The 265,219-nt window shown below is 49.7% G+C and overlaps 101 protein-coding genes across 101 annotated transcripts; 45 read left to right on the top strand and 56 right to left on the bottom strand.

The window, feature by feature from the left end:
* Positions 1–1,905: 1,905 nt before the first annotated feature.
* On the top strand, positions 1,906–3,263 carry N7489_006565 (uncharacterized protein; the record flags this gene model as incomplete). The annotated part of the gene is made up of 4 exons (XM_056712315.1): positions 1,906–1,994; positions 2,048–2,091; positions 2,146–2,174; positions 2,241–3,263. 4 exons carry the CDS (start codon positions 1,906–1,908, stop codon positions 3,261–3,263), a joined length of 1,185 nt encoding a protein of 394 aa, XP_056566030.1.
* A 673-nt stretch (positions 3,264–3,936) lies between these two features.
* Positions 3,937–5,185, bottom strand: N7489_006564 (uncharacterized protein; the record flags this gene model as incomplete). The annotated part of the gene is made up of 3 exons (XM_056712314.1): positions 3,937–4,411; positions 4,949–5,074; positions 5,157–5,185. 3 exons carry the CDS (start codon positions 5,183–5,185, stop codon positions 3,937–3,939), a joined length of 630 nt encoding a protein of 209 aa, XP_056566029.1.
* A 1,120-nt stretch (positions 5,186–6,305) lies between these two features.
* N7489_006563 (uncharacterized protein) lies at positions 6,306–7,066 on the top strand (the record flags this gene model as incomplete). Its single annotated transcript, XM_056712313.1, has 3 exons — positions 6,306–6,643; positions 6,707–6,974; positions 7,031–7,066. The coding sequence occupies 3 exons, from the start codon at positions 6,306–6,308 to the stop codon at positions 7,064–7,066; spliced, it is 642 nt and encodes a 213-aa protein (XP_056566028.1).
* A 279-nt stretch (positions 7,067–7,345) lies between these two features.
* Positions 7,346–9,416, bottom strand: N7489_006562 (sodium:neurotransmitter symporter family protein; the record flags this gene model as incomplete). Its single annotated transcript, XM_056712312.1, has 2 exons — positions 7,346–7,774; positions 7,827–9,416. 2 exons carry the CDS (start codon positions 9,414–9,416, stop codon positions 7,346–7,348), a joined length of 2,019 nt encoding a protein of 672 aa, XP_056566027.1.
* A 766-nt stretch (positions 9,417–10,182) lies between these two features.
* On the bottom strand, positions 10,183–11,307 carry N7489_006561 (uncharacterized protein; the record flags this gene model as incomplete). Its single annotated transcript, XM_056712311.1, has 1 exon — positions 10,183–11,307. The coding sequence occupies one exon, from the start codon at positions 11,305–11,307 to the stop codon at positions 10,183–10,185; it is 1,125 nt and encodes a 374-aa protein (XP_056566026.1).
* Positions 11,308–11,862: 555 nt separating this feature from the next.
* Positions 11,863–14,454, bottom strand: N7489_006560 (uncharacterized protein; the record flags this gene model as incomplete). Its single annotated transcript, XM_056712310.1, has 1 exon — positions 11,863–14,454. One exon carries the CDS (start codon positions 14,452–14,454, stop codon positions 11,863–11,865), a length of 2,592 nt encoding a protein of 863 aa, XP_056566025.1.
* A 55-nt stretch (positions 14,455–14,509) lies between these two features.
* Positions 14,510–17,065, bottom strand: N7489_006559 (uncharacterized protein; the record flags this gene model as incomplete). The annotated part of the gene is made up of 1 exon (XM_056712309.1): positions 14,510–17,065. The coding sequence occupies one exon, from the start codon at positions 17,063–17,065 to the stop codon at positions 14,510–14,512; it is 2,556 nt and encodes an 851-aa protein (XP_056566024.1).
* Positions 17,066–17,818: 753 nt separating this feature from the next.
* Positions 17,819–19,573, top strand: N7489_006558 (synembryn; the record flags this gene model as incomplete). Its single annotated transcript, XM_056712308.1, has 7 exons — positions 17,819–17,846; positions 17,911–17,985; positions 18,050–18,126; positions 18,193–18,351; positions 18,406–18,525; positions 18,576–19,417; positions 19,474–19,573. The coding sequence occupies 7 exons, from the start codon at positions 17,819–17,821 to the stop codon at positions 19,571–19,573; spliced, it is 1,401 nt and encodes a 466-aa protein (XP_056566023.1).
* Positions 19,574–19,953: 380 nt separating this feature from the next.
* Positions 19,954–20,593, top strand: N7489_006557 (polysaccharide biosynthesis domain-containing protein; the record flags this gene model as incomplete). Its single annotated transcript, XM_056712307.1, has 4 exons — positions 19,954–19,998; positions 20,059–20,083; positions 20,161–20,479; positions 20,536–20,593. The coding sequence occupies 4 exons, from the start codon at positions 19,954–19,956 to the stop codon at positions 20,591–20,593; spliced, it is 447 nt and encodes a 148-aa protein (XP_056566022.1).
* An 804-nt stretch (positions 20,594–21,397) lies between these two features.
* On the top strand, positions 21,398–25,702 carry N7489_006556 (ABC transporter ATP-binding protein; the record flags this gene model as incomplete). The annotated part of the gene is made up of 5 exons (XM_056712306.1): positions 21,398–21,855; positions 21,912–22,575; positions 22,630–24,589; positions 24,644–24,766; positions 24,816–25,702. The coding sequence occupies 5 exons, from the start codon at positions 21,398–21,400 to the stop codon at positions 25,700–25,702; spliced, it is 4,092 nt and encodes a 1,363-aa protein (XP_056566021.1).
* Positions 25,703–26,110: 408 nt separating this feature from the next.
* On the top strand, positions 26,111–26,937 carry N7489_006555 (uncharacterized protein; the record flags this gene model as incomplete). The annotated part of the gene is made up of 2 exons (XM_056712305.1): positions 26,111–26,512; positions 26,581–26,937. 2 exons carry the CDS (start codon positions 26,111–26,113, stop codon positions 26,935–26,937), a joined length of 759 nt encoding a protein of 252 aa, XP_056566020.1.
* Positions 26,938–27,132: 195 nt separating this feature from the next.
* N7489_006554 (glycoside hydrolase family 64 protein) lies at positions 27,133–28,413 on the bottom strand (the record flags this gene model as incomplete). The annotated part of the gene is made up of 1 exon (XM_056712304.1): positions 27,133–28,413. One exon carries the CDS (start codon positions 28,411–28,413, stop codon positions 27,133–27,135), a length of 1,281 nt encoding a protein of 426 aa, XP_056566019.1.
* Positions 28,414–32,060: 3,647 nt separating this feature from the next.
* N7489_006553 (uncharacterized protein) lies at positions 32,061–33,439 on the top strand (the record flags this gene model as incomplete). The annotated part of the gene is made up of 2 exons (XM_056712303.1): positions 32,061–32,120; positions 32,168–33,439. The coding sequence occupies 2 exons, from the start codon at positions 32,061–32,063 to the stop codon at positions 33,437–33,439; spliced, it is 1,332 nt and encodes a 443-aa protein (XP_056566018.1).
* Positions 33,440–33,860: 421 nt separating this feature from the next.
* N7489_006552 (uncharacterized protein) lies at positions 33,861–35,266 on the bottom strand (the record flags this gene model as incomplete). The annotated part of the gene is made up of 5 exons (XM_056712302.1): positions 33,861–34,171; positions 34,236–34,699; positions 34,771–34,894; positions 34,946–35,072; positions 35,126–35,266. The coding sequence occupies 5 exons, from the start codon at positions 35,264–35,266 to the stop codon at positions 33,861–33,863; spliced, it is 1,167 nt and encodes a 388-aa protein (XP_056566017.1).
* Positions 35,267–36,779: 1,513 nt separating this feature from the next.
* Positions 36,780–37,745, top strand: N7489_006551 (fungal specific transcription factor domain-containing protein; the record flags this gene model as incomplete). The annotated part of the gene is made up of 1 exon (XM_056712301.1): positions 36,780–37,745. One exon carries the CDS (start codon positions 36,780–36,782, stop codon positions 37,743–37,745), a length of 966 nt encoding a protein of 321 aa, XP_056566016.1.
* A 1,897-nt stretch (positions 37,746–39,642) lies between these two features.
* On the top strand, positions 39,643–41,405 carry N7489_006550 (putative GPI anchored cell wall protein; the record flags this gene model as incomplete). The annotated part of the gene is made up of 5 exons (XM_056712300.1): positions 39,643–39,874; positions 39,940–40,068; positions 40,492–40,644; positions 40,704–41,322; positions 41,378–41,405. The coding sequence occupies 5 exons, from the start codon at positions 39,643–39,645 to the stop codon at positions 41,403–41,405; spliced, it is 1,161 nt and encodes a 386-aa protein (XP_056566015.1).
* An 812-nt stretch (positions 41,406–42,217) lies between these two features.
* On the top strand, positions 42,218–43,756 carry N7489_006549 (phosphatase PAP2 family protein; the record flags this gene model as incomplete). Its single annotated transcript, XM_056712299.1, has 5 exons — positions 42,218–42,279; positions 42,335–42,361; positions 42,409–42,899; positions 42,961–42,972; positions 43,032–43,756. The coding sequence occupies 5 exons, from the start codon at positions 42,218–42,220 to the stop codon at positions 43,754–43,756; spliced, it is 1,317 nt and encodes a 438-aa protein (XP_056566014.1).
* Positions 43,757–44,528: 772 nt separating this feature from the next.
* Positions 44,529–45,222, top strand: N7489_006548 (uncharacterized protein; the record flags this gene model as incomplete). Its single annotated transcript, XM_056712298.1, has 2 exons — positions 44,529–44,603; positions 44,677–45,222. 2 exons carry the CDS (start codon positions 44,529–44,531, stop codon positions 45,220–45,222), a joined length of 621 nt encoding a protein of 206 aa, XP_056566013.1.
* Positions 45,223–45,573: 351 nt separating this feature from the next.
* Positions 45,574–46,239, bottom strand: N7489_006547 (uncharacterized protein; the record flags this gene model as incomplete). The annotated part of the gene is made up of 1 exon (XM_056712297.1): positions 45,574–46,239. The coding sequence occupies one exon, from the start codon at positions 46,237–46,239 to the stop codon at positions 45,574–45,576; it is 666 nt and encodes a 221-aa protein (XP_056566012.1).
* Positions 46,240–46,684: 445 nt separating this feature from the next.
* On the top strand, positions 46,685–47,332 carry N7489_006546 (GNAT family N-acetyltransferase; the record flags this gene model as incomplete). Its single annotated transcript, XM_056712296.1, has 1 exon — positions 46,685–47,332. The coding sequence occupies one exon, from the start codon at positions 46,685–46,687 to the stop codon at positions 47,330–47,332; it is 648 nt and encodes a 215-aa protein (XP_056566011.1).
* A 353-nt stretch (positions 47,333–47,685) lies between these two features.
* Positions 47,686–48,834, top strand: N7489_006545 (putative sarcosine oxidase; the record flags this gene model as incomplete). The annotated part of the gene is made up of 1 exon (XM_056712295.1): positions 47,686–48,834. One exon carries the CDS (start codon positions 47,686–47,688, stop codon positions 48,832–48,834), a length of 1,149 nt encoding a protein of 382 aa, XP_056566010.1.
* Positions 48,835–50,660: 1,826 nt separating this feature from the next.
* N7489_006544 (mitochondrial 37S ribosomal protein uS2m) lies at positions 50,661–51,837 on the bottom strand (the record flags this gene model as incomplete). The annotated part of the gene is made up of 3 exons (XM_056712294.1): positions 50,661–51,472; positions 51,545–51,748; positions 51,807–51,837. The coding sequence occupies 3 exons, from the start codon at positions 51,835–51,837 to the stop codon at positions 50,661–50,663; spliced, it is 1,047 nt and encodes a 348-aa protein (XP_056566009.1).
* Positions 51,838–52,313: 476 nt separating this feature from the next.
* On the bottom strand, positions 52,314–53,005 carry hel10 (putative high expression lethality protein Hel10; the record flags this gene model as incomplete). The annotated part of the gene is made up of 2 exons (XM_056712293.1): positions 52,314–52,605; positions 52,659–53,005. The coding sequence occupies 2 exons, from the start codon at positions 53,003–53,005 to the stop codon at positions 52,314–52,316; spliced, it is 639 nt and encodes a 212-aa protein (XP_056566008.1).
* A 1,970-nt stretch (positions 53,006–54,975) lies between these two features.
* Positions 54,976–55,721, top strand: N7489_006542 (putative phosphoglycerate mutase family protein; the record flags this gene model as incomplete). Its single annotated transcript, XM_056712292.1, has 3 exons — positions 54,976–55,123; positions 55,233–55,455; positions 55,613–55,721. The coding sequence occupies 3 exons, from the start codon at positions 54,976–54,978 to the stop codon at positions 55,719–55,721; spliced, it is 480 nt and encodes a 159-aa protein (XP_056566007.1).
* A 341-nt stretch (positions 55,722–56,062) lies between these two features.
* N7489_006541 (putative 60S ribosome biogenesis protein Rrp14) lies at positions 56,063–57,814 on the top strand (the record flags this gene model as incomplete). Its single annotated transcript, XM_056712291.1, has 4 exons — positions 56,063–56,077; positions 56,131–56,217; positions 56,334–56,972; positions 57,026–57,814. 4 exons carry the CDS (start codon positions 56,063–56,065, stop codon positions 57,812–57,814), a joined length of 1,530 nt encoding a protein of 509 aa, XP_056566006.1.
* Positions 57,815–58,609: 795 nt separating this feature from the next.
* On the bottom strand, positions 58,610–59,442 carry N7489_006540 (NuoI/complex I 23 kDa subunit family protein; the record flags this gene model as incomplete). The annotated part of the gene is made up of 4 exons (XM_056712290.1): positions 58,610–58,740; positions 58,813–58,942; positions 58,996–59,077; positions 59,177–59,442. 4 exons carry the CDS (start codon positions 59,440–59,442, stop codon positions 58,610–58,612), a joined length of 609 nt encoding a protein of 202 aa, XP_056566005.1.
* Positions 59,443–59,726: 284 nt separating this feature from the next.
* acpA (acyl carrier protein) lies at positions 59,727–60,510 on the top strand (the record flags this gene model as incomplete). The annotated part of the gene is made up of 6 exons (XM_056712289.1): positions 59,727–59,945; positions 60,033–60,050; positions 60,154–60,234; positions 60,299–60,347; positions 60,415–60,453; positions 60,503–60,510. 6 exons carry the CDS (start codon positions 59,727–59,729, stop codon positions 60,508–60,510), a joined length of 414 nt encoding a protein of 137 aa, XP_056566004.1.
* Positions 60,511–61,454: 944 nt separating this feature from the next.
* Positions 61,455–62,722, top strand: N7489_006538 (GOLPH3/VPS74 family protein; the record flags this gene model as incomplete). Its single annotated transcript, XM_056712288.1, has 4 exons — positions 61,455–61,727; positions 61,811–62,057; positions 62,123–62,616; positions 62,672–62,722. The coding sequence occupies 4 exons, from the start codon at positions 61,455–61,457 to the stop codon at positions 62,720–62,722; spliced, it is 1,065 nt and encodes a 354-aa protein (XP_056566003.1).
* A 411-nt stretch (positions 62,723–63,133) lies between these two features.
* On the bottom strand, positions 63,134–65,248 carry N7489_006537 (uncharacterized protein; the record flags this gene model as incomplete). Its single annotated transcript, XM_056712287.1, has 1 exon — positions 63,134–65,248. One exon carries the CDS (start codon positions 65,246–65,248, stop codon positions 63,134–63,136), a length of 2,115 nt encoding a protein of 704 aa, XP_056566002.1.
* A 618-nt stretch (positions 65,249–65,866) lies between these two features.
* N7489_006536 (phosphatidate phosphatase App1 family protein) lies at positions 65,867–67,108 on the bottom strand (the record flags this gene model as incomplete). The annotated part of the gene is made up of 1 exon (XM_056712286.1): positions 65,867–67,108. The coding sequence occupies one exon, from the start codon at positions 67,106–67,108 to the stop codon at positions 65,867–65,869; it is 1,242 nt and encodes a 413-aa protein (XP_056566001.1).
* A 757-nt stretch (positions 67,109–67,865) lies between these two features.
* N7489_006535 (uncharacterized protein) lies at positions 67,866–68,784 on the bottom strand (the record flags this gene model as incomplete). The annotated part of the gene is made up of 4 exons (XM_056712285.1): positions 67,866–67,932; positions 67,990–68,199; positions 68,303–68,681; positions 68,736–68,784. 4 exons carry the CDS (start codon positions 68,782–68,784, stop codon positions 67,866–67,868), a joined length of 705 nt encoding a protein of 234 aa, XP_056566000.1.
* A 1,021-nt stretch (positions 68,785–69,805) lies between these two features.
* Positions 69,806–70,112, top strand: N7489_006534 (uncharacterized protein; the record flags this gene model as incomplete). Its single annotated transcript, XM_056712284.1, has 2 exons — positions 69,806–69,919; positions 69,999–70,112. The coding sequence occupies 2 exons, from the start codon at positions 69,806–69,808 to the stop codon at positions 70,110–70,112; spliced, it is 228 nt and encodes a 75-aa protein (XP_056565999.1).
* Positions 70,113–70,607: 495 nt separating this feature from the next.
* Positions 70,608–72,056, bottom strand: N7489_006533 (uncharacterized protein; the record flags this gene model as incomplete). Its single annotated transcript, XM_056712283.1, has 1 exon — positions 70,608–72,056. The coding sequence occupies one exon, from the start codon at positions 72,054–72,056 to the stop codon at positions 70,608–70,610; it is 1,449 nt and encodes a 482-aa protein (XP_056565998.1).
* Positions 72,057–72,716: 660 nt separating this feature from the next.
* On the bottom strand, positions 72,717–73,942 carry N7489_006532 (ribosome biogenesis TSR3 family protein; the record flags this gene model as incomplete). Its single annotated transcript, XM_056712282.1, has 3 exons — positions 72,717–73,444; positions 73,510–73,646; positions 73,704–73,942. 3 exons carry the CDS (start codon positions 73,940–73,942, stop codon positions 72,717–72,719), a joined length of 1,104 nt encoding a protein of 367 aa, XP_056565997.1.
* Positions 73,943–74,232: 290 nt separating this feature from the next.
* N7489_006531 (VHS domain protein) lies at positions 74,233–76,591 on the top strand (the record flags this gene model as incomplete). Its single annotated transcript, XM_056712281.1, has 8 exons — positions 74,233–74,299; positions 74,363–74,450; positions 74,504–74,579; positions 74,639–74,932; positions 74,984–75,256; positions 75,318–75,705; positions 75,758–76,326; positions 76,391–76,591. The coding sequence occupies 8 exons, from the start codon at positions 74,233–74,235 to the stop codon at positions 76,589–76,591; spliced, it is 1,956 nt and encodes a 651-aa protein (XP_056565996.1).
* A 2,555-nt stretch (positions 76,592–79,146) lies between these two features.
* N7489_006530 (uncharacterized protein) lies at positions 79,147–79,338 on the top strand (the record flags this gene model as incomplete). Its single annotated transcript, XM_056712280.1, has 1 exon — positions 79,147–79,338. One exon carries the CDS (start codon positions 79,147–79,149, stop codon positions 79,336–79,338), a length of 192 nt encoding a protein of 63 aa, XP_056565995.1.
* Positions 79,339–79,420: 82 nt separating this feature from the next.
* Positions 79,421–80,804, top strand: N7489_006529 (uncharacterized protein; the record flags this gene model as incomplete). Its single annotated transcript, XM_056712279.1, has 2 exons — positions 79,421–79,497; positions 79,553–80,804. 2 exons carry the CDS (start codon positions 79,421–79,423, stop codon positions 80,802–80,804), a joined length of 1,329 nt encoding a protein of 442 aa, XP_056565994.1.
* Positions 80,805–84,533: 3,729 nt separating this feature from the next.
* Positions 84,534–86,378, bottom strand: N7489_006528 (CBS domain-containing protein; the record flags this gene model as incomplete). The annotated part of the gene is made up of 5 exons (XM_056712278.1): positions 84,534–85,014; positions 85,069–85,247; positions 85,298–85,415; positions 85,476–85,948; positions 86,007–86,378. The coding sequence occupies 5 exons, from the start codon at positions 86,376–86,378 to the stop codon at positions 84,534–84,536; spliced, it is 1,623 nt and encodes a 540-aa protein (XP_056565993.1).
* A 281-nt stretch (positions 86,379–86,659) lies between these two features.
* Positions 86,660–88,259, bottom strand: N7489_006527 (uncharacterized protein; the record flags this gene model as incomplete). The annotated part of the gene is made up of 3 exons (XM_056712277.1): positions 86,660–87,292; positions 87,950–88,122; positions 88,169–88,259. 3 exons carry the CDS (start codon positions 88,257–88,259, stop codon positions 86,660–86,662), a joined length of 897 nt encoding a protein of 298 aa, XP_056565992.1.
* A 514-nt stretch (positions 88,260–88,773) lies between these two features.
* N7489_006526 (Zn(II)2Cys6 transcription factor) lies at positions 88,774–90,858 on the top strand (the record flags this gene model as incomplete). Its single annotated transcript, XM_056712276.1, has 4 exons — positions 88,774–88,893; positions 88,948–89,057; positions 89,106–89,788; positions 89,834–90,858. 4 exons carry the CDS (start codon positions 88,774–88,776, stop codon positions 90,856–90,858), a joined length of 1,938 nt encoding a protein of 645 aa, XP_056565991.1.
* A 609-nt stretch (positions 90,859–91,467) lies between these two features.
* N7489_006525 (phytanoyl-CoA dioxygenase family protein) lies at positions 91,468–92,432 on the top strand (the record flags this gene model as incomplete). Its single annotated transcript, XM_056712275.1, has 3 exons — positions 91,468–91,755; positions 91,827–92,259; positions 92,326–92,432. The coding sequence occupies 3 exons, from the start codon at positions 91,468–91,470 to the stop codon at positions 92,430–92,432; spliced, it is 828 nt and encodes a 275-aa protein (XP_056565990.1).
* A 402-nt stretch (positions 92,433–92,834) lies between these two features.
* On the bottom strand, positions 92,835–95,461 carry hxB (putative molybdenum cofactor sulfurase protein (HxB); the record flags this gene model as incomplete). The annotated part of the gene is made up of 4 exons (XM_056712274.1): positions 92,835–93,229; positions 93,273–93,721; positions 93,772–95,305; positions 95,359–95,461. The coding sequence occupies 4 exons, from the start codon at positions 95,459–95,461 to the stop codon at positions 92,835–92,837; spliced, it is 2,481 nt and encodes an 826-aa protein (XP_056565989.1).
* A 1,573-nt stretch (positions 95,462–97,034) lies between these two features.
* N7489_006523 (mitochondrial 54S ribosomal protein mL59) lies at positions 97,035–97,690 on the bottom strand (the record flags this gene model as incomplete). The annotated part of the gene is made up of 2 exons (XM_056712273.1): positions 97,035–97,076; positions 97,136–97,690. The coding sequence occupies 2 exons, from the start codon at positions 97,688–97,690 to the stop codon at positions 97,035–97,037; spliced, it is 597 nt and encodes a 198-aa protein (XP_056565988.1).
* A 515-nt stretch (positions 97,691–98,205) lies between these two features.
* On the top strand, positions 98,206–100,556 carry N7489_006522 (putative mRNA splicing protein (Prp39); the record flags this gene model as incomplete). The annotated part of the gene is made up of 4 exons (XM_056712272.1): positions 98,206–98,274; positions 98,337–98,552; positions 98,623–98,726; positions 99,191–100,556. 4 exons carry the CDS (start codon positions 98,206–98,208, stop codon positions 100,554–100,556), a joined length of 1,755 nt encoding a protein of 584 aa, XP_056565987.1.
* A 725-nt stretch (positions 100,557–101,281) lies between these two features.
* On the top strand, positions 101,282–103,802 carry prp28 (mRNA splicing protein PRP28; the record flags this gene model as incomplete). The annotated part of the gene is made up of 4 exons (XM_056712271.1): positions 101,282–101,563; positions 101,645–102,080; positions 102,130–103,576; positions 103,646–103,802. The coding sequence occupies 4 exons, from the start codon at positions 101,282–101,284 to the stop codon at positions 103,800–103,802; spliced, it is 2,322 nt and encodes a 773-aa protein (XP_056565986.1).
* A 642-nt stretch (positions 103,803–104,444) lies between these two features.
* Positions 104,445–107,225, bottom strand: N7489_006520 (M1 family metallopeptidase; the record flags this gene model as incomplete). Its single annotated transcript, XM_056712270.1, has 3 exons — positions 104,445–104,570; positions 104,652–107,022; positions 107,080–107,225. 3 exons carry the CDS (start codon positions 107,223–107,225, stop codon positions 104,445–104,447), a joined length of 2,643 nt encoding a protein of 880 aa, XP_056565985.1.
* An 812-nt stretch (positions 107,226–108,037) lies between these two features.
* Positions 108,038–109,937, bottom strand: N7489_006519 (high affinity methionine permease; the record flags this gene model as incomplete). The annotated part of the gene is made up of 6 exons (XM_056712269.1): positions 108,038–108,437; positions 108,489–108,651; positions 108,706–108,970; positions 109,026–109,476; positions 109,537–109,768; positions 109,826–109,937. 6 exons carry the CDS (start codon positions 109,935–109,937, stop codon positions 108,038–108,040), a joined length of 1,623 nt encoding a protein of 540 aa, XP_056565984.1.
* A 1,318-nt stretch (positions 109,938–111,255) lies between these two features.
* atg1 (serine/threonine protein kinase ATG1) lies at positions 111,256–114,210 on the bottom strand (the record flags this gene model as incomplete). Its single annotated transcript, XM_056712268.1, has 3 exons — positions 111,256–111,419; positions 111,477–114,069; positions 114,133–114,210. The coding sequence occupies 3 exons, from the start codon at positions 114,208–114,210 to the stop codon at positions 111,256–111,258; spliced, it is 2,835 nt and encodes a 944-aa protein (XP_056565983.1).
* A 1,398-nt stretch (positions 114,211–115,608) lies between these two features.
* Positions 115,609–118,375, bottom strand: N7489_006517 (putative phosphatidate cytidylyltransferase; the record flags this gene model as incomplete). The annotated part of the gene is made up of 2 exons (XM_056712267.1): positions 115,609–117,755; positions 117,811–118,375. The coding sequence occupies 2 exons, from the start codon at positions 118,373–118,375 to the stop codon at positions 115,609–115,611; spliced, it is 2,712 nt and encodes a 903-aa protein (XP_056565982.1).
* Positions 118,376–118,725: 350 nt separating this feature from the next.
* Positions 118,726–121,015, bottom strand: N7489_006516 (uncharacterized protein; the record flags this gene model as incomplete). The annotated part of the gene is made up of 2 exons (XM_056712266.1): positions 118,726–119,669; positions 119,797–121,015. 2 exons carry the CDS (start codon positions 121,013–121,015, stop codon positions 118,726–118,728), a joined length of 2,163 nt encoding a protein of 720 aa, XP_056565981.1.
* Positions 121,016–122,170: 1,155 nt separating this feature from the next.
* sebA (putative C2H2 transcription factor (Seb1)) lies at positions 122,171–123,913 on the bottom strand (the record flags this gene model as incomplete). The annotated part of the gene is made up of 3 exons (XM_056712265.1): positions 122,171–123,315; positions 123,390–123,563; positions 123,616–123,913. The coding sequence occupies 3 exons, from the start codon at positions 123,911–123,913 to the stop codon at positions 122,171–122,173; spliced, it is 1,617 nt and encodes a 538-aa protein (XP_056565980.1).
* Positions 123,914–125,177: 1,264 nt separating this feature from the next.
* N7489_006514 (uncharacterized protein) lies at positions 125,178–125,599 on the top strand (the record flags this gene model as incomplete). The annotated part of the gene is made up of 3 exons (XM_056712264.1): positions 125,178–125,199; positions 125,322–125,415; positions 125,464–125,599. Coding segments are annotated over 3 exons (252 nt in total), but the record flags the coding sequence as incomplete, so codon positions are not given.
* Positions 125,600–134,310: 8,711 nt separating this feature from the next.
* On the bottom strand, positions 134,311–135,518 carry N7489_006513 (thioredoxin-like protein 1; the record flags this gene model as incomplete). Its single annotated transcript, XM_056712263.1, has 3 exons — positions 135,426–135,518; positions 135,180–135,327; positions 134,311–135,082 (listed from the first exon to the last, which is right to left on the bottom strand). Exons 1-3 carry the CDS (start codon positions 135,499–135,501, stop codon positions 134,311–134,313), a joined length of 996 nt encoding a protein of 331 aa, XP_056565978.1. The 5' UTR covers positions 135,502–135,518.
* An 863-nt stretch (positions 135,519–136,381) lies between these two features.
* Positions 136,382–136,987, bottom strand: N7489_006512 (uncharacterized protein; the record flags this gene model as incomplete). The annotated part of the gene is made up of 1 exon (XM_056712262.1): positions 136,382–136,987. One exon carries the CDS (start codon positions 136,985–136,987, stop codon positions 136,382–136,384), a length of 606 nt encoding a protein of 201 aa, XP_056565977.1.
* Positions 136,988–137,657: 670 nt separating this feature from the next.
* Positions 137,658–138,831, bottom strand: N7489_006511 (peroxidase; the record flags this gene model as incomplete). Its single annotated transcript, XM_056712261.1, has 2 exons — positions 137,658–138,395; positions 138,472–138,831. 2 exons carry the CDS (start codon positions 138,829–138,831, stop codon positions 137,658–137,660), a joined length of 1,098 nt encoding a protein of 365 aa, XP_056565976.1.
* Positions 138,832–141,103: 2,272 nt separating this feature from the next.
* N7489_006510 (uncharacterized protein) lies at positions 141,104–143,704 on the top strand (the record flags this gene model as incomplete). The annotated part of the gene is made up of 4 exons (XM_056712260.1): positions 141,104–141,218; positions 141,278–141,294; positions 141,357–141,467; positions 141,539–143,704. 4 exons carry the CDS (start codon positions 141,104–141,106, stop codon positions 143,702–143,704), a joined length of 2,409 nt encoding a protein of 802 aa, XP_056565975.1.
* A 494-nt stretch (positions 143,705–144,198) lies between these two features.
* gpi10 (putative glycosylphosphatidylinositol-alpha 1,2 mannosyltransferase) lies at positions 144,199–146,650 on the bottom strand (the record flags this gene model as incomplete). Its single annotated transcript, XM_056712259.1, has 5 exons — positions 144,199–145,648; positions 145,701–145,847; positions 145,898–146,100; positions 146,172–146,402; positions 146,453–146,650. The coding sequence occupies 5 exons, from the start codon at positions 146,648–146,650 to the stop codon at positions 144,199–144,201; spliced, it is 2,229 nt and encodes a 742-aa protein (XP_056565974.1).
* A 766-nt stretch (positions 146,651–147,416) lies between these two features.
* On the top strand, positions 147,417–148,902 carry car2 (ornithine-oxo-acid transaminase; the record flags this gene model as incomplete). Its single annotated transcript, XM_056712258.1, has 3 exons — positions 147,417–147,884; positions 147,957–148,658; positions 148,717–148,902. 3 exons carry the CDS (start codon positions 147,417–147,419, stop codon positions 148,900–148,902), a joined length of 1,356 nt encoding a protein of 451 aa, XP_056565973.1.
* An 892-nt stretch (positions 148,903–149,794) lies between these two features.
* On the top strand, positions 149,795–154,119 carry N7489_006507 (ATP-binding cassette transporter YOR1; the record flags this gene model as incomplete). The annotated part of the gene is made up of 2 exons (XM_056712257.1): positions 149,795–152,695; positions 152,758–154,119. The coding sequence occupies 2 exons, from the start codon at positions 149,795–149,797 to the stop codon at positions 154,117–154,119; spliced, it is 4,263 nt and encodes a 1,420-aa protein (XP_056565972.1).
* Positions 154,120–154,261: 142 nt separating this feature from the next.
* N7489_006506 (NADPH-dependent FMN reductase) lies at positions 154,262–156,026 on the bottom strand (the record flags this gene model as incomplete). Its single annotated transcript, XM_056712256.1, has 2 exons — positions 154,262–154,889; positions 155,338–156,026. 2 exons carry the CDS (start codon positions 156,024–156,026, stop codon positions 154,262–154,264), a joined length of 1,317 nt encoding a protein of 438 aa, XP_056565971.1.
* Positions 156,027–156,623: 597 nt separating this feature from the next.
* N7489_006505 (uncharacterized protein) lies at positions 156,624–157,170 on the bottom strand (the record flags this gene model as incomplete). The annotated part of the gene is made up of 3 exons (XM_056712255.1): positions 156,624–156,677; positions 156,734–156,967; positions 157,042–157,170. 3 exons carry the CDS (start codon positions 157,168–157,170, stop codon positions 156,624–156,626), a joined length of 417 nt encoding a protein of 138 aa, XP_056565970.1.
* A 924-nt stretch (positions 157,171–158,094) lies between these two features.
* On the bottom strand, positions 158,095–158,894 carry N7489_006504 (uncharacterized protein; the record flags this gene model as incomplete). The annotated part of the gene is made up of 2 exons (XM_056712254.1): positions 158,095–158,478; positions 158,889–158,894. 2 exons carry the CDS (start codon positions 158,892–158,894, stop codon positions 158,095–158,097), a joined length of 390 nt encoding a protein of 129 aa, XP_056565969.1.
* A 519-nt stretch (positions 158,895–159,413) lies between these two features.
* Positions 159,414–160,292, bottom strand: N7489_006503 (uncharacterized protein; the record flags this gene model as incomplete). The annotated part of the gene is made up of 1 exon (XM_056712253.1): positions 159,414–160,292. The coding sequence occupies one exon, from the start codon at positions 160,290–160,292 to the stop codon at positions 159,414–159,416; it is 879 nt and encodes a 292-aa protein (XP_056565968.1).
* A 2,430-nt stretch (positions 160,293–162,722) lies between these two features.
* Positions 162,723–163,862, top strand: N7489_006502 (uncharacterized protein; the record flags this gene model as incomplete). The annotated part of the gene is made up of 6 exons (XM_056712252.1): positions 162,723–162,922; positions 162,973–163,106; positions 163,172–163,324; positions 163,381–163,581; positions 163,634–163,759; positions 163,813–163,862. The coding sequence occupies 6 exons, from the start codon at positions 162,723–162,725 to the stop codon at positions 163,860–163,862; spliced, it is 864 nt and encodes a 287-aa protein (XP_056565967.1).
* Positions 163,863–164,483: 621 nt separating this feature from the next.
* On the top strand, positions 164,484–166,571 carry N7489_006501 (phosphate transporter; the record flags this gene model as incomplete). The annotated part of the gene is made up of 4 exons (XM_056712251.1): positions 164,484–164,546; positions 164,611–164,718; positions 164,801–165,132; positions 165,191–166,571. 4 exons carry the CDS (start codon positions 164,484–164,486, stop codon positions 166,569–166,571), a joined length of 1,884 nt encoding a protein of 627 aa, XP_056565966.1.
* A 151-nt stretch (positions 166,572–166,722) lies between these two features.
* On the bottom strand, positions 166,723–168,282 carry N7489_006500 (transferase family protein; the record flags this gene model as incomplete). Its single annotated transcript, XM_056712250.1, has 1 exon — positions 166,723–168,282. One exon carries the CDS (start codon positions 168,280–168,282, stop codon positions 166,723–166,725), a length of 1,560 nt encoding a protein of 519 aa, XP_056565965.1.
* A 2,741-nt stretch (positions 168,283–171,023) lies between these two features.
* N7489_006499 (flavin-containing monooxygenase) lies at positions 171,024–172,950 on the top strand (the record flags this gene model as incomplete). The annotated part of the gene is made up of 2 exons (XM_056712249.1): positions 171,024–171,657; positions 171,716–172,950. 2 exons carry the CDS (start codon positions 171,024–171,026, stop codon positions 172,948–172,950), a joined length of 1,869 nt encoding a protein of 622 aa, XP_056565964.1.
* Positions 172,951–173,118: 168 nt separating this feature from the next.
* On the bottom strand, positions 173,119–174,079 carry N7489_006498 (uncharacterized protein; the record flags this gene model as incomplete). Its single annotated transcript, XM_056712248.1, has 2 exons — positions 173,119–173,932; positions 174,012–174,079. 2 exons carry the CDS (start codon positions 174,077–174,079, stop codon positions 173,119–173,121), a joined length of 882 nt encoding a protein of 293 aa, XP_056565963.1.
* Positions 174,080–174,993: 914 nt separating this feature from the next.
* N7489_006497 (putative malic acid transport protein) lies at positions 174,994–176,255 on the bottom strand (the record flags this gene model as incomplete). Its single annotated transcript, XM_056712247.1, has 3 exons — positions 174,994–175,212; positions 175,277–175,693; positions 175,734–176,255. 3 exons carry the CDS (start codon positions 176,253–176,255, stop codon positions 174,994–174,996), a joined length of 1,158 nt encoding a protein of 385 aa, XP_056565962.1.
* Positions 176,256–176,792: 537 nt separating this feature from the next.
* N7489_006496 (uncharacterized protein) lies at positions 176,793–177,149 on the bottom strand (the record flags this gene model as incomplete). Its single annotated transcript, XM_056712246.1, has 2 exons — positions 176,793–176,881; positions 176,930–177,149. 2 exons carry the CDS (start codon positions 177,147–177,149, stop codon positions 176,793–176,795), a joined length of 309 nt encoding a protein of 102 aa, XP_056565961.1.
* Positions 177,150–178,378: 1,229 nt separating this feature from the next.
* On the bottom strand, positions 178,379–179,065 carry N7489_006495 (uncharacterized protein; the record flags this gene model as incomplete). Its single annotated transcript, XM_056712245.1, has 1 exon — positions 178,379–179,065. The coding sequence occupies one exon, from the start codon at positions 179,063–179,065 to the stop codon at positions 178,379–178,381; it is 687 nt and encodes a 228-aa protein (XP_056565960.1).
* Positions 179,066–181,356: 2,291 nt separating this feature from the next.
* On the top strand, positions 181,357–182,685 carry N7489_006494 (uncharacterized protein; the record flags this gene model as incomplete). Its single annotated transcript, XM_056712244.1, has 1 exon — positions 181,357–182,685. One exon carries the CDS (start codon positions 181,357–181,359, stop codon positions 182,683–182,685), a length of 1,329 nt encoding a protein of 442 aa, XP_056565959.1.
* Positions 182,686–185,226: 2,541 nt separating this feature from the next.
* N7489_006493 (F-box domain protein) lies at positions 185,227–187,944 on the bottom strand (the record flags this gene model as incomplete). The annotated part of the gene is made up of 2 exons (XM_056712243.1): positions 185,227–187,741; positions 187,838–187,944. The coding sequence occupies 2 exons, from the start codon at positions 187,942–187,944 to the stop codon at positions 185,227–185,229; spliced, it is 2,622 nt and encodes an 873-aa protein (XP_056565958.1).
* A 569-nt stretch (positions 187,945–188,513) lies between these two features.
* N7489_006492 (putative C6 transcription factor) lies at positions 188,514–190,811 on the top strand (the record flags this gene model as incomplete). The annotated part of the gene is made up of 5 exons (XM_056712242.1): positions 188,514–189,217; positions 189,281–189,718; positions 189,771–190,152; positions 190,205–190,340; positions 190,393–190,811. The coding sequence occupies 5 exons, from the start codon at positions 188,514–188,516 to the stop codon at positions 190,809–190,811; spliced, it is 2,079 nt and encodes a 692-aa protein (XP_056565957.1).
* Positions 190,812–191,058: 247 nt separating this feature from the next.
* On the bottom strand, positions 191,059–192,700 carry N7489_006491 (protein translocase subunit TIM50; the record flags this gene model as incomplete). Its single annotated transcript, XM_056712241.1, has 3 exons — positions 191,059–191,649; positions 191,702–192,403; positions 192,461–192,700. The coding sequence occupies 3 exons, from the start codon at positions 192,698–192,700 to the stop codon at positions 191,059–191,061; spliced, it is 1,533 nt and encodes a 510-aa protein (XP_056565956.1).
* A 443-nt stretch (positions 192,701–193,143) lies between these two features.
* Positions 193,144–194,016, top strand: N7489_006490 (uncharacterized protein; the record flags this gene model as incomplete). The annotated part of the gene is made up of 1 exon (XM_056712240.1): positions 193,144–194,016. The coding sequence occupies one exon, from the start codon at positions 193,144–193,146 to the stop codon at positions 194,014–194,016; it is 873 nt and encodes a 290-aa protein (XP_056565955.1).
* Positions 194,017–194,243: 227 nt separating this feature from the next.
* On the bottom strand, positions 194,244–195,606 carry N7489_006489 (proteasome regulatory particle lid subunit RPN11). The gene is made up of 4 exons (XM_056712239.1): positions 195,426–195,606; positions 195,068–195,321; positions 194,474–195,009; positions 194,244–194,419 (listed from the first exon to the last, which is right to left on the bottom strand). The coding sequence occupies exons 1-4, from the start codon at positions 195,492–195,494 to the stop codon at positions 194,274–194,276; spliced, it is 1,005 nt and encodes a 334-aa protein (XP_056565954.1). The 5' UTR covers positions 195,495–195,606; the 3' UTR covers positions 194,244–194,273.
* Positions 195,607–196,034: 428 nt separating this feature from the next.
* Positions 196,035–198,114, top strand: rpdA (histone deacetylase RPD3; the record flags this gene model as incomplete). The annotated part of the gene is made up of 4 exons (XM_056712238.1): positions 196,035–196,217; positions 196,273–196,573; positions 196,627–197,168; positions 197,215–198,114. The coding sequence occupies 4 exons, from the start codon at positions 196,035–196,037 to the stop codon at positions 198,112–198,114; spliced, it is 1,926 nt and encodes a 641-aa protein (XP_056565953.1).
* A 438-nt stretch (positions 198,115–198,552) lies between these two features.
* N7489_006487 (60S ribosomal protein uL14) lies at positions 198,553–199,769 on the top strand. Its single transcript, XM_056712237.1, has 4 exons — positions 198,553–198,676; positions 198,848–198,898; positions 199,139–199,463; positions 199,542–199,769. The coding sequence occupies exons 1-4, from the start codon at positions 198,663–198,665 to the stop codon at positions 199,572–199,574; spliced, it is 423 nt and encodes a 140-aa protein (XP_056565952.1). The 5' UTR covers positions 198,553–198,662; the 3' UTR covers positions 199,575–199,769.
* Positions 199,770–200,172: 403 nt separating this feature from the next.
* On the bottom strand, positions 200,173–201,897 carry N7489_006486 (uncharacterized protein; the record flags this gene model as incomplete). Its single annotated transcript, XM_056712236.1, has 1 exon — positions 200,173–201,897. The coding sequence occupies one exon, from the start codon at positions 201,895–201,897 to the stop codon at positions 200,173–200,175; it is 1,725 nt and encodes a 574-aa protein (XP_056565951.1).
* A 671-nt stretch (positions 201,898–202,568) lies between these two features.
* On the bottom strand, positions 202,569–205,716 carry N7489_006485 (putative polarized growth protein (Boi2); the record flags this gene model as incomplete). Its single annotated transcript, XM_056712235.1, has 3 exons — positions 205,646–205,716; positions 205,422–205,565; positions 202,569–205,348 (listed from the first exon to the last, which is right to left on the bottom strand). Exons 1-3 carry the CDS (start codon positions 205,701–205,703, stop codon positions 202,569–202,571), a joined length of 2,982 nt encoding a protein of 993 aa, XP_056565950.1. The 5' UTR covers positions 205,704–205,716.
* Positions 205,717–206,746: 1,030 nt separating this feature from the next.
* N7489_006484 (MIZ zinc finger domain protein) lies at positions 206,747–209,974 on the top strand (the record flags this gene model as incomplete). Its single annotated transcript, XM_056712234.1, has 1 exon — positions 206,747–209,974. The coding sequence occupies one exon, from the start codon at positions 206,747–206,749 to the stop codon at positions 209,972–209,974; it is 3,228 nt and encodes a 1,075-aa protein (XP_056565949.1).
* Positions 209,975–210,445: 471 nt separating this feature from the next.
* On the bottom strand, positions 210,446–212,135 carry N7489_006483 (DUF5102 domain-containing protein; the record flags this gene model as incomplete). Its single annotated transcript, XM_056712233.1, has 2 exons — positions 210,446–211,989; positions 212,045–212,135. 2 exons carry the CDS (start codon positions 212,133–212,135, stop codon positions 210,446–210,448), a joined length of 1,635 nt encoding a protein of 544 aa, XP_056565948.1.
* Positions 212,136–212,589: 454 nt separating this feature from the next.
* N7489_006482 (putative nucleoporin Nsp1) lies at positions 212,590–214,677 on the top strand (the record flags this gene model as incomplete). The annotated part of the gene is made up of 4 exons (XM_056712232.1): positions 212,590–213,203; positions 213,265–214,227; positions 214,279–214,402; positions 214,468–214,677. The coding sequence occupies 4 exons, from the start codon at positions 212,590–212,592 to the stop codon at positions 214,675–214,677; spliced, it is 1,911 nt and encodes a 636-aa protein (XP_056565947.1).
* A 210-nt stretch (positions 214,678–214,887) lies between these two features.
* Positions 214,888–216,258, bottom strand: N7489_006481 (ankyrin repeat domain-containing protein; the record flags this gene model as incomplete). The annotated part of the gene is made up of 1 exon (XM_056712231.1): positions 214,888–216,258. The coding sequence occupies one exon, from the start codon at positions 216,256–216,258 to the stop codon at positions 214,888–214,890; it is 1,371 nt and encodes a 456-aa protein (XP_056565946.1).
* An 801-nt stretch (positions 216,259–217,059) lies between these two features.
* Positions 217,060–217,635, bottom strand: N7489_006480 (uncharacterized protein; the record flags this gene model as incomplete). The annotated part of the gene is made up of 4 exons (XM_056712230.1): positions 217,494–217,635; positions 217,290–217,355; positions 217,165–217,230; positions 217,060–217,078 (listed from the first exon to the last, which is right to left on the bottom strand). The coding sequence occupies exons 1-4, from the start codon at positions 217,625–217,627 to the stop codon at positions 217,060–217,062; spliced, it is 285 nt and encodes a 94-aa protein (XP_056565945.1). The 5' UTR covers positions 217,628–217,635.
* A 1,456-nt stretch (positions 217,636–219,091) lies between these two features.
* artA (14-3-3 adaptor artA) lies at positions 219,092–220,057 on the top strand (the record flags this gene model as incomplete). Its single annotated transcript, XM_056712229.1, has 4 exons — positions 219,092–219,152; positions 219,209–219,757; positions 219,817–219,887; positions 219,950–220,057. The coding sequence occupies 4 exons, from the start codon at positions 219,092–219,094 to the stop codon at positions 220,055–220,057; spliced, it is 789 nt and encodes a 262-aa protein (XP_056565944.1).
* Positions 220,058–222,764: 2,707 nt separating this feature from the next.
* On the bottom strand, positions 222,765–223,406 carry N7489_006478 (short coiled-coil protein; the record flags this gene model as incomplete). The annotated part of the gene is made up of 2 exons (XM_056712228.1): positions 222,765–222,991; positions 223,087–223,406. 2 exons carry the CDS (start codon positions 223,404–223,406, stop codon positions 222,808–222,810), a joined length of 504 nt encoding a protein of 167 aa, XP_056565943.1. The 3' UTR covers positions 222,765–222,807.
* Positions 223,407–227,588: 4,182 nt separating this feature from the next.
* On the bottom strand, positions 227,589–229,310 carry N7489_006477 (putative glycosyl hydrolase; the record flags this gene model as incomplete). The annotated part of the gene is made up of 1 exon (XM_056712227.1): positions 227,589–229,310. The coding sequence occupies one exon, from the start codon at positions 229,308–229,310 to the stop codon at positions 227,589–227,591; it is 1,722 nt and encodes a 573-aa protein (XP_056565942.1).
* Positions 229,311–230,290: 980 nt separating this feature from the next.
* N7489_006476 (RBM8 family RNA-binding protein) lies at positions 230,291–230,886 on the bottom strand (the record flags this gene model as incomplete). The annotated part of the gene is made up of 2 exons (XM_056712226.1): positions 230,291–230,518; positions 230,641–230,886. The coding sequence occupies 2 exons, from the start codon at positions 230,884–230,886 to the stop codon at positions 230,291–230,293; spliced, it is 474 nt and encodes a 157-aa protein (XP_056565941.1).
* An 806-nt stretch (positions 230,887–231,692) lies between these two features.
* Positions 231,693–232,766, bottom strand: N7489_006475 (Bax Inhibitor family protein; the record flags this gene model as incomplete). Its single annotated transcript, XM_056712225.1, has 2 exons — positions 231,693–232,173; positions 232,237–232,766. 2 exons carry the CDS (start codon positions 232,764–232,766, stop codon positions 231,693–231,695), a joined length of 1,011 nt encoding a protein of 336 aa, XP_056565940.1.
* Positions 232,767–233,021: 255 nt separating this feature from the next.
* On the top strand, positions 233,022–233,725 carry N7489_006474 (EKC/KEOPS complex subunit CGI121/TPRKB; the record flags this gene model as incomplete). Its single annotated transcript, XM_056712224.1, has 3 exons — positions 233,022–233,177; positions 233,237–233,359; positions 233,426–233,725. The coding sequence occupies 3 exons, from the start codon at positions 233,022–233,024 to the stop codon at positions 233,723–233,725; spliced, it is 579 nt and encodes a 192-aa protein (XP_056565939.1).
* Positions 233,726–234,458: 733 nt separating this feature from the next.
* Positions 234,459–237,100, top strand: slx4 (the record flags this gene model as incomplete). The annotated part of the gene is made up of 2 exons (XM_056712223.1): positions 234,459–235,484; positions 235,511–237,100. The coding sequence occupies 2 exons, from the start codon at positions 234,459–234,461 to the stop codon at positions 237,098–237,100; spliced, it is 2,616 nt and encodes an 871-aa protein (XP_056565938.1).
* A 338-nt stretch (positions 237,101–237,438) lies between these two features.
* Positions 237,439–238,095, bottom strand: N7489_006472 (putative C6 finger domain protein; the record flags this gene model as incomplete). Its single annotated transcript, XM_056712222.1, has 3 exons — positions 237,439–237,480; positions 237,573–237,833; positions 237,910–238,095. 3 exons carry the CDS (start codon positions 238,093–238,095, stop codon positions 237,439–237,441), a joined length of 489 nt encoding a protein of 162 aa, XP_056565937.1.
* Positions 238,096–239,453: 1,358 nt separating this feature from the next.
* Positions 239,454–240,751, bottom strand: N7489_006471 (uncharacterized protein; the record flags this gene model as incomplete). The annotated part of the gene is made up of 4 exons (XM_056712221.1): positions 239,454–239,666; positions 239,733–239,798; positions 239,904–240,590; positions 240,665–240,751. The coding sequence occupies 4 exons, from the start codon at positions 240,749–240,751 to the stop codon at positions 239,454–239,456; spliced, it is 1,053 nt and encodes a 350-aa protein (XP_056565936.1).
* A 2,282-nt stretch (positions 240,752–243,033) lies between these two features.
* N7489_006470 (ER lumen protein-retaining receptor) lies at positions 243,034–244,146 on the bottom strand (the record flags this gene model as incomplete). The annotated part of the gene is made up of 3 exons (XM_056712220.1): positions 243,034–243,603; positions 243,672–243,973; positions 244,047–244,146. 3 exons carry the CDS (start codon positions 244,144–244,146, stop codon positions 243,034–243,036), a joined length of 972 nt encoding a protein of 323 aa, XP_056565935.1.
* A 2,611-nt stretch (positions 244,147–246,757) lies between these two features.
* On the top strand, positions 246,758–248,092 carry N7489_006469 (SANT/Myb-like DNA-binding domain-containing protein; the record flags this gene model as incomplete). The annotated part of the gene is made up of 6 exons (XM_056712219.1): positions 246,758–246,825; positions 247,253–247,625; positions 247,694–247,741; positions 247,802–247,834; positions 247,893–247,976; positions 248,051–248,092. 6 exons carry the CDS (start codon positions 246,758–246,760, stop codon positions 248,090–248,092), a joined length of 648 nt encoding a protein of 215 aa, XP_056565934.1.
* Positions 248,093–249,003: 911 nt separating this feature from the next.
* On the top strand, positions 249,004–250,885 carry N7489_006468 (uncharacterized protein; the record flags this gene model as incomplete). Its single annotated transcript, XM_056712218.1, has 6 exons — positions 249,004–249,465; positions 249,535–249,685; positions 249,740–249,812; positions 249,864–249,977; positions 250,035–250,740; positions 250,802–250,885. The coding sequence occupies 6 exons, from the start codon at positions 249,004–249,006 to the stop codon at positions 250,883–250,885; spliced, it is 1,590 nt and encodes a 529-aa protein (XP_056565933.1).
* A 441-nt stretch (positions 250,886–251,326) lies between these two features.
* N7489_006467 (uncharacterized protein) lies at positions 251,327–254,109 on the bottom strand (the record flags this gene model as incomplete). The annotated part of the gene is made up of 8 exons (XM_056712217.1): positions 251,327–251,415; positions 251,489–251,579; positions 251,650–251,750; positions 251,889–252,047; positions 252,289–252,342; positions 252,489–252,698; positions 252,984–253,077; positions 253,129–254,109. The coding sequence occupies 8 exons, from the start codon at positions 254,107–254,109 to the stop codon at positions 251,327–251,329; spliced, it is 1,779 nt and encodes a 592-aa protein (XP_056565932.1).
* Positions 254,110–255,898: 1,789 nt separating this feature from the next.
* prp8 (U4/U6-U5 snRNP complex subunit PRP8) lies at positions 255,899–263,434 on the bottom strand (the record flags this gene model as incomplete). The annotated part of the gene is made up of 3 exons (XM_056712216.1): positions 255,899–262,675; positions 262,728–263,342; positions 263,393–263,434. 3 exons carry the CDS (start codon positions 263,432–263,434, stop codon positions 255,899–255,901), a joined length of 7,434 nt encoding a protein of 2,477 aa, XP_056565931.1.
* A 421-nt stretch (positions 263,435–263,855) lies between these two features.
* Positions 263,856–264,607, top strand: N7489_006465 (60S ribosomal protein eL34; the record flags this gene model as incomplete). The annotated part of the gene is made up of 4 exons (XM_056712215.1): positions 263,856–263,879; positions 263,942–263,955; positions 264,083–264,206; positions 264,419–264,607. The coding sequence occupies 4 exons, from the start codon at positions 263,856–263,858 to the stop codon at positions 264,605–264,607; spliced, it is 351 nt and encodes a 116-aa protein (XP_056565930.1).
* Between the last annotated feature and the right edge of the window lie 612 nt (positions 264,608–265,219).

The following is a 265,219-nucleotide window of genomic DNA, read 5'->3' as shown; positions in this document are numbered from 1 at the left end:
CTTATGCTTGCATGTTGTGAATCTGGTGTATGACGGGGTACATACGCATAATGTGTTGCTCGAATGGCTTCGTACCTTCAAACCAACGATCGTCACACCGATTACATTGACCACATTATCCTCCGTATACCTTTGCACTATGAAACCATGAAACTACGCACCTTCAGATAGGACGGGGAAAAGGCCGCTATACGTATTCCACCACTTCCTGCTCCTGAGAATTTTGGCCTTTGCAGCTTTACACGTGGCTAGTTCCAACCGGCCAGATATTGCATTAACGTGTGGAGTATATGAGCAATGCCATCCTAGCATTCTTCCTCGGTAGTACACTAATGTCTCTACTTTGTATGCGCAGCCATCAGTCCTTCTGCCGCATTCATAGAATATGACCTCTCGATACGTTTGTACTGAACTCTGGCTTTGGGAGATCGGACATCTACAAATGCATTGAATTAACCTCTTCGCTGGAATGACACTTTGGACTTCCAGCCGCCGTTCAAACCTCGACCACACAATCCGCCCAAAGGCTGCTCTAGTTTGAGAGTCTACGGCATGCAGATGTTTCGTCTTCAAGATTGAACACAGCCTGACAAGCGTTAGAATATGTAAATCACGAGTTTGATTCGCAGGCGGTCATCTAGCGTTGTTCCTGTGGATTCGCTGGTTATCAGGTATGGCTGAGTCGCTATCAAGGAGCTTCCTGGCCCGTCAAACAGACGACCCATCTTCATAGTGCGTATGGAAGCTCGCGTCATATAAGTGTTTGCTCACATGGCCATTCGAGATTCCAAAATCAGAAATCAGCAAAGTAGAGCTGAGGAGCAAGCTTCCACATCTTTGTAATTAGCGGCGCTTCGGCTTCCGAAATACCTTGATATTGCAGGAACTATTCAGGGATAAGGTTCTCTAGGGATGAAACGCACAAAGTTGAACATACATATTAGGCATGATCTCCGGTCCACCATTGGCCTACCATATCAATTATTATTAACCCTTTCTTTAGCTCGCATATCGCGCAAGTCTATTCTTATGGAGGATCACTGTGTTTGGATCGCCATGCAGATCAACGTTCCGAACTCCCCAATAATATCGTCCGCACGTCTACAATGTCTCCACTATAGAATATGACCTGTCAATGAGTTTGTTCGTGCTCGAGGCATGGAGGTCCCAAAGCTATCGGCAACGTGCATAGGGGGAACTCTATAGCCCAAAATAAGAATACCAATTAAGTGACGATCAAGGACAAGGATGCGATTAATATTGGGTCACACAAATTTCGCTTAATGCATACTGTTGGAGATATCTCGCACAGCTGCGCCGCTTTGCACAACATTGAGCATTTATTGGAAAATTAGGGTCACAAGCTGATTTTATAGGCCTCTTGGCCCGATTAGCGGAAGGTACAATATAGGACCCCAAGACACGAAGGAGGAATGTGAAGCGTAAGGCTTCTCATATGTTGGTTCCTGCTCCGTGCGTACTTTGTACATTCCAAACCCGACTGTCACCGACCGGATTGGCGCTTCGAGGGAAACAATCCCTTGCGTCTGCGCCCCATTCTTCCTTGCTTGTCAGCCTGTACTGACATCTCACGGGCCAGCACCCATGACGCTACAGCCCTGTCTCGGTTGGCATCTTTAAATCCATCCCCGGGACCTTGCTCCGTAGTTTAAACACTTTCACTGACGGGATGAAATGATCGCTTTCTTTGGCGTAGTGTCCTGTTCTCAATACATCATTTATAGATTTACCCACTGTCGGTAAACAAGCCATGATAACAATTCACACTTGCCACTGATGCTCCTCGTCAGAACCATTCGATAATTCGGTGTTTCTCACACATGGAAGACTTGTTTCTATAGCTCCCTCGCAGCTTGCATAGCTGAGGTTGCTTTGTCTTCCAAGATGGGGGATGTGTCACCCACTCCAAACCAGCTCTTCTCAGAAGCCATAGTCTTCTGGTCTATAGGGCTTATTATTTATGTCGGGAGAATGTAGGTTTGAAATGGAAGCCCGAAATTAGACCAGACTTCTAACTGAAGCAAAGTGTGGCTCGTATAATTGCCAATGGATCATACAAACGGTTGTTTGGTACGACTTCCAGGCTCTACTCTTTCTGGATTCTGCTAACGAGTAACTCTCTAGTGGACGACTATGTGATGACAGCCACATTTGTAAGTGTTATCATCGGGAAATCACGATGCTCGCTTCTTTCGACTAACCCGACGGTTCCTCAAAAGGCAATATATACCACAATGCTGGTACTCATTCAAATATCGGCCCGCTACGCGACGAACCTCATGGATCCCAGGGACTACGATGAAGTATTAGCAGACCCAAAGCAAGTCCGCGACCGGATCTATGGAAGCAAAATTGTCATTGGACTGGAGCAATGCATGTTGATTTCAACCTGGGGCGTCAAGACATGCATGTTGATGCTCTATTGGCGAATCACGCAGAATCTGAAATCCAACTTTTATATCAAAATCCTTTCCATTTACGTTGCCATCGGATTTGTCGTCATAATGGTCACCTATTACGCTGTCTACTGCCGTCCATTCTCACAATACTGGGCCATGCCGGTGGAAAACATGCAGTGTGCGACATACCAACACTACTCGATAACCCAAGCCGTCTTCAACATTTCCTCCGATGCTGTCATGTTCGCCATCCCGATTCCACTCCTTATCAAAGCTCAACTCAAACGACGCAGAAAGGTCGTCCTCATCGGCGTCATGAGTCTGGGCTTGTTCACCATTATTGCCGCTATCCTAAACAAATACTTCAACTTTGCCTCCCCACTCACAACAACCTACCAGATCTGGTACATCCGTGAAGCCAGCACGGCAATCTATGTTGCCAACCTCATGTGTTGGTGGCCACTACTCCGCAAGCTGTTTGGCGTCAAGGCATTCCAGTACAACAGCAACCGAGCCCAGCAACCTGGGAACCCCGACAACCAGAACAACGATAGTAACGGCTCCTACTCCAACAACTCACAACCTCGTCCTTCGTTCGCATTCCCTCGCTCATGGAAGACACCTTTTCTTCTAGGAAATAAAAGCACAACGCCTGGCAAGTACATCGGCGATAAGCGCTCGAGTACTGAGCCCATCAATAGGTACAATGACGAGTTCGGCAACGATACGCATCGTGTCGACGCTGTTCCCCTCGAGAACTGGACCGCAAAGGGCCATCTTCGAACAGGAACTTCGACGACCAAGGGCTCACTCAACTCAATTGAGAAACAATGTGATGTTTAATTGTACCAAAAACAGCATGCACGATCGCCTCATTGATGTCGTGGGTCAGGCGGAAGTTGTTTTTGTATACTTAAAGACACAACGCTTTGGTGATTGATATCAATCAAACTTTTTTTTTCTGGTCATAATGTACAAGCTATGCTGCGCCAGCTCCATGCTGCTTGCGCCACAATGGTTCACTTCAGCTCAGGATACATCAGATTGTGGTAGCCCTATAGAGACAGTGTAATGCGCTTCCCGACTTGGCAGCTGGGATACCGACAGTACAGCTCCCCCGTGAGTCAAAAGGGGAGCTCGAGTCCAGACGAGGTAGTAAAGGAGAATCTCTTCCATCAACTATAGGTAACTCTTTAGGCTGTTGACAGACCTATCAGGCTGGGCTTCAATAGAATTTGGATTCGGCTTTGTCCCTCTGTACACGTTCTTCTTACACTCCCTCCGCTCAGCCTGCGGGTGCTCCTTACAGGTCTGTTTATGTCTTGTGAGGCTGTTGAAATGCGTGAATGTCCCGTCACCTTAGGGACACCTGATGTCGGGCTTGAGCGTGTGAAGATATAGTGGGTCCACGCCTTCTCGGGGAAACTGGAACTGCTTTGGGCAACGGCCATCCGCAATGAAATGGGGTAAACACCACCATCTATCTGGCACAGTGGAAAACGCTGGTCTAACATAATTAGAGGTCCCTTTTGGCATTCAACCTGCTGCCTATACTACTCCAATGTTGTTGTTGATATGTACAGTCATGTTCCATAAATGCTTTCAGTGGTGTGTGATCTCCGCTGTTGGGTGCGGTGGAAAGACAGCTGCGCAAATCGTTAAGGATTTGGGCTGCCAGTTGGATATAGCTCGTTGCCAGGCGAGCCTGATAGCGGCGCAAATGATGCCAGATCAGCCGCAATACAGTCTGGGCAGTACTAATACCCGAGACGTTGACTGCTAGGGGACATAATTGACATACGGACCACTCGGCCAGTGCCGCCCTTTCCACCAGCAGTGATGGGCGATTGGATCCGGGTACATAGGTGTTCAACGTGGCTATCGAGTCTGGGAGGAGGATAGGGAGCGATACCTGATCATAGATCCCATCCGTGGTGCTCTGCAACAAAAGGGTTTTGGAGATGAGGACGAAGAAAGGTAGATATGAATACCTCTTGGAAGACACCACCACTCATTCTGAAATAGGAAGGAAGGGACTGCCGCAAGGTAAGAGCGTCCCTGGAGTTCTGTATGAGGAAGGAACGATAAGGAAAGTGAGCATAAAGGGAACTTTAAGTCCAGGCATAGCAACCCCCAACCCCCATAGCTCAGATGGGAAGTGCCCCGGGCAGGGTAATGTTAGGTTGCGCGTTCGAATCACAGCTAGGTCGGGTTGAAGAACTGTGAGTCACGGGCTGACGACAGGGAGTACACCAACCCCACCTTGAAAAGGGGGCTCTCTGATGCCTCAACGTCCTGAGCGAGGCGCGTCCTAGCCGATGAGGAAACTGTCCCTAGCCTAGCTGTTGTGAAGATCCTTGGGGCCATTTTTTTTTCTACTTCGGGATCCTTTGAAGCTATTCACACTTTCGACCCACTACCCCACCCCCACACCCACAACTTAACTTCTTTTAAGCTTTGCATTTTCTTTTTAATATTCCTACAAATATAGTCTGGTTCTTTTTTTTTTTTTTTGGCGGATTGAGAACCAGATGTCTATTAGCCGCATCATCCAACTAGAGTTAATCGGGGTCAATGGGCTGTCGACGGGGACTCCCAGATCAAAATCAAATATGGCTTGCGTGGTATCCTGCGTAAGACACGTCGCGAAGAACCTTCAGCTCTTGTTTCGTGCAGTTCGATTGAGTCATAGTCCCCACAAGTACCTAGGTACCTAGGTAGAAATAAACAGTTTACCCTTTACCCCGGATTTGCAGCTCAACCATGGTTTATGCTGACCCTCTATACCAGAATGGGACAGATTGGAGTTGGTGAAAATGGATTTTCAGTCCTTACTTTACAAATAAAGCGCCGATAGTCTAGAGGTAGGACACTGCTTTCCCAAGCCGGTGTCAAGCAGGAGCCCGGGTTCGAACCCCGGTCGGCGCATTATTTTTGGTACCCTTTTTTTTTTTCTGGTACACTGACAGAAACATTCTGAAAAACTATATCAAATATAACTACCAAGCCTTCGATTGCATATACTTGAACTAGATGACAACCGACTTGTGATAGATTAAATGGTTAAAGTCACTTCACAACCAAGTCGTCTTCAGGTATGTACACTCAACAGCTTCGCACTTGTTTCACCATGCCTTTGTTTTAACCATATGCTGCCTAATGTTTACTTCATTCAATTATCATCACATTGCATGTTCAAATTTGTCTACAAAGCTGTGCCTAGTCTATCCCTGGATCCTCGTTCGTTTCTGATAGAGGAACGAATGAAACAAGCACGGGAACAGCAAACGGATGATCGGGGAGAACCGTGTGAGAACCAAGTGAACGATCTCCTTCTCTCATCCATTACAACGGCTCCTCATCCGGAGACAGCTCATCTTTATTTCAGTCTCTCGTCAGATCCCCTCTTCTCTCTTAGTCAAGGCGGTGTTCCGAAATGGAAGGTTGCTATTACCCAGTTGAGCCACCTTCTGAGCACTGGGAGGGACGGGACACAGTCGACCAGCCTGTGTTGTACCCTGCAATCTTGACGAGACATCCAGATAATACCCCACCGCGCCATGCGATGTCTGGAAAGGGTCAGTGTTTACCACTCTATGATCCTTACCTGGATGCGAGAAACCGACAGCCGTTTTCAATTCCCTTGAGTCCTAGGGTTAACCCTTCTGTGCCATACTCCCAACCTACACTTTCGCCGGAGCAGGTCGTTCAGCTTCTCACAATCCAGCAACAAGAGCAACTGGTCCTTTCCCAGGTCCTAATGAGCGTAGGCAACCTTGCATTTTCACAGGAGCAGGCCGCTCACCTTCTTCCGAAAATCCAACAAGAAAACCAACTGACCCGTGTCCAAATTCAATCAAGCATGGGCAACCCTGGACAGCCGCAATGTCCAATGACTCTGCAACCGTCATCAGTTCCCCGAGTACCGAGAGGGATCTAGTAATGAAACTAGAAGCACGAATCAAAGAACTAGAACAGGGTGTCCAAAGTCCGGGAGATACATCTGACCCTTGCCCGCCTCAATGTCAAGACAAGTCGCACCATTCGAGACACAAGGGCCCGCTTCAAGTCCGTTCAAGCCCTGCCCAGGAGTCCTCTGTCTCTCCTAGATCTCCTGCCCATCTCGGTCGCAGACAAAGTCTAGCTCTAATCGATCCGACCTCCCCGACAGGCCCATTGCATAATAAGACACAGTCTGACCGCGATTCCAAGACCGTGAAAAGGTAATCTAGTTCCAAAAGGGCCCTGATACCGAAAACCTCAGTCCAATCTAACCAACCCATCAGTTCCAGGAAGCGGTCCCCAAGTCCTTCCGACCCCGAATTGCTACCCTCGAAGAAGAAGACTGGTGACCGCGAAGCGGTTGAATCGGAGAAATTCCTTGATGAAATGCAAGAGGAAATCGACATGTGCCGGGACCGATTGCGTTTTCAACGCAAGCAAGAGAAACTTCTGGCCCGGACTCTCCAGGCCCAGTTGAGGGAGCGCCGAGCTCTTCGATCTATGCTGAAGAAAGCGAAAGCTGAGCTCAAGAAAGACCTGGACACAGCTGATGTCAGGTCTATATTGGGTCCACGAATTCCACGCACTCAAATTTCAGACTTCATCAGGAGGAGGATACGGGGGGAACATGCGAGGAAGAATAGAGGGGGAGACAGATCCTAGTGTGAATTAGGCGGGTTTGGACCCTGATCGGCGCTTTTGCTTCTTCCTTTTTCTTTGGCTTTTAATATGACTCCGTGTTTCTTACATTCCGGAGAAGCTATCACGAAGGTCATACCACAAGTTGTTCTTTAATTGAATTCCAATACTTGAACTGCTGGGTGTGTAGCCAGCTCGTGGAGCTAGATGAATAGTAAAAGTCACTTCAGAACCAGTTCGTCTTCACGTTAAATCAAAAAAGAGGTATGTACAATATGTACACTCTACAGCTTCGGCCCCTTCGAATGTCCCGTATCTATCCCATCAGAACTCTTCCGGCCCGAAACTAACTCCTGCATGCCAGTTTCGCAGTCTAACACCCCCATCTCTGGCAGAAGTTCCTGTTCTTTGGGCTGATTGGCGATCGTCTCTTCCTTGCCCTCGGTCCTCCGGCCAGGTGGAATAAACACGTCGTAGTATCTTGGGAACACCAAACCGAGCAGAATCAAGAGCAAACAGAAGTGCGCCAAAATAAACCCAGCGATCATCATTGGGTCGTAACGCAGGGTATAAAATTCAGGATACGCGAAGCTGAACACAATGGCCAGAACAGGCGCGCTGACATACCGGAGTAGAATGGGCCAGAAACGAGGAATGTTCCAGTTTCCATTACCGCCAACGACGGCGTTCAGGTCGCGTCTCAATTGATTACCCTGGACACGTTAGTTTCTCTTATTGCGAGCTTGTTGGCAGCGGGAAACATACAGAGTAGAATGCTAGATACCAAAATCGACAGAGGAAAGGGTTCCACCCCCAGAAGCTGGCAGCTCTGATATCGGGGGTCGTGGCGACGAGGACAGAAATAGTCGAGCAGACGATATATAACCCAAACCCGGCACCAGCGCCAGCTGCCGGATTCGAGGTACCGTGTGCGACGGCGACTCCAGCGATCTGGCCGCCAAAGTATCCGAAATTATAGACAGCAAAAGCAGGCAGCCCTGTCTGGCTCACCACGTCGTGCCAGCGATAGACCGTGGTTGCACCGACGAGCTCCGACCACACAACAAAGATCAAGGCCACATTGTTGATCCATCGGTCGATTCCATCCAACAGGTAGAATCCGAATTGGGTGCAGTAAGGCAAACACATAAGGAATGACAATATTGTGAGACTAGTCACAATCATCGGTCGTGACATTTTCACGCCCGAATCCACGGCCAAGGTAGCCACCGCGTCGAGCATCACAAAGGCTGAACTAAACCCGAGAACCACCAGGGTAAAGAATAACAGGATGGCCCACCAATTCGCACCAGGCATGTGGAGCACAGCCTCGGGGAGCGTGAGGAAACCGACCACGAATGCACCCAATCTCTCGCCATCCTGTGGCCAACGTCGGAGGTAGCCTACGACACCAAACACAGCAAAGGCAGCAACATTCTCGAACAGGATGTTACTCCCGCATATAAGAATTGCGTCCATGACAGCATTGGAGTGTTTAGAGTTATAGGAAGCATAGGAAGTGAAATATCCGAAACCAATGCCGGTGGAAAAGAAGACCTGTCCGACAGCGGTTTGCCAGACAGTTCCCGAGGCTAGCTGGTCGCCTCTCCATGTCGCCCATAAGAGCCGGACACCCTCACTCGCATTTTCCAGTGAACAAGAGCGACCGACGATAATAAGGGTGGTGACAATCGGCAAACCCATCGTCCAGTAGACAACGCGACCCGTCAGGCCGACTCCACGGAAGATGGAAATCCATATGAGAAACCAGATGAAGGCGCTCCAGCCGACCGTCTCACCGATAAGTGCAACTCCCGGGTACACTGTGTAGTGGGCAACAGCACCATTGCCAGCAGTGAGATTGCCCACGACCGGATCGATGTTGGCGACAACATTGCCCATGTAAAATTCCTCGATTCTGCCCTCCCACGGTATCGGGCTCCGGAAGGAATTGCGGAAATAGTTCATGATCCACGCTAAGTTGACTGTGAAGTATTGCACGACAACGAAACTGACCAAGATCGGACCCATACCAACGCCTTTCAGCCGATGGTTGATATTGTTGAACGCGATAACCGTCCCGCCACGATATGCTTGTCCAATCGAAATCTCGAGAATAAGGGCCGGAATGGCGACTGCGAACACGGCCAACAGGTAGGGGATAAACCACTGTAATCCATAGTTATTGTAGACTACCGAGGGGTATCGCAGCAGATTTCCCTGGCCGGCGCAGCCTCCCATGGCGGCCAGCAAGAAAGCCGCTCGAGAGGGCCATTGATCACGTCCATCTTCCGATTTCTGTGGAGTAGGAGCGATCCAGGCCACAGCCTTCTTGAGATACTGGGCGAGTACCATGATGGTACCGATCAAATGAGGAAAATTTCAAGCGCTGAGACCTTTGTAACTTTCCATGCGATGACTTCGTGATTTTACAAGAGATCACAAATCAAAGAAAAAGTTAAGCAGCGACAAAGTCGCTTAGAAACCTCCGCAGCAGATCAAGGACGCTTTCGTCAGATTTCTGGCTGATGCCAAGGGGCGCCCCAACCATCCCATCCTGCTGCACCCGTCACCTCGGACCCATGCCAAGAGGCTTGGGGAGGCATTTCCGTCCTGGATCCTTAGATTCGCGGGTTGTGAGATAGGAGAGCCGCGCCAAGAGTCTTGGGAGCATCCCAGAGCGGAGATGGTGTGCGATGTCGCAGTCCTGTTGGCGGGATTACTATCATGAGCAAAGATTAGCCAGCTTGGCTCAGTCATGTGAGGTGACCTGCAGGTATTTCATGGTCCCCAACGAGTGGATGCAGGGTCCGGAGGAGTGCCGAACGAGCTGAGGTGTCCAAAAAACAGTCGAAATTCCCTTCAGTTGCCAAGGGGGCGGTTCTTGGCGTGGAGTTGTGCAATTGCATGGCGTTGATTGCGACATGTATTACCACGGTCCAGACTTTATGATTATAGTCGTAGCGAAGACGAGTCATGTTCTGCCCTTTATTCTTGGCCTACAGTTCAGACCTCTTGGTCTAGACATCACCAAAGCCATTGGGATGAGACCCTCGACATGAGGCAAGAATAACCAGGTCCTCGATTCACACTGTACACTTTCATCATCCTTCGATATTACCTACCCATGTTGCATAAAGGCAGACCTGCCACCCTGCAGACTGACTCCTTCAATCTGTTTCATTTCATCTTCCGTCAGCCGCCATCCAAGGGCCTGCATATCCTGTTCCGCTTGGCCAGCATCGCGCACGCCAACCAGTGGCAGAACGCCCTTATTGATAGAATAGTTCAGCGCAACAGCAGGAAGAGGAACATGCCGCTGTTCAGCAATACTCTTCAAGACATTGATAGTAGGTTCGAGCAGATGCATGGGATAACTGCTAAAACGTCGGCTCTGCTGCGGCCAATTGAGGCGGGAATATTTACCAGAAAGACGGCCCTCGGCCAGCGAGGCAAACCCCTGGAAGCAGATACTTCGTTTTCTGCACTCTCGAATCATCCCACTGACTTCGGGCAAGCGGCGTACGATGGAATACTCGCACTGACAGACAGAGAGCGGGACGCCGTGCTTGGCCAGCTCATCAGCCATCTTGATCATCTCCTTTGTGTCATAGTTAGCCACTCCGACCGCGCGCGCCATCCCGGATTGCACACACTCGGCCATGCCCTTGGCGACAGTGGATATATTGCTCGGATGGATAGGACCGTGAACGAGATAGATGTCGACGTAGTCTAGTTGAAGACGCACGAGCGAATCTTTAAGCTTGGACTTCGGTCCGCCAGCCTGCATGAGTGTGTTGGTCATGTCTGGTGTTGATAGCCACTTGGTTTGTATCACGAAAGAGTCGCGAGGCATGTCCCTGAACAGGGTTCCGCAGATCCGCTCGCTCTCACCGTCGCCGTAGGACTGTGCTGTGTCCACGAAGGTCAAGCCAACAGACTTGAGCTTCTCCCATGCTGCGTGGATGCGCGGTAGGTCTCGTGTTGGGTTGTAGTTGAAGGTTGTTTTGTCGCCCCATGACCATGCGCCGATACTCAGGTAGGGAACCAGTACCTCCTTCCCATTCACACCACGCAGTGCGATTCGACTTTTGGAGTCGGGTGTTAGGTCGGCTGGAAGCATGTTGACCGGGTCGCTGAGATGGGGATCCACCGGCTTGGCGTGTGGGGGGTGCATGCCCTCTGTGCCTGACATGCCGGCTGCTAGGCCGGCTTGCATCATATACTGAGTGCCTGGGGTGGCCATTGTGTGAATATGTACAGTCGAGCTAGATATGTACATATAATTGCAAAGTTTGAATGGAATCTTCGCTGCCGATTCGAGCAGGACGTCTTAGATTAAAACCTGGTTTGATATACTATTTAGGAAGGAGTGGCGCTCGGTGTCATCATGACATTCAGGTCAACTGTACCTGAACACCTTCGGGTCAAACTCCAACTGGCCAATACGGAATCTCCTTATTATTACAATGGTGGCAACGGCAGATGATCGTGGGGAAAATGTAGAAGTGAACTACATATGTAGACACCCATAGCACCCTCATTCTTTTGTGGTCTTCTACTTCTTGAAGATCATAATGTTCAATGTTTGGAATGGTATTATACCCGCAGAAACCATCGAGCCCGGAAAACGTAACGTACAAGAAAAAGAAGAGATTTGGGACCAAGCGTGCCAAGCAATAAAATAGGCACTGTGCTTCAGGCTATGGAGACATATAGGATGCAGATGGGGAATAATGATGAGACGGGGTTCCAATATAAAAAATTCATATCCAAAAGGTTTCGCTGTAAACGCCATTCGCTATGCTGAAGTATTGTGTCGCGTTGATGCATTTTGTGCTTCGCAACGGAGCTTGAAGAGAAGATCATCGACCTCGCGGAAAGCGCTCGGGGACAAAGTCGCCATTTCCATTTCACCCAAGAGGTTCTTCAGGGATTGAACGACGCCTCTTTCGCTGATATCGGATTTGGGCTCGGGGTGTGTTTCTTGGGTTTGGGTACCCGTGGTGGCGACACTTGTAGTTTGCTCTACTATTCCACCGTGCTGTACTCCATCCATGTCGATGTCCATCTCCGTGTCTGGTTTTACAGCAGGCTCAATGGCCTGCTCCATTTCAGAGACTTGACTGGCAGTTGCCTCTTCGGTAGAAACAAAAATAGAGGTGTTCTGCTTCGCTTGGTCTTCTGTAATGAGGCTCTCGGGGACCATGTCCAGGCCGACATGAGGTGGCAAGTCTTCTGTATCGCCATGTTCCTCGGATGGAATGCTTGAAGATTGAGGTTGAGACGCCTCAGATGCCTGTTGTTGAGACCGCATTTTGCGCGAGCGGGTATCTCGAGGGACGCTTTTGGGAGTGCTATCAACGGCGGCAGAGACAGACTGATCCTCAAGACGACTTGACTTGCGAGACCTTTTGGACGGTCGCGGGGTCTCACCATCTTGTGTTGATTCCTGTGCAACGAGGTCTTGGGTTGCAGGGATTGAATCCGTAGGGGCATTACCACCACCTTTTCGCTGTGAAGCGCGAGTGGATCGGCGAGTCGCAGTTGGCGACAATGATGTAGCCGGAGAGACTGGCTGAGAATTGGCACGGTGAGAATGTGAAGCATCAGGCTGTAATGACTCGACGTTGACCACGTCTTTAGCCATGGACAGCCGTGTCGACCGGCGTCTGTCAGTTCTCACAGATGAAGAAGGTTCCTCTTGATCCCGTTTTCTCTTCTTCATAGATGGCTCATCCGTAAGTTTTGCTTGCTCCAGATGATCCCTATCGTCCATGTCCACTGCTAGTTCCAAGTCCTGTCCAAGCTGTGACGCGATTTGTGACTCTGTCTCCTCGCTCGAGTCCATGAAACTATCCGGAAGGATATCAGGAGGCATGTCCCTGGCCTGCTGGAGTTGATTGTCAGCAGGCTTAGACTGAGATTGCTTCCGCTTCTTCTTGGAGCCCGAGCTTGGTTTACTCTTGCGAGTAGGTTGTTGGACAGGTGTATTATCAGAGTCAACCAGTGGCGCCAGAGAAGGTTCTGCTGTATCTGCTGTATCTAAGTCTTTACCCAGCCCAGATCGGAGTCGCCGGCTGGGAGTAATTCCGTTTGCTGGAGGTGTAGCGTTGGTGTTGTCATTATCATAGTCATGGGCATCACCCATGGGCGTGTCTATGTTCTCCGTCGCCAGACGGGAAGTAGCCGGGCTGTTGACTGTTGACTGTTTGCCGGATGTACCAACAAGAGCCTTCCTTGCTTTTGCAGCCCTTCGTCGCGCGCTCTTCGAGCGAGGCTTCCGAGGGCTTGGGCTCCGAGATTGCATTTCGGGAGGGGATGATGGAGGATCGATGCCCAAATCCGCAGGTCGGTGGCTCGATGTGAGTGCGTCGGAGTTCATGGCAGGTGTCGGGTCTCTGGTACCAGGCGTAGGAGATGAGCCAATGAATCCTTCTTCATTCTCAGTAGGGGCGAGAGTGGGCGTTAGAGGAAGTTCGGCCAGTGATCCTCCGTGCAGCTTGCGCAGATGCGGAGGAGTATTAAAGCCCAATTTCCGTGGAGTACTAGCGGGCGAAGAGGATTGAAGGGATTCAATCATCGAAAATATTTCACGATGGCTTTTGCGTTTGTGAGACATCGAATTGCCTTCAACAATTTGTGCATCCGTGGGTTGAAGAATATTACTCGGCAACTGGGGTTCATGGAACTGCTCAGTTGGCTTGAGGACCAGGGAGGAGTCTTCGGTCCGTACGACGGGGGACGATAGCTGAGTGTCCTGAGATGGCTGATGCAATGGCTGATCCAGTTCGTCTTGCGGAGGGGGAGGTAACATGTCCGTATCCTGATCGCCGTCTTGAGGGGGCAATGTCGCGGTCTGGACCCTGGATTCGGCAGTTTGTACAGCCTGCAAAACGGTGACAGGCGTGGCAAAAGAATGTGAACCAAAGGTCAGGCCCCAAAGCTCGACATATCTCTTAGCTGTTGACACATGCGATGACTCCAAACCGGCGCAAAGGATAGGCTCAAAGATTTTCAAAGCAGGTAGATCATGAGAAACTGATGTTTGCAGAATATTAATAGTAGCTGACGAGAGTGCACGACACGCTGTCAGGATTCTGCTATCGACGCCACGATCAACATGGATTTTGTGAGTTTCGTCCTTCAACCAAAGACCAAGTGATGACTGGAGACATTGAAGTATTTGACATTGGAACTGCGGGACGCCAGTGCCCAGAAAAGAGGTTAATGCCTCGATAAAGTCGGCAAGACCGTAGGATTGTGATGCGTTGAAGTTGTCGTATGCACCATGCAATGTCTGGGCAACTGACGCGAGGAGTTTATGAGGAAAGATGGTATGACCAGCTGCCTGGATGCCGCTGCGATCAATGCCTAGGCCGGTTCCTTGCATGAAAGGGATGGACAAGGAATGACCAAGCAGTGATGTTGAGGGCAAGTAGGTATTTTCAGCGGAAAGATGCATGAGGCGTTCCGCCATGGGTTCCCACAATCATATTGGCAACCGCCTGGTTCCCTTTCTCTGTACGAACAACGCGAACAAAAGTTTCAAGCAAATGAGACCACTCTTTAAAGGCCGACGCAAATGAAAGTCCGAACGAGAGGATCTTGATGACATTTTCGTAGTCACGGGATACAGAGCCGTCACGTCCACGAGCCGACTCCATAGGGAACGACTGCAAAGCATCTGCGGCCGCCTGAGCAGTGGCATTCCAAACTACCTCCGACAGCTGAGCCGCACAGGGAATAGCACTGGACTCCGTAGTGCTCAATTCAGCACACTGTTGGAGAAGTTCGAGGCGAGATCCTCGGGAGAACCTCCCGTTGCATGCTGCTTCAATGTTACCTAAGACAAGGTGTGTGTAAGATTCGCTCGGCGCTATTATCCCTGCAGTGCTGCTGATTATTCGAAGGAGATGAAGAATAGCACTTTCTTGGGTCGTATTTGGATGTGAATGTGCGGAAATGTTGTCAGTTTCATCCGCGTTCCTCAGGAGAAGCTTTTCGGTAAACGGAATCCCCCCAATAGAAACAATCATTGTTGTAGACAAGAATCTGAATCTTTCGAAGAAAATATCTGTGTCGTCGGCATTCAACGAGGGCGGCCCTGCAGTCCAAAGACGGTGCAGTAGACTCCAAATGCTAGCAACAGCTTGCATCGATTCCCCTGAAGGGGTGATCTCTTTGCTGGACGCAAGCGATAGAGCATTGGACAGACTGTTCCAGGCCAATGCCACGTGAGATTGGCCAACTGCGTCGTCGACCCAAACTGAGGCTTTGAGCAGATGCTCGAAAACCTTCAGAATCGAGGTAATTCTTGATCGAACCCATCTGCTGTCGGCAGCAGGAAGTTCCTCTGCTTCCATTTTGGTATTGTCATTGATTCGATTCTCTATCCATATTTTAGCCTGCGCACTCCACAACAGGTTTGTTAATATGCGCGAAAGACAGTCGCTGAGAACCGGGACCGATGAGAAGATCCCTGAAGACGGAGTGACCACGTATTCCTCCCATATAACATCTAGGTGCTGATAAGAAGCTGACGGACGGAAAGTGTAGTATAAAAGATTATAGTAACTGGTCAGAGCTAGTTGGGTGGGCGGTGCTCCTGACTTGTCGGTCTTCTTGCGGTCGAATTGAGAGAGTACCGGTTTGCCCAGCATTTTTAGCAGATATCGGCTCGTCGATTCGTTGGGGTTGACAGCAAAGACGAATCGATTCCAACCAACAATAGCTTGCGCTTTGATGACTGGCTCGCTGCAATTGAAGCATTTTTGGAGCACGAGGACCCATTCCTTGAAATGACCCCACTGTTCAAGATTCCATCTTTTGCTCCGGAGAAGAAGGATAATGATGCTCCAGATCTGAGGAACATGCTCACCGCTATCCACCGTCGCCATCATTCGAGTCATGCGCTCACGAACCTCTGATACAAGCCTTCGGTCGTGCTCTAATGGCCGGTCGAAAAGATCCCGGATGTTTTTCGACAGTATAGGATTGGGGCCGGCTTCTATGGCCACCTGGAAGCCAAGTGCAATCGCTTTTGACCTGGTGTCCCTCAAATGATGAAGCAGCGCGAATATCAGGTGTTCCATCCATAGGCTCGCTTGGGAGATGAAAGCGGACTTGGCTTGGCCTAGCAGGCGCTGGTAAATGTTCAATCGATGGGAAATAATGGCGTTGCCAGTGATATTCTTGGTTATTTCTTGTAGAACCGTCAAAAGACGGGCCACACGAGCACCGGTCATAATTTTGGGGCCAAAGTTCTGAGTGGCCAATATGGACATGTAGTGCGTCAAAACAGACTTTGGGGCCTTGGCCTCGTAGAGACAAGTGATGGAGTGGTCGACCAGAAACATTTTGAACTCCTCCGAAAGCTGTGTCGAAATCTCCGGATGCCAAACAAACGCAGCAGACAATTTCAGAGCCTGGTTGGCAAGGTTCGTGTCGAGAGGAGAGCCGTTCGCAAGGTCCCGGTTCACATCTCGCTGGATAAACTCGGTGATGAGATTCAATTTTTCCGCAATCTTCTGACCGGCCGGAAGTCCGTCGTAAGTGCGTAGCGCGCCAAAGAACTGCATGTAGGCATCGAGTCGGGAGCTCATCGACTCGCCTGCCAGTTGTTGGATGACCGATTCGAGCAGCATGGCAAGCGATTCGGTGGTGAATGTATCGACATTGGGTGACCAAACGGGAATTGGTGACTGGGTTGCTTTCAGGATCGACTTCGTAGGTTTGGAGTTCGGGGATGGGGGGATAGTCTTGACGTCGGGGGCCGATTTCATGGCACTAGCAAAGGTTGGTGGTTTGATGTACTTGGGCCATGGCGAGAAATTCACTTTCTTCGAACTGCGGCTGGACGGAGCGGCTTCCACCGACCCCAGTGCAGAAAATGCTGGCTCCTTGGGTGTTTGAACGGTTACTGGTGACTCGGTGTTTTCAATCACGATGCGCGAAGCTGTCCTTGGAGGTGTAGGCGGACGAGCAGAGAGGATCTCCACCATGATTTGAATCAGACAAGAAGTGTGAAAAAGGAAAAGAAGCAATAGTCAAGGATCATTGCTGAATTAGATGCTATTCAGGCCCTGTCCATGATCTGTTCTAGACTGGGGAATCAAGAAGCCACATCAAGCCGAGAAAACTAGGTTCAAGTTCCGACGCGCCGCGATGCGCGTAAAGTGTCACCGCCTGAGGCGACGAGGCATCAATACGCGGACTTTTTGTGAGAGTGGCTATAGGCTTCAATAATCATTGGGAGAGTATTTTAGTGTGTAGATATGTAGCAATTAACAACAATAATCAACATTCAGCATTCAGTACTTAGCATTTAGCATTGAGCTTCTAGTATTTCAATCTATTACTGTCACATTCTTTAGGCAAACAGCGGAGTTCACAAAAGTTCACATTATACAAAAGGTCTACATAGACTAGATTGTGCAAGACAGGGCATTTCTCATAGTTATGTAGCAGTAATTGTTATATCGATTGTTGGAGGAGAGGTTCTTAAGAGAAGCTTAGGTGGGGGGTCGCCAAATAATTTATGACGATTTGGGTCTGACTTCCCCGCGTGGCTCCCCGGGGCCCTCTCCCTTTTTCTTGGTTCCCTCGTCAATAGCTACCTGCTCAAGCTACTGATCTGATATTGCCTCATACTGTGCCGGGGACTGTCCTTCAGCACAAGGCATCAGTGGAAGTGACACCAGTCCTACCTCACCCCCTTACTCGGAACACTCGAGTCAGTGCGAGCTCAGATCAGGATGGCATTTCTTCAGATGCAAGGAACAGGTACATGATATTGAGGAGCCCCACACTGTCAAACAGGTCGGCTGACTCGATCTTGCACATACAGCGAAGCTACAACAAGTGACACAGCTTCTAAAATCTCTCGAGAAAGACATACAAGAGAACAACCTCTCAACAGCAGGTAAGTCGGATGCAATGGCCGACCTACTATGTACGCGCCTAGTACTGATCCCACCTACTCCTAGACCGAGTCCAAACCCTCCTCCAGCTCCGACAACACGGCACGAACCCTACCAACGCAGAACCGATCTATTCGCAGAATGTATGAACACAACAGATGAAGTTGCCCGTCGAGAATGAGAATTACAATTGACTCTGATAATTTCAGGGCATTAATACCTTGATGCGATATGGCGTTGAGGGGGAAACCCCTGACGTACGCCGAGCAGCATTGCGATGCGTTGCAAATGCGCTGTTACTTGACCCTAAAATGCGCCAGGCTTTTGTAGACACGGGATACAGTGGAAAGCTGGCAGAAAAGCTTAAGGTAGGCCCGCAGCAGATGGAATGTCGGTACCAAAGCTGATATGATATTTGATAGACCGAAGAATCGGAAGACGAGATGGTCACAAGTCGGATATTGTTCTACGCGACCTATAACACCACATTAGACTTTAAAGACTTGATCAAGAGTCACGCGTTGGGGGATAACATCAACTACGTGAGTCATTGTCCGACTAGAAAGTCGATGTGCTGTACTGACCAGTATAGCAATTGAGCCGTCATGCGAAGCAGTTCCCCAAGTCGGGAAGAAAGCCATTGTCACAAATGGACGAACTGGCCTTGTCAGACACGCTCAAATTGGTATACAACATCTCCAAGATATTCCCAAACCTTGGTCCCGAGTTCTCTCCTTCCATCCCTCATATCCTGAAGATCATATGTCGCATTGATATTCCAGCAAAGCCCCTAGATGGTCTAGTTGGCGGCTTGCTTAATACATTGTCTATCCTTGACTTGGAGGAAAAGAAAGGCAAAATCTTCGAGAGCAGCCCGCTTTTTCCCGCATTTGACAACAACTGCAACGTGGACAAGTTGGTGAGCATCTTGGACCAGGCTACATCCATATATAGCCCTGCGGAGCTAGAAGCAAATGCAGTCCCGTTGCTATATTCACTCATCGCTATCTACGAAGTGGCACCCGATGGACCCCGCAAGCATATGCAGTCGCTTCTTCTGCCTGAAGACACTGACCGAAGCTTGCCGATTGGACAGTCAGATACGCTTTCTTCAAGACTTCTGAAGCTCTCGACAACCCACTTCGCCAATCTGAAGGTTACAATTTCCGAGCTGATGTTTGTCCTATCAGGTAAGGATGCTGAGAAACTCACTAAGAACATTGGCTACGGCTTCGCTGCTGGCTTCCTGGCAGCACGCGGCATTGAGATGCCACAGAGTGCAACTGAAGCATCCTCAGCCAAAGATGGCCCCGACACCGCACGCAATCCAATCACAGGACAACGGTGGGCCGCCGAGCCACAGGACACCGGCCCGCCTATGACCATGGAGGAGAAGGAGCGCGAGGCAGAGAGACTCTTTGTGTTATTTGAGAGGTAGGTGCACCGTAAACGAGCTATATAGAGTCCTTGCTAACAGCTATTCATCACAGGGCCAAAGCAAATGGTCTCCTTAATGTCGAGAACCCCGTGACTCAGGCTCTCCACGAAGGAAGATTCGAAGAACTACCGGACGATACAGATAGTGACTGAGCATTGTCTTTTGAGTCCCATTTGGAAGCAAGGCCTTTAAGCTTACAGCTGCATGTCCGGTTCATGACTATACTCTGTAGTACCTCTGTAGCGATGCTGGCATCAATCCAGGATCTATATGGGTGGGGGTTTTTGCTCAGTTTAGTAAGCTATAAAGGGACTCAAGCAGCAGTAGTTGAGCTGAATATGAGGCTGGTACGATTTATACTCGTGCGGACTGCGGGCGGGATGACGTTATGCAAGGCGGAGGGTGCTCTCCGCCCGACAAAAAAATTATGCGCGGGGCACCGAACACTCCCACCTGATTTCCTCCCCACTCGTCATATCACTGCTTTCTTGTTCTCGCATTTCATAGAATTCACTTTACATCAACCGTCAAAATGTCGAAGCCATTCAACCCCGAGGAGGCGGAGAATCTGGAGGATGTACGAACCCGTGTGCAGATGGAAAGACTGAAGAACCTTGATCGCTAACAATCGCAACAGATGGAGAAGCAGTTCGCCGTCAAAGGTTAGTTGCGCATCGATTCACATCCGATTTACAGCTTGGCGCAAGATCATAATATTGATACCCCGATCACGTTGCAGCGGTTGAACATCTCATGACATACTGGGCTATTTTGGAAAAGGTCAAGGGCTCGCAACTTCGCTTGACCAAGCAGGACGATGATATCTACAACTCGTTTATGGAGGCATTCCCCGATTTCGATCCCGCCGGGACCCTCGTCGAGGACGAAATGAAGAGCAAGGCCGGCAAGGAGAAGTGGCGCAACTGGATGATGAAGTGGAACAAAATCGATGACTTCAACTTTGGCACCATGATCCGTACCCGTGCGGATGCCGAGTATGACCAGGACACCACTATTTTCGGTGTGCGCATGCAGTTCTACGCCGTGGAGATCGCTAGGTAAGTGCCGGCTGGAGCCGGGTGAGTCACGCATGGAAACTGACGGAGTATCCTAGAAACCGCGCTGGTCTGAACGATTGGATTTACGAGAAGGCCCAGAAGGCCAGCTCCTGATTACAAATCGTGTCTCATTGCTGCTGTTTTCGAGATCGAGGGCAGTTCCACATCCCGGCTGATCTGGCCGACGGCATTTGCCTGTTTCCTTGTGGTGCAGATGGTGAATGGCCTCGATATTGTGATACTGATTACGAGACCTCGCAGTATCATGGTTTGAGGTTACTTTTTACGATAGAAGTGTGCTCGTACACATAAATATGTGGTTCTGATTTAGCGTCGGACCATCAATCGCGACTCAACTGTAGATTGGCTGTCTGCCAGGACTTGGACAGTCTTTCGATGTTGGATCCGAAATATACCCTGAATAAAATTTCATTTCCCTTGCTTCTTCGTCTTATAGTCTCGACCGCCATTGTGTGTGTATATGGGCTGATTTTCTGGGGCCCTCGTTGCGAATGATTGTGGCCATCGCGCATCAAATATCTAGTATGTCCACCCTCTAGCCCTGGAGTTGTTTGACTATCTACCAACAGTGAACATTATGATTGCGGTCTCAAGGCTGATCCCGATGAATGATACATTCATCCCAGGCGCCTTGCAACAATGTCGGAGCATGGGTGTCTTTGTTCTGCTCCCCTCTTCAATGTTACCCCATTAGGAAATTCCTTAGTATTGTTCTTTTGTTCTTTTATTTTCGTGGATTATTTTGTCAAACCACATTCAAATAGTCCGTCATGGCTATTTTATGCCGATCTGTATCCTCTTCCATCTTGCCTCATTCCTATGCCATTATAGCGCGGCAAGGAAAATCTCCGCAAGTCATACCAGGCCTTCAATGTGACTTCAAACCTTTCGCCAAAAATGTTTACCAAACGCAAGACTTCCGACTCGAGCGACACTAACAAACAAAATATTCCCGAGGGAAATCCGGGCTGGAAATCGCTGTTCGGATTCACGACTCGAAGACACCTGCCGACTCTCATATTCGGGTCTATCTTCGCCCTGGTTGCTAGTTGTGTCACGCCGGCACTTGCAGTCTTCCTTGGCAATGTGTTCGACTCGTTTACGTCTTTCGGCGCTGATCAGATTGATGCCAAAGGGCTTCATGGCCAAGTAATCACAAGTTGCTTGGGAATGATCGGACTGGGAGTAGCTGGCTGGTTTTTGAACGGTGCATATTATGCGCTTTTCGTTGCATTCGGGGAAATGCAGGCCTCCGTTATTCGCAGCCAAGTGTTTCTAGAATTGTTAAATCGCGACGTTGAGTGGTTTGAGGCCAAAAGCGAGGGCTCTGGGGCTTTGTTGTCGGGAATTCAAGCGTGAGTTTAACACTATACTCGCTGAAAGGTTATATCTAATATCACATTGTTTCCAGACACATCCATGAAATGCAGATGGCGACATCGCAGCCACTCGGACTTGTACTGCAATACTCGTGCCGTTCACTGGCTTCGCTGGGGCTGGGTTTCTACACATCATGGAGCCTCTCTCTGGTAACTCTCGCGGGCATTCCAATATTCTCGGCAATTATCGGATTCCTTTCCTCGAAGATGAAATTTAGCATTACAGCACAGCAGGCTGAGCTCACCGAGGCTTCCAAGGTTGCCAACAATGCTATCACCAATATCGATACGGTCAAATGCCTCAATGGGCAGGCCTTCGAGCATCGCAACTTTTCTGAGCGCATTGAGAGATCTGCCTCACATTACCTTCGCCAAGCTCGGCTGAATTCTCTGCAAATTGCTTTCATCCGCTGGATGATGTTCGGGATGTTTGTTCAGGGATTCTGGTATGGCAGTTCGCTTGCACGCACCGGGAAACTCACATCTGGAGAAGTTCTCAGAACTTTCTGGGCCTGTCTGACCGCAGCTCAATCTATCGAACAGGTATTGCCGCAGATGATCGTGATGGAAAAAGGCAAGGTCGCTGGTGCCGCCTTGAAATCGATCATCCAGAGCCGGAGAGAAGACAAAATTGTGAGCGAGGCGAAAGTAACCCGGTATCCTGAACACTGCGAAGGTGATATCGAGGTCAAAAACGTAAGTTACAATTCTTCTACGGGCTTTATCTGGCACTAATGGACATTCATGAAGGTATCATTTTCATATCCTAGTCAGCCTGACCAATGCGTGCTCAAGCCGTCGAGCTTTTTCTTCCCTGCTGGCGAAACGACATTCGTTATAGGGAAAAGCGGCTCTGGTAAAAGTACCCTCAGCCAACTACTGATGCGGTTCTACTTGCCAACCTCAGGTGAAATCCTAATTGACGGCACTCCAATGCAGCAACTCGATATCAACTGGATCCGCAACAACATTACCCTTTTAGAGCAAAAGAGTGTTCTCTTCAATGAGTCTGTCCTCACGAACATTGCTTTTGGTCGCCAGGACCATGCCACCGTCACCAAGCAAGATGTCAAAGAACCTGTTGAGTTGGCCATGCTTGAGAACACTATCGATGGTCTCCCTAAAGGAATTTACACATGCGTTGGCCCGGGTGGGAGCTTTTTAAGTGGTGGCCAAAGACAGCGAGTTGCAATTGCCAGAGCGAAATTACGTGACACCCCAATCCTGATCCTGGATGAACCCACCAGCGCTCTTGATCACACCAACCGAGTCGCAGTTATGAAAGCAATCCGTGAATGGCGGAAAGGAAAGACTACTATCATCATCACCCACGATATGTCACAAATCATGGAACAGGATTTCCTGTATATCCTTGAACAGGGTTCGATTGTGAAATCTGGCTACAGATATGCCGTCGAGGTCAGTCCGGGGAGTGAAAAGTACTTCCATGCGAAAGTCGACGGTGGTCCGGAAACCAAGACCCAGAACAAGAGGGCTCTGGATGATATGAACATTCCCTGGGAGAGCTCATCATCGGAGAGCTTGGACACATTAAGACCCCCAACAGCTTTCCTTGGACATCGTCGAGCCAGGACCTCCTGGGCTCAAGGCCATATCCCCCCAACTTTTCGCTTCAGCTCACTGGACTTGACGCCGAGAAGGAATTCGGAATACGTGGTCAGGAATGGGGAGTTCCCAGGATCGCCCTTGCGAGATTGGAGCCAAAGTCTTTCTTTCATGACAGAAGGACCTGGTCCGCAGTGGGCTTCGAAAGAACCGGCTATCCAAATCCCAACGGAAGAAGTCGAAATGGTTTATATTGATGGCCAGGGCTCCAGGTCAGATCCATCACGAACGAAGCGCAGCCGGAAACCACATGGCCGCCGCAAGAAGTCAAAAGAGCAGCAGATACCGAAAGAACGAATGACTACGCTGTCTCAAATTATGGGCACCATTCTATCGACTTTGACAACCAGACAGCGGATCATCCTCTTCCTGGGATTCGCCGCAGCACTGGCCCATGCAAGCGCAACTCCCATATTCTCATATTCTCTGTCGCAGCTGTTCGGAACTTTCTATGCTGGAAAAAGCAGTGAACACCTAGCAATGACGTGGTCACTTGCTGTACTGGGTGTGTCTTTTGGGGATGGCCTTGCGTCCTTTTTCATGCATTACTTCCTAGAGCTTTGTGGCGAAGCTTGGCTGGATTCCTTCAGGAAAAATGCCTTCCAACGCATTCTCGATCAACCACGAGCCTGGTTTGAAAAAGATGGTAACGGATCTCTCAGACTGACATCGTCTCTCGATCAGAATGGAGAAGACATGCGAAATCTTCTAGGCCGATTCGCGGGTTACGTGGTTGTTGCTGCGGCAATCACCGTTATGGCGATTATCTGGAGTCTGATTGTTTGCTGGAAGTTGACACTCGTTGCTCTTTCCTGTGGGCCTGTCATTTATGTCATCACTCGAGGCTTCGAGGGAACAAATGGGCTGTGGGAAAGACGATGCAATGATGCGAACAATCTCGCCGCCGATGTCTTTACTGAGACTTTTTCAGAGATTCGTACCGTGAGAACACTGACATTGGAAGGTCACTTCCATTGCAAACAAGCCAATGCGATCGCATGCTGCTTGTTGCTGGGGTTGAAACGTGCCATCTATACCGGCATGCTTTTCGGTATGGTAGAGTCGACAGTCATATTTTCTAGCGGTAAGCTCGCTCATTCTTTTACTTGCTTGCTATTGTGCTGACTCTCTTGAACAGCTTTGATCTTCTATTATGGAGCGGTGCTCGCAGCATCTCGCGAATTCAATGTGGATGATGTGATGATGGTATTCTCGATGCTACTTTTCAGCATTGGATACGCTGCTCAGATTCTCTCATGGAGTTAGTAGGCCCTGAACCGCTCCGAAATACTCTACTCACTCCTTTATAGTCCCCCAGATCAACACCTCCCGCGAGATAGCGGCGCAGCTTATTCGCCTTTCAAAACTCCCACAAGATGGATCCCACGAGCATCTCGGTAGTTTGACAGTTTCAAACCTCACCCCGATCAAGCTCACCAACGTGAATTTCCGATATCCCTCTCGGCCAAACACAATGGTATTGAAGAACGTCTCGATTTCGATCCCACGCAACTCCTGTACGGCGCTCGTAGGACGATCCGGGTCGGGGAAATCCACAGTCGCATCGCTTCTATTATCGCTCTACGAAGCCCCGGCCTCCGAAACTGGGCAACCCGCAATAACACTCGGGGGCGCAGACATCCTTCGCCTACATGTTCCTACTCTCCGCTCACAGATCTCCATCGTATCACAACAACCAACTATTTTCCCCGGCACCATTCATGAAAATATCAGTTACGGGCTAGATCAGCACTCACCACTCTCCTCATCTCATAGTGTCCGAACTGCCGCTCAAGGAGCAGGGATTGATGATTTCATCTCCTCTCTGCCTCGGGGATACAACACTGTGATCGGAGATGGTGGGGTTGGCCTTTCCGGTGGTCAGAAACAGCGCGTGGTCATTGCACGGGCTCTTTTGCGTCAACCTCAAATCCTAATTCTGGATGAAGCTACTTCCAGCTTAGATCCAGCGGGTGCGGAGATCGTACGGCAGACGGTGCAGCAGTTGGTGGCCGTGCGGCAGGGGCTTACTGTTATCATTATCACGCACGCGAAGGAAATGATCGAGATCGCGAACCATGTCGTTGTTCTTGACCAGGGAGCTGTTGTGGAGGAAGGGCCGTATCAGGCTCTGGCGAAAATGAATGGTGGCAAGTTGAATGCCTTGCTCAGTGACCCTGAGGAAGTCGGTGGTTAGACTATTCAAGTGGTTGTTCCTGTGAATCATTAGTTCTGGGACGTACATTTTTGATTACTTTTCTCTGGTTCCTATACTTAATAGTCCATATGTGTATCATTGCAATTTGCCTCACCGTGGTTACCAAGTCCCATCAACATCCATCGATTAAGTAAATCCGCGACACCACGTAAGGATGTCACTACTATAGGCACAGATGTAACCTAGAGTGTAAAGGAGAACACTGATGTGGATAAATATGATTATTTCAGACGAGATAGAAAAAAGCGGTAACAATAAATCGACTAAAGCGGAGTCCCGCATGGCCAGTTTCATACCCCCTGCAACCTCTCAGCCTTACAAACTTCGTTTGTACAGAGCAAGCGCCCATATCCAATTCCCATAATCTTCACATCAACCGGGGCGACAATGTCAAAGCCAACTCTGATTTTCGCGGCGGGCGCGTGGTACCCGCCCACCATCTTCGACCCAATCATCAAGCAACTCACCGACTACACCTGCCACAGTGTCTCATTTCCCTCCATCCAGCAAGCCAGCTCAGTCGTCGACCTTCAACCAGACATCCATGCCGTGAGATCCATCACTCAACAGGAGGCAGATGCCGGCCATGACATCGTCATCATCGCCCACAGCTGGGCCGGGCTACCAGTGAGCAGCGCGTTGGATGGACTGAGCAAGTCAGAGCGCGAAGCATCCAACCAAAAGGGCGGTGTCGTGAAACTCATCTTCATCGCCGCTTTTCTACCTAGCATTGGCGAGGGTTTGGTCGGCGCGTTTGGTGGGATGCCCCCGCCATGGTATGTGCGCGATGTAAGTTGTCGGCGGACTTCCATTTGCAACTTGCAAAATATCTATGTGGCCACTAACGTTTGTTCCAGGAAGAGAAAGGAACTGTGACTGCCAGCGATGCGCTCGTGCTGTTTTTCCATGATGTTGTCGATGGTGCGGAGTGGGTTAAGCTTCTCAAGCCACATTCTTGGGCGACTCAGAATGCCCCTGCTACCGGTGCGGCGTACATGAACATTCCTTCTGCGTATCTTTTGACTGAGGAGGATCGCGCGACTCCGGTGCCGGTTCAGCAGGTGTTGGTGGAGCGGGCACGACGGAGGGGGGCGCAGATTGAAACTGAGACGATTAAAACAGGACACACGCCCTGGTTGGCTATGCCGGATCAGGTCGTAGCTTACATTAAGAAGCATGCTGGGGAATCAGGAGGGGGAACTAGCTCCTCATAATGATGCAGGTCATCATGCAATTTGCAGATACCTTACTCTCTTATTTTGTTGCAAGGGAGGGGGGTAAAGCACAGAATCATATTGACCTATTTTCAGCAAAATTAAAAGAGAGTGAAGACCGAAAATGGCGTATATACAGTAGCATTTACAATATACGACAACATGACCGAATAACACTGAGACAAACATATGTGCTCAAGTGCTGCTCTTCCTGTGCGTCAGCTTATCCATAAAACTCCTCAGCTCATGGAAGCGGCTCGGCTTCCGTCCATTCTCCTGGCTTTGCCCATTCTCCGCGGGTTGCTGTACTGGCATAGCATTAACCCCAACAGCAGACTTCTTGACAGAGTTACTCGGACCGCCGCCAATAGTGACTGTCAAGAGCTTTGGGTTGCCATCGAAAACACTCCCAGATTGGTCGGGACCATCGTTAGGCGCAACATCATCATAGGGGAATGCATAGCCTCGGGTATCAATGTTCACAGAATGACAGATGCGCGAGTAGTGGTTTGTCACAGGGTTCTTGTAGTAATTGGAAACTGTCTCCCCGTTCGGCTGGTTGCCATTGATCAGCAGGGTTGAGCGATTGAAGGCAGCCGCGAGACGAGCTGTAATAGCGTCTTTAGTGCCATTCCCGGAAACGGCAAAAGACCCAGTGCTGTTGCTGAAGATGTCTCCAGTGGACGGCTTGACGTATGAAACATCTGGAACCGAGAAGGACAAGACATCGGAGGCAACTTTGGCGGTAACATCACCGGCGTCAGCCTGGGTGTTGACCGTCAAAACATTGTTGGTGCTGTAGTGAGCCCAGACTTCATCCACGTAGCTCCTGTAGTAATCGTTGAACAAAGAATTATTCAGGGTTCTTCCCGTGTTTGGAGAAACGGCGCGCAAGTTGACCCCATCTTTCTGGATTACAAGCTTGTCCCAGCCGGCATTATCCTTGCTGTGCTGTTCTTTGAGAGCATCGCAGACTAGATCGAGACCATTGGGTGGCAGGCCCTTGACGGTCTGGGTTGCACCAGCTCCGTTGGTTAGGGTCATGGCGATGGGCATCGACACGAAGTCGACGTAGCTGAGATTCGCATAAAGCTGGAAGTCATTCCAGGTGAATTCGCAAAAGGCCCACCTCAGATTGTAGTTAGGGTCTGCCGGGTTCGATACCGAAGGCTCGACAAGGGCAGGGCCGGGATTCAGATAGAATGTCAATTTGTTGTCTTGGGCGAACCACAGTCGCGCACCTGCGAGGTGCGGAATAGTGATGGTGGTGGTATTGCCAGGTGCACCCAAGGGAATCGCACAATCCTCACTCAGATCGGTCCCAGTGGCCGGTGGTGAGGTTGGGTAGTAGGGTGTCTTGCCATCGGATCGCAGGAGGAAAAGCGCATTGTTATTATCAAGCGCTTGACCTGTGATGTAGGCGTAGACCGTGTTAGAACCGGTATTGTTTTTCAACTCAAAGTTCAACGTTGCCATTTTCCGCGATATCAGTGCCTTGAGGGGTTTGAACAAGAATTCAGGTGGACTGAGCTCATGAAATGATCTGGCGCAGAAGCCCAATAAGAAAGCCGTATCAAGATCCACAAGTCTGCCAAGGGGTCTGAAGCTGTTACCGACATTTTAGTTCGCAATATGGCCCATTATATATACTATCGCTCGACATCCTTTGTTAAGTTTGCGCGAAACTCGTGGCCTCAGGTAGGGCAGGGTGACAAGACCCTGTGATGCAACGTGGCGATGACCTCAACTTTCTCGGATATGATGGCTGCAACCCCATTGGAGCGGCTACCTGATTTAGGCGGACATGTCGATCATAGTTCGCAACAGGCTGCGCGCCGGTATCAACAACAGTATATACCGATGTCGATCTAAGCCCCCGCGGACCGGCGCGATCATGCCGAGTTTCCAGGTGATCCAACTCCCACCTCTTCATCTTGGCTTTATGCGGGGGACAACTTCGAGCTAAACATGTGAAAACTTAGCGGGAATCCAAAGGCCAAATACTTGGCCTTGGGGGCAACCGACTTGCGATAATTCCCAATAGCTCACATTCTGCCAAGGAGGACGAGGTTTCCGAGGTTGGCCATTGGGTCAGCATCACATCCAGGCCTTGGTATCTTGGCCAATACAACCATTTCATATTCCTATACAGCCACGAGACGATCACTAAGTTTTTTCCTCCCTTAAAGATTATGCTGAATGTTGTTGACTTGCTCTTCTTGGATCATACGACGTCGTTAAATGTGGTTTTTCCAGCACCAGAGTCCTGAGGCTGAAGAACCTCGCAAGGCACCACGCCCCCACGTCGAGGAGTTTGAATATTGTTACACGGAATACTTCAGTTCAGCGGCTTTGATTGGGTTGTTCTTTAAAAAAGGGGTCCGGCGCCAGAGGAACGGAATATTATCACGCGGCGAGAGAACATTGGATCAGATGCTTCATAGGTAGCTCCATGGATATCCCCTCTATCCTCTCTTGGCTTGTCAAATGTCCGGTTCTCCGGTCACTTTGTGAAGTTTCATCAAGATATAGAGGAACGGCTAAAAATATGAAAATCTTGTTCGTATGAAGCCGGGATGTTCATCTTAAGTTTAAAAATATGTAGCTATATCTTCCGAGCACTGTAGATTGTATACTTCTTAGATGATGCAGCAACTGCGTATACATATGTACTCAGTGGAAGATGGTTTTCTGCGGATCTCTATCAAGGTCCGTATAAAATAATTGATCTCACCTTTCTTGGAATCAATTCTATAATGGTGTGTTTATCCAGATAACTCGTTAGGACATAACAACAGCCGATATACCAGACCCATTTCCAGATTCACTCACGTGCCTTTGTCTAGCAATATCCAAAAGCAGCAAATGGGAGAAAATGTCCACCATGTGTTTATCTGACGCCTTCACGCCTCGATACAAAACCATCCGATGAACGTTAAATTGGCCAGACAAGGCGCGGCAGATTCCTAAGGCGATATGTCTATTTTCGACCCTGACACGTACAAATAGGCGAGATCTAAGTACCACCATGGATTTCCATTCAAAGTATAGTGTTGCCTAGAGCCCTTGCCAAGACTATAAGTGGCGGTCTATCCAGGTCGGTGTCTGTACGACAACGGTCGAGGGCCAAGTCAGGGATTATAATCACATTTCAATTTGATCGTAATTGCACTGATATTATAGTTTGCTGGAAACCTTTCCTAGCTGTTAGTCAGACTGCCATATTGACATATCTTCACCAACAGTAATGAGAACTTCGCACTTTATTTGGTTTAGCGGGCCCATAGTAGACATGGTGACCTACTCTGCTGGGACGACATGAGTATATCATGCAAGGCTATAGCACATGGAGCTTGCCTTGTTCCTTGTAGTAATAACTTTGAGTATAGTTGACGAAGCATCGTCAGCATCAACATTGGGCGTTGCCATCCTGCAGCCACGAAGTCAAATTTCTAGGCAAAGGGACATGGGGAAAAAAAAGCCCCTAATTTGGACCTGACGGGCAAGGACTTTCTCAACCCGCATGATCTCTAATTTATCTAGCGAAGGCTCGCCCATGTTTAGGAGACAGAGTATGCCCATACAACCCTGGTTGACCATAGGCCTGGTCTTGTCTCAACGAGGTAGGTTAAACGAAATTACTGTATGATAGGCTGAGAACAAGACCACTCTTCCATTGTCAACAGGAATATCCTGCGGGATAACTGCCATTACACAATGACATGAAGTGGAGAGACATGGGGTTGGAGAAAGGTTTGAGCTTCTGGGCAAGGATTCGCTAAGGTTCTCATGTCCCTACCGACATATATCTAGGTAGCTGCCTATCTGCCATTTACTGCGCCTCACTGCTCGCTGCAAGCATCGACTACGTCCATCCAGAGATATTGAAGGAAACATAAAGATCGACCATTAAGTGTCGACAGGTCCTGTCGACTGAGGCATTGCAATGTTCTCGGCAATGTCGTTCTATTAATATTCTATGCTGATCCTATCTTTGACCACCACATCATGGACTAATCGACACAAACAGTATTGAGGACATGATCAAAGCACCATGAAAATTCGTTCGAGGACATAACTACCATAGCTACTTTGTGTGGGGACCCTCACGGACATTGGCCACTACGGAAACAAAGCCGAACAGCAAGATAGTACACAACGAAGACTCATCGGCTGTCGTCCGTATCAGTATTCCCAAAATAGGATGATCTGCGACAAGGGCAATTTGGAATTACGGCGATTCCCGTGGGATACTGGAAGGTGCCTTCAATGTTTTCTTGAGACCTCGTGAGATGAAGGGAAATTGACGGAGAACTACCGAAACAAGCTAGTGGAGACATATTGACTGGGGAAGTGCGATCGCCGCTAAGCTATAGGTTAACCTCCAAGGGGTGTTTCAGAGATAGCTACGAGAGCAAGGAGAGCCGAAAGGGAGCAATATTTCAGAATTCGCAAATTCGCCTACTTCACATCTCACGATCTGGACCGAGGTTAGCGTGGTTTTTCCATTTGCGACGCGATCACCAGCCCTAATGAGCCCTAACCGGTGGGAAGTTGACGGTTTGACGATTTCGTTGTCTCAGCACGATGTCATACCGGTCCCGAAGGTAAGGGCGTATCTATTTTTGTATAAGATGTTTCCCTTGCTGCAAAGGGGCCTCGTGCAGTTCATCTCCCACGATCTGAAGTCAATAATGAAATTGATCAATACGGAGTAAATAATTTGAGATTTGATACCCTACCTAGGTATGATTAAGATGATTAAGGGACCCTGGAGCCCTAGAGGTGAAACGACCTGGGATATCCCGGACAGCACAATATGATGGAAACATTTGAACGCTTTAAAAGGACAGAATACAGAAGTGATAGACAATTACAGACAAGAAAGATCGACAATTCTAACTAAAAAGACAAATCCGATTGAAGGAGAAGCCAATTGAATCTCCACAACAGCGTTTCATTTGCTTGGCGTATAATAATAGCCACATCGGGGTTGCCTGGGCTTCTCGAGGCTGACGCGCTTTGTCCTTTTTCCCTCTCATTCCTCGACTCCTTTGAAATCCGGGGATTTTATTCCATGCCTTCCATTAAGGATCTCTAGGCCGAGTTGCCTGTCCAACAGAATGTACATTCCACAAAAACGTCAAAATGCTCAAACGAATAAGAACAACATTTTTATTATCGTATGACGTTCTCCGATCCTTCCGACCTCCCTATGCTGACCTCTTAGTGTGCCGTGAGCATCATATTTGCAATCGCACTCTGTGTAGGCACCTTCTTCCTGTTCCGCTATTTACGACAACGTAACTACCAACCGAAATACCTTCCGGGCAAATACCTCAAGCGAAAATGGAAAGAATGGAGCCCCGGCAGTGCCTCATACGGCCAGGTCCCGAATCAAACCGGCCAAGATACGTCTTATCGTGGAGCTGGCACAGCACCAGAAATGCAATCCACTGATGGCGTCCGTCGCGATACCTCCATCCGTTCGATTATGACCCTACCCCCTTATTCTCAAAGCCCAAAGCCGACCGAACAAGTCATCGCCCGAGAAGGTGAGCGCGCTGGGATGGACATGGTCGTGGAATACCCAGAGACCGCGGAGGAACAGGAATCTCGTCGTGAGGAACAGATGGACGCTATGTACCAGGTTCGCCTGCAGCGCCGTCAGGAACTAGCCGATCGCGAGGCACGCCGTCGGGAGCGACGAGAAGCACGGGCGCGTGGGGATTCCGCTCGTCTTGAGCAACTAAACGCCGAAACTCGCGCTCGGACACAACGTCGTCGCGCAGGAACCAACAGTGCAGCCGACGTATCCGCGCTGCTAGCTGAGCATCAGTCAAGAGAGCGGGACCGACGCATCTCCAGTGTGAGCTATGCTGAACTTGGACGTGTTCGCCATGATGGATCACGGCTTCGAGCCGACTCGCACAACTCCGACTTCCACGATTCGGATAGCCGACCGCTGTTGCAAAGTGACGCTGTTAGCTCCGCTGCGCCATCTTTTGAACCTTCCAGCCTCGACTCTCGGGGCCAGTCTATTGCTTCGTCGATTATGAGTGAACCGCATCATTCTACTGAGCTGGAACGACTAACTCTGGCTCCGACCACGACACACGGCTCGAGCCGACCAGGATCACAAACTGATGATGGAGATCTGGGGACGCTCAACATTCCCCCACCTCCAGACTACGAGCACCTGGACTGGGGTGATGCCCCTGCATATCAAAGTCCTGTTACGGAGCAGAGTGAACAAGCGCGGCAGCTCCCACCTATCAACCGCTTGCCTTCGATCCACGTCAATTTACCCAGTCCCATGACTGTGTCTCCTGTGACGCCGACTCAGTCGCAATTCCAGAGTATCAATATCAGCAATGATGAACCTCCAACGCCGACAGAGGGGACGTCGGGAATCCGAATGGTATCAGCAGGATCGGCGACTACCATCCGTGGCCCACCATCCACACTGCATGATCCCACTGCCCCTGAAACCAGCCATTGAGTGAACCATACCGGGAAAAACTCATAATATATCGCTCAGCACGCGCATGATTCACGACCTATATTAGCATTAGCCTCGGCGATTTGAGCTCTCTCTTTCGCTCGTTTGATTTCGTCTTTTTCCCCCAGCGGCTTTTTCATTTTATGTCATTTACTGGGCTAGCAAGGCGTTTTGAGTTTAGGTGGCTCGCAAAGAGCATTGCTCATAAAGATATATCACGTCCTTGCGATCAATGTATCTACAGCATCCAATATATGTGGGAAATGGAGATCAACAATGCATCTGACCTATACTTGCCAGTTTCTGGACGTGTACAGAGATTGCAAATTATATACAGAGTAATAGTCGAGTACAAAAAGAGAAGAGAGTAGCAGCATCATTTGCTAGAAAAGTCCAAGATTCCGCCGAAAGCCATATTAGTTCATCGCGCAACCAAGACGAGAACAGCGGTATAAGTCGAAGCAACGTAAGTATGAATCTGTTCCACACGCAAGCCCGCACTTTCTGCAAGTGACTCCCACTGATACTTAGTCCGCTCCTTACCAGCAAAGGTCATCATGGCAAGATCGGCCATGGCCGATTTCCAGTTAGCGCCAGTATCCGGCAACACGGCATCATCGATCAAGACCCGCGAGTCGGGGCCCATAGCCGCACGAATATTGCGGAGGATCATTGCGGCTTTGTCGTCGGGCCAATCATGCATGATTCTGCGGAGATAGTAGAACTTGGCGCCTAGATTAAGAGAAGGTCAGAATTTGGTAAGATCTTGTACGGAATGGATAGATGGGAGACAAACCAATGATTGGCTGCGGTTGGAAAAAGTCATAGGCTTCGGCTTTCACTCCATCGATGGGAGCGAGGTTTTTCACTGCCTCTGGCAGGTCCTGGAGGACAAGGTGGCCTAGGAGATTGGGATACTTCTTTCCTAGCTCGATGCATTGGTGGCCATGGCCGCCGCCGACGTCGACGAAGAAGGGTTTCTCTGAAGTCTGTATGGTGGATGGACCCTTCGATGGAACTTTACGGGCTTCATCCTTAAGGAGAGTAAATCCCTCGGTCCATTCTGATCCTTGGAGTGCAGTCATGATCTTTTGCAGGTTATCGAAGTGCTTTGGCTGCTGGACAAGCCAGTCGAATGGGGTGAGATTGGTGTCGTGGGCTTTCTGGAATGGAGTGTTGGTATTGACGGTGACATCTTGGTAGTTGTTTTCGGAGAAGAAGGCAGGCATTGCTTGCACGACAGGTCCCATCATGTCAAATCTAAGGTTATGTTAAGGATGCTAGGTAAACAGGGGTGTTTTTCAGGTGGTTAATTCGGTGGAAGGAATTACCCGTGGTATATCATCGCCTCACCCATAGGGTCCGCCAAGGCATGAGTTATTCTGTTTGCCATGTACTCATTGATTCCGGTCTCTTTGATTATGTGGGTTGCTGCTAGGTAACGAAGAATTCTCTCTGTCCAGTTTTAGGATTCGAAGTAGATACGGCCGTCCCAGATGTCATTACCTAGGAATTGAGGGGACGCTCTGGTCAGCTCCGCAATTTTTGTGACAGTCAAGGACGCATCACTTTCCGCGAGAGAGCGAAATAGTCCCAAATCTGCACTAATTCGGAGCATTGCACTTGTTAGCCCCTACAGCCATTAGCAATTTAGTTAACCCAGGATTGCGGTATGTGATCACCAACCGGTACTGCAAGCTCCATGAAGGTATCTTGTGGAGATTGAATATCAATCTTCGCTATTTGCAGAGACTGAATGATGTTCAACCGACCAGCTTCATCGGTGTCTTGGGCGAGCGCTTGGATCTGAGAAATGATGGCGTCCATATTGAGACAAATGAGATGAGAATATTCTTGGATCAAAGAATAGAAGAAAGTAGCCAAGGTGATGTGTGACTATCGTTTACCTAGTGAAGAGAGGCTCTTATATACCTTCGTGTCTCTCATATAGTTCCTACATAGGAATCCACGGAGGCCGCGGAACTTCCGCGGATTCGCCGGTCTTTAATTGGTCAATCCCTCAACTTCACATCTCGCCCCCAATTCACCCCAACTTCAAACAAACACTGCCTGAAATAATATCCAGGGGCAGAAATGCATCGAGTCGAGAAACAGCGTGTCAGGTCTTCACGCTCGCGGCCTGTATCTTGCCACTTCTGTCGATCGAGGAAGCTGAAGTGTAGCCGGACATTCCCTTGCACCAACTGCACTAGTCGGGGCAAGACTTGTCAGTTCTATCCTGAGACACTATTGCCTGCCAGTACTCAGTACCAGACTGAGGAATTGTCTAGCAATGACACCGCAGATATACTGGTTCGCTTGCGGAGGCTGGAAGAGATCGTGATCCCCAGTGGACAGGCGTCTAGTCCCTTGGGACAAACTACTACCCAGGCTTCGTCGCTCCCTTCTCCTCCAGTTCCAAAGCCAAATCAACCGTACATGGTAGACGAGGGACAGCCATCTGCAGCGGCCGTGACTTGGCTAGAAGGCGAAATCACATCGTCAGGTTCAACTGTAGGCCTTAATCAAAATCATGCGAGATCAACTGCTGACAAAAATCTTCAGGGTAATCTATTCAAGTCTGAAATTGAATTCAGAACTTGCCCCATTCGTAACGCAGTGGCGTCTGAATCAATGGCGCATCAAGCCCAGCCCACGAAGAGATGTATCTGGCTGCCACTCCGCGAGGAAGCGAAAATAATAGTGGAGAAGTACATCACGGAAGTCACCTTCCTCCATCATGTGGTTATTGCCCCTTCTCTACGTACCATGGTAGATGAGCTCTATTGTGACCTGAGAGAAAGCAAGCCGGTCAAAATTGGGTACGTTTCATTGCTCCTGAGCATTCTCGCCAGTACCACGTCCTTCTGGACTGAGCACGACATGTGTAACCCCGTCTTTTCGACTCCTGAAGAAGCATTTGCGCAGTCTACTCACTGGGTGAGACTTACGCTGGAGGTAATTGATTACTCGCGGTACAAACACTTGGAGTCAATACAGGATATTCAAGCAATGGTCATTATAACATTTGTGGCTACCAGTATAGTGGGTATTACATCTCAAGTCCGGCATATTCTTTCCATTGCCATCTCATTTGGGAGAGGACTATCCTTGCATCGGATTGACCATCCACACAATTCCAACCTAGATGTGCCTTCGCCTTCCTCTGCAGAAGCAGAGATAGGCAGAAGAGTATGGTGGTATATCGTGGCAAGTGACTGGTAAATTCCCTTCCCCTCGTTCCCCTTCTTTTGAGGATATAAGTTCATAAGATAACAGGCAGATGTCGCAAATATCTGGTCCACAGAAGGGCACATATTCAATTGATCCACGCCACATGATGACCAACAAACCTCGCAATGCGAATGATGAAGACATCGTAGACGGAATGGTTGGAGTCGGAAAGCCACTCACCCACCCTACATCGATGTCGTACTCTCTCCAGCGGATTCGATTGGGCGAATTTTGCCGCGAAATCACAGATTGCGCTCCGTTTGGAATGTCCGATCCAGGTAGCCCGGACTACGAGCACACGAAACAGATTGACGGCAAGATTTGTGAATTCGCTGAGAGTCTACCTTCGTTCTTTTCCTTGGCCTATCGTTCGGACGAGCTACCTAAAACCGATCCTCGGAAATCTACCGGAACAATCATTCAACGATACATCATCAATTTCCTGCTTCATGCCCAAAGGTGCAGGCTTCACTTGCCTTATCTGTCGCGGGCGTCTAAGGATCCTGCGTACGATTACTCACGGAAAGCATGTCTGGAAGCGGCTCGAATGGTGATACGAGCCGAGCGCCAACTCTCGCTAGAGATGATCCCCTTCGTGGCCGCACGACTCAGACTGTCAGGCTTGCTACATTGCGTCTGCGTGGCGATCATGGTTCTCCTCATAGACTTTTGTGGGAGTGGTCATTCGCAGGAGAAGGACCTAACGGAAATTCTGGGAGCATTTTCGATCCTAGAAAAGGCTCAAGAAGACTCCCCCTTAGCAGGAAGACTGCTTGAAACCTTCAAGGCAGCTCTTCGCCGACACAGTGCTTCTGGTTCAGCTGTCGAAGAAAGTACAACAACGCAGTCTATCGCTCAAGACCGTGATGCTTCGCCGGGACTTGCCTGTGGCTCTCCGGCGCTTACAAGCACGGTATATCCGACGGGCAGGAATGTCGATGACTTCCTAATGGACCCCACGTTGCCTACTCTGGATGACCTCTGGCAGGTATTCGATGACAATGTGGACTCAGGAACAGTAGACTGGAATAGCTTCTTTGCTGAGTCGGATACTGCATTTCTGTCTATGTAGTATTAGCATTAACTAGATAACCCATCTCGGCATAGTTTGACTGGGATTTGAAATCCGCGACACTATGACGCATGATATGTCAGTTAATTTTATGTAAAGGGCTTTCGTCATTTCTACTAGTGCCCACTCAGCTATCCAGTCACGCCCACATTGAGGTCGACGGTTAGATTTGATCAACGTACCAAAATCCATGTTAATACTGTTAAACCAAAGCGACCGATGTTATTAGCAAGCATGCAGCTTTGAGATTGGTCAATCGGGTTGTATGAGGGATAATGTTGCCTGGTTCCTAGCGTATTCTAACTTTGCCACCGTAAAGGGCGTATTCTAACTTTGCCACCGTAAAGGGACATTGCCTCTTGTGTCAGCTCCAGGGATGTTTTACCGTAACATATCATCAATCTATACTATATTGTACAACATACGTTATACAACATCCACGGGTAAGCACATAAAAAGATTGGCGGGGTTCTCTAGAATCTACAATTGGGCCTTATTGTGAATATGTAGATCAAATGCTCCAATATAAACACGCGTTGCCGACTGTGATATACATAGTAAACCCACGTATAGTAGTGTGAATAGTGCAAATAGTGCAAACAACATGACGTGGATAATATCTCCAAGAGAGACTTTTATATAAATGTGCCACGGTTGAGCGATATAAAAATAGTCGGACACTGTTGTTGGCCGGGCCCGATTCGGGTCCACTTCCATATTGTTCAATGATGACATCCATGGATAATCCGATCCAATCTATTTGTATCTTATTTTCAATTATCGTCTTTCATCATACTTATGAGAGTGTCGCTTTATGCTGTGTCTCTACCCGTATCCGTTACACAGTCCCCAGTGTACAACATAGTGACTATCCTTTATATGTATCACAATTTTGAGCTATATGGCCACAGTAAAGGATATATCCCAAGGTTGTATTAATGTATGTTACGTGTACAGCATAAAAAAGACTCTAATTAGAGATGCTGCTGTTGTCAATGATCATGACGTCTAGCCCTATCAAATAATTTCTATTTATTCCTTTGTTTATTATACTTCCAATACATTCCATATGACAGTTGAAGTTTGAGGTTCGTAGCTATATCACATGAGCAAGCATATAATGTTCCAGGATCACACAATTGACTATTTGTATGTACAGTATGTACTAGGGGCTGGACCAAAAACTGGAGTATTAGTTATGCAGTATGTTCTAAGGCTGACCCATATTCTCCCGACTACCTGGTAACAACAATGAGACTCTCTCGGTGGACTTAGATAGGCAATGATCTATGGGAAAATGCATGTTTGCCACTTTCAACCGGGCTGTCTGGACCGCAGACAGTACGTCCACATCCACATCCCTCTTGTACTCAGCGAGTGACCATTGTCCATGTCTTCAGATCCTGCTTCTAAGTGGAGAAACAAGCATACTCTCATACTCCATCTTACTCCACATCCCAATGAATTGGACCTCTGTTCAACATGACGTTGTGCATGTTGCTACGCATCACGCTCCGGCTGGTTCGGACCTACCATTGTCTACTCTCCGAGACCAGGGTATTGGTCCATCGGAGTTCTTCCCCACGGTCAACGGCATGAATGGCTGACAGCATACAGTTTGTATTGTTTTTTCATGCTTTCATCTCGGGGGCTTTTGCCGGTCATGTGTGCCCTGATGTTACATCTTTCGATGATTCGTTTGGAGCACTAACCCACCGCTTCTTATAAAGATGCACACTCTCCCAAATCCTTGCTCCCTCAACTAAAGCCACATCTTCCACCACACCTCTAACGGTGGATATTGTCAAATCGATCAATTGTTCACGAGCTTCTTAAGAAGGAGCGCTGCGTTAATTCGCTAGCTGACCAGCCTATTCAGATTCGCTGAACAGCAATCATGAAGAACTTCATTGCCCTCGCTGCCTTCGCTGCGGGCTCTAACGCCCTCGTTGGCCGCAGGGATACCTGCTGTTTCCAGCTCAGCTCTTCCGGCGGTGCCTCCGGTACACTTGGTCAGTTAGGTGATGGTCAGAACCGCATTGGCGATGATAGTCTGCAACCCGCGCAGTACTGCATCGATGACAACGGCGCCATCACTGACTCCAATGGCCGTGGGTGCATCCTCACCCGTAAGTGAATTGATCAATCTCTTGTATACCATCTATCAAAGGATGTACATCTGACTGTAGGACAGCTCCCACCACTCAACTCCAGTGTGACGAGGGTGTGGCTCCTGCTCCTGGTTTCTCTATCAACTCCGAGGGTGGACTCGAGTACAACAACAGCCCCGACTTCGTTGCATGTGCCACCGGCCAGAACGGTGGTATGAATATCTACACTAGCCCTAACAAGATGGACGTTACTGGCTGCGTGAACGTGTTGATGTCGGCCGACGCCTGCTCGGGCACAGGTGGCCCTGGCCCCGGCCCTGCTCCTGGCCCTGGCCCCGCTCCTGGCCCTGGCCCCGGTCCCGCTCCTGGTCCTGGTCCCGCTCCTGGCCCCGGCCCTGCTCCTGGCCCTGGTCCCGCTCCTGGCCCTGGTCCCGCTCCTGCTCCTGGCCCTGGCCCCGGTCCCGCTCCTGGTCCTGGTCCCGCTCCTGGCCCCGGTCCTGCTCCTGGCCGTGGTCCTGCTCCTGGCCCCGGCCCCGGCCCCGGCCCCGGCGCTCAAACTGCCACGACCACTATCACTGTCACTGATTGCACTTGCCCTACCTCCGGTGCTCCTGGTGTTCCTGGTGGCGGTCAAGCGTCGGTTCCTGGCCCTCAGCCCACCGCCCCTGGTGGTGGCGGTGGTGGTGGGCCGCAGCCCTCTCCTAGCATGCCTGCTCCATCCGGCGGCGCTGGTGTTCCGCCTTCTGTTACAGAACCTTCTCCCGGTGGCGGCGGCGGTACACAGCCTGGTGCGTCTGCTAGTGTTCCTCCCCCGGCGGCGGCGGCGGTACGCAGCCTGGCGTGTCAGTTAGTGTGCCTCCTCACACCGGCGGTGGTGGCTCTGCCACCGTGCCTACCCCCACTGGCAGCCCAACTGGTGTCCGCCCTCATCCCACCGGCGGCTTCGGCAACACATCCGTTCCTGTTAGCCCTACCTCTCCCGCCACAGCCACTGGCACCTCCGGCGGCGCTTGTCCTACTACCCTCACGGGTAACTACGAGATCCCCCACCTTATTGTCCGCGTCGACTCGTCATCGCCAGACACGTCTGCCGGAACTGGGCTTAATGGTACCGTGACCTCGACCATCTCGACCGTGTTCAACTTCGACATCCCGAACTCCGACGCTGGCAAGACATGCAGTCTCGTGTTCCTCTTCCCCAGGCTTGAGGATCTCGAGACCTCATCTTACACCTTCAGCGGTGATGGAAAGATTGACTTCGCTAAGCTCTCTTCTACCGCCGTTGACTCAACATCCTTCAGCAACGTGCCCTCGGTGTCCCAGGATCTCGGCACCATCACTGCCTCCCCCGGTAACTCATACGTTATCTCTACCTTCTCTTGCCCGGCTGGCCAGGCTGTCACCTATCAGATGAAGAACGCTGGCAGCACTGACTTCAACTTCTTCGAGGACTGGAACCCATCTCCGTAAGTTTTCTGTCACTTTCCCTTTTGCCTGTATGTCAGCTAACAGCACTTTCAGTCTCGGTCTGTTCATCACCACTTGCTAAATGAGGGACCTCTGTGTAACTTGACAGTTTGCGACTATGGACATGTGATTTCTAGGGCCATTTTTTATGCCTTGTAAACTTCCATTGACGTTTCCTTGGCGTCGATATGTATTTTCTTGACATTTTCTCTTTTCATTTTCTGTTTAATTTTCTTGGTCCGGTGTCCATCTCAAAAAAGTTGACTGTCTATTTGGTGGATCGGAAAACATAGCCATATCTGGTTGTCGTTTGTAATTGAGGCGCATGCACATAGCGTCGACGTTCCTTCAGCTATTAGTACATTGAATTCACTCCTTCGGTTCAAATTTTCTTCCTAGGCAGCAAAAAGCTACTCAGAATTTTTAGAGAAAGTGGAAAGGGGAAAAAAAAAGAGGAAAAAAGAGCAAAAGAAGAACTTCGATACCGGGAATCGAACCCGGGGCCACGGAGTGAAAATCCGTTAGGTTAACCACTACCCCATATCGAACTGGGATGCATATTTGGTCTGTTAAATACCTTTTGACCCTGAAACAATGAAATGGTACTAGATACCATAATGGTATAACTAGGGTTGAACTAGTTAACTAGTACTAGCTACTATTACATCCAGGATATCAAAATATCCATAGCCTGGAGGTCCCAACGAGGCCAATTTGAGGCCAATCATATGCCTCAGAAGAACCAGAAGGGGAGACCGCCAAGTGCCCAGATGCTACTCATGCCGATGCCAAGCAATGCCCATTAATTAGGCAGAGATGTTTATTCTCCCTTCTGACCTTTTAATCCTCTGATCTTCCCTCTCGATTCTCTTTGGGGAAGTTCTAGAGTCAACAATGGAAATCCCCGCAAAACTCCCCTTCTCCAAGCGGCGCCTCCGACCGCGTGTTGTGATCTCGTGTGTCGAGTTTCCCCAGGTCCCCCCGCAAATCCCTGAACTAACGATTCCTCAGCTACATCTTTGACTATGTGATCATTATGTATGACCCAGCCAACCTTTATCTTTACTCTGTACTAACGAAAACAGTGCCTGCGTTGCCGGCTTCGCCATTCTCAACACGATTGAGCCTTACCACCAACACTTCTCCCTCAACAACATCTCCATCCAGTATCCTTACGCCGTACATGAACGCATCCCCATGGCCTATGCCGTATGCATATCCTGCGGTTTTCCACTGGTCCTCATTATCGTCTACACCCTGTTCATCGATGGCCTGTTTTCGCACAATAAGCCACAGGATGCGGTGTCTGGGAAGCGGAAGCTGAGAGGCCCGCACCGCTGGAAGGACAGACTTTGGGAGCTCAATTGTGGTGTTTTGGGTCTTTTGCTGGCTCAGGGTCTCGCTTTTGTCATTACCCAGGCGCTGAAGAATGCATGCGGCAAGCCCAGACCCGATCTTATTGATCGTTGTCAACCACGTGCTGGTAGCAAAGACCTTTTCCCGGGATTATCAAACTCGTCAATTTGTACCGGTGATCCCCACTTGTTAACAGATGGGTTTCGGTCGTGGCCGTCCGGTATGCAATATGACCCGATACTGCTTTCCAGAGTCGCAAATGCTAACCTTGATTCATCTAGGCCACAGTAGCTGTGTGTATCCTCTTTTGCGAGTCGGGTCTTTCCTATTACTAACACCGTCCAATTAATAGCTTCCTTCGCCGGTCTCGTTTACATATCGCTCTGGTTAGGCGGGAAGTTGCACGTTATGGACAATCGCGGTGAGGCCTGGAAAGCCCTTCTCGTCATGACTCCCCTACTAGCAGCAACCCTGGTGGCTGTCTCGCGTATCATGGATGCGCGCCACCACCCCTTCGACGTCATTACGGGATCGATGCTTGGGATCGCCTGCGGCTTTGTCGCATATCGCCAGTATTTCCCACCGCTCAGCGAACCTTGGCGCAAGGGTCGCGCCTACCCAATCCGAACCTGGGGGACCGAACCTGCCGGACCTGATAGTGTCCGAATTAAGGGCCCCAGAGGCGAGAGCATGGTTGCTCTCCGCAACCCCGAAGAAGAGCGCATGAACCCGCCGGATATCCCCAGCTCGGAACATACCAGACCCGACGCATCTACCTATCTTCATGAGTCCAACCCATACACATCGAATGTCTACAATCGCCGTCCACATGACCATGACGACGATGGCGGTGCTTGGTCGTCGAGCGAGGACGACGTTACCAACGGGTACGAGATGCGACATGGTAATAATATGGGGCAGAATCCCGGTGCCGGCCACCATGTGCCTCAATATGACCCCAGTAATGCGTATGTGTCCCAGACACAGCCGCTGACAGCTGATGCGGGCATCCATGTCCCTGATGGAATGGCGGGCCAGGGACGTCCGTTGACGGGCATGCCCGGTCGGCCCATGTAAACATGAATTATGGGGTTATTGATGATTTAAAGTCTAGTTCAGAGCGGCAATTGCCCAGACTTAAGTCCGTATGATTTTAAGCCATGGATTATTGCGGTGGCTGGTGATCCAACTCTGTACTAGTATGATTATGAGCATATTGGCGTTGAAAACAACAGAATCTGCATTTGTTGCCATTCACCAAGCATAAATATAACAAGCCTATCTCTCGTTAAACATACACTGTCGTGATCTGAACAATTTCCAAGTGCAATGAAGTCGAGTCCAAGTACACCTGCGTAGAGTCTCCACTTAAATGTGGTTGGCTTGACAACGATCATCTATATTCTCATGTCCTAACCTATCAGTCTGAAAGACACGGAGTAGTCAAATGCAAGACATTGATTAAAAAGGGGCTACTAATGCAAGTGCCCAGACTAATCAATATATAAAAAGCGTCCAAGACTCACATTGGGGACTCGGGTTACCCCAGCCACCGACATCGTACATTGTGAGTCGCCCAGCCTCCTCAGCCCAAGATGACACTGAATTTCTTCTTCTTTTTTTTTTTAATTTCCCCTCTTATTTGTGTCTATTTTCCTTCTTTTTTACTTTCTCTTCTGTATCTCTCTGCATCTTCTACATCGTGCATACTGCACTGTAATCGCAATTGCCTGTGCTTTGTTGCGAGCTCGTGTAGCCCCATCTTGTTACTGTACCTCGGACATACCAAACATCTCGAGACAGTTGCACATTCCAGAGATCTGAAACCAAATCTCTTTACACCGCCGACATGATTGGCAGCGTGTTCTTCGTATTCAACCGCTTGGTTGAGATCGTCTTCCTGATCCCAATCATTGGCATGCTGGTATGTCAACCGTGAACCAGTCTGATCAGCAATACCCCTCCGAGTCTCCCGCTAATGATATCTCCGAACTTAGGCCTACTTCGTTAACGGCTATCTGAAAGTAAACCAGCTGACCCCATCATATATCCTGGTCCTCTTCATCGTCAGCGTAGTCGCCATTTTCTGGGCCCTCGACACGCTAATCCGCTTCTCGACAACAAAGCGATCCGCAAGCTTCGTCGCATTCGTGGACCTGCTCTTCTTCGGCGCCTTCGTTGCATCCGTCTACCAGCTCCGCTTCATCGCCAACGCAGACTGTGCCAGCTGGCATGGCGGCTCCGTTTGGATCTCTCTGGGTCCGTTCGGGTCCTACGGCCAGCACACAGATAATCCGCTCTCGCTGGACGTCAACAAGACTTGCGCTATGCTGAAAGCCTCCTTCGCAATTGGTATCATGGAGACGGTATTCTTCTTCTGGACTGCGCTGCTTGCGCTGTTCTTGCACCACTCGCATAAGCCGACTGTTGTCAAGGAGACGACTGTTCGGAGACGCAGTCATTCCAGTCGTCGTGGTCATGGCTCTGGATCGCACTCGCGTCATCGCAGCTCCAGTCGCAGACCGGCGCCTTATGTCGTTTGATTTTGTTTATATTGGCTTTTCTTTTTCTTTTACGCGCGCGTGCTTCTTATGATTGAATGAAGATCATATGCCTTAATGAGATACGGATTGGGATATTTCCTTGGATGGATTGTTACAGAACAATTGCACAATTGCAGCGAATGGGTATCATATTGAAATTTCCGTTGTATGTGCTGGGAACATGGCCATTTCGGGCCTGTGAGATTAGGCCTCCATGTCTTTTCATACTATTGTTTAGTTTTATTTGCAATGCCAGCTCCCTTGTGGTCAACCGATATCTCCGCATACTACGGAGTACACCACTTCAAAACAATCCAATTACAAGGCCAGCAAAGGAAGCCGAGAACATTCTCACATATCCTCCAGATCAAACCGCATATACAGCTTGTGAACGTCGGCTCCAATGTGGGAAGCAACGATTCTCGCAATTCGCTTCCCCCCTTGGCCCCACGCACACAGAACAAATGCTGCAACGATTTTGCCTATACCTGTCCCTAGGAGAGCGTTGGACTCAGGCAAGGAAGGCCCCCAGGTTTGCTCTTTGCTGGATGGGTAATGAAGTCCTTGGGATTTGTACACCTTTCTGAGACACGATAGGGTGTTCACTTCGTCGACATTGGGCACAATTACATTCCTCAAGCTGTCAAGTGGGAAATCCATTTGGTATGCTGCCTTGGTGAACTCGGATATGTATGGATCATCGCTTCTCTTGGATCTAAAGACATCATCAATAAAAATCACTCCTGGTCCGGTGCGCCCAATCCACCACACTGGTGGACCTTCGTCACGTAGCCTAATGTTGACCTGTCGATAGGTGGAATTCGCATTGCTCAGGTTGAGAGCAGTTGGTAGTTTTAGATCTATATGCACAGATGTTCGATCGACGATATAGTCCCGGTGTTTGGACGTTAAAGTAAAAGTAGAAATGGGGTACGGGCAACCCGATGCACGATAGTTTTCGATCCATTTCTGTAGTCTTCGTCCCTTCTTTTCCCATAGATGGTAATCGTCGGCCATTCTGCTCTGTGATAACGGTTGAAGCGTTGGATAAGAGGAAGGAATAGAGGGTCTTTCAAGGCGTCTACTAACTCGTAGATCTATTCCATGGCGAGTAATGCTAGCCTTTATGTATTCCAGACCGGAACGACGGTACGAATTCAAGGAAACTCGATCAATGCAACTAGACTGAAGACAATGGAGCAAAAGAGAACAATGCGAAAAAGAAATAGATCAAAGAACTACTCTAGAAGTCGCAAAGGCTCCCGTTTTATCAGGAGTTCAGGTAATGGAACTTATGGGACTTTTCACGATCAGCTTAACTGGCTAGACCAATAATTGCCCAGGTGGTCTTCGGAGTTGGGCCGAGGTAGTTTTTCTAGATTTCCCCAGATTTCAATGCAAGTGACTCATCCCCACCACATACACGGGCACTTCCCAGGGGAACAACGTCGAAAGTATCAACATGGCCTCAAAGGAAGAATTTGTAACTGTGAAGGCATTTTTGCCCACAGTCCCGCTTCCCGCAAATAGCGAGCGACCCGCAATAACAACGGATCGCCTACTCGTCCGCGCCCTCCAAGTAACCGACTTGGAAGCCCTACATGTCCTACGTACACAAGAAGAAGTCATGAAGTGGACGAGTGCCGGGTGCATTGACGATAGTATCGGGAAGACCAAATCCAAACTGGATCCTTTCTTACCACCAAATGATCTTGTCACCGCCAATTGTGCCATCTGTCTGAAGGAGACGGGCGAACTTATCGGCATCGGTGGCTGTCATCTTTACCCTGGAAGGCATGGATGGCCTGAAGTTGGATACATGCTAAGGACCGAGGCTTGGGGGAAAGGCATTGCGACGGAGTTCTTGAGCGCCTGGCTGCGATTTTGGTCAGAGTTACCTCGGACGCAGCGGGAAGTCAGAGTTCAGAAAGAAATGGTTATCGGAGAAGGTGTAGTCGATGAGCACCTTATCGCTATCACGGAAGCAAGCAATAGCGGGAGTCAGAGGGTACTGTTGAAATGCGGGTTTGAGCGATTCCGCGAGTTTGTCGAGGTGGATGATACCAAGACTGTGAATCTTGTTGCTTTCCGTTTTCTTCCAAAGCGATAGAGCTCGTTACCTACCTAGGTATACTGTGCATAAAATATAACAAAGCACGGATATCGCAATTGGGAGGTTGGAACCCGATCGCATCATCGCAGGTGTTTATGTACGATGAGCAGGAAACGGAGGAATTCCAATATACTGGCAATCAACTCCAGTCCCAGTTTAATCTGCCTAGTTGCTCCCTTCCAAGGTCTTATTGCACGTCCTAAAGACTAGATCCAAGGTCGGTTATTGGGACTGGCACGTGAGCGGGCTGTCCTACATCACTACTCCGTAGCACCTGGGCCATCCCGTGAGTTGATTAATCTAGTAGGGACTTCACTCTGAATACAAAAAAACTATCCAACAAGGAAGAAATGGAACACTTTGACGTTGCAGTTGTTGGACTGGGAGTGCTGGGAAGCGCGGCTGCATACCAAGCCGCTCTAAGAGGCAAGAAAGTGGTTGCTTTCGAGCAGTTCGAGCTGGGCCATGTGCACGGAGCCTCCCATGATACATCGCGGATTGTCAGAACAGCAAACGCAGCACCCCAATACGTATCTCTGGCCAAATCCGCCTACAAAGACTGGGCCGACCTAGAAAAGGCCACAGACCAAAAGTTGTTAACGATAACTGGTGGTGTTATATTTTTCCCTAAGGGTGCATCCCCTCCACGAGTTGACTTTACGACAAGTCTCAACGCCAAAAACATGCCATATGAGGTTCTTGATTCTAAAGAAGTCAACAAACGTTGGCCCCAGTTCAACATCCCAGACACGGTCGAGACGGTATATACGGCCGACACCGGCATTGCGCATGCGACCAAGACCGTCCTAGCTATGCAAAATCTAGCAAGGACAAATGGTGCAATTTTGAAGGAGTACACGCGAGTGGACCGGGTGACACCGAAGAAATCAGGCTCGGGCGTCGTGATCGAGACATCCAAGGGACAGTTCCACGCAGCCAAAGTCATCCTCGCCACAGACGCATGGACCAACACGCTCCTCGCTCCCCTTGGCATACACATTCCATTGACAGTAATGCAGGAGCAAGTGACATACTTCAAACCGACAGACGAATCAGTCTGGGAACCCAGCCGTTTTCCCGTATGGATCTGGGCCGGTGATCCCTGCTTCTATGGATTTCCATCTTTTGGCGAGCCGACTATCAAGGTTGCCCGCGATATCTCAAACAATTTCATGACACCTGAGCAACGTACCTACGTACACTCGCCGCAGTTGCTGGAGCAGCTGTGTTCGTTCATGGGCGATTTCATGCCTGACAAGGGCCGTCAACCGCTTCGTACTATCACTTGTCAATACTCTATTACTCCAGATCGACAGTTCGTTATCAGCCCGTTGGGAAACAATCAAGATATTGTTGTTGGTCTGGGGGCTGCCCATGCATTCAAATTCGCGCCGGCGTTTGGTCGTGCCCTTGCGGAGTTGGCAATTGATGGGAAGAGTACGGAGGATCTTTCGAAATTCGGGATTCCGAATAATGCTACTCCTACTAGCAAAATTTAGGATATTCTATGATTTAATATACTTCAAATCGAAGCCTGAGACCAACTTCCAACTTCCGGGTGTCAGTGTTTCCACCGAGAATAGCGTTGGTGCTTGAAGAAGCTACGTAAAAGCCATGGAGAAAACTGACATAGTGGCATCAACATAGTACAAAGAACACCTTCCGCACTTTGTAAGTGAAAGAATCCAGAAAAGGCCCAATGTCTAAATAATTGGCACTGTTGACAAACGCAAGAACATAGTATCTTTTGCTAAGACCATCCTATCCTACATGGGTGCCTTGTTTTGGTGGCAGATTGAACGCTTGTTTGCCAATGTGGTCTCTATAAAAGGTCTTTCCTTGCTAGTTTGAATAGCAAGAGTTTCTTCCTTCTTCATCTTCCAGCCCTGGTAGCTTGTAGCTCCATCATCTTGAAAGGACCCATCCTACGGGTCTTTGTCCTAGCGCATATATAGATCTTCCCCTCCTCGCATCTTCCTCTAGCCATCTTCCATGGTTTCCTTATCTACCACACTCCTTTATATATATATATATATAGCTTCCGACTCCTTTTCTGTATCAGTGGTACGTTCAGTCGAACCTTGCAACTTCCGGCGCTGACACAACGCAGATGTATTCATACAGAGGGACAGGAGACTGGGCCACAATCTGACGTACGATTATTGCTATGGCAGTGTGTGTGAACCTAGAAGGACGCACATCGAAGCTGCTCACGACCTTTTGCAGCTTCGTCTCCTGCTTACGAAGAGCGTGCAGGAGAGACACAACCAATTCCTAACGGTACGGCGGTCCCTGATAAAGAAGGGCAACTCTTGATTTACGGTCTAAATAGCTCCGATATCAATGGGGTGTCCTTTCTCCTTCCCATTTACACCACTTCTTACTCCGGTTTACGAGCGCACAGGCAGTGAACCAGCGGAATTCGTGAAGAACCTGTTCTTTCCACATACTTCAATTTCGGCTCAACCATCATTATCGCATCATCTGCCATATCTCCTTTGCGAAGTCATATTGTGGCTGTTCAAAAGTCCACCAATGTCAACTTCTGCAATATAATTCCCCTTCAAAGCTTCTTTTCTGTGCTTGACCTTCTCCTTCTCTTTCAGATCAACAAAACTTGAGAAGGCTTGCACTTGCACCCCGCGCTCTAATCTTCCTTTCCCTTCTTTTTCTTATATATAAAATACACTTCCAAGGTTACTGCCATTTACCAAAAAGGCACGTCGTGCATGCCGTGGTGGCCGCCGGGGGCGTGGCCACAGTGTGCGGGTTCATGTCTATCACATGGCCTCGCAAACATTTAAGCTCTCTCATCTCGCCCAGAGGGCCCTGGAGAGCTCCCCAGCTTGGAGCCCTTTGTCTCCCACAGGGCTTGATCCTAGAAGATCTGGGTAATTCTCCCTTCGCCTGGGCCAACTATATGTACTGAAGATCTAGTGATGCAAAGGGCGTCGTTGCAAAACTCCGAGCGAATGGTATCGACAAAGAAACTATTTTCGTGGCCTGGGCGACGTGGCGCCTCGACCTGAGTTACTTGAGACTGTGGCTGGAGGATGAGAAGTTTGAGGACATTCTCCCCGGTGACGAGAACGTCTGTATGAGGCTCAAGCCCTAGCGAACCTGTCTGATGCATCGTCCCTCATTACAAGCTGGAATGAAATAGAAAAGGAACCAAATTGACTCAAAGTTGTTAATACATATCTCAACACCAAGACCTGGAATCATCTATACAGTACAGAGTCCCGTCGTTTCAATGCAATCGACCGGATACTTAAAAAAAAGGCAAAAATGCAATTAGAAGACAGAAGACACAAGACTTACCCCCCTACTTCTTCTGTCCCTCAGCACCAGTAGCCAGACCCGTAAACGGATCAAGACGCAGCTCCTGAGCTGTGATAGGAGTGTAAGAAGTCCGGCCCTCCTGTGCCATCTTCAACCGACGCAACTGACCCGCCTCACCAGCGCGGCCAAGGATTCCCGCAATAAGACAAGTAGCCCGCAGACTATCATCGTTCGAGGGAATCGGGTAGGTCACACGTGTAGGATCCGCATCGGTATCAATAACACCGATAGTAGGAACATTGTTAAGCCCACACTCATGCAGCAAGACAACATTCTCAAGCGGGTTAAGACAAATCACCAAATCAGGCTTAAGCGACGGGCGATCAGCAAGATCAGACTTGAAATCGGGCAATTCCTCGTCCAGCGCGTTGACAACCTTGGTCTCACAGTGGCCGAGAATCTGCTCGCCGTTCGTCAGAGAGCCCGGGATCCACCGCTCGAAGATGTGGTAGCCCTTTGCCAGCGACGCCGCCTGGACAACGGCCCGCTTCTGGCCCTTCCGCGTGCCGGCGAAGAGGATTAGTCCACCGCGTGCGGCGACTTCCTCGACTACTTTTGCGGCGCGGCGGAGGTGCGCGGCGGTTACGTCCAGCGAGATAATGTGCACTCCCTCGCGGATACCGAAGATGTAGCGCGAGTTCTGTGGGTTCCAGCGCGAGGTCGAGTGGCCCAGGTGTGTTCCTGCTGCGAGCAGCATTTCCAGGGAGATCTGGGATGGCTTGGGGGGGTTGCGGATGACATTTTCGGGGTCGTAGGAGGATTTCACGCTTGTGCCGAGCTTTTTGAAATTGCTTCCTGGGGGAAGAGAAGAAAGATGAGGTTAGTTTATGCGTTGAAGTAGTCTCCGAGAAGGAATTCGAGGCTCACTTTGTGGCTCGTCTGATGTGAATTCTTGTTGTGCGGGTGTGCTGGCCTCGGATTGTGCCTGCACCATCTCAAATAGGGGGTTTTCTGAGCGAGATATCTCATCTCTGATCGGTGTCTGCAATGTCTCGACTGGGCTTTCGGGCAATGTCGATTGGAAGCGACTCGAGATCGGGGCTCGTCGGCTCAGAGCAAGGAGCTGGCGGCCTGTGGGATGTTGTTAGCAGGGACATCCAACATGATAGCAGCAATTGACCACACTCACTCTGGCGCATACAAAGCTTCCGTATAATCATTTTGGGAATGCTAAATGGCAGATGTGTCTGACAAGGAGATTACTGGGGACTTGTCCGCTCGAACTTTTGTCGGGCTTGGCATTTGATGCCTAAGGCCCTACGCTATTCCACTTGGGGTGTTTTGTCCTCCCGCCCGCTACACTACTTCTCATACAGCAGTGTCTTATCATTGTGATTTACATTTACTGTTTAGTCACTGTTTTCTACAAGAAATGGTTCAGCAAGGTAATCACGTTGCAATTCTGAAAAGTATGGTGATCACAAAAAGGTGATTTCTGATGTCAACGCAGTTCTGTCATGGTACAAGCCGCTCGAGGGCGAAGAAAAAAACACCATGAAAAATGAAAGCGATCTGGTGGAAGGAAAAAAAAAGAATGCATGCCGACCCATTGTGATAATAATAGCAAAGAAAAGAAATTCATGAAAACCGTGTCATCAGGCAGAAAACGTAAGAGGGAAGTCCATCAGGAAACCTTCTACTTCTTGAAGAAGCCACCGAGCTGATCCATCATGGAGCCACCGCTGCCGCTGTTGGAAGGAGGGGGGCCACCGTACTGAGGAGGAGACTGGTTGTCGGAGTTGCGGTGCTTCTTGACGGCGTCTTCAGCGATGCTACCGATGATGGCTCCGCCGATTGTTCCAAGGAAACCGTGGTTGACCTTGTGGCCAGCGAAGCCACCGGCGGCACCACCTGCGAGGGCACCAGCAATACCACGCTCGCCATCCTGGGCCTCATCGGGGGCACCATGCTGCTGCTGCTCGTAGCCACTGTGATCTGTCAGTACATGGTGAACGAAGTGATATGTCAGTGAAGTACATACCCCTGACGGTTCTGGTCGTGCTGGCCGTAGCCATGCTGCTGGTGTTGCTGGCCAGCGTAGTAGTCGGAAGAGCCACCCTGCTGCTGGCCGTAACCCTGCTGCTGGTGTTGCTGGCCGGCGTAGTAGTCGGAAGAACCACCCTGCTGGCCGTAGCCTTGCTGGCCGTAGCCATGTTGGGGCTGACCGTACTGTTGCTGTTGGTCGTGACCCTGGCCACCGTAACCTGGTTGACCACCGTAACCTGGCTGGCCGTAACCTGGCTGGCCGTAACCTGGCTGGCCGTAACCTTGCTGGCCATAACCTTGCTGGCCGTAGCCACCCTGGTTGTACTGGTCGTAGCCGGACATGATGTAATTTGAATTGGCTTGATAGGAAAGTGAAAGAGGAAAGTGTAAGATGGAACCTTGGAAGGTAGAGTAGTGTGAAGGTGAGTAAGTGATGAAGAGAAGTTAAGTTGAGGGGGTCAACCTTTTATAACAGGTGACCCCAAGTAACCACAGGGCTGACGGTAAGAACCCCACATGGCAAGCGAAAACTTACGGAGGGGCGCAGCCTTTGGTAAGCGTCAGCCTGTTCAGCCCTGTACGTTTTAGTACATTTTAGTACATTTTAGTACATTTTAGTACATTTTAATACTTTCGTATATTTCATTTTACTAGTCTATACCTACGGTACTCCGTAGGTAGAATGCACTCAGCCTGATTAGGTTAATAACACCGCCACACTCCCAACATATTACTAGATTCAACCGTGGCTATGCCAGGCTGAACCTCGGTGTTTACACATTACCAGATCGGTCCCGAAATAGATTACGCGGATCTCTCGGCTTCCACGGATCTTCCAGAATCTCTCTCTCCGCTGAGTCCATAGTGGGCTCTCGGCATTCTGTATTGGGCCAGTTTTATGTGGCTGCCTACGCTAAGCCCCGTCTTTCATTTCTGTCCGACCCATAATACCCGAACAGAACCCGAATTTGGAGAATTGTTGCGACTAAGGTGGCGTCATCCTAATATTCTCCTGACAACTTATTGACATCACAAGTCCCTAATTTCTGACTCTTTAGAAATAATAGTAAAGCCAAGGTTATATATAGCTACGGTTATCACCTCATATGATAATATCGATGGTCGACGAATGTTAGCGAGCCCGCACACCATTAGACGTATCCCATATCCCCAACACGAGTCAAAGATTGGAATCGTAAATGATGACATGTTCAAGTGACCTTCACATGATGGGAGGCAGCATTAATCCTAGACCATTTAACTTTGGGGTGTCAACAATATATATCTCCAGGGGCATACGACCAAGAATCACAGATATATATTGCCTCCCCAGCTACAATGAATAATAGCCAAGGAGATCGTCATCAGACCACACGGTCCCATCACATCCCATCTGTTGATCCCGTGAATCACCCAGATGTTCTCATTTCTGGTGTGTTGAGTGATCGACTATGATCGACAAATGACTGGTTTAAACACTGGAATATTGCATGGGACTTGACCAGGTGACAGTAGCTTAATCCATCCCTTGGATCCTCACGTATGTCTACATGTACGTTGCGTTGCACAGATGCCAAGTGCGAGAGTCCAAATTCATCCGAGATATACTCAGAACACACAGTTTTTGATCTTCATTGAATCTGATTTATATGTTTCTAAACTACATCGTATGTTGTACATGTGCTATAAACTTAAACCACTAGACACTTCGATATATTATGTACTCCATATAAACACCACTATATATGTACAGATCTCCGAGATCATTCCCACCCCGAGCAGATCACCGGAGTGCAGTGGACATGCAGAATATGCTAGACCAATCAAATTGCAGAGTTGTAGCATATAGACCGAATGCCCACCTGTAGTTTGTCAACTGCTCATCTGTGCTCCAGAACTCTATGCCCCTTTGGAGCTTGGTGCCTTTGGCGCTGGATGATAATTGGAATGTTATCTGCTGATCCACTCTTTGCTTTTTTTTAGTGTCAGCCCTATTTTTCTCTTCGGTGAGACGAGACGCCATAATAGGATCCGGGTCATGGTTTTCCTGCACTTATAACTAGAGCTAAGGATACCCGACCGGCATGGACAACTTTCTATGAGGTTATGCTTTTCCCGCACCGTTATAATTGATCATCAATCTCCTTGGTCCTTCACTGATCCGCTGTCCAGAGATTAGCTATTACGTGCTTACTTTCTATATGACCGGGCCATAGTTAGTCTATGTACCAAAAATGCTGTTGCAATCGGTCCTTTCAGCTCTTTGCTTCTGTCTCGGCATCACGTCCGCCAAATCATACCCAACGGTTTACATGATCCGACACGGCGAGAAGCCCAGGGATCCAAAAGACCATGGTTTGGCCTCAGACGGGATCAAGCGGGCACAGTGCCTGAGACATGTTTTCGGGCAAGAGTCGGAGTACAACATCGGATACATCATGGCACCTCATGTGAAAAAGAGTAGGTTTACACAAGACTCGAGAGCAAACTGATAGCACAGTACCTAAATGAGGGCGCGCAGGATATTGACTTTCATAGACATGACTAACCATATGCTTTCTGTCCGCAGATGGCGCACATGGCCGTGCGTTTGAAACCGTTCTACCTCTTGCTAAAGATCTCCGTCTCACAGTTGATACACACTGCAAGCGGACCAAAGCGAGATGCGTGGCTAAAACGATCAGGTCGTATGACGGACCGGGCAACATTTTGATTGCATGGCGGCACTCGACTATGGGTGAGATCGAGAAGGAGCTTGGTGCCTTGGAGCCTATTGAATACCCGGATGGGAGGTAAGTAATCATATCTTCATATATCTTCTTGTTAGTAAGAGATTCGCATTGGGAAAAATATGCCTGGGAGGCGATTCTCCCGTGGAATCCTCAGCTCGCGACTCGGCAAAAGCTCGTTTGTTTGCCTTATATTATGTCCTGGTACTGACAGTTTCAGATTCGATCTTATATGGACAGATCCTTGGCCGTATGGGAACGTAACGAGTATCAAAAGCGAGGAATGCCCTGGACTAGATGTTGCGACTGGCCTCGTGGATCAGGTTTGATATGGGAATGGAGAAGATATCCACTTCATTGGTCATTAGGTGTATACTCATGAATTGAATTAAAAAAGTGCATGATCAATGAATCAATAGAAGATCAAGACCGAAGGACCACAATGCGAAAGAATGAATAGAAAGAATACAGGAGAGGGAACAATCAACCGACGTCAAGGAACCTCTCGATCAACGCACAGACCAACCGAGCAAAATTGTTGTCGGAAGGCGGTGAACCAACCGAAGCGGAGACAATTGTAGCGCCAAGATTTCCTCCCCCAAATTTTTCGTTGCGCTTGACTGTCGAGCTTTCCCTTCCAGATTACAATTTCTGTCTACGGGAAAGGATTATGGATGATATCGAGGTTTGTGCACTCGGAGAATGCCCCGCAAGGATGGCGAGCTGACTGCCTTCAAGGAACGGCTGCGCAGCCATGCGCAGGCATTTGACGGTCTGCTGTCTTTGATCCCCGCCAAATACTATTATGGCGAAGAAGATACAAGTGTATGTAGCCCTGTTACATTCTACAAGTTGACGTCTTTGGGATTGGAGTCAGCTTGTGTTCTTGCCTCTATCCTTCATTCCGAAGATCTCTGTCTGACCATCATCCTCATTTCTAGGATCAATGGCAACGTAAAAAGCAAACCAAAGAACAAGCACGCGAGGCGAAGCGGGCGAAGCTGAATCCTGATGCCGCTAAGACGGCCAAAGACGTGATGGATGAAAACGCACGCAAGCGAAAGCGCGAGGACGGCACTCTCGAGTCTGACTCGTCCGACGGAGAGATGGGTACGGAGGCTCCCAAGGAAGGACTGAACCGCGGAAACGCCAATATGAAGAAGCAAAAGCAGGTCGAAAAAACTGATAAGCTGGACGCTGCCAAGACAGCAGAGGCTGAGGCACGGAAAAAACAAAAGGAAGAGAAGAAGGCCCAGAAAAAGGCCGCCCAAATGGAGAAAAAGAAGGCCAAGGATGCTGCTCGGAAGGAAAAGGCTCAGCAAAGCAAAAAGCCATCGACTACCCCAACCGAGGATTCCGAAAAATCTGCAACCAAGCCTAACGGCACTGCAGCCAAGGATACTGAAGCCTCCGAAAATGAAGAGGATGACGACCAAGAAGATGACGGTGTTGTTGAGGAAGGGTTCTCCATTGAGTTTAACGCTGAAGAGGAAAACCCTTCTTCTGCCCCTTCTACCACCGACTCTCCTAGCCTCGATGCCTCAAATTCTCAATCCGGCACTTCCTCCATCTCCTCCATCGTCCCCCTCCCACCTCCACCGAAGCCAAATCCTCAGAGCCCAAACCTCTCAAGCACACACCCGAAGAGCTGAAGCAGCGCCTACAGAAGCGTCTGGACGAGCTCCGGGCTAAGCGCCACGCAGATGGACTCAACGGCAAGCCTGCACGCAACCGCCAAGAATTGATCGAAGCCCGTCGGCAAAAGGCCGAGCAAAGAAAGGCACACAAGAAAGAATTGCGTGAAAAGGCCAAGATTGAGGAAGAGAAGAAGAACGACGAGGCCATGGCCCGCCGCTTCTCGCCCGGTGGCTCTGGATCCCTTTTGGCATCCCCCCGCTCCCCTGCCGAGTCCGTCGGATCCGGCAGCAACAGCTTCTCTTTCGGCCGTGTGATGTTCACAGACGGCCAGCAGACCGATCTCACCGGAACTGGCGTGCGCGAAACCCCGAAGACCCGCGGTGCCCGTGACCCCGCTTCGCAGCTGAAGGCCGCTGAAGCTAAGAAAGCCCGCCTCGAAGAGATGGACCCTACCAAGCGGGCCGACATTGAAGACAAGGACCTTTGGTTGAATGCCAAGAAGCGTGCCCACGGCGAGCGTGTCCGCGACGATACCTCTCTGCTGAAGAAGGCCCTCAAGCGCAAGGAAACGGCGAAGAAGAGATCTGAGCGCGAGTGGAAAGACCGCATCGACACCGTCGCCAAGTCTAAGGAACAGCGCCAGAGCAAGCGCGAGGAGAACCTTCGCAAGCGCCGGGATGAGAAGGGTGCCAAGGGTGGCAAGAAGAAGTCTAGCAGTGGAAAGAAGAAGGCTGCTCGTCCTGGATTCGAGGGCAGCTTCAAGGGTGGTGGCAAGAAGAAATAAACGAGCCTGTATCCCGTGGCTTAAATATTTATCTCCTTTCTCACTGACTTTTACCTCAACCTGTCCTTTTATATTCTTCTTTTTTCTTTTCTCTGCATACCCTTCAAACCGGTCTTTCCCTCTCGGATGATTACATCTCTGAAACAAGATCGCACAAAGAAGCCCCCGAACCGACGAAAAAAGTGTTTTGAGACTTTGAACTGGGAAATATCCGTCCGGAGATCAAGGTGCCTGGTGTTTGCGTTTGTGTCTTTGGCAGCTTGGTCTGTCAATTTATGTCTATGCATGACAGCATCGGTAGCGATTTGATTTATCTGTGAATACAATATCATTTTCTTATCGAGCTGTATATGTGTTCCTTTTGTCTTATGCTTATCCTATGTAAATCTATAGATGTCAGGATATAACATAACTATACATGCGGTTAGCAGAAAAGTGTTCAGCGTAGATATACGATGGATTGACCGGATTTATATATTTTGAATTGAAGAATTGAATCTCAACCAGAGGAAATAGAGCTGCTAGATTTCAAAACATAGGAAATAAAAAGAGACAAGGGAGCCAAGCTTCCAGGGAAAAAGATATCCTTAGGAATTGACTAGTACAAGATGATAACACAGTCGAGGGCAAGTTATGTACAGTGGTGTGATAGGGCTTAGAATCTTTCTTGTTTTTCAAGGCACTAGTCGTGCCTCTTGAATGGGTATTGCGACCAGCATCTTCGTGTCCACACATCTGATATTTGGAATAGATCTGGATTTGCCTGAAGATGCCAACCAGTTGGAGGGAAATAGATTATCGGTAGGGAGCATCTGCACGAGCAGCAGCAGCAATCTCAGGCTCCCACTTGTCACCGTTGGAGAGGAGCTTCTCCTTGTTGTACAGAAGCTCCTCGCGAGTCTCGGTGGCATACTCGGCGTTGGAGGCTGAAAGACAATATTAGTAATCTGGTCTGAATGTTGGGCAATTGAGATGTAGTCAGAGGGTGTTGGACTCACTCTCAACGATAGCATCCACAGGGCAGCTCTCCTGGCAGTAGCCACAGTAAATGCACTTGGTCATATCAATATCGTAACGGGTCGTCCGGCGGCTTCCGTCCTCACGCTCTTCGGCCTCAATGGTAATAGCCTGGGCCGGGCAGATGGCCTCACAGAGCTTGCAAGCAATGCAGCGCTCTTCACCAGTGGGATAACGACGGAGAGCGTGTTCACCACGGAAACGGGGGAGATAGGACCCTTCTCGAAGGGGTAGAAGATGGTGTAACTAAGCACATGGCGACGCAATTAGTTGATATGTTTCGATGCCATCGATTTTGGATTGCGATCCGCATCGCCGGCAAGGTTGTGTGGGACAAGGACTTACGGTGGTCTGAAAAATTGCTCGAGCACCACGTACATGCCGCGGAAGATCTCTGCCATGAGGAAGTATTTGCTGGCCTTGTCCAAGGCGGACTCGGAGTCCTGATCCCAGCGCTTGGGCGGGGGCAGGCGGAACCCGGCCTGAGGGGGTCCCGCTGGGCTTGCTGCGCGGTACGTCGAGGAAGAGAAGTTTGCGGTCGAGCCCAGCAATCCGAAGGGGGTCGGCCGACGGTAGGCGACTAGCCTCGCGACCGAGCGGGTGGCGGCCATTGTGTTGAAGAGGAGAGTGAGGTTGGATGGGGGAATCGAGGTTCAATTGGAGGTGGAAGGGGAGCAAGTCTCAGGTTGTGGTGGTTTGCAGGTTTCGGGCTTAGGTCATTCCTTTCTGTCGGGCGTTGATTGGCCCGCAGGATTTTGCTGGGCGCGACCTCACATCTTTCCTCTTCTGCGGCAGCCGTCTTCCCCCAATCTCTACCCTTTTACTCTCCACCATTTCTTTTTAATACCTTTAGATCCTTTCAGCCTTTGCGCTTTTCCGATCAATCTATTTCATCATGTTCCGCTCCGCCATTGCTCGTTCCTTGAAGGCTTCCGCCCCCCGTGTCATCAAGACCCCGGCTCCCTTCCACATCCGCAGCTCCCCCATTGCTGCCCGGGTCCCCCAATTCACTCCCTGCTTCGCTCAGGGTGTCCGCCTCTACTCCGCTCCTGCTGGTCTGAGCAAGACCGAGGCTGAGGGCCGGATAGTCAACCTGCTCAAGAACTTCGACAAGGTGCGTCATGTTGTTTCCCGGGGAATCTCGCGATCTATCGGCTATACACGAAAAACAAAATGCTAACTGGATTTGCTTCATATTTAGGTCTCCGATGCCAGCAAGGTCAGTGATTATCTGTCGGATGCACCGTCGTGACCTTGACATCGCTCTGAGCTATGGGAGAGGCGACCGAAAACATTCATCAATTAACCCGTTTGACATACAGATTAACGGCGCTTCCCACTTCTCGAATGACCTTGGTCTGGACAGTCTCGACACCGTCGAGGTCGTGATGGCCATTGAGGAGGTACGCGCCCGGTTTCCCTCGGAAAAGCATCAATTGTGTGATGGATATCTAACTGTTTCAACAGGAGTTCAGCATTGAGATCCCCGACAAGGAGGCTGACCAGATCCACAGCGGTAAGTTAGGACTTGATGGCCTCGTTAATAGTTCGCCAACCAGAGCTGACATGAATATCACGCATAGTTGAGAAGGCTGTCGAGTACATCCTGGCCCAGCCCGATGGTATGTGAATCCTACGGCTCCCTCTTAGCAATTGCTGACTTTTTCACAGCCCACTAAATATTTAATTTCAAAACTTGGGATCGGTTGGAGAATCGGATAGAAAAAGAATCGGGATGTTGATGTTGGCATCAGCGAGGTTCACTGGACACAGTGATACTCGACATGCTCTTTTGTATGCTGAATACATGCCAGTGGCTTTTCTTTCCAATATCGTGTATATCATTTGAATGCAATTTATGCAAGTTTGAAGCAGCATTGCTACCACGTGGTGATAATCACCAAATGCGTCTGGGCATTTTGGGTATGTTTTCAGCTTAATAGTCCATTCCGCCGTTTCTTTTTCGATAGATATACACCTATACACCTATGTATATATTTAGGTACACGATTACCTCTGTATATCATACGATTGTACATGGCCGCATGGATGTATCCTCTAGAGTTGGTCTCGTGGCTACATGTTTTATTTTTCAATAGTGAACATGGACCTTAACACAAAGTCCATAGGTATATCTTATATCTAAATGGAGAAAGAGATCGTAGATATATGCCAGGTGAAATAGATTGCCAATATTTTCTTTTTAAAAATTAGAACCGTCAGATAGATTCATAACGGGGGAGATTACCACAATGTCCTTAATGGGCGTTTAAAGCACCCGCAGATACTCAAAAGAGCCACATCACCGAACTACACTAACTTTTTGATCTTCACCCTTCTCACAATCCCGTTCATTACAGTCGCCTATTCCTTTTGTAATTAGGCGGGTTTAGTTCAATATACCCGACACTGTATCGTTTTGGCTAAGCCCACTCGGTCCCTGGTTTCCCCCTGACACCGAAAGTCCCACTTCAACCGCAGACTTTCGGTCTGGTCCCTCTCAACATCTCACCAACCCAGACAGCTCAAACCCACCGGCATATAGATCGGAAGCCGTTGGTCATATCCGGCCACATCTCTCTTCATCCCTTTTCGATCCCCCCACCCAACCCGACCCGATCTCATGGCCTCAGCAGCCGGGGGCTTGACTCGCCGCAGAGGCGCCGGTCGAGTCGCTGGGGCAGACGAACAAGATGACAGCCGAGTGTCATCACCAATTTCCCGAAATGGATCTGCGATGGATAACCGTGGACCGGAGACGTCGTTTACCAGTGCAGAGAATGGCCACAAGATCGCGTTCGATCCCCGCGACATCAGTGAAAACGAGGAACGGGGCAAGCAGCCCAAATTGACCCTGATGGAGGATATCCTGCTGCTGGGTCTGAAGGATAAACAGGTGAGACTTCATGGATACTATCTTTTGATCGATTTGATCGATTTGTGGTTCCGATCGCTGACATTGTGTCCGCGCCGCAACAGGGCTATCTGTCTTTCTGGAACGAAAACATCTCCTATGCCCTGCGAGGGTGTATCGTCATTGAGCTAGCGCTCCGCGGTCGTATAAGCATGCAGAAGGATTCGTCGCGGCGACGTTTCCCCCTGGCCGACCGCATCATCGAGGTCATCGACGATACATTGACTGGGGAGGTCTTGCTGGACGAGACACTGAAGATGATGAAGTCAAGCGAGAAGATGAGCGTCAACTCATGGATTGATTTGCTGAGTGGTGAGATAAGCTTAGAGCAGGAATTTGGGTTGCGACAGCGTCCTTACTGACTGGGCTGCTTGTAGGCGAAACCTGGAATTTGATGAAGATCGGATATCAATTGAAGCAAGTCCGGGAACGACTAGCCAAGGGTCTCGTGGACAAGGGTATTCTACGCACCGAAAAACGCAACTTCCTTCTCTTCGATATGGCGACGCATCCCGTGGCCGACGGCGGCGCGAAAGACGAGCTCCACCGACGGGTGCGCAACATCTGCAGTAACCGCACTGTGATTATCCCTCCTAGCCCGTGGCTCCCCGAAGACGCCGAATACCGATACCTTCGTTCGATCACCATGGTCTGCGCCGCATACGCCGCCAACGTCCTCGAGAACGCTTTGGTCACCATGAGCCACGAGGCTCGCGAGAGAGCTTTCGCGCAGGTGGATGAATTGCTGGCCGAGTATTCACAATGGCCGTTTGGCCGGAAAGCTGGAGGTTCGCAGGCGATCGGAGCCAATTTGGCTCAAGTTGTCAACGAGGAGATCAATCGAAACAAGGATAAAGAGCTTCAGATGGAGGTAAGCTGCACTTGATACCGTGCTCGACACCTGACTCGTGCTAACCAACAAACAGATTGTCGCCGCATGCTTGAGCGTTTTTACCAGACTTGATTCTTTACTTTAACGGAGGTACCGCGTAATACATTGTCTTTTGTTTCTTCACGACTTCTTTCTCATCTTCTCTCGTGCCTTGCACCTCGGCCACAAAACTTCGGTTTCTTCTGTTCATGTAGTTTGATCTTGTGGGATGGGGCAGAGCGTCGCTTTCTTCCTTTTTTTCTTTTCATATTGAATCATCAGGTCAAAACCTGTTCTTGTATGGGGATATCTCATTAACTTCGATTTACTTCACCCTTTGTTTTATTCTCTTCTCTTCTTGATCTTGGCTTTTGGGACGTGGCATTGCGAATGTGCTCTTTTGGCCTGAACCTGTAAGTGGTCCAATATGTTTCAAATTGATAATCCTAGGTTGCTTTCCTCGGCACTGCTTCTTGCCTTTGATCTTTTGATATCTTCGTATTAGAATGCATACAATCTAAACACTATTAACCCTAACAACTACCATCCCACCACGTCGATTCCCCGCCGTCCCAGCAGCTCCAGCAGCCAACAGATCCGCCGCACGGGGAATATCAACAACGGTAATCTCCCTCCCCCGGACCAGACTCTCTTCAACCAACTCCGCAATCCGCTCCATAGCCGCCCCGTCAGGATTAACAGGCACAAACCGGCTCTTAATCCCACGCCTTCTCTCGCCTAGCACATCATTCTCAGGAACAAGCGGAGACTGCAGCGCAACCTGGCCATCCACAACAGTCAACACAGCCCCATAGTCCTTAACAACGCCCGCAGCATGAGCCGCGCGGAATACTTCGCCGCCAGAACAGTCAAGCACGATATCAACCGGCTCCCAGCGGCGCGCGCGGAACACCTTCTCGATATTACACTCCTCCCGTGAGGGGAGGTGCGGGATGATGACTATCTCGTCCACATCCCAGTCCTTCTCGATGATGTCGGCTTCGACTTGCGTGCAGGTTACACAGATCCACGGCCGGACGGGCGCAGGGAAGAGCGAATCAGCTCGCAGGATCTGCACCGCAATGCGGCCGATATCATTGTCGCGGGCGTTGGTGACGAGGACTCGGATCTTGGGCGGTTTTTGCCTCCCATTGCCGTTGGGATTCGCGTTGCCAATTATGCTTCCCAGCAGGCTGGCACGCCGTCCAGGGGTAGCGTTGCCGTCGGTGCGGTTGAGGCTGCCCCGACGGGTATCGTTGTTGGCATCGCCATTAGCTGCGGAATCGACCGTGCTGGCAGCGCGAGTAGCTGGAGGGTCAGTACTGCCTTTGATCAGGCCGATCAAACTGTTTCGACGGACAGTACGTTTTGGATTGGGGTCAATTGTGCTGGCGGCACGATGGATGGTTTTCTTGCCGCTGGGATTACCGCTGAGGAGACTCATTAGGCTCTCGCGACGCACATTCCTATGATTGCGAGTGGGATTGGCCGCTCTAGCAGCAGGAGGGATGTGGTCAATGTCAGCATCCTCGCCATTGGCGGTGCCATTTTCATTGCCATTCGATTTCGAGCCGCCGCGATTCCACTGCCAAATCCAGCGCCCGTTCCCGTTCCCATTACCGTTACCACTGGTAGTCCCCTCTAGCAGAGCGCCGTTGCTAGCGACTGTGCTTTTGCGGTGTCCATATCCATAATCCTGGCTACCGAGCACAGACTGACGGCGCTGACGCTGCCAAAGCCAGCCCCCCATCCCATTCCCACCCCCGAGCTCCTCACTGACTTCGTTCAGCCCACCCGGCACGTCGGGATCAAGCCCGGCATATCGAAAAAGCGCCTGCCAAGCCGTCAACGCCGGTAACGCAAGCGCCGCTGCCCCAGCGACAGTGATATTATCCGGTTTCAGCGCTAGCTCGCTCTCAGTTGCAACTGCGTAGTCTGCGGCTCCGCCGTCACGCGTATAGCTCACCACACCGAAGACTACATCGCCGATTTTGAACTTCGGGCCTTCTTCCCGCTCATCGTCTTCACGCGGCGTGCTCATGACCGTCCCGCAGAGACTGTGCAGTGGAATCTGCGGCGTGGTATTTGGGGGGTTGAGGAGTCCGGCGAGACGGATCTCATCGTGGCAGAAGGCTGCTGTGGAGATTTTCAGCAAGTATTGCTGAGGGGAGGGCTGTGGGGTTGGGAACCCAGGATCGAAGATGAGGTTCGTCCCTTTCTGGCGGACGATGCCGGTGCTTGTGTCGGGTGACATGGCGTCGCTGATTTCTCCTTCTGGGATTCCGTCCGGGGTGTCGCTGTCTGCTCCATCTGGGGTGTAGTAGAGGGCTCGCATCGACAGCGGTGTGAAGGCGGAGTCGTTCAGCGTTGATGAGGTGGGCTTTGGTGCATATGAGGTGCGTTTTGGAGGCTCAGATGGCTGCTTCATGTCTTCTGAGATGTGTTTCGGGGACTCAGGCTGCTTTTTCATGGCTTCTGAGGTGTCTCTTGGCGACTCAGGCGGCTGTTTCATGGCTTCTGGGGTGCGTGTTGAGGGCTGTGATGGGTGTTTTGGGTCCTGCTCCACGACGGGTTGCGTGGGGGGTATGTCTGATATGTCTGAGTGCATAGTGTCATTGGGATCTTGATGCATTTTGCTAGGTAGTTTGGAGAATTTCGGGTCTTTCCAGTGGGTTGCTCGTAAGGAAGTTGAGGCCTTGGAAGGAGAGTCTTCTCTTTTGCCATCGTATAGATCGGAGACCATTTCCTAATCTTGACGTATGTAGGGCTCAGGCCAACATCGCCACAAGGTTGATAATCCCGAGAAATTCCATTGCAATGAGCTGAGATTCGATCTTTTCTTTTTATTTGACTTAGTTTGGCATGGAAATATAGTGTGTGAAGTCTGCGGTTCACGGAAGCTGAATAGTGCGATGGAATATCAAAATCAATTGTAGCTGAGTGCCTACTTGCGTGTTATAGATCGTTGATTGCCCTATCCCTTCAAGGTACGGTGGACATCGTAGCCTAGCGGGCTGGATCTCTTGCATTTCTTATCCCCCAACCTGCTTGCTATGGTGTTTGCCTACCTTCCATGTCGCCTGGACCCGCGCGTGCCGCTCTTCTGATCGCCGGTCAATCCAGGCGATGGCAATTTTTATTTTTTTTTCCAAGTGATCCTTATGAATTCATGACTGGAAAGAAGAAGAAGTTTGACAGAATCATTAACTGCAAATAGGTAATCCAACTAAATATGTACAGATTATTACATCTACAAAGCCTGGTCCTCCATACCCAGCCCATCAATAAAATTATACAGCTCCTTCGGTTCCTCAAAAACCGTCCAAACATGTGACGGCACATGCTCAAACGCCTTCTCAAACCTCGCTGGTGCATTCTTCTCTTCCATATGCGCCACGTCCTTAACCTTGCGAATGATGATAGCATGAATCCACTCGGGATACCGACTATACATCTCTGCATAAGTCTCCGGATCCATCTGCGTCGAGTCCCCTATACAAAGCACCCTCCGACGCGGGAACCACCGCTGAATCTTCTCCATCCGATCAACCTTGTATTCCTGCGTCTTCTCAGTGAACGACTTGATAAGCCCCGTGATATCCATCCACGAGTAATCGCGCAGCACCGGCGTACCGGGGGGATAATGTTCATCCAGGAAGTCATGCAGGAAAGGGTAAAGATTATACGGCGACGCAGAGAGATAAAACCACGCAGGAAATAGCTCAGCATGGACATATTTATACAGCTCTGGCATACCAGCGACAGGCTCAGGAATATCCGCAAACGTCGTGCGAATAATGCCCGTCGGCTCGAGCGTCATAGTATGCTTGATGGTATCGTCAATATCCGAGATGACCAGCCAGCCCTCCGGCACGGCAAAAGTCGTGCTCATCGACACAGCCTCGTCGCCGAAATGCTGCAGTCGAGGCCGCACAACTGCCCCGTCGTGCATCTCCACTTTGCCCATTTCGACCGTCTGGCTGATGATGCCGTTGCGGTCGGACGGGCCGAGTCGGTGTGACTGCGCCCGCTGGGACATGGGTACCTGCAGCGTGAGCGTGCGCGCTGGCGACACCTGGTTGAGGAAAGGCTGGACGCGCTCTGTGATGCGTTGGCGTGCTTCGACGTCGCCGCCGACGTCGCCGTCCAGTCCGATGTAGTCGGCGATCGCGGCGACGAGGTTGCCCACGTCTCTCCGGCCTTCAGTTTCAAAAATGCAGGCGACTACTTCGGCGTTCCAGCATGGCTGGCTCTCATCTCTTTCTTCATTTACCGGTTGGTACGCTGTGTTGTCTAACAGCCACACGGTGTGCTTGCGTGGGTTTGCTGGGTGCGCGAGTGGGTTCTTAGGACCAAGAAAGGATGAGAAGAAATTTAGCAAGGCTGAGCTGCGTTTTTCTTGCACTGGTGTTGGAGATGTGGAAGCTGTCGCCTCATAAACCTCCTTTCTGGCATCGGCGACCGACAACTCGTCTGGTTTGTGGTGCGGCATGATATTGGCGCCGACTCAGCTTTCAGCCTCAAGGTTGAAGTGTTTCTATGTCAAAAACAGTAGTAGAATCAATGAAGGGAAATAAAAAGCACATGTCAGGGGGCAAAGATGTAAAAAAACAAAATAAAAGGAACTCATCAGGGGATAGACGATCATATAGCGTAGCCCCCGTTAGTTGACGATTTAGTGTTAGTGCCATCCGGTGCCCTTCAGCCAAGAGCCTCCATTCCCACCTGATTTTGTCAGCCTTTGAAGAAACTCGTATTGATGTCATCTTTGAAGTGAAGACACAACATTTCGGTGGGTGACAGGGGCAGGTCCATATAGGTTGTCAGTTGGCCAGGTCAGGCGAACGGGACACAACGGCGGGGGATGGCTTGGCAGTAGGGCTGAGCTTCTGAACTTGCCAGGTGAACTTCATGACTTGATGAACTGCTCTTTTCCCCCGGGTGATCTGAACTACAGCCTCGGTGCGTTTCAAGATAAGATTTCAGTGAAGTTATGACATCCCCGGTTCCAGTCGTGTGGGCACATGGTCGATTTTCTCGACATATTGTCCATCTCGTATATTTACTGGATATAAACAACGAGAAACGCCTAAATGGACCCCTCGAGATATGTTAGACGGACTGAGGGTCGGGCTATCAATACATATTCTACGACCCCTGAGGTCACTTGCTATCACCAGGTATCAAGTCTATATTTAGTAACCCTCCGGTTAACTTCTATGAAATGTACACTATCCAGACATATCAGATCATTCCTGTAGCGGGTATCCGTATCCAACCAACATAGCAGGCTCATCAATGTTGTGATGTTGGTAACTGTAAATAGGAAAAGGTTAACTGCCAGGCCAGCGAAGCGGGATAAAAGAGAATTACCTGAGGACGCCAACAGCGCCAGGGTCCAGCATCAGAGAAAGAGGGAACTCCATAGGATATCCCAGCCAGCGCTTGGTAAAGGCACGAAGCAAATGTCCGTGTGCAACGAGCAAGATATCAGAAGGATTCTCTCCGTGCATGTTGTCCTTGTGGATCGCGCGAATCTCTTGAATGAGGTTATCAAGACGGTCCGTCACCTCTTGCGCAGACCTGTATTGACCTGGTCAGATATAGTCCATCGTAGGCGCCTGCACATAAACCCTAAAGAATATATATACGTATGTATATTTTTTAAGGAGAAAGATAGACTTACTCTCCATTCTCGCAGCCGTCTCTCCAGATATCCCACTCGCTCTCGGTATCCAAACCATGCTCCTTTCTCAAGGCCCGGATTTCTTTAGTCAACAGACCTTCATACAAACCGTAGTCCCACTCAGCCAGTCTGTCTGTCTCAGAGATCTTCTGCACATCTTTAAGCGCCTGCTTATCGGCATCAGAGAAAGCAATCTCAAAGGTCTGCATCGCTCGCCTGCGAGGACTAATGTAGACATGCGCAAGCTTGGCGGGGTCAATCAGTCTGCCAGATCCGACAATCATCTTGCCAGATGCAGTGACCTGGTTGATACCATCTTGAGTGAGCTCAAGCTCAGTGATTCCAGTGTACCGTCCGTTCTTGGACCACTCCGTTTGCCCTAAAATCTAGTCAGATTACAGAAAGAAGATGATATTGACGTCATGGAGCATACCGTGTCGGTAGAGGAAGACACGGGGGGTGCCAGAGTCTTTATCGGGCATTTTGGGCTCTTGTTCAAGGGTATTCCAAGGGTGGTTGTTGAAAGTGGGTTGCGGGATTGTGGGAAAAGTGGAAAGGATTTCCGCCCCGGTGAGTTCTGAACTCCGCCACGTGTACGAACTCAACTTGGAAGTGGAATATTGGCCTTTTTTCTGTTTAATTCTAACCAATAAAGAGGATCGTGTGAAAGAGCATGGATGGATGGGAGTACTGGATATCCATGGCCTTGAGGGTGCTTTTGCCCCGCCATCGCGGGGTTTGGGTGATTTTATAGGGTTTAGAAGTAAATGGTGTCTTCCAAGGTTGTATAATATGGATCATGTACAATAGACTGAAGCGTATATTTAGAGTATCTATAACCTGGAATATATATAGATATTTCCTCGTTTTTCCAAGACATCAATATCAGTAAACGAGTTCTAAGATACTCATAGCATCGATCTAGTATGGTAGCGTCTCACCAACAATCCAACAATCCCCTTGTATTGAACTATGCAGATATATAGGCCTTTCTCTTTGTCTTACCCCTATTGAAACAAACCTTTAATTTTGAAAACAAGTACCAATATTATATGTGTAGTGATGCCACAATATTAAGGGCCCTAACCAAGACTAACTTAGGGTCTGTATTTCCTATCTCACTAACCAGCTCTTTTTGCCTAGATCAAATCTCAGCATGCGTACGAAGTACAAAGATGTACACAGAGATCGTGATCCGGTTGGTACCTTGCATAGCCCAAAGCTGAATAATTTTAGCCCTTGCATTAGGTAGTCTAGGTCTTGCGTTTCCCAGACTCCCGTCAAGCCCTTTTATTATGGTTACCCTAGCAAAGAAAACATAAGCCTAATCAACTGCCCAGGTGAACATCTTAGTCCGATATATCAATTTGTATTTCTCCGTTCGTATCCGACACAGAACGAGAGACTTGAGCAGGTACGTGGCATATAAATCCGTCCAGAGAACGAGATTGATCCTAACATATCCATGGATACCAGTCAAGGAGGCTCCTCCAACATTCCAACATGCCTTCAACAGTTCCACCGATGCTACCCACCCTGTCATCATCTCAACGTCCAAACGCCCTCCGCTACTATCCCCGCCGGAAATACCGCCCTAGTCGAGCTCCCGTCCGCCCGGTCTATACAAATGCAAACCCGTTCATCTGCCACTCTTCCTCACACTCGTTGACGCATTCCTGGCCAAAACATCATGCAGTCGATTGCCCGCGATGCGATCGGCACCATAGTGTCAGTTTCTGCAGACAGCAACGGCAGTGAGAAGGATCTGAGCTTCTTGATTTTGGGATATGATATGATTGTGAATGATTAGGCCAAGAGTATCTAAGGGTGTTTTTCTACATTCTGAACTTTGAGCTCGAAGTGAGAGTGATGAGTGTTTCGATTTAGTAGGGGAAGAGAGAATGAGTATTCCATTATCGCCATTATAGGGAAAAAGGATCATTGACGAAGAACAAGAAGGCCCTTCTTAGTCTTAAAGAATTGAATTTACATCTCTGAAGAGAGGGCTCTATAGACCTAGGCATGTTGTTGGACTGCACTCTTCCATCTTTGTTCGAACTGGGTATTCCGAACTAACGTCTCGAACTATGCGATCAAATCCCGCCCATTCGGCTCCATTTAATCCATCCTACAATGTTCTATATGTATTATAAGTACCTGCTCGAGGCGACGGACTTGGAATCAGTACCGTGGATGACCTAGGGTCCGCTCTATGGCATATATCTAACAAGTCTGATATTCTCAGGAGACGGTTGATTCAGCCAATCCCATTAATACTGCTGTTCCCACGGTCATCTGTCCTAGTCTAGAGACAAGCGTATTCTGCGCTATCCTCTCCGAAGAATTCAAGCGTCAAAGCCAACTTTCCGGTTTGTTCCGCAAGATCGCTAGCAATTTTCCGTTTCTGTGCCTCAAGTTCAAATATAGTGCTCGTTTGTTCCTCAATGATGCCTTTCTGTCTATCGAGCTTCCTTGCCTGTCCTGCGAGTATGCATCTGAATCGAGATAATATGTCCGTATATATCTGTTCAAACTGCGGCTCATCTCCAATATTGAGCATCATATCCGAATGCTCGTCATTGCTGATAGTGGTTTCAACCAGATCCTTCAGAGTATCACGAATTAACTCGAGAGACTCCACATCGGCTGATTTCGTTTCGCTGATCAGTTCTTCTTGGTACTCGAGCTCCGAGTACATCATGCTAGCAATGTGATAGATGAATTTCTCCAGCTTCATGTCTCGTGTTTCTAGCGCAGACGCTATGCTGGTTTGTTTCTCGAGATCTCGAACTAGCCTTCCTTTTTGGCTCTCGAGGTCGGCGGTCTTCTTTTTCTGTTCACCGAGGTCACGAGCTAGCTTTCCTTTTTGGTACTGGAGATTAGCGAGTATCTCTCCCTGTTCTCCGAGGTGGCGAACTAGCATTCCTTGTTGATAGTGGAGGTTCGTGATCGTCTTTGCCTGTCGCTCCAGATCACGAACTAACATTTCTTTTTGCCACTGGAAATGGGCGATGATCTTTCCTTGTTGTCCGAGATCATGAAATAACATTTCTTTTTGCCAGTAGAGGTCGGCGACAATCTTTTTCTGTTTCTCGAGATCACCAACTAGCGTTACTTTTTGCCACTGGAGGTCGGCGATCATCTCTTCATTTCTCTTAAGATCACGAAGTCGCATTCCCCTTAGGCACGCAAGGTCGACGGTCTTCTTTGTCTGTTTCTCGAGATCACGGACTAGCCTCTCTTTTTGGGACTTGAGATCGGCGATCCTTTTTGCTTGTTTCTGACGCTTGTGTGGAATATTTGCTAAGCGTTGTACAAACCAGCGGATTGTTTCTTTGTGGGATTGTCTGAGGTTACGGATAGTATCCTCCTGTTCCTTCATCTTACATCTCAGCTTTGCATTTTGTTCCCGAGACTCCTTAAGCTTGTCGGCAAGGTCATGCTGCGACAGCGTGGAGGCCGATGATAGTCCAATATCATTGACCATGCACTGCGGATTGACTGCAGATTCTGTCCATTTAGGTTCTTTGAGGAGCAAGCGGTTTGTGTCTTGCCTCTGCTCTTCGAGGTCGCGTGCGGTCTGTGTGTTTTGCACTTCAAGCCCAAGGATGGCCGTCACGTCCATTTGGTTGGCATGGCTGTCGTCTGCGTTCGGTGTTTGATGGTCAGATGTGGTTCCAGTGAGCACTCTTTCTAGTATATGGGTTTGAGTGAGTTGAGTAGTGGTGAGCTGGAGCCCTATTGAGTGCCACATATTTGAAGATGGGTGAGGTCTGTGAGTTAATTTGAGGGACAGGCGGAGGGTCCTTTCAAGGTTATATCGCTAGCCTTGCTCCGATTCCATATTTGGCCCGGAAGGCACTCCTATATGTATCCATGGATGTCCTTTCGGACACACTATAATTTTACGAACTAAACCAATTTTAGAAGGAAAATACATACATATGTACGTACATTTGTATGTAGTGGATTTGATTTGTGCCATCCATGGATGACACCTGGTTCTTTCCCTTTTCCGGTGCATGTAGACCCTCGCCGAGTAGAAAATAAGACAGATATCGTTATAATGGGTCATAACACATGGACCATGAAAACAGACCTATTTTCAGGCCCTCCATAACCAAAGGGCTGTGTGTCGCATGGTCTAGTAACGGGAAACTTGGTAATCCCGTGAATTGACCAAGGTCCAATGACGAGAGGGCAATTCTGGATGGCAGAATACTAGAGTCGAATTGAACCAACCAAGTACACTTGCCAAGGCAGTGCTCGCAAGCAATAAAGGTTTCGGTGGGCGTCGCAAGAAGAGGGAACACCCAGGATACCATGGATATCTCGGAAAATGGGATAGGCTTCAGAGCAGAAAGTTTATCGATGCGCACTGAGTGAGTGGGTAGATATTCAACAGGCCTCCCTTTCACCATTTCTTCGGGGCAGAAATCTCCGCCCGAGAGAATGAGGCAGAGACAGTCTCATTTGCTTTCCGCCGTTGAATCGCTTTGATTCCCGTGCGGTCAGTGACCGTCGTAGCATTGATGATATTGTCGAATGCCTCGTCCTCGCTTCCTGCTGAGCCAGACTCAGCATCTGAGTCAACGTACAGCTGCTCCGGCCGCGAAATTTTCTCCGGCTGCTGCTTTCCCTCTTCCGGATTTTGGAATGATTTAGAATTGAGAATCTTCCGGCGGATTTCGGCCATTTGCTCTTCATCTTCAGAGTCATCGGAAATCGCAAATGGATCCTTGTCCTCGTCTTCCTCTTCGTCACTGCCCTCATTTTCGTCATCTTCGTCTCCGCTTTCGTCGTCCTCGTCGTCGTCAGTCCGTGCGGGCAAACGATTGGTGTTTCCTTTGGTCCAGATATCATCACCTCCGTCAATGCGGTTGTCTTCGTATTCGCGTTCGATTTTAGCTAGCCACTCCTCTTCCGTCCTCTTCACATCCTCCTCTGTTTCGCAAGCGGCGTAGCGCGCTAGAAGCTCTTTGTTGATTTCCAAGAAAGATGGCCCATAGCTGAAATGCCTCAGTATATCTTCCGCCCATTCCAAGCGGCCACAGATGGCGAAGCAAGCGGCGAGCGCTTCGACGCAGTTCAGACGCCATGGCTTGCCATAGTTAACTGTGTTGGCGGCGATAAGGTAGGGAACTATATTACAAGAAAGTTAGAATCCCATAAATCCAGATGATCCTTGCTAAATCCTTATCACATACGAAGCCGTTCACATTTTCCGCCGATCCGCGACCAGGGCACTTCTTTGACTCGCACCCAAGAGCATTCCACCACAGCAGCACCGTGCTGTTCCATAATATCCTTGTCTGCGGGAGAGACAATTCGCTTGGCATTTGGACTAGCCAATGGTCAGTATACCAATACGACAAACAAAAAGGCGCACAGCGAAACATACGAGACGATCACGCCGGGGTGCCGCTGACCGACGTGAAGCTCCCGCATCAGACCGAGCTTCATCAATCGCTTTCCTGAACATCGTTTAGGATCACAGTGTCCCATATCCCAGCAGGCAGCCTTGTAAGCAGGCCTCGAGGAGGTCGCGCCCTCAACTTCATCACCGCGGGGCACTCGAGGGCGGGGGTTGCTGAACTTCTTGCCTCCTCGCGCGAAGTTGTCTTTTTTGTGGCGGACCATTGTGTAAGATAAGATCAAAGTTTGAAGAAAATATCCAAGAATACGGTACTTGGAGTATCTTGAAGTATTCTGTGGTGGTAAACGCGGTGATTGGGAAAAAAGAGATCAAGGCCAAGCACAAGCGCCACACGTGCAGCCTAAACGGGTTCTCCGCCCGGCTCCCCGTCCGCGACTGTACACATCTCCTCTGGATCCTTGTGCTGTCCATACCTCCCTCCTTATCTGAATAATACCTTTTTTCCCCTTTTGTTTCCTCGTCCACCGTCATCCTGGAGGCTGCATCTGCACGAATGGCGGCTAGGGACCGCTTCGGTGTCTACGCTGAGCCAGGCGCTTCGCCATTACAGCGGGCAGTTCGTGAGTTTAATGCTGAAATGGATGCAACACGAATGCACCATACTAATGCTTAGTTATCCGCAGGAAATGCCTGCGATCCTCAGAACTACGAGCCGAACCTAGCCCTGAACCTTGAAGTCGCGGATCTAATCAACTCCAAGAAAGGCAATGCGTGAGTGAGAACACCAATGTTGTATGGCGCACACTCATGAATTCACTTCTTAGGCCCCGAGAAGCCGCATTCGAGATCGTTCATCTGATCAACTCCCGAAATCAGAATGTCTCATTATTGGCGTTGGCGGTACGTGGGGAGCTCAAATGACAGCTGGCGTGGGGGAGACTGACAACCGCGATTTCTAGCTACTCGATATTGCCGTCAAGAATTGCGGATATCCGTTCCATCTCCAGATTGGCACGAAAGAATTCTTGAATGAATTGGTCCGCAGGTTCCCCGAGCGACCACCCATACGGCCCTCGAGGGTCCAACACCGCATTTTGGAGTCGATCGAGGAGTGGCGCCAGACTATCTGCCAGACATCGCGCTATAAGGATGACCTCGGCTTCATTCGTGACATGCACCGTCTGCTGCTTTACAAGGGGTACATGTTCCCGGAGGTCCGCCGAGAAGATGCTGCGGTCTTGAACCCTAGTGATGTATGTGGCCCTACATGGTATTGTTTTCGGAGTCAAATTAACGTTGACTAGAATCTCCGCTCAGCGGACGAGATGGAGGAGGAAGAGAGGGAGGCACAGTCTGCCAAACTTCAAGAGCTGATTCGGAGAGGCACTCCCGCTGATCTGCAGGAAGCGAACCGCCTCATGAAGGTTATGGCAGGATTCGACAATCGGCATAAAACTGACTATCGGGCTAAGGCCGCAGAGGAGGTTGTTAAGGTACAGCAAAAAGCCAAGATCCTCGAAGAGATGCTGCAGAATCAACAACCCGGGGAGGCTCTCCCCGAAGGCGACGTTTTTGAGGTAGGCGATAGAACGTCCTGCGTGTTGTTTTCCAGTTGATTGGTCCCTGACGCTCTATCAGGAACTTGCGAGTGCTTTGCAAAGCGCTCACCCCAAAATCCAGAAAATGTGCGAGGAAGAATCGGATGACCCCGAGGCCGTCCACAAGCTATTGGAGATAAACGACAGCATACATCGCACAATCGAGCGGTATAAGCTAGTCAAGAAGGGTGATCTGCATGCTGCATCTCAGATTCCCAAGGGTACTCTGGGCACCACTACCGGAGTCTCGAAAAATGCAAACAACGAGCTCTCTCTTATCGATTTCGACCCGGAGCCTGAACCCAGCTCCAACGGCAACGAGGCCGGGCCATCCCAGGGCGGTAACTCCTTGGAGAATGACCTGCTGGGCCTTTCCTTAGGTGAACAATCTCCGTCTCCCGGAGGTGGTATCTCTCTCGGATCTTCCAGTAAGTACGGCGACACAATATTCCAAGGCACCATCGCTGACCAATATCCAAGTGAATTTCCCATCCATGTCAGCAAGCCCAACGCCGCCTGTCCCGTCACAACCTCAGCAGCAGGCGCCAACAGCCTTCAAACCTAATTATGATATCCTTTCTTCTATGAACAGTTCGCGACCTGTCTCTCAATCTCCCACGCCTGTCATGGGTGTCTCGTCCCAAGCCCAGTCCACAGCGACTCCGCCACCAGCAGCTGACCCATTTGCATCGCTCGTCTCTGCCAGCCCACGGGCAACATCTAGTCCCTTCCAACCACCGGCCCAAAGCCAACCTGCTCCGGCTTCGTCCTCATTGCTTGACCTGGTCGGAGACACGGGTCCGTCCCCGCAACCGGCGCGGCAGGCCGCTCCAGTAGAAGATGATGAGTGGGATTTCGCATCCGCATTGCCAGCGAGCAATGCGCTTCCATCGACCAATAAGATCCAAGTCCTGAACTCTCAGCTCCGTGTTGACTTTGCTGCACGCCGGGTGCCGAACCAGACACGCCAGATCCACATTGTAGCCATCTTTTCAAACACGACTACCCAGAGTATTGGAGATCTCCATTTCCAGGTCGCTGTGGAGAAGGTAAGCCATTTGCCACTATTTGACACAGTTCACTTCCTAGATGAGTTTACTGACAATTAAATAGTCCTACACGCTACAGCTTCGGCCACAATCAGGCCGAGACATTGCACCCCAGCAGCAAAATGGGGTCCAACAGGAGATGCTCATAGATGGAATTGATGTTGGGAAGGGCAACTCGGTGAAGATTCGGTTCAAGGTATTTTACAAGCTTGGCGGCGAGGCCCGTGAGGAGCAGGGAATGGTACCAGCGCTGGGAATCGCCTAAACGCCCATCCCAGAACTTTATCTTGCTGTCTGTGTGTGTTCTGAGATCTCCCTCTAGGTTTGTCTGATCTTCCTCCTGAACGGACAACCTAGCATACGCACCGGTTGAATCGTAGTCTTACCTATTTGTGCTGGCTACTCCCTCCAGCGCAGCATCATCCGCTGATTTTGGCCCTTCTCTGCCCTTGATTGGTGTCCTTTTTCCCTTGGCTTTGCACTTATTGAGAACTTAGCGTCTTTTCCCTATCAATGCTGTTTATAAGATTTCAGATACAATTGTTTTCCACTTGTGGCAAGGGGACGGTGTGCGTCTGGTTGGATGGATTGATTGATTCGCAATGATGCAGATATGAACGTAGTCAGCCTTGGGAGGGTCGAATCAATGAACCAATCCGAGTCCTCTCCATGCGAAAGAGCGAGAGAGGCCGATGTCCTTATCATACGTCAGATGTCCGTCCTATAGCACCAAGTCTCCTGGCCCGGGGGGCTGGCCCTACCGTCCGTCCTAACTGTAACCAACCCGAGCACCGGACACAAGGAACCAGCTAAAGCCAACGTACCTGCAGGCGTTCGTGGTATGTCCCCTGAACGAGAAACAATAAAGACCAGAAAATCAATTCTGCCGAGATTTCCCCTGCATAGCCGACCCAACGCCACGGCCACGGTGATATGGCCAGCCACACATTCCCTTCCGAGTATGTATGTCTGCAGATCTCCGGATAGCACTTTCCCATACCTCGGCCTGGCGGAAGAATGCGACATGAAGTATAATTTGGGTGTATATAGTGGCTGTGCGTGTGAAGTTCTGGAGTACGTACGTGTTCGATCAGCGATCGTTTGCCGAGGGATCGACTGCTAATGTTTATCTGGGAATTGGTTATACACTCGCCCCGGATACTGCCCAGAGGGAAATACGAGACCTCTGAGATTAATTTTGATATCCAAGGTTAATTTCCACCCATGGACGTTTATGCTTTCCCACACATGGTACGGAATACATATCATATGTACTCCGTACTTTGCCCACATGGATGTGGGCGATCAGCGCGGGGATCGACTTGATTGCCGGGTCTCCACCACGTTGTAGTCAATCTGCTAATTAAACTTCAATTGGCATTGTCAATATGCCAATCATGTCACGACAAATAGGACACGGTTCATGCAAAGAAATGAAGGAGTATGACCTCGGATTGTTGGCAGTGGCGACTTCAGGGGCATCTGAATATGCTCAATCCCCAGCCCTGGAGGTCTAGCCTCGGCCGGGTGGGATTAGGTAACCCGACCTTAGACCGGTGCCGAGGTGGCGACCTTCCAAACCCCAAGGATGTCCTACTTTCGACATGGCGTCTTTTTATTTTCCATGGAAGATGAGGCTAGATCAGGCAGGTATGTGTCCGGTCAAGAGAAGGAAGAAGGATTTGGCGAAGGGTTTGGAGACAAGTTTGTGTGTCCAGTAGGCCACCTGGGCAGTTGCATATCTTGTATCGTGTTGTATGCGTTGTCACCTATATATGTCCACGGGTACTAGTGAGACACTATTCTGTTTATCATGTATAATGTTTACTCGTGCGGCTGCCGGCGGTTTACGCCTCGGTTAGTACGTACTTTGGATTGTACTATTTGATCCTGTCGCAACAACCAACCCTAAGTTCAGGCCTACTTTGTACCCTACCACAGATTGAGGACTACTAGTACATAGATCGCTTGTACTAAAGGTCTTATCTTTCGAGTGTATATATACAGTCAAGTCCACCACGTTGGTAGCTATCAGTAGAGTCACATATTCCAATGTTGGTATCTCGCTACGCTAATTATAATATCAGTGGGTTCCGCGAGAACCTGTCGAAACAGCCTGGGCCCTGTCAAGATAGCCTGGACCCTGTCCAGCCCTGCGCGGTAGGCCGAGGCACGTCAAGGAAACCGGCAGATTAGGAAGGCAGAGACAGACACTCCAGTCGATTCATATTCAAACCTGAAGTTGACAAAAGATTTGCTCGGAATTTTCAATTGGCATAATACAGATCCTGCAATAGTTGTTCCCCTCGGGAAAGCCTCCGCCAATAGTAATCCTTGTACCTGTTATACTAAGTGATCCATTCCGCTAAGATGTGATCATAGTATATCCGACGTGCAGTAACCTTATCCATACATCTGTCAAGACAATATTTCCAATGTTCTTGATGACACGACATGCATTTAATCATAGCCTTAAATTTCAGGTCTCCTTGGGGGATAAAACTGAGTAACGGTCCAGCCCTGGCCCTGCCCGATCCGGCTATCACGTGGTACCATCGCCCTGCGTGCTATCGAAGACACCTCTCATGGAAGAGAGAAGCAAAAAATTCAGTGGGGGGGTCTAACGTTTCAGGAAGATGATCTGCGGTGATTCTCGATACAGTAACATTTTATCGGAATACATCTATCAGGATCTGAAGTGCAGAGTAACGCCCCACTTAATCACTGATGGTCTAGACCGTCAGTGCTAATCTGAACTCCAATTGCGATCTCCTGATAATCAAACGGGCAGATTTGCAGAAATTGGGAATAATCTCCAGGATGGACTACCTGGTAGACATGGGCCAGTGGCACCACGAGTCGAGCCACTCGTATTTGGCGGTTAGTGGCGCTCAGGCAGACTTGCCTAGAGGGGAGGGACTGGGCAACCATGGACCGAGCGGCCGTAAGTTTTCCAAGCGCCCAAACTATGATCGACTCGGTTCCGTGGTTCTGGCCCAAGCTTTGGATTAACTCCTCAGCCTTTTTGGTATTTAAATTACCCTCCCCCTCTTCTTTTTTTGATAGACTCTTACATAAATCTACTTTCCCTACTATGTCCAACATGCCCCTGTCAGATATAGACCAGGATATTACGCCGATCCCCCGTTCACGGGAGGAGAACCAAGAAAGGTATGTCCTACCAGATGGAGGGGAAAGGAAAAACAAATACTAACAAACCACCCAGAGCCTTTATTGCTGCATCACGGCGAAAGGATCGCAGTTTAGATGCTCGCTTGGAATCTGCTAACCGGGCTTCTCTGTTGCATAAGAAGCGCACAGGCAAGGCCTTTCACATCACCAAGGAGATTGTGGAGAAAGAAGCCATGTATGAAGAGGTCGATGAGCGGTACCAAGAAAAACGCATTCTTATGCTACAACGCCAGAACAAGGAAATTGAGAAGCAATTCCAAGACCATTTAATGGCCGCCTTCGCAGCCCGCGCTCAATTCAATTCTTCCATCCACAGCCGACGAGCAAGCCACATGACCCCACGCCCATCGATCAATGGTGGTCCGCGCAAGATGAGCTTGGATCTATCAAATATGCGCTCTTCTTTCTCCCAAGGCTCAGGCTCAGGCTCGATGGCAAGCCCAATGCCAACGAGTGATGGCTATGCACTATCGCCCACGGCATCATACGACCCAAGTGCCCAGTCCTACATGGCCTGCATGAGCGGTTCCCAGACGCCATACTCCGACATGTGCTCTGCCTCAACAGGCCCACCGGGACTCCCAACCTACATGAGCCCACAAGCCTCTGCACCAGCACCAGCCTGGAACTCCCAAGTACCCGCATGGGCCCCGATGCAACAGCAGAATCCGACCCCTGGGCAAACCCCCACAGACACGCATGCCGTGCAAATGTGGCAGCAGCAAATGATGCAGCAGTCCCAGGTTCCCGACACCGCAACCCAAATGCATCAGTTCAGAGATCGCCTTGCGTCCGCACCGGAATTGCCTCTACAGCACTCTGCCGCCCCACCCATCCCTTCAGCATCCATCTCGGGCCCCACCGGCCACAGCCCTACCCATGGTCACTCGCGCGGCCAGTCCCAGCCATCGAACAACTTCCACAACCTCAGTCTCCTTACGCAGACCACACACCATTCCCACTCGCAGATCGCCCCCTCCAGTCTTAGCTCTCCTAAGATCGAGGCCCTCTCAGCGGGCACTCACTCCACTCCAGACTTTTGTCCCACTCCTAATACCCCACTGTCGCCGAGGACTGCTACCGCCAATGCTACTATGTCGCCCGGTGGGAAGGTCAACAGTGATGGCATTATGGTCTCGCATGAGGGGATGGATCCTGACTTCACGGATTTCAGTCAGTTTGCTTTCCACTTGGGTAACTCGACTGTTCCTCTTTCCGACCGTGACCAGCCTTTTGGCTTTGACGATCTGCTCGCTGTTGATGATTTCGCCAGCGTCCCTTGTTAACTTCATCTATCTGTCTATCATGTCTATTATGATCTACGATACCTGATATACCTAGGTAGTTATGGTTTCTTTCTTTGGTTCTTTTTGTTGGATTTGGGTGTATATCGGGTTGGCTTTGCACATTCGCTCCTGTATCATATTCTATTGATTTTCTCACATTTATCTCTCATTTAATATCCTGAACAGGAGTCAGGGTTGGAGATGTTTGTATGTATCAGATGAACCTTTGCTCTTCTCTTTTCTTTTTTCATCAAACCTTACCCTACTTTTCTTCAATGTATGTACAGTAACATGAAGAGACAAATTCTATCCACTTTTCTTTTTTAATCTCCCTATTAAATTTTCACCTTGGTGGATTTAACGTTGCAGGACTTGACGTTGCATTGATCCGCAAACAACCCTCACAGTCCGTGTCCTAATCCGGAGCCTCCCCACAATTCCTCCAAGGACTGCACGATTATTGGCATCTCATTTTCTTTCGTGGATAAGTCTGGTCCCAGACTCTAATCTCCACCGGGCCGTGCCAGTAGATCTGTAGCTATAGCTACAGCTACCTAGGTATAGCTTCCCCTCAGTGCAGTTTCACCCCCACCCAGACATTACATAGGAATGATATTTTGCCTTTATCTTCCCTTAACCAGGACTGCATTTTTAGCTTTAACTTCGAGTAAATCCAAACCGCTGAATTTACAACTTTCTCCCTTCAAAATGCCGCATCTAGTCAACCAACTCCACAACCAACATACACCCTTGGTAGTAAGTCTTTAGCACTACCTACGTGGTCTATTCCACGATGAAACAGAACAGAAGAGTCTCACAGGGCTATGAGGTATTTCTCAACCCACCAAAGGAGTTCCTCACGGACCACGTACCTAATCGAAATCCAGCGATCAGACCATCCTCAACCGTGGAACAACCCGCCTTAATTTGTCACATCGTGATCACCGTGCTATGTCATAGCCCTGGTCCCTCAGTAGATTCCAGCCCAGGCCTTGCGTGATGTATGGAAACAGGTACTTTTGTTCTCTCCGTTGCAGGGGGGAACTTTGCATTTTCTGCTTGGTCTTTGAAATTCCCTTGATTTGGAATCTCGGTCGCGGTCTCGTGTATTAGCTCAGGACCGTTTTGAGACCGTTCTGATCACGCGGTGAGATAGGCTTCCTTAGCTAAACTGCGATTCGGAAATAAGGTTGACTTGACTGCTGCAAGTGATAGTTTCCTCGTGTACTAGTAGATTTAAAGTTGGTATTCAGCGAAAGTAAATCCCCAGGGTTGAAATTGAAGTGCCCCGTGCCCTGCGGAATTAGTGGTTGTTTTCCCGCCCCTGCTTGACCGATGAGGCGTTCCCGAGATTATGGATTAACGGCGATCGTGCAGGATCGATTTATTCTTGAAAGGGTACCTACGTACCTAGTGCATTGATCTCCTACCAGCCCCCAGCCATGCTATTGTAAATATTAAGCAGGGCAACTTGAACGTAATATCAAAATACACAAATCTCAAATATTACTTTTTTTTTTTTTTTTTTTTTTTTTTTTTTTAACCACCCAGCAACACCCAAAAGTAACCAACTAGAGGGGGAGAAAAGAAAAAGAGTGACCTGCGGAATCCCAGATTGCGGGGTTAAGGTTGCAGCTCAGCAAGCCAAGCGCGTCTTTTAATTGGCCAACAACAAACTAGCGCCCGCACTGATCCATGAAAACTATAGAGTCCACCAATACCACTACCACGGTCGAAAGAGCAGTCCGAGGGCAGCGTACCAACGGTTAAGACCTGGGTATTGCCGGCAAAAGACATTTTGAATCATACCTCGAAACTCTAATTCTTCTCGCCAGTGGAGTACCTAGGTAGAGGGGCAAACCCCGTGCCGCTCAAACGGGGCCAAGTCTAGCATCCACCCAGTGAATGCTTGCCTGGATGTGGGTTAGCGCTAGGGTCCGCATAGTTGGATCCGGTTGGACTGGACTGCAACACTGGCCCCGTGCGCACTTGCGGAGGGGTGATTGGTGGCGATTTCCCATTTCTGGTTTTGTGACTTTCGGGATCCGGTGGGTGGCCTGTCAAATTGACAGATTGGGACAGGGGGATTACTTCCAAGGCCGATGATAGGTCCATGGGTGGTGATGGTGATTGTGATGGATAGAGGGCCCAGTGTGATAGCTACGGAGGGGGTGATTCGTGAATTCTGGACTGACTCGTCTTTTGTGCCCTCGTTGGGACTTGCGTACCTGCGTTTGATTAAGGTCAGGTCGTGGGGCCCAGATCGGTCGATTTGAAAACTTATCTTTGCTGGGATACTTCCAAGGTTGTAGTAAACGATCCATGTTCATACCTCAAATGGACCTCGTAAATCCAGCCCCATCAATCTTCTGAGTCTTTCTTAATCGAGACGCCTCTATAATATATCCTAGCGATAATTCCCAATTCGCCCAGAAGTGTGCCAAGGATATTTCGATGATCAGCGCCCAATCCAATCCCTCGGTGCGCGGTGGAGCAAAAGTGGCTTCAGACGAACCAGATCGGATGGGCGGAGTGGAGTGGCTGTGGATGCGTTCGTGGGCAAGAGGACCTTCCCCGGATTTTAGAGAGTTGACAATCTCGTTGGTCTAAGCTCATGTCTCTGAGTTTAGTTACGAATCTTCCTTTTTCGCTTTATTCTTGTCGTCTTATTGTCCCATTAAGGTAATATCGATAACGTTGGTTCTCGATGTAAGATTGATCTATTCATGACATACATTGAAAATTATTACCAAACCACTATCTCGACTTAGCCTAATTCCAGTTCCAGTATGGAGAATATTGTACAATATCTTCTATTCCAAATTAGCCTAAATCAAACCGCAACCGACACCCCCATCTGCACCGCGCGATGCCGCATAAGCTGAGCAAATAGGAGGATTAATTATAATATGACGGGCCAGTGAAAGGCAGGAAGAAGCCAAATGCCGGACATGAACCAACGTGCGCTAGATCCACACATTGAGACCTGCAGCTGATCAACGCCCCCTACCCGAGTCATGGTTAAACGCAATTCAACGCAATTCTACGCAAAATGCCACCCGAATGACGGAACACGAGGACCAAGAGCACCTTGGATTTGGAATCGGTCTTGTCCGACCATGCTGGATGTGCAGAAGTGGGTAATCCATCATTGCGTGTGTGGTAGTGTTTGCGCCGGTGGACACTGCTGGATGGGACACAATAAGACTGCTTTGCGGATGCCGGAGATGTTTATCCGGGTGATGGGTCCGGGTTTTGTCCGAGTTAAGATGGTTTGTCTGATCGACGTGGCGATGTGGGTTTAATCGGATTTCTCCGATGATTGCTGATTTTAACCTAGTGTGAATGTATAGATCTGGCTCAACCCCGTAAGACAGAGACTCAATTTTCAGCCGTGATAAATCGCAGGGTCTACCAGGAGGCAAGTGAGGGACTATGTAGGGAGATGGTCAATTGAAAGTTGTTTGGTAATGTTTATCCACAATGGGAATTAAATCCCGCTGCTAAAGACGATAAATGAGAGGCTGGGCAAGTCCGAAGGTCCATCCGCTTGAGTCCTATCCTGTATAACTTATCAAGTGGGACAAATTATCATAACTAGTGGCTTGCTACAGACCCGAACACATCGGACAGAGCCAGTGCGTATGTCGGGGTTTCAAAATACAAGCGTACTGAGAACATGCTCTGCAATAGAGAATAGAGCCCAAGTACAAAATGCAGTGTATGCTTTTACATACCACGGCTGAAAAGCTCCCGGCCAATGTCACCGCTGCGGCGGACACTCTGGCTTGATGAACTACTGCGTCGGCGGCGGCTACGAGACTCCGCGGGGTCAGCTGGGTTCAGCCCGCTAGCTCGGGCATGCAAATTCAGGATGTCAGTCAAGCTGACTACTCCAACTAGTCGCCCGGACAGTCGGGCCCCGTCTAGGGCGGAGGAGGGAATAGAATGCGAGATAGGCGATGGCACTGGCACTGACACGCCTGGGGCTGGGTATGTGTAGGGTGGGTTAGGGGTTGGTAGGTGAGGGGCGGTGTATTGAGAGGGCTGCGCAGAAGGGGTCACGGGTGCAGAAGGAGACGGTGGTGGTGAATTTGCAATATATCCGGTAGTTGGTCCGATGCTGTTGGAAAGAGGGATGTGTACTGAAGACTGCGATGGAGTTGGCGGTCCTGATGAAGTTGGAGATAATGGATCGGTCACCCAGAGCCTAAAGTAGCAGTTAGTACACCTTCCTTTTATATCTCAAATGTGCAGTAGTTACCGATGTGACCGGGTTGCCACGAGCTTTGCGACTGTGTGAGCCAGTGTCGATCCAGGATTGACGTGGAAGACGGGGAATGAGTCTTTACCCTCCATCAACCCCCTTGTGGACAGAATGACCGAGATGAAGTGAGTACAGGTGTTTTGGAGAAGTGGCAATGAAGATGATCGGGTCAAGAGCTGCGAAATTGTGAGTATGTTGTGCCAAGCCCAGATGGTTCCTCACATACCTTGACATCCGCCGTGGAGATATTCCCAAGAACGTTAAAGTGGTTATCAACAACCACGATCGATGACATACCCTCGTTGTTCATCATATGAAGGGCTTCGGAGAGGGGTCTATCACCACTGCAAATGACAAAATGGCTGCGGTTAGATTGCTCTTTAAGAATTCATCAAACGACTTACTTGATTGAGATGACTTCATGAGATCCAATAACCAGCTCGCGCAGAGCCTTCGGGTAGAGCTCTTCAATGATTGGGAAGCTGCGGACATTTTCCCAGAGGAACTTGACCAGTCGGAACTGGCTGAAGATTCCAACCACTTCTTGGTCATTCGACTCATTGACCACCACAACCCGGTGAACACCACCACCAAAGATCTCGACTGCGGCCAAGACATTGGCCGACGCCGGTAGTTTGATCAGCGGTTCCTTCTCCATACCGAACTTCTTGACGTCTCTCAGGGGAATAGGTACGCCGTCGTGAGCTTTCTTGGCTAGCTCTTCATATGACGCTTGATGCGCTTCGTCGGGATGTGTCAGGCCCGCTGCCAGCAGGAGATAGGAATTGAGATCGGCATAGTCGAATGTGCCAACGGCAGAAGTGGCTTCAGGCGTCTCGCGGATCAACAGCACAGCTGCACCTGAATCAATCAAGATCTAGTTGGACAAACATGTTAGTCTAGGGACAGGGGTGTTGGCTTAGTGACGTACTCACATTAGTTGCATCTTCGATTCCCGTATCAAGCTCGACAAACTTCAGGTCATCCGGGCTGACCAGCTCGCCAATTGAGATTTCTCTCCAATCACGACCAACAAAGGCAGGGTTGGTGGTCTTCGGCACCGGGGGATTGTCGATGAGGCTCTGGACGGCGGACTGTGGGAGGGACGGCTGCCGGCGTGCACGGGGAGAGCCGGGTGGGCCGCGAAGCGATTCGCTCAAGCTTTGTCTGTGCTGGTGGTTTGATGAAACGCGGAGATGGTTTCGTGCAGAGGGAGAGCGGGATTCGGTGCTGGATCGTGGAGAAGCAATGGATGCACTATTGAGGGAAGTGTCGGACCCTTGGCGGGAGTGCAAGCGGTCCGCCATATCAGAAATTGTCGGAAGTTTAGCCAAAGACAAGGGTCACCAATATGTTGACGTGGAAGTTGATCCCACTGAGGTCATCAGGTGATGTTGATCATATTAAGCGGGTCCATAAGCGGGGTAATCCATGGAGCCAATCAAACTACACCAATATCAACTGGATGCACTTGGATGCACCTGGGGATGTGCTGTTGTAAATCTATCTCTGATCTAAATAGGTATTTCAGGAACAAAGAAACTGTAAGCCAAGAAAATACAATCAGAACTGTTCTGGACACCGATGTTCAAGATATTGTGGCCTTATCACGGCAAAGGCGTGGGCTACAACTGCTTGCTCTATAGAGCTCATCATTTTCAATGCCCTCAAGGCTTCGATTCTTGGTCTCGGGTATCAGCAAGGTTACGAGAGCAGTGAGAAACATGATGCCCGAGAACAGCCCAAGTACACCCTCCAAGCCGATTGTGTCTTCGACCGTACCAAAAGCAAATGCAGTTATAATTGCGCCGCATTTTCCAGCAGCACCAGATATTCCATGTGCTGTTCCTCGAACCCGCGTTGGAAACACTTCTGCGGGAATCAGGAACGTCGTACAATTAGGGCCGACGGTCAGGAAAAACTGCGAGAGGGCAAAGATAATCATCAAGCCAGCTGTCGGGGGGTGTGCACTCTGTGTGCTGACCCCAGCCCATATAGCATAAAGTATGCACACCACGATACAAGTCCAGAACTGTTGGCGTACACGACCGATACAGTCAGGAAGGAAGATGCCGACGTAGAATCCGGGGAGATAGCCTGCCGCCTGTATGATTATATTACCCACCGCAGTGTTGTACAGGGTCTGCCAGGTTGTTGCTCCATTTGCATAACCGATTCTGGCTAGTTTTGGTTGAGGTTGATACCGTAGTATGCGATATCGCTATGTGTATTAGTTCGGGCAGTCTTTTCCCGGGGGCGTTCTAACCCACAACAAAAACCAGGAGCCTCCTGTTGCAAATAACACTTTGGCATGTTTTCAGTGATTAAAGTATTCGCAAAAGTCTTCCCACTGCTTCTTGAATGTGTGTTTCTTCTCAGAAGTGTCATCGTAGACATCTGAACAGCATTATCTATCTTCAGAATACAACTCCAAGGTGCTCTCACATCGCTTGTAGGGCAGTGTCTCTGTGATCGTCAACCGGGCATAGAGAGTGAACGCTGCTGGTACAATTCCACTGGCCAATAGCAAGCGCCAGACCCATTCGAGATGGCTTATATTGTTGGCTATCGAGCCCTCGAATGCTTTGAGCAAGATCAGAAACACAACGCTGGCTGCCGTATTACCAAGGCCGATATTCGAGAAGACAGTCAACACTTGGATAGCACGGGAGCCAAATGGTGACTTTTCTGCCGATAAAGATGAAGATAATGGATAGTCTTCCTCATGTTAGACCCGTTATACCTCAAAAAGCAAACATGACTTGCCAGCCCCGGTTCCAACCCCGGTCACAACACGAAATACTGCAATCCACGCCGTCACAGACTGGGCCGACATCCGGTTTCAAGGCAACAAGACTACCATCAAGGTTCCAAATACAGTAAGGATGAGCTCTTTGCCATAGATAGCATGACGACCCCAAACATCACTCAGAACCCCAAAAAGCAGCTGGCCAATTACCATGCCCAAACTCAGGCCTCCTTTCATAATGTCGCTGTCGACTGTCGACACCTTCCCATCTTCGAAGTATAGATAACCCAGAATTGGTACCACTGTTTATGTTAGCCTTTGGTCTCGCATTGATTGCAAGTCACTCACCAAGTCCAACCGTCAAGTTGAGATATCCATCCGCGAAGAATCCAACGCCCGCAGTGATCACAAACCTCAATTTGGCTCCTAGGGATTCCATTGGAACGAACCAAATGATTCTTGAGGTTGACCAGAATACAAGTGATCGAGACAATGCAAAATGCTATTCCAGTGTACGAGATACATATTGTTGTCTTCTTGCCCGAATAGTCGGATTATATACTCTTTAACGCGCATAATAGGTCCACGGGTATAACCAAGATATTACCTAACTAGGTAGTATCTCGGTTCGAATTATCATTCCGTTACATCCATGTTGGACATGACACTCATCGCCAAGGAAGAAAGATGCAATGAGCAACGCCAAAGTTCCCACGGGGGACAAGCTAAGATGGGCAGAGGCCAGTCGGAGACCCGCAGTGTCCCCACGTGGAGTCTTAGTCCGACATTCCAAGGATCCCCCCGTACAATAAGTATCCAAGTATATATCTTCGGTGGGAAGTCCGCATTTTTCAGATGGGACAAGTTAGGTATGCTCATTGTGTTGGATTGACTGGGATGAATGTCTGATGCAAACGATGCAAATTCGAATTCCAATCAATTGAACACACATTATGGACATCGAACTAGCCTCTCCGCTGGCAGTAAGTGCCTTGAGAGAATCATTTGGCGATCGAAAGCCCCCCGATATTACTCGGAAGATTACTGCTTGTGTAGCATGTCGAAAGCAAAAGGTTAGTTTATTGCTGAGTTGCCATAGCGAAGCAATTAACTGACATGCGAGGAAGGTCAAATGCCATATGCGGGAGGGTCAGATGCCATGTTCGCGGTGCAAGAAGAGAGGTCTCCCTTGCAGTGTGAATCGAAGCTTGCAGACATTATTGGAAGACGATGTCACGTAAGTACGACGAAATTCCTGCACTGTCATTCCCTGATAGGTATCTAGATGGAAAGGGGCCGTGGTGCAAAAGGTGCGGCGGCTAGAAGAGGCTGTTGCAAAGATAGCTGCCAAAGTTGACATGCCCGAGTTACAATCTTTGCAAGCTGCTCCTGAAATACAGGATGGTTCTTCGGGTTCACCGGGTGAAGCTATTAATGAAGAAGTCACCAGGGGAGAAACCTCTACCTCAAGTCAAGCATCTCAGCCAAAAGATAAGCAGAATCCTGAGCAACTGCAGACATGGGAAGTGGTGATGGACCCCCGGGGCGGCCCGGCTTCCATCCCGGCTTCGTGTGTTTCGGAAAGTGGGAAGGCAGGTCCGCCAAACAGTGCATCAACTGCCCGTCGTCCAGACTTGATATCTACGGGACTTATCTCGCTACGCCAAGCCGTTGCATTATTCGAAACTTATCATCTCAGACTTGATCACTTCCTCTATCGCATTCTTGGCGACCATATTAGTTTGGACTCGGTTCGGATCGCATCCCCACTGTTAACGACGGCTGTTTGCACCGTGGCTGCTTTGCATTCTCAGTCCCTCGGCTATCTTTTTGAAACCTGCTACGGTGAATATAAGGACCTTGTCGCAGCCCAAACTTTCTCAAGATATGTGAATGAGGATGACATTCGTGGCCTGTGTATTGGTGCGTTTTGGTTGCATGAACTTTCTTGGGCCTTGATCGGAAATGGTATGTGGCTGCAATATTCTGGTGGAACGAAGCTAACAGAACTAGCTGTCCGCGTTGCGTCGGAAGTCAATCTCCATAGCGGTATCTACAAGGCCCTCAAAGGAGACCGCGATGGTTATCTCCAAGCTCGACTGTATTATCTCGTCTACGTATGCGATCACCACTTTTCGATCGCCTATGGTCGACCCCCAATGTCCAGAGAAGGCTTCATAATCGAGTCAGCCAGTCGATTACTAGAAACCAAACATGCCACAGAAGATGATGCTAGATTAATCAGCCAAGTCAAAGAATGGTCAATCCTGGGTCGAGTCTTTGACAACTTCGGGGTTGACGTTGATACCCCTATTGCACCTCAGACACTCCCTCAACTGCGCCGATGCTCTATCTCTTTGGACACATGGTTTGCAGATTGGAACGATAGCTTCAAAGTGAATCGGAATGTCGGAAATTATCCGCAAAAGGGTGTTGGTTTTCACTTCCATTTTGCAAAGTTATACCTTTGCTCGCACGCCTTTCGTGGTGTACCGAGCTCGGAGAGTGCACCTCAATACATGTCGCCTGAATTAGAGGAGATTGCCAATGCCGGTGTATTGTCAGCTATGTCGATCCTTCGGGTGATTGTGAACGATGCCGAATTCCGATCGTTCATGAATGGACTTCCTTTATATTTCGATACTATGCTCGCGTTCGCTGTTGTTTTTCTCCTCAAAGTTGCCACAAAGTATGCATCTATGATCAGGATTGATACGGGCAAGATCCTTTCCTTGGTCACTGAGACTGTGGCTGCCCTGCGGGACATCACCCAATCTATGCATAAACACCATCTCCTTGTGGTTATTAGCGAAGGCTTGGAACGGCTGTTGAGTAGATGCCAGTTGTCTACCCAAACAGCTCACGAAACAATGTATCGTCCGTCTCCTGCCCAGGAACAGCCCCCAGTGTTTGATTCAACTTGGATGGAAAACATGGCAAGCTTTGATTTTCAAACGAACTTTCCCGATGTTGACGACTGGTTTCTACATTATAATACATCAATGGGACCTCCTCCTTGCCCTGAAGTATCGAGATAGCCAGATATCAGATTGACCAGTTGAGAACAAGATCAAACACGTCATAGTTCCTCCAGTCTTTAGCCTCAGCCCTTCTCCGATTGTTCACCGGTTTTGACATGATCAATGGGACCTCTTACTCGCTTAGGCATCCATGAGACCTTAACGGATGGTCTTTCACCTTTGAAAGGTCATGATCTGCTTTGCAGCTTCCAATGACGGCATGTGGCTTGTAAATAATGTGGCATTGAAATTGCATCAAGGCATGAAGTCCGTCTATGCAGGCGCATTTCTGAGGATCTTCCAGCTTACCCTCTGGTAACTCATGATGCCCTCCCAGATACGTGAATGAGTGAGTCGCATTCATCGGCACGAAGCCCGCTGGTCTGTGGTGCATCCCGAGGGTTTCGGTGTGGCTTCGGGAGGAACACCTTCACTTTATTCCCGTAACGTATTGAGAAATGCCGAGCTTAACACATGAGGGAACTGAGGAACGAGTCATCGGAATGGTCCCGCAGTCTAAGAAGCTGACACATTTCGAAACTATTAAAAGCTCGCTGGTTACTACATGTTCGCTTCGATTGTCCCATTATCGCATAAATTCTGTGATTACGATCAGATTATTCAAAGATGTCACCTCTCACACCAGAACAAATAGTTTCTTACCATGAGAATGGATACCTCATTCTACGCGCCGACGAGCATAAACTCGTTGATCCTGCAGAACTCAAGCGATGGACGCAAGAAGTCCAGGCCTGGCCTCGTGTCAAGGGCAAATGGATGCCCTACGACGAAATCAACATCAACGGCGAACGCCAACTGATGCGCACGGAAAGGTTCATTGATTACCATCCCGGGTTCAAGTCACTTGTCTGTGGCGAGCAGCTGGCCGAGATTCTAAAGGCAGTCTCAGGCGATGTATCTTCCCCGGGTCCCTAATAACGAAGCTCCACTTGGAAATCATACTAATATCAAGCTCCTAAATGTAGGATATGCTCCTCTTCAAAGAAAAAATCAACTACAAACAGCCCCAGGGAAACGGCTTTGAAGCGCACCTGGATGCACCAGCTTACGACCACATCGGCCGCATCGAACATGTTACGGCCAACATAGCCATTGACGCTGCGGCTCCTGAAAACGGATGTCTGGAAGTTGTGCGCGGGTCGCACAAGATGAAAGTTGAATTTGCGGAAGGTGGCCGAATCACGTCTGAATGGGAGGACGCGCACGAATGGATTTCTGTTCCACTTGAAATGGGCGATGTGCTGATCTTTGGGTCGCATCTTGCCCATCGCTCGGCTGAGAACAAGACTTATGAGAGTCGGTCGAGCCTTTATGCTACCTTTCACTCGAGGAGTGATGGGGAGGATCTTAGGGAGCGATATTACAAGCATCAAATGGAGATGTTCCCACCTGAACATGGTGAGTTATTCTTTGGAGGTTTAGATGTTCACCCGTTTGACCGGATTGCTGATATATTTCTCCTAGAGCGTGAGGAGGGCAAAGATTACTCTGAAGGCTACGAGACGTATGGCTTTGCGGCGCCCTTTACCAAAGCCCAGGACAAGGTTGCTGCAACCGCTGATGTTGTCTAGTATACGCTAGCATGGATGTCGCTTTTGGTTTATCAAATTCAAAATTTCCATTGCGCACCTTTCGAATACCAGACTGAGGGATTGCGCCTACACTACTATCTATTTGACAAGCTCTCGAAAATAATATGCGGACAATTACGTCCCGCCAGCAGATCCCAAGGAAAACAATCAATCATCTTTGTAGCTAAAAGATTCTCAGGATTCTGGAGCAGTGCTACGAATGCAAGGTTCTTGACGAAACTGGCTTAGACAAGTCACAATCACAATCACAGTCTATTTGGTCCATATGTACGTAGGCTGCATACAAGGCGTAGTATGTATATAATAGCACTATCAAACACCCAATTCCACCCAGAAATACGAGCCAAAATTGTCGACAGGAAAACATGTAGACATATGTACTCAATCATCCTGATACGATGGCACAACCACATCCCCTACCATCACCGTCCTGCGATCAGGTAGTTCCGAGTCAAAGCCCTCTAGTTCTTCCGGAGAAAGTGCAGAATATTTGCCGAATCTGACTTTCCCATCGATGTTTCGCGTCTTGGCGAGCGTTGAAAACGGCTCAGCGCGTCGAATGCCAGTGAACTGGTCTATGCAAACCATTTGACATCGCTGGCATGCATCGAGCGCATCAAACCGAAGTTGGTCTGGCCCAATCCGAAGGGATGACCACCGGTCCTCCGCATATGGTTGTTCCACATCACCTCGATGAGCAAGTCGTTCAGCAACAACAATGTTACCGCGGAAGACGTCTGCAGCAACAGTCTTACTGCTGCCATTCTTGCCGTTTGCTTTGATGGTCTCATTCAGTCGATTGACAGATGAACGTGAGACTATTAGAATTGGCGACTCGTTGGATAACGTGATTTGTGTCTGGCCACCCTCGCGTATCGGGGGGAGGGAAGTCAGGTGGGAATGAGCCTGGCATGATCAGCTTGCGGAAGCGGTTCTTCCACGTGTTCGGCGTCCGCTGCATTTGTGAATACCGGCTGCTTGTCTGTGTAGGGAACCGTGCGAGAGTACAGGGCACTCCCAGGAAGTCTGAGAAGAACGCCGAGACTACGGGGGACGTGTAGGCGTGGAGAGAAACTCGGTCGCCGCAGACTGTTGTAGGCTTTTTCGACGAGCTTGGACAGAACGATGTAGAGATGAGACTTGTGTCCTCCCAGCCAAGCGAAATCTCAAGGCTGACTTGATCTGGTGCGGCGATTGCACCACAAGTAATACGGAGAACTCCTCTTTCAACCTCAATCGAGGGTCGTATGAGACACATGCGAGGATATCTACCAGGGTTAATTTGAGAATTCGGATACTTTGTTTGGACAAAACATACCTTTTCTGATTCAGGGCTGCACCAGTCCCTTGATGAATCAAACACCATTCTCTGTCCCAAGCAAGTCCCTCTTTCTTCACTTCCCAGCGCTTTCCCTCGGGTATTTTGAAAGCACCGCAACTCTTGATTGGGAACACTGCTAGGCTTTCAACATAGAAATGAGGGGCAACGACCTCATTGTCTTCTGTCAGAGGGTCCAGGGCGACTATAGGTGGACTCTTCTCCATGTAGAACTCCTCGACAAAGTTTAGCAAGGAGTCTATATCCTTCATATTTGTCGTCGCTCCGATACTGACACGCAAAATTCCTGTTGGTCGTCCTCCCAGAACATCATGGTTATCACCACAGCGTAATCCCGCAGAGTAATGCCGGCGAAGCTCGGGTCCAGTCCACCCAAGTGACGAAGCCGTTCCTCCTGGATTGCAAACGGACCCAGTGCGTATCTGCAGATCTTGCACCGTAGCCAGCTTTTCAACCTCGGTTTTCGGAACCCATTCACCGCGGCTATTGCAAAGATTGAACGCAATAATGGGACCTTGAGTATGTGAATCGCCATACGTAGAGGTGTGGGGTTGATAAATTTGACAGACTTTCCTCTCGTTGAAATGTGCCAATGAAGAAAGTCTGTCATAAACTTGCTTTGCGAGGAACTCAGTGTGGGCCGATATGTTCGCCATCGAACCGAACAACCGCTCGTGAGTGTCCAAGGCCGTGTCCAGAGCTATGATATTGTGGAATGGAAGAGTACCATCCTCTAGCCGCTCATGGATAGACGTTTCTTTCTTCGCATGCCATTGCACCCCAGTGGCCAGGACCATGTCGACGGTGCCTCCGCCAAAATACTTCCGTCGTTCAAAGACCCGTGCAGCACTCTTGCGAACAATCAAAGCACCCAAATCGGGAAACCCAAAGATTTTGTAGAAACTGAGGACAGTGAAGTCTGGAGCAGACGAGGATGGGCCTAGGTCAAGTGGAGCAGTTGATACCAGCGACGCAGCGTCAAGCAAGGTGTACACATTTCCTCCGCTCTCCTTTGTGGCGGATCTGACCTGCTCACACCATCGAATAGGCAGACGCCGGCCGTTCATATTGGATTGGGCTGGGTATGCAAGTAGTCTGGGCGCCTTCGACTGGTTGCTAGCCAACTTTGAAATCTCGACCTCCATTTCATCATCGCTTTGGAAACACTGATAGCCCATTTCGGCCAACTCCCGTACACCGACGAGACTTGTGTGAGAGTCAATGTGGTAGCCATACCAAAATCCCCGATGGTCGGAGTCCCGAAGTGAGTCTGCAACTAGCTTAATGCCGGCAGTTGCATTTGCCACAAAGACAAGGTCGAACTCATCTGGGTCCGCGTTGAAAAATCGCAATACTCGGACTCGGACATCTTCTGTTCTTTGTGTAGAAAGTTGCGACGACACAGACATCGAATGAGGGTTTCCAAACAGATTAGATGTAAGATCACGCGAGAAAGACTCGATCGTGGACTTGGCATAGGGTGTTGTCCCCGCATAATCTAGGTATGTTGTTCCTGATAGAACGGTGGTCAGCATGGATCGAGTGATAGCAGATGGACACTCGTACCATTTAGTAGAGGGTACTCTTGCTCTCGGATTATGTCCACATCGGCAGAGTAACCTTGACTATACTTGGGATGGGTAGATCCCTGAAAGGTTGATTCCACCATTGTTGAAGTTTAACTTTGGACGGATGCACTCCAGTACTTTGTTGTACTATGTTTGAGAACAAGGTGGCAAATCGTGGAAGGTAGGACCTTCTGTATATGGCTAGCAGCACAATCAGCACATAATGAATATTTGAGAGATCCAGAAATAGGCTGTATAGTTGTGTGACTGTGTAATATCAAATGGATTTGAAGAAAGAGGCGGGGGAGCCTTACCAGATATAAGACAGCAGACAGCTATATTCTCATCGGAGGTTACCGATACCAACAAATCAACTAGCCCGGGTGTGATTCCCAGTCCACTGCAAAGGGATAGGCAGGAGGTTTGGAGAGAAGGTACATTCCAAAGGTCTGGCAGCTGGCTTTTATAGGTTATTTCCAACTCCTTGAGTGCTGTGAAGTGACGGAGAGCGTCTTGAGATGAGTTTCCCCTCGCATGTGACCCCGCAATACATCGGACGTGGCAATAGATGGTTATTGTAGAGCCTCATCGCCACAGCGATTGTTATCAGCTTTTAACACGCACTATCTGGCACTATATACACGCCGATCTAGATCCATACACGGGACTCCACTACATCGTGATATCCATGCACTTCATGCATATTATCAGATTTACTATACCTTTTACGGTCACAGGTTTCGTCATCGGGGAGATATATTTACCTCAGCCGACACGCTCACGAGTATATCTGTACGTACTATTGAAACTATGATCAAATCCCGACAATTATAGTCCACAATAACATTAACCGTGAAAGACTCCCAACCAACCATTTTGCCTTTAAGGAACTTCTTTGATGGTTATATCTCTCGGGTTCCAATAGCCGCCCCCGATGCACAATGCGCAACCCAACCTGCATGGTTTTCTAGGATCCTGCGAAAGCTAAAGCATTACCTTTAGGCTCATCACAATGTCGGCTTACCAATTCGTGTTTATTCTATTCATATAGGAGAAGTGCCTGATTTTGTTGATGATGCATTGGGCTGAAACATGTAGCCAGCAAATTATACTAAACAATCCATGTCAGTGCATGTGGGCCAAGTGCTAACGCTGTAGGCACCTCAGTATCGTCCTTGCGGCAGAACGGCCTGGGACACAGCCACTATAGTATTCCAAATTGTTTCCGAGGCTGAACTGAGGCTGAACTGCTCCACATCACGATAGAGTGCATGTGGAGTATACTATTGATTAATGTTTCTTAGGTTCAGCTCACCGTAGCTTCCTATACCCCGCTTCGAAATTTATCGTAAAAGTCAACATATTTAGCGGGGAGTAAGTAGATTTCTTATTGGTGCCGACGATGATGAGAGATAGTACTGGTCAGATACATGCAAATGATATCCTTGGGCACCATTGGGCGATGTGACCGTAGATTGTATTGTACAGATGGGGTTGATAGTATACTTCAAAGACAAAACTCCGTCCCAAGCTCCTGCTATGACTCGTACAAGTATTTGTGTCGATCTGGTTTGCGTTGGAATCGACAGAGCAGTGAAAAGCCAGAATGAACAAACTGGCCAAAATAAAGAAGGGAAAGAAGACGATGCGACGGTGGGTGGTGGTGGGTTCCCTTTACCGCTTGGGCCATTGTCTCCAGCCACGGCCATGACCTCTCTGTTGCGCCGAGTCAGCATAGCTCCAATCACGTCAGGGAGGACCAATAAAGTACTAACCTGCTTCCACAACCGGACCATTTCCGGCATCCCCTCCATTGCTTTGCGACGATCCTCGAGACGCGACTCCATGGTGCGTTCCCACTTATGACCCTTCACCTTGTGGCCAACACCAGTTCCCTTGATCTGCAAGCCACGCTCTGCGCGCCGTGTTTCCTTGAATTCTGGTGATTTGCGACTAGGAGGAAGAAGCGCCTCCACATTGTATTTGATGGCAAGCTTCATCAGATCGGCCTGCTGGCGCAGCCCATATCTCGGGGCTTCCCATTTGCCGAATCGCTTGTGCGGCAGAAATGGATTGCGGACGCCTTTGCTGGTCACGAGGAGTGCACGCGATGGAGTCCAGCCATGCTTTTTCTCTCCTGGGGCACCCTTGGCATCCCGGTCTGGTGTGTATGGGGATTCTACCTTCGTTGGTACATAGCCCTTTCCGTTGGCAGGGGCAGGGCGACGGACAGCTGCGGAGTGGGTTTGTGGAGGATACCGAGCGAAGAAATTCACCAAACGTTGAGGAAGGTTCTCTAACAGTGTACCTGTCTGCTTTGAAACCGACATGGTGGATCAAGGTGGGTTGTGATCCTAGTGTGCACAGGTGGTTCCAATGTTGCTTGCGAGTGTTCTGGGTCAAAAAGTTGATACCGCCCGGGCTCACGCCAAGCCATTGGCATTATACTTCAGGCGACAAGGCATCAAGTAATTGTTGCGCCTTATCTCCAAGGTGTCAACAATATTTCTGCCGTGCTTTACCTAAGCGTGAGCTTTCCCGGGCCCCGGGGCCAACCTTCCTTCCAAGGTTGGTTCCACCTGTACCTACACCGCCTTGAATTACCGCTTTCAGCTACACCGCCCTCAAATCACCGGCGGTGGGCCACAGATGCTCGCCTCAGGCACGAATCAGAACTTCCTAACTTCGGCTTGCTTTTCAGTCTCGTTTCAGCCCCAAGAATTTCTTCCCTTAAGAATCTTCATTGTTACCATCGCTGCTATCTTATTAATACCCGCAATTTCATCCATATTGTTTTATTCCAGGCTCTGACCTTCTCGTGCGCATCCTCAGCACTGCGACGACCATGTCCGACTATCAGTACGGAGGCTCCGAAGAGGAGAATGCGGAGATTAGAAACCTCGAGGCTCAGCTGGTACGCGTTCCACACGCATTTACGAACGTGTCCCTCGTCAACTGACGTGTTTGTATTTACAGCTCGATGATCCTGACAACTTCGAAACCTGGGAGAAGCTGGTTCGTGCCGCAGAGGCCCTCGAGGGTGGAATAAATCGCAATTCCAACCCCCAGGCCATCACAACCTGGCGCGCAGCCTATGACCGCTTCCTTGCTAAGTTTCCTTTGCTCTTTGGCTACTGGAAGAAGTATGCCGACCTAGAGTTCTCTATCGCCGGCACTGAGGCCGCTGAAATTGTATGCATGCACACTCCTTGGGCACCAGCCTCTTCTTTTCCATGGCTTTCTACTAATCTTGTCGCTATAGGTCTATGAACGAGGCATTGCTAGCGTCTCGCCGTCGGTTGATATATGGACCAACTATTGTTCGTTCAAGGCGGACACTACGCACGAGGCCCACATCATTCGAGAGTAAGTGAGAGTAAAGATGGTCTTCTTCCCTTCCCTATAACCATTACCGACGCAGTTCGCGAAAGTTCTCGTGGTGACGGTGACATGTTTCCTGGATATTTCATTATCCAGTCAGTCTTGTTGATGGGTGAGAGACCGCTCGCTACTTTGCTTCCTTGATCCAAGTGGAGTTTACTTCTCACCCATAGCTCACTCAGGCTGAATTTTTCCTCTGATTGGCCAAACCAGCCCATGCATTGAAGGCCAAGGAATAGCCTCGTTCGATGGCCCTTTACGGAGCACTGGATGCCCACCTATCCCTTAGCTTTCGTCCACCGCACGCATTTGATCACTTGGGTTTTCACAAACGGACAGAGTCTACTGCTCTTGATTGCTATCTTAATTGTCCTATCCTGTCTCTTACCACTCCTATCCCACCCATCAGGCCCTTGTGTCCGCAACATGCTAACTGGAGTACGCACCAGGCTTTTCGAACGGGCTGCAAACAGTGTGGGTCTTGATTTCCTCTCCCATCCCTTCTGGGATAAGTACATTGAGTTCGAGGAGCGGATTGAGGCCCACGATAAGATTTTCGCCATTCTTGCACGTGTCATCCACATCCCGATGCACCAGTATGCTCGCTACTTCGAGCGGTACCGCCAGCTCGCGCAGACCCGCCCTCTGCCCGAGCTCGCCCCGGCCGAGGTCCTCGCCGCTTTCCGCGCCGAAATCGAAGCTGCGTCATCCCAGCCGGCTCCTGGCCCCAAGGCAGAAGCGGAGATCGAGCGCGATCTCCGACTTCGCGTGGATAGTTACCACTTGGAGATCTTCACGAACACTCAGACTGAGACGACCAAGCGCTGGACTTTCGAAGCGGAGATCAAGCGTCCCTACTTCCATGTTACTGAGCTCGATGAAGTCCAGTTGGTGAACTGGAAGAAGTATCTTGACTTTGAGGAAGCCGAGGGTTCATTCTCTCGAACTCAGTTCCTGTATGAGCGCTGCCTGGTCACTTGTGCCTATTATGAAGAGTTCTGGTTCCGATACGCTCGCTGGATGGCTGCTCAGCCTAACAAGGAAGAAGATGTGCGGATCATATATCAGCGTGCCTCGTATCTCTACGTCCCGATTGGCAATCCCACTATCCGACTTCACTATGCCTACTTCGAGGAGGTATCAGGCCGCGTGGATGTGGCAAAGGATATCCACAATGCGATCCTCATGTGTCTCCCCAGCCATGTCGAGACTATTATCTCACTCGCCAATCTGTGTCGTCGCCACGGAGGTCTGGAGGCGGCCATTGAAATCTACAAGACACAATTGGATTCACCAGAGTGCGAAATGGCCACGAAGGCTGCTCTCGTTGCCGAGTGGGCCCGCCTTTTGTGGAAGATTAAGGGCAGCCCTGACGAGGCTCGCACGGTTTTCCACGAGAACCAGCGTTACTACCTCGACAGCCGACCCTTCTGGTGCAGCTATCTCGTCTTCGAAATTGACCAACCCACCAGCGAGGCTACCGAGTCGGTTCAGTATGAACGCATCAAGCAGGTCATTACTGACATCCGGTCCAAGAGCGTTCTGCAAGTCGACGCTGTCAAGGAACTCGTGCAAATTTACATGACATACCTTCTCGAGAGAGGCAAGGACACTGCGAAGGAATACATGACCCTGGATCGTGAAATCTACGGCCCTTCATCTGTGGCTTCCGCTCGAACTGGCGGAAATGTGGCGGTGCAACCCACCACTGCAGGCGGACAATTCGCTTCAATTCCTCACATGCAGCCCACACCAGATGAGGCCGCTGCATACGCGTACTACCAACAGACGGCAGCGAACGGTACAGCCGCTTAAGACCCGACAGTCTTGTGCACACACCCCCCAAAGCCAATGATTGCAAGTATGGATATGTTTGTTCACGAATCGGTTCGTTTCTGGAAGTTCTGTTGGTGCCTTTTCTTTCGGTGTTTTATCTTCGTTACTTACCCTGGCATATTGATTCACCTGGGTGGGTGAGTTCCTTTTTCGTGTAGTATCATCCCCGTTGCCCGTGCTGGGCAACCTTCCCTCCCCTGTTGTCTAGCGATCTTGACTCGGCTTAACGACAGCTTCTTCTCACTTTTGTCAGATGCACTGGTGTCTAGTTCCCTCTTGAGGCTTGACGCAGGCTTGTGGCCAACTCGAGATTGGATCCTTCGGGACCAATTGTATTCTAATGTGGGTTGTTTTTTCCACAGGAAATTAATTCAAATTGTTTGAAATTGATTCACCCGCGAGTGTGGTAGCCTTATTAGACTCACATGCAACCAATATACTGTGGTTGCATACGTAGAAACCCTGTGGCCTAATGTAATTTCATAGTCCAGTTCCGCTACACCTGGCCGGCGGGCCCCATTATTAGTCGTGATCACATGCAGATAGATAAGATAGTGGATAGTGGATAGATATCTACACGTGATTCTGTTTCACGTGACTACGCGTCTGGCTCTTATCAAATTCCGTAGAAATTCAATATCACTCCCTTCTCGTCTCTAGTCTAGTGGTCTTTTTAGCCATCCTTTCTTCCACCTACGCAAGTCATGACCAACGGCCCTGAAGGATTGCCTCCGCTCCCTCCTCCAGATCCTGTGGAGCGCCCGCCCAGCCCGCCTCCGCCTCCTCCAGAAGACTTGGCCGCTCCTCCGCCGCCGCCAGACAGTATCGCCCCTCCACCTCCTCCCGACGATGTGCCACCCCCGCCCCCAGTTGAGAGCCAGAAGAAGCAGAAGCTAGGATGGGGCGCGAAGAAACCGTCTGTCACTCCATTGAGTGTTGAGGAGCTGATACGGAAGAAGAAAGAAGCAGATGCGGCGACATCAAAGGTAAGAGCTTATCCTCCGGGAATGATGAAATACTTGACACAAGGTTCGGTGACTTTTACTAACATTTAAATATTCATCCAGCCTAAATTTTTGTCTAAAGCTCAACGAGAGAAGCTTGCGCTGGAGAAACGGGCGCAAGAGGTTGAGGCAGAGCGGCAAGCCAAGGCCCGCACCAACGGCAACGGTCTCGCATCTGCACCATCGTCGGTGAGACCCAATATCCGGGAGGAATCAGTGGTCCGTCATGTACCCACCGGGCCCCGAGCGATGCGCGACGACCCTGCAACTGGACCTGGCGGTATGCGGAAGGGAGGCCGACAGCCCAATCAACGCTATCGCGACCAGGATATGCCGCCACCCCAATCTAAGACTAAAGGCGAAAAGCGTCTAACGGAAGAAGACGAAGCGGCAGCGCTAGCAGCATTGACCAAGCACCGATACATGGGAGCCGACCAGACATCTAACTTCTCGGCAAAAAGAAGCGCAAGCGTACCGCAGACCGGAAATTCAATTTCGAGTGGAATGTCGAGGAAGACACAAGTGGCGACTATAACCCCCTATACCAGCGCCGACAGGAAGCCAACTTTTTGGCCGGGGACGTTTGGCAGGCTTCGGCGATGAGGTCGCCGATGATGTCGCGCGCAAATACGCAGAGGCACTGGCGACCCGCGATCACGAAGCTGGTAGCGCGCGAGCCCAACAAATGCTGGAGATGGAACGCCGGCGACGCGAGGAGAGTAAGCGCACACAGATTGACAAGCATTGGAGCGAGAAGCGCTTGGACCTCATGCGCGAGCGGGACTGGCGTATCTTCAAGGAAGATTTCAACATTGCCACCAAAGGCGGCAGCGTACCTAATCCCATGCGTTCTTGGGAAGAGAGTTCATTGCCGAAGCGTTTGCTGGAGCTTGTTGAACGAGTCGGGTATAAGGACCCAACAGCTATTCAGCGCGCGGCAATCCCCATCGCCATGCAGTCGCGTGATCTGATTGGTGTTGCCGTGACAGGTTCCGGTAAAACCGCTGCATTCCTACTCCCACTTTTGGTCTACATCTCGGCGTTACCGCGGCTTGACGAGAATGAGTGGCGCAAAAACGAAGGACCGTACGCTATTGTTCTAGCACCCACACGTGAATTGGCGCAGCAGATCGAGATCGAAGCCAAAAAGTTTACACAACCCCTTGGATTCAACGTGGTCAGTATTGTCGGTGGCCACTCACTTGAAGAGCAAGCATTCAGCCTACGCAATGGCGCCGAAATCATTATTGCCACCCCTGGTCGTCTGGTCGATTGTATCGAGCGTCGTATGCTAGTGCTCAGCCAGTGTTGCTACGTGATTATGGACGAAGCAGATCGTATGATTGATCTTGGATTCGAAGAGCCTGTCAACAAGATCCTGGACGCCCTCCCCGTCACGAACGAGAAGCCCGATACGGAGGAAGCTGAGAATTCAATGGCGATGAGCCAACACCAGTACCGCCAGACTATGATGTACACGGCCACTATGCCTGCAGCAGTCGAGCGCATTGCTCGCAAGTACCTCCGTCGGCCAGCCATTATCACCATCGGCGGCGTTGGCGAAGCTGTCGACACAGTTGAGCAGCGTGTGGAGATGATCTCTGGCGAAGACAAACGCAAGAAGCGCCTCGCAGAAATCCTCTCTTCGGGCGACTTCCGACCCCCGATTATCGTGTTCGTCAACATCAAGCGAAACTGTGACGCCATCGCTCGCGAAATCAAACAAATGGGCTTCTCCTCGGTTACTCTCCACGGATCCAAGACCCAAGACCAGCGTGAAGCCGCGCTCGCCTCCGTGCGCAACGGCTCCACGGACGTTCTCGTCGCAACCGACCTCGCAGGAAGAGGTATCGATGTGCCGGATGTGTCGCTGGTCATTAACTTCAACATGGCCACCTCGATCGAAAGCTACACTCACCGTATCGGTCGTACTGGTCGTGCCGGGAAGAGTGGTGTTGCTATCACATTCCTGGGCAGCGAAGATAGCGATGTTATGTATGTTACACCCATTCCTTTCCCTTTTACACTTTGTTTTCACTTTTTCACTTACTAATATCTCTGCAGGTACGATCTCAAACAAATGCTGATCAAATCACCAATCTCGCGTGTCCCCGAGGAACTGCGCAAGCACGAAGCGGCGCAGTCCAAGCCCTCACGCGGTCCTGGCGGGAAGAAGATCGAGGACAGTTCTGGGTTCGGAGGCAAGGGAGGGTGGGCCTAGGCCGTGCTAGGCAAGACATTTTTCATCTTGATTCAATCATTGTAAATAGAAGCGGTCGATTTCCTGTCGGTTTACCCAAACTCATCAAAAAGCAACTGAACACAGTTTCTCAAAAATCGCCTACCTTTACTATTTTCCCCCGTCTTCATTGCCTCCTTTAGAGCATACTCAGTCCACTTGTTCCAACGATATTGCAGGCCAACCACGCTCATTGTCTGCAAAGAAGACAGGCAGCTCAGTAAACTGAATATCTTCAAACAACCGACTGAGATCTTTTCTTTGAACGGCCAATCAAAGTCATAATCTCATCATGACCTTAAGAGGCATAGGCGTCTCTGCCATGTCTCTCTTGGTTCTGCACTATACAGTGTCATGTCGTTGTGTGGATATCGCAATCAGGGCAGACATCTACATATGTATCTATCTAGTCCTGGTCCATACAAAAGGACTCGCTCTACAAGAGAAATAACTGAGTAGAGTAATTTCAGCTCAAAGCACATCCCGCGTGCTTTCTATAGATGACAACATAGTAATAATGTGCAGTCGAAGAAAAGTCCGAGCTGCGAGCTCCGAAACAAAGAATCCCCGGTGTATCCAAGAGACCTATGAACATTGTTCAGCCACTTGAAGAATTTTCTAGATTTACAGCTTGCTCTGAAGATAGCTGTTGCTGCTCAGCCACTGCTCAACATCGTCGCGGTCACGCTTGAGCCAGTTGATCTTGGCGCGGATGGCGTCCAGGCTCTGCTCAACGGCACGGTCGAAGCCCTGTAAGATTCGAATTAGTATATATTACAAAATATGGATTTTAGATGAAACCTCGGTGAGGTTCTTGGTGAGATTACTAACCTTAGTGTCCTTAGAAGCGAAGAAGTCCTCAACGTCCTTCAGCTGCGCATCGGTGCAGAAACTGGCAGTGGTCAGCTGGACAACAGTACCCAGCATGCCGAGACCGGGAGGAAGACGCTTGTAGAGTTCATCCCAGTTGGACTTCAGCCAGTTCCAGCGGCCCTCAATACCAGCCGGGTGGCTGCGAAGACCGCCAAGAGGCATATAAATATCCTGGCTCTTGACCTCCTCGCTCATGGCGAGACCAAGAGTGCGCTTGATAAGCTCAGGATCCTCAGAGGCACCGAGGCAGCGCAGGGCGGTGGTCTTCTCGTCCGAAGTCGGGGCGTGGCGGGAACGGTCCAAGACCACTTCGTACTCCTTGAGACCACCGTGCTTCAAGGCAATGGTGAAGACACTACCACGGATGTTGGGGTGGATGGCGGAGAGATCGCCGGCAGAGAAGCGGGCGAACATGTCCAAGGCAGCCTTGACGACAACCGGGTCCTCGGCCATACCGGCAGAGCCGAACATGAGGGCCTTGAACTGTTGCAGAATGTGGTCGTCGTTCTCGGGGAACTCCCAGCCGATCTCGTGGGCCTTAGGGGCAACCAGCGCGCGCTGGAAGGCCTTGAGAGCGTCCTTTGTCTTGTCGTCCTCAAAGAGCCAGGCAGCGCGCAGGGTGCCGATACGGGTCAGGATCTCGTTCCAAACGACGAACTCTGACTCGGTGTCCAGGCCCTGAAGCAAGGAAAGCATGCCAGAGGTGCGCTGGTAACCGGAAGCTGCCAGGGCGCCGGAGTCGGCAATCATGCCGGCACGGTCCTCGACACTCAGGCGGCCGTCACGAGCAGCCTGGCCGAGCTTCTTAAGACGCTCAGGGCTGTATGAGGTGCGGAAGATGGCAGAGTGGTCCGCGTTGAGCTTGAAGAAGTCCAGGTCAGGAATGGGGAAGTCACGCTCGCGCTCAGTCAGCATAGTGTCTTCATCAATGCCCTTCTCCGTGCGCAGACCGAGCATGACAGGGAAGAGGGTCTGGTCTTCTTCGGGACGAACGTCACCGGTACGCAGGAAACGGTTCTGCTTCACGTGGATGGAAGAGCTCTCCTTGTTCTCCGTGACACTGATGACAGGGAAGCCAACGTTCTTGGTCCAGATATCCATGACAGACTGCACGGGCTTTCCGCTAGCATCAGCAAGAGCAGCCCACAGGTCACCGGTCTCCGTGTTGCCATAGGCGTGCTTCTTGATATAGTTGCGGACACCCTGGAGGAAGACATCTTCGCCCAGGTACTTGGAGATCATACGCAGGACAGAGGAACCCTTGGAGTAGGAGATAGCATCGAAGATCTGGTTGATCTCATCGGCACGCTTGACAGGCACCTCAATGGGGTGGCTGCTGCGCAGCGAGTCCAGCGAAAGAGCACTCTGCAGGTTGTCGATAACGTAAGTTTGCCAAACCTTCCACTCTGGGTAGAAGACGTTGCAAGAGTACCACGACATCCAGGTAGCGAAACCCTCGTTGAGCCACAGTCCATCCCAGAAGTCCATGGTGACCAGGTTTCCGAACCACTGGTGGGCCAACTCGTGCTGGACGGTCTCGGCGATGCGTTCCTTTCGAGACGCTCCACTGTTCTTCTCATCCAGCAACACATCGACGATACGGTATGTGATCAGACCCCAGTTCTCCATGGCTCCGGCACTGAAATCAGGAACGGCGACCATGTCCATCTTTGGCAGAGGGAAATCACTGTCAAAGGCTTTCTCGTAGAAGGCCAGAGTCTTGGCAGCAAGCTCCAAGGAGAAACGGCCGTGCTCAATATCCTGGTCGGGTGTGGCGTACACACGGATGGGAACCCGGAAGTTCTTTGTCTCGATGTAGTTGAGGTTTCCGACAATGAAAGCAACGAGATAGGTAGACATGAGGGGCGAAGTGGTGAATTTCACAGCCTTCTTCGCACCACCCTGGATCTCAGTCTCAGTATCAACATCCATATTGCTCAAACAGGTCATGCTCTTATCCGCAACCAAGGTCACAGTGAACTTGGCCTTGAGAGCAGGCTCGTCGAAACAAGGGAAGGCCCGACGGGCATCCGTGGGCTCCATCTGAGATGATGCAATGTACTTGGTCTCGCCATTCTCCTTGTATGACGATCGGTAGAATCCGGCCATGTTATCATTGAGAATACCGGTGAAGGTGAGCTTCAACTGGGCATCCGACCCGGCGGCGATAGCCTGGCCGAACTTGATGGTTGCGGTCTGGTCATCTTTCTTGAGGGAGATTTCGGGCTTGGAGTCCACGACCGAGCCCTTAGCTGAAACAATTGCGCTGTGGATTTCGATCTCGTTGGAATTGAGGGTGATGAAATCGGTGTCTTCGGTCACATCGAGGCTAGATGTAGATGTTAGTGACTGACATATAACTACGCACTATGCATAAATAACGTACTCGATGGTGACTGTTCCCTCATATGTGAACTTCTCAAAGTTGGGCTCCAGCGTCAAATCATAATGCTGGGGCTTGACGTTTGTAGGTAGGACCTCACGGCCCTGGACGTTGGTTGACCCGGAGGTGTCGCGGCGTGAGCTACACATTCTGCGGTAGGAACAGTATCGTTTGGAGGTCTGTGATAGCGGGGAAGGAGAGCGGCGTTGGGTAATTGACCTAGGAACTGAAGCTTGAGGAGAGCGAGCGGAAACAAAGAGGGGGAGGGGGCTCTGGCGGAAAGAAGCGGTGGCTTTGCTTGCTGCAGAAGCACACGCGTGGAGAAGCGGCGCATCAGCTCCACGAACCCGAATACCGGGGGAAAAAAGGAAAGAAAAAAGAGGAAAGGGAAATAAAAAGGTATTAGTATTAAATAATTAAATAGAACCAAATGCGAGAACAATTGAACCACGGACTCGACAGCAACAGTCAGAAAGGAAAAACATGAGATCAGAGTCCGGCAGATGGGAAGGCGGTGAATGCCAGTGGATCTCCTACTTTTCGTCCTTTTTTTCCTCTTCTTCTTCTTTTCTTTTCTTCAACACGCAAGTTCACCCAGTGGATGTCTAAATTCTATATGACAGACAACTGATTGGCAATGGCTCTTATGCTGTTATCTTGCAAGACAATATACCAGCAAGTTTGAGGGGCTCATGACAGTTTCAATCGATTCTCTTGGGTGGGCTACCATAGAAGACTGGAACATACAGCACCGCGGTTCATTGCTCTGATGTCACAGCATGACAGGGCAGTTGGTAATGAGGGCTCTTCAGTAGTGGTTCTATTCTATTCCGCTATTACCTATTACTAGTAGCGTCTGGTGGAAATTGCTTCCAAGTCAACATGACAAAATCTATCAGTACATAAACGCTCCGAAATCAAGCAAATCCGATTATTATTATTATATCGCACCCAATATCTCTTAAGAATGCACTGCCTGGGCCTGTGGCAGTTTCGTAAACGCACTGCGAGACCATCCATCGGCATCCACGACAGACTCCTTGACAAGCACATACCCGCCAATCCGAGGCATCAATATCGCCCAGACAACGTAGTAGATTCCTCCGGCTGCGAAAAGCGCCAGGGCTACCACACAGTGCAGGTAGTACGGTAGCTCTTCGTACACGTTCTGACCATCGCTGGGCGGCACATATGGCGCGACGGCGAGGTAGAGGTTGGACAGCATGAAGAAGATGGTGACGGGTAGCGTGGCACGGACTCCGGGCTTCCAGTTCGGGTAGTTTTTCTCTTTGGTGAGGTAGATATGAACGAGGCCAGCGGCCACGAAGAAGTTGACGATTGCGAGGGGGTAAGAAATGAGGCTGGGACAATTTGTCAGTAATGATCTTGTGTGTTCTTTGGAAATCACATACTTGACGAGGAAGTTGTATGCGTCACCGGGAGGAGGGGCGAGCAGGATAACGACAGAGACGAGATAGTGCTCAAGCAAGCCAGCGGCCGGCGAGTGGAAAGGCCAGTTGCTAGCCCAGACCTTGGAAAAGGGCAAGACACCTTCACGTCCGAGCTCTTGAACAACTGTTCGAAATTCTGATTAGTATAGATTTAAAACATGCAGGTGAGAATACATACTGCGTCCTTGTGAGAAGATGACGGATAACACATTTCCAAATGCAGAGAGAGCCACAAAGACCGACATGACTTTTTCGGCCTGTCCGCCGAACATGTTTCTGAAGAACACGGCGGCCACAATGCTGCCAGACTCGAGCATTTCCTCTTTTGATACAGCGGCGAAATAGGCGATGTTGACAAGCATATACATAACGCCAACAGCAATGATAGCGACGGGGGCTGCAATCTTCAACGTGCGGGCAGGGTTCTTGGTTTCACTCAAGGCCTGCGAATATAATTAGCAATCTGATCAGACGCAAGTCCTATGTTCATGTCCTTACATAGTTGGCATTCGAATAGCCAACAAAGGACCAGATAACGTTGTACAAGGCCATGACGATTCCGTATCCGCTTCCCTTGGTGCCTTCGAAGGCATTGGTGAAGTTATCCGGCGTCTCAGCCTTTGTATGGCCACCAAGTGCCACCCAACCAGCAACAATGATGAACAAGACGATAACCAACTTGATAATACCAAGGACATTCTGAAGACGAATACCCCATTTCAAGGCAACGGAGTGGATAAGAAAGGCAGCGGTGAGACAGGCCATGCCAATTCCACGCTGATTCCATCGTCCGACCTCAATATCTGCTGCGTTGAGGATATATTGACCGAAGACGACGCTGTTACTTGCTGCCCATCCGAGTAACACAGCATAGGCGGCGAACATGGCAGTGGCCAAGAATTTGGGTTTTGTATAAACGTATTCGAGGTAGTTCTTTTCGCCTCCGTTTCTACATAGAGTCAGGTTAATCAGTGCGTTATACTTTCGTTTGTTCGATTCAATCACATACCTCGGAATTGCAGTACCCCATTCTAGATACACTGCCGTCCCAGCCAGGGCAATTACAGTGCCGATAACCCACATAAATAATGAGAGACCGACACTGCCGGACAATGCAAGGATAGTGCTCGGTGTGGCAAAAATACCCGTACCAATAACCCGATTAAAGATTAGGAGGGCCGCGCTGAAAATTCCAATCTGGCGTCGATCGTCGGGGGTTGCCTCGAAGACATTTCCTTCATCTGAAAGGAATGATTAGTGTCACGCACTCAATCTTCATAAGGGAAAAAGAAACATACATAATCCCGAGATACCATCTGCGCGCCGGAGGCCATCATCTCCTGCTGGCTTCGTATCGAATACCGGCGACTTATTGGAAGCCTCGACAACAGGATCAACCCGTTCAGCCATTATGTTATACAGATCGAGTCACTAGTCACTACCCACCAGGGCACACGGTGACACCGAGTATTTGTATATTCAGCTGAGGGTTGGCAAGACCAGGATTGTCACGGCTAGCAACGGGGGAAGAATGAGGTGCTCGCACTAAATCTGATGCCATAGGTCATTGCGGCTGGGCAGTGTCTTTATACTACCTTGGAAATCAAATTGCGGTCCGCCTACGGAGCTGATGGAGGCAACGGTCCCTGCAGAGTTTGTGGGTTTTTTCTCCCGTAGAATCCCCGGGCCCACATGGAAGAATTCCAGAAGCCTTGGAAACGGGCATCGCACCATCGAATATAAATTCTAACGTTACATTACATAGGAGTTAGCAGTACATATTTGCCTTGAAGAGGAATAATAGCAACACATGATGCATGTTGTCTGTATTAACCACGATGGCGCAATATGGAAAAAGCCTCGGAGACCGGGGGATGCCGTGTCAGTGGGTTGCCGAGATTTCATGTATGCTGGGGCCGGGCCGTGACAAAACTACAACATGGTCCGATTATTTTGTTGGACATCTTGGAAATGCATATTTGAGATTTATAGTACATAGAGGTTGAGTCAATACATATGCAGTTTAGCCTCAAGCATCCAAAACGAAATAAAACAATATTGAGAGAATAGACTGTATAAAAAGCCAAGAGGCAAATCTGAAACCGATGACACATAACCTTTTGGGAAGCTCAAGCACGCCATTTTAGGGTTTGGCAGATCTTGTGCTTAGTCATAGCTGGGTATATCCATATCCAGGGATGGCTTGTAAATGTTTCGATTTCTATGTACAATACATCTGGTATCTGCAAATCCAATCCTGGTACCCTCAACGCCTTGACCTTGTGCGTCCAAAAGAGAAATTCAGTGCCAATCTGTATACCGTGTGTCCCCGGGTCAAACGCCAATCCCAAAAAAAGAGAAAAGAAAAGTGAAGAAAAAGGCAATAAGACATGACATGACAAGAACATAAATAAGAACTCCCCTGGTCTCGTGCTGTGGGATATATGGCAAATCGTGAACTGGAAAAAAAAAATAGACAATATGAACGAAGAAATTAGTAGCTCCGTAGAGACGTAAATGGCAGAAAATGGCAAAAAGGCAAGACGCACGTGGCCCTGGAACTACCCAGAGGTTACCTTATATAAAAGCGCGGGGGAAACGGTGTCAATTGTTAGCGTCGTGAATTGAAACCTTATACGTATAAGGCTATAATCATGACGCTACTGAATTGAACAATATCGTGATAATCCCCATAGATTTGGTGGAAATCGGGGAAAGAACAAAGTGCTCATCTAGGCGGTGTTACCCCCGTAGCATATGTAACTGGAGAAATGTTGGATGTAGGTGTCTTGCCCGCACTGCCCGCCGTCGGAGTCGGCGCCGAGGATCGCTTGGCTAGAACAGCTACCTTCTTCCGGACAGACGCGAGGCGGCCTCGCATACTGGATACAACTGGATCAAGGTGTAAGTTTAGGGTATATTTCGGGGTGAACTTAGATAAGAACTCACGTTTGACAACGACCTGTCGATCCTCCACCTGCAGCTCGTCCAGAACGACCTTCTCGCCACCTTGTGAACTGCTTTGCCGCTCGATGTTGCTACCGGGCATGGATCGCATTCCATCGTCCTCAAGCACAGCTTCAAGCATGCGAATCGCTGTGACATATGTAATCTCACAGTTGGCGAGATCTTCCCCAGTCAATTCATTGATAGCAGCCGCCCGGCTCATCTCAAGTGCCCGGTCGTACATCAGTCTCTCTGCTGTGACGCCAGGGCTCACCACTACGTCAGCGGTCGAGCTTGAGCCGGCGGTGGAGCTAATAGAATGGTTATCTGGATGGCTAGGGTGATCTGGTGGCAATCGCCGTTGCCCCTCGATGAGCTTCAGGCGCACGAACTCTGCTTTTTCGATGACCTCATTGAACCGACTGCGCACCCATTGCACAACATAGTTGATCCGGGTACCCGCAACTGCGCTCATGCTGTCTTTGGTAGGAGACTCCCCATACACCTCTTCACGGTTCTTGCGCGACCACCAAGCTCCAGCGATGTCCATTGACTTGGCAAGCAAAGACAAAGCCTTGACATATAGTACCAAAGCCTCCTCAGACAATGTAACAATAGCATCGACTGTCAAGCCATCGTCGGAATCGGCAGAGTCTGGTTCAACGTTTGTGTCCATCGGTCTCGCAGATGGATCAGTCGACGCCGAAGGTGCTAGCGGGATGAGTTGCTTATACTTGACCTCGGCAAATCCAAAGACAACGTCACTACGCGTAGCACATTCCTCGATTTCCTGGACTGCCTTGCAATCTTCGTCCCCAGTTGCATTGGGTTTCGAGCCGTCTCCGGTGATCAAAAGACTAGCATGTACAGGAGGATAGGCGGGGAAAGGATTGTAAGCTAGCGGTGGAGACCGCCCACCTTTGGTGATGGCAAGGGGAGGAGAGAAGCCCATTCCAAACAGACGACCACTGGCCATGTTGAGTGCTTTTGAGATTGCCGAGGTCGCCGACGTAGGACTCTGCCCGTAACGTCGCTCGTAGGAATGCTGGCGCTGGTGCGTGGAATCTGCTCGCGCACGACCCGAAACCACCTGCATGGCTTTAGCCGCATTGGCATGCGGAGAAGATGGTGACACTGTAGGTAGACCCTGCGTTGTTGTCCGACGGCTTCCGGCGCCAGTTTGTCCTGGTCGTGAAAGTCCGCCTTGAAGGCGTGGGCTATGAGCCAGCTCATCTGCAAAGGCGTTAACCTCCACGGCCCGCTTTTCGACCACAACGTAGTCTCTCTCGAATGCCACTTCTTGTGCAGCGCGATCCCGCGCCTCCTGGGCACGGATTGTTGAGTCACTCGCTTTGGGAGCGCCAGCGTAGGTATTCCGATGTCTCTGCCGATCCATAGCCGCAGTAGTCGCGTTGCGATCGGTGAGCTCCTGGCGTCCTGGAGCAGTGGCAAGGCTGACAGGACCAGGCCGTTGAGGTGGTGTACCTCCCGGTTGTTGCTCCTTAGAAATGGCTGGAGCAGGCCGGTCAGCGCTTCCCATACGGCGCATATCCGTAGCGGTCGGCGGCGTTCCTGATTTTGGATGCGTCGTAACGGGTCTTTGGCCGGGAGGATATGCAAGTTTGTCTTCAGGCCCGGTATCGTAAGGCGATTCTTCGGCCTTCCCAACAAGCTGCCTCGGCCGTGGCGATTGTGGTGGCCCTGGGGCGTCATCGGCCAGCAAGCCAGGAATCGGATCATTTATCACATTGTTGCTGAAGAACTCGGGGAAGTTCAATCGCTCCACTGGGTTCCGTTTCAGAAGACCTCGAATTAGCTTTTTGATGTCGTCTGAGGCGGGGTTATCTTCAGGAAAGCGGATTCGATCTTCCCCCTTCTCAATCTTTCGCAGTAACTCGACGTGATTTGTGGCCCGGAACGGGGGTCGGCCCACCACCATCTCATAGAGCACAGTACCTACCGACCACAAGTCGGCCTTGGCATCATACTTCTCATACCGAAGAATCTCGGGTGCCATGTACAGTGGAGATCCACAAAGGGTCTCTGCAAGTGAAGTGGCGGGTAGAGATCGAGCGAAGCCGAAATCTGCGATTTTGAGCATGGGGAGGGATTCGAGCCCCGTCGTGGGTTCGTAAGAGTCATCGCTGCCTTTGTAGGGCATCACCTGAGCATGTCCGCTTCTATATGACGAAGGCGAGGGACACAACAAGAGGTTCTGTGGTTTGATATCTCGATGGATGAGGTTTCGGTCACGAAGGAATTTCAGTGCGCTTGACAGTTGTTTGAGGAAGTGGCGAGTAACCACCTCATTGAGCGAGCCGCCGGGTGGATTTGGATATTTTGCAATCATATCCCGAGTGTATTTATGTGATCCAAGAGTATCCCGGCGCTTGATGAACAACGACAGATCCCCCAGTGCGCAGTACTCCATGACCAAGTGAATGTGAGATGTTGATTCATGGCAGTCGATCAGAGCCACGATATGTGGGTGGTGGAGGCCCTTGAGTATATCGATCTCGGACGAAAGGTTTTCTTTGAGCTTTTTGTTAAGCTTCGACAAGTTGACGGACTTGATCGCTACATAGGTTTTCGATTTCTGTGTGATAGGAATCAAATTAGCATCCATCGCTCGACATACTGAAGATAAGGAACGACTCACTGTATGGACACCTTGATAGACCGTCGCGAAACTACCTCGCCCGATCTCGTCGAGCCGCGTATAGCGACCGATGGACATTTCTGGACGGGGGGCCTCGCGTGACCTCCTCGAATGTTGAGACGCCATAACGGCGGGGCACGCCAATGCCTGTTCCGTCTCTGGTAAACTCGTGCTGGGGGAAGTAAGGATCGAGTCACACCCCAGCAACCACAACTACCTCAGCAGCAGCAATGAAAACGGTCGACTCGAGAGGCCCATCAGGCGAGCTATGGAAAGGATGACGCTGCCTCCGGGAAGCCTGGAAGGATGAGGAACCGCCGGGAGAATGGGTCTGGGAAGGTACTGTAAATGGGTGCCGTGGAACGAGACCGGTGAGCTCGGGTAGATTATAAGGGATGATGTCGATGTAGATGATGTCTCCAAGGAAGCAATCACTAAGTTGATCCAAAACACTTAGAGCGGTGAGAGGTATGCAGAATAGCCAAAAGAGAGGGTTTGAAGATTCGAATATAATAGAGAACCAAAGATCTAGGGAGGCAAAATGACAGTCCTCATGAAAGAGCAAGATGATGTGATGGCGGAAGCGGGAAGAGGACCCCAAGACCCAAGGATACTCCACGATTGGGGGGGTGTGACCCAACGATAACGAGTGACAAGCGGCGATGATCGCGTAAGGCGGTCAGAAGGGCGGAGATGATCTAGAGTTCTGATAAGATGGAAAACGTATGGAGAAAGTCTAAAGAAAAATGAGAGATGAGAGATGAGAGACGAATAGAGACGAATAATAGGGAATATTGAAGAGAGGCTCGAAAATATAAGAAATATAGGATACAACCCTCTTTTAAAACACCAAAGTACCTGCGCAAAAGAACCTTGGGAGTCCAAATCGCAGAGCTCTAGGTCATGTGCTTATCGATTAGATAAGGCCGAGATCGGCAAGGCAGATCTCCAGGTATTGTCTGTTACAACTTGTAAGGTTGTATTCAGTTGTATTCTGTGGAGTTAGAATTGAATAGAAAGTGTCCAGGCTTTGTCAAGGCTCTAGATGTCCTCTATATATGTATTTCCCAATATTACTGCGTCTGCCTGTAAGTATTTCCGAGTTGCAAGGTGAGTGACCACAAAACATGATGAAACTGTACGGTGACGGAAGCTTATCTGCAGCCTATGACTCCCGGTCATGGCGCATCGGTTGGTCGAATTGAGAGAAAGGGGGAAGCTAACGCAAGGCAGATATGCAATAACACGCTAGTACAGGCATCCAAAAACGGTCTCTAGTTGAGTAGTCGAGGTCGATCTATACATCCTCGGGCTATGTACCCCACCATACTATACAAATTCCGCAGGGATATGATAGGCAGATAATCACACGCAAACCTCCGAGCAAAAAGGAAAGAGAAAAAGAAAAGAAAAGAAAAAGAGGGGAAGAAATAAAAAGCAAACAACTCGCACATCTATACACATCAACGTGGCAAATCAAACGCCAAGACCCCGCACCAGCAGCCATAACACCACTGGGACCACGACGTTGTCATTACAGCCAGTAAGGATCGCCTCGGTGGCGCTGGTTCCGGCTGCCGCCAGAACCGCCTTGAGCAAAGTCCAGGCCCAGAAGTGAGCGGAGAAAGCTGTCCCTTCGGCTGATTCGACCCCTGACACGGGCCAACCACCGAGCACCAACCAGGCACGAACGGCGATCAGCCCGCAGGTCACTGCTGCGACAAAAGCGGCGCTGCCTTCCAGTGATTTACCGCCACCCCAGAACCATTTCAGTCGACCGTACCGCCGGCCAACGAGGGATGCGGCCGCGTCGCCCATGCCAACACAAATAACTCCGCTGGCCATGCTCACATCTCGTGACGGGATCTCCCAACCAGCCCAGGGGCCCAGGCCGGTCCGAGGAAGATCGGAAAGTGACAGCCATAGTGGTATTGAGCATCCAATTAACAAGAATATGTGTGAGACGATTACCGGGCCACGGTGATCACGGCCGTCAACGTACGGGGTCAGGAAAGACGTGAGTGGCCGGGAAATCGGAGGTAGTTGAGACGCGCGGAACAGGTCCAATATAAGGAAGATGGAGAGGACCAACGCTAGCGCCATGGCGCAGAAGGCTGGATCCACAAATATAGCGGGAAGGAACATAACCACCATCATGCCGTGGAAGATCTTGCGGCGCGTATCGACCTCGGCAACAGAGCTGAGATTGATCACAATAGCCAGGCCTGTCAGTAGTACCAACACGCAGTAGCCACTGAGGAGTAGACGGGTGATGGCGGCACCGAAAGTAGTCTGTCGAATATGTTCGACTGATCCGAGGAAGCAGGAGGCACTCATAATATCGGCATCGGGGCGAGGTGGCAGTTCAATCCAGTACTCGAGGTTCAACATAAGCACCCAAAATCGAACCCTCGAGAAATTTCCAAACAAGTAGCCTATAGCCCAGCCAAACGGATCCTGGCCTTGTAGTGCATGCTCTGCCACGTACTTTCGGATAGGTCCAAGGACGATAATCAGGCACAAAACATAGACGTAGAAGGCGTAAAGCCATTTGCGGACCTGTGCTTGGGCTGAAGTGAGCGAGAGGAAGACGGCCAGGCCAGGACCCATCATTTTCTTCCGTCTACCACCAGGGGTAGTGCGGACACGTTCCTCTCGAACAACTTCATCGAATGTAGATATGGTATGGCGCCGTCGATGCACAACGCGAGCATGCTCCTCGAAAATCTCTTCCGTCGTGATCTTGTCTACTGCAGATACCGGCTCTGCCGCCGGGGGGGGAGAGCCATTCTCCTGCATTGTCTTCGTCTTGCGCGGCCTTGAAAACGGGAACCCATTGGGCCCATCACTGTCCGACGAAGCACCGTCCGATGGCACGTGCCCCGTTCTACTCAACTTCTCACAAACTCGATGGTCCACCATGTTCAAGAATTTGCGGAGAGATTTCGAGCCATGCGGGGCACGGCGGAATTTCCAGCTAGGGATTCTGGCCAAAGAAACCTCCCAACGCAGTATATGTCGACAAGAAGCAAACAAACACATACCTCCAAGCCATAACAAGGCTTTGAGTATCTGCATCTGGGGAGAGGCCGCAAACAAGTACAAGTTGATCAAAGCAGTTGTCAAAAGCTGCAGCTCAGCGGGAAGAATGCTGGTCGTCAACAAAAAGTCTAAAGTGGGTATCAACGCTTGATGCAAAGGGAAAAGGAGTATTAGAGATTCCGCGTCGAGCCCGCGAAGCGTCAGCGGTTTGGGCACTGTATGGTCCAAGGAGAAATGCTCGGCAACGAGAATCGGAATCATAGAGATCATCCAATGGAGACCATTTAAATCATTAGTCCGGTGCTGAAACGGTATAACAGGCGATGGTAAAGAGGACAAGCTGAGGACAATATTAGGCATGATAAGAGGCGGGAGATGGTTGGAGAGCGACAACGAAACAAAGATGGGGATAAGAATCGGATAGAGAAGGGGAGCTGGATCGAAGCTCGAGGGTATTGAGAAGTATGTCCGTTTCGTAGACCAGACGCGCCAGATGCGCCAGCTTCGGCCCTGTGATGCACGAACAACGAGCGGATAGGCGGCATAGAGACCCAAGACCACGAGTCCATGAGCAGCGATCTCTGAAAATCAATTAGCGAATTCCATTATTGGTAGAAATGCCAGTTTCCCACATACCCTTTCGCCATTCCCGAGCCAAAGAGCGCGCCCCGTCTTGGTACAAGACCACCCCACCCACAGATAACAAAAGCGCAACCTCTAACAACCGCCGGAGGACCTCGACCCGTCGCTGGCGTCTGAACCTCAGTCTCTCCTCAAAGGCCTCTTCTTCGAGTTCCTCCTCTGAGCTCCGCCGCGATGTCCGCAACATAGGCCGCACGAATGACGGCCAAGGTTGCAAGCTCGGCAGCCAGTCATTGAGGTCAGTGGGACCTACTCCGCCAGATCGTAGGCCTTTTCGAGGGCGGAGCGGAGGGGCAGGTAATCCCCTTAGAATACCGGTGCTTTCATCGTCTGCCTCTGTGCCGCTGTCGCTGGTTGTTCGCGAGGACCTGGAGTAGGAGGAGAGCGGGTGGAGACGGTCGCCTTGTTCGGAGGGAGTGCATGATCCGAGGCGCCGACTTCTGTGGTATGGATGAGGGGAGCGATTGAATAATCGAAGGTCTTCGGCGAACGCTTCCGGGCTTAAAGGTGTGCTGATGCGAGGCGTCGCTTCTTGTTCTTCTTTCCACGGCGAACTCATGGCGCCATGCTTATGTCGATGAGTACGTCATGTCTCGGTGGGATAGTGGTGCACAGTATATGAGGAGGATAGGATAACACCTGAGAAGAGATCAAGGTACCTAACAATTTAGTCCAGTTCGTGTTCGATGTCGGGAATATTGAGAACGTGGCAGAGGCAGAATGACACTGTTATCTTTCCTGAATGCGGAAGGGATTTTGCCTATCACATGCGAGCGAACAGTGCGCCGTACATCGATCATCCCGTGGTACGGAGTATGACATCGACATTCACCGATCTCCTGATATGTAAATATTATTTCCTTTGATCTTTGGTCGAATCGAGTGACTTTATTCTTTGTTAAATAGTTCCTAACTAAGCTGCTGCAGGACCACACCTGCACTCAACCTTCGGCCTTCTCGCCCCCATACTGATCTGCACGGCACAACCTGTACTGGCCACAAGGGTTCAGGCACTGGGTATGTGGTATATAAAACAGCCTGAGACAGACTGGAATCTCGACGGTAAGCCTCATTCACTGATCTCAATATTTGCTTCAATGTCTCGTCCGACGAACCCGCGTCGATCTCGATACTTGTATACTTGTATTGATTGTCCATGGTGGTGGAAGATGTCCCTCCTTGAATGTCCAGCTTGACCTGCTCACACCGGCCTCCCAGACCTTGCCATTCAATATCACTTCCTCGTGGCAGTTCGTCCACTTGGACAGCCAAGAATGGTGGAATGGATGTGTGAGACACAACAAGAGCAGTGAACTGGGGCAGACTGGGCACAGGGGCATCAGTCAACTCCTCTGTGCGGCGACCATATTTGATATCCCACGCATCCAGCTGTGGCCCATCGTCATCATCCTCATCTTCATTGTCAGGCAAAGCATGCATTCTTTCCCAAAGGCGCCATGCCACTTGCGCCTGAGTATTGGCGTGTTCTCCGCGAGCCAAGAAGGCTACCGCACCGAGCCACCAGTTTACCTGCATGGCTTCACCAATTCTCCAGAGGTGTTGAAGGGCTAGTACAGCTCGAAGACGGTAGTTCTCAACCCATGAGCCTGGTCCCTCCACCTGCGCCAAGTCCATAGAACCAGGATCTAGAGGAATCTGGCCAGCAATGTACACGAGTCTGCTAGCGTTCTGCAGTGGAACTGACAATGCTTGAGAATATGGTCCAATATTTGCAGGAGCCCAGTACGACCTGGATTGAACATGCAGGCCCTGGCGCCGGTCCCTGGCACCCAGGTCAACAACGAATGTGACCATCACCTTGACATTGGACGGGAGTCGGTCTCCACATGCCACTGTAACTCGCGCGGGGGGGGTTGGGTTTCTTGAATAGGGAGACGTAGATATCATTCATTGACCCAAAGTCGGCCATCGAATTTAGCAGCACCGTAGCGAAAACAATATCGTCTGTTGATCGTGAACCCGACTTGGGGTGGGAAAAGGACTTGAACAATTTCTGGACCTTGTGTGCAATCGCTTTCATCTGCTCCCCAGCCCCAGGACCAGCCTCAGGCGCAACAATATTCGAAATAGTCCACGTAGAACCAGACAGCCTGTGCACGGGCTCACACACAGGCCAATCTGGCGACCGAGCGGTACTCGTCATCGCCCGTGATTTCGAATCGTCACGCGACCCAGAAAAGTCCAACGCAGAATCCAGCACACCCTCGAAAACTGCATCTAACAGTCCTGGCCTCCTAATATCACTCGGCGCAATCCCGTCGCCAATCTCCCGGGCGCTCTTCGCCGTACACCTAGCACCCCTCAACCTAACAAACGCAACACCCCCTTCCCCAACCTTCTCCTCCCGACTACCAACCTCAATCCTCTGTTTCCATAAGAAACCAGGCCCATCCAGCGCAAGCGTCTCATACTCCCCACCCTCACCCAACACCGCACCACGAATATCTTCTGCAGCTGCAAACCGACTCATAGCCTTAACGAGACACCTTCGCATCATACGGCCGCCACTCCCTGCACCAGACACATTCTCCCACAGGAAACCCTCGTCCAGACCTCCGGAGGCGACCTTGATAATACGAGCATCGCATCTGGCAGCTGCCATATCCTCCAAGAGTCCCGCCTGACGTATTGCCAGAGTATCAGCCGATCTGGCCGGCGGCGCAGGGAGAGATGGATACATCCATAGCCAAGCGAGGGGTACAAGGCCCAGACGATTAGCGACGCTCTCGATTCGCGTGCGCTGGTATGTAGAAAGGATGGCGCCTGCCGAGACGGCGTTTGCTTCTGGGTGGGCCTTTTTTATGCGTTGGAGGAGCGGGACGAGGGATTCGGTCTCATCTTTCTCGGATGGTTTTGTTCCGTAGATGCGGGATGTGTCGACTGCGCCGCCTGTGATGGGTTGGCGGTAGAGGGGGGTTTGGAGGGCTGTTTCGTAGAGAGGGATTATGTTGTGGCCGATTGTTTGGTACATGAAGCTGTCGATGTCGTCTTCTTCGTCACGTTTGGGTTGTTTTGGGTTTGTGCTGGACTTGTTCTGCGGTTCTGGGTAGAGGTTGGCTAACGCGACCACTTTGTGGCCGTTGCGGATGCAGTGGAGAATCGAGTAGAGGGAGTCTTTGCCGCCAGAGATTAGGGCAATCACGTTGAGCCCTGGGGCTGAGGGTTGTGCTGCAGACATGACAACTTTATGCCCTCTGGAGTCCAGGGTCTCTTTTTTTGGGCAGATTTGTTGGATGTTGCTGGGTGCGGGTGATGGGGGGGGTACTTTTTGCAGTCCCCACCTTTGCCCAGGTGAGTTTCCAAGGTTATCGATAACCGATAGAGCGATAAGATCCCGAGGTCACGGGAAATTTAAATATTTCATACATCGAAAGTCTATCATACCTAGTTAGGTAGTTGGGTAGATTATGCATGACTTATTTGTGGACTTGGATGACTTGATGTAGAAATTAGTAGATAGAAGGCCAAAAGCCCTAACTCTTTTAACTTGTCTTACTTTTACTATTATCAGGTTTACCAACAAAGAGTGTAATAAGATTATGCTTGTAATTTGATGCATGTAAATCAACATCTAGAGATGTGACCTAGAACCAACACAAAAGGGCAATGCAATACAAGAAGAGGGGTATGAAGTGATGGGGAGGGAAAATGGGAGTCAATTAACTTATACACGAATGTGACCAGCACAAAGCAGGTAAAAAGGAAAAAAGGAAAAAAAAAGAACAAAAATATTACATCGAATAGGCAGAGCAAGCACGAACGAAACGGTAGGAGAAAGAAGAAGAAAAAAGAAAAGGTAAAAAAAAAGTCACAAGAAGCGAAGTAAACAGGGAGTACACGAAGGGAATACCCAAAGGTTTTAAGTGTGAGGCACATTGCTCACGCCGAATGTGCTGGTCCAGGAGATATTGGAGAGAACAAGTGAAACAAAAGGAAAAAAGGAAAAAAGAGAAAAACAAGGTGACAAAGGAAATAATTTCACCCAGCACTGCCAAAGACAAATGCCATCATTCGTTTTATATGTCGTTTTTTTTTCTTCTCCCTGGACGCTTCTGCGCCCATGTGCCTTCACCAAATGAACCGTTCGAGGCAATCCCAGGATGTGTATGTGTCCCCGTGCGAGATGTCAAAACGCTGGAAGTAAAAAGGGAACCCAAGTTGCTGTGCACCGATGATCCAGTTTCCGACACCAGTATAAATGCCCGGACGCCAAACCCAATCAAGACCAATGTGGTCGAGCTTCCAAAGACTCCGACCGAAGAATGTATGTATTATATATGCAGTAGGAAGTCTCTTGGTCTCGTAAAAGAAAAATCATGAAACGCAAAGTCCCTTAGGACAAGTCACGCTTGCGCTTCTTTGTCGCTCGGCGATCCACAGAGGTAGTACCGGTGACTTCGGTCGACCGGGCAGCCTCGTACATGACTTGGCCGAGGGCACCAGCGTCATGTTGATCATCGAAGGAGACAGAACCGGCATCGCTTGCATCGAGAACACCCATGACAATGGAGCCACCACCGTGAGTACGGGCGTGCTGAGCGAGGTTGTCACTGCGGGAGAACTTCTTGCCGCACTCGTTGCACTCAAATGGCTTGTCCTGAGTGTGGAGAGAGCGGTAGTGGCGCTTGAGGTGTTCCTGACGACGGAAACGACGGGAGCACAGAGTGCAGACAAAGGTCTTGGAGGGGTCCTCGGTCAAAGACTGCTTGCGGCCCCGGCGGTTGACCGAGATGGGAGCAGACTCGGAGTCATCAACTGATCCATCGTCAGAGCAGCAGTCGCCAGAGGACTCGCAGGCGGCCAGCGCCTTTGCTTCAGCCGCCTCGTCAGCGGCGATCTTTCGGGACTTCCGGTTGCTACGCTTTTTGGTCTTGGGCTCCTCGACAGGTTCCTCCTCGGCCTCGGCCTGCGGCTGGGCGGTCTGAGTCCACTCGAAGGATGGCAAACCATTGGGCATGAAAGTTTCTGAGTCATCCGAGTCTTCGAGGCTGTGCTCGCTGAGGAATCCATCATCCTCTACCGGGTAGGCGTGCACACGCTGGCGCTTGCCACCCATGTAGACAGCATTGGCGGCAGGGTGGAATTCCACCAGGCGGTTCAACTCATCATCAGAATCGAGGTCTGAGAAGCTGTCAAAAGTGGGCAGCGAGCTCAGAGGGTCCTGGGTCGAGGAGCTGAAAGAAGGAGATGGGTTCTCGTTGACGGGAAGTGTGACAGACGCACTGCCAACAACGGCGCGCGGCTCCTCCTCCTCGCATGAAAGATTCGGTAGAGGAGGGAGATCCTGTGCGTGAACATTGACACTGGGTTCAACGGTGAGCTGACGCGGATCGCAGAAAGACTGGCTAGACCCGAGAGACTGGGAGGCAAGAATGTCGGTGGGCACGGGTGAGGGGAGGGGGGAAAGCGAGGGGCAGGATGTTGCAGACAGAAGGTCTGAGCCGTGAATATGAGTAACAGAAGGCGGATGAATGAAGACTGCATAATGATTAGCCTTTCGCCCTTGCTTCCCAATACCCACATTTATCAAAGTGTGATCTATAAAAACTTACCAGGCGTCATCGGAGGCGAATCGGAACGCGCCCACTCCGGAGTGGCCAGGATTTCCTGGTGGACATCGGTCTCGCATCCCTCCTTGACACCCTCCACCTTGTCGAAGGTGAAGAATGTGTCATGAACCGGGGTTGGTAGCGCACCGTGGGCAGACGGGGGGGCTGCTGATGGTGCTTCCCGAGGCGGACAGTGGAGGAGTTGAAGGGAAGGAGTACATGTCGTGACCAATAAAGCGAGTATCCAAGGGCATCAGACCAGGAGATCCCTGCTGCACCATGATGGTGGGCTTCATTTGCGAGGGCTGGGGAGAGGCAATTGGTGTCAAGCTCATGGTAGCACCCCGGAAGGCATTGGTGGTGGCCATTTGGTGCATGTTCATCATGGGCTGGGGGGAGTAGAGCGGTTGCTCTTGTCCATACTGCATCTGGCCGTAGTACGGGACGTCTGACTGGTAGTGGCCTTGTCTTTGCGTTGAGTCGGGATAGTATGTGAATGGCTGTCCTTGCACCGAGGTTGGTGCCATGGTGTATGTTGAGTCCATTATGGGATGGGCTGGACCATGGGTTAGAAGTCAACCAAGAAACGTCCAGTATAGATATACATACCTGTATCAGATATAGAAGCCCAATTGAAAGTTTCCCGTATATTAGTAGGATTATAGTGATTCGAGTCCGAATGAATGAATGGACTAGCAATTAGGTATAGGCGATGAATGAGTGTTGTCGAAAAAGGAAGGACAGGTTCTGGGAACCGGGAGACGAAGTACTTGAGGAAGGAGAGTGATATAGAAGAGGAGGATCCCAAATAAATCCAATAGGAAACCCCAAACCCAAAATAGTCAAAACAGTCAAACAAAAAAAAAAGGGATTGGATAGAGAGAGTGTGAGTATAAGAAAAATAGACAGCGGGGAAAATAAAATAAAAAAATAAGAAGAGAGAGAATGAGAGTGAGGGAAAGATAGCAGGTTGCGGTGGATAAATGAGTGATCTGCTACTATTTTCTACTTGCCGGGTCACTAGTTTAGGTGTGGGCCAGGAACCGGGTGCTTTTTCTTTTTGTGAATTTAATTTGTCTCAAGAATTATGATTAAATAGAAAAGGAAAAATAAATAAAATATATTTAGAATATTAGAATATTGAGAATAATGAGAATAAGAGGATAGATGGAATTATGGGTATCCCAGTCCGGGGCGGGATTGCGAAAGACACTGCACATCAAGTGCCCAGTCCCGTCAGAAGCGACCAATCGCATTGATTTAGGAGGAGTTTAGTGAGTGACCTCAATTAGTGGAGACCTGGGATTGAGTTAAATAATATTTGGATATTTATTTTATATTTTAATACATTATACGGAGTAATTCATAAATACATTTTTATTATCCCCAAAAAGGTACAGCGGTTTTCGGCCACCCCCCAAAATAAGTATGGTCTAACACCTAGGTACATATATCCCGTTAACCATAATATTTTAAACATTCTGACATTTAATAATATGGAGTTATTCACATTGTGATAACCTTGGAATTCTGGTTTTGTAGTTTTAAAAGGCAAAAAAAATGGTGGCCCGAGACCTGATCTAAAATTTGAGGTGTGGCCACGAGGTGCACGACCATTGGACTATTTGATGGTGACAGCGACAATCATTTGCTCAATTGGTCTCTTATCACCGCGATGTCGGACAAATAAGAGGGTTTAAACCCAGAAGGTCTTCTTTTTCTCATTGCTTTTTTAGGGACCAATAGCCCAGAAGAATTAGGGCCCACGCATCCCGTCCGGTACCGCGTACCATGTACCCCCGGAGTCACCTAGGTACCTTGTAAAGCTTCTAATTATTTCGAAATTTACTTAGAATAATCCCTCGAATCCTTTTTTTCCCACAGACGGCAGAGTGATCAACAGGTGGAAACTTAAGAAAGCCAATCAGTTTCCAGTTTGGGCTGCACATGCTAAGTCGCTCAAGACTTGCCGATCAGGCTATCAACGGTGGCGACCACCGTGCAACCATTTGGCTTCGATCGTGAAACGGTCGGCATTGGCTGTACAGTGCTGACTTGCTAATTTCATATGATCCAGGCCATCCCTCGGTGCGGCCATCACCGAGGAACCAAAAAAGAGCCTGTTAAGCATCACTTGGTCTCAAAAGTCATTCATATATGGATTTAAAGATCATTATATGGAGTATAACGTTCGTGGTTCTCAGCTTGGAGTTCGTATGTGCGTAGTTTACCACATGGGTCCTATATTGATAGTAAATAAAGCCGCGTTTCTTCCCGACCGCTGCAAGGGCTATGCCATGGCCCATACAAACAAATCTCACATTGTACACGTCAATGGCATCAATATCTAGGCAGAATAAAACATTGAAGTGAGAAAAAAAAGAATTACTATGCAATATGCAAGCCCGAAAGGCCAAATTCCAGTTCACTTGTGCGGCCTACTGCAGGAACCAGCCTGTGGGGGGCAAAATCACACAGGCTACATAAAACATGCTTATTGGGTGCTTGACTCCAGTAAAAGGCAAGGCTCAGCTGCAGTTCTCTTTGAAGCTCAAATCATCGAGAGCTTACTACTCGTACCGGATGGGTGGTTCCGGGTGCCCTAAGTGCATTAGGTTTATTGGAGAAACTGTCCCCAGACTGTCCAAAGTCTGATCTGGGACATGGTAAAGGCTAATATTTGTGCTTATATTGGCCCAAAATTCAGTATGTTAGTGTGAGATACGGAGTACTTGTTTAGTAGGTATCACACCCATTGATGCATCTTATTGGGTCCAGGGTCAAGCTGTGTGGTCGCTAAGTGATGTGTTCCGATTGCAGGATGATGTGACAGCACTTTTTGTCTCACTGAACTGACCTGTAGATCCGGGGGAGAGTGCGCTTAGTATATGTCAGCGCAGGACATGGGCGTCATTATTACTATGACATGTGTTGTCTGTGACCGATCTCATCACAAAGTTGGAAACTTAGACAGGCAGATGCATAATCCGACACATCGAACACAGCCCAATGACATACAGCGAGTGGCCACGCAAGCAAGGTCCAGTTCTATTCTTACCTGGTGGCACAAATATGTACGTTACAAATGAACTAATGAACTACTCTGTACGGAGTACGGAGTACCCAAAATCATTATCTTCCTAATTTTCCAAATCTTCCAAATCTCCGAAATCCTTAATCCCCAAGGTCCCCTTTTCGAGTCCAGAACGAAAACGAAAAGTATCCCGGCACTTCATGAATGTCGGGGACCCGGACTATCTCCTGCGTAATTGGTCGCTTCTAAAGATAGCGTGCCCCTCTAATTGGCTACTAATCCATTCGCAGGCAAAGCGTCGGCGCCAGTGGGGACTTGTCTTTATCCGCAACCAATCAGAAACATATACCTCACGCCAATGTGGACTTGGGGAAATTGAGGAGAGTCGCTGATAGATATTCATTACCGTTCCACTCAACATAGCCACAGTGAAGGACTGCGTACTCCGTACTCCGTATACACACTAGAGATTCCCGGTTCTCTGGGCCTCGAGTATTTCCTTGCTGGGTTTAGGTACTTCCCGTGGTTGTGGAAAGGGTCATGCATGGAAGGCTGTCAGGTCCTTCTTCGAGAAATCCAAATGTCCACTTTCTACTCCGTAATCTTCCAAGGTTGGAGCTAATTCAACCCCCGGGGTCGGTTTTTTTAATTATATGAGCTTACTAACTCAGCTCAAAAATTCGCCCTGGTTTTGCGACTACAACATATGTAAATATGTAACTAGCTATGTATGTGCTTTCCGATGGTTATCCTTGCCGCCACCGTTGTCGCACAGACGAACCGACTTTTTTGCTTTCGTGAGGCCCACGGGCTCATTATGAACGTTTAGAGAACAATGGCGGGAAACCAGACGCCGAAGCCAAAAGCTACTCCATAGGCGCTATTGAATTGAAGTCCACATTTTCCTGATCGTCAGGAATACTCCAGAGCTCCAGCAGCTCCAAGTGCAGCACCCTATCAGAGAGCTTCGACCGAGGAAGGTCCAGAAAAAAAATCAAGGCTTCACACGGGATAATACAAGCTACTCCGTACTTCCAAACCACTTCTACCAACGGCCCTTCTAGCCTCGACACCAGCTCTTAGCAAGAGTGGAGAAGACGGAGATGGAGGCGGGCGGGCAGTGCCTAGTTTCCAACTAAAGGCCGCGGAAGGCCCTCTAGGGAAGCCGAACCCCCCAAGTGGCCCTCGAATGGAGACCCGAGTGGATAGAGTGTACGGAGCACGATTTACGGTGTGCACTCTTCTTTGTCGAAAGAAAAAGCAAAAGAGAAAAAAAAAGCAAAACAAGAAGGCAAATTGGTTAAAGTAGGTCTAGTAATGCCAATACCAAGTCAATGGGCTAGCAATGATCGCAGAACCGACCGTGCGATTTGGAAGAAAAGAAAAGCGTACCTGGCCTGGCAGATGGGCATCTTCCCAGTTCCCCGACGAATCATGCTCGCCTACTGGCGGTTAACTATGGGGATGTCTGTGAGAGCTCCCGTCTGCGATGCGCGAAACCGTTTGGCGATCAGCATGCCTGTATCCGAGTTTAAGCCCTGTCATCAAAAGTCGACCAGTCTATCTGTCATGGTAAACCCCAGACGATATATGCACAGCATGGAATTAGTCTTTCCCCGGGGGTCGAGACCGAGAAAGCCCGCAGCAAGGGTTCAAATTTGCACGTCGCGATAGGTACGGGAGTAATGTGCCGTTGGGATCTTCCATGCATCAGTGGGTAAGAGCAAAACGTCCCTGGTCCACCAGGGATTCGCGCATATTCTACACATCCAAACCCACAATTTGCAATTTGCTATCCACAAGGCAAAGAAAATAGGATTTCGCAAACGCAGGTGTCAACGCCACCAGGATTCGAGGTGGGTTTGGATACATCAGACGATATGAGACTTAATATTTCGCAAAATGTCACAAAGAGATGTGGATAGCAGATCCGCAAGGAATACACGGCCCTCTGTTCTGCGCTTGTGTCTCTGTCAACGGCTCTTGGCAGAGGACTTGCAGGGTTTAATTTGCCTTCGACTAGGACTATTCGAGGTCATTCACATGGGACCACCGAGGCTTCAGATAAAGGCCTAAGAAAAGAATATATTCACTGTGTGGAGTGCACCACTCACTATTCCGTACTCCGCGTCGACAACGCACACACATCGTACGGTGTGGGTTGTTAAGTAAAGAACTGAAAGAGTCGGATCCTCAATCATGCCATTGAGGAGGAAAAAAAAAGGCGATTTTTCATCGAAGTCCCCATTCTCATCATGCTATACCTCGGGAGGGTCCCCAATAACGGCAGACCCAGCCATGCAGACCGACTATGTCACTCCCATATCTCTACTCCGTACCGCTAGATGAATTGGTTATCAAAGCCCGAAAGCAACGCGGGTACCGGCGTCGGACCGCTCGAAATTACAAGCACTCTAAAGTGGACAGGAACCATTCCAATTCCAGTTTCCCAGAACGCAAGGACCCCAGATTATCACCGTTGGCCACTTGACGCCACACATGACGGAATTAAGCCATGACGCCGCAAGAAGAAACAAGTTAACGCCCACGGCAGTGACCTTCATTGAAAGAGTTGGAAAAGTAGCGAGACTTTGTGACGTACGCAGATCTCCAGGTATCCCAAATTGAGTCAGGAATGGACTTGTGGGGGGGGAAGAAATGCAGTGGATTCACCAAAGGTCTCTGGGAATTTTATTCGTGTGTTAGATTCGCAATAAATTGCCTCTGTCTATCCGTCCTCCGTATGGGATAATTTGGCGGGAACTTCCGCTCACTGACAAGGCTAAAATCTGAAACACAGTCCGAATCACCCGGTAGGGAACACGCGTTTTGAGGCTGCTGTTGGCGCTAGTGTGCACCGGGGGGGTCTTAGCTTCTTGGCTCTTTTTTTTTTGGACCCAGTCTCGAGTTTCGAGAATGGATCCGACTTGGGAGGGAGATTATTGTCGATGGTCGCATTTTAAGCGGAGTCTATACTTTGCACTTTGCGGTGTACCTCTCTCTTCTGGAGTTGTGTCCCGTTTGGGGAGAGCACTGGCCTCAATATGGCCTGTTAGGGCAATTTCCTTGGAATGAGTTGGATACTGGTAGATGAGAAGAGAAATGGGAATCGTTAACGATAAATACAAAATTAATTAGCTGTTAATATCCCAAGGAGTAGGCAGACAGATTCCGAATGGGGAAATGAGCTTCCGAATGGAGAAGTATGAGGTCTTTTCTGCGCCTCACGGCATACATATGCTGTAGTGGTGACAGTACCGGTCTTCAATCCCACAATTTTGCTATCTCAGATTGAGTCTCAAATCAAGATAGCAAGTCTGTGTTGTCTTAAATGTCAGGTGGTTTCAGTTTGTCATGCGACCGTTGCGCCTATCTAGGTAGTTTTAAGATATCATACAATCATACAACATCCCTTTGCCACAAGGTAATCTCGCTATCTAATGCTAAACATGTGCGTCACTGCCGCCTCTACAACATACTGCTACATGGTTTTGCGGACGCGACGTAGTTCCCCAAAAAAAGAGTTTTGCAAGGTCCTCGTGTCTCAGTAAAAACCTGGCAGGTTACATCGACAGAACTCTAAGCGAGCAAAGTGCGGGGGGGAAACTCGATTAACCCCATCTGGGTAGTTCCACACACAACCATGGTTGAGAATGAGCGTGCTCGCGGGTAAATCTTGATTTTCTTCCAATTACCTGTGTTGTTGGTATACTTCTAAGCTTCCAAGGTTGCCTGATCAGGCATTTTAGCCCCGCGCTAGCACAATGTATGTACTCCACGTATGGTATTGGGGTGTACTCCGAACATTCTATATCAAACTATTCCGAAGGGAAATGCCCAAATATGGCAAATACGATTAACTAGAAGGAACCAGAGACAGAAATCATTATCCGTCAATGTGGCGTGCTGGGCGCGTGTTTCAGATACGTTCCTCGGTATCCGTGAAAATACTCCGGACTCCAGAGTCATATCGCGATCTCTGTTCCAAACTTTGAGGACCTTGTACAACTGGCTACGTATGTACTCCGTACGCGATCCGAGACACTAGACCCAGTGTGGTACAGAGTACGGAGTACCCAGACCCTGATTCGATCGTCTCAGACTAGGATAACCTTCAATTGATCAGCCGTACTATCGCTTGCAACTTGCTCTTTGGAGCTGCTTGGAGCTCTTCAAGTAGAGCACGTGCTTAACAAAGTATTGAACACTAAACCTACTACTCCGTAACTACCGAATTATAACGCCAGTGCCAACGTGGCTGGAAGAACGTGGGAGGCAGGGTTCGTTTCAGGTAAGATCTGCTGTGGATCTGCTGTGCATCGAGTTGGTGGTTCGTGTGGGGGCTATCAGCTTGAATTTCGATGGTTCCTTACCCATTTCCAGCTTTGGAAGTGTTCCCAAGGTTAGGTTACCACTACGCCATATCAGGTAAAGTGACAAAGTTACATGGCCAATGGAAGTTTCTCGACGTTCTTAGTGAGGATAATTCTCCTGTCGCAATCTTCAGGCGAGATTTATGAAGCTTCAACTCCAGCATAGTGCAACATACCTCTACAGAATGGGGAATGGTACGTGAACCACCCCCACTTTCTACTTGAGGGTATAGATCGGCCTGTAACCCACATATCAGACAAATTGGACAAATTAGATCTAGCGAGGTTCGATCGAAGGATTTTTTGGACTCGGTACGATCCTGCCAAAAAGAATTTATTGAATGCGGAGATAGACTACCAGCCCGTGGTGGGAATATGCATGAGGGCACCAGATTCGTTCCCACACGGGCCGCGGTCCTCGCCAACCAGAGAGCTCACTGAATTTCGTGTCCTTTTCAAATTCCCGTGGAACCACCTCTATCACTCTTGACCCCAATATCAAGGATTATGATTCCTTGGCTCAGGTACCATTACTCCAACCTACTCCGTAGATTGTATAGTTTTACCCAATTATCAGGCTTTTCATGAGAGACATAGTGGGTCAAAAAATAATTTCGATCCTCGCTATGGAGTATCGTTTCGGACCTGGATCTCTGGTACGAATGGGGGTGAGCAGAGACTCCCGAGGTTCAAAACGATGTGATTCTCACCCGTGCTTCCCCCAGCCCTATCTGATCAATCCCTGGATGGTTTCCCTGGTACTGAGGTCACAAAGTATCCATCTCGCGGGCCCGGGGAGTATTCCCAATGAGGCCTAGCAGGATGTCGTACGTGGCTTCGTGATCATAGAAAGGCATTTCCATACTTTCCGAATTTGGGCATTCATCAAGTCCGCACGTGCAAACTTTCTCCGACAACTATCGCGCTATAGTATTCCCTAGCCTATGGACATCTGTCCCCACCCAATTCACCATAAATCCCCGAAGACCATACTAATCTAGCGTGTATATCATGCGGAGTATGCAGAATGTACTCCGTAAACATTATCCGGTAAGCGTATAAGCGCGTATCCAGCTCGGAGAGGCTCGGCTCACCGACTACATTCGTCCCTAAGCTATCAGGATCGACGACCGGTCCCATTTCCCTTCGTATATAGCCTAAGTCTCTACTCCGTACTCCGTAAAGGAAAGTGGCTCTTTCCAACGTTTAACCAAGCCCGCGGCAATGGGAGCAGATCACCTTTCTGCGCAGTATTTGGTACGTAACAGATTTCACTGGCGGTCTTCTTCGGTTCAGCTACTCCGTAGTGGCCATGACTCTGCGCTGGGAGACAAGCTCACCGTTCTCCGCACAAGCTGACTCTTGCGGCCAGTGTATGTACAATTCCAATACATCGTCTCATCAATGGCTTTGGAGCTGGTTCTGGATCTACGGGCTGAAACCACAGCCTGAGCTGAGATGAGACTTGACGCGGCAAGCCTCCTGTGGCAGACAGTCCTGGCGAGACTCATTCGAGACGAATATTACCTTTTTTTTTTTTTTTTGTGAGAGCGATTCACCGACGAGCCGGTGTGCTGTCCTGTCTTGTCTGATGTCCAGCGCTTGCCCGGTCTGTCCAGTCTAAATCGCAGCTGAGGACACGCCATTGGCAGTGGACACACAGCCTGAATGGCGTGCGTCGTTAGCAGCAAAACACTGGACGGTGCTCGTCTCCAGACGGGCTAAAGCGGGTCTTTCGACAGAACTTTGATTCAAGATGTGGTATCCCTTTTAAGTAGGTACCTTGCAAGTAGCCTCGCTACAACACACAACACACAACATACCTGACTCATGTCCTTATATCTATGGATACCTAATTAGTACAGACCTCTCCACCCACCAGAATGTACCCAATTTCTACCCACACAAAACAAGCGAACCCACAAGCAAACTTAGGTTGGGGAAATCACCGTGGAGTCCGAGGAACCCGAATCTCGGATAGCGATCGGGAAGTACATCATACAATGTCTCCAAGCACCACATCTGGATATTAACACCTGAAACAACCACCAAAACACAGATTAATGCATCCACAACAAGTCGAAGTCTGGTACACTCAGCTAGCCCTTGATCCTGGAATAAGCCACTCTCCGTCAAACCTATAGTGGAGATGGATACGAAGTACAGTAAAAAAAAAAATGAGATACGATCTCGGATACGTGCCTGTTAACTCCAGCCTTCAAATGGCCAACGGGACGAGACGAATTGCGTCGCGTAAACAGAGCACCAAGAGCTCCAACTCCATCAGCGGGTCGCGAACGTTCCCATCAGAGCACAGCTACTTGCTATGTATATCCTCGTTATTACCCGGGTACGGCATGTACCTTGCGAGAAGGCGAGGATGTCGGGTGCATCCGATTCGCCGGCCGGTGTAGCTATCGGGCCGAATTTGATATTTCGGCGAACTATTCTGTGCATACCATTGTTCGGCCCTAAAAACACGCGACTCTATGGTTTTCCTAAGCTTGCGCAACATTCTCTAATTCCTTCTCAGGTGGATGCTGTTTTTATATTAACGGCGGTATTCGACAATGTGGCCTTGAAGGCCGTTGGGTTTCTGCCGAGATATTTTGTCTTTGATACAGTCCAGGGAACAAAAGTTGATGTTCTGCATATGAATTCGGAATAGTGCTCGAAATAGTTCTAGTTGCAACCTTGAAGTCCTGGCGGAAACTAAAACATAATCCAATTCGAAGGTTGAAAACAACAATTGCTCGCCCTGGTTGCAGGTCGAGCTCCCCAACCCCAAAAATAAACAGCAAAGGGTCTCAGGAATGGTAAATTGAGATCACGCTCCCATTAGGAGTCAGTCTCTTCCTATCATATATTCCATAATTCTCATCATCGACCATGTTTATGGAAGAAAGAGAAAGAGAAGAAAGGGAAAAGGCATCAAATGAAAAAAATTAGCTCCTCGCATATGGCTTACATAATGGAAGTTTCTGTGTGCGCCGAAATTCTTGGAACCTTCCGTTAAAGGCAACCGGAAAAACCAAATCTCCGGATCTCAGCATAAAAGGAAATCCCAGCCAACGCCATTCCTTTTCTTTTCTTTTCTTCTTCGTGCGGCGGCGCGACTCGATAACCCGTGTTGCCTGGACATCTACGGTCATTAGTCTGGCTTTCAGTGATGTAACCCAGGTGTCAGTTGCGCCACAGACGAATGGAATTGCACATTGAATCTTACCTTTACAGGTCTTTCTGATTTCTCCAGGATGAGACCTTGTGGTGGGAGTCAAACATACTTTTTTTTATATTCTTGGTTATTTTCTATAGCATTAAATGAATGGAATCAAGTTACCAAATTTTGCATGATCTTTTCACAGCTAGGCGGCTCCCATTAGGCATTGAACTGTACTCTTTAACTATCATAAAGTTGACACAATGTTGCTCCGTCCAAGCTATTTCTTTGTCTTCGAAAAACCAAATCGCAGTTATCTCCTTAGTGTAGGCTTGTTTTCTCCAGCGTCTATGTTGTCTACTCGCCAGGCTCGTCACCAATCTTCTCCAGCTTGCCCATAGATCGGTTTGCACCCGCCTCGCCAATAACGCGAATGCGGTCAACACGCAGCTTCTCGCTGTCTCCATCCCCATCAACGAAGAACATAACCAGCGATGTCACATTCTGGAAATTAACAAACCGCAGGGGCACCGTCGCAGTCCCAGTCTTCGCATCCCAATCACCTGGCTTGATCTCCACCTTCTGCACAGGAGGAATACCATCCGCCTCATCGAATCCAAGCACATGGGAAGTATTCTTGTAGATGTGCAGGTTCCTGGGCCGCATGGGTGTCTCGTCGTCGTCGCCATCGGCCTCCGCAGGGGGGAAGGAGGTAATCTGAATTGAGTGGACCTTCAGCATCGCGTTGAATGGGACGTACAGCATCAGCTGCTCGTCGGTGTCGCTCTCGGTCCAATCTGGCTGGCCAGCAGCCTTGGCCTTGCCCTTTGCTGCTAGTCCGGACGGCTTCGAGATGTTAAACAAAGCGCGCGGCTCTGCCGTATCCGTATCCCGGTTCAACAGCTCTAATCCCTTCACGTCAACCTGGTCTGTGATATCGCTATAACCCTTGGGCACTGCGCCGCCGATCCAGGGCTCGCCGGAGCTACTTCCTTCGCCGGTTGCTGCTTCGTCCGACTGGCTTGCCTCGGACGCGAGCTTCTGGACAATCTGGTTCAGCTGTGCAGGGTTGGCGCCCTTGACTGTTTGGTTCACGCGGCCGTTCTTGAAGACGATGAAGGTCGGCATCCTAGGTATCGCGGGTTTGTCAGTAAGCGAAGCGACTATTGTAGAATTGCATGTGCAGGTTGGGCTAAGTTCTAGATCTTTGGATAAATTGGACATACGCTGTGACGCCGTAGGCTTGGGCGAGCTCTTGTTGGTGGTCGACATTGATCTTGGTGAATGTGATGAGATTCGGGCGGGAGAGCTGGGTCGCCAGCGAGTTATACGCAGGTGCAATAGCTTTGCATGGTCCGCACCAATCGGCGTGGACTATTCGAGTATCAGGCCAGGGTTAGCGATAGCTCTGCTCGTTCGGAGGGAAAGACAGGGTCTCGGCGGGGCAGGGTCGCGCGGCGGCAAACACTTACAGTCGGCGACGACGAGACGGGATGAGCTAAGGAGCGATGTGAATTGCTCCTTCGATGAAATCTCAATGACAGACATGGTGAAGTTGGGAGGGGAAGGAGCGTAAAATGGAGGGTGGAAGAGGATGGAAAGTTGTGAGGTTGTCCACGGCCGTGGTGTTTTGCTGCCTCCGCATATGTCATCAGCCCCTCTACACAATCGTCAGTCTCATATGGACCACGCCAGGGGATGTATACTTGTAATTATTATTTTATTTTAACTAGTGACTATTGAATCGTCTCCTGGAATGGCAGGATTACTTTGGAATCGCCTCAAATGCCGAATCATTAAAATTTGATGCGTTGGATATATATTGTTATTGTCACCATGTCTACTATGAGATTTGAAATTGTCTATTATGAGTTTCCTCCTTGGTCCTTTCTTCGAAGGAAGGCAGAATATAGATATATACATAAAAGGTGTATTCTCATCTAAATGTGGAACTAAATGTTGACAAGCACAGCATCTGGTCTCATCGTTGAATGCATGAGTTTGAGCCAGGTATAGCCAGAAGGCAAGTGGACGGAGTTGGGCCTCGGAAGGGTGATTCAGCTTTATCTCAATCAAAGAGTGAGATAGGTCCAAAGCGAGGATACCACTTGGTGTGCGCTTGGTTTACACAAGGTCCGACGAGAGTGGTGTGCCCAAACCAGAAGAGACTGGCGGCGCCTGAAGTGCAAAGGAGAAACCGAGGCCAGGAGAACTGACGACAGAAGAAGAGCGAATATCCAAGCCCGTATCCTGTCTGAACCAAAGAGTTGAGTCTCCGGGCGAGACATAGACCAACACAGACATGGGACCATGGGTTGCCATTTATCGCACAGCGACACGGCATGAGTTGCACAATCGGACCCGGATTTCGACGGTATGATAGAGCAGAGACGATTACCAGGAAAGAGACCACCTGCCGAGCATCTCTTCATCCCTCATCTGCCTCAACGGCAAACAGAATCTTCAACCAGAGACTGCACCCGCGACACCCGATAATGATCTCGCCATGCTCCGCCTCCCTCTCCAAATCCTCCTCGTTGACCAAAAACCCGCGCTCATCACCGCACCGACATCCGCGATACCAGCAGTCGCCGTCGCCGCCTTCTGCCTCCTCGCAGGCAAGATCTTCCAAATCCACGATCTCCAAGCCGGTATGGAACACATTGCCAGTCTTCTCGCGCTCTGCAACCTTCAGCCTATCCAGACGTAGAGAGCGATCATATTCAGCGCGGAGGGCGGGGTCCGATAGGGTCTTGTAGGCGGTGGTGATCTGGTCGATGGTATACAGTTGTCGCGACGAGTTGCCATCGGATCTGGGAAAGAGAGGGTTCGGAGTAGACGTGGATGTAGAATTAGTTGGCCCTCCTAGCCCGGTCTCCCTTGCGACAGCACCCGCCTTGTCAGGGTGGTGTTTCAGCAATGCTTTATGGTATGCGATCTTGATCTGCTGTTTGGAGAGGACTGTCGACGAAGACCCCGTGAAGGGAAGAGACAGGATCTCATAGAGATCCACAGCATGTGCCGTCCTCGTCATGTTGAAAGAAGTGTATTCCTCTTTCTGTCCAGCGTCTGTTCGTCGTAGCTGGTTGGTTGTGTTGGTTCTGTGTCCCGCGCCGAGTCCTCGAGCGACCAGTCAGAGGTGCGCGCCAGGTTGTAATAGTGACACCCCGGAGTTTAGCGGAGATTTCCAATCGCATGCATTCCAGGGAATGAATGTGGTAATCTGGGGTAGCAGGGGTGCTGCAAAGCGGGGTGAGTGAGCTTTGTTACTGAGAGGATTCCACGATGATTTGAAAATGGCGGGTCGCCCTTGCACGCCACTTTGGGAGAGGGCCTTCCGGACCCATATTGACATAATGCGTTGGCGACTCCCTCTCTCTTTTATCATGTCGATATCTTGGACATGAATGCATATCTTTTTTATTACAATTTTCATCGCCATGATGGGTATTCTTCAGAGCTATGCGGTACAGCTCTGCCAAACTTTACCCGATGGCTCTATGTGACCATGCTAATGCTACATCTTACTCAAGGCGAAACCTACATGCTGTGAATACAGTTGAGACTACTGGCGCATGCAAATATGCGAGGGAATCGAAAGTTCCATTGACAACAAGAAAAACAATCTTAGTGAGTAATGACTCGGATATCAAGACAGGTATATAAACAGAGACGGGAATATTAGCAATTTTTGAGCAATCCCCTTACTCAGAAGTCTTGAAGACGAAGCGGTCCTCAGTCTTGAAGGGCACACCGAGCTCAAGGAGCTTGACAAAGACATCAGAGAACTCCTTGAAGAAGACATCGCTGTCCTTGGCATAGCGCTCGACATGCTTCTTGAAGCCCTTATCCTTCATAAGAGCCATATCAGTGGGCAACATCATGAGAGTGCCAGTGGACTTGTCGGTGAACTGTTTCGGGCCGTTCCACTTCTTCTGGATCCAGTTCTCCTCAGCAAGGAGGCGGAAGAACTCATTCGTGAAAACAGTAGGGCTGAAGTTCCAGGGGCCGTCGAAGCCGGAACGATCGGTGTGGCAGCGGCCCAGGGCATGGGCGCCGATCAGTGCAACCATCTCGCGGTCATCAAAGCCCATGCGGGAGAAGATATCGCGGATGTGACGCTGGTCCTTGGCGGCGTCAGGAAGACGGCCATCGGGAGTGCATGCTGCGACATCCCTGTCCTCACGGCCGGGTCTCCAGGGGATCGTTGGGCCGCCCAGCTCTTGGATAGCGCAAGCACCCGCAAGAGTCCACAGATCGGAGTAAGTGATCCAGGGGAACTGAGCCTTGATGGGCTCGAGGAAGTCGCGGGCGGTCTTGAGACCGGCGTTGGCGCCGTGATCGGACTCCGGGGCGAATCTCATGGTGGCGCCGTTGCTGCCTCCGGTGCCGGTCTCCTTATCATAGGTACCACTTGCGTGCCATGCGAGACGAACCAGGACCTATTGAGAGCAACGAAACCGTCTAGGTTAGTTCTTTGGTCTTTAATGACAACAACGAGCAGAAATGACTACTTACGGGACCATAGCTGCCGTCATCATAGTCGGTATCGTCGGCCAGACGGGCAGCGACAGCGTCGTACACCTTCTGGTAGTCGGCCTGGGTAGGGACGAAGGGCTTCTTGGGGGAGGAGGCGGAGTCGCCGTTCAGGTAGAAGTACGCTCCACCACCGAGGGCACCGAGACCAAGAGCCCAGATTCCGAAGGATGAGCCAGACTTCTCCGGGCCAGCTTCCGAAGCATATCCGCGACGAGGAGAGGCGCGAAGACCGTTGGCGGGGATGGCGAAACGGGTGCTGCGTGCAGCAGGACGGAAAGAGGAGGTCGCCGGGGTTGAGCGAAGGAAGGCCCGGGAAGCAGTTCTAGCAGCCGAAGCCATTGTGATAGGGACAGAAAGGGGAGATAAAGAAATCTATGGGTGTTCAGGAAAAAGGAAAGTAAAAGGAGTACAAGTACAAACGAGGAGAGAAGGGAGGAACCGGGGCATTTGTACTTCTGTCACATTTTCTACTGTCAGTACAACCCTGAACCAATACTTCGGTCCCCTCGTACAGAAGCTGATGGAATCACAGCCAATCAAGGGGGCCACATATGCTATTGCCTCGGCGTTTCGTCCATCTCCGCATTCCGGTACATCATCGTACATCCCCAGACTTTCACTTCTTTCACTTCTGTCATTATATTCTTGACTATCTCTATATTACGCTGCAATCCCAGGAGATTGTACTTGTTGAATTGACAGTACAGACTGGTACACCTGACACTAGAGGCGTGAGTAAGAAAGAAAACCGATATCTCGGAAACATCCATGGGTATTATTAACAACAAAGCGCTGTTTGGCCAACGCAGACCCACTCCGCCGCTTTCGACCTGCTTACCTGATCGACCAGTTTGCCCCCGGGCCCACCTTTTGGCAGCTTGCTCAGTAATAATCCAGGTCTAGATACTATACGGAGTACATCTATGTTTATTGATTCAAATAAGCTATTTATTAATCTTTGAGTTCGAGATCCCTTGGCAAGTTTGAACACGTTTCATGGTCTCGATCTTATTACCCATGGTTCTCGCCTGACTGCTGACATCCATAAATGTTCATGGATGGTACATCGCTACGACAGATCCTGCCGCGCGGTTTTAAAGTCGATGGAGGCCCAATTCTATATCTAGGGATTACTGCTCTCACCGCAGCAGTAGGTACACACAGTTCTTATAGGCGTAACCATATATGCCTTATTTTCCTCTCTACATATGGATATCTTGCAACAAACTACAAGTACTATTTCTTTCTTGAACCTCTGCGGCTTAAGCTTCTATATCGATTCTTCGTATATTCCCTTGCTTTTGACCAGCAGTCGTTTTTGCCTGCTACCCTCGAAGAACCCTCCGAACCCATTCCCCGTGGACAGTAGCACATGTTTAGACCGACTGAACCGTCAATGCAGAAAACCCCATTGCCTCTGGCATTTAACTGCCTACCTACATAGCCATGGATATAAATAGTGGGGTTAACCGGAAAATCTTGTTGAGCCGGACAGTCATGTGACACATAAGCTTAAGCTGAGGCTATAATGATCTTATGAGAAGTACGATGATAAATGATCTAGGACAAGGAATATAATGAGGTGCGGAGTGTATTTGAAAATTGATTTGAATTATTACTTGGGGATGTCCGTCGTAAAAAAGTCCTGCTGTTCAATAGATATGAACACCAGGGTGGAGTAGACGCAGCTCTGCTAAAAACTGTTTGGTTTTGATATTCCACGAACGAACGATTAAAAAATCACCCAAGAGACGTCCAGTGCCACAGGTAGGCACCACGCGGGTTATGTGGTTTGAAGTTTATATCTACATGTTGGATCCAAGTCCTCAACAATCCCGACATTAAAGGATTGGATTCTCGAGTCTCCAACACGCGAATGATTGCAGAAGGAGGAAATGTGTGTGGTGGAAAAGTTTTTATCTTAAGCTTTATGGCACGTGATTGGACTAGCGCAGTCACATGACCCTGTCCTTTTGTATCGAAAATTTCCGCGCAAATTGGAGACTTTTCTTCTTTACACTTTTCCGAACGCATAATCAACCGCCAATTCCTCTATCATAGGATGGTTGGTCATATTGGCGTACTAGAAGATATTCCTGGCTATCATTACGACTTCTCGACGGCTCCGACAGGGCTTCGGCCTTTAGGCGCATTGGTAGATGCGAGTCATTGGTGTCCGGACATGCCATTTTATTCTATAGCATTAATATACATGATCTTTAACTTTCCTTTGGCACCGTACAAGCCTAGGCTCGAGCCTATAAACCTAAGAATCCTAAAGTGTTCTAGAAGACCGGGCCTGGAGAAAACACTATGCCGGAAGAAACACGGAACGAATCGATATAGTAGAATGAGATGTCAACTCAACCTTGGAACAGTTAAGCTAAATGTTCAAATCCTAACTTCCTCTACTCTACTCTTTCTTTACTCTTTGTACTCCGTATATTCCGTAGTGCACATACATGTCTCATTTGGAATGATCTGCCCCTCGGACATCAATTGACCTCTTCTCCGCCCTGGGAACCAGAATTCTTCCCCTATTCCACTTTGTATTACTGCCACTCCTTCTATTTATTTATTCTTGTAATTATTTTCTTTTCTTTTTTGCATCATGGCTCCCGGCATCAGCAAGCGCGAGCAGGCGCGGAATGAAAAGACTCTGGCGGAGCTGATCCGGACCGTTCCTGGCAATGACCGATGTGCCGATTGCGATGCCTTGACCCCAGGTTCGTCCCTAAAGACCTTTGACCTTTATTGTTGATCTCACTAATTATTATTTGAATAGGATGGGCAAGCTGGAATGTATGTCGCCGCTTCTTTTTACCTTCGATCGAATCCACAAACTGACTGTTCATCTCCGACAGATGGGCATCTTCCTTTGCATGCGTTGCGCCGCACTGCACCGAAAGCTGGGCACGCATATCTCCAAGATCAAATCTTTAACCATGGACACATGGACATCAGAGCAAGTTGATGTGAGCACAATCCGACAACCCGCAATAGCAAAGGCCATGAACTGACAAAGTGGACTTTATCACCTGGACAGAACATGAAATCGCACGGTAATATCCTTATGAACAAAATGAACAACCCACGAGGTATCAAGCCGCCAATCCCCACCGACATTGACGAGGCCGATGCATGCATGGAACGGTTTATCCGGCAGAAATATCAACACCGTTCGTTGGAAAATGGAAAGCCAAAGCCCCCGAGCAGGGAGGATTCAAGTTACTCCAACCATAGGGCCCCGTCCCCCGTGGAGTCAAGAAAGAATGACTATAACATATCTCCTGAGGGTTCTCCTCCTCCACTTCCGCCCAAGTCTGGGAGATTTTTCAAGTTTGGTCTACGATCGTCATCCTCTACCTCGAACCTCCGCCGATTTGGTGGTAAGCCCAAGGTGACTTCGCCAACCTCGGATGACGGAGCCTGGTCACCACCACCATTGCAATCTAGAAAGACGACAGGACTTGGTGCGCCTGTGGCCGATGTAACAACGGCATCTTTCGAGTCCAAAATGGCGGCATTGCAGCAGATGGGATTCACCAATGACCGACGAAACGAGATGGTCCTCAAAGGACTCCATGAGGATCTGGATCGAGCGGTGGAAACACTGGTCAGGTTGGGTGAAGGGGGGAACCCCGCATCAAGATCCAGGACCCCGGCCGGGACCAGCAGTGGTGCATCCGCACGCGTAGTAATCCCGAAGCCCGAGACGTCCAAAAACCCGTTCCCCGTTGCAACCGACAACACCTTCCCTGAGGTTTCCAACAACCCATTTGACCGAGCAGTCTCGAATCCTGTGGCCCCATCGCAAACCCAGCAATCACAGACCACTGCGTACAACCCATTCGATCAGATGAACGGGAAGCCGGCATCTACACAGCCTTTAGAGTCATCTTTCCAGGGCCTGCAGGTCTCCCAGCCCTTGTTTCCCCACTCCACCGGTGGGTACCCGAACCAGACAAGCTCCATGCAGCACTCTCTACATCAGCAGTCCTATACGCCTCCGGTCACTGCGACATTCGCGCAGTCTCCCTATGTTACGTCGCCTCAGCCAATGGACAAAAGCTACAATCCATTCGACCAGGCACCACCGCAGCCGCAGGGTGGCTTGGCTAGTCAGACATATCCCAACCCTAATGTCCCGCAAACGAACCCTTTCTTCAACACTGCGCCACAAAATCAACCCATGCAGCCCCAACAGCAGCAAATGAACCCGCTCATGACGAAACCAGGGGGCTTTGAGCCTCCTCGTCATGCAAATACCATGCCCGTCATGTCCTCTTCCTCGCCATTTGGACTAACTGCTCCTTCCCAAGTACAGCAGCAGCAACCACAGATGCAGATGCAGATGCAGCCGCAGATGCAGCCCCAACAGCAACAGCAGCAGCCATCAAATGGTCTGGGAGCTTACAACCCGTTCCAACAAGGGCCGGCGCCGAACACAGCGCAGAGCGCAGGTGGCTACCCTAACCAATTCCAGTCTCACCTGCAACCGCAGCCACAGCAGGCGCAGCAGCTCATGCCTCAGCGCACTGGGATGGACAAAAACAGCATTCTTTCGTTATACAATATGGGTCCCGCGCAATCTAACATGACAACCATTGCCGAGCAACCTCAGCAACCTCAGCAACCTCAGCAACCTCAGCAACCTCAGCCATCCCAGGCCCCACCTCCCTCGATGAACCCTTACGCCCAACCATCAAACCAATACACCTCCATGTCTCATACCCAGCAAGCCACAAACTTCCAGAATCAACACCAGCCCCAGCCCCAGCAAAATTCCCAGTCCCAGCAACCTACCGCCAACACTCAGCCCACCACGTCCAACAACCCCTTCTTCGGCACCGCTCCCACAGGCAGCGGATCCGGCCTTGCCGCACAGGCAGGCATCAACACATATCAGCAGCAATCCACAGGACTCGGAATTGGCGGCATGAACGACCAACCCGGGGCCGGAACTACCACCGGAACTACCCCGTCCACGGGAACGAACAACTCCCCATTCTCGGGAATGAGCAGTCCGCCCTTTGCAGGAGCAAACAGCTCCCCATTTGCTGGAGGCAAGTCACCTTTTTCAGGCCCACCGCCTACGAACTCAGCATTCCCACGAACGCACATGAGCCAACCGAGCGTCGATGTGAGCGGGCTGCAGAATGGTCGGCATAGCCCTGATGCCTTTGCTAGTCTGAGTGCTCGCTATGGTTGAGTTTTTTGACTTTGGCCTTGGATAATACCTAGATAGAGGGTCGGGCAATGTGAATATGGATATTGACATGGACATTAGTTTTGGTTTTCATTCTGACGTTGACTCTTGTACTGATATAGAAGATTGACGAGACGTGTTATGGTTGTGCATGTCCGGAGCATTTTCATTGTCTGTTTGACGCTCGTTCGATTTTTTTTCTTTTCTTCTTGTCACATTCCCTGTTGTTATTTTCTTTGTTCATTAGAATATTCCTTTGGCTTCCGGTTAGCGAGTCAAATAGTACAAATGTTGTGTCTTGTTGCATATGAGTATCGAACTAATATATTACTGGGGAATCAAGACAGATTATCGTACTGTAGATCTAGGGCTATATGTTCAAAGAGAAGCGAAGACAAAAGGGAAAGAGTAAGGGAAGGAAGATCCGCAGCACCAAATATATAACGCGAGAGCTGGCGACCAAAAAGCCAACTGAAAGAGGCCAGGAATCGATGATCTCAAGACCAAAGTTCTGCCTCCGTAGGTCTCCTCTCAGCTCCGCCCAACCAAGACGGCAACACTGGAAGCCAGTCGGACATCCAGGAAGGAAGCCAACTTGTCTTCTGCTTGGAGAATGACAACCTCGTTACAAATTTCTCCCAACGAGAGGCGGGACGCCAGGGCCAAGGAATCGATGATTTTGAAGGCGACGAGAAAAGAGCCTTCACTGAACGTCGCCACGACGCAAACAATGAAGGAGGTGATGAGGACCAAGGCATCGAAGACACGTGGAGGCCCATCCATCCTTGCTTTCTTTGCTTGCGCCCCTCATTCTTGAACGCTTCCACGATACGATCGAATTGCTTATCCCGGCTTTGCCGCAATTGGCGTTCGGTATTGGAGCGCCACGCGTCCTGCTCGGCTGTGTCCAGGCACCAGACTACAATGTCGCCGCGACGGCGCCAGTCATCATGCCAGGCGGTGTTGAAGGTGCGCCAGCACTCACCATAGTACGAGCCGCGCAGTATGGCGTAGAGGGTTGGTTCGAGCTGGGCGAAGAAGATGAGGTAGTCGGGCCATTCATGTTGTGGAGCCTTATTGGTGGACTTTCCTGGTACAAAATCATGTGCAGAAGAGGCGTAGCTTGGTCGTCGAGGGACGTGTCGGAGACCGCCAGCCATATTCTGGCGTAGAAATTGGAATGGGTCGTCGTAGAATTGGTCTGCTTCGTCTCGGTAGACGGCTTTCTGGGTTGCATTGAGATCAATCGGTGGCTCGCAGGAAAGGGCCCAGGCGTTAATTGTCGGGTAGACGAGATGAGAGCGCCAGGGCGTGCTGTGGCAGGGCATTAAGAAGCCAGCAGAGATTCCGGTTTCTGAGACGGAGTTTGTTTGTCTCTTTGTTAGTACCGAGTGTGCTTCGTGCTGCTGACGGAGATAGGAGAGGACCCTAAGTGTTCCCGACGCATGATGGAGAGTTGTATACAGCGCAATGACCACATTTACAAGTACGAGAAAGATGAGAATCAATCTGCGGGGTGTATGACGCGGGTATGCCCGCGAGTAGATGGCTGGGTAAAAGAACTGCACCAATGGTGGCGCAGCTAATATGTGCAGGCAGGGCAGCAATGGGTAGATGAATCGTACCTCCTTGTGAGAGATCAAAGAGAGGACAAATGGCATCAGAAGACAGACAGTCGCCAATTGCACTCGGATCGCCGCCTGCAAACTGTCTCCCACTGTGGACTTCCGAGTCGTCAAGGTTCGGTATAAACCAATAACCGCAAAGGGCAAAAGAGTGGTGAGTAGAAGCGGATAGCCCTGTGAGATGTAGTAATGCCAGTCATTGCTGCCATAAAAGACAGCCAGTGACTGCGCGATGTTGAAGTATAGGAACCTGAGCGGTGGGAAGGTCCAAATTCCATAGAACAGACGGTCCGCAACGGAAGACACCGCGAGAATTGCCGACCTGCCAGATCGAAAGGTCAGCTGGCCCCTTATGAGGGAGACGGATCACTTACCCGCAAACTATGACTTCAAAAATGAGGATCTTGCGCTGGGGCCAAGACGTCCGAAGCCAAGCGAGGCCGGCCAGGGTTGCCCAGACGAGAATATTGGTCGGCCGCAGTATACATGCGAGCGCCGCCAGCGGCAGGCATTGGTGGAGGCTGCAGGCAGCGTCAGTGGCTGTTGTCACAAAGTTGGGGTCCAGTCATACCCAACAATCGCACTTCGATCCCGGTCCGTGCCCCTCATTTGGTTGCTGGTGCTTTTGTCGCGGCCATCGCCGGCTGTAGAGCCTGCCGACCACTGCCATGGCCATAGTTCCAATGCAACAATGGTGAGTGTAGTTTCAAGACAATTCGACAGGGTCCTAGTGGAGCAGAACCATTGCCAGGGATTCAGGACCGTTGCGACCAGCTGTTAGAACAATTAGCATGCGCATTTTCCTGCCCAGAGAAGTCCCGAACACGCGACACATAATCACATACCGTTGTCCAGGATCCACGAGAATCATCTCCATAGACGCGAACTGCGAGCTTCCATGTGTAGAAATCACCAATTGCCGCCACAACGGCCTGCGCTGTCTTTGGGGCGGCAATCAGGAGCTCTGCGCGCGTAGCGGGCGACACGCTGAGGGCGGAGGCGAGAAAATCGGCTGCTTTATAGAGAACGGCGAAGAAGAGAGGATGTAGTGAGGATCGGAGTTGGTGCCGCCATTCCTAGGACAGGTTAGCCAAAGCCATGTGTTGACGCGATCGCATTCACTCACCCATGTCACCCAGGCCCCTTGGCCTTGACCGAATGCGATCTGCCAGGCTGGCTCTAGTGACTGGAAGTATTCATCTGGTTGGAAAAAGGTCCGAACCGCGAACGCGTTGGCGAGACGGAAGGCGATGAGGAAGAGGAGTATGTTTTGAGTGGGCGCGCGGGGGATTTGAGGTGTTCGCGGAGAAATTGGTTTAGACATGATCAAGGGTAAGATAATTGTAAAGACTCATTCATTCCCTCGTACATTGCGACTCAAGTATTGTCTGATTCCGCAAAGCGCAATGAACAAAGGAGAGGGCGGTAGAGGATCTCCCCGAGGTTCGACTCGACTCGAATTGCCCTGAACTGCCTAATATGCCTAATATCTCCTTTGTCTCATCTTTTTATTTTTTATTTTCGTACTTTCGTATTTTGTTTGAATGATAATTGTTCTTTGTTTTAGCATAATCTTTATTTGTTTATATCTCTAACGTTCAAGTATACATATATGTATTTTTCTTCTTCAATAACCGTAGTATGTATGACGTGCGTTTCTACCGGTCTCCCTCTCTCTCCCTCAAATTTTCTTTTTATTTTTTTTATTTTTAGCTGATTCTAATTAGATCAATAATTAATACCTGGAACATGATAGTCAATATAGAACCAATGAACGAATCAGAAATCGTGGTTATCCAAGCCAATGGAGCCGTGTAGGGTAATCCTGCGCATAGGGAACAGCATCGGCACGACCTGTACTTAGCGGACATCCCGTCTAACAAGTCTAACACTTAACGGCATAGCGGCTGTACAAAGGGAAAATTCCCCTTACTTATATATCTCTTGTCTTCTTCTTTTTCGGAGTTTCTCTTTTCTCTGAATTTCTCTTCAATTTCTTTGAATCCCTCATCTTCCCTTCTTTACCCCAGTGCCGATCCTCCGTTTACCTCCAACTTCCCCCAACTTCTTAGCTCTCCCCGCAATCCACCATGGCTACCAACGGGTCTTTCTCCCACTACCATGCTGCCTCTTCTGCTGAGGCTATTGAGGCTGAGCATGAATATGCTGCCCACAACTACCACCCTCTCCCTATTGTCTTTGCCCGGGCTCAGGGTACTTCGGTCTGGGACCCCGAAGGTCGTCACTACCTTGACTTCCTCTCCGCCTACTCTGCTGTGAACCAAGGCCACTGCCACCCCAAATTGATTGCTGCACTGGTAGACCAAGCTTCGCGAGTAACTCTAAGCTCCCGGGCATTCTACAATGACGTTTTCCCTCGCTTTGCCAAGTTTGTTACCGGCTACTTTGGCTTTGACATGGTGATGCCCATGAACACCGGCGCCGAGGCTGTTGAGACGGGTATCAAAATCGCCCGCAAATGGGGATACAAGGTCAAGGGCATTCCGGAAAATAAAGCCGTTATCTTGAGTGCAGAGAATAACTTCCATGGGCGTACAGTAAGTGAATTGTGACCCCTCCCTGTTACACCAGTTACATCAGTGGCTGACTATGATGACCCCTTGCATTAGTTCGCCGCCATTTCCCTATCTTCCGATCCCGAGTCACGCGAGAACTACGGCCCTTATCTGCCCGGTATCGGATGCACGATCCCGGGAACTGAGAAGCCCATCGCCTACAATGACAAGGTAGCTCTACGTGAGGCGTTCGAGGCCGCCGGCCCCAACCTCGCTGGTTTCCTCGTCGAGCCTATCCAGGGTGAGGCAGGCATCGTCGTCCCCGATGAAGACTACCTGCAGGAGGCCCGGGCACTTTGCGACAAGCACAATGTGTTGCTGATCTGCGATGAGATCCAAACCGGTATCGCGCGCACGGGTAAGTTGTTGTGCCACGAGTGGAGCGGCATCAAGCCCGACCTTGTCTTGCTCGGGAAGGCCATCTCCGGTGGTATGTACCCGGTCTCTTGCGTGCTGGGTAGAAAGGACGTCATGCTCACGATCGAGCCTGGCACCCATGGTTCGACCTACGGCGGAAACCCACTTGGTTGCGCCGTTGCTATTCGCGCCCTTGAGGTCGTGCAGGAGGAAAACATGGTCGAGCGTTCGGAGAAGCTCGGCCACTTGTTCCGGGATGGGCTGCTGGCTATCCAGAGCCCGATCATCCAGACAGTGCGTGGAAAGGGTCTGCTCAATGCCATCGTCATTGATGAGTCGAAGACGAATGGACATACCGCTTGGGATCTGTGTATGTTGATGAAGGAGAAGGGTTTGTTGGTATGTATTCGAGTCTACCCGTGAAGTTCGATTCGGACGCTGACTTCCATTTCTCCAGGCCAAACCTACCCACCAGAACATCATTCGGCTTGCTCCTCCGCTGGTCATCACGGAGGAGGAGATCCAAAAGGCCCTCGACATCATCAAGGAGGCCGTGACAGACCTGCCCAACCTCAAGGGCGCATCCGAGGACAAAGTTATCCCTCCCCCGGAGAAGAAGGTCAAGATTGGTCTTGAGAACTAGTTGCGCCTATAGAGAGGGGACCTCCGCAGGTCCACAGATCACAGTCGCAACCCCAAAAAGCCACGTATCATATTATCTAGGTCAGGGCTTGCTAGTTGAGATTCCCATTGGACACAAGCTTGAGATGACCGAAATGTGCCTGACACATTTTCCAACGGTCTGCTTGTTATCCCACGACGCGATGACGGATGGCTTTCCTTTTTTCCTTTTTTTCCCTTTTCAGGGGCAAAACTTGTATGCCATAGCAAAGAATAGATCATAACAAATTTGGATTTTCAACACAGTCTGCTAATGAAGCCGACTTTGGCTAATTTCCACGGACCTACAACATAGGTAGTAACCTACAACCTTGCCCCTCCACGGCTTCCTCCAAATAAAGATTACTAATCCCAAAGTCGGCGATCGGCATCTACCAACCCCGCGATGCCGACTTGCCGACTTGACAGGGCCTTCGGGTGTTTCCTACAGAGTACCTAAGGTAGATAGTGAATTTTTAAGCGAATGCATGTGTTTCCTTTGGTTTCTTTCCGACTTCTGACTTTTATGTATCCTGACAGGCCCAACAAGCCCGATCTTGGGATGCTTAGCCCTGTTTGGTGGATATCATATAAGGGCTCGGATATCCGTGTCCGACTTTTTCAATACTCCGTTCGCATTGTCATATATCTATAAGTCATTAGACCCCCTGGAATCTCCGGAATCCGAAATCATCTCAAGTTATAAATCCCCAAGCCCTACAGGGCTTAATTCCTAATCCCCGACATTATCTCCGCCTTCCGCATTCAGCATCTCGTGGTTGTCCCCACATCGATTCTATTACTTCCACTTCTTTCATATTCCATTTTCTGGAACACTGTCCAGCTGAACTGGATTCAAATATCCAAAGTTCAGCATGTCCGCGCCCCAGCCGCTACATGAAGTAGTGGTGGCGGATGACAAGGTCCAGGGCAATACCTCGAGATCAGCATCCGACGAAGCGGACGTGCAGCCTATGCAAAAGAAAAAATGGTATCGCAGACTCAATCCGCTGCGATTGCAAAAGATACCTCCGGTACCGACAGAGCGATCTGTGTCGCATGAACATGGCGCTTCGATTTTCAGCATTATTTCCTTCCAATGGATGTCTCCGTTGATGAAGGTGGGCTATCTACGTCCACTCGATTTGCAGGATATCTGGACTGTCAATCCCGACCGGGCCGTTGATGTATTGTCTGGCCGATTAGACGCCGCATTGGAGAAGCGCACTGAGAGTGGTATTAACCGCCCGCTTCTCTGGGCGTTGTACGACACGTTCAGGTTTGAATTTCTGCTCGGCGGCATCTGTCAGCTTTTCAGTTCGCTGTTGCTAGTATTTGCGCCGTATTTGACTCGGTACCTGATTGCTTTTGCGACGGAGGCTTATGTCGCACAAAAGGCTGGGCACCCTGTGCCTCACATTGGCAAGGGTATGGGGTTCGTCGTTGGTATCACCTGCATGCAGGCACTTCAAAGCTTGTGCACGAATCAGTTCCTGTATCGCGGTCAGGTTGTTGGCGGGCAGATCCGTGCCGTGCTTATTTCCCACATATTTAACAAGGCTATGAAATTATCTGGTCGTGCTAAGGCAGGAGGGCAAGCTACTCCAGAAGAAGCCAAAGCCTTGGAGGCAACGAAGGATGCTCTCTTAAAGCCAGAAGAGAAAGCGAAGAAACAGAAGCCTGATAATGCGCTGCCTGCACCTGGTGGAGTTGCAGGTGATGGCCGCGGATGGAATAATGGTCGCATCACTGCTCTCATGAGCATTGACGTGGACCGAATTAACCTGGCTTGTGGCATGTTCCATATGATTTGGACAGCACCCATCTCCATTATAGTGACACTGGTCCTTCTCTTGGTCAACATTGGCTACAGTTGCTTGTCTGGTTACGCACTGCTGGTAATCGGAATGCCATTTTTGACTTTCGCTGTGCGATCCTTGATCACCCGACGACGGAATATCAACAAGATTACCGACCAGCGTGTATCTCTCACCCAGGAAATTCTGCAAGCGGTGCGGTTCGTGAAGTTCTTTGGTTGGGAGAGCAGCTTCCTCGGCCGTCTGAAAGAGATCCGCGGGCGAGAAATTCGTTCCATCCAGACGTTGCTTGCGATCCGCAACGGCATTCTCTGTGTGGCGATGTCTATTCCTGTCTTCGCCTCGATGTTGGCTTTCGTTACCTATGCGCTATCAAATCATGACTTGGATCCCGCGCCGATTTTCTCTTCATTGGCGCTGTTCAATTCCCTGCGGATGCCGTTGAACATGCTGCCACTGGTTATCGGTCAAGTGACCGATGCTTCGACTGCTTTCAATCGAATCCAGGAGTTCCTACTCGCCGAAGAACAGAAGGAAGATATCGAGCGGGATGAAAACATGCAGAATGCCATCGAAATGGACCATGCTTCGTTTACCTGGGAACGCCTTCCGACAGACGAAAAGGATGCACAAAAAGCCGGCAAGAAGGCAGCGGCACGCCCCGAGCCAACAGAGAAGTCAACACCTGAAGACGAGACCGATGAAACTCCCACAGAGCCATTTAAACTCAAGGACATGACCTTTGAAGTCGGCCGACATGAACTGCTGGCTGTGATTGGAACAGTCGGTTGTGGCAAGAGTTCCTTACTCTCGGCTCTGGCGGGCGATATGCGTGTGACTGATGGCACTGTACGTCTGGGCACCACACGCGCATTTTGTCCCCAGTACGCCTGGATTCAGAATACCACTGTGCGCAACAATATTCTATTTGGGAGGGAATATGATGAGACTTGGTATGAGCAAGTGATTGACGCATGCGCTCTGACCCCAGATCTCGAGATTCTACCGAATGGAGACCAAACCGAGATCGGAGAACGAGGTATCACTGTGTCTGGTGGACAGAAACAGCGTTTGAATATCGCCCGAGCCATATATTTCAATGCGGAACTGGTGCTCATGGATGATCCTTTGTCAGCTGTCGATGCACATGTCGGTCGTCACATCATGGACAAGGCAATCTGTGGCTTGCTCAAAGATCGGTGCCGAATCTTGGCGACGCATCAACTTCATGTTCTCAGCCGATGTGATCGAATCATTGTTATGGACGAGGGCCGGATTAGTGCGGTCGATACATTCGACAACCTGATGCGCGACAACGAGGTCTTCAAGCGGTTGATGTCTAGTTCTCGACAGGAGGATATGCAAGAGGAGGAGGAAGAGGCGGTGGACGAAGCCGTGGATGAAGCAGACGAAAAGGAGCCAAGTTCCAAGAAGGCCGCCCCAGCAAAACCCACCGCAGCCCTGATGCAGCAAGAAGAAAAGGCCACTGAATCCGTCGGCTGGAGTGTCTGGAATGCCTATATCAAAGCCTCCGGCAGTTATTTCAATGCCATTATTGTGTTCATCTTACTTGGCCTTACAAATGTCGCCAACATATGGACTAGCCTGTGGCTGTCCTACTGGACTTCTGACAAGTACCCGGCGCTGTCGACCGGCCAATATATTGGAATTTACGCTGGACTGGGTGGTAGTGTTGTTCTCTTGATGTTTGCCTTCTCGACTTACATGACCACCTGCGGTACGAACGCTAGCAAGACCATGCTTCAGCGTGCGATGTCCCGTGTGCTCCGCGCGCCTATGGCTTTCTTCGATACTACACCACTTGGACGAATCACCAACCGCTTCTCGAAGGATATTCAGGTGATGGATAATGAACTTTCCGACGCGATGCGTATCTATGCCCTGACAATGACCATGATTATTTCTGTGATGGTCTTGGTCATAGTGTTCTTCTATTACGTGAGTACCCTTCCCTTGGAATTTCTTGGGAGTCGTGACAAGATTTGCTAAACCCCCTTTAGTTCGTCATCGCACTTGTCCCGCTGTTCATACTGTTCCTTCTAGCTTCGAACTATTACAGAGCATCCGCCCGCGAGATGAAGCGCCACGAGAGCGTATTGCGATCAATGGTGTATGCTAGGTTCGGCGAAGCTATCACAGGAGTCGCGTGCATTCGAGCATACGGCGTAGAGAACCAATTCCGCCGCACCATCCGAGACTCGATAGATGTGATGAACGGGGCTTATTTCCTCACTTTCTCCAATCAGCGTTGGCTCAGTGTCCGACTCGATGCCGTGGCGACCCTATTAGTTTTCGTGGTCGGTGTTCTGGTCGTCACTTCTCGTTTCAATGTATCTCCTAGTATCTCTGGGTTGGTGCTTTCTTATATTTTGGCTATCGCACAGATGCTCCAGTTCACGGTTCGTCAACTGGCCGAAGTTGAGAACAACATGAACGCCACAGAACGTGTTCACTACTATGGTACTCAGTTGGAAGAGGAGGCGCCTTTGCACCAGGCCGAGGTGTCACCCAGCTGGCCCGAGAAGGGCCACATCGAGTTCAACAGCGTGGAGATGCGCTACCGGGCTGGCCTTCCACTCGTGCTGCAGGGGCTTACTATGGACGTGCGAGGAGGCGAGCGCATCGGTATTGTCGGTCGCACCGGTGCCGGCAAATCGAGTATCATGTCCGCACTATTCCGTCTAACCGAACTATCTGGAGGTAATATCAAAATTGACGGCATCGACATTTCTACCGTCGGCCTTCACGACCTTCGATCCCGCCTTGCCATCATCCCTCAAGACCCAGCCTTATTCAAGGGGACGGTCCGCTCCAATCTTGATCCATTCAACGAACATAATGATCTCGAGCTATGGTCCGCGCTGCGCAAGGCGTACCTCATCGGCCAAGAGCAAGAACTCGAAGGCGAGCAACTTCCAAGCGGGTCAGGCAGCGGAACCACGACCCCAGTCACAGGCGGTGACGTGAAAGCCCACCCATTAAACAGACTCACCCTCGAGTCGCCAGTCGACGATGAAGGCCTGAACTTTTCCCTAGGCCAGCGGCAGCTGATGGCTCTCGCCCGGGCGCTGGTCCGCGACGCACGTATCATCGTCTGCGACGAAGCTACCTCTTCCGTTGATTTCGAGACAGATCAGAAGATCCAACACACTATGGCTCAGGGCTTCGATGGAAAGACTTTGCTGTGTATTGCACATCGCTTGCGCACGATCATCCACTACGATCGCATCTGCGTTATGGACCAGGGTCGGATTGCCGAGATGGATGCGCCAGTTGCATTGTGGGATAAGGCAGATGGCATCTTCCGTGCCATGTGTGAACGCAGTGGAATCACACGCGAGGACATTCTCAGCACTAACTGAGATGAAGTGATGTTTCAGAAATCAGTATATAATCTCCAGATATCATACATACAAAATACTAAGGCACATTAGCGTGACTATTAATACATACCATCTTTCCATTCAGCATCTTCACATTATTCTCATAGCACCAAGAAGCAGATCACACCTTATCCAATTCACAAACCAATTCCATCCCCAAATTCCGCATCATCCCTTCAACCCCGGCATCCCTCCACCCAAGAAGATCCCTCTCATCCAACCGCACCATCTCTTCCTCCGACAATACCCCAACAGGCAATCCAGTAAACTTAACAGACAAACCAGGCGCCGTCCCAACAACCCTCATCCGCAACCCGGTTAAAACACCACGCAGATGATCCGCCGCCTTCCCACCACCCCGCCCTCCATACGAAACAATCCCCGCCGGCTTCCCCTTCCATTCAAAGAACAGATAATCAAGGGCGTTCTTCAGACTCGCCGGAATACTCCAGTTATACTGTGGCGTGACAAAGATAAAGGCATCGTACTGCCGCACTACAGCGGACCATGCGCGCGTGTGTGCTTTGCTGTAGTGCGGGGTTGGGTCTGCGGCTGGTAGGCTGGCGGGGATGACGGATTCGTCGTAGAGGGGTAGGGATTGATTTGCTAGATCGAGGATTTCAAGGGTTATGTGGCGCGGGTCTGTGTCGGTTGTTTCGTTGTGGTTTGTTGGGATCATCGGGTCTGAGGCGAGGACGTCATAGACGTACTGCGTTATCGTGGGGTTGAGGCGCGGGCTGCGCGTGCTGCTGGTGACTATCGCGACTCGTTTGGGGGGGCATTTTGAATGAATATGTACCTCCTAGGAGATACCGAGGATAATTGTTTAAAAAGAGCCTTGTGGGAGTTTATGTTTTCGGGGTTGCGGACATAGTAGTTCGGGTCGGAGATTAGATGGTTCGATATAGATAAACTATGACGATGTCCGTCTTTTTGACAAAGCTACAGTTTACACCGTATTGTTAGATTAAGATAGTATATAACCAAAATAAAAGGATAGTAGACAATATCGGAAAGCCACTGTGATTCTGGATTCCAAATAAAACAACCCAAGGAAGGTCCAACAACACCTGTCTAAGGGACAGGGTTACTGGTTCTGTATCCCTGCTCAATTCCAGGAACCGTGACTATATACCCAGGAATCAAGCACAAGACATAAAGCAATGAGTCTGCCCCTGCGTGCCTATCTCTTCTAACGCAGGATCCGGCCTCCGCAACCAATTAGCCAGCATATTAGTACAGTGATCAACATGCTCCAGATCCGCAAGCATATTATCCAGACGAGCACCACGCATGTGGACATCATGACCTCGTCGAAGGAGATACAGACAATGAACCAAATGCTCACGGACAGCAGTCCAATAGAAATCCGGGTTATTGCCGAGTTCAGTATAGTCCTTCATCTGCTGTGTGGCGGCCTCATCATAGAAATAGACAAACGGCTTTCCGTTGTTGAAATGCGCAAACTCGTCTGTAAAGTCATGCGGACATTCTTTGTGCAGCCAGCAGCCGGCAAGAGGATCGTAGGAGCAGCCGAGGGCTTCGGCTTCCTTGGTTGAGTTGCCGCACGAGTATCTTACCCGTGGAGCTGGTGGCAGACACTGCCGTTTGCCTTCGAGTGTTTCGGGATATGCGAGTGAGTCAGATGATGGTCCCTTTACGACAAGGACTTTGCGGAAGGGTTCCACGGCGATGGCTGTGATTACGGCGATCGCCAGGAGTAGCAGGATCATGAGCAGGCCGGTGATGGTGATTGCTGCGAGGTTTCGTTTCAGAAACTGCTGGAAACCCCGCCGGGATGGTCTGCTTGTGATGGTGGCATCGCTGTCACCATCGGCATCCGATTTCGCAACGGGGTCGTAGTCACGAGAGAAGACTCTGTCCATCATGACAGGATTAACGAGTTTCAACGTGTAGATCTTCGGTGGGGTCGAAGAGAAGAGAGAGATATATTTTCCAGGGGAGAAATCCAGCTGCACATGATGCTTATTGAGACTAGTCTTATTCACGTCGGACTGGGGACAAAGAGTAGATGAACAGGTGAACGATATAGATGGCCCGATAGAGATGTCAATAAGACTCGAAAGAAGTAAACCAATCACAGTTGATTATTGAATAGAGGCTATGTCCGAATGAAGAGTTCAATAAGAGAGACTACTGAAAAAAATGGTTGGTCCAAAACAAAGAAACCCTCGAAATCCCTGGGCAACGCCATTTTCAAAGACGTCTGCCCGTTTCTACTCTCCCAACCTCCAGGACTGACAAGAGCGTTTCATATTTAACATAAATGTATTGCTGAATGCAACTATATAAAACTAGAATATATCTGCTAGACTGGCGCAATATTGAAATATCCAACTCAAGGCATATTCACAGATTCCCGACAAAAGATTGACAACAAAAAGCGATTTACAACAAGAATGAAAAAGCAAATGTACGAAGCTAGCACAGCGCCAACCTCAGACTCTAGACCTGGCATCAATCTAGACAACGTAGACAGTCTGGTTGAGAGACTCCAAGAATGCAGAAGGACCAGCCTGCAATTCAATAGTCAGTATACTTAAATTCCAACAGATGTAATAGATCTACTTACACCAATCAGAGCCGCATGGGCGATATTAATCTGGCTTTTGCCAAGGGTAGCCGAGGCTGGCACGGTGACTGTGAAGTTCTCATACGGGGGCAGGCTGGACTCATGGTACTCGGGCTTGAAAGGCCCGTTGTATAGAATTGTTCCGAGAACTTCATCTGCGTCTCTGCAAGGTGCGGATTCACATGAGGAGAGGCCAATTGCTATGCCCATCTCCTTGGACGAACTCAGAGAGTTCTAAATGATAGATTAGTATAAGGGGTTTCGGTTACTAATTGGAAAGGCTATGCATCCTGGACGTTAGAACTTACGGGACGCTGCACTTGAATGACGACTTCCTCGCCGGAATTGATTTTCTGATTCTCAGTGGGGAGTCCGATTGTGGCTCTCTGGGCAATGGCTGCGGCGACGAAGAAAACCATGGAGAAGAAGGACTTCATTTTGACTGGGAAGAGGGAGGACAAAGAGTTATAGAGTGGGAATGTGGTGGTAAGATGAAAAGATGGTATGAGATTTACAACATGCGATTATTCTGGGGTATTCCCAAGGTTATATGCTCAAAATCTGGAGGAAGGGTCAGCCCTAGCAGCGACCCTTGGGATTCTAAAGTGTCGAAGATGGTGATTGGTCGAGTCTCTGCAGGTTTCAGATACAGTTCAAGGAAGCCACGGACAGCCGCCTGACGCTAAGGTAAATCGGGAAACCAAAGTGGAACCTTGGGAATCCCCTTGCATCAATATCGGAATAAGTAACCTGACTAGGGTCTCACTTTAAGTCAATAATGAATTCAGGTGCGGTTTCAAATCTGTCCCTGCTGTTATTGGTGAGGCTTTAAGGGTGCATATGGTATTCCGGCTGTCTCACATATGACCTCAGCCCTCGAGCTGGAGCAGTGACTCAGGGAGATCACTACAACTAGGTAAAATGCATTAGTTAACTGAGGTTTCTCTACACCACCCAGAATAGAATGAACTCTAGCGCGAGAAATGAGGCCAGCCCGGCTTGTTCGGCTACAATCAAAGGCTGGGCAGAACAAATCCCAATGAACTGGCAAGCGCTAATGCAAAATGATAAAATGAGACATGGCGGTAATAAATATCAAGTCAATATCCGACATCATGTGATTCAGTTGAAATGCATAAATAAACCCTTGCCTCGTTCCTGGAGGTTGCGTGTGTATTGGGTCATCAAAGTACGATAGGAAATAAGAAAAGACACTTCAGTTGCTCTCCTAGAGTTCTTCTAGAGAAGAAAGAGAATCGTACCCCATCCTTGTTCCCATTCTGGGCCTTTCTTTTGGGCAAACCTGACATTTCTTATCCTTTCTCATTCTCCTCCTCATTTTCCTTCTTAAGTCATCATTGTTACCACTGAGGGCATCCGAGACGACGGAATTCAAACAAGAGGAAGCTCCTGTATGTCCGGTCCATCACCGTTTCTTCCACGGCGTTGTTTATTGTACGGAGAATCGATTCGATCCATTGATGGGTTTCTGGGTTTGCGGTGACAGCTGCGATAAACTGTGTGAAGATGAGAACCGCAGGAAGATGAGGGAATCCGAGTGCCACGCGCATCGCCGTCAGAGCACGGCACCATCTCCTAAGAAATATGTAGGGCGAGTCCGAGATGTGGTACACGACGTTGCTCCATTCCATATACTCTCTGTAGCCGATATGATCAGGAGAGGCTGGTTCGGGGTAGGGCTCCATATCTTGGGAAGTTGTTTCGGAAGGGGACAGGTTCATAGCCTAAATTAATAAGTCAGGAATTGCCTGCAGAATTTTGACATTATCTGGTTCAGTTTCCTACATGATAAGCAATGGCGAGGTGTCCCCAGGATTGGATTTCCACGGTAGAATGTGGAATGATTGAAGGTTGTTAACGAGTGGAGGGTGATGGAAGAAATACGGTGAGTGAAAGGATATGTGAGAGGAAAGTGAGTGAAGTATATATTAGATAAAAGACAGTAAGTGAAGGAAAGCTGATAGAGTAGATATAGTAAAGTACGGAATGTATATTAGGAAAATAGTGAGGAACATTGGAGGCGGACGCGCTAAAGTCGTATCAATATATAACTGGTATATTCCAAGCTTGCCTGTCCCTGTTTACTTTGTGCCTTAGGGATTTTATTGGGGTTCCTAGGTCATTGTTGCCTCACTATCATTTAATGTCGTCTACTTCTGGCGCAATAGAAAGCAAGCAACGGGGTAACATTCTCATAAATCAAAGACAGAAAGAACAGAAAAGACAGAAAAGAAAGAAAAGAACAAGAAAAGACAGAAAGACAGGAAAGACACAGAAAAGAGAAAGAACAGAAGAAACAGAAAGCACAGAAAGCACAGAGAACACAAAGGGAAAGGTGCAAGAAGCAGATGTTGGGACTAGCCTGGCTGCGTGAGCCATACCTGTCCTGGTCCATCATGCACGCACGGAGTGTGAACATTGAAAATTTTCAAAACAAAACATATGTAGGGCGAGGAGATGACATCTTGCCAAGAGAATGTCAATAGTGAATGCGAAGAATGAAAGAACAAACACAAATTGCACTGAATAGAACAGGATCTTTAGCTTCCTCACGACAAGAAACAGATATTAAGACTCACCTGAATATTCAGAGCCCAGTTACCTCTCTGAAAGTGAATTTGTCTAAGAGCGCCCGAGTCTTTGGTGATTGAAATGTCAATCACAGCTGAGTCTCTTTCTTGGCCTCGAGAGCTGCTGCCCGTCGCGCCTGCTTTCTCCTCGACTTCCTCTTGTGCTTCGTGTTCTCCGGGTTTCGGAAGCATTCCTCAACTGTGTGCTTGGTGTAACGTTGATGGTAGGGACAGTACTGCTTCTGGAGGCTCTCAGTTTGGTTGGCGTCAGGGGCAGCAGTATGGGGTTTGGCCGGGACTGGCTGCTGCTTTCCTAGTCGACACGCCTCGAACTCCAGGAAATCGGCAAAGGCTTCATCTAGGATCGATGCCGGTAGAGAACCTCTCTCGAAATGGAGCGACTCAACCCATGGGATGGTGTCAGGGTTCGCACTGACCGCTGCAAGGAACTGATTGAGGACGAAGATGGTGGGAAGGTGAGGGGGCCCAAACGCTTGTTTCATCTCTTTCAGGGCTCGTTTCCAGGCTTGCACAAATGCCTCGGGTGACTTCGATGAATAGTAGACAGTGTGAATCCAGTTCATGAATTTGCGATGAGCAACAAGACACTCATGGGGTTTGTTCTCGGGGATCTGAACAGGTTCGCCGAGGTAAGAGGCTGCCATGCGGAAATTCGGATGGTTGAAAGCAGGGTTCACAGGAGGCGGGGCAATGAACTGAGAGTGAGGAAACGAAGTACCCATCATTGGTTGGGCATACGGGGGAGGACCCGGTGGAGCAGGATTTAGCAAAGCAGGGTAAACAGGCGGCGGTCTGTAAGGGCCGTAAGGAACAGGGCTAGGACCAACGGCTGGAGGTCCGAAGTACTCAGGACCAAACTGAGCTGGAGCTGGAGCGACTGGATTGATGCGGAAGTAAACGGGTTCACCCGCAAATGCAGGCTTGACATACTCTGCATCGACGAACATTTTGACCTTGATGACTGTATTTGTGCGTGAATTGGTCTTGATATCGTGCTCACTTTGAGCGATTTCGTCTCATGTATGAGGAATAGAGGTAAAAGGTAACAGCGTTGATGGACGTAGATTGAAAGCTGAGCAGATGTAAAGGTGCTGTAAAGGATAAGTCGAACGATTGAAATAAATGCTTTGCGATGCGTAGATAGATATCTGGTCAGGTTACAAGCCTGGTGGATGTGGTGTGTGTCGGGGTGTCGACAAGGGTGAGTTTGTTCATACTGTTGAGGTCGCTTTTATATGTACGCAATGTCTCAGATTACAGGCTTGGTGAACGTGGTGTCGGCTAGACGATGAGCTAGAGTTGGTGCATGCTGTTGAGGTCGCTTTTATATGTAGGCAGAGACATCGTAGCCTTGTGTATATTGACCTTTCACCTGGACAGCAAAATTAAAGGTATGAAGTCGCCCAAATTACCTAAGTACCTACATATGCACCTAGGTAGGTAGCCAAAGAGCTTCGATGGACGAAAGTGGCCGAAATACATGAGGCATAGCAATGACAGGCAAGGGCACAATTCGAGTACAGCTGAGAGAGAAATGAGATGGATCTTAGATAACCATAGATAACCACCTGGGCATAGTAGTACCTATGTATGAAAGCAATTTAACCTGGCTATGCTGGCAATTTGACCTCACTAAGGCACAAATCGACCAAATGCTTCTCAGTACTGTTAAGAGGAATATGACGTCTTGTCATCTCACCTGCGTTCCAAGGTTTTCTCAGATCTGGGTGGACCGAGACCTGAGATCAAAAAGGCAGTGCTATTAATACCTAGGTATACGCTGGCAAACATAGCCATCTCACATCCCATTTGATTCACTTCATTTTCGTATAGGCTGGTTTAACTATATCTCGTGCTCCCGGGCTCATTTCTATATATATGTATATGCCGCAAATGGTCGACGCCGAGCAATAGTCCCAGTACGAGGTCGGTCCTGCATGTCAGATTTTCCTTCTTCTTCAGGCAGACAATCTGAGAGATTGAGACTCTTCTTCCTGTGGGAACGGGTAGAGTCCATGGTGTGGCTGTTCAAGCTTTGATCAAGATGTACAAAAGCGGCGAATCTAGGCCAAGGAAACTGTCGGTATAATACTGATACCAATGGTAGTCTAGGTGCAATGCCAAAAAATTTCCTAGCAGTGTGTATCTTGGGTTAATATCATCTAAGCCTACTTAGGTATACCCCGGGCCTACCTACCTAGTTAGGTAGTGGGCTATGACAATCACGTGGATGACTTTTGCACCGGTCAATGCCTCACATCGCTTGTGTCATTGGAAGTTTGCCTTGTCACGCTCTCTGCAATAAGCACCAATTGCATGAACATATCATATGAAATACTAAATCTAGATCTAGTGCGGAATATTCCGTAATTCGACTCAGACCTTTTATCTGTACAAATGCGGCTAACGAGGTTCCGAATATAGTTCACTCGGTGATTGAGCCACAAAACCGTTCAGCCGGTAGTTGATTCAGGCACGGTATGTCACTGGGTCCATGTCACTGGGTCGATGTCACTGGGTCGGCTGGCTGGAAGGGGAAATTTTCAAGTCTGGTTCCGAGCAATGACTTCAGCGAAAGAGCTATTACGTGTCTTAGTACCGATCTCTGTGTGAGATATGTCAGTATTGCTGGATGCCCAGCATCAATTATACTTCGCAAAGCTCGGCATTAATTGGCATCTTGGCTTTACTATAAAGCCGAGATATGCGACCCGCATCGGGGAGCTGCATCTGAAGTATAACCACAAGGTGGTGATCGACATGAACTTCCATGGATGAATTCCCGGGTAACTTCCAGATACGTTCCAGAAGTAAGGGCAATTCTAGATTAAGTTAGTTCTCAAGGTTTTTTGGGGGGTTAGATTCCATGGATCCTTATAAGGAATCGGAATTACCTCGGAGAGATTTAGGGCAGGGGGTATGTATGTTTGAGGTAGTCACGGATAAGAAGCTCCCTTGGAAAAATGTAAGGGAAATGTGCCTTGGTACTCCGTGTGAGGTCGGATAATCTACTCCGTAATACGATATCATCTAATATCAAGCTGAACCAATGAATCTCACATAGCCACATGGGAAAAAGAACGATGGGGTGGAACCTGTCGTGATCTGATAGCCAGCCATTTTGGCACGTTCCACAACCCCCCTCTCCACATCAATATGTTCCAAGGTTACCTAGGTACGCTCATCACATTGTATTTTCTGTTTCTTAATATCATAGGGTCAAGCCTGGGAGTATATTTACTTTTCTTCCCGATACAATTCTATGGTCAAGCATGCCACTTTTGTCCCTGGCCGATCTTTTTCTGACGGGATCCGCCCGATCGTCGTGCCCTCACTACAATACCTATCCCACCATAGTATAACCACCTCTCGAGAGAATGAGTTCTTTCTCTCCTCGAGATTTCCAGGAGTGGGTAGATAGACGCCAAAGCACCACGTCTTCCTCCACCGTGTCGTCTGCGTCGACGGGCATCCTCTTCCCGAGCCCTACGACATCACCAGGGTCTAGCTCGAGGAAACAATCCTGGCAGTTCTACGATGATGTCGTGCGGCTCGAGTTGACACCTGCCGTGCAAATGTTTGTGCTAAGAAAGGAGTCCCTTGAGGAATGCGCTGACTTGTTGGTAGTTCCTTTGTCAAAAGCGGCCAGCTCTTCAAGCTGAAATACACATTTATTGATATTTGCAAGGACTCAACGGGCGCATTAAGATGTCTCGAGCTCGGGGGAGGACTAGGCCAGCAAACACCTTTCATTCACGGCTGTGAGTTGTCTATATCTCCGAAGGATACATACCTAATATGGCTGACCATTCAAATTCTTGTATAGTCTCAAATACGAAACTACCGGTCCCCCACCTAGAACATCCAAAAACAGGCGACGATTACCCTCTTCGTGTGTCCTTTATGGACCAGCAAACTGTCCAGACGGGAAGCACAGTATTTATGACGCAGCTATCATATAAATTTGATCACTGGGATGGTACGCGACCGATAAACCTCGGAGTGAAAACGTTTCACCTTTGCTTACACTCGCAGATTGTGTACGATTTCAAGAACTGCTACTCGGCTCCAAGTTGATATTTATCGGCGGGATGGCTGAGGCCAAGTCCAAAGGCCGGGGTGAAGAGTGCATCAGCCAAAACCTTCGCATCCTCCGCGGGCATAACGGGAAACGGGTAATGCTATTCTTTGCCAACTCGCAACGGAGGGAGCTCAAACGATACGTTTCCATACCCCGTGAGTTTCACCCACATTCGCTCTGTCACAGTGACGTTGCTAACAGCCCTAGTAAACTGCATCGCCTCAATTAAACCCCCGAAGAAGGCCGGCCGACCAGCCCTACTTGAGTTGAATCCGAACTTCGAGATTCTGTCCCAAATGAGAAATCTTACGGTTCAGTTTCTTGACGATGATGGTCAGTGCGCATTTAAGTTTCTCTGGATGATTGGCTGATTCCTCTCTCTGCAGACTGCACAGCATTTTGTCAGATGTTGTCATACGACCTGACGATTGGATGAAATAGTCCACGAGGGACAGATGCATTATAAATATTTCAAATGGAGTTGGAGTTGGTCAAATTGGGGGCCAGATATGTATTCATGTACATAATACCAAGATACCCCTGGGCGTTACATACTGTTGAGCATAGATTATTGTACGGAGTACGGAGTACGTCCACGTGAAATAGATTAATTAATTTGGATGATTCAACGTTAACCGATTAATTAGAATAAAATTAGAATATTATAATATTATAATAGAATTCCGCATTTTTATCCTGCCACCTGCCCAGGCGAGTATACGAGAAAGTATAATCAAATAACATTAATCCCAAGATTCTAGATGTCTCATCGAGCGAACAATTTACCCTCGTGGTTGCCCATGTGGGTCGGCACGTTGGACTGTCGACAAGTCAAGCATCAGAGACGCCGCACGTGGAGAAAACACCCCCAAAGCTTTGGCTCATTCCAAAAGGTTCGCCGCTTAGCCCCGCATTAGCGTCTGCAGGGATCAATCTGTAACCTTTCCGAGGTTTACAAAACTTTGAAATGTCCCAGGTCGAATCTAAACATCTGACATTATATGAAATGTAGCTCATTTCACCTTGGAACCTTCAACTTTCTAGAAAGGTATTCACCATGGGCAAGTTCCATCACCGGTTGTATAAAACCGACCGTGCCAGGGACTTCGATCATGAGCAGGTATGGAACCCTCACAGTTTGATATGATGACATGCATGCAAGGTCGCTAACAGCTCTGTTATAGGATCGATTTGTTCGCATGCGACAGATCTATGAGACTATCGACAGACAGAAGTTTCAATGGATTGTCGTACTGGTCGCTGGTCTTGGGTTCTTCCTCGATGGTTATACAGTGCGTTGCCCCACATTCCACGTGAGACACAATATATCGGAATGTCTTACTCTCATACACGGCAACTGCTAATACGATATAGTTATTTGCCGGTAATGTGGCCATACCCATGATCTCCTATGTGTACTGGAGAGACGACACTTCCTCATTACGACTCACCGGCATCAATATCGCAACACTTGGTGGGACCTTGATAGGGCAAGTGGCATTTGGTTTTCTAGCCGATAAAAATGGGCGGAAGAAGATGTACGGTGTGGAATTGGTACTCCTCATTACAGCCACCCTGGGTGTGGTCATGTCATCGACTGGTGTGGACGGCAGCATGAACGTCTTCGCATGGCTTGTTTGGTGGAGAATCTGTGTCGGTATTGGAGTTGGTGCAGATTATCCCCTCAGTGCAGTGATCACGTCTGAGTAGGTCGATCGGTTCTCGAAATCTTCAATCATGGAGAAACTGACCATGAAATGTCAGATTTGCCCCTACCAAGCACCGGGCCCGCATGCTGGCCACCGTCTTCTTCATGCAGCCACTCGGTCAGATCGCAGGTAACATTGTCTCATTGATTGTCATCGCGGTGGCTCGCAGTAATAGCAGTCCCGGTGAAGACCTTACCCGCACTGTTGATATAATGTGGCGCTGGGTGATCGCCATTGGAGTCGTGCCCGGCGTAGTCGCTACTCTTTTCCGGTTCGCCATCCCAGAAAGTCCTCGCTACCTAGTCGATATCGTGGACGATCCCATCACTGCAGAGTTTGATGCAACCACGCTTTTCAGTGACACGCCTGGTATAATTGATTCTGGGGGCTGGGGAACGACCGCTACATGCAGTGCCGGCAGCGCGATCCAACTACCCCCGATTTCATCCATTGCTAGCAGTTCGACCTTCGATATTGATGATGACGATGAGTTTACCCGCCTACCTCCTGCCACCCTCAACTCTCACTGGCGTTTGGCACGCACCGACATCATACGGTACTTCTGGACAGAAGGAAACTGGCGCCATCTGGCTGGTTGCTCTCTCGCTTGGCTCCTCCTTGACTTTGGCTTTTACGGTATTGGATTGTCGAGCCCTCAATTTTTAGCAAAGACGTGGGGCGAACTTAATATCACTCGTCCCGCACCGAACTGGAAGACCGACGAGACACCAAATGCCAATCTCTACGATATGTTCATGCATACCTCTGTGCGTGGGCTGATCGTGCTTAATATCGGAAGTTTTGTCGGGGGCATACTGCTCATTGTGTTTGCCCAGAAGCTGGATCGTGTTGCCCTGCAGAAGTACATGTTCCTCGGGCTGGCGGCTTTGTTCATCGCCCTGGGGACCATGTTCGTCTGTCTTTATTCCTACCCTCCTGTTGTAGTGGCATTGTATATTGTCGGTCAAATCTTGTTTAACTTTGGTGAGTCAAACCTAGGACACAACGCATCGAGTCATTCTAACGAACCATCCACAGGCCCCAATGGAACAACTTATATGATACCCGCCGAGATCTTCCCAACCCGATACCGCGCAAGCTGTCACGGCATCAGCGCTGGGGCTGGAAAGCTGGGCTCTATCCTCGTACAGATCTTCTCAACGTTTTACCACTTTGGCTCAGGGCCAGGTCCCGAATCAACCCGCAAGCACGGCATTGTTCTCCTTGTTTTCAGCGCCTGCATGATCCTTGGCGCAATCGTCACACAATACTGGATTCCACCAATTCAACAAAAACGGAATGGCAGAACCAAGCTTTGGGGTGGTACCCCCGAGACTCTTGAGAGCTTGTCTCTTGGCAGAATGGGACGCAGGAGTCGGGATGCCGATTGTCGGAAACGGACATCACGGCATCGGGCCCTTTCAATGAGTGCCTAGGTATTGCTGCACTCCATATCTACCTCTAATTATTATTCTGTATATATTTCGGATCTGTTTCATTTTGAGTTGGGTAGTTGCGGCTACATGAATATAAACCAATAGACGCATCCAGTCCACTATAATGAACTTTAAAAGATGTATTCACAATTCAGACCCAAGAGCAGCCACCATCGAGCAACCGCCCCATAGCAACCTCATCAAGATAAAGCGCAACATCCATCCCCCCATCCGGTACCCCACTATCCATCACCTGAAGACACCCATCCATCTTCGGCATAACAGCGTGCACATACCGTGGCTTATTCCCACCTACAAAGTCAACATCATACAACCGCAGTCGCAGCCAAGACGTAACAAGAGTATGCTCGGACCCCAGAAATGCCTGCCACAGCCGCTGCGGCGATACCTCGTGCGCAGCATCATGCAACATCGCACCCACAGCATCAGCCGTAAACCCCTTCATCGTCTCTCGGATCCGACTAGCCGTCTCGCCTATTATCTCCTGACATACCGAAGAAGCCGTTCCACTAACATGAGTCAGAAACAGCGGGGATCCCAGGAACGTATCAGGAAGAGCGGGCGAAACACGCGCTCGTGCACCGAGACTGAGGTCCATATATACGCGTCTTGAAGAGTCGGCCTGTCCGCGTGCTCGCATAATAGCTACCCACAGGTGTGCAAGCAAAGCATCCAGTCTAGAGATATCACGTCGACCCCCTGTTTCGAGGGCCGCAGCTTGAAGTTTGCTTAGCCCTGCGGCTGTGAAGTGCAACTGTGTATATCTGACTTTCTTAGAGAAATTCCATGAGACCCACGGCGCTGGTTCCGAGGGCGAGACTCGTCTGTGCTCGAGTTCTCCGGGCGGGGGTTTGGAGTTCTCCGTGGTCGGTATAAGAAATGGTGGGTAACCCTCGGCGGCAGTATCCCACCAGCTATACCGATGTAGGGGCAATTTGCGAGCGATGCGCACGAGGCCTTGGTCTGGCTCGGGGCTATCGATATCGCCCGCAGCACAGCTATCCAGTAATGCAGGATCGAACACGGGCTCGTCCATTAGCGGGGTTTCCGGTTGGTTCCCGAATTGCTTTTTGCTACTACGGGCCCATTGATGCATGAATACCATTAGCGTCTGTGCGTCTGCTAGACAGTGCGCCATCTTGACTCCGATGACGTAGCCCCCTTCCTGGAGAAGACTGATTTGGACTTGCATTCCTGGTAGACCGGCATAATCGCGCAAATTGGCTAGTGCTAGTGGGTTGGATGATATGAAGAGCCTTTCGTTGAAGGCATCGCCTGCCCATGCGCTCGGCTGAGACCCGGTGGTTGATGAAGCACGTTCCTCCGCTGTGGGGACGATTTCGTCTGCTCGGAAGGCATGTTCAATTACGGTCCATTCGACACCTGGGTCGGTGTCTGTTCCGTATACGATCAATGGACGATTGAAACGCTCGGTGTGGTTTCCTTTGGGTTTGACGGGTGCCCATTGGAGTTGGCCTGCCCATTGGGGGAATTTTGATAGGGTTTCAATGAAGGAAGTTCGTAAATGCTCGATTAATGTCTTCTGATCTAAGTCTTGATGTTGGTCGAAAATCCAAATTGCCCCGGTTGGAGAAAACCGCGCAACCGTTGCATCGAGGATGGACAGGGGGGTTGATGTCGGTGGTAGCTGGTTGACTGGTCGCAGCCTTATGGACTCGATGGTGGTCATGTCGTATTTGTGTGTAAATTGTGCTCAGGGCCTACATATATAATTTGTAGATCAGTCGCATTCATTTCTATCTTTCTGAATTCATGAGTCAATATCCGTCATTGTGTGCCATTGTGTATCAATCCCACGCCAAGCTCCTAGTAATTCAAACTATCACAGAAGAAGAGCCCGACGGTTTGGACTGACGCCACAACCGTTATCTCAGACAAGGCACCGGCTAAATATCTAACTGGAAGAATATTAGCAGCTTCGACTCCGACGTCGTGCATCTCAACGTTCCGAAAGCCTGAGGCATAAGTGGGAATGTTTAGAATATTCTGCTGTGCCTTCCTAGCTGATAGGGATTCCCCGGCTCAATCAATTGTGTTTGAGACGTGAAGGCATCGGGAGTTCAGGCTCATTGGTGGCTCTAGCCAACTATAACGCCTTGTTCCACACATGACGAACCACTACGGTGCAGTTATGGATATTCCAGTCAACCCCTCCGTCACGAAAGTCAACCACGTGAAGAGCGATGCTGATACAAACGATGCGGGTCCTTGAACAGCCCTTGTCATTACCCATTTGGACGTTTCAGCAGATGTCCTCCGGCATTGAAAACAAACTCATCCAAAGCCCTTCTATAGCATTCACGGTGACAGGTCACAAGCCTGGGGGTCTGGTAGTGTCCTGTTTCTTATCGAACATTTCCATAACTCGTTGGGCCGCGTCAAAGTACTTTGGGTTACCGGTAATCTGAGACAATCTGGTGAATTCCAATGGGAATGAGCCCAGTTCTGCACGTAGAACACTCTCTTCTGCATGCTGCTCCTCTCGGTGGACAGCTTTACGTGCGTTCCAATGTATAAGGGGCATGGCATTCCTTATCCTAAACGTCTGCATGATACCTATAGTAGCTATATCCGCTAATGGCGTAAGAGACGAGCTAGGAAGGACATGCCTATATATTCTCTCTCGAACCGGGGTGGAAAAATACATGACAGATATTCTGGCCAGTCGGGCATCGGCATCAGTTGCCGAAGCGCCTGGGATATATTCCCAGTGTTCCGGATACCAGCCAGCATATTCCCAGTCAAGGATAGCTGTGACCCGGCCTCCTTCGACAAGGATATCACGCGGGGAGAAATCGGCGTGAGTAAAAACAATCCCATGGTCATCTATAAGCGCAAACTTGGCATAATGTCGTTGTATATCTGGCGCTGACTCGACAATATCTCCCAAAATAAACTCGTTGAACTGCTGCTCGGAATCAAACGGACCGCCCCCAATTGATGCAATCTGTCCAATTTTAGCTTTACCACGGTCAATAGCTCCGATATAGTCACCCTTCAAGTCGCGAAGTTGATTTATGTAGGAGTGAAGCTCGGAGGCGATTGAGAGCTTCTGATCCAAGTCTAACGTATCCTATGCTTCATCGAGCCGCTCGCTAGGCATGTAGTCCATCACGATAGCCACGACTTTGCCATCTTCCCAATGGATATCATGGACTTTGGGTACAGGGATTGTCTTGTCGTGTTTGTCGCAATGAAACGAAGTGTTTCGGCTTCGTGAGAGCGGATATTGCCCGATTTCACGACGAGATTGTTGCCGACTCGGACAGCCGTGCGACCGCACAAGGAATGAAGGGTCGTTCTTTCTTGATCATTCATTGCATTCATTTTTAAGAATAGAATATCTCTGTCGTCTGTTTCATTTCAGAAATTCCGGGGTAAAAAGTGAATGAGCGGCCGAATGGAGAATTTAAGATAGGAGCGCTGACACCCTCACCGAATTTCCCCTCTTCCAGTCTCCGTATTTTTTGAAAGGAAACAAAGTTACAGGGGCAGGTTACAGGTACTGAGTACGAAAAACAAAAAAAGAAATTCTTGTGCATCATCCGTGAATCGAACACGGGCCTCGTCGATGGCAACGACGAATTCTACCACTAGACCAATGATGCCAGTTGATGTAGTATGGCTCATCATTATGCGACATATTCCTAATCCCGAGTCGAAGCTGGTAATAACAAACCTCCTAATCACTTCAGCTAAAAATACCAGATGTTTACAGTACTGTTCCTGGATAATTGATACTTAATGGAGATGGAAGCCTCTTTGGCTGCTTTAAATGGTAAATTGGCCCACAGAGGACATATCAGCGCGTAATATTACCATGTCGGGCAAGGAACTCGGGTTCTATATATCTCACATGGCTAGCTGCTACAGTAGGTGGTCACGCGCAACAGGCAAGCATCCCCCATAGGCCAAAAAGGCCGAGAACAGCCATCAATGTCACGCCAAGAGCTGATATACCCTGTTAAAATACTCACATTGGGATAGATAACCTCAAGTCGAGGTTTCGTACCAAAGGAGGTTCCCTTGGTCCAATCAAAGCAACCGAATTCTACACATCAACCACAGAAGTGACGAAAGTTGTACTAATTGAATGGTACAAGAGAGGAAGTATCATAGAAAAAACCGCAGAGTGCAGACAGTGTGATCTCTCGCTAACATTTGCCGGGATTAGCAGACTAAGAACCCGGGATGGCATACATAGTCGGGGTAAACCAGGGCAGAGATATAGCCCCGCGATCTGCAGGTCCTCATATGTAAATATACCTTAGGCATGTATTTGGAACCTTCTGTGTTGTTCAAAATGCGGGGCGGTTAACGAAATAAAAGGTGAGGGGTTATCCCCCATTGCATCTCTGTTTGTGTCCCTTCCCCCAACACCCTCAATCATACCAATCACCCCAAACCAACATGGCAATTTCCAATAACATCCCGCCATCGCATGAGCGAGTTGTGTCGGGTTCCTGCAACATCGAACTCGGCCAATTCCCCAAGACCATGTCGTCTGAGTCGGATGTTGCATTAGACCCGAACGCTATTGCGGACAAAATAATCAACCAGCTAAACACGGGTCTCGCATCCAGAGACAAGGCAGCAGTCGCATCACTATTTCTCGAGAATTGCTACTGGCGTGACCATCTGTGTTATTCGTGGGACTTCCGCACCCTCGAGGGGAGTCAAGCTATCTCCGCCTTTGTCACCGAGATAGCACCTAGCAAAATCGAAATCGACCGATCAGTTGACTTTAAGTCCCCACACAAGGCTCCAATTGATGCCTTCGGTGAAGTTTTTGGAATTGAATTCTACATCAAGGTCACCACCGAGAATGGACAGGGCAATGGTATCATGCGACTGGCAGAAGATGATGGCCAATGGTACATTTTCACCGTCTTCACTTCCATGGTCGAGATAAAGGGCCACGAAGAGAACAAGGAGAGGCCGTTTGGCGTTCGACATGGCGAGCAGCAAGGTCGGAAGAACTGGAAAGATCGGCGTATTGATGAGATTAACTTCGAGGACAAGGATCCGGCAGTATTGATAGTTGGTATGTGTCGATGATCCGTTTCCCTCTAGAAGCATGAAATCTAACTTGACGAATCAAGGTGCTGGCCAGGGTGGCTTGACTGCTGCAGCACGTCTCAAGATGCTCGAGGTCGACACCCTCGTCATCGACCGAGAAGAGAAGATCGGAGACAACTGGCGTCAGCGATACCACCAGCTTGTTCTCCATGACCCGGTGTGGTACGACCACATGCCCTACTTACCCTTCCCGCCCGACTGGCCCATCTACACACCAAAGGACAAACTGGCGGATTTCTTCGAAACCTACGTGAAGTTCCGAGAGCTCAATGTTTGGATGCAAACCGAGATGAAATCGTCATCCTGGGATGACGACAAGAAGCAATGGACGGTTGTTCTCGAGCGCAAGACAGAAAACGGAACTGAGACGCGCACCTTGCACCCACGCCACGTTATTCAAGCTACCGGCCACTCTGGTAAGAAAAACATGCCCAGCTTCGAAGGAATGGAGGATTTCAAGGGAGATCGCCTGTGCCACAGCTCGGAGCATCCTGGCGCGAACCCCGAGTCAAAGGGGAAAAAGGCCATTGTCGTTGGATCGTGTAACTCGGCAAATGATATCGCGCAGGACTTCGTCGAGAAAGGGTACGACGTGACTATGGTGCAGCGAAGCTCTACCTGCGTGGTATCATCCGATTCTACCTTGAGTATTGCCTTCAAGGGGCTCTATGATGGGACCGGTCCGCCAACCGAAGACGCCGATCTTTATCTGACGAGTGTCCCATTGCGCCTGCTCAAAGCGCAACAAGTCAAAGTCACCAAACTCACCAACCAGAACGACGCAAAGACGATCGAAGGGCTGGAAAGGGCTGGTTTCAAGGTCGACAACGGACCAATGGATAGCGGTCTCTTGATGAAGTACTACCATCGCGGAGGCGGGTACTACATTGACGTCGGTGGAAGCCAGCTTATTATTGATGGGAAGGTCAAGGTCAAGCATGGCCAGGAAATCAGCCAAGTTCTTCCCCATGGACTCCGGTTTGCGGATGGTTCAGAGCTTGAAGCCGATGAAATCGTGTTTGCCACTGGATATCAGAACATGAGAACCGAGACTCGTGTCATTTTCGGTGACAAGGTCGCTGACAGGGTTGGTGATATCTGGGGTCTTGATAAAGAGGGTGAAATGCGGACTATATGGCGGCGGAGTGGTCACCCTGGATTCTGGTTTATGGGAGGGAACCTCGCTCTTAGCAGGTACTACTCGCGTATGCTAGCATTGCAGATCAAAGCGCTGGAAGAGGGGTTGACTACTTGGTAGTTTCTGAGAAGTGGGGTTGCGCATGCATAACATTGGCAAGAAGACTACTTCTAGCTCATGTGTATCTATTTATGGCTGCAATCGGCCTGAGACAGCCAATCCAGTATAAGTACTACTAGCACCAGTGCTGTTCAAGATACATGTATACTTCCCCCCGGTAATTAACAATCAACCCAACCACCCTTCTTGAGAAGCCACCGAGACACCCAAAGTCAACACAAGAGTGTACAACCAAGTCTCGAAATCCGCCGAGCCCCCAGAAACCGGCTCCGTCAATACCAAACAAGTCCGAAGATGATCCAAGATCGAACTCTTCCTCACAAGAATCTCAATCCCGCCCCGAGTCATCGTAGCAATGCGACTCTTCCGACGAATCTTGCGATCAATCGCCATAAGAACAAACTGTTCATTATCCGGAGACCCAGATGCCGCATTCCCATTTGCAGCGAGTGTCCGTTTCTCCCACTGCATAATCATCCGACACTGCTCGGTGCCGGTCGTATTGTCTTCTTTTTTAATAACGAATCTGTAACAAGTGCCTTTCTCAGGTCCTGCCGAGCTGGCGCTGGCTTGCCAGATGCATTTCGTGTCGCGGAAGTGAATTGATGATGGGATGTCGCTGCTTGACTGGCACATTGCAGCGACAGTATCCTTTTCTTGGGTATCGTTTGAGTGTGGATCTTGCTCTTGGGGATGGTCTTGTTCATCTGGCTGTTTATTGGTGATATATGGTTCATTGAGGGTTGCGTAGATATCCCTCGTGCCGAGCTTGGGGCGTTGTGGGAAACTTCTTGTCAATTTTGATTTGCGAAGTGGTGGCTGCCATATCTCTAATACTGGCACTGGTCGATGGTTTGGTTGTAGTTGTTGGATTTGGAGAAGTAGTTTGGGGCTGAGTCGAAGTAATTGACTTGATTTTGGGGGCGGCCGGGCTATTTGGAAGCTGGCCTGGATTCTGGTTTTGATGGGTTGAGATGATGGTCTGAGGATGAATTAGACATGATTCTCAGTGGAATAAAAGAATTTATACAAGCGATTCTTCCAGGAGTATTATTACATACCGTTCTTCGCTTGATGTGTCGCTATCATAGGTTCGAATAGTATCCGGAGAGTCCACGGCGAAGTCCATATTGCTTCAGATTTGAAGGTTATACAACACAGAAAAAAAAGATAGAAGGCTGACCGCTAGAAAGTGCTAAAGGGCTCTGTATAAATACATATAGCTTGTCAGCCTTGGCCGTGGCCCTACAAATAGCCGTATTCGTATCATCGTGCACGAGCCAGATGGGGTGGGTCCAGCGTATCTGGGAACTAGTACGAATACGGGGGGGTTTACTCCGTAAGGTCTGAGATTTGTCTGAAGAGGCACATATCCTCGTTGCCTGGGACATTTGACACATGGTACGGAGTATAAACCTGTCGCATACATATGTGCCGTGATTTGAAACCCTGAAGACTAGGCATCTACAATTCCTTTTCCAGGAGGCCATGGAACGGCCCCACTCCAAAGTAATATTCTTAAACATTCCAGGCCATCTTTATCCACTTCGTACTCCATACTCTATACGGACTACAAAGTCCGTACTCCGTACTCCGTACGTTGACCATACAACATAGGATTTCGTCGATCGACAGCCGTTTTGATGTTCGGGGGTTTTCCGACCCGTGCCCGTGTGCCCGACTGGGCAGGGCAAATCCACAGCCTCAACTTCTCAGAGCGACCATTCATAGCCACCCCATATGATGAAATCTCATCTCGAATGTAGATGTCCTCGCAAAACATGACTCAATTTCGTTTGAAAATGCTCTCAAGCTTGCCGAGTACAAAATACTCCTATAAAGGCCACCTGTAGCCCCAGAAGCGGTCAAGAGTTCCTCCGATTTGATTATATCAGCGGAAATCGGTGTCCAGGTGAGGTCAGGAAGGCCGGGTTATGCTATGCGTAGCACCTTTCCAAAAATGCAGACCCTAAGGGTCCTGCGATCGAAGACGTAGGAGTTTATTGCAAGATCAGTGAACCCAAGCCATGTCGTTGGGATGTTTCACGCTTCTTTGTTTACCGCAGGTCGTCGGTCATCATATCGTTTTCTCCATCCGTGATCCAGGCCCAAGACTCGCCCTGTCACTATGCCCTTCAATGTGAAGATCTGGATAACCACCCACATGAGTACGAGCAGCAGCAGAAGGGCAGTGGAAAACACATCGAAGGCAGGAGAATCCATAATCCTCCCAAATTCAACGGCTGCATTGGTAAAAGTACCCTAGAGAAATCGAACGATTGTTAGAACACCTCCCAAGAAAACCAGAGCAAATCAATATACGCACCCACGGGAAGACCACAGACCACACAGCCATGGTGAACCGTGACTGCTTCCAGCCCCCAGGTTGTGTGTGCAGAGTATAACAGATAGTCAGGATGGCAAAGAACCACCAAAAGACCCCATACCCCCAGACAAGAAGACCAGTGAAATGGCTGATAAAAGCAAAGGGACCAGCTGCCTCTGCAGTCAAAAGCTGACCACGATCATACGCCGCAAAGCTCCCGGCTTGAACAGCCTCGCCCAAAGCCTGGAGCGCGACCGAAGCCTGTCCGCAAGGACCGCACATAATCATATCCTGGTACACCGTGTCCGGTGACTGTGACGGACGACCGAAGTATTGATAGAGTATGATGGTTTCGAACGCAGCAACGAGGGCAAGGCCGGCCCCGACTTCCAGGTAGGAGATAATGATGCCGGGGACCTGGAGACGGGGGGCTGATACGCGCAAGACGACATATAACCCCGCCGCCCGCGGCAGAGGTCAACGCCGCAAGGAATGGCATCAACATATCTGCCTGCATGTGTCGTGTGCCCGACTGCTGCATCTTGAGGTGGATGAATGGGATCACCATACAGGCGACTATGGCCATGCCGGTGTTTACCCACCACATGATGTAAATGGCCAGCCCGGCTGTGTCGCCGTATTGGAGGACGGCCATCTCGAGGATGGAGGTGGAAGCGATGGAGATGCAGCAAAGACATGATGTTTCGGCGCTGTTGTTTCGCAGCTGGTGTAGGACGTGTCTTGGGTGTAGGAATGTGCGTATGAGATAGAGGATGAGGAATAAACCAAGCTGGACGATGGTGTAGATCCATACGATTGTGGCGAGCGTTGTTAGCCCGTTGAATTGGTATTTCAGTCGATAGAGTATCACGGCTATTATACCTGTTCCTTGGGGAACGATGAACCATACCGATGCGAAATTCCACAGGGCGCGAGATAGCGGACCCGCTGGTGGAGGGAGGTCGCCCTGATCTGTCATGTGTGGTTCTGTGGCATTCCCCTCATTGAGAGCGGGAGATCGATCTTACTATGCTTTTGATCAATCCGAGGGGACATGGAGGATCGGCGCAGCTTTGGTTTGTCTTGACGTCATCGGTCGAAGCTCGGGGTTGGGAGCTATCTGCAGATCACACAATTGCTTCATTTTGTAAAGATAAAGAAAAATTTCGTATTTGATTGGAGCAATACTGCAAATATCAGATACAGATAAAGCAAATTGACCGTAAGGTAATAATTTCAAAATGAGTTGCGCGCAGATCCAGGGCCACCCCATACCATAAAATCATAATTTCGAACGAGAAATTGTCCAAACCACCATGGCCGACCGAATAATACCCCGAAGCATATGCGTAGTCCCCTGAAACCAGGCGAACCCATTCACGCCTCAGTGCTTTTTCCCTGAGGACTTTCAACCCATATAACTCGCTGTAACCCCGTGTAACGCCAGTTGCTCATCGTGTAACATGTTCCAGCATCCATTTCGTGAGACTTTCGAAGGGAAAAGAAGAAGGGGAAGTTACGAACTCCCTGTGTCTTTTGTGTAGTTGGTGTCTTCGGTGTAAGTGGGGGGCCGATAGTAGCCCGGGTAGCCCGGCCCCGCTGGATCTAATCAGAGTCAGCGACATGTCAGGTCAAGAAATCAGCGAAACATACAACGCGACTCCAGATCTCTTCCACCCCAGGATATTTGCCTCAGATTGTTGAATCCCCGAGCTCGCACCTCGGCCATGTAGACCTTCTGATCGTAGCCCGGACTGAACGGGGTCTCTCCATCGGCGGGTTTGTAGTGTTTAAAGAGCGATGCTCCCAGTGCGGTTGCTGCGAGACAGGCGACAAGGACAATGACAATGATAGCTGCGTTGGAGAGGCCCATTGTGAATGGAATTAGAGAAAGAAAGTCTCGGACAGATCGGGGAATTGCAGTTGGTTTCGAATGCAGTTTGGATTGTAAGAGGTGGGTCAGTGCATGATGGAGGTGAGAGCCTCCACTGGGAACCGTAGATGCCTCGCGATGCTAGGGACTAGCACTGCGACTGATGAAACGAGATGAAGAGGGGGATTTGAAAGAAAGAAAAAGAAAACAAAGGAAAGAACAAAATAAACTTCAACGTCACAAGTGTCGATACCTCCGATTTGCAATCTGATGTGTTGTCTCTATACGTGACCATCCCATTGGCCATGTTTTCGACACAATTAATATTTGAGCACTACATCTGTATCCACCAATCATTACATTGCTGTGTGGCATTTGATTGAAAAAGCCCAAAAATAGCACTGACGTGGCTAATATGTTTAGTTAAAAGCTTGTCATCGACACTACATACTCTCTACTTTAATTGGTCAATTCCTGTACACAGCAATTTGAAGGAACAAGTCCAGTATAGGACAAGTAAATTGCAAGAGAAGTATAAACCAGAGAAGGAAGAAAAAAAAAGGCCTAACATCAAAGGAAAACAATGCAAGTGCTCCTGTAGGCAGCAGCCAAGGCGTGTAATATGGTTTCGCACCGTTGCCTCGGTACAATGTAGTAGGTACGTACATGTACATATGTATACATATTCTACATCCAATATGAGTTCCGATAATGTCGGTCAAAGAAGATAGCTTTTGCAATCTAGCTACCTAAGTAGGCATCGGTGTCTACGCTCCCGAGGGTCGAATAGAGACGCCAACTAATATTCTTCAAGTATAGATCGCCAGGACATAATGCTTGCCAGCAAATCAATGATCGTTCTTTATTTCCCTCTGTCGGCTATATCAAAATATCTCTTTGGCACAATACAGGGTTGGATGGGCGAGTTATGAGAGTCAGAAATAAACAGTCTTTACAGGATTTAAAAGCCCAGACTAGTTTCGTCCTCTTATCAGTCCTGTGTGATGCCTCCTACATAAAATATGAAGTACGTTAGATTCGAACAAAATAAGCGTCGTTTCGACTTGGAAGCTTCTAGTTTTATTCATGTCACAACTATAGGGCCAGGCAAAAGGCTTCAAAAATAAATGTGAGTAATGCTCAGTCACGTACTCGCCGAAGAAAAGGACCATCCACTATCTGGAAAAAATCAGCTGCTGAGAGTTAGCCAAGCAAATCAGGGTAAGTTCTCAGACATCCTCAATATCGAACCGAATGTTGAGTCCAGCCAAGCCAGTATGGAATGTCACGATCCGCGGAATCCGTTTGACCCCCTGACCATATGCACACAAGACAAAGGCAGCAACAACTTTACCAATTGGAGTACCAAGGATACCGCAGAACTCCGGCGAAGGAGACTCCCAAGTTTGCGGCTCCTTAGGTGGAAACCCAAGCCCCCGGGACCCGTAAATATCCTCTCGAATAAAGGGCCTGGTTTCCGCTTGAATGATCATAGTAACAATAACACACTTTAGGCTTTCCAAGGGATAATGCGACCCATAGAGAGCCTTGGTAAACTCGGACATGTGAAAGTTCGCGGGATCCTGTGCTCTCTTCATGTTATCTATGAATATGACGCCTGGTCCGATTCGCCCCATCCAGTATGTATGCTCGCCTCTGATTTTAAGAACTGATTGGTCCAGATACCCAATTTGTCCGCTTGCTGGGTCGTCAAGAGTTAGGCCAAAAGTATCGACCCAGGCTTCCCATTCCAGTGTAAGGGGCTCCGGTTTGGAAACGACATGCCAGAGCGTAGGATCGAGGCCTGCCACAGTAAGTGTGGTTCTGGGAATATAACATCCGGGCTCATCGGCAGACTCCATCCATCGTCGAAAGGTCTCGCCCAATGGCTCAAACTCGGGGTACTTGGCGGGCATTGCGATGAAGCTCCCTCTAAGCACACCAAACCAATTGAGATCACGGGATGTTAGGCGCTTACCGTAACTCAAGCTTCTTGAGATCCTGTTGGTACCCCAGTAAAACAACTGTGCATCGAATATGCTTATATAGTTTTAGCCAGTTGATCTTAGGAACAAAGAGAAACAAAGGGCATAATCAATACCATTGTGCGGAATAACGCATAATCAAGGCCAAGAGGCTTAGGGAACTGACGAAGAACAAAGAATAAAGGAGTCAAAGAACCATCCGACCTGCCCTGCAAGGATGGAACGAGGTCTGAGGGCACAAAATCATTATGACAAGCCACAGGCCGTATCAAATTCACATATAGTCATCTTCGTCCATGTCTTTACCACGCCCACCAGTGTGTATAACCACACAGTATTCATATAATCCCAATAATCTTTCGTCCTTATTGGTTTGTTCACTGTTGCCTTTTCTCAATGCCGAAATCCTGGCTTCAAGGCACATCCGCCGTCCAGTCTTCGCGGAACGGGGGCCTGGTTGGCCAGTTGTCGGGTGATAGCCGCGGTCGTGTTGTTTCAGCAAACATCTATGGATATTTGTGATGTACTTATATTCAATTTAAATAGGTGATTGGAAGCGTTTAACCTGTAAATAGTAGTAGCCAGTCATTCAAGACGGTTGGCGGTTTTGCTTAGCATGGTGATGGTGCGTGGAGGCTTTATTCTTGCCTTGCTTCTCTGAGATGTGTAGGAAGGCCTTGTCTCGGTCGAGGTTGTAGACATCTTTGTGTGCTGCTGGTGTTTTCATCCGGGATATGCTGACTGCATGTGCTGTCGTTTTGATATGGCGAGCTGCACATTGTACAGTATTTCCGCGAGCCTAGCAATTCGACTTGTGGGTCGTCTCAGCCTAAGAGCTCGTCAGTCTCTCAGGTCGTATCTCCAACCATATCAGCATGTGCTTGCCTGATATAGGTCCGAGAACCCAGGGGGCTCTTCCAGTACCAAGCAGAATTCTCGAAGGTTATTGTGATTCACTCGCTGAGGGCGCGACGGGGCTTTTCCAGGCCTGTAAACGATTGTGAGCACGACAGAAACAGACGACTGAGGCCGTCATCGTCACAGGGAATCGGGTCGTAAAGGTCTCGGGGACGTCCGTCGATTTGGAGATGGGGATAGATAAACTGGATAGTCGGCACGTTGCCGTGCTGACGGTTGACAAGAACTGCTTGGTTGACATGAGTGAGTTGTGCATCTCCCCAAAGAGCCTGGTGTTCACGTCTGGGGTGACATCGTCACTCGTGCGGAGACATCAATGCGATGGCCACATCGACAATGGAAAAGCTACCATTTCAGTATACTATCCACACAATGTGGTAAGGTAGTTCTCATCAGATCCAGCGAGTATGATGCCATCTAATATGAGAGATTAGACAGCCAAAGATCACAAGTGTCTTGGGTTGTCTAGGCATGAAGCGTAGGATCCGAGGACATTTCTCATGCCTGGCAATACATCGACTGCTAAGTGGTAGAGCCATACGACACACATCTAACCCCAAAGGCCTGACGTCTTGACTAGGCAGATTACAGATACATTTAGTGTATATAGCTATGTCCATAGAGACGCGAGTCTTATAAAAGGTATCTCCCTGCTGCTCTCTAGCGTGAGCGTTGGAGCACAAAATTGAGGCTATTCCCTGTTTGCAAGTTCGACGATCTACCAGGTAGATATCGAGTCTGCAGCTAATGGGCTTTTGGTCTGGAAATCAAGCTTAAGGCTGAATAGTCCTTTGGTCCCTTTTCGGTGGTAGCTCCTGCCATTTTAGATTGAAGCGTTCAATAGGCTCAATAGCAGGCCCCGGGTGACAATAGGCTGTCTCGTCACAGTCGCCCCTTCCTAAAATGGAAGTTCAATGGTCGAGACACATAACGCCTGCCCATTGTGTCCATCGTTCCTTCCATTTTTGCAGTACCCTCTGTTTAGGGGACCCAGGATTTCCTATAAATACCCCCCTCCCCTCACTTTTATCTTTCTTTCTTCTCTCTCTCTCTTCTCTTCTCAAGTTACCAACCCAGTTCTCACCAGCGCCATCTGCGCTGTGACATTTCTGCTCCCCCCACGTTCTCGGCCTCGCGGCATTTTTTCATTTTTATTTAAAAAAAAAAGTAAGTCTTGGGTCAAGTCCCCTTCTACCCTATACTCCTTCTGTCCCATACCCCTTCTATCCCAGTCCCTTTCTATTGACTCGTGTCGGCATACAATGCTAATGCCTTCGTCTCTTACCACAGAAAAAAAAATCAACATGTTGATCCCCTTCTTGGGAATCTTCCTGGGCATGACTCTCTGGAGTCAGTGGTTCCCCATCCCGGGTTTCACTGCTCCGGAGCAGTCGTTCATGCGGCGTCTGTCTGGTACGTTCCAGCTGACGATGGAGTCTTGGGCCTTCTGTGACCTGGTGAACGCTGCCGCCTCCAAGCGCGGTCATGCCTCCCAGGGCGAGCATCCTATATGGGAGTCGCCTCACGTTGGCCATGGGTATGCAAACTCGACGGATACGGTTTTTAGCCTTGGTACGGATGTCATCGTCCGGCACAGTCTGGCCGATGAGATGCCGCCCTGGTTTCTAACCCCGTTCCTGGTACCCATCTCGGTCTCGTCTTGGTCAAGTGACGGAGTGACATCTTCTGATCCCGAGGAATTTGCCGACATCCACCAGCTTCGGCCCAAGCCCGAGCAAGACTACTTCGCCACGTTGTTGTTGTTCCTTGGCGTTTGGTGTTTCCTCCAAGTCCTTTGGGACTTGATTGCTTACCAACGGCAATTGTGCTCCGGTCTTGGTACCTTGATTGAGTGGATTCTGAAGGTTCTTGAGGGCCAAGCCCAGATTGCACGTGTGCAATTTGTGGCCGAGGAGGATTCATCTTCGTTCGACGAGGAGATGGATCGTCTGATCGCGGGTCCAACGGAAACGGATGAAGAGATTCTTTCTTGGGTCATCGCTGCTGACAATTGTCCCGAATCTGTATCTCACGTGTCGGTTCTCTCCCAGTTTAGAGGTATCTGGGTCCACCGGATCACCGAAAACCTGGAAGATGAGCAGTCACCGGACCCAGTATCGGCATGCAATACCACCAACCCGGTTGACACAACGGATGACGCTCGCGCGAACTTGGTCTCGCGGCATCCTTGGAACTCGACTGATCTCTACGCCTCCGACCCTGACGATTCTCCGGCTCCGGCTGAGAGTCCGATTGGCAACGGTGCGGAAGATGAGCGTCCTGATTCCACCCCGGCGTACTTCAGCCGAAGAAACCGTCCGTCGCAAGCAAAGAGACGTCGCGACGCAAAGAAAGCACGACAGGAACGTAAGGAACTTCAACATTCCAATGTTTTGGCCTCTTACGCTTCCCGTGCTTCTCTTGCGATGTCTTCGACCTCGACGCCTTTGTCGGCTTTGGCTCCGGTCTTCGTTCCTGGTCGCTTGGCGGAGCAGGATGATTCGCAGAGTGGTCCTCCTTCTCCAACTCCCTTGTTCGCGAATGTGAACATTGATCCTCCTACGGACTGTGGTACGACTTCGCCTGATGACAGTGCCCCTCACCCTGCCCATCGCCGCCGCCGTCGTCGATAGTGTCATGCTTAGATGCTTCGGTGGAGGTGGGACATGTACCAGCAACTAAAGTGTCTGAGGGGGACAACCTTGAAGGAACTCCTCTCTTCGGAGGGTTGTTTAGGTCCTTCTCGGCTGTCCTGCAGCGCTCTTAGTCTGCTGGTACATGGTGTGCTGGGGCCGCGTCAAGTGTCCTCAGAAGCTTTTCGTATGTGGTTGGGTTGGAGATTGAGTTGACTGGCCAATATGCACCAAAAAAAAACCAGAAAAAGCAAAAACCAGAGAGAATTGAGAAACCCAGAAAACCAGAAAACCAGAAAACCAGAAAAGAGAGATATGCTTTCACTTTTCTCTCACTTCTCTCACTTCTCTCTCACCTTCACTTGAGGTGACTCTTGCGACTCCTGTCTCACGTCGCTTTGTTTTTGCTTTTGCTGTCTGGGCTTGAGATTTGCCATCTGATTTCGGTTCTTCGGCTCTCGACCACGGTCACGACAATCTCGGTTCTATCATCTTCTCGCAAAGGGTCTTCCGCCCTCGTCTGCATCGACAATCAAACGGACTGTCGCGCCATCTTGCTGTTCATGATGACTTCGGGAGAAGCTCAAATTAGACACACATCTTGATTGTCTTTTTCATTCTTCAATTCAATCCTACTGGGTTCACGATGCTCTGTGAACGCTATTCCATGTGCTGCAACGCAGCACCTTGGTGACGAGGTCCTGCCCGAGTACATTCATTCCTTCGACCATTTTTTTTTTGCAGGACGACAGTAACTAAACCTGCCTGTTCCATATTCCAACCACATGAACCACGGTCATTCGTTGCGCCAATCATTCAACCGACATGGGGACAGTGTCAGTTTTTCCAAACGGCCTCTGGGGGGGAGGAGCCGACTGGACAAACCACCACATTATCTGCATCGGTATCTACTATCTTCTATATCAGCAATCTCGGCACATCGTCATCTTGACGGTGGCTTGCGGGACGTTAATCAACCCTGCTTGTGCATGGACACCATTCGCCATCTTTTGCATCCATCACCTCAACAGGCTTTACTCGCAAGGCAAAAAAAAGGGAAAGCAAAAGAAAGAACACAGTGTCGAACGATCTCAAGCATCCTCATCCAAGCATCCTCTTTCAAGCATCCAAATTCGATCAACCGCATTCAAAAGAAAGAAAGAAAGACTTCCACTGAGCTTACGGGACGGCTTCAGTCGGACGCGAATTGAGAGGAAGAAAAGCAATTCTGCCTCAATTTATCATTACCACACATCTGCTGGTCAACTCAGATTAAGTTGCTCTCCGCTGGGCTGTGAGACCAGCCTTTGCTGGATCAAGAGCCCCATGACCATCAATCGGGCCTTCGACTTTGATCATGCTTCCACTCGAATTCAGGAATCAAGAGTCTATCACCAAACCAATTCCAATTTTATCATCTGATTTTCCTCCCAAAAGTTGTTGCACGTTACACACTGGAGGATGAACCATTATCAATGCTTTTGTGCTCTGTGCAATTTCGGAGCGACTTTCAAATTACAAAACTGCTTGCCAATATGCTTATCAGACCTGCCTTGCAGCTCCTTTTTCCTCTCTCCACAAGACTTTGACTAAGACTTTGTGTTGGATGAGCCCCCTGAAAACAATGGGCGTCTTTGCGTCTTCGCTCAATCTCATGTGTTCGTCAGTGTCAATCAAGACGTTTGTCCAAGGTCTCTGGATGAGCCTCTCCATGTCCGTCAATTTTCTTCGGCACCTTGCCCTTTCTTCAGGCCACAGGACAGAGAGACAATGCGACAACCCTCGGTCGACATATATTACCTCACCATTCGAGCTACATATAAAAAGCGGGTGACACTTCCGGGACATGGTACAAAGGGATATTAACATTGGGATGAACATGCATGCCATGATTCAGGTGTTGTGCGTTGTGTGGGTTCCTTGTGTCTTGTTTGTACAGACCCAGCATCCATTGAAACTGGCCGGGTCTTTTTTTTTTTGTTGTTATCGTGATACCCCACAAAGCGTTGTCTTCTTCTTGTTGATTTTTGACTGTCTTGCTTCACCGGTCAATTCAATAATATTGTACTGTTGTGATTGAAGGTTGCTCTTGTAAAAGGTCCTGTTCAAGAGGAGCTGTGCTCCAATGATAAGACTCGAAATGTAAAATAAGCGTGCAGTTGGGGGTTGATAGCTGATCAACTCAGCACGATTTCCCTTTGGATGCTCTCGCTATATAGAGGAGTGACAAGGCTATTACTACGACAATATTGAGCGGCAAGAGGGCCAACGTCGGGAAATAGTAAATTTTTCTAACCATATGAATTGTCTGAGAACTGCCCATCATAAAGATCGGTCAGTACATGGATTCATCATCCCCGCCGAGGCCTCGCTGTAGAAGCCTCGCCAATATCTCTATGCCGCAAAGTCCGGATGCACTCGGCTGAACAATAGGATAATAACTACACGATTTATCAGGACTGCAACCTCCTATGGGAACAAAGCTTTGTTTAATAAGGTGACAGTTATATAGATGGAGAACTGGACATATGATAGAAGAGTCTACATAACCTGGCACTTCCCCCTTCGCTTACGACCCCGCTCCTTAATAGTGTTATCGTTCCAATCCTGAATCCGCCGGCGCCATTCTTCGTTTGTTGGTGGGGGTAAGCTACTGGGTTCGGTCGAAACTCGCCTCTGGAAAGACCGCTGTCTCTGAGGTATCTCATGCTCATCATCTGCTGCAGTGCCCTGTCCCTCTTGATATGGCTGTGGGATATGGAGAAGGTTTGGCGATGACACAGAGTATGGGAAGTAGGCATCGCCAAGTGCATCACCTAGTGCCGACGCCCCCAAATATGGAAGTGGCATGGTGTTTTCGTGTGGTTGTAGTTGGGCTGGATACACAGCAAACGTAGGTGTGGTGGGTTGGGTCGCTGTAGGTGGACGCGAAGCAGATCGAGGCTGTTCTGGTGAGAGGCCGTTTGTGAACGAATCTTGGGGTACCAATTGATCTGGGTTAAAGTCTCTGCCAATGGAGCTTCCCCTACGCCTGGCGCTAGATATATTGCCTACTCTCTGTAAATTGACAGATTGTGGGCGTGGACGGGCTGCTTCCTGCGCAGCAGGAACGGTTTCTTCTCTCCCAAGGGGGAGGGAAGAATTGGCGGCATTGGCTGGCGGGAGAAGCAGTCGCTGTAGATGTTCTGGCAATGGGTCCACTGTCTCGCGTTTATAAGGAGGAGGCGGTGGCACCCAAGCGTCGGCGTCACTCTCATGGGGAATATGCCGAGGGTTGTGGGAACTGCGATACCGAGGGTCGTATCGCCCACGGGTTGACGCAGCCGCAGTGGCAGCTCGATGGAGGACTTCGCTGGAACGAGGCTGAGTATTGTCATATGGAAGGTCGACTATCTCGCCTCGAGCAGTCTCGCTGGGAGAGGTAGGAATTGCAAGACTGTTGCGGCGGAGGTGAAGTGGCAGAGCTCGAGCCTCTCGAGTAGTTGCTGAATGACTAAGGCCCGCGAAATTTGTAGCAGTATCGCCGCGGTGTAGTCGTGTTCGCCTTCTTTCAAGCTCAACTTCCGTGGCCAAAGAGGAGTCGGGCTCCATGAGAATCTTGGGCGCCGTTTCTCCGACTTCGATATCAAGCACAATGGATTCACCGTTCATAGTTGAGCGCTCAAAATCAAGGAGGAGGATGCGACCACCGTCCACTGGGATATCTTCTCCGCCGAAGTTCTGTGAGCGCACACCACCAGGCGCTACCGCGACGAGTCTCCGGCGTTTCGAATCTGAATGCACCCAATGAGCGGATGTGATTCCATGCATATCACTCACCCGCCGTCCCCGGATCAAGATCTTAGGTTGTTGAACGATCTTCTGAAGCTGTGCTAGATTGTCGCGAGGCGCACAGCCTCCATAATGATGACCACCACCAATCTCGGTACCAGTGATTTCACTAGCACCCAAACCAGGCATCCCATATATCCACAATTCTGAATCTTGGAACCCTAAAGCAGAAAGTTCTGCCGCATAATCCGTGGCGGGTCTCATGCTTGGCCGCATCTCCCGAGATTCATCAGTGAGGAATGGACTGGCAAAATAAACGATTCCCGCATTCTTGTTTAATTGAAGCGCCCTGAATGCCCCCAATTGTTGATCATATCCCATTACCCAGAGATCGTCAGCATCCTCGTGACCAGCAATAAGAGAGCCGTGAGTGATATGGCAATCAATTGTTTCAGGAAAGAGAATTTGAGTGGTCCACATTCGCATCTCGAGTTCTTCGGGCGAGGCGTCCGTTCCGGTCTCAGTATAGAAAGGAGGGGTGATGGTGACGATACCTTCATCTGCGAAGCCAAGAAGCATCGCTCCATCGGGTGAAAATGAAAGTGCATCAACGCGGGGACAACGCACCGCCCGGCGGTCGGTTGGCAACGCTTCTCGACCCACAGCGTATACCTCAATACTATCCTCAAAGGCTAAGGCTAACACGCTACCTGCTGGAGAGAATTTAATATCCCTTGGAGCATCATTCAGTGTGATAACTTGGATGTGCTTGGCTTCATCATCAGAGAGCTGGTAGATATGAACTCTATGCGTGGAAGACAAAACGGCAATGAGTGAGCCATCATCACGGAGTGTGGCTCCCAGTGGCCGCCTTCGAGTCATAAGCTCATGCTTGACGGCAACTGGGTCAGTGGCCACATCTAGTACAACGATGCGAGAAGAGGTGATGCAGAGAACCATTTGACCATTTCCAGAAAACGAGAATCGAAAAACCTCACCCTGTGGGAACGCCGTCGACGAGCTCATAGAACTTGAAATTAGTCGCACGAGAGTCTGCCGGGGCCGTAAAAATGCATCGAATGCGTTCTGTCTGACCTCCTTGACAAATTGGCGCTTGAGTTTAGTGAGGCTTTCTGTCTCAGAAATGAGCCCACGGGCCCAGGAAAATGATGAACAGCGTGACAATTGATACGCATATAATGCCTCGGAATCGGATGCATGCTTCCACCGTCGGTTTAGTAGAGATAGTGATGCAAATGTATTGGCATCGGAAGCATATAGGATGCTATTGACTCGGTAAGAATTGCGGTCAATGACTGACCGTAAGGCCACATGTCGGACGAACACAAGGTTGCGACTACCCGGTGAGATATTGACTTACTGCTCAATCACATTAAGTGGTAGCCGATCAAAACACGTCTTCAGGCTGGGCGACGCAGAGGAGCCCTGATGGACGAAAGTGTCCTCGGTGGGGGAAGTATCCTCCATGATCACCGCTTTGTACCTACATACAACGGATCAGGCACGCCGCGGGCATTGTTGCGAGGAATATGAACTTGTGGCTGTGCAGTTTCTCGCCCCATGAGGCAATGCGGGACACCCACGTCAATGAATCAACCCATGCCGATCGCCTGCATTGTCCACGCCAAGTCCGAAGATAAAAATAGAAAGAGCCTGAGGCCGAAAGTGATTATGTCAGCTTCACGTGGAGTGAGTCAGCATTCCCCACACCCGTGGACGGATCCATCCATGGATGCCCGCAGTTCAATTTTTGATAAGAAAATGAGATTGCCAAATTCTGATATCTTGGGAGACTGTACGAGATGATGTGCATCTAGCCTTGACCTTGAATCTAGTTCCGTTCCTCAGACATTGAGAGCTCCCAATTTCGTTCTCTCCTTTTTCTCCCCATTTTGCAGCCCGCGTGCTCATACCCCTCACTCTGTCCAGCCGCTAATCGGCCGACTCCGAAAGCACCCCGACAAAATCTCCAAATCACCATCTTTCGCTTTCCCCGTATTACCTCATCCGCATAACTTCACACTTGGGCATGCATCATGTCGCCTGCACCAGTCCAAGTCAATTCCTCCTCCAAACTCCCATCTCCCGGATTCAATGCCGGCGCCCGACCATACCGTTCCCACAAGGTCCGCGCCTGTGACTTGTGTCGCAAGCGCAAGTCTCGATGTACCGTTGATATCCCCGGTCAATCATGTCTTCTATGTCGCGTGCAAGGTGCCGACTGTCACTATCAAGAGGAGGCCAACGCGGATACTTCGGTCTTGAGCGCCCCGGACTCGAAATCCTGGGCAGGGCCGCCAGTGATGGAGCCCGTGCCGGGGCAGAAGCGTAAGCGCAGTGACGATGGACTCGCCCACATGAGCCAGAATATGCCGCCCCGGCAGCCGGCCAATGGTCCCAGTCCTCATGGAACGACTTCGTCAGGTGGTCGTCGAGGAAGTGATTCCCGGCGCAAAGATATGGACGATCCCCAAAACGAGTCGGTTCTCATTGTCGGCCCTATGGTCGCTGAAGATGCCCAAGTCATTGAAAAACACATGCCTCCAGAGCGGATGAGTCAATCGGAAGAGCCCAAGAGTCACCCGTACAATATCTACTCTAGTGATCCGCGGAAACCAGTCCTGTACACCACAATTTCGCGGCGAAGGAAAGGTATGCGGAGAGGAACTCCTCCCGGTGAGAATCAGAAGGAGATCCTCGAACAAATACTTGGGCCGTTCAAACACGACTTAGTGAGACTGTATGTTCAGCATTGACTTTTCCCCCATTTTCTGGGTAACCCTGCTTATATTTTCAACTCTAGTTTCATTGATCGTTTCAACGTTTCTTTCCCGATCTTCGATGGCGAATCGTTCTGGGAATCATACATGGCCGATGACCTGCACGACCCACCAGCTGCACTGGTGTGTCAAGTCTATTCCATGTCCCTCGTATATTGGAAACACACACAAAATCTTGCGTGCCACCCGAAACCCGACGTTCGATATGCGATCAACATGACCGTCGCAGCGTTGCATGAGGAGTTCTCAGCCCCCGGATTAGACACAATCAGCGCTGCGCTTATCGATCTGACTGGACGGCCCATTTTCTCTATGACAGGGAACGCCGTCAGCTGTGGCCGTATGCTATCTTTGGCAAATTGCCTTGGTTTGAACCGTGATCCTAGCAATTGGAAGCTTTCACAAGCAGAAAAAAACCAGCGGATTCGTTTGTGGTGGGGAGTTGTGATCCACGATCGTTGGTAAGATTGTCCTGCTTTTCTTTTGGCTTGCAACAGACCTGACAATAAATAGGGGAAGCTTTGGTCATGGTGTTCCACCTCAGATTTCCAAAAATCAATACGACGTGCCTCTACCCACTGTCGACGTGTTGGTCCCATCGAACCTCCGCACTACAGAACGTGTGAGAGCAGCACACTGCCATATCTACCTCTGCCGGTTGACTGAGACTTTGGGCGAGCTGTTACCGCTGGTCTATGGGTTGCAACACAAACCCGCACGCGAGACATCCAAGAAGCTCAGACAAATACGAACAGACCTAGATATATGGGAAGATTCCTTACCAGACTGGTTGAGAGGGCCCACAGTCCACCCCGGAGAGCGGATCTATGGAGCAAGCAGTTTGCAACTAGCTTTCTTAGCTGTCAAAATGCTTGTCAGCCGAGTTGAACTAAATGTGAGCCGGAGAGGAGAGAAATCGAAAGGAGTGATCTCTAACAACCTTGCAGGAAGTCAACAACTCCGAAACGGAAAACACCGAAGCACGTCGTTATTTCCAAACAGAATGTAGAAGGTCAGCGGAGGAGATTGTTGGATTCATCACATCATTACGGAAGAATAATTTCACGGAGTTTTGGCTACCCTGTACGTTGAAGCATCCTCTCTGGTCATTCCTTGTCTCCTAATACTTTGACAGATAGCGCCTTCCATCTCACATCAACGGCGACATTGCTAGTTCGTTGTGCATTCGAGACCACCGACAGTGATGTTGCACGGTCCTGTCTTTCCAACGTCGAAACCCTGCGCTCAGTCTTGCGCCGTGTGCGGGAAGAAGAAGACTGGGATGTAGCAGACATGTGTCTGGATCACTGCGAACGCATTATGCACCGGCTTCCCGGGACCGGTGCCACAATGGACCAGGCATTCACAACCACAATGGCAGACAGTGGGCTGGTCAACCCGGCCGCGATATCGCTGCCAGAGACACAAACAAACAACGACATCGTTGACGACATGATGTCGATATCTAATACTTTTGGAACGATGGACGGTTTCCCCTTTGACATGACGGGAATATGGGATGTCTCCGTCTTCCAGGATGTGAACCTGACATGATCAGAAGATAATTGAACATATAGTCTTAATTTCTTATTTCAACAATATATACCCTGGGATCCAAAGCCCAACGACCTTGATATCAGTCCAATCTCAGTCTTTCTCATATTAAAATTTCTGACTAAAATTTTGTACAATAAAACTAACAAACCCCAAACCCTATTTTACACTCGTTCATTAATGCCCAGAACGAACCCCTGATGATCTATCTGCTAGAGACACAAGAAAAGTAATTGGCTCGCGTCGGTTACTGTTCCTTGGAGCCACCACCAAACATGCCAGTGAAAGAGCCCTTCATGCTCTGCATCTGTTCCTGGCGGGCCTTCTCCTCCTCAGCTGCCATCTCAGCGAGCCACTTCTCGCCGTTTAGGCGGATCTCTGACTCAATCATCTCGTAGTTCTTTTGACCACGCTCGCGGATCTGATCCCAAAGCATCTTGCCCTGAGCCAGACCCTCGGAGGGTGTCTGCTCACCGTTCAGGGTGACAGAAGACTTCAAGCCAAGTGCTGCAGCAAAGTTGCCCAGACCACGCGAGGGCCTCTTCTTCTGCTCCTCGGCGAGGTCCTTCTCGAAGCGCTCACGCATCGCCTTCTCGCGCTTGGCAAACTCGATGGGAATGGGAGTGCCTTCAAACGACTTCAGCACGGTACGCACATCTTCGACACCCATACCAGCAAGGTATTCCAGGAAGGGGATGAGGGCGACCAGCGTCTTATCCTTCGGATCACCTGTCCACTTATCCAGAATGATGGCGTTCTCGGGCTGGTGGCGGGCGTGTTCCTCCTTGGTGTCGATGAGAATAACCTTGGAAAGGTCACGGTTGAGATATTGCAAGTCCTGCAAGACAATTAGCATTTTAAGACTAAGGGGAGAAAAGAAGTCGACATACCTTGATGTACTCTCCATCCTTGTACCGGGTCGCCTCACGGAACAAGGGCCAGCGAATGATACGGTAGGGGTCGAGTTTGCGTAGGACTTGGTCGGCCATCATACTGGGCACACTGGTGAAGAGGACGAGCTCGTAGTATTGGTTCAGGTAGCGGAGGAAGTAGTCGACACCAGGCCGTTTGGCAACACGCCATCCGTGCTCACGGGTCCACTCGCTGTGAACGAGAAGATCCTCAAGACTGAGCACCAGGGTGTATGGCTGACGCATCTCGGCATCCTCATCCGGAAGCAGCTTGGGGAAAGCGGGGTCCTTGTAGTAGCTGGTAAGATCGCTGGTGCGGGCCTTGATACGGTTGTACCAAAGACCGGGACTCCATCCAGATGGGGTCTCAGGGTGTTGCTGTGCCTCCTCTTCGGTTTCCCAGTTACGACCCAGGTAGACCATACCAGCAATACCAGCAAACAGCATGCCTGCGTATACTATATTGGCCATGCGGGCCTTGCGGCGGTCGATAGACGTCTCATATCCGCCCTTGGGGATGTCACCACCTCCTCTGCCTTCTGTCTCATACTCTTCTGACTGGGTAGGGTCTTCTGTGAGGTTCAATGGTCCCTTCTTCATACGACCTTCCAATTCTGCGGCCAGCGTCGATGGAATACCTTGTGTCAGATCGGGGAGAGGCTTCTGTGGGGGTTGTTCGGCCTAGAAAGACAACGTCAGAGGGGAATCCTCTCTGTGAAAAGGTGAAGAAAATCTCACAGATTCGGAAGGTTGTGTAGATTCAGCTTTTGTATCAAACTCGGGTTGCTCAGCGGCGAAATCTTTTGGAGCTGCTTTGGGGGTATTCGACTTCGATTTATTCGACTTCGCCCTTAGCTGGATACCCGGGGAAAGCTTGTAAGCAGTGTACGGCGAAGGCCGCGCCGACAGGGTTGACGCCCGAACGGCAGATGCGAAGACATTTGGCCTCGTTAGAGGCAAGACTGCACGACTAAGCATTGTGTATCTGGTTGAAACGAATATGTCCTGAATGATGGGATGAACCTCAGGTCTCCCGTTAAAAGTCGGCGCGACTCGGTACGGCGCCGCACCCGGACCATCCGTGCAGTTTGTTTATATATCGACCGCCTCGGCCATCGAGTCTTCTCCTTTTTTCTTTTCTTCTTCAGAAAGTTCACCCAGACATTAATTTGACCTACCAAGCCTTTTCTCTCTGCATGTCGGGTTGTATTAGCTGGGGAGACCAACGAAGATATTCTTCATTCCCACTACCAAGAGCGCAGCAAAGGTTTTTCCCGTGAAGCTGCGCTCCGATCGTGGGACACAAATCCTTTTTAGTTTTCTTTTTCTCTCTTTTTTACATGACTACCAGAAATATGATCTTCCTGTCCAAATCTAGACTCGTTCGTATCTCATAGAATTCACCTGCATACTTCGCAATCATGGGGTTCAAAAAGAAGATGATCCATTTTGAGGAGCAACTCTCCGACGTCGACTCCGAACCAGAAGGACCTGAAATTTTACAGCAATTCCCTTTCCTCCGTCTACCGTCCGAGATCCGCCTGCTTATTTATCATTATGTCCTGTTCACGCCGACTCGGAAGAGTACATTGAAGCGCACTGGTGGCAACGTTGGGTCTTCGGCGAAGAAGAGCAAACCTCTAGCACCATCTTCGCACCGCGTCGCCCTGTTCCTTGTCTCGAGACAGATCCACGACGAAGCCACTCACTACTTCTATTCGACCCAGACATTCCGTGTGTTTCCCGTCCAGGACTTCTTGCGCATGCCCACGATCCGGGCTTTGCCTCGACGCCACCGATCTTCGATCACCACGATTGAATTGATTGTGGGATCAAGCTGGACTGCACCCCCAAAGTCATGGGTTGTGAACCAGGGATTGGGATTACACGACATGGAGCTTGTGCGCACGTTGAAAGTGTTTGTGCAGTGTGACCCTTCACACCCTGTGTTCGAGGGCTTTCGCATATCCAAGGATTATTATACCAACTTCTGTGGCAAATTGTTAAGTCAAATCTTGGAACGGCTGCCGGGTCTAGTTCAGGTCGAATTCGATGCCTGGCCCTCTGTAGAGAAGAATGGACCTCTGATGACTCGCTTGCTTGAGGAAACCCGGAAGGCTCAGAAAAATGTCCTTTGGGGCCCTGATAGAGGCTGGAGCGACACTCAAGATGACACTCACGAGAAACATGAGCTCATTGACGTGGATGCTGCCTTTGATGGCCTGCGGGCCTACTCCCCTGATGTTGTCGAAGCCTTGAGCAACTCGCTTCAGACAGTCAAGTTGGAGTCATGATAGACCATTGTTCGGTGGATATTTTCCATATTGTTACGATTTATACATTGCGCGGCGCATAGATCACATGAAACAGAATTATAGACAAGCACCTACTTCAACAATAGCCCAAACGCCATTCTTATTGACAATGAATTTATTATTGTTATGTCAAAGTTTGAGTAGATTTCATTCGTCTGTTGGTTTGGTTTGGTAACATAAAGCCCAACCAATCGGTAATAATTAAAGCGGTTTGGTTGACACACTTTTCTAGCTCTTTAGAGATCTTCATCAACTTCCATGGCAGCACCGTTTGTGTCTTCTTTGGATGATTGCCGTGCCACCGAAGCCTCCTTGTCAATCATCTGCCGCGAGACGGCAACAATGTTATCCTCAATCAACTGTTGACTTACATCCTCGATGTCTGTAGAGCGTCAGTATATGTTTTCTGGGGTTATTGTCGCAAGGAAGAACATACGCTTCTTGGGATCAAGCTTGCCAACATATCTCGTCTTCAGCTGATCCTTGTTCAGCTCCGTCTCTTCCTTGATGCGCTTCTCGTAACCCTCTGCAAGGAGAACAAGCTGCTTCATGCGTTCCACGTTGTGCTGGCCTTCCTCGTGGAAGTCACTCATCTCCAAGGCCTCGGTCCATACATGCTTGTGAAGGTTCATCAACATGTTCTCTTCCAGTCCCGTCTTACGGTAATCAATCGCAATGCTGTAATAGTGGCGGTTGAGACCGTGAATCAGAGCCTGAATCGAAGGCTTGTTGAGATGACCCAAGTTTGATGTAGTTTGGCGGGGCTCCTGGCCCATGACCACGGTCTGAGGCTGGATGAGACGGAAGGCGTCAATGACGACCTTGCCCTTCACTGACTGGATAGGATCAACGACAACGGCAACCGCACGCGGTGTGAGCTGCTCAAACGACTGCTGAGTGTTGATATCGACCGAGGAGAGCCAGCAGCCGAAACCGGGATGCGAGTGGTACCAGCCAACCACGGTTTCTGGTCTGCACAAACTATCAGCATTGGGGGATCATCTATTTGTATATGAGCTGATAGGCTTACCGTCCCGTCTGCCGAAGCATTTCCATCATTCTAGTTTGGAACACAGGGTCCACTGCCTCGACACTAACACCAGTACCGCTCTGGGGCATGGCAAAGACGTCCACTACCCGAACTGTGTATTCATCAACGAACTCGCCCAGCATCAGGCCCATGACCTCCATCGGGACACCCGCGCGGCCATGTCGTAGCATCTTCAGTAGAGCCAAGGAAGAGATGTGGACAGTTTCGGAGTTATCGATCAGGTTCGGGGTATCCTAAACAATGGCTCTCATTAGTCAATGCAGAGAAACATGGTGAAGCTAGGCTAGGGTGCCATTAATGCCTCCCAACAAGGAGATTAGAGTCTTATCCAACTTACGCCACCAGGAGCAGCGCCTCCCATCCCCATGCCTTGAGCGGCCTGGAGCATCCGGTTAAGGCGATCCATAGTTAAAAGATATCTGACAAGACTTGATGAAACGAGAGTAGAGAGGGCGAAGCTATCGCTACTTGGGAGCTCCGGAGCAAGTCGATTTGTCTCTAGTAGCTTGGTATTGCCGAAACAGTGTTCAAAGAAGGATACAAGATAGCAAAAATCCCCGACAGATGTGATATTAGCGAGAAGATAACAAGGTTGTCGAAGACGTGTTAAGTGATGATGAGCAAAGCCGTGGGAGCTTTGCCTGACGAAGGCGGTGTGTGGTTCGGTTGGCTTCCGCTCCTTCGCGGGCGATTCTCTCTCCTCTATCTATTCTTCAATAGCCTGAACAATGACATTGGCTTGCTATTGTGATTAATTGTACTACCTAATATTCGCATTGCGCGATCTGGTGACAATAGGTGCCATCGCTGCCTATTTACCCTCCTGGGAGTATATCTGCATTGCGCCTGCCACGCTACTTCATCCTTCCCCGGATCTCACTTACACTTCTTGAACTTCACCTTTTTCCACTTTCAACCCAGTGACCCCTCCGTCACTTTCTGCAACATGGCTCTGGAACCTATTTCCGATAGGCTCCTTGGGTCTAAGAATAAGAAAGTCGCTTACTTCTACGACTCCGATGTGGGAAACTATGCCTATGTCTCGGGCCACCCCATGAAGCCTCATCGCATTCGCATGACGCACAGCTTGGTGATGAACTATGGCCTCTACAAGAAAATGGAGATCTACGTGAGTACTCTTTTATCTTTTTCCTATCTCTTTAACCCTTGCACTAACAAATCAGCGTGCGAAACCTGCCTCCAAGTACGAGATGACCCAGTTCCACACCGATGAATATATCGACTTCTTGTCCAAGGTCACACCCGACAATATGGACCATTTCTCGAAGGAACAGAGCCGATACAATGTTGGAGACGATTGCCCCGTGTTCGACGGTCTTTTCGAGTTCTGCGGGATCAGCGCTGGAGGCAGTATGGAAGGCGCCGCACGACTGAACCGCAACAAATGTGATGTTGCCGTCAACTGGGCTGGTGGTCTCCACCACGCCAAGAAGAGCGAAGCAAGTGGCTTCTGCTATGTCAATGGTATCTTGCTTCGGTCCTCCAAACGTCCGTCCCAGAAGCTAACATTCATGAAGATATCGTCCTCGGAATCCTGGAGCTTCTGCGCTTCAAACAACGAGTCCTTTACGTCGATATTGATGTCCACCACGGCGATGGTGTCGAAGAGGCCTTCTACACGACTGATCGCGTCATGACCTGTTCTTTCCACAAGTACGGCGAGTACTTCCCTGGTACCGGTGAGCTTCGCGACATCGGTGTTGGGCAGGGCAAAAACTACGCGGTTAACTTCCCTCTCCGGGATGGCGTCACTGATGAGACATACAAGAGCATTTTTGAGCCCGTTATTAAGAGCGTGATGGAGTGGTACCGCCCCGAGGCCGTAGTCCTTCAGTGCGGTGGTGACAGTCTATCTGGTGATCGCTTGGGCTGCTTCAACCTGAGTATGCGAGGACACGCCAACTGTGTTAACTTCGTCAAGAGCTTTGATCTGCCAACTTTGGTTCTTGGCGGTGGTGGTTACACCATGCGCAACGTTGCACGGACATGGGCTTATGAGACCGGTATCCTTGTCGGAGAGCCCCTGGGGTCAGAGCTGCCATACAATGACTACTATGAGGTAAGTTTCTTGTTTCTTCCAGGATAACTAGTACTAATTGCATTAGTACTTCGCTCCTGATTATCAGCTTGATGTCCGCCCCTCCAACATGGACAATGCCAACACCAAAGAATACCTGGACAAGATTCGCAACCAGGTTGTCGAAAACCTCAAGCGCACGGCATTTGCTCCTTCAGTTCAAATGACGGATGTCCCACGGAACCCCATCTTGGACGGCATGGACGACGAGGCTGATGACGTTATGGATGACCTTGATGAGGATGAGAACAAAGACAAGCGGTTCACACAACGACGATTCGACCAACGCACCGAAAAGGCTGGCGAGCTTAGTGATAGCGAGGACGAAGACGAAAACGCCGCCAACGGTGTTCGTCGCCAACCAGGCGGCATGCGTCGTCGCAACCAAGTCAACTACCGAAACCTCGAGCCGGACTCTGGGCTGGATAGTGGCATGGCAACCCCGCAAGATGGCTCATCTGCGGCTGACGGAGAAATGGACTTCGCCCTTGATGCTAAGATGACTGATGCCCCACGCACTGAACCCGAGGCGCCTTTTGCTGGCCCGCAAGCTTCGCACGCCGATCAAACCCCCATGACTGATGCTGATAACATGGCTATGGAAAGCGAGGAGCAGGAAGCTCCTACTGCCTCTCAACATCAGTCTCCTCACCCTCCTGAGGAAGATACTACCATGGAGGACGCTGCTGCTGTCGCTGAACCCACTACCTCGGAACAAGCTCCAGCTAAAGCGCCAAGTACTGAGGAGAAATCTCTGGTCGAGGGCTCCGCCGCCTCCCCTGTGCGAGCCCAGTCCCCTCCGAAAGAGGCTGCTGATTCTACCCTCGAGAAGAGTGCCGAAGCCTCTGCTCCTACTGTGGACACGGAGGCAACGGCGACCAAGGAAGAGAACTTGGAGCCCATGGCAGAACCCAAGAAAGAGGAGTAATCGGCTGTGATGCAAAGACGACAATATCGGATCTGGCGCAACGGACAATGGCAGAAAGGTGTTATCGGTTTAACAGCGTGCTCGCATCTTGCTTGACACGGGAGGGCATTACTCGTGGCGGAATGGCAGACTCAAATCGAGGTTTAACCTTGAATTGTTTCGGGGGATGACGAGTTGTTTTTATGGACTACCAATGAATCATTTCATATTTTATCTTCATTCATGTGCCATCTGTGTTTTATTTCGTCTATTCTTTTTTGAGATCGCGAATGTATTATTCGATGAAATGCAATCTTCCAAACATCACAACATCTAAACCCTAGAAGTATATGATTAGCGCCTCAGGCATTAACATTTGGCACTATTCCAAATGGGGTTAGCATTAGGGCAAAGTTGATGGAGCTGGGCGGCCAATCACCTCCCAACGCCAAGATTTTACGCACTTTGCCCACTAAGCGAGAAAGCACACCTCCAGTTTGGATCCTCGACGTTCGACCTCTTGTCGCCAACCTTTTTCACCCAACTTCCCCCCGTGATCATCAGCCATCATGTCTAAGAGAGGGTGAGTCTCCCAGCGATTCCCTCCGTGGCCCCATTCGATTCCGAACCGATACAGAATTATTTTGCAAGCATGGACAAGCAACACCACACCATTGTGTCGAGAGGATAGAATGGGGCTCGGATTGGGAAAAGAACGAATCGACAAGAAGGAAATTCACTAACGATTGAACAGTCGTGGCGGTGCCGCCGGCAACAAGCTCAAGATGACTCTCGGTCTGCCTACGTACGTCTACAAATTCCTTATCGTCTAGTCTGTTTCGAATGCGCCTTTCTTGCCCGCCGGATCCCACAAGTTATTTTCCAATCGATCAAACCTCCCCAGCAAAACATACGCCATGCAACAGAAACGAAAAGATCGGCGGGAAGAAAGGAAACGAAAATGGATCTCCGCTTTCAGCATTCGAAACACGACGTCTTCAAGATCTAGAACAATTCACTAACGGGTCCCTTTTTCGTCAAACAGTGGCGCCGTGATGAACTGCTGCGACAACTCCGGTGCTCGCAACCTGTACATCATCTCCGTCAAGGGTATCGGTGCCCGCCTGAACCGTCTCCCCGCTGCCGGTGTCGGAGACATGGTCATGGCCACCGTCAAGAAGGGAAAGCCCGAGCTCCGCAAGAAGGTTATGCCCGCTGTCGTCGTCCGCCAGAGCAAGCCCTGGCGCCGCCCCGACGGTATCTTCCTGTACTTCGAGGACAACGCAGGAGTTATCGTCAACGCCAAGGGTGAGATGAAGGGTTCCGCCATCACCGGTCCCGTCGGAAAGGAAGCTGCTGAGCTCTGGCCCGTACGTTATCCACTCCATATGGAAATGGATTCATTTCCATTTGCACCCGTCCGAGCCTAAACTAACACTTTTTTCTAGCGTATTGCCTCCAACTCCGGTGTCGTTATGTAAAGAGAGAAAATCCGAATTTTAAAGAAAAAGAACGATACCAAACCTCAAATCTGCTTGGGACCTGGAATGCGGTGCATATGAGACCATAGGATTAAAATGGGAGCTGGACAGGTGGTGTCCATTTGACGAAATCCAACTGTTTTTATTTTAAAGCCGGTTTTATCCTCCATCTTCGTCTTTTCTCCCTCCCTTTGCTGGCGTCTCTCGGAAGTATTACTTTAAAATCACATCCTTTTGCACCGCCTTGCCCGTTACCTCGAGGGCTGGCCTAAAGGTTTTAGGCAGGCTGTATGGGAGGGGACTTGGTCCTGGTTGTTTGTTCTTTGGCATATATGAACTCTGATATGACCACCAATGGCTCTACGTAGACCCTCCACATACCCTTTGTAGACCTTTCGTAGACGTACTCGGTTTCTACTCTGTACATACAGAGTTGCGCACCCAGACACAACCTCAAAGAGGTCACGTCATATAGTTCTATATCTGGTTGACACCGTTGTGAATATATATATTTCGCAATACATGTATCCAAATGCAAGCGCTCTTTCTATCCAATGCTCTTGATACAATAAAAACAAAAAACCAATATACAACCCAATTATTTCTTCTGTCCGTTTTGAGTCTTCTGTACTGAATCGACTTTCCGAGGAGCCGTCTTCACCTGAGCACTACTGGATAATGACCAAAGTAGAGCCACACCCAGCGTTACTAGCATCAGGACATGAACAACCCACCAGACATGCTGCACACCAGCTGGACACATAGTGATCTCATAGCTCCACTCGCCAGCGACCTCGTCAAACCACGCCGAAAGGAGACCGGCATTACCACCAAACTCTCCCATCATCGAGCGGAGGGTCACCTCCCGGATAGAAGGGTCGTCAATGTGCCGACTCTTATTGAAGCGCTCCGCAGCCCACTTCCAAGCTTGGGATGAACCGTTGTCGTCGGCTGTTTCAGTGCGGTTAACGAAATGAACAACATCACATCCCGTGTGGTCATGTCCTGTAAGAATGAGCCCGTTCCGGCCTTGGCCACCAGCAAGCGCATTCTCGTCGCCGCGCAGCCCAAAGATGCCTTGCAGAACCCCGCTAGCGCTGAGTGTATCGCTGAGATGGTTCTGCTCCTTGAGACCACCGTCTAGCCACCGGGGCACACCGTCCGGACCATCCTTATCGTCAGAATCGCGGAACGAGAAATACGGCCCGTCCGTGCACACCCCATCTTCCTTGTGCAGGGGTAGATGTGTCAGAAGCAAAGTAAAAGCCGACCGGTCCTCGACCGGCGAGAGCCGACGGGCGATCAGCTCGTTCAGATAAGAATACGTATGGCTCTGGACCTCCGCAGAAAGCGCGGGGGTGTCGAACATGAGGGAATTGAGGTTAATCAGGTGCAGAGTAGGGGTAACAAGCTGGTCTCCAGTAGACTCAGACGCAGAGGAGGACACGATGGGCGGGTGTTCGAACCGCACATCCCAGTTCGCACGGCCAAACACGCGCTCAAACCGCTCCATCCGCGCCTCACTGATGTCCCCCGCATATCCAATATCGTGGTTTCCGGCGACATTGATAACGCGCCTGGACCAGGCCCGATCCGCGCTCAGGGGTTCCAATAACGGCGCATTGTTGCCTTCACCCTGGCTCCAACCTGCAGCACCGGTTCTGGTGATGTTGTCGTCGACCCGTTCTCCGCCGCGGAACACGCGGTTCCAGTACCGGTGTCCGCGCCAGGCGAATTCGTCGTCGGAGATCCACTGGCTTCCCACCAAGTCGCCCAGCACTGTGGTGTGCGTCGGCCGGGTCCACCAAAAGAGCGTGCGGTAGATGTGCGCGAGATAGTAGTCGTTGCCGAAGAGGTCGAGGCGTTTCACGCCTGCCTTGAAGGCGCGTGGAATGTCTTCAGTTGCGAGGGTTTGGAGACCGGTTGTGATGTTTGAGAGGACGTCCTCGTTCAGTAGAGGTGAAGTGGAGGCGTTGCCGATTGCTTCCTGGACGGCGCGCCAGTGCGTCTGCATGCGAGGGTATAATTCATACTCGGGGAAAGGGAGCGAGGAGTCCCCTTCCAATTGGGGGTCTGCGAGGACTAGGAGTCTAAAGATGGCGGGTTGACCGTTTGTGTCTGAGGTTGAAACACCAAGGTGTTGGAAAAGCGTGTTGATCACTGAATTGCGATATAGCTGCTTCTCACTTGAATGTGAGACAGACTGTGGTAGAGGAAAAGCGCATCCGTTGAAGACTGGGTAGAGATAGAGGTAAACAGTGGCGATCACTGTAATGGGAAGAAGGTGCGCAAAGGTGCGGGAGAGCAGCCAGCGGAGGGACATGAGGAATCTAAAATGACAGAAGAAGGATAAATGTTATAAAGACCTATACACCATATTGAAAAGAGTTGTCTTGAACAGTGGAAAGGAGAAGAACCAAAAGTGCGCACATCGCTAATCGATAAAGATAGCACATATTTACGGTGACACCATACAACATAGGATTGAACTACCCAAGACAAGGAGGGCAACTTATAATTGAGTTATTATAAACAACCCCAGCAAGGATTGACAATCGTAATACATATCGAGAAATATTTAAAGCTATTTATAACCAACGTCGGTAGCATGGTGGCTATATAATGCCCGTAGTAAGAGTTGGCGGTACCTTGGGCGGTGAGAACTATAAGAACGATGAAGAGAAGCAAATAGCCAAAGTTGAATAAATTAAATTATTATAGTATCTACATTTGCAGATGCAATTAGTATAGGGAAGAACGCTCAGTTCCAGTCAACTTCGTGTCCATAAGCAAGTTAATCACATACTCCCACATAAATCCCCCGACCAACGTACCTGCAATGACGAAATTGGCCCGAGTCAACAAAGGAAGAAGTCTGAGCGAGGGGTATATCACATCAAACGCCAGCAAAAAGAAAACAATAATGGCCAAAAGGTGTCCTTCAAGTAATTCCAAGCAAGGTCACACACAAATAATAGGGGCCCAAATAAATATTCACTTAGATTCCGTTTTGGCCAGAGGATCTGGAAGCAAGGATGAGTGGCCACTGTCCAAGTCTCCAAGGGGGTTAGAGAGAGGTCGCTCGAGGCCTCCATCTGTGTTGTTAATGTCCAGACTGCCGTTCGTATCCTCGAACGAGTTGGCATCAGACTGACTAAGATTCAAGCCCTCGAGTTGGAGACCCGCTTCTTCCTCTTCCTCATTGATGGTCTGCGAGGTCTTGGTGCTGCCTGAAGCAGGCATCAGCTCCGGCGGTCGCTGGTTCATCAGCCGAGCTTGTTTCAGACTAATAGTCTTTTGCTTGTTGGTGGATTCCACTGCCTGTCCCAAATCGCGCTCAATGGTCGCCTTCATCAACGCTGCCATCCACAGACGACCCTGCTGGACATTGTCGACCTGGAAGTAGTGGGTGGCTGGTTTTGTGAACTGCACGGTACGCGAGTTGCCTGACTTTGGGGGCACCAGCTTGAAGAAGAACGGTCCATTGCCGTCCTTAGTGGTCAGTGATTGAATGACCGAGGGGGTGGTGAGCTTCGTGCCGCCAGGGGTATCCACGGTGTTGTTGGCATTGGCTGGCAACGCGGTGGAGCCGGTGATGGTTGCATGTAGAGCGATAATCGGGTCTTGATCCGCTCGCAAGACACGGTGAGCGGTGATGTCGATCAAGCCTCTTTCCTCGGTGTCGTCCTCGGAATAGTAATAGGACAGACGACGACCGCGCAGTACAAACAGACGGGGTTTCCAGGTGGTCATCAAGTTGGAGGATCTCTTCTTCATCCATCCACTATAGTCACAACCATCCATCTGTTCATGCGGTGTCTTCTTCTCGAGACCCCGAGTATAGGCGCTAGTCTCCTTCTTGGACTTGACGGTCCGAGGCCGGACTACAAATCCGTGCCCGTCAGTGGCAGCCTTACCAGACCCATCTGTACTATGCCGTTCCGAGCTCTTGGATGTCGCTGATGGAGTCGTAGATCCGGTGCGAGCAGAGATAGGTTCGGACTCCTGCGGTGAGTCAGGAGACGCAGATGTGTCAATCTTCTTTCCAACCACGTCGGATATAGCACGAAGCCCCATAGCTCGGCGGAACTTGGGCCCAGCATTCTTCAATGGTTGGAACTGCATCGGCGAAGCGCGAGAAGAAGAGCTTTCAGAATCACCTTTGTTGACCCGAGAAAAGTTGGCGAAGAACCCACTATTACTGGTTCTGCTCTCGGTGGTTGACGACTGAGAGTTGTTCCCACTTCTATCGGTTGACACGCGCGTGCTCAAGCTCCGCATTCGACTCTTCGGTGGCGTACCGTGATAGGCGTGAGCAGCCGTGGAGACATGCTTTGCTGCGTCACGGATCGAGTCCACACTGCCAATGCGCGAGTGTCGCTTCGCCGGGGACATCACTCTATATTGATCTTCTGCATAGCTTGACTTGCGCGAGTGATTGTTTACGCCGACACCGGTGGAGCCCCGTTTCTGTAGAACCCGGCGGGTTCGGCGTGAGTCGAGCTCGGTTCCTGAGAAATAACCCCGATCTAGGTCCTCAATTTGATCTGGGGTGCTGATATAAGAGTTGGTGTGAGAACCCGACTCAGCGGTCAGCGGTCCACTCTGCAAGCCACCCGGACTAGTTCCCGCGGAGGTTCCTGGGCGAACGGGCATGGATTGGGGGCCGGAATTCAGAGTCCAGGACCGGTCAAATGAAGGTTTCTTTTGGTGACCAACGACAACCGAATCAGACATGCCGCGTTGGGTGGCATCAATAGAAGAATGACGACGCGCTTGGTTGAGATCACGGAGCGATGCCGCAGAGATTCTCCTCGGTGAATCATGGCTGTAGGGAGGGGTATGCGGTGTCATCGGCGAGCTGTTGTTGCTAGCCAATCGGGGGTGTTGCACCGGGGCAGAGGCTCGTGGATAACCAGCGCCGTTCTTTTCTGACAAGGTAGGAATCCGAGGAAGAAGTGGACCGGTGTGCCCAGCGCGAGACAATGCACGTTCATCAGAAGGCCCCGAGAAGCTGGAGATGGAGTCTTTCCGGGCTTGCTGTTGACTGAAACCCTTGGTCTCTTCTTGGAATGCCTTGATCTTATGCCAGGTCTTGAGCCGCTTGCCCATGACTCCAAAATCGAATTCCTTCATAAAAAGGAAATCTTGATCCATATCAAGAAGCACATCACCGGTGATCTCTTGTTCTTCGAAGATGTCACAGTGTTTTGGATCAATACCGAGCCCGCGCAAGCATCTTGCAGTCTGTGACTGACTCCACTTTCGCACCTCTTGCTCGGTTGGATGACTCTGCTCCTCGTCGTCGGTTTCATGTCCGTTGATATAAGAAGCCCTGTGGCCAATATGGCTGCTGTACTCGCTGCCGGAATCATTGATCGTCCTGGGTTCCTGGGTCGATACACTGTGACGTGGGGTGTTCATATCCGTGATGTGCTCGTCAATGACGCTCAAGGTCTCATTCATGACCGGACTTTCTTCGCCGTTCACATGGTTGTCCATCGAACCACGAAAGGCTTGCTGGATATCGGCCGCCAGACTTGGGCGAGGTAGCGGAGACGAGGCGGATCGATGCTGTGTGGGAGAACCAATTTGCGGTGACTGCATATCGTCGGAGCTAGCGTGGCGCGATGCTTGAGGGGTGCTCTGCCCACTCCCGACTGATGCGAACGATGAATCTGCGGGCGCAGAGGATTCCAATTGCGTTGGCGACTCTACGAGTACTGGCGACTCAGCGAGGGTTTTTCTTGGGGCGCCTGGTTTAGTAGTAAAGTCTGTCGCGCAGGAAATATTAGCTGGTGAATAGTCGGGGGGGTTGCTGACGGCGGTCTTGGGGAGGGCGCATACTCGCAGGGAAGAGACCAGTTTGTCCCGTCCTAAGGTTTTTGCCATAGTACCAGGCATCTCCAAATCCTTCATCCAACTCGATTAATTCAATCTTGTCGCGGGGTAACATGATCAGTTCATCTTCTCCGCGCCCGCCAAATTCATCTAGTTTGGAGTGTTAGAAGCTGGGCGCATCCTGAGAAGCAGTCCTCCAAAGTCGAGGTGTCGCACACGACGTCACTTACGAAGAACCTCTAGAATGTCGCCGGGACGAACACCCTGTGGTGGGCCCATGGTAACCATCTCTCAATATTCCGTGTTTCTAAGAAAGTCAAGAGAAAACACAATACATGGCATTTGGAGAAAGTGCAAATTTGCTTTTGCAAATTGCAACCGCGTATCCCTCTGGGAGAGAGTAATGTGACTTCACCGAAGACAGGAAGGGGAGAGAATGTGAGAAATCTAAAAGAGAGATGGAGATTAGAGAGAGTGATTAGGTTAAACAACTCGCGGGGCTCGGGAGCACGAACCTCGAAGGATCCCGAACTCGGGGAGGGTAGCTTGTGTATTTTTCCTTTTTTTGTATTTTTTGTTCTTTACAGGAAGGATTATATCTGTGCAATCACGATATATATCATACCAGAAAGAAAAGGACCAGGGATGATGGGAAAAAGACACTAAGACACACAAATGCCAATATAGTCAATATATGTATAATACCCAAATTATACCAAAAATTGCAAAGAAGAAAAGGCGAAAGGCGAAAGGCGAAAGTGACGTGTGCAAATTGTAAGAACCTGGAAAAAGTCTGGACTTGACGCTTTCCGTGGTTGAGAGAGAGAGAGATGTTGAGCTGAGGGGTGGCACAACCTTGGAACTTTCAATGGTGATTACTTATAATTACAATAATAATTACTAGCCTGACTGGTAAATTAGCAACATAACTTGAAGAGTTTCAGTATTCCGTTTTCGTACATAGTACGTACCTAAGGTACTTATCTATATTGTACTGCTTATATGCAGATGAACCCGGTCATCCATGGATTCTTGCCCAAGTCTCAAGATGGATCATATTATTATATGTAATTTATAAGGTCCAGCAATTAGACCTAGGATCTATTCTAGGATAACTATGATTTATTTGTAATTATAACTATTTCACATAGTTTCAGAGAGTTCCCTACGTCTATTGTTCACTCTGCACGGATCCATTCCTATTCTGGTATCTAAGCGCTAAACTCTTAGGATTCTTTGTTCCAACATGGTTGTAAGCGCCCTTTATTAAACGGACTTTAAACAGACTCGACCAAAACCATCCTGATGCTTTCTACACTTACTCGATCGTCATGGTCTCACCTAAATCTCGATCGCACGCTAGTGCTGATCATATTGAAGAGTCTAACACTACTGCCAATCTGTTTTTAGGCGGCGTGCGGAGGAACTGGATGGGTCCGCAGACTAACGCCCCAGAGAACTCGGCTACGGGAAATCCACGCGTTGAGGTCGACCTTACAGTCACTCCCAAATCCCTCCCCCAGGCTGTCTTAATGTCCCCCGTCACGCCCGGTGAGACCCTTAATCAACCTCGCTCACGTGGTTCTATTCATACAAAAACCCCCGACACGCCAGCTACGGCTCTTCCCTCACCAGTTCTCAGTACAAATTCTCATCCAAGTCCCGTGAACGCGGATGCGATCGTCTCAAGCAGACCTCCCACACTGCCACCAATCTCTACACAACTCACGGCACAACGTGGCGATGATGAGCGCATGGCGGTCCAACCTCCTAGCGGGCTCGCCACGTCACGAAGCGCGACCCAGTCCCCTCTAATGGGACCCAACCGGTCCACAAACTCGCCCTCGAACACAGGCACACGCACAGCCCATACCACACAAGGAAGCATAGTCTCAGGGTCGCGACCTAGCCTGCTGCAGATAGGGGGAACTGGGGCTGCGGCCATTCCCAATGAGGTATGGGAACAATGGTCTGGTCAATTGGATGCCTTGGTAGACGAGTTGTCTGCGATAGGAGCAATACCTGCTCGCAGAGACACGACTATTACTCGGCCTCGAATCCAGTTATTGTGCAATGCCATTAGTCGTAAGGACGCTTTCTACTTGGTGACACATCAGTTGTACTGCCAATATAGCATTGATCCAAGTATATTGGGTCAGATTAGAGCCCCTGAGTCAGGCATGCGATCACTCATCCCTCTTCTGGAAGACAATGGAAAGATGCATGATGCCGCCGTCATTGTGTTCGCCCATTTCCCAGCATCTCCACAGCAGTTGATGCAGAGCAGTTGGTACCTCCAAATGTTGTCCGGTGTTTCTGAGTTTTTAGCACGGCTTGCAACTGAATGGCAGGGCATCTTGAATCACTCTCTTCAGGCCCAACATCCCCCCTTGGTGTCTCGTCTTTGGCAAGCACTCGCTTGTCCGTCCCCGATGTTGATGTCGGTGATGTTTACGTGTGCTGCACGGCGCCTTCATCATGATAAAGACATCGAAGCACTGCTGAAGTTGTTTTGGACAGATTTTAAAGCTTTCCAGCGGTGCAAGGAATCTGAAGCTCCAGAGACGACCCAGCAGGCTCTCAACAGGCAAATTACCCAAGAGTATCTCAACTTCCCACGTTCATCCGAATCACAGACACCATCTTCCTCCCACCCTGTACGACCTCCCAGAGCTCAGAATCAAACCATGTCTCAAGCCCCACTACCGCCATCCCATCCCAGATCTTCGCTTGCTGGTGTGAGTCAACCTGCCGCAAATTCGCCTGCTCTAACCCCACTCGGTGCATCTCTGCAGCCTCTCCCCTCAAATTTGCCCCAGGGTCAGGTTGTTGGCCCACCTGGGCATCAATTTAGCGTAAACTCACCAATGCAGAATACCCCGCAAAGTCCTTATTACAACCCCATGTCACAGGGGCAAGGACAGTGGCAGGGAACAGGACTGTGGTATCTGGTGAATTCACATATGAATCCGCAGATGAGTCCACAGACGCAAATGCACATGCAGGCAGCGGGACATGTACCACCTTCTCGGAGGCACCAAGCACCCCCAGGTCCACATGGTCAACAAATGCAGCGTCGAACAATGCCTACAACTTCAGTAGCGCCTGCTAACTCCTCCATCGCCTCCCTCCAACCGAGTGCTCTCACCTCTGCGCATCCATCACAGTCACTCTACGCTCCATCGCCCATAACCACAACACCCACTACAACAAACCATATGGCCCAGCACCCGCTGCCACCGCAAATGCCCAATAACCATTACAACCGACAGCATTCGATGAATTTGCAGTCGTCTGCCTCGCCGAGCACACGCGTGCCTCCTCAGGGACAGCCGCCTACTGGACAGCATTTCCAGCCTTTACCTAACTCTGCCTTCCTCCCGGTACCCGGCCACAGAGCGCCCATGATGGTGAACCCAAATCCAACGCGTTTCGGTCTTCATATGGTCGATCTCCGCGATCCTATGAAGAAGCTGGTAAAACGAAGTTCAGATGGCAATGAGGTTGAGACTGATTTGTTTACCTATCTCGATACCTTCGTCGTATACCCAACCTTCGTCAACGTTGACCAGTCGATCTACACGTGGAATTTCTCTTTCACGCACGATGAGCGCCAAAAGTTCCCACACGTAGCTCACGGGAAGGAAGGCCAACATTCGGTTTGGACCTTTAGGCCCGGTTGCCGGACTATTCGCCTGCGATGCATTCGTCTCCCTGGCGATTCAAACACCGTGGCGGAGCAGACTTGGTCCACCGCCAGCACTTTCTGGCCTAGTGTCTTCTACATTAGTGTGAATGACAAAGAGCTCTTTGTGCGCCGGAAGGTTCACAACGGAAAAGACCTGCCTCTGGACATCACCGAGAGCCTCAAAGCAGGCGAAAACAGTGTACGGCTCGATATGATCTTAGGACAGGATGAGTGCAAGACCTCCAAATACGCCTTCGGAGTGGAAGTCATGGAGGTCGCCGAGTTCGACCAGATACTCAGCCTGGTCCAATCCATCTCTGCCGCGGACTCTCGTGCAGCGATCAAAAAGCGTCTTTCTCCCACCACCGATGACGATGACCTGGCAGTTGTCACCGACAACCTCACAATCGACCTAGTGGACCCCTTCATGGCACGCATCTTCGATGTCCCCGTTCGCTCGCGCCACTGCAACCACCATGAATGCTTCGATCGTGACACTTTCATAAGAACCAGGAAGTCCGTATCCGGTCCTACACCCATGGTCGATAACTGGCGCTGCCCGATCTGCAAGGGAGACGCACGCCCACAGTTCTTAGTAGTCGATCAGTTCCTTGTCGAGGTACATGCCCAGCTTGCCCGTACACACCGACTTAATGGGATTCGAGCAATCCAGATTAAAGTTGATGGAACCTGGACGCCCAAGTACGATACCGATGAGACTTCGCCCGCGGCAGACAGGCCCTTTTCTCCGAAGCGCAAGGCCGAAAGCCCTTTCGGCCCTGTTGCCGTGCGTACCAAGAAGGACGTGTCTAGTGGTAGCCACAGCCCGGCTGTCCGCACCCAAGAACCTACGGTCATTGAATTGGACTAATTAGTTCATCGGGGTTTCGAACAAATTTCTTCCCTTTTCTACTCCTCTAGCGGTCCTGTCCTTCAAATGTCTTTCGTTTATCTTTGCATGCATTCGAAAAGAAAGATACCCCTTACTGCGTGCTCTTCAAATGCATACCTTCCATGTACTCTCATGATCTGTCGTTGCTGACGTCGGGGGATTGGGTCATAACAGCTGCCTCCAATTTTGTCTTCCATTACTCAAGGTGTAACAGAGTGAAAACATAAGATAACAAAAAATTAAAAGAATTAAATTTGAATCCAAGACTTCATGAGAGACTCGGCCCAGTTGTAACCGAGTACCATCGTGCTATAGCTCTCCAATAGAGTAGACTTAAGAAGTTGCACATATTCCAGATAAATCGGTTTCTCCGGTATCGACATTAGATTATACAGAATATATTATATTGGGCATTTAGATAGTACACCAAGTGTTTGGAGCAGGGAAAGACTACTTTCTGACTCTCCTAACATGACTAACGAGGTTCTCAATGACACCCTCGAAAGCCTCTTTTTCACCAACCAAGCCATCCCGCCGCTTCAGCCAGTACTCCAATACCGAACTAGCGCGCTGGGCAAACTGGTTTAGTTCCTGGACATGCAGCTTCAACTCTGCATCTGTGAGACCATTCAATGCAGCATCGGTAGTGGCGCACAGCCGGCGGACCGCTGAGAGATCTATTTCCGGCGCTGGTGGTACGCCGCGGCGAGGAGTAGCCTTCTGGCGGGAGGGTGCTCGCCCCTTTTCGGTGATGTTGTCGTTGCCTTCTTCTTTGCGGACTCGACTTCTGGAGCGAGCGCCGGGGCTCTTTGAGCCGGTGCCTTCAATATCGATAGAAGGTAGAACGAGCTTTTTCTGTTTGGAGGCTGGAAGAATTTCGTCCAGATCAACGGGCACGCCCAGCGATACGAGGAATAGTCGGCGGATGCGGGATTTCACCCAGTTTTGGGGCTGGAGAGGTGGTGGTGCCACGAGCTGGGACCATAGTGAGAGGGATCGCTCGGTGCTGAAGATTGCTGCGGAGTCTGGGATTGGCTCCACGGGTGGGAGAGAGCTTATGTCTTGGGATTCGGGGAAGAGGATGTCGAGGGTGTCTTGGAGGGAATCGAGGAGTTCGGAGGTGGATTTGAATGTGTCGAAATCGGTAAGAGGTGGAGGTGCGTGGAATTGCTGAGGTGCCGTAGTTTCAACTGTGGGAGCTTCTTCTGCATTGGGTTCTTGGAAGCCATCGTCGAAATCTCCAAAATCGTCGTCTCCCATATCTTCCTGCTCTTCTACAAACTCATCAAAATCATCACCCGCTTCTTGCTTTTCATATCCGTGGTCGTCGTTCATGTCATCCTCCAATGAGAGGTCTTTGGGTTTCAGGTCTGTATCATCTATTGAGACATCCGGGACGGTCTCTACCGCATCGGGCAATGCGTCACTCGTTGAGCTTGTATGAGCGTGTGGGTGTGACGACAGGTCTTCCTCGGTGGCTATTGTATCCACCCGCTCAAGCCGTGTCTCAGGAATGTCTGCTGTAGGCCCATCAACCTCAGGAGGTGTAGAGTTGATAGTTGGCGGCGTTGGGCTGCTATCGGAATCTGAAGCCTTGGTCACAACGTCGGGCACAGCATCAGCGAGACGCTGTTCATGCGCCAATGTGCCGGGAACCTCGCCATGGCTAGGTTCATCTGGGTCCACCTTCTCAACCACTGTGCGCGGAACCGGCAAGCCTTCAGTAAACAAGCTTTGGTTCTCTGACCCCACGGGGGAACGTGTCTGGCTTTGTGAGCCTTCTGGAATAACCTCAATTTCATCGGGGACTGCGTCCAGTTGTCGCTTTCCAAATGCTGCTGTGCCAGGGGTCTCGCCATGCTGGGTGCTGTTATCAACCCTCTCGACTCGAGTCCGCGGGACAGGGGAAGTGCGACCGGATTGTGGGAGTGACTGGGGTTGGGGATTGCCTTCACTGGCGTCTGAGAAGTATTCTTCGTCGCTTTCAGAAGCTGCTAGAAAAGAGGTCAGTTCCAAACAGATATTCAAGTATATCCAAGGGTCGTGTACTATGGTCGCCAGCTCCTGGATCTTGCATTTCCGTAGTTCTGCTGGTGGGCTCTAGATGCGAACTAGACAGATCGGACGGCCCCTCCGACATGATTGCAGCTTGAATTCAGGGTGTTAACATGAAAGAAGGGGCACACAGAAATGAATAGTTCAAAATGCAATGGGCCGTGTGTAGTGTGCAGTGATACTTGTTTCCCTGTGATCGATGTGAGTCCAGACACATCTGCCTCAGGCATCAGTTATCAAATAAATTGGCCAATATTTTCAGTCACCATTTATGCCTTGTATTCAAGGCGTCAAACTTCAGCGCGCGCTTGCCAAACTCCTTCCAATTATTATTGTCTATTGTCTCGACGTTCTTGTCCTGCCTTTCTCATTCCACCCTTGGCTCTTTGTCTCGATTTATTCGATCAAGAGCTCCATTCTCTCATTGCCGGATCTTTCGATCCATTCTGCAGGCCCGCCTCCCCTGCTCCGTCTGTTGCTGGCGCTTTCTCTCCGTCCAGCTTTTTCCCTCCCATTCCTCAAGCTCGATCACCAACACCATGGCGTTCTCTTTCGGTGCCCCGGCCTCTACTGGCGCCTCTAGCGGAAATCTCTTCAGCACAGCGGGGAACGCTTTCGGCGCCAACAAGGATAGCAATGCGTCTAGTGGTGGCCTCTTCGGTAATGTTACAGCTTCGTCCACCGGCAACAGCGCGCCATCGTTGTTTGGAGCAAACTCCGCAAGTGGCCAAAGCACACCAACCTTCGGTAATGCAGGCGCTTCCAGTGCGACCAATGGTGGTGCTTCGGCCTTCAGCTTCGGCGGCAAGGCTCCCTCCGGAACTGGCACGCAGCCCAACTCACTCTTCGGCGCCGCTGCCGGCAGCCAGACTCCCAACAAGTCCACGGAATCGACCACACCTGCCAGCAATTCCGTCTTCGGCGGCGGAGGCGCAAAGAGCTTGTTCGGAAACGCGGCCCCAACTGCTACCCCTGCTCCCGCGGGAGGCAATTTGTTTGGCAATAACTCCACCACCCCTGCTGGTCCGCCGCCTGCATCCAACCCACCCAGCAGCTTGTTCGGGGCCGCGAAACCGGCAGACTCGACTACCCCCACAGCAGCGCCGTCGTCTACCACGCCTGCCACCTCACAGGCACAGCCCTCTAGCAATATGTTCGGAGGGGGGGCCATCCAAGTCGCTGTTTGGAGGTGGCGCAACCCCTGCTGCGCCCAGCGGCGGTCTATTCGGTGCAAGCAAGCCGGCCGAGTCACCCGCTCCTACGACCACTGCAGAGACAACTCCTAAATCCCTTTTCAGCGCTGCTGCACCCGCGGGTGGTGCGCAAAGCTCCCAGACACCGTCTCTGTTCAAGAATACTGCTGCCCCCAGCGGCGACTCCGCTTCGAAGCCTGCATTCCCGGCCCTCGGCGCTCCTGCCTCCGCCGCAACCACGACTCCCTCCCTAGGAGCTCCCGCCACGTCGAGTGCTACCCCTCAAAAGTCTCTTTTCCCTTCCACCGGAAGTGCCACATCCACAGCTGCTCCCTCCACGACACCAGCAACAGCTCCTCTTGGAGGAGGCCTGTTTGGGGCCTCGGCTCCCTCCACTGCTCCAGGTACTGCGGCCACTGCCGCACCTGCTACTACTACTACTGCTGCCGCACCTACTGGCGGGTTATTCGGCCAAGCTACTACTACTACGCCTTCGACTCAGCCAGCAACCTCCGCCAGCTCAGCACCGCTTAGTGGCCTTGGTAGTAAAACGACCACTGCTCCGACTACAACAGCTGCCGGCGCTGCACCAGCTGCACCCTCCGCCCTTGGCCAGTCTACTACGGGGCCCGCTCCTCCAGCCCAGTCACGTCTGAAGAACAAAACCATGGATGAGATCATCACCCGATGGGCTACAGATCTTGGCAAATATCAAAAGGACTTCCGCGAGCAGGCGGAGAAGGTTTCCGAATGGGACCGTTTGCTGGTGGACAATGGTACCAAAGTTCAGAAGCTATACGGCAGCACTGTTGATGCGGATCGAGCTACTCAGGAGGTTGAGCGCCAATTGTCAGCCGTCGAAGGCCAACAGGATGAGCTCAGCTCATGGCTGGATCGATACGAGCGTGAAGTCGACGAGATGGTTACCAAGCAGGTGGGCCCTGGAGAGTCTCTCCAAGGACCGGACCAGGAGCGTGAGACAACGTAAGCATAATCCCCAACTGATATATACGGTCTTGCTAACATGACCATTAGTTACAAACTGGCCGAGAAGCTCTCGGAACGCTTGGATGAAATGGGCAAGGACCTTACTAGCATGATTGAAGAGGTCAACGGTGCTTCATCCACATTGACTAAGACCAACAAGGCGGATGAGCCGGTAAGTCCCAAACTCAGTATCGATACCTTTTCGTGGGGGAATCTATTGCTTACGCATCTCTATAGATTTCGCAGATTGTTCGCATTCTCAACGCACACCTGTCCCAGCTGCAGGTCATCGATCAGGGCACCTCAGAGCTGCAGTCCAAGGTTACTGCCGCCCAAAAAGCAGGTCAATCGATCTCTGCTCGTCTTGGATACGGCTATCCTAACAATGGTATGGGCAACAACAATACCGCTGATGATTTCTACCGCTCTTTCATGCAAGGACGGTAAAGGGGTGGATGGCTTTTTCTAATGATTTGAACTCGGAGTTATCGGCTACTTGGCACCTCGATGTGCTTTGGGGGAACGTTCTGTTGTAGTCAGGGAATGCTAATAGTCGGTCACAATAAAATGCTTGCATGCGGTTTGTGATTAACACCTTGAACCTTCGTAGAATCCAATGCAATAGGATTGACAAATTCTCGGATGCTCGTTGTATTGCTAACGTTGATGACCGAACTGAGGCTCCAGAAGATCTACCACTTTTCTCTGTCTTTCTTCTGATTCCCGTGCTCCTTCTGATGCTAGATGTACAGGCAATTGACCCTTGTGATTTTTGACCAGCCGGTCAGCGCCTGCCTCTAGCAGCAACCTGACGAATTCCACATCGCTTCTCTGCGCTGCCAAGTGCAACGGAGTATTTCCTTCCCCGTTCCTTGGCTGTGCATCAGCGCCTTTCTGCAACAAATGCCTTGCGGACTCTAAAGCGCCAGAATCCGCTAATCTGTGCAGCGGCGTCGCGCCCAGCCTAGTTTTTGGCTCTACGTCAGCGCCATATTGTAGCAATAGCTTGAAAAGCGATGTGGTTCCTTTCGTCGTCACGCACTGCAATGGTGTGATGTTGGAATCATTTCCCCGGCTTGGATTGGCGCCTCGTTCCAGCAAGAGAGTGGTCACGGAGGCCGGCCCCAGTTGCTTGCATACGCTGGACTCCCAGAGTACCGCCAGCAGCAATGGTGTTTTCCCACTTAACGATCTTGCCTCTATATCTGCACCCTGGTCCAGCAAGAACGCTGCTGTTTCTGCCCGGCCATTCCAGCACGCCCGGTGCAGTGGTGTCTCACCTTGGTCATCTTTCACCTCGATATCGACTCCTTTCTCCACTAACAACTTCACGCCCTTGACTTCATTGGTTGCCGCGTGCAGGAGCGAACTTCCACGCCGACCCCACGTGTCCAAACGGGCACCGCTTTCTATTAGGCACCGAGCCACTTCCACGGAGCCAGACTCACACGCTACGTGCAACGGAGTCTCGCCAACATGGGTAGATTCGATGTTGGCACCTTTCTCAATCAAAACTCTCACCACTTCCTCGCGGTTTTTGTCGGCTCTTCTAGCCGCAATATGCAATAGGCTACCCCTGTAGTCCGTCAAATTCACGTCAACGCCGTGATCAAGCAAAACTCTAGCGACGGCTGCCTTGTTGCGGGTCACAGCTGATATGATTGCTTCGTCGGGCCCCCCGCCACCTTTGGCGTTCAGGTCGGCTCCATGTGCCAACAGCAGTGCAACAATATCTGCATGGTCGCTGTGAACGGACTGTATTATTGGCGTTTTCCCTGTTTTTCTGTTCCTCGAATTGATTTGCGCTCCTTGTCGGAGTGATTCTTGTGCTGTTCTTAGTTGTCCCTGACTTGCTGCCCAATGGAGTGCGCTCCCTTGGTGCTGGCGGACGTTGTAGGCATAGAGGAGGGGGTTCAGGAGAGCATAACAGCGGCGACTGGTCCTTGCAAAGGCATTTATGTCTCTTTGGCAGTCTTGTGACCCTGATATGGCTAGCAGAAGCTCATTTGGTAGGCTAAGGAGAGTCATGGAGGGGTATTTGCTCGGGTGTCGAGGGCTTAGACCAGGTAAGATGGAAGGAGCCTCAGTGTAGCTGGACGGTAACGTTGTTCGGGAAGGTGCCTTGGTGCGTGTATATCTGTCTTATCACGGGATGGTCTCAACAGATAGGGGTAAAGAGCTGTAGGGTCCCGCTTTGTTTATGTGGAGACCGTCGACAACCTACAGCTTACATACATTATTCTCGTACTCGGGCCAACCACGGGTGTACTTTTTCTTCGCTTCCTTTTAAACATAGAAGCCTTTGCAAAGCCAAAGCATCCATTCGAAGCAACAAAAGCTAAGGGAAAAGAAAATCCTGTGCGGCCCAAACCCCAACCCGCTATATGTATGCGTTGGGCCGAGAATCTACATTGTACAATGCTTATACGCCTGGTCTGCCGTAAACGCGCACTGCGGGACAATTTCCCCGGGTTAGTTATCCTCCTAAAGGAAACACATTTTCCACAAAAGAATACGAAAATCCCTTGCGCTTGTCCAAAGACCACGAACATGTAGGTAATATACTAAGCCCACGGACCTAAACACTACATAGCTGGTAATGCCGATCTTTCCCAATGATATAAAGCGACCTACTGAGCACTGTACACACCAATCATGGAGAACTTATGCTATGATAGAGACATGTCTTGTTTAGGAACAGTCGCTGGAACCGGTACAATCTCAAGGTAGCAGACAAGCAAGATAGCTCTTTGGAGGGGAGATGGTATTATACACAGCAGTTGGAGTAGCTCTTCATATTAAACATAAGATAAAATGGGTGCATGGAGTCTAGCGGCGCAGACCATCACTAAAGAGAAGCCAGTCAGTCATGCCATTTTCACATTCAACGGAAAAGGAAGATGGTCAGGAGAATATTTCCAGGCTTGCACTTACATGTGGGTCTCCAGCTCATCCAAGTGCTTGCGCTGCTCGTTGATCTTCTTCTTTAGCTGAGCAAGCCTGTCAAACCAATTAGCTCGCCGCTTCGACCTGGTTGTTCTCGGCTTTGCTAAACTTACTTCTCGAGCTCCTTCTCACGGATGTAAAGGCTCTCTTGCGCAGCCTCGCGCTTGGTGAATGCGTCACTAGTAGAGGGACAGATGTTAGCGACCTCTCATATAGATATGATCTATAAAATTGCAGCAAGGCAGACACGGGCCTGCCCGCTCATTGCCATCGAACTTCTAAGTGTATGTTCCGCGGTCAACTTGCATCTCACTTACCCGGAAGAGGCACCACCGCTAGGGCGGGGAGCGCCGGTGTCACCTTCGCCCATACGAGGGACAGCTACCGAGAAGGAGCGGGTGAAGACTGCCCGGTTGGCAGTAGCAGCAGGACGGGCAAATTGACGAAGCATGATGATTTGTGGTAGGGGGGTAGTGAGATTTGTGAGGTGAATTCGGGATGAAGTTGACAAAGTACGAGGAGAAGTAAAGGCAACACTTCCAAGGTTGGAAGCTTATAGCAAATGACGTTACATGCCAAGAGACATCATGTGATGGTCGGAAGAAACAAGCTTATGTCAGACGCCAGGTCATGTGAACAGAAATTTCTGATAAGTCGCGGCCTTCTCATTCGACTTTCCACTTGGGCCTCCAGGGCTTCCAAGTATACGATAGCCCAATACTTCAACTACTTGAATCACATCACAGGGACGGTCACATCATTAATCGACTGCAGGTGACTGTTTTTTTTTTCCCTTCCCTTTTTGACTTTTTTCCTACAATACGGATAGTCCGAGGGGTAGACCCTTTACCCTACTCTGTATACCAATTCGTTCTAGACTGTTTCGAGCCCATCTTGCCTTTTGTGATCTCGAATGAGGCGCAAGTAAGGAACCCCGGGGCGATTGGCGGATGCGGAATGGGGGATGACGCTGTAAGAGGCCCACCGAACCACACAGAAGCGATGAGAGAAGATTTGTGTATAGTATATGGCAAAATGGTATTATATTCATCGATTACTTTTGTATATATATAAAAAAAGTAAAATAATTAGAAGAGAAGAGAAGTTGAGATCACTTGGACTTGTTCTCTTATTTTCTTGGATATTTCACCAGCAAAAAAAAACACAAAGCCCAAAAGAAGTGGGTTGTTCAGGTAAATCCCAACACCGCCTTCTGCCCCCTCCTTTCCTCCTACCTCCTCTCTCTCAACTCCCTACTCTCTCACTTCCATCTTCCATCCATCTTGCTATTCCTTTAATCACCTTCTTTTTCTTTTTCACAAACCAGGTCAGTGTCTCCCTGTCGTTTCCCCTGTTAAATTTGCCCTTTTCTCGCCCTATTTCTATGCCCATCCCCCCCGTCATCACCGCAAAACCCACACATATCAACAATCCATGGTGGAAAGAGACCATCTGAAAACTACGATTCTCCCCCCAAATTCAAACCATGGAATCGCGCCACAATTTACGGTGCAAACCACATGTTCTCGTCTCCTTGTTTACTCGCTGAACCGTTGCCGCGACCGCTTTCCTGCGATACCCCCCAAACGATACACGGGAAGACCCAAGGGCCCAGTAACCGCCACGATCGTCATGATCGGCCAAGTCATTTGGGGTCTCTATTTTCTGACCCCAATGCTTTGTCATTCACAGACGTTCTACATGATACTCATGGAAACTCAACTGGGCCCTTCCCTGTATAGTTGAAGGGGGGTCAAGGGTCGATATCTACCCCTCGCCATCGCCTACTTGCACTGTCCCATGGCGTGATTTTCAACCCTCACCTCAAAAACATTGTCAATCCGAGAATGAAAATCCATACGAGAAAAAAAAATTTGGCTAACATAGTTTGAACTGTAGAAAACACACATTCACAATGGGTCACGAAGACGCTGTTTACCTCGCCAAGCTCGCTGAGCAGGCCGAGCGCTATGAAGGTTGGTTCCTCTTAAATCTAGATTTAGTTGCACAGATCTCTGACAATCTGACGCAGAGATGGTTGAGAACATGAAGGTCGTCGCCTCGGCCGATGTTGAGCTCACCGTTGAGGAGCGTAATCTTCTGTCTGTCGCCTATAAGAATGTCATTGGTGCCCGCCGTGCCTCGTGGAGAATCGTCACCTCTATTGAGCAGAAGGAGGAGTCCAAGGGCAACGAGTCCCAGGTCACTCTCATCAAGGAGTACCGCCAAAAGATCGAGGCCGAGCTTGCCAAGATCTGCGACGATATCCTCGAGGTTCTAGACGAGCACCTCATCAAGTCCGCCCAGAGCGGCGAGTCCAAGGTCTTCTACCACAAGATGAAGGGTGACTACCACCGCTACCTTGCCGAGTTCGCCATTGGCGACCGCCGCAAGGGTGCTGCCGACTACTCTCTGGAGGCCTACAAGGCTGCCACTGAGATCGCCTCCACTGACCTTGCCCCTACCCACCCCATCCGTCTCGGACTCGCCCTCAACTTCTCAGTCTTCTACTACGAGATTCTGAACTCCCCCGACCAGGCTTGCCACCTCGCCAAGCTTGCCTTTGATGATGCCATTGCTGGTATGTTGAGATCCAGATTTTCGGCGCGTGCATTGACCATAGCTAATATTTCTCTGCAGAGCTCGACACCCTGAGCGAGGAGAGCTACAAGGACTCTACTCTCATCATGCAGCTTCTCCGTGATAACCTGGTAAGTGTTCAAATCACCTGCTGATTCAATTTGTTCATACGCTGACCCGCATTTCCCACCAGACCCTCTGGACCTCGTCCGAGGCTGAGCCCGCTTCCGAGAGCGCTGCCCCTGCTGAGAAGAAGGAGGAGGCCCCTGCCGCCGAGGCCGAGAAGCCCGCCGCCGAGTAAATGATTAACACCTAAAAAGACCTTGTTGATGGACACGCGTCCTCAGGACGGATGGAACAACCGAGGGGAAGAGAGTGCGCGACGGGTCTTCTAGTGCAAGAACATAGATTGGAGAGGGAGGAAGGACGATGAGATCATTGGCCCGAATGTCGGTTTATAGTATCGCAGAGACTCGCAAGGGTTGGTGCGAGAAATATTGCGACCTTTGGGTGTCGATGCTCTGCCATTTTTGCCTTGAATCTTCTCTACTTGCCTTTTTGCTCTGGCCCGGCGCTTGTTTTCTGCCCTGGGGAATATCCATGCTGTCTCCTCTTTTCGTTTTTTTCATTCTCCTTGTTATTTTGTCTACTTTGCCTCTTAACTACCCAAAGAGTCCCCTTGCGCGCACTCTCCCAGCCCAACACACATACACACACAGAAGTTCTTCAAATCAGTTCCTTATCAGGACTTCAACAAGGGCATCCCAGCTGATCCCTAACCTGGCTTTTCACCTTTCCTATTGATCACTCCCCGTATATGTGCCATGTGGCGTTTTGATTCTCACTAGATGTGGTTTCGAAGATAATCTCTCGTACACTATTCCAGTAATGACTTGGCGAATCATTGTAGCTGAAGCATGATGGCGCTCGTACGAGTCTATATTCATCGCCTTCTGCAGGGTATAGCACGCTGTCTTGTCCAAGTAAACTAGACCGTGCAGATGAAAGCTACTATAGTAAACTTGACCGTCCCTGAATCAACATTCGCTTCCTCACAATATCTCTATTCCCTGCCCGTTGGCTGCACGGCCACTGATAGCGCATCAAGGACATCAATCGGTGTGTACACCAGTTCGTCTATTCCGTGAAGAAACAACAATATATGCATCTGCAACTAACCCTATTGGGCCAGATTTCACAATGCTAGTCTAAAATAGACCCAAACCCAATTAGCATCCAAGCGAACTATATACTGGATAGATCTCAATTCGGTATGCATACCAAGGTCTCTATTATAAAACAAGGTATAAACTCCCACGCAACCGACAGCATAGGTAATGCGAAAGATATACTGCGTTCCAGATCCTCAATGCAAACCAGTATTGTTCCAGATAATGAATATAATGAATCGGCACTATGTGGTATACAACATATATCTAACTAGGATGTGCGGACATGTGCATATGCCCGCGTACTGCAGAAGAACCGCAATGATATCAGTGGCTGTATTAGCTGGACACTATCGAGCTTGGGTGCGCCGGTTGGTGTCACATCACGGTTGATCGTCTTCTTCACACGGTATACGGTATGTATGTATGCATGCCATACCGCGTGTTCGTTTGGCACTTGTAATAATGACTTGATATGTAATTGGACGGCGTTTCACCTGGCATCTCTCTTGATCGAATTGGGTTATCTTTCTCCTGGTATTGACGGTTTTACACTGATCTACTCTACTAGTGACGGTCTAAATTGAAATATTTTCCATTGCTATGGTCGAAACCACAATGCTACCAGCCACGCGGGCTCGATAAAAAGGGGTATGAGGACAATAAAGGGGAAATGGAGGACTTGAGACACGCACGCTCCTGGGTATGTCAAGTGGAAGAAGCAGAAATAGAGCCACAATGATAACAAACATGATAAAAAGCGGCATCTTTGTCTCCCCATACAGAGACACGAGTCAGTCCAATGGAGACAGCAGAAGGAAATAGAGAAAAAGGAAAAGGTTGAAATGCAGATGTACAGAGAGCCCCTCCGAATATCGAGAAGGCATGTGAGGAAAGAGAAGAAGATAAATGGACTGCTCCAAAAGACCCCTTAAGATGCTTTCCACTTCCCACGCCGTTCTGTTGTGGCGATAACCGTCACCATGCAATGCCCATGACGAAGAAACATTTCAATGCTCTAGCAAGAGCCATTCAATCAAATCGAGTCTAGTCCCAGTCCCCGAAACGCCCAAGGTGCTATGCATCGAAAGACAACAAAAAGGAAGAAAAAGTACAAGTGAAACGTGTTCACAGAGCCTTCAGAAAGACAAAAACGCCAGATGAAAGAGTGAGGAATAGGAAAATAAAACGGGCCAATAATATCGACAGGGTTGAAGAGAGGCAGAGTGGAACACTGCGTTAGATAGAGAAAGGTCGCACACCGACTTTGAGGATGATGTAATGAATCCGGAAATCAAATGCCAAGTCAGGTGGCGGGCCGCTGTACGAGCAGGCATGCAATGATGTCACGAACAATCCCTTGAAGTCGCCCCCTTGAGTAAATAATTCGGATTCAGCCTCACCCCCCGGTTCAGCAGCCGATATCGGTTGCCCTGGGGGAATTGTGGAGACGATGACTTCGTGGCGTTTAAACTGCAATGTGGTGTGTTCCAGCGTGGCCACTCGAACCAGTCGGGTGGCAGATATGATGTTGTGAGAAAATGGCCGTAGGATAGGCCCCGGGTAAATGCTGACCCCATTGCTGAAAGAGAAACGGTAAAAGAAATTCCCCTAACCCTGCTGCTTTATGAGGCCGTGACATGCTGACATTGGGCCTGTAACTCATTGAGCGACCACTTGAATGTGCGGTGAGAAGAGAAATCCGTTGACCAGGGATGTCGTCGTAATGAAGTGAAAATAATTCGAAAATCTCGGTAAAACCCGCGACCGTATGTAACGCATGGAAACCCCTGCGGCAAAATACAAGGCGATCCCTCCTGATTAACGTCCACGGGATGGGGTATCCGGCCACCTTGCGACATCCGTTCGGAGGAAAGCCGGTTTATTTTTGTGCTTTGCGTGCTTTCGTACCGCGGGTCATTTCGCTCTTGGTCATGTTGCGAGTGAGACCACCGATGTAGTCTTGTAATATTTTGTTCTCATTTTCCAACTTATCATGGTCCGATTTGACCGCGTCGATACGTTCGGCGAGAGCCTGAAGGGATGATTGAAGAGCCTTGGCTTGTCTGTGTTTTTAGTCCATTTGGTTAGCCACCGAAATCTTCGAAATGGCGTACATCAGTAGCAAAACGCCTGAGACGTCTTTTGTTTTCCAACTCACTCCTGTAGGGTCTGTCGAGCCTCCTTGCCCAAACGCTCCAGATCGGCAGAATTGCGTCGTGGGCTCATTGCGCGGGCGTCGTCGGGGGGAAATTCTTCCTCCTCAATTTCAATTTCGGGGTGGTCCCGAGGGACAAGGATCGAAGCACTGGGTTTGCGGCTCGCCATTCGCGGACGTTCTGATCGGCCTCGACGCTCGGTTTCTGCGTCGGATATAGAAGAAGATGATGAGAGAGATGACATATGCATGCGGCCACCGTCGTTTGGTTGCGGCAGAGTGTCAACAGGGGAGGCTTCAGTCATTTCTGTATCTGAGGCCATAAGGGTTACTGCTCGCGACACACTAAGATCGAAAGGAGGTCCAGGATGGCGGTATTGAAGTTTGCGGGTTAAAAGAGGCCGGAGGAAAAAGTGGCTGATGAACGACCACGGGTCTACCCCTAGCGATGTACCCCAGATGAGAAATCTGTGTTACGCTTGAGGTAGCTACCGGGTCGGTTGAAAGTCGAAAAGGAGAGAAGGATGTAATTTTCAAGACGACCTTGGCCGACTCTGAGTAATTTCGAAATGCGTTGGTTGAAAATGAATGCAATTCGAGATTGGCGGGAAGAGGGGAGAGAAAGGTAACCGGAGTAGGCTCAAAGGGAAGGTCTGTTGGGGGGGAATTTTTTTTTCACCCTCTTTCCGGAAAGAGAGGCTGGCCACAAGGCGCGATCGATGCTAGAAGGTGATATAGGAATTTCAAAGAGAAGAGACCGAGTTGAAGGGAAAAAAATGAGAGAAGAGAGAAGGAAGGGAGTCAGAAAACAGAGCTTGGGAAAAAGGAAGACTGAGTTTCGGTATCGGCGTTACGGCAGAGGGGGTACTTCTGAGTGACATTGGATTGTGGTACGACGAGTGCGGTACCCCTGGGTACCTATGGAGTCTCCAGTATAATTTGTCTATCTTAGCACCTTTTCAGTAGGTGGAGGAACTCATGTCCCTTGGATCATCCCTCCGAGATGGATCTTTTTCTTATTTTTCTCGATATTTTCTGTATATTTTCTGTTTTCTCGATGGAGGGATAGGTTCTGTATTACTCAGTATTTTAGTCTAAAACATTTTGAATCTATAATTCATATCCTATATCCTACATAGTTTTTAAGATAATAACATAAAGACAATATCCAATATAACTTTCAATTATATCAATTATAGAAAAAGATTATAACCGGTGAGGATTCAGAAAAAGGAAAAAAGAGGGGATTTCTAGAAATGAGAGGCGTTCAGGAACTAACGGGTGGCTCCTTGGATTTCCCCTTTCCCTTTCCCGACAAGTATCCGGTACACCGCCGTTCCCTATTCGGGTCATGGTTGGATCAAGTACTCGCTACATCATAGGGCACACGAGTCCTCTTTCCACTCTCCACCGCTAGTGTTGATTTGACACGTATTTGTGAACATGTATGTTGTATGTATGTTCGTAGGTATATTGTACACAACATAATGGGCGTTCGCTTTCTTCTATTTTATATGCACGTCAGGACCTGCGAACTTGGGTCTTCCTGCATTCTATTTCATCCGATCCCGTCGGGAACCTGGGGGATAATCAATTAAAAAAAAATCCAAATCCGATCTTATATTATTACTATAGAGAGTATTTATAATGTATTATAACAATATTGCACATGTGGTCATACCCCCGTCCTTGAAGGGGACATGCAATGTCGATCGAGCCTCACAGCCAAATGACGCCATGAATATTATTGGCCCTACAGCGTACGGAGTAATTATCATCTACATCATAGTTATAAAGAACACCTGTTATACTATGAAGAACAGTACCTTGTACACTACACGCACTTTTTGCGATGTATAATTGTTCAAATCTATGTCGCCTCGGTACGGTGAGGAGGATCCCAAGGGGTAAATACAGCCGCCCTTGGGCAAGATCGACCGAGGGACAAAGGAGGACCAATACCCGGTACAGATCCTGAAGGCCCATCTCATGGATTGTCCATCACCTGCCAAACATAAAATGTATAAAACGTACGATATATTGGAAGGAAAACAGATCCGAGAATAAATTCTAATAAATCCTCCTTCGCCCCTCGTTAGCCGCCTCCACCGCCACCAGGGAAGGGAAAATAAAAATGAAATGAAACGAAACGAAGACACGGAGTAGAAAGATTTACAGTCAAGAATAATGGGGACTTCCTCATAGGAAAGTTCAGTGGCACTGCATTTGCTTGCTCCGCACCCAAGGCCTGTCGTAATATCCCGCGACCAGTCAACATCCACCTTAGCCCTCTACCAATGTGCGCCCAACGCTTGGGCTTCAGACGATCATTTTCATTTCCATGGATTCTAACATCCTTCCTTATTATTCGATAGCCTCGCTAGCCGAAAAGAGTGCCATTATAGGCGCCAATCTCAACAAATCGTTTTCAGTGAATGACATCTGCTATGCTTTTCCGGTCCCGGCAATATCGATATTTTGTACTCCGTACAGACATAACCATCACCCTAACCACCGAATTTAAGGTCCGGGGATATGTACTAGTCTTCCGCCTTTGTCCACATTTTTGCTTGAATTAGACCCATCGGACTACTCCGTATAAGCACAACATATGATATGGGAACCTTGGAAAGTTATCAATAATCGATTCTATCCTATATCGTGCATCTCTTGCCCCGCTTGGCTTTGCTTGTGCGGTGACAGCCAACTCATCCCGTCTATCAAACCAGATGCGTTCCTGGATCCCGTTGTCAGATGACTTTTGACCCTCAACAGCAGTTATACGCTCAGGCCTGATACCGTATTTCATACATCTCTCTAACAGTGTAACTACGCCGGGTGTACTTGTACGCCCTCTTCACCGAAGTCCATGAGGTGGGGGGTTGCGTGTGACATGCTTTGGGCCGTAATCCGAAAGTTGATAAGAACCATTTTAAGATATGTGTTTAAGGTATAAATTATACTGGTTAATATATTTTATATTATGGTTCCCACTAAAGGAAGAAGCAAAAACGTGGTCATCGCGGCAACTGAGACAAAACGTCAAAATCCATGACGATGTTTATATAACTATTTTAATATTACATTTGTTTATGAGACATCCGCGTGTCCATCGTAATATTAGAATATCACGCGAACCCTGAAATTGCTTTTTTCCCTTTTTTGGCTCTCCCAAAACCACTCGGAAATGACGGTCAGAACCCACCCGATCTACAAGTGCGTTTTGTCTTGATTCGTGCCTTTGCCAACTCCCGAATCCCCACCTATACGAACTTTTTCCTCCATTACGGAGGTTACGGGGGTTATGGAGGGGGGCGCGTTAATCTTTAGTCGCACGCTAGAGTGGGCTTTTTCCTCCCTTCCTTTTGCTTCTTTTCGTCCTCGTCTTCTAAGTGGCCACCTTCCTATTTTTCTTCGATGATGAATATTTTACGCCCAATCATTTTGACTAATTTCAAGATTTTAGCGATCTTAGCGTGCTGCGTCCAAGGTATGTCCGAAGGAATATACCTTACGTATGTGTAGAGGCTTTTCTTCCGATCATTCCATGCATTGAACATTGAATATCATCTGCTTTCCTCCAATGGCCCGAAGTTGATACCCGCCTAGTATGTAGAATAGAGTTTAATATCCATATGATAGCCGAAGACATCAATTTACCCAAGTAGGCCGAATAACTGTGTCTCACGTGTCTCACGTCGTCTCACATCACTGTATAGGATTGAGAGTCAATATCGAACAGCGTGTCCGTGGCAAAAACAGCAAAAACAATATGAAAGACCTTTCATCAATTCATTGCGCAGGTTTCACTCCGGGAACACAGATATTAGTGTGAGGTTCGGCATGTATAGACTCCGGCAAGACGGGTACGGCATAAGCAGACCCAAAATGGCAGGAGTCATCAACGTTGTGTCTCTATCGCCAGAAACATGTCTTATATTGTACGTCAGCCTCAAAATGTCCTATATCTCCCAAACTCAATGTACAACATAGGTAACACATAACACAGCACATATCCACTTGTGGCAGATCCGACGATCAAGTAATCCGGTTTTGAGATTTGAATTCCTGTTTTGTGCCGTGCATTGCGGAGATAGATCTATCTAATGTGGGAGCTGGGGATCCATTTCGACCAATCATTCCGTTGGGAAATTTGATGAGTGCGCGATGTGAGATCCATACAACATAGAGAATCGGATTAAAAGGCCAGCGCTGTAGTACCGGCTTTCTTTTTATCGGCAGTTTCAAGTGACAGGGGAAGTTGTCAAAAGGTGAATGCAGTCCCAGCTCTAATAATCGCAACCGGGCCTAACATGGGCGTTGAGATTGTGTCTAGAGTCCTATGAGAGCCAATGTTGAACCCGAAGGATAATGATAATGATTCCCAATAAGTGTAGACTGTATAGGTATAGGTGTACAAAAGAGCCTTAAAGCCCTGGATGCAATGAATGGTGTCCATTTACCACCAGAACGCCAACTCCCAATCCTTTCCCTTGTTTTGTCCACTATTCATCGTAGGATTGCCATTGGTACAGGGCTCTCAAAACAGCGACGCCACCGGACTGTGTTTCCACAGTGCGGCCTCGGCCACGGTCGTTGTAGTCTTTCGACGTGGAGCCTGTAGTCGAGGACTGGATTTCATAATCGGCATTGCGGTAGTCAACAGCACCTTCCGGAATAGTGCTGCTATCCACGACCTCGTTGGCATCCAGCTGAAGATATGAACGGCCCCACCAGGTACCAAACTTGCCATCGTTGTCACGAGTCATCAGAGCGGCTTGCGCATTGTGTTTAATCCAGGGACCATAGGTGCGGCACTGTTTCATATGCTGCTCATAGACCTCGGCCCAGTCGTCATGTGCTGTATGTTTGCGAACCGCGTCCTCCAGGAACTGCTTCTCTTGCGGCTGAAGAGGTCGACAGAATGCTGAAAGATGATGGAAGAAGATCCCCTTGAAGGTCTGTCCATCCTGGGAGCAGGCTCCGCGAGAATCACATGCGTCCTCGAGCACGCCTCCGCGACCAAGTCTCTTCCACTGCTGGTTGGAGGTATCCGGCCACCCGGTAGCTTGCAATACTTCGCGAACAAGCTCGTGACCGTCGCGCAGATAGTCTAGCGAGTTTGTGGCTAGCCAGAGTCCTCTCAGCCCGCTGAGAATGACTCCTTGATTGTAGGTGTAGACCATGGAGTTAAGCTCGTCGCATTGTCCCGAGCCGGGATTTGATGTGCTTTGCCAGCCACTGATGTGGAAACCATCGGCATAGAGGCCGCCAATCCCAGTCATATTTGAGTTCTTGAGCCATTCATACCCGTCAATTGCAGCCTGCAGATGAACAGGGTCGTGCGGGTTCTTCCGTGCGGGCTGTGTGCCTTGTGAGTCGACAAGGAACGGGGCCTCAATAGGATCTCCGGGGAAGTACAAATACATCTCGATGCTTGCGGAGATATAGAGCTCGTTCGTAATAGCATTCTTATACGGCAGCAAATATGGGCTCCATATCATGCCCCCCTTGCAGAGTGTCTCGTCCCAACCAGCGGAGGCGAGCTCGTAAAAGATGCGTGCTCTGTGCGCAGCAGAGTTCTGGAACTGAGTTCCGTACCAGAGTTCTCCAGAGCTGTTGCTTGAGGAGACATAGTGAAGGTCCGAGTGAAGATTTTGGAACTTGATATTTTCCAACCATCCTAGCACAACCCATAGCATGTCATCATAAGCCTGGTTTCTGAGACTGAAAGAGTTTTCGCCAAAATAGAACGCGGAAGTATGGCTGAAAAATTGATTGACTGTATTCTCAAGCCTGAAGAAGGATAATCCTTGCAATTCATCGGTGTCGGGGATATCAAGCGGGCCTGAGGTTAGAGACGAGAGCGCTGCCGAAACGTGTGTGCCCAACACCGCCGCGGTCCAATCAATGCTGGTCGGCCATGTGCCTTGCCACAGCACAAAGTACCTGTCTTGCATCACCTGCAGGGCGGCGATAAGATCCTGCAAGGTATTCAAAATGGGATCGTGAATCGACCCTTCCGGCGCTGATTCAGTACCCCCAAAGACAGTCTCCTTTGAGGGATCATCAATCGAACTGGAAGATGAAGGCACTCCCAAAGTTTCCTGAGATGGATACGCCAGCGCATTGGTCACAGCTGAAAACGATAAGAAGCATAGAATAAGAATGTGGTATAGAGATCGTGATAGCCCCAAGGGAGCAAAAGATGTGTGTTGGGGAGCCATTCTGCCTCAGGAAATTTATCCTGTCAGAATAAGACCCCCAGACATAAGACCGCGCAGTCCGTCTATAAGAATAGAGAGTAGAGGGTGCGCAATTACAGCGGCTAAAATAGGACCAGCGATAACCTCATGCGCCATGCGGGGAAAATGGGGAGCCCTGGAGCCGACTCCGGAGGTTTAAGCTTAGTCACCAGACCCGCTCCAGGGCAGGTGAGGACATCCACATCCATTGTCTTGGCATCAAAGCCTTCGAAGGCTATGATCACCTTGTGAAATCATTGGAGCCTTCTGATTCTACTATACTAACTCTAGGGTCCAAAAGTTAATTTATCGACTCTACTCCAGCGCCCACATGGCTGTCGCATGATGCACGCTGTAAGGGATCCTACATAGCAATACGACACCATATACTCCGTACTACGGAGTGGTAAGATACCATTTTTGACTTTGTCTTGAAACGAGTCACAAGACAAGTGGACGTAATGAGAGGCTGCTTATAATGGAGAAAACCCATGCTTTCATAATGTACATTACTCCCAGACGCTGGGCTTTGAGGTCCAAGGTTGTCTTTGTTGACCAGATGCTCATACACCAATTTCAAATTTCATCAAACAGTCTTTCTTTTCTGAGTCGAAATCAGCATAAATGTAGTCAAAGGTTAAGTGCGGATTTCCATACCATTATGACGATCTATCGTGGAGCCGGCACGTACCTCTTGTGTGTATGTGTCCCGTGCACACCCACACTCTGCCTGTGAACCCATACGGGTTCGATTGAGGAGGGGTCATGCCGGCGGGTACTAGATAATATGTCCATCATTTGTAGACAAGTTCTGACAGGAAGGGTGGGCAAGGGTTCGAACGAAACAGCGCGAGGTATTGAGGAAAAAGAAAATGTGAGAAAAAGCAAAGCCCAGGTATCAAATGGAAGACCAAAGCAATGTATGCTGCTTAAATTCTATCATTCCCATCCCTTAGGGAAGCTTAGTCCCGGTCGCCGCCAGCTTCGGGGCTGCGACTCCGGTTGGGGCTTCTGCTGCGATTCCGAGTAGCCCGGCCCTTTGGCCCTCCATTCTTGTGCTTGCCTGATGGGGGCGGGCGGACAAATGCATAGTCGACATGGAGCGTCTGTTCAAGGAGCTTGGAACCGTTAAGGTTCTGGATAGCTTCACTGGCTTCGGGGAGAGTGGAGTATTCGATCAATGCGTAGCCCTACCGGAATAGTATTGTTAGCTATCGTTTCATTAACGTGAGTTGACAAGAATCCCCACATTTCAAGAAGAGACGTTCTTGAGGGTAGGTTCAGAGGTAGTTGTGGGATTGAGGATGCGCACCTTGACATAACCCGTTCGCCGATCAAGGTTCAAGCTGAAGTTTTTGATTTCACCATACTCCGCAAAGAGTTCAGTCACATCTTCCTCGGATGCTTCCTCGTGGATATTAGATGCGATGATAATCCATCCTTCGATACTACGCACAGCGACCGCGTTCCCCTGGGTGCGTGGCTCAAAACTGCGGTCCGACTGTTCGGGAACATCGTCGTGTGCCACGGGAGGGTCAATTTCCATTTCGTTCGACATATTGGAAGGCACAGGACCAAGAAGACTGATGCGATTGTGGAGGTATTATGCTGGGAGGTTTAGTCTGCACGTCCGTAGTGGTCAATGAGTATGGGTCTGTGTCGCGATATGAAGTCTGCAAAGGGTGGAGGGCGGTATTATTGGGCGGTCTCTTGGGCGGTATGGGGCAACCTACCAGTTTAAGCTAGCAATCACATGACCACAACTACCCGAATCGTAACATGTACCTGAATTTCTTATAGAGCCTAATCCAAGTAACACAATGCTGGGTAGTAATGTATAGTCTCAGTGCAGAAAGCCAGAGATGGTATTACATCCCTATCCAAAGCCTGATGTGGCTACACAAATTCACTTAGATTTATATCCACATGCATACTTGACTGCTAGGTGATCGCTATCATGTTTCATCGCATTGACGATTTGTATGTAGCCTCATCCTTACTCTTTGAGCCGGACTTTGCAGACTCGGATCATCATCAACTACAACATACGGAGTATCTTTCGAATGCAGCAATGTCAAGGGAGTGGAGATTTGTATTTGCTACCCTGTCTAGTATATGTCTCTCAGCAAGTACAAAACAGCGATTAGCTGCGCTTGGCCATCTGAGGAACCATCGAGGTTAAAGAACCAAAAAAAAAAAAAAAAAGGAAAAAAAAAAAAGAAATAAGTACAAAAGATAAACAGTTGGTTCAAATACAGGGTTAAAAGTCAAATGACTAAGAAAAAAAAGCGAAACACCAATCCTGATGATGTTAGACGAACTGGGAATCAGGTTGCAAAGTTAATACAGTGGATATAAAGTAATTTAACGACGGTTGTTGCCCATGCCGAGGATCTGGACCATGCGGATAAAGATGTTGATGAAGTCCAACTCGAGGCTGACGCACTCGTTGACCACATCGCGTTTGATCAAGCCGCGCTCGGCGAGACGAGCATGGTGCAGAATCTTCTGCACGTCATAAAGAGTGAAACCGCCGAAGACAGCAAGACCACCGTACAGCCAGAGGCGCTCGGACCACATCAAGGTGCGAACAGCAGTAGCAGGGAGAACCATGGGGGCGAGACCAGAGAGAGCAACAATGGTCACTCCGGCAAGAAGGGGACCACCCAGGTATAGATACTTCTCCTGCTTGGCAGTAGCACCGACGAAAGCGATTGAGCCCATCATACCAACAGTGTAGAGACCGGCACGAGCGAGAATGGCGGGGTTCATGAACATCAAGGGGGAGAGAAGAGCAGCCTGGGTAAGGTTGAAGGCAGTCCAGCAACCATATTTCATGACGTAACTAATTGAAAAGTTAGCTCATATGTTTTTAGAAGAAACGAATATGAGAGGGCGAAAAACTTACTTATCCGGGGAAGTGTAGAAAGTGCCGTACATGGAGCCGATGCTGCCAACAAGGCCGACACCCATGACGAGCCACGGGTTCATAGCCATGAGACGATAAGACCAGCCGTTCATGTGGAGGGCGCGAGCCGCCACACCAATGATACCAAGACCAAGACCAGTGTGCATGAAAGTGTCATTCAAGAAGCTCCGCTCATAAGCAGGCATACCGCCGTCCTCCCTCGTTTCACGGTTAAAGATGAAGTTGGTTGCCATAACCGTACCACCAATAATGGCAGCGCCATATACCAGTTTCTGGGTCATGTTACCACCCTGCGCAGGGTTGAAGCTCTGCTGCATGTATGTACGGCGGAAGGCATTTTGGAAGTTTTGTCGGGACTTGGCGAAGATCGAGGACGAAATGCCCTGAGGCTTCGTTGCTTGGGTGGGCTTGATGGGAGAGTTGTGAATGAATCGGGCGGTGTTCGTGACCTTAGGGACCTGGCGAAGTGCCGAGGATACAGCGAACGGGCGCCGTAAAAAGAAAGCCATGTTTGCGATGGGGAGTGTCAAGAGTCAAGAGTGAGGAGATGTTTAAATGTCGGGCCCACGGGTGATATGGAGACGATTACTCATGTTCCGCCGGCGACCGCTTAAGTCCGGAAAATTCCAGAACTGGTCACGTGGATCAAGAAGTGGGATGGGCTTGTAGACTCACAGCAGGGCTCACTTTAATTCTTTTATCAGATCGGCTTGATTACACATACGTCATCTTCCTTTACTTTCGATTTGGGTTCGATCTCAGTCATGGCATCAAGTCTAGAGACGATCAGCCTGTCACATCTACCATTGATGCCCGTGCATGTTGCTCTATATCGAAATATTCAGAATGCCGCCTTTCTGAAAGGTCAACTTCTCGCTGGCGATACAGAATTCGAGTATGCATTCATTGATGCAAGCATGGTATGTTAATTTGTCTTCGAGAACTAAGAAATGGACTGGTCCCTAACACCAAGCCACAGGTTTTGTCAAGGGCCCACGCCACTGCTGCAGTATTCAGAGCAGTTAATGATTACATGCACAATCGACTGAAGTCTCGTAATGTGCATTCTGAGATCGTGTTCTCATTGAACCCTACGAATAATGTGGGTTGCCATTTCTAGGAAATAGCTGCAAGTTTGCCACTGAAGCCGGGGCTAACGCGGGCTTAGATCGCCGAATCATTCCGTAGATTCGGTATTACTGATTCAACCAAAGACCTGTTGGTGGTCAAGGTTTCTGTCTCTCCGGAGATAACACATGAATCCGTCGCGGCCCACTTGGAAAGCTCGGTTCAAGGAACACCTGTGCTTTTCGATGACCAGACACTCTCTGAAATCTCTGATATCAACAAGATCAAGAAAGCATACAAGCTAGGAGCTCTGCCTTCGCCAACCGCCAAGGAGAATGATGAGGCTAAGCAACGACTCGAAAATTCCTTGTTGAGTGCAATCGCCTTGAGGGGATCATGAGAAATGGCTCATATGAAATATCCAAATTCGCTGTGCCCGAAATCCCTAAAGTTTACATGGGGCGAAAACTCATTTTCCAAGTCGTGATGTTGTTCTCGAGTGGGATATATTGTGCTCCGAATTGGCTTCGACTTGAGAATATACCCCAGCATCAATCATAAGCAGATCACCATGAATTCTCTGAGGTCTACTGTTCGTCGGCCCCGAGATTGAGCAGAGAACACCACAGATATCTCTTCTGAGGCAATGTATAAAGCCACGACAATGATGAATTGAATGAAATATTCCAGAGGTGCAAAGCATGTTTTTGTACGGAGTAGTTCGACGCGCCTGGTCCTGACCGTTGCTTAGTGTGATATAGGACAGTAAAAATAGATTTACTTAAATGAGAATGGATTGACCCCAACAGACATTTAGCATAAATATATTTAGTATGAATCTACTCTGCGAATACAGTTGGTTGCCCGGCCGAACTATGTACATTCTGGTTAACTCAAAACGGCAATCCTGCAACTTTGCCAAGACCACGGGCGATCGACCCGACGTCTGGAATCATTAAACTTGTATTGCAAAACACTACTTCTCCAGCATACATATTCAACTTGCATACCCTTTATATTATTTTCTCTTCAAATCAAACGTTGCCTAGGATATGTCTGATATAATAAACTCAAGCGGTACACGCGATTCGCCCTGATCGATCAAACAAACACACAAGACGCGACTCGCCACGATGACCAGCATGGCAGATGTGATAATTCTGTCGTCCTCTCCGCATCCACCGCGGTCGCCGGGGCCGGGTAGGCATGATGCAAAGCCTGTCTCTCATGCCTTGCCACGGAGTGCAACGCCACCGCCAATACGCTCGACATCTGATTTGTCCCAACCTCATACGCGTTCCCGGTTTTTTCCCACTCCAGTCGCGAGCAACAAGTGTCCCGACGGCGCGTCGAAGCCGAAAAAGCGATTGACAAAGGATCCTGCTTCGGAAACCAGCAAGCAAACCGCACCGAGCAAACCGCGGCGGGAGGCGAAGAAAGTGGCGGGTGCGCCAGGAACAACTGCGCTTGGGGAACCCCAGCCAGAGGCTGTTGGCACAAAGAATGACGCAGTGAAACCGACCAAGAGTCGTTCTCGAAGAAATGCGAAGAGTAAAGATTCGGGGAATATGACATTGGCTGGGAAAGTTACGAAGACAAGCGGCGATCTACCATCAAAGAAATCCAGCAAAGGTGGGAAGAAGACAGTTGCCACGAAATTACCTCCTTCGGAGGATACCTCTGAAAAATCTACACCAAAGGAATCGAATGCTTTGGGAAAGGATGAGGCGCTGCGTCTGGACGAGGCAATGAGAAGAAGGATGGATTGGACGCCACCAAGGGAGACCGCTTATGAAGAAATAGCTACCGTGACTGATCGTGGCAGCCAGGATCAGGACCGTGATTCGAGCTCTTCGGGTGGGTTTGGCAAGCTGGTATCCGACTATAATTACTCTGGGTCAGCTTTACATCCCCGCGACTTTGTGCAGAATGCAAATGGCGAAGGGCCAACAAAGCGTCGGCGTATAGAGCTGGTTAATCCTGAAATTCAAGCACTGCTCAATGGAAGGTACTCTGATTCAAGTGACCAGTCATCTGGTCAAGGAGAGAACACGGGAAAGCCCAAAAAGACAACCAAGGGCAAACCCAAGAAGTTTACCACGTTGACGGCGCGCATGACTGCGCAATATTCAAAAAATGATGCAGAAGAGGATGAGCCGGTGATTGATTGTCTTGCAGGCATCAGAACGACAAAAGGGAGACAAAAAAGGCCAAAGAGATAGAGAAGCAGTCTTCGTCCACTGTACTTTCCCCGGAAGCAGCTGTCGAGTTTCTGAATGATCAAGATCTTATATTCGGCAGCTGCAGTCAGTTGGAAAAAGACGATTCGCCCGAGACTCTGCGAGAAACCCAGCAAGCCATCCGTGTCCCCGAAGGTCCTTCATATTCAAAAGGGACGCACAATAAGGACCCCAGCGCGATCCAAGAATCGTCTACTCGTTTTGTATCAAAGTTGGCAGGCACCAGGAATCTGTGGTGTGTTGGCGCCAGAGACACCGAAGGATCTTTGATCCAACCAGAAACACTAAATGTGGTCGACTTGACGAATGGGGAAGAATCCCCTGGAAAGAAGAGTCAAGACGACGCGGAAAACCCCAGCCACAACACTCTTCAGAGTGATTGGTATGAGCTTGAATTCGCAGACATAGATTCACCTTCAGAAAAGAGACCATCGCCACTACCGACCGAAAGTGTCTTGGATTCAGACACGCAGGTTCAAGCTCCGGCTCCGATCCCTGCGGCTACGGCTACGGCTACGGCCGTGGTAAAAGCCGCGAAACCTGCGAAGGGTGCCAATGATACCCCGACTGAAGCGGTTGATTCCCAGCCAGCTAGCTCGCAGGCACCCCCAATGCCACAATATACCGGATTCACAGACGCAGAGTTGTCTAAACAGGTCTCCTCCTATGGCTTCAAAGCAGTCCGCGGCCGCAAGAAGATGATCGATCTGCTTCGACAATGTTGGGAATCAAAACACGGTAGTGGTAGCAATGCTGGTTCTGACAGCCAGCTTATATGCCAAATTGAGCAACAGGAAGAACCTGCCTCTAAAATGGACAATGTTCCAAAATCCACCTCTGCTGCGAAGACGAAGGCTACGGTGAAGCCTAAAGCTGGAACATCTATTAGGAACCGAAAATCACTTGACGCGACAAAATCAACTTCCGCCTCGCGAACCAATCTCCAAACAAGCCCAAAGAAAAACTCAAGAGAGAAACCTATCACTGGGACTTCTACATCATTCATTGATGTAGAAGAGATCCAAGACTCAGAAGAAGAAATCATACCCTCTCCAAGTCAAGTACAAAAGCACTATACCGACATTTATTCGAAATCCAAGACCGGCAGTTGGGTGCAAGACCACTCCTTGGATATCCTCACAAAAACACCATCACCAAGCCCCACCAAGCGCAAGGTTGTTTCCTCTGATATTCCAGCCAAAAGACCACCATCCTCTGCATCCATTGCGACCACGCGCATGACAGAATCCTCTAAAGAAATCAGTCTGGCGGAGATATCCGCACAGATAACACAAGCTGTTCGCCTCCAGCCTCAGCTCTCGCCTCTGTCATCATCTCGCGGTAGCCGTAGTCGACCGACATGGCATGAAAAAATCCTCATGTACGACCCTATCGTTCTAGAAGATTTCACAGCCTGGCTCAATATTGAGGGACTTGGACTCGTGGGCGAGGATCGCGAGGTTGGTACCGCGTCGGTCAGGGAGTGGTGTGAAAGCAAAGGAATCTGTTGTTGCTGGAAGAAAAATGCCAGCTGATAAAAGGGCGATGGTTATTTGCATTGCATTTCTATTTTGGATACCCGGCGCACGAATTGGGATTACATGGTCACTACGTACATATACCCATTGACATGTCCTTCTGGAAAGAAGACAAACAGATTTTCTTTTCTCACTCTACTGTACGGAATCTCTCAGTCTTTACTTGACTAAAAGACCATAAGTCCGCAGCATTCAGAATACAAACATTTATGTACTTATACAACAAATCTTGTCATACTCTTCATCTCGGGCAGAACAGGACGGATGCAAATAAGAAAGCTAAGAGGCATGATAAACTGTCTATGGAGTAGCACGGACAAAGAAAGGCATCACAATCACAATAGACTGTGGTGATGGTGTCCGGGGTCAAGGTCCTGCTGGTAATTGAGTTAGCCCTAATCCTCAAATTTGAAAAACCAGATCTATACAATGCAAGATAGATTATGGAGAAGACGAGTACAAAACATACCTCGTAGTGATCCATGAGATTGGCTCTGTACGAACCGTCCAGACAGTCTTGTAGCTGTGCGTTCTTCTGCTGAAGCTGCGTGACCTGCTCCTTCAGGTCCTCAGTCTGCTTCTTGAGGCTCTCAATAATAGCCCGCATCCGGCCAGCCTCACCACGCACCCAGGTCTCACCGGTGACACGGTCAGTGACTTTGCATGGGATGTTGAGGATGAGGCAACAAGCGCAGCCTCCGGGATCAGGTGTACACTTCATCTTCTTGAGCTAGAGATCAACCCAAATGTGTCAGTGTGGTGTTCCGAGTCAAGTCCAACACAATATCGACATATGATAGACATACCTTGCAACGATCACAGGCCTGGCCGACACGATGTTGGGTCTTCGTGACCTTGGCACGCACCATGGCCGACCAGTCTGGCTCTGGGTCGTAGCGGCTGCGACGAGTCTTCTTAGACTTCGGAGGATTCTCGCCGGGAGCGTCGTTGACGCGGTCGTCGTCGGGGATTGTAAAGTCTGGGGTATCCATGATGAGATTGGATGGTCTTGTTCCTGGAAATGATGGGTTAAATGAGTTCTCATCTGGTCTTCTTATGCAAAGCACCGAAGAAACAGATTGACTCTGTGTTTGGGACCTTGGAGTACTTGCCTTTCATCTTCTAGGCTAGTTCCAGGTAGGAATCACTTTTCTTGTCATTCTCTTTTTATCTATCCAGAGAAACGGTCCGATTCAGATCTCAATCTGAACATAAAGCCTTTGTCTTTTGCCAAATCCCTTTGTTTGGATGGCTTCGCTGTCTCAACAGAACAAATGGCAAACGATACTGTTTCGCTTGTTTGCTTTGTTAGCCCTATGAGAATCTCAGTCAGAGTCTCTTATCAAGGACAGAGCCATTGTTGTATACTCTTGGCCATTTTGCACGTGGTATATAGCTCCTCATTGTCCTAGAGACTGTCTTAGGCTTCCGATGTTTCCTTTTCTTTACCTTCTTCCGATGAGCGTTGATGTTTTGTTGTTGTTTTCAATGGTTATACACTTTATATGAAAGGAAGTGAGACCTATCTCTCTCAGATCCCGTCAAGATAAACCAGAAGTTGAATCTTTGCGTTGTGTAGAAATGGAATATCGATACCTCATCCTTGGACGTACTCTGATATGGCCCAGTGATATTGGTCTAGTACTTAGGGGTGTAATATAATTTTAACATGAACATAGTTCTTCAATATCTTCCTCATATGCATTAGTTTATGTGGGCTAGCACTCCCAATGTTGTATAATAATAAAAAAGAAACACACCACCCCTAATACATGGTGCTAATTGTCATGCGGCATAATAGACCCTAGCAGAGTGGGAAATTGGCTCTCTATTGTATCTACTGTATATCAGTATTATTTTGATAGGAAAATGGCCAATAGGTCAACTTGACATCCAAAAATAGCTGCTTGTAGATAATCTAAATTCTTAGCGCTTCACAGCCCCGGACCTGAGCCACTACTGCATTCCCACAACATGAGTGCTACATCAAACCTGAGAGCAAGGAGTCCAGGAACACGGTTACAATATGAATAATATAAAAATGGAAATGGAAATAAAATTTGAGATAAAAAAAATAAGAAAGAAATATGTAGAGAATGGTGTAGTTAATAGAAATGTCTCCTAGCTCTGCAAACATAGTACTGTCAAATCCGAGGCTAGTTGGTCATGACAATCATGGTAAGAGTCGGGGTGAGAAATCGATCAGGCTGATCTTAGAATGGAAATAAAAAAGAAATAAAGAGACCATTGAATGGGAAACGAACCAAGTCAAACCGAAAATGAACAAGAAATGAGAAATGAGAAGTAGTAGTAGAAGAATAAGAAGGGAAGAAAGGAATGGCCCTTGAATCTAAATGGTTGCTTCCTCGTAGTCACTGTCCAAGTCCAAGGACTGAGCACGACGTCTTTTTCGAGACACAGTAGGTGTCATAGGAGCAGGGTCAGACATAGCAGATGGCGATGCACTCGTGCGATCACGATGCTGCTCTTTCGTGTCAAGAAGTTCAAGTTGAGTTCTGCACTGATCAGGCGAGTACCATCTGGTACCACCAAGTTCTTTCATCTGAAAAACAAGATCAAAGGACACATTAGAGCTTTCCCTATATCATACAAGCATAGGGAATCTCACCTTGTCTGAAAGGTACTGGAATTTATCTTTTGCCCAGATGCCATGGGCGTGGATTAGGAGTTTTATCTAGAAGACATATGCATCAGCTGAGCTGTTCGACACATGCATACTCCAGCTCACGCAGCACACAGACTGTTTATACCATGCGTTGCAGGGGGGTAACATACTCACATCTGATTCTTCCCAGCGAACCATTCGTTCGCGCAGCCGGCGATGAAGACGCATCTGCAGACGCGCCTCGGAGGCATCTTTATTAAACCTCTCGCGGAATTCCTCGCGCACGACCTTCCAGGCTGTTTGCTTATCTCGCAGCTCTTCTACAAATGCGTCTTCGTCTTCTGCTTGGGGATCACGTCGGCCGCGGCCCGGGGCCCGGACCTTGGGGAGTATGTGTGAAGTCGGCTGGACGTACTGGCGACTTTGCTCCATGCGGAGGACGCCTTCTGGATTGGGAGCGATGTTGATTGGTGTGTTGCTTGGGTACTCGCGTGAGGACGCCTCCGCCGATACATGTCTGGCACGCTTGGCTGGTGGTGGACCCTGTGGCGACTGGCTAGGTGTTTGTGCCAGGCCATGCTGGATGCCACTTGGGTCCGGGGCATAGAGGTAGGTGGGATCGGGGGCTGAAGACCGGGGATAGTCACTCGGGAAGGGTGCAGAGATACCGAGACCCAGTGGAGCTGAGAGGGGGTCATTGATGCTATATTGGTATTCATGCACGTGGTGGTAGCCTTGTGCGTGGTAACTGACTGCTGGGCTGGCACGGAACGAGCTGTCCGGAAGACTGATCGGTGTGAGCATGCCGTTCGGAGCTAGAGGCTCTGTGCAGTAAGGGCTGTGAGAGCCCACAAACGGGGTCTAGATCGTATACGGGGTCAGCTCATGTTGCGGGAGCATACAATGACCTGTATCAGAGGTGCATAGGGACATACCGCTGGCATTTCGGGCCAATGGGCTGGGATGCCTTCATAGTACTCTCTCATTTCCTCAGAACAGGGGATATCCGAGCGATTAGACATGATGCTGACTGGTTGCACTCAAGCAGAACATAAAACACGGGGTGCTTCAAAGTCCACTGCGTTGTCTGAGTGGGGAGAATAAACGCCGAAGCAGCAGAATGTGAAACGAGAGATGAAACTCGAGGCAAAGGAGGATGTGGGACTGCAGGCGGCTGGTAGCTGAAGCGTTAGGGTTGTATGTGTATATCAACGAGGCCTTTCGCTCCGAATGTTGGAAGAGAAGATTTGCTTTCCCGACCATCGACGGTAGTCGATCTTATAAGATTCATGCGAGCAAGAAAAGAGGGGAATATTTAAAAGCAAGAGGCATGCACAAGTCCGCCTATCCTCCACTTTGAGAGATATCACAGCTAGTGCCGGGATGCCTCGTGAGGCAAGGTGTGAACAATCAGTCGCGGGATTAACCATAGGCTCAGAGGGCACCAAAACAGAGATCAGTACCGCCGGCGAGCGCTGTTCCGCATTAGAACGTAGGGAAACTCATGAAGACTTCACGAGAGCCTGTATTTAAGCGCTGCGGGCTCAATAGTCCAATGTTGATATCCATATTCCGCCCCCATCCATGACGGGGGGCTCAGACTCTGCATTTTGAATAGGAATTAAAGTGATTCTATGACTTCAGACCCACTGTAACGGGCCAAGAAAAAAATAAAATAAAAGGGAAAAAAAAAGCAAAAAAAGGAAAACAAGAAAAACGTGTGCTGCTTAGGGTTGTGGATGATCCTCCACAAAGCCAAAGCGTAGCGCTTAGAGCTTTGGAGAGGTCCAGTGGATTGTGGAGGGCCCCATTAAAACCATACCTAGGTAATAAGTAATATCCCATATGGACTCATACTAAGCCTGTCAGTTGTAACTAATTCAATTATCACACTGGATCTTTCAATTTAGTCTTAAGAGTCTTAAGACATTCAACTGTCAACTGCCCCCAAAGCCGATATGGCCCCTTCTTCAGAAAGATTTTCTGCATAAATCAGCCTTGTTGACAGCCTATCTACTCTAAAATTATTTTATTTTGGCCCCAGAAGAAAAGGAAAAGAAACCCCTCAACTCGAGGCTACTCAATTCCAACACACCGGTATGGGGATGGGAAAGATGGAGGGATTACGATCCTTCTTCCCCCATGCAGAGGCATTGTTCAAGACGGGCGGCTCTTGACTGGCCAAAGATGAACCAAAATCCTATTGAGGCTGAGAAGACCCCACGAGCCGCTTGGTGGCTTTTGTCCACGGAGAATTCATGACCGCTGGTTAAGCGCTGATGCAAAGACCCGGTAAACCCCGGTCATCTCGAAGGTGCAGAACAACCTTGGAACTTTCTTTGTATTATTTTGTTATTTCTTTTTGTTTTTTTATCTCTAGGTATCTTCTTGTTCCTGTAAGGATCCTCGAGCAAAGGTAATTTTATTCTATTCTATTCGATCTCGAATCTCCACATCTCCGGTGATCATTTGCTGCCGGTGTCAGCTCTCGGAGCCACGTCCTGCTTCTAAGCGCCCGAGGAAAAGCTAGGCGTGTCTGGACCTGGAAGAGGAAGAATATGCTCACTTCTATTTGATCTATCTGCTCGTCACAATTTGGAAAAACTATTGCATGTTGAAAACCTATAGCTCCCATCTTGGATAGTATTAAACCATCCTTGAGAACGTGGATATCTCTCTCTTCGGGACCGTTTGCAAGGGAAGACTTTGTAGTCCATTTTTGGCCCCCAAATTCACCAGAGGTTAGCTGCCGTTGATTATTAGGTTCTCATTAAGAATTCATTAAAACTTTTGGACTTTAACACGTCCTCAACGCTACTGTGTAGTTAGGATCTCTTAGTCGAGCAATTAGAGATATTGGTCGAAAGAAACTCGGGTTTGCATATCAGCGTTCCTTGGATCCTAACATTTAGATTTCCTCGACCATGTACATGTGTTGACTCTTTACTTTCTCACTTTCACCCCTGTATGGAAACTTCCGTTTCTGACATTGTCTTATGAGCTACATATGTCGGGTATTTCGTGGGGGCCGAATGCTGAGCAAAAAATGGCCCCCATAAACTCGCGGCCAGACCACGGAATACCCCGTACATGTTCTCATTTCCTAATTCTATCATAAAAAAAGTCCCGAAAATAAAAAGGTGGGTATCAAATCCCGGGAGATAACCAGACTAGAACGGCACGGGTCTTCCCGTGCAGTCCACAGGTCAACCGCTTTAGAGTCCATCCTCTGCACAACGTCCAACCTGACTGGCATATAGATATGCCATGATGTGATCGAGTTTCCCCCATAGCAAGACATCACTTAACGGGAATTGTTCACCCGGTGATCATTGGTTTCGTCCTCATCCCCCGAAAACCCATCTAAGCTATCATCATGATGATGTCCTTTATTGTGACCATTGCTCTCCAATGTATCGTCGGCTGCGATGGAAATGCCACGAGCGCCCCATCGGTTGTGGTTTGGTTGACTATCCACCCCTTCCTCCTCGTCTCGAAGGCGCTGTTCTTCGTCTACCGAGTTTCGCGATGCTCGGAAATTCACCACACGATTCACTAGCCAACTGTTCCCATAGTCCTCGGAGTCAACGACACCGCCATTGCGAAGCTTGACTCGCTGGCGCGAATAGTATACCCATGCAAAGTCGACATAGAAGGCAGTCTGTACAATGCCAAACACGACCGCGATCCAATCATGGAAAGGCTCCTTGTTGAAGAGGCGGACAATCCAATTGAGAATGTAGAATGCTCTGTAGGAGCCCAGAGCAAGCAGGTAATATGAGTCGATCACCGTCGGGACAGTGGTCTGGCGAAGGAGAAGGAGCTGGGGCAGAACACACACAGACTCGAGAATAATAGAGAAAGCCCAGCAAAACTAAGTGATGGGATCAGTTAGGCCGCAAAGTATGACTATGATGAACGCGTCGGAATTGCCCAACTTACCTCAATGAACCATGCATTGTAATCATCGGTGTCCAGAAGCCAGATTGAGATAGGTGCCAAAACAAGGGACCCGGCCACGGACCACAAGCCGAGTTTCCAAGCTCGTTCCCGCTCTCTCGTCCGTGGGAACACCTTCATCATCAGGAAGACCAGGTATGATGATGAGATGAGGTAGAATAGTTTGAAGGAGACATTCCAAATGCTGTGCCACGTGCCACTCGTGTATGTGCGGGGATCGAATAGATCGAGATAGCGGAATACGAAGACGACGCCGTAAAGGATCTGCGTGAGGAGTGAGACGCCTAATTCAAATAACCATGTCAGTAAGCTCTGCAGGGTACCTAGGTAATCGGGTTGATGCAAAGGTGCACGAACCCTCGGCGCTCTTGTTCTTGTGGATAGCCCAGAGCAGGACACATATTGAGCCTGCATGGGACAGATCTCCGATTATACGAAAGACGTTCCAGGTCACCATGGTTAGAGGGGTGTGATAGGACAATCAAACAATGAGTTGGACACAGGGTGTGAACACTTGTCAAGCTATCACCATCGAGATCGGCGCCAAGTATCTGGCCGAATGGGAAAATCAAGTGTTGTCGAGTAGATTGAAAGAGGAAGGTCTTGTTTCCTGTGTATTTACGTTCCCTCCAATGAGATTATGGTGTTAACGTGCAGGGAGATGCAACAAGTGAAGGTATATTGGCGCTGTTGGAGTGACCTGGGGGAGTTCGTTATCGGCGATCCACATGAGCTCGGGCCGCGTGTCCTCTCACGTGAGGTTGACGTCAGCGCGTAAATCGAGCCTTGCAAGCGCTGGAAGTAGTTGCATGGTGAGAAATATGATGCATTGGCTTTATTAGACGGTGACAGGAAGAAAGAATTGACATTTTTGGGAGTCTATCTTGTTGCCTAGTGGCCGGTAATGATTGACATGTGCTGTTTAACATTGCGGTCTCGATGTATATATTCGGTACGACAACATGTGAAATAAGTAACAAGGTATCTGTTCGACAATCAGGCTTCGAAGTACTAAGCATATCATATTAAAGTGTTGCTCTTAGCAAGCTACATAATCTAGGGTTCACTAAGCACTATTGGGGGAGATGAACTAAAAAGGGAAAGATGCGGGGATGTCTAAGAGCAGATACTAGAGGACGTACAACTTACTCGATAGATATTTGAGTTATCGGAAGTTGATTCGAGGCTCTTCTTAAGCTTCTGGAGTGATACCGACGATCCTGGGTTCTAGTTAAAACCAAGATCTGATTATCTGTACTTGTGACCGTGGTGAATTCGACAAGGCCTAGATGCTTCAGGTGATGCAGGCGACGCGGTACGATTCCAAAGCAGATGTAATCGCTATAAATGAGCCGTACCCAATAGTCATAATTAGCTTCGTTAATGTTCCCAGGAGTAGTGACTAATGATTTAGTAACCTTGGAAGAATGAAGCTTGACATGGTAGAAAGGACCCTATTTCATCGTAGAGCTGTTCCGAGGTTGAAACAATTGATTGAGTGAAAACAGCAAGGAACTGGTCATATTCAAAGAGTCCTTTTGTTGTTTTCGCCGAGTAATTCAGAGTATTTGGAACCACCTGATGAAACACATCCTTTTCGGCCGTGTTGATCAAGGATCTTGATATCCCTCGATTTTGATAGAAACCTTTTCTATTTATTAAAAAAGGGTGATGCGAGTCATATTTACCACCAGCGACTCTTGGCAGTACTTTTTTGCATTGTAATATGCCGCACCAGGAAGAATTCAACCTGATCTTTGGCATGCATCATCGTCAAACCAAACCGGAGATACTCGATCATTACTCGAACATAACCACTTGATATTTCCTATTCAATTGGAAATGCCAGAAACTTCAGTAGTCCTGGTCGGCTTGGGCATCAGCAATTTTGTTAATTGTCACCGATAGGAGATTGACAGGGATGCAATATGTGTGTGACAAAGAAAATGCCAGCAGGATTCTGAGAGGCTGGGCTTCTTGAATATATACACGCCTTGAATGAACCCCGCGTTGTATTAAGACCAAAAAATAAATGCTGATAGGGTCCTCCAGATTCTTTACCCCATACCGCGCATGCTCTCAACAACCTGCATGATGGGCAGAGAGGGGGAAATGGTACCCCGGTGGCTTCACACGAAACCGTCTTGTGGCTGATCTAGCCCGCCAAGTCTCGGGTTGGACGGAGACTTCTACTTCTGTCAGTTGAATGATAATGATTGCGGGATGAGTTCCCGGGGCCACTGGATGCCTTTGAAATAATTAGGCCCTCGGGCGTGTCGTTGACTCGCATTGGGCGTGTCCTGTCATCCTCGCACGGTGTTGTGAGATCTCGCCGGGTCACCGGATTCTGGAACAGGCCACTCGCGGGTCTCTTCGGCCCAAATGTCTCATGGAAGCTGCCGGACGTGGTTATCTTTGCTTCTGCATCTTGATGTCGGTCGAATTGAATCACAGAACGAGTCATAAATTGTGACAGGGCCCCTGTCCGGGCATCGGTTCCTAGGCCAGGGAAGAACGGGTTGTGGAATGCACCGGAGGGGGAGTGGTTGGAGGCGCATTTGAATCGACACTGGATTTTAATTTGATTGCATGAATAATCTACATTTGATATATAAGGGAAAGCCAGCATAAAGGGGGAGATTATAAGAGTGACAGATATAGAGGAGGAATAATAATAGAGGGGGATGACAAGTAAACGGAGATTCGAAGAATGATCTTCAAAAGGAACATCAAAACATTCAAAACGTTCTAACATGATAAACTAATATATATGGTATAAAAAGGTGAAGACTGATACTATATAAACAGTATATACACTATAAACACTATAAACAGTATAAAATTACATCTCTACTGCTATTATTACTTTGTTGTGATATGAGGTGACTCCATCCCCGCTCTGCCTTTCCTCACAACTTCCCTCTCCTCCTCCTTTCTCTTCTCTCTGTAACCTTGTCTCTCTCACTTTCTCCTCCCTTTTCTCCCCTTTTGTTTTTAAAAGTCACCTTTTCTCTTGGTTCCTTTCCTCCAACCCTTATCTTGACTTCCAAAAGTCATCACTCAGCCTCATGTTCTCCCCGTATTCGGAAGAATTCGAGGTCCCCGAATCGACGCTTCGACCATGCGATTTTGACCTGTGAGCCTTCCCTTTGACTTCCAAACACATAGGAGTTAAAACACTCCGGTCGGAGTCTGGACTTCTCTGTGTCGCGACTTATTCCTATTGTTCCTGTTACCTCTCTCAATCTGGTTCTGCCTGGGATGCGCCTGTGTCATCGTCTTTAGTGTAACGCTTCCCGAGTGTTGACCAAGGCGCGCCAGTACCAGATCCTGCTAACCCCCCTACGCGGCCTTTTTGTATGTACAGATGAATCGGCACAGTGTGATTGAAAACCGCGTGTGTCTTTCACCATGTCGTAAGTCCCTTCGTCTGTGATCTCCGTCCGGCCTCCAGCTGTGGGAGGGAGACTGGGTTGGAACTCAAGTGCACTGGGTCGCGTTCTTATTACATTGCCTCATCTCATCTTATGTCTCTTCTATTTTCTGACCCTTGGCCTGATTAGTTCCCCCCCGACATCTAAACGGCTCAAGACGTCGGCAACTACCAGCGCTCCCCCGCATATGCTTGCCCAACAACAGATCCATCCATTCCACCGCGTCCCAACCTTTGAAGGCATCCCGATTCCGACTGCTCCTTTACCTCAACAAAACCCCGGCGCTTCGCGCAAACGTCCTCCGTCTCCCACGGGATCGTCAGCCATGATGCAAGCCCCCGGGAATCCTGCGGGTGGTACGATTGATGACCCCGGTGCGATTCCCACGGTCGAGTCCACGCCCAAGAAAAAGGGACGCACAAATACCCCGTGGACCGCAGAGGAGGAGCAACGGCTCAAGACAATGCGCGATGCCGGGCGCAGTTGGAGTGAAATTGCCAAGGTGCGCGCGCGGCTTTTTATGGATTGAAACTATGGGTTGCTGACCTGGGTTCTTTTTTTCTGTCGCAGACTTTCCCGACCCGAACCGAGGGCAGTGTCAAGAAGCATTGGTATAAGGTACGCAATATAAAGCGGATTTGGTAACACCACGCCTCGTCTTACTGACAGCTTACGCAGGATATGCACTACGCGGAATTTGCCGAAGATGAGGTATGATCCCGATTGTCTTTTAATGTCCGTTGTCGCATCCGCCCCTAACGTCACACAGTCTGTGAAGCTTCGTGAGGCGATCAAAGAGTACGAGGCGAACAAGTGGAAGGTGATCGGTCAGAAAGTGGGAAAGCCTGCCAAAGTGAGTGTCAAAACTTCCCGTGTCATTAGTCTCATTATGCATGCATCCCATCTAATCTTGGTATTTTCCGACAGGCTTGCGAACAGTATGCCAAAGAGCATTTCAAGAACGTCTGACCACCACGACACTGATGAAGTGATGATATCGTTTTCTTAGCATCTTTTACGAATTTGGCATTCTCTCTTCCGGATTCCCTGCAATTCCAGAGCGATGCAAGTTTCATCGGTGGCCGCTGGAGGCCACTGATTTCACAAAGCAGATGGAGTTGGTGATCTGGATCTTTTTTCTTTTTCCTTCAGAATTATTCTCGAATTTACTTGATATGCGCTATGAACACCTGCGCATCCTGCTCTGCGATCATGTTTCCCCCTAAGGCGTTGTCTGTTTTGATTTGATAAGCGCTGTTTTCTTGCGCTTTTTGTGTTCATCAATACCATATGATTCCCACTGGTATTCCAGTATGAGGAAATTGCATCAGAAATCAGACACCCAATGGCCTGTGTGTTGTAAGTAGTACTAACTATATGTAGTACATATGTAGGTACCTAGGTATAAGTAGTATATGTCCAGGTGGAGGCGGAAAGCGGGCGATCTTATTTTTTTTCCCCGCGGCAATCAAATCTTCCCCCATTTTTCCCCCACTGGAAATCGGATGCTTTTCACATCAATTAGTTACCTCCTGCTACCTGCTGTTACTTTGGTTTGCACTTGAAAAGCCCTTGATTTCGAAGGTAATCCAAGCCCTGCGTGATTGCCTGACCAAGTCCGCTGACGCTACAGTGTGTTCATAGTGACTCCTCTTCGAAGGTAACACAACCTGTGCACAAGGGATGGCTACCATGAAGACGAGTAGTGTGGCATTCTCTCATGATCAAGGTATAGGACAAGCCTCCTGCATGAAGACCGGTGTTCGACTCTTGTCGTTCTGAGAATATACGGTTAAACTTGATCTGGGTAATTCCAGCGAAAGGACTCAATGCGCTTTTTCTCTCCTCACAAATTAGGTATGATACTGACAAATGACAGCATGGCTTCGGAAAATGAAATCACCGCCCTAGCGGTGCACTCCAGCAAGGAAGACCCGGCGACATTTGCGCCTGAATCCCCCGGCGTGGCCAACAAGGATGAGGGACTCTACGCCGAGACCACGACCAATCGCCGCAATCCCGTTGGATCACGATTGGGCTCCGTTATTAGAGCTTTTGAGAATCAGCTCATCGAGTATAACCTGGAAGCGCGTGGTATCGAGCGAGTTGCTGCGGATGAGCGCATGAAGCGCAACACGTGGATGTCGTATCTGCAAGTCTCCTTGCTTTGGATCTCTATCAATCTTGCACCCAATAACATTACCCTTGGGATGCTAGGGCCTGCCGTGTATGGTCTCAGTTTCCGTGATTCGGCACTTTGTGCTGTCTTTGGCGCCTTCGTTGGTTCCTTCGTCGCCTCTTGGATGGCCACATGGGGACCCGTTTCCGGGATCCGGACATTGGTGCGTAACACACTAACCTCGGGAATTTGTTGGACTATTATTTGATTGAGAGGGCTAATTGGTGACTAGGCCTTTGGAAGGTATTCGATGGGCTGGTGGCCTAGCAAGATCATTGTTGTATTGAACCTAATTCAGATGATTGGATACGGCTTGATCGATTGCGTCGTTGGCGGACAAATCTTGTCTGCTGTCAGCCCTGGTGGCATGTCGGTAGCTGTCGGTAGGTAATTCGGGGAATTTGCACATTAATAATGGTACTAATTGATTTGAATAGGCATCGTGATCGTCGCGGTTATCAGTTGGGCTGTGGCCACATTCGGCATCCAAGTTTTCCATTACTATGAACGGTTAGTATGAGGAATTATTGCCATGAGGTATGGTGTAACTGACGGTCCTAGATTCGCCTTTTTGCCCCAAGTAATCGTAGTCTGCATCCTTTTCGGAGTGTCATCAGTGAAATTTGATTTGTCGACCACCTCTACCGGCGATCCCCGGACAGTAGCTGGCAATAGGTAAGTCTGCAGCTCAGACTTAAGAATCGAAGCCCACATTTTCTAACATCATCCCAGGCTATCTTTCTTCTCCATCTGTCTGAGTGCCGCAGTCACCTACACCCCACTAGCAGCGGACTTCTTTGTCTACTACCCCGAAAACACCTCCCGGGCGAAACTATTCGGCCTCAGCCTGGGAGGCCTCCTCGTCTCCTTCACGATGGCCCTAGTCAGCGGTGTCGGGCTAGCCTCAGGAGTCTCCAAACACCCAGAGTACTCCGCTGCTTACGAGCAAGGCCAAGGAGCCCTAATCGTCGAAGGATTCAGCCCGCTACACGGCTTCGGCAAATTCTGCTCTGTGATCTGTGCCCTAGGCCTGATCGCCAATACCGTGGCGCCCACCTACTCCGCCGGCATCGACTTCCAGATCCTCGGTCGTTACGCCGAGGCAGTACCGCGCGTCATCTGGAATACCATTGCCGTCATTATCTATACCGTCTGCGCGCTAGTTGGCCGCAGCAACCTCTCCGAGATCTTCACCAATTTCCTCGCTCTGATGGGCTACTGGGTTGTCATCTGGATTGCTATTGTCCTCGAGGAGCGGTTCATCTTCCGCCTCCGCACTGGGTATAACTGGCACATCTGGCGGGATCCGTCAAAGCTGCCCATTGGCATTGCCGCTTTCACTGCCTTTGTCGTTGGCTGGGTGGGTGCTGTATTGTGTATGGCGCAGGTGTGGTACATCGGACCCATTGCTAAATTGGTCGGTGAATACGGTGCTGATGTAAGTTGAACCCTACTCCAACCTCGTCATGTGTCTCGGATTCTAACCTATTGTTCATTAGATGGGAATCTACGTCGGGTTCTGCTGGACTGCGCTTGTCTACCCTCCTCTCAGATTCATCGAACTTCGTTTCGTGGGTCGCTAGGCGTGACTGATATATGGTATGGATGCCGTGTCCAATCATAAGAGTCATATTGCTGCTTTTGGACAAGGCTCTGCACGACGTCTCATTAGAGGCTTCGCTTATACTACCGCATTTCCTAGATGCATACGCCTGCATTAGATCAAACGTGATATATGGGTAGATGGGTCGACTGGAAAATAGATTTTTGTTTCTCTCTTTCCATCTGACACCAGTACTCCTAACAGCAGCGATATCCCATCCCATAGTATATAACTACAAGTCCAAACAGACATAGGTCAAAAGTAAGAACCCCACCAATACTCTCATTTCATCTACTAGAGCACTATAGTACAAAAGAGACGGAGGGAGTCACGGAGACAGAACAGAGACAGACACGCCGCATAATGTTCACACTGTATTGGGATTTCCAAGCAACAACCAACGAAAATCGGCATTAAATATTTACCGGTACCAGTAGTCGGGCTTGACGTAGTCGGCGAAGGTCTTGGGCTCGACGTGAGGGGGGTGGTGGTGACCGTGGTCGTGGTCGTCTGAGAGCGAGAACGTCAGTACAACCAGCAGACTATCATATATAGGGGAAAGTAAAGAGAGCGAGTAACATACGGGCGTGGGGGTCCTCCTCGGGTCCGATGTAGTTCAGCTTGACCACGTTGCCGCACTCGAGGCAGCGCTCGATGGGGCGCTCGCGGGAGACCTAAAACATGTAGAGTCAGTTTCTAGAGCTGGAGATATGAGCCCGGTTGGGCTTGGGTGGGGCGGCATACTGTCAGCCAGGTGACCTGGTGGGAGTCTGCGGGGAAACCGGTGCAACCAGCGTACTGCTCATCACCGGCGCCGTTGACGATGATGGGGTCTTGGAGTGTGCCTGTATAAATCCACCCATTTCGTCAGCCAATGTCTCGGTCTTCGTACCAAAGCAATGATCATGTGATTCCGCGGCAGTATTCGGTCATTCAATCAAGAACTGCGATGGGACGTTGAGGGATATGTCAAGGAGTCGTACCCTTGCGGGAGGCATCAAGGGGACGCATGTCGAAGATGTCAATGCCCTGCATCTTTCCGATGAGTTCCAGACGCTCGAGACCGGTGGCCTGGTCGAGATCGGTAGGAATGGTACCGGGCTTGGCACCGGGAGCAAAGAGGTCGTCCTCGCCCTTGATCTCTATATACGGACAAGAGAAATAGGTCAGCATTGTGTTTTCTAGATATTTTTGTAGATATCCACTTCATGTAGAAAAGCGTGGCCCGCGACTCGGGAAAAGTATCCGCATAACCAACACCCGAGGTTCCATAGCGTTCAATTGCACACAGATTCTCGAGCGGGTGGCTAGAAGAGCAAGTTTCGGGCTGCAGAGGCTGGAAGAAAAGCAATTGACTGCTGCGGGATCGGGTAAAGCACTAACCATCGAAAGTCAGGATCTTGCCCTCCTGCTTGGGAGCCCACTTCTTCTCGTTGGCTATAAGAGTTTGGCGTTAGCTGGTAATCGCAATAGGTACTCCATGTCAATTGCAATTGACGGTAAACAGCCCCTTGTGGTTGGGGTGCGCGGGGATTGGAGCAGTTGTGCGAAGGTCGGATCAGGCCATTTGAGGAGTTACGTACAGCGAATGACGGAGGAAGAGAAGGGGCGCTGGGCGAGGGTAAAAGCGCGGGCAGGCGAGCGCCTGGCGAGGGCGGAGGCTGTACGTTGGAGGAACATTGTCCTGGAGGTGATGGGGTGGTTGACGCGGGGCGTTTGGGGCAGGAGAGGGAGTTTGGAGGTTTGAGGTTGGGCGAGTTTGAAGCCGCTTTGGTCCGACCTCCTGTGATTGGCTGGCTGGGTCATCCAATAGGACCGCGATTGATGATGAGTCATCCATTCTCATTGGCAGGAGCTCTGTAGGGCGGTCTGCTCAGCTACGACTTGGAGCGGCAGAATGTCCGTTTTGGAACATCTAGGGCTTCTCTGGGTAGGGCACGGGGTGATATACAACATATTGACAACCTTGGAATAAAATAGACCACACGCGCTATAAAACATAATATACTAAACAAGTTCATCTAAACTAGCAAAGCAGAAACTCCATCAACACTCAAGCTCTTCGGCTCTCAGCTTACATGCCGCTGGTGGTATACCAGGTCCAAGCTTCCGGGAAATGTGTGCCCATTTGTTGTCCTCATAGTCCTCCAGCGCCTTTTTCAGTTTCTGATCCTTTCCTAAAAATTAGCGCAGTCCCAGCTTTTTGGGGGAGGATAAACATACCAAAACAATATCCCAAACCACGTCCCTTTCCTTCAATTTGGTACAGTAACGGACCTGTAATGTCTGTTGTTTTCGCCCCGGGAAGAAGCACTCAATCTGCCTCCAGGAAAACTTCCAATGCTCCTTCAGGGCTATCAGCATCTCATCTTCCTTGTGACCGAATCTAGTCTTTGGTGCCCTCGGCTGAGGGTATGGTGCAGGCACGCCTGGAAGGTTCATGAAGCTACGGTCGATTTGCGGCTGGTATTGGTCACCCGCGGAGGACGCACCGAATGCTTGGGGTGGTAGTCGATGGTGGTGATGCTGCTGCGGGAGAGCAGGCTGGAGGTAGTCCTGGTTCGACGTCTGGTGGGAAGACGAAGGGCCGACATCAGCGTACGTCAGGCCGGCCGGTTCGCCTCCTGGAGCCGATGGATCACCCATGGGTAGCGTTTGCAAGATAGGTCGGTACCCATAGTTGTGTTCAGTGTCTTCACTGGCCTCAGGCCCGTTATCGGTACGTCGTCGTTTTCTGCTACCCTGGAGGTAGTCCTGGTTCGATGTCTGGTGGGAAGACGAAGGGCCGACATCAGCGTACGTCAGGCCGGCCGGTTCACCTCCTGGAGCCGATGGATCACCCATGGGTAGCGTTTGCAAGATAGGTCGGTACCCATAGTTGTGTTCAGTGTCTTCACTGGCCTCAGGCCCGTTGTCCGTACGTTGTCGTTTTCTGCTACCCTGGATTGGGGAGAGTCTATACCCGTGTGCGTTGTAATGTGGCCCCGGCTGACGTTGGGGCGAGTGGCTCGTGATGAACGTCGGCGGAGAACCAAAGGGTGGCTGGGTTGTATTAGAGTGGTAGCGAATTTCAGTAGGCCTCTCTTGGAGCAACTGCGTTGCGCCGTAGGGAACGGTATCCTCCCGGTTCGCATCTTTACCACTGTCATGAGGAGCGTAGTTAACCATGAGGTCTCGGTAAGGGTCCACTGGTGCTTCGGACATATATAGACAATGCCAGGGCCTGCAGTCCCAGGAAGTGGCTTGAGTGGCTGTGGGAGATGAACGACTTCAGGGTGTGTTTATTTCCCACGTGTCTCTCTCGACTTGGAAGGCAAACAAAAAAAGAAAGGAAAAGGCTTCTGCTGCTGCATAGGACGATGCGAAGAGAAACTTGCCTGTATATGTATTGCAACAAAGAAGAGAAAGGCCTCAGCGGATGTGCAGAAGAGGATAGATAGGATTACTTTGGGTCAATTTGTAGGCGGTTCTTGTAGAAGAATCGGTCATACATAATGTATAGTAAGGTGAGATAACGAAGATTTTTCCTAGATTATGAGCGAACGAAAAAAAAGAGATGGACATATCTATAACAACATCTGGAGAGCCCCTAGAAATCCAACAGTGTGCCGGTGACCAAGTTGGAGCGTGCGTTGCCGGGCTGATTCTATCAGTCACCAGTGGACCGGACTGCAAGAGGAGTCTGTATCATCATAGTCAAGATATTTCGCGATAGGCAGGTTGTATCCCATCTTTCCGGCCTGGGATAGCTGATTTTCTTTGCTTTCGCACAGACTCCCAACATCAAAGGGACGGGTCTAAAAAAAAAACACCTTCGAAGCGGTAGAACCCTCCCCAAAAATATTGTTGGCAAAGCGCCTATTCATGGGGGTAAACGACCAAACGCAAAATATGTGACTAGGGTGAGTCTGGGGTCAAGAGTCAAGAGTCAAGAGTCAAGAGTCAAGAGTCAAGGCAAAAGAAAAAGACACGGCACATAGATGAAGTCTGTCAGGCTTCGGGCACATAACAAATCAGGCAGCTCATTCGTCGGACCGATCTACCATGCAACTGCGCCATCGTGGAAAAGAGGATATACTGTATCGGCTGATTGATACAGTATAGGCTAGTCGAGTAAGCGATGGCAAGCTATTCTATTGCACCGGGCTTCTTCGGAGCCAAGGCCTGCGGGAGTCAATCCAGACGTCCAATAAAACAGAACAAGAAGAACAGGGGGATGAAACAGACAACTGAGAACAATATTGGCGTTTGGACTTGACAGAGCTCTATTGTTGGAGGAAGAAAGACATTCCAACAATCGAAAAGAGATTATTGGAGGAGATGAGGGTTAAGTTAAATCACATGGACTTTTCAGCCACCCGCGGACATTCCCATACAATCTCCTACACTCTACTTGACTGTCCTTTATTCTCCCGTTGGATTTATCGAATGTACATCAAGAGATGTGATGTGATTCGGAAAGACTGCCACTGCCGATGTGTGTTAGCTGCATGCGGGCCGTCATCTGTCAATACAAAGTCTAATGCGTCAAAGTGGAGAGCTTAGGCCGACCTTGATTTCAATAATTGCGCAGATATAGATATTTCTTTCCCATAATGTCCACGGACCTTCGGCTGATGTTCTATAGTTCTATTGGGCGTCTGCTCAGGCAGCCTTCACATAAATCGCGGCAATCTTCATAGCGCAAGGTGGCGACGCAAACTGGTGCATTCTGAAGCCAACCGCATCCTCGTATACTTACAAGGGGGAAAAAAACTTATTAGACAATAAAATGAAAAGGTTGAAGTGAACAGAAAATCCATTCCAAGGAAACTCGTATTGTACAAATAAATCCACACTGGCCTTTTTTTCCTAGGTTCTCGCTGCAATACATGAATTATGGTTGTCGTGATACAAGAACCCAAATGAAAAAGAAAACAAAAGGGGGAGAAAAAAAGACAACGCTGGGGAAAAAAAAAGAAAAGACATTTTTGGCCTGATCAGCTGCACATGTTTACGCAAAGTTGTCAGGCCGGTCAACCCAGATGTCTTCGAGCTCAGCGAAGTTTTGGAAGTGCAGGGGACGGTGTTGGTCATCGTAGAACTTAAGCGGGGTGTCGATCTTGACGTAGATAGGTCTCTTCTCCACGCTACCAAATGAGCTGCCCATAAAGCTATAGTTCCAGACGTTATCCTCGGGTACAAGGAAATAGCCGCGGATCTTGTCACTGAGGAGCAGCTGACACTTCTCACCCATGTTGGTGGAGAAGCCTTGAGGCTGATCCGAGGTTGTGTCCTTGTTCTCTGCGCCCCACTTGTAGCCCGCCGGAGTGAGGCCCCAGGCGGCAAGTGAAACGGATCCAGGAGTGAAAGAGACCGTCATGGTCACGGTCCTCTTATCCCACGAAGGATGGGCGTTCATGAGCCGTGCGTGATGTGTGACATCTGCGGCAGGCATGTACGGCGGCTCATTGCCAGACACTGTATGGATGATACCAAGCGGCTCCAAGTTTTGGAGATAGTCGTGCTGCGGCAACTGGTGTGGCAGCTGGACGTCCCGGGTATTACCCACCTGTGGAATCATGACAATGGTGCGGACCTCCTTAACCTGATCATTGTCTGGGGGAGAGCTACCGTAAAGGTAACCGGTGACCTGCACTCGGAGATCGGCGATAGTGATGAATCGCTTGAGGACGTTCTTAGGCATGATGTAGGTGTAGCCTTCGTCCCGAATGTCGTCAGAGGACACATAGATGTTGTTGGCCCTCGTTCGGAGGTTGGAGGTCGCAATCGCACGAGTACGCCACTCTGTCTTAGAAGCAAATGATTGCTGCTCATACTGAGATGTAGTGGTAACGACAATGTCCTCACCACGAGCGTTCTGAGTCTTGGTCGTCACAGCAGTGAGCTGTTTCTGCTCTTCTTGCTGCTTCTCGATCTCCGCCGCCTGCTGTCGCTGCAGGGAAGGCGCACTGATCTCCATACCCAGGATAATATCACGAACTTCGCTACTGGTCAAGCTCTGCACGTTGACATTGTTCTTCTTGCCATAGTCATTCAAGATCAGATCACGCAATTGCACTTCGACCTTGATCCAGTCCTCATCAGACAGTGACGGCCAGATGTGGTGTTCTTGGGTGATAACGGTCTTGTCAGGTCGAAGAATGATCTTGGCTTTATCGATATTGACGTGAAGAGCCCGGAGGATGAGAATGAGGCGAGAGAAGGCAGTGTACGGGGAAATAGACTTGAGCCACTCGTCATACAGGTTGAAAAGTACCATCTGAGGCTCGGTTGCACGGAGAATCATATCGGCCAGCTTCTCGACCTTCATGGCGGCCTGGAAGGGCAGCTGGAGCTCAGAGGCACGAATGGAGATGTTAGGGAAGTCGAGCAGGTGGACCTCGAGAGGGTCAAGAAGACCCTTGCGGGTGACAATAAGCTGCTTCGGTTGCTCTTCCACGGGGAGAGATCGGATGAGAGCTGCAACTTCTTCGGCTGTCTTCCACTTGGCCAACTGACCCAGACGCTTTTGGCCTGCCCAGACACTGGTGTGGATGATCTTCAGGAACAATTGTCCAGTCCGAGGGTTGAAGATAAAGATTGCACCGTTAATGGGCTTCGTAGTCAAGTTACCCTCGAAGGTCTTGTGGATCGTGACACGGTAGACGTTAGTGTCATCGATGAAGAGCTGGATCTGTGGGCTGAAGAGCTCGGAGTAGTTCTGAGAATTGAGGAACTCCTGGCTGCTCTCCGAGGCATAGAGCTGGAGACCCTTGCGGATACGCTCACGCAAGACATACAAAGCTGGGTTAGCTTTCATGATCTTAGCCATAGCCTGCTGAACCAGAGTCTTGAGGCCTGGGAAGTACTGTCCGTAGGCCGAGAAGAGGTTGTATGCAAGATCAACGCCAATCATCAATCCAGTGGCGGAAGGATAGATACTCATGCTGTCCGTAGTGTAGTCGAGATACTTAGCACGAACGTACCGCTCAATGTCGTGAGAATCGTAGTCACCATATCTAAGCTGAACGTCGATCCAGAACTTGTTTGTCGTGGTCGGCTCGTAGACGTCCTTGGTATCAAACACAAGGGAAGGTCGGGTGACATTCCATTTGTTCGTCGCGAAGAGCAGGATATCCGCACAAGAGCTGTTCATCTTGTAAGACTTACGTGGGTGAATAGTCTCTTTCTGAACGGCCTCGATGCCAAGCTGCTCCAATTCCTGGTCCAGGACTTGACACAAGTCCATGACGACCGATTCGTGGATCTTCTGCCACAGATGGGCACGGAAAATCTGAATCAACGAAATCTTTAGAGTGGGAATCTTGCCGTGCAAGAAGATACCGGTCAAATCAAGTTGCACCTGGAAACCAACGTAGACGTTGGCGCGGTTGATGGTCGGCGACCACCAGAGAGTGAACCGACGGTTGGGAATCTGGTTCAAACCGGATCGCTGAGCGTTGGTAAGCTTCTTGAACTTCATACTCTCTTCGAAACCACTGTTGTGCAGGACAAGGTAGTCATGACGCAGGTAAAGCTGATCTTTGTCGACTCGGAAACCAGCCCACTCTGTCTTCTCGGATTCGAGGCTAACTTGCTCAATCTTGAAACTGTGCGTTTGAGCCGAATCATCGGCGCCCTTCTCAGCCCTAGGAGATGTAAAGGCACTATAGAGGCTTCTTTCCTCGGTAGAAAGCGCGGCAAACTCGGCAGCAGTGATCTCCACCGTTTGCTTCTCCACATTCTTGGAACCATCCTCTCTATAAAGCACCAGAATATGGTTCGGCGTCACCACAAGATCCTCTTTCTCACCGCCGATCTTGATGCGGTACAGGCGGTCGATGCCATTCACTATGTTGAATGCACGGCGAGGCTCTCCATCGGGACCCAGAAGTAGGTCACCTTCGCGCACGTCTTCCACATTGATCTCGGTTCCATCGCATCGCAAGAGACGGGTCCCCTTGGCGAGACACGCTTTCTCCCAGAACAGACCTTCCCAGGATGGGAAAGCTGTTGCTTTGAACAAAGTGTGCTCGAGAATTGTTTCAACACCACCCAATGCTTGGATAACATCAGTGCGGTAAGCATTGAGGTTCCAGAGTTTACCGTCGTGTCGCTGGCTAGTCCACCAGAACGGATTGCTCTTCATCAGCTGGTATTGCTTGAACTCAGCGCGGAGTCGGAATCCCTTGTCAAAGCTGAGTGTGCTCCGATCCTTCTGGAATAGTGTGTTAATGCGAGGAAGACCACGATCCCAGCTGTCCTCAAGATCCTCCAACGTCAAGCGGCGGTTCTGCTGCTGGGCTTCCATACGCTTCTGCGAGTATTCCATCCAAACACGCTGAGAGTCAATGAACTCGGCTTCCCAGGGAATGATGTATCGGAAGATATTCGGAATCAATGTTTCCTCGTCATGAGACATACCCGCTCGGAAGTGGGTGATACCAGTGTCGGTCTGCTTGGACCAGCGCTTATCACTGGTGGGAATGAGGATGTGAGATCCCGAGATCATACCAAGACCTCCAAGCTCCTTGGGTGTGTAGAAGACCGCGGGAGGGAAACGAGACGGCATCTTAGAGTTCAGACCGATCTTGACTCGAGTCTGGATCTTTGTTTCGCATTTCACGATGGTATCGAGAAGGTTGACAGTCGACACAGCAGCCTCACGGTAGTAAGTGAAAAGAGCAATCAGAGCAGTGTTCCACTTGTTGGCGATCTTGGTAAATGTGGTCGAACCAGAGGACATAAGGATCTGTCGGATACGGTTATTGAACTTTTGAACATCCTCTTCAGTGACCTGGAGGAAGGCATGTGCCGTACGTTCCTTGGTGGAGTTGTCTACCAGAGACCAGACACTGTCTTTGACTGAGAACTCCTCGTTCAAATTCCGCATCTTGGGGAGAATCCGGACTTCGAATCCATTCATCGAGAACAGCAAATTGGGGTTGTCCTTACTGTACACACTGGCGAATGTATCATCCCATTCAATGGTGGTGATGGATCTTGGGAGGCGGTTCTTCATGTCCCAGAAAACAGCACGACCAAGGTTGACATCGTGACGCATCAAGCGCATACGACAATCACGAGGCCAGCACTTCTTATTCTTGTAGCCAATGACGTTCTCGAAGTTAGGGTCAGGATTCTCGGTCAAGAACCGTTGGATCAGGTCGCGGGAGTCATCGGCCTGGAATCGGAAGAAGACCCAGATCTTGTCAACGTAACGGGTGTACAGACGAATGGGGTGTCTTGTCTCAGTAGCACGATCTCTGAACTGCAAGAAATCGTTGGGACTTCCGGGAGGACCGGCCATTTCACTGGCTCTCTGCAAACCGAGAAGCAACAGATCGATCATCAAGCCGTAGTATTGGAACACGAAGCCCGAGAATTGCAAACCGCGAATCAGTCCGTAGCTGTTGGTGTGGTTCATGTCCTTGTAGCTGAGCTGAACATTGTTCTTCGAGGTGATGTAGTCAGCCAGGTTGTGATCCATGATCAATCGGAGCAACCGATTCAGCAGAGTGATGTCAATCTTCTCATAGACCTTGGATAGCTCAGTCTCGATCATCACGTTCGTCTCGCCTTCCGCAGTCTCCCAGACATTGGACAGGTTGTTGATACCCTGTGTCCACTTGTATGTAAGTAGAGGAGGAACCTCAGAGTCGGAGGGCTTGATCCAAGCGGGGAAGAGATGGCGCTGCTCTGCTTGGTACCAAAGGTACTGATCCAAATAAGCGTCGGTGATCTTCTCGATGGGCTCAATATCATAGACAGGATTGATGTTGTTGTAGTTGTCGTTCATGTCAATCTTGACCTCCTTGAACGCTCTCTGTGTCAGGAGGAATCGCTTGATTCTCGCCAAGGTTGTGCCGGGAGAATCGTAGGCCTGCTCGATAAGAGCCAATTCCTCTCGCTGGGTTTGGTTCAGTCTGCCCTTCACAGAGTAAGACTCGCGCAGCCGCTCAAGTGCAAGGATCAGGATTTTAGTGTCGTGCTTGTAGGAAACACTGGGGAAGGGAATCGGGGAGAACTTTCGAGACTCCAGCCAGTGAACCATGGTGGTGTAAATTGCGACCGCCTCTTCAGAGGAAACATAAGGGCCATCCTTCAGATAGTTGTGTTGACGCTCTTGCTCAGACTTGAGCCAGAGACGGGTGAGTCGGCCAAGGTTCTTCTTTGCGACAGTCTTATCAACTGTGGCACCACGGCGAATTCTCTCTCGGTTGTAATGAGCGACAGAGATCCACCAGTCGGCCTTGCTTTTAACATAGCGAAGAATGATGTTCTCAATCGGTGCGGGCAGGCCGGGAACCTTCCATGGGATGTTACTCTTCCAACATCTCCAAGCCTCTGATAAATGCTGCAGAACCACGTTGACCTTGTTTTGCTTAATACCCTCGGGCATCATGTCCATAAGATCGGCCATGACGGATGCACGCAATTCAAGATCGAAATGAGACTCCACACGCTGCTTGGTGACCGTTTTGGCAACACCCTTGCTGTGACGACCCTCAAACTGACGGGAAAGCAGGTTTCCGAGCCAGCGCTCAAGGAGCGGGATAATACCACGCATAAAGAAAAGCCAAACTCGCCAAGCGGGCGCCCAGAAACCACATCCGGGGCCCTTGCCAACGGGACCGGAGTTAAATCGGTAGTAAATCAAGTGTTTTAGATCCTTGCAGGAACGGATCTGGTGCATAAGCTTATACTTGTACCGATACATACCGGTAAGCTGGCCCACATGATTGAAGGCATAAAGAATACCATCGGCAAGTTGGAAAGCATCGATGTTACCCAGACGATATTGGACTTGGGCATCGACGATGAGCTTGGTCAACCGGAGAATTTCACGCATCAAGTGGAAAGCATTTCCGAAGCGAGACTTCTTACGCTCCTTGGTGGTCAATGTCTTCACAGGCTTCAAGTTGAAGTTATAATCAAGATGAAGATAAGTCAAATTCTTGCGGTGAATCAACAAATTCAGCATGTTGAAACCCTGGCGACAAACTTGCAAACCGGCCTCAACCCAGTCAATCGTTGTTTGCTGGAAGAACTTGGTCGTTTTGAGGGTCTTCAGGAGGTTCTGCTTGCTGTGAGCCTTGGGTGTGCCTTTGTGCAATTCATTGAGAACGTAGGTCTTGAGCATCTTCTGGTATGAGACTCGGACTTTGACAGGTTGGCCCTGTGGGCAGTGCTCCAAGTACCATTGCTTGACCAACGGCACATCCTGTGCACGAACCATCTTGCCAGATCTCTTATCGAATGGGTGAGGGGCCCACCACAGGGCGATGGCGGACGCAGTGTCGGGTGTGTAAAGTTCTTCGTCATCAAAGAAGGGCTCGACGTCACCCGGGAGCTCAAACTCGTCGTCTTCATTATTGCCAGGCCCGAATATTTTGTCTTCATGGCTGACGGTGATATTTTTAGGCGCGACGGAGCGGGAGGAGATCGGATTGATTACGGGGTCGAAATAGAAAGCCGGCAGGTTAGGATCCTCGGTGCGAACGTAGACAACCTGGGGATGGGAGTACCAAGCGACCTTGACACTTCGGGGCAGGGTATTGTAGAGGAAAGGGAAGGTGACCCGGTACTCAGTTCGAATCGGGGCACGGAAGATAATGCGGTCAATGGCGTTGAACTCGCTGAAATCTTCGTCATTAGGATCGATATCTTTGTACAAAGGCTCAAAACGGGGTCCACCAGGAATGGCGACGTTAAGGGCCTTGGCTGTGAAGAAGCTGTTCAAGTCGAACATGTGGTAGTAGTTTTGGTCGACAACATCACTCAGAATCTGGTGACTGAGCCGATGGAGAGTCGCCATCTGGGGAAGAGACAAATTCCACTTCTTGTAGCTCGGGCCATTCACGTGGGGGTATCAAGAAGGGGACGGTGATCGTAAAACCAGTCATAAACTGCGGCATCTTCGACGTCATCCAGTTCCATCTGAATGGGCTCCAACGGTTCAACATCTTCAATGTTTTCGGACCACGAAAGAGGTGGTTCTTCGTCGTCAAATGGGGGAAACGCATCCGCTTGAAGTGTCTGCGGTCACTTTTCTCCCGACGCATGCACATCCACATCGTTGCCCATTGAGCGTGGAAAACAGGCTCGATGACACGCGGTGTCTCATTGACTAGAGTGAGACAACCGTTGACGTGATAAAGAACCTTAACTTCTCTTGCTGACTCCCAAGGCATGGGCATGTTTTCCAATAGCTTGAGGACGGCATGTGGCATGAACTTGAGCGCACCGAGGTAGCTCCGCTTCTCGTTGGTGAATTTCTTCTGCGAAACGTCACCAATATCTCGGACAATCTTTCGCAGATGCTCCGGTGGCATATCAGCCTTTTGCGTTTCGACAAATCCTGCTTTGCGCTTCTCGCCGAACCGATTGCGTTGCGTGCGCAGCCATTCATTTTTCTTCTGCGCAAATTTTGCGACATTCGGGTCGGCCGGCGGCTGGTAGCCCGGGGGCGGCGGCGCCAGTGGCACGGAAGGAGGAGCTGCACCCCATCCTGGAGGGGGAGGAGGGGAGGAGGCAAAGATGCCATGATGGTGATTGATGGATGGAACCCTCCCTCGTAGAGGTTGTGTTGGCTCCAAGTCGCGTCAAGCCAGGTTGGAGGTCATGTGTAGCAAGACCTGCAGCTAGTAAAAAGGAAATACAACTAAAAGGAAATAGCTGGATGATGGGGAGATGGAAAAAGATGGAAGATTGAGATGCAAACGCGACAAAGATAGAGATCCACGATCCCCTACGCGATGTGACTATCTCTGCTCCTGTCCCCGTCGAACTTTGAGAAGTGGCGGCTCCGACTGGCACTATTCCGCATTGGGACTAGCGCAACCTCGCCAAATCTGCGCTAGCGTCGGCTGAAGCAGAAACCCACACAAACCCATCTCGACATATTTCACTTTGCTTCACGACAACTCCGACAACTGCCGCCCTTGACCAGTTCAAGTACAGTCAAGATGACCAACAACAGACTGCAATACGTGAGTTCTACGAGAAAATCCTGACCGGAAAATTATTGATCTGACTCTTTTTCGATTTTCAGCGCCGCCGGAACCCGTACGTTTCAAAATTCCCTCACAAAGACCATTCCCTCAAACGACCATGATCTATACGATGATTCGAGTAGCGGGATGGCCACCACCTTTTCGAACGAGTTATTGACGGATTTTCTTGCTTTCAATAGGTACAACACGCGGTCCAACAAGGTTCGCATCGTCAAGACCCCCGGCGGTGAGCTCCGTTACCTTCACCTGAAGAAGAAGGGAACTGCTCCCAAGTGCGGTGACTGCGGCATCAAGCTCCCCGGTGTGAGTAGTCCCTCGGCGTCCCTGATGCATTTTTGAACGGTTGTGTGGGATGTGTGCGATTGCGTGTGGGCCAACCGAACGACTTTTAAAAAAATTCTGTCTGGGTGGGCGGATGTGCGAACGAATGGTCAACCGAAACGCTACAATCTCCATACGACCGTCTTGTTGAATTTTGGGAGCCGGATCGACTAACAAATTTTTTCTTAAACCAGATCCCTGCCCTCCGCCCCCGCGAGTACTCTCAGATCTCGCGCCCCAAGAAGAATGTCAGCCGTGCCTACGGTGGCTCTCGCTGCGCTGGCTGCGTCAAGGACCGCATTGTCCGTGCCTTCCTGATTGAGGAGCAGAAGATCGTCAAGAAGGTCCTCAAGGAGTCCCAGCAGAAGGCCGCCAAGCGCTAAGCGTGCTTTTTGTCGGTGTTGTCCTTTACGGTGGAGCGAACGTTATGGGGAAAACGGCTGGGAATGGTTCTCTTAAAACATTAAAGATGAACAGGAACAGCTAGCACGCGAGTCCAAAAAAGCAAGGCTCGTGGCTAAGCAAATGAATCAATTTCATTTACCTTCATGAGAGATTCCCTGACATGTCCAATCAAGTTGTCTGAAATTATCTCCGCGGTGTCTTTCAATCTGCTTCTCGAATGGAAGCCTCGTACATATCGTGTCTGTCCCGACCAGCAATCGTGACACTCGATGTCTAGCTGGGATGACGCATTTGGGTAAGTCTATGATGGAGAATCGGGCAATATCTCTCAGGCCAGCCCAGCAACATCTCTTCTTGGTCTGCACCTGGTTTAAACGCCCAGGCTCTGACAAAACGTAGTCGTCGCTCGCTAGACCAACGACGTTCTCTGTGTTGGCAACCGTAGCCGAGTGTAGTTCGCCTAGTCTCCGGGCTGAAATACTTGGGTGTTGATCTCAGTTAAAGCTGCGCTAGCAGCCTTCATATGTACATTCGACGCGGGATTACGACCCCACATGGTCTGGTCAATTGATCTAGGCCTTCCAATGTTG

The sequence above is a fragment of the Penicillium chrysogenum genome, assembly GCF_028827035.1.
Source record: "Penicillium chrysogenum strain IBT 35668 chromosome Unknown utg000004l_segment0_segment0, whole genome shotgun sequence".
Lineage (NCBI taxonomy): Eukaryota > Fungi > Ascomycota > Eurotiomycetes > Eurotiales > Aspergillaceae > Penicillium > Penicillium chrysogenum.
This window is presented reverse-complemented; position numbering and strand designations above follow the sequence as displayed.

Coding starts and splice junctions, on each gene's coding strand:
- N7489_006489 (XM_056712239.1), bottom strand. CDS start 195,494: ATGGATCGCCTTAACCGGATGCTCCAGGCCGCTCAAGGCATGGGGATG. Junction 195,322..195,425: donor GAGGCGCTGCTCCTGGTGGC/GTAAGTTGGATA, acceptor GCCATTGTTTAG/GATACCCCGAACCTGATCGA. Junction 195,010..195,067: donor ATGCTTCGGCAGACGGGACG/GTAAGCCTATCA, acceptor TAGTTTGTGCAG/ACCAGAAACCGTGGTTGGCT.
- N7489_006487 (XM_056712237.1), top strand. Junction 198,899..199,138: donor ATGACTCTCGGTCTGCCTAC/GTACGTCTACAA, acceptor TTCGTCAAACAG/TGGCGCCGTGATGAACTGCT. Junction 199,464..199,541: donor AAGCTGCTGAGCTCTGGCCC/GTACGTTATCCA, acceptor ACTTTTTTCTAG/CGTATTGCCTCCAACTCCGG.